This window comes from Podarcis pityusensis, assembly GCF_964106645.2.
Source record: "Podarcis pityusensis genome assembly, chromosome: 6".
Lineage (NCBI taxonomy): Eukaryota > Metazoa > Chordata > Lepidosauria > Squamata > Lacertidae > Podarcis > Podarcis pityusensis.
In genome coordinates this window covers 14579250-14867607 of record NC_138030.1, presented here as the reverse complement: position 1 = coordinate 14867607, position 288358 = coordinate 14579250, and the positions used below count along the sequence as shown (strand labels likewise).

The 288358-nt window shown below is 44.2% G+C and overlaps 1 protein-coding gene and 1 long non-coding RNA gene across 4 annotated transcripts; both read right to left on the bottom strand.

The window, feature by feature from the left end:
• Positions 1 to 81201: 81201 nt before the first annotated feature.
• On the bottom strand, positions 81202 to 150872 carry LOC308480321. 2 transcript variants are annotated; one of them, XR_013988036.1, is made up of 3 exons: positions 150786 to 150872; positions 140981 to 141033; positions 81202 to 81333 (listed from the first exon to the last, which is right to left on the bottom strand). It is a non-coding gene; the product is annotated as an uncharacterized lncRNA (long non-coding RNA). The 2 variants fall into 2 exon arrangements; XR_013988037.1 differs by lacking the exons at positions 81202 to 81333; positions 150786 to 150872 and adding exons at positions 138754 to 138800; positions 141138 to 141259.
• Positions 150873 to 169288: 18416 nt separating this feature from the next.
• BMP7 (bone morphogenetic protein 7) lies at positions 169289 to 250284 on the bottom strand. Of its 2 annotated transcripts, none has more exons than XM_081011399.1 (7): positions 249465 to 250284; positions 193312 to 193504; positions 185037 to 185185; positions 179634 to 179846; positions 178637 to 178713; positions 176095 to 176205; positions 169289 to 174032 (listed from the first exon to the last, which is right to left on the bottom strand). In XM_081011399.1, exons 1-7 carry the CDS (start codon positions 249913 to 249915, stop codon positions 173883 to 173885), a joined length of 1344 nt encoding a protein of 447 aa, XP_080867525.1. In that variant the 5' UTR covers positions 249916 to 250284; the 3' UTR covers positions 169289 to 173882. The 2 variants fall into 2 exon arrangements, with proteins under 2 accessions (XP_080867525.1, XP_080867526.1); XM_081011400.1 differs by having other exon boundaries at positions 179649 to 179846; positions 249465 to 250263.
• Positions 250285 to 288358: the final 38074 nt, after the last annotated feature.

The window sequence follows — 288358 nt, the reverse complement described above, 5'->3', positions numbered from 1 at the left end:
GAGTGGGGAAAGTACAGAGATTATTTTTAAAAACAACAACAGTGCCCTCAAATTAAAACCTGGGCTTGCTTTGAGTGTTTTTTTGCAAAACAAAATATGGTTTACAAGTACATCATATGGGGAAGGGTAGAAAAGACGAAACGAGAAAGAAACAGTTTATGAAGTATAAAACCAGACCTGTGCTGAGGAAGGAAGTCTATTAGAATAGAATAAGAATAGGAAATAGGATAACATAAGTCCATGTGTAGAAACTTGCGGATTTATGGATATATGTTTATCATTTATTTTGTGGGGGGGGGGTGGGTTAGTTTGTTCCTTAAGTGTTGTGTATGTATGTGTTGTAATAATAAGTCAATAAAAAGCATCAATAAAAAAAGGAAGACTTGCATGAACACGCCTTGAATTGAATAAAAACCTTACCCCCAATCTAAAAACTGCCGGTGCTTTAGGTTATTGAAGCAGTGCTGGGTGTAGGAAATCTCATGACATCAGGCCATTGAGGGAGACAGGAAGCGTGTGTATCGTTGTCTGTGAAATTTTTCACATGTTGAGTTTTCTTCTATTTGCCTTTTCTTTTCTCTTCCTGGATCCATTCGTGCAAACTGTTTTGGTTTCTTGAATGGGTGGTCTCTCATTTCTATGCTAAAAAAGCTGCTAATAAATGCAAGCACTAAAAATACAATAAAAATAATTTTATTGGGGGAATGGATGTTGCAACAATGTGTGTGCATACAGAACTGCATACAGAAAATGAGGAATTATTATTATTATTATTATTATTATTATTACCCCACTCATCCAGCTGGGTCTACCCAGCCACTCTGGGTGGCTTCCAGCAGAAATGCACACTAAAATTCTGGTGAATTTTTATGATGCAGAAATGCAGTAAACTGAACTGGAGACTGAAAGAACGAGAAACTGAGAGGAACCAAAACTGACAGTCCTCCATCCCTAATCTATTCATGCCCCAGAGCATAGCGCATGGCATAAGACCCATTTCATTAGGATCAAGTGACAGACATAGAATAATAAGCTGGCAGAGGCAGGCTAGGCTTTGGTTGGGGAAGCTTGGGTTCACATCTTGATCAGCAATGGTGTTCATGTGACCTTGAGCTGGTCACTATCAGAGCATAAACTACCTAACAACGGGATCATGTGCTAAATCAGACTTTGGCTGTATTCACATGGCGGCTTATTCTATCTTCACAACTTTTTCCTAACCGTCAACCTCAGTTTTCTGTTTGAGCTTTCATATGGTGTAAAAGTCGTTTACAGAACTATAGTGCAAGTTTACTGCTCCTTTCTGTGTTGTTTGTTTCCATAAAGTAATATTTGCAAATAATATGGAAATGAATGCTAAACTTGTGCTACATTCCACTATAGTTAGGGGGCCTGTTTGACCAAACAATCTCATGGTTGGCACGCTCTTACTAAATATGATATTAGCTGGCAATGTGTATGAATTCTTGATACATTTTGTGTAAATACGAATCTTGTATCCATGGAATATATTTCACACTATTCATTCTTTTTTAAGCATCGTCATCATCATCATCATCATCATCATCATTTACTCCTCCTGTCTTTATGACAATTTAGGGTGTGTTTTAGTTTGATTTTTTGTTTGTTTTATTTGCAAATCTTATTTTTTTTATTTAAGTCAAGGATTTTAAGAAGCAGTACCGATGCAAACTTATGTATGAATGCATCACAGTTCATTTTGTGCAGTGTTTTACCGAAGCATAGGAATGCATGTGCAGATAATAATAATTTTATTATTTATACCCCGTCCACCTGGCTGGGTTGCCCCAGCCACCCAGATCAGTAAAGCACTGCAGAAAAAGAATCTCAGTGCACGAACTCACAATCACATCAAGATTGATTTTTTTCTGTAGATTTATTGATGTGTGCATGCTCATTCATAACAGAGGATGTGATAAAATGTGTGTGTGGTTGTAATGGAGAAAAAGCTGCGGCAATGCTCCAATTCCACAAATAATTTTAGGGTGGGGAAAAACCTTATTAAGCCAAAGGAAAGGAGGAGTGGCAGGTAGCACAGTGTCAGAAACCCACAACAAGAAATAGAACAATGAGGGGGGCCAGAGGCAGTTTTAGGGCAGCATAACTGGTTCTGCCACACAGGCGACCTGTGCAGAGGGCAAGCACTTGCCTGGCTACAGGAAGGAGGTGTGAGGATTCTGACAAGGTCCGAGAGTCCTCCTACCTCCTTCCCAAAGCCTAGTTAGCACTTGCCCAGCTTTGGGAAGGAGGTGGGAAGGCTGTAGGACCCTGTCAGAGCCCCCACTCCTTCTTCCCCAAGCCCAGCAAGATGCAAGGGCTGGAGAAGGCACCAAATTTTGGCCCAGCCATGCAGGGCGCCATAATACCAAAGTTTGCCCCTGGGGGGAGGATGCTGTCATCTCTACACACACAGCCACTGATGCAGCAGTGACCACGCTGGATCTGATGATACAACCAAGTTTTGAGGAATGCTGTGTGAATTAACCCTTAGCTGCATCCTACCCCTAATATACTGTCGGGTAAGAAGTCGATCATTAATGCTGCAAAAGGAAGCGTATGTGCTAAGAGCTGCTGATTTGATTATCTACCAGCTTTCTGCCTTTTCATAAGTTTCAAACAAATGCCTTTTTTTTTTCTGAGGGAGGGGAAACCAGAAAGAAAGAGTTGCTAAACCTTGAAGGAATTTCAGCCATGTAAGTGCCACCTGACCAACAAAGAAAAGGGCTTGAATAGCGAGCAGAGAGCCTTAATCTCATCATTACAGGATACGAAGGGGAATTGGTAATGAGCGGTTTATGCTGAAGCTGTCATTCAGGGCAATGAAGGTAGGATCTCAGGACTCTGAAGAGATACACCTGTCCCTTTCCACACCAGCAAATCTCCCTTTCATGTGCGATAATCCTAATATATAGGATTCCAAAAGAGCTTATCACGAGTCATAATTATCATCCCACCTTTTGACATCTCAGGCACTCTACAAAACTCTCCTTGCTTAGAAAGCAAAATACAGTTTCTTCTTTGGCAGGAAATCATTTGAAAATGTCTCATTTCCCCTCTTCTGTACACCTGTTTTTACACAATGGCAGGCCTGGTTGTGTCTGCCCCGCTTTCCCCTTAAATGCTCGAAAGGGTTGAAAAGCTGGCAAAAATGGACAAAGGAAAATCTACAGCACACCAGGGGTTAGATATCTCATACAAAGAGGTTGCTTTTGTTTGTTTTTTGCGTTCTACCATACCTGTACAGGCTAGGTTAAAGGTGCACAGATTTGAAGTTTGTGGGATCCATTTTATATTTTGCAAGAATGCTAAGGTCTACCAACCAGAGCCAGGCAAAACATGGTACTCAGGTGGCAGAGCTAGTTATGTGCTATATCCATGAACCAGACACTGGGATGTTTACAAACTTGCATGTGAGTTAACAGAAGTCACGAATTCTAACACAACATTCTAAAACCGGCCATCAGAGCCAAACAGAGACCTGACAAAAGCAGCCAATTAATATTCCTATTTTACAGATGAGGAATACTGAGGTGGAAATATAAGCATTATTAGCACAAGGCCAGCCACGGAAGAGTTTATATTTCTGCTTGCAATATTACTTCCTCTGATTAAGGCAGGTGTGGCTCACTTCTTTTGGACCAAAGGCAACACTGACTCATTGTCAACCCTCTGTGGGCTGCATGTCAAAATGTTCACATAAATTTGCATGTCTTTCAAAATAAAAATCCTGCAGCCAAGAACGGAATGCTCCATAGCAGAAGACTCTCACTGGTCCACATGGGATTTGCAGAGACAACATCTCCCCCATTTCCCTCCTTCCTATCCCAACAAGATTTGAAACATAGTTTGTTCCAGCAATTATCCCCTATGTGTTATTTTAGGTGTGTTGGCAATGCAGTGTTTTACATCTCATCTAATCTCTGTGAGATCATCATAAGCAGCAACTGGCTGCAGAAACAGCCAGTTTCTGGCTCGCCAGAAGCAGCTTAGTCATGCTGGCCACATGACCCGGAAGCTGTACGCCGGCTCCCTTGGCCAATAAAGCGAGATGAGCGCTGCAACCCCAGAGTCGGTCACAACTGGACCTAATGGTCAGGAGTCCCTTTACCTTTACAGGAGACGGTGGGTGCATTGTTGTGCTGTGCTGCATGGTGTGACAAGGCTCAACTGGTCTGTAGAGCAAAGGGAGGTTCAGGCTGGATGCCAGGCAAGTTTCAGACCCCAGAGCTCCGCCGTAGACTTGCTACAGCAATGAGGAAGCTAGAACCAAGCCCCTAGAGCAGCAAGTGCAGACTGTGTGTTAGCACTACCCATGCTTCAAGATGCCATTTGACTTAAAGGGCCCAGATTTCTCTGGGATTCTTATCCTACAATAGAGCTCAGGTCTTCCAGAGATTTCTACAGTGGAGTCCTCAGAGTCAGAGGATGATGCTGCCACATCCTCAGGTTGGCCCCTCAGGTTCTTTTGATGGGAGGACCCCCTACACTGCATAGTCTGGATAGCTCAGTTGGTTAGAGCATGGTGCTGATAACACCAAGGTTGTAGGTTTGATCCCCGTAAGGGACATCTACATATTCCTGCATTGCAGGGGTTTGGACTAGATGATCCTCAGGGTCCCTTGATTCTGTGTTTGTGTGATTCAGAGTCCTCGCCTCCATCACCTGATGAAGAGGAATCCAGCTCCTGGTCCCTTTACAGTTTTCCCCTCATACACAAGCTGAAGCACATAAAAATTATGTGCAAGGTGTACATATTTTATAGTCATTTCTGTGCAACCTGGGAAGCTTCAGTCAGTGATTCTGATAAAAAAAGACCTCAGTTGAACAGTACAGTGGTACCTCGGGTTAAGTACTTAATTCATTCCAGAGGTCCGTTCTTAACCTAAAACTGTTCTTAACCTGAAGCACCACTTTAGCTAATGGGGCCTCCTGCTGCTGCCGCGCCGCTGGAGCATGATTTCTGTTCTCATCCTGAAGCAAAGTTCTTAACCCGAGGTATTATTTATGGGTTAGCGGAGACTGTAACCTGAAGCATATGTAACCTGAAACGTATGTAACCCTAGGTACCACTGTATTATCATTTCAATCCACATACCTCCCTCCTTTTTTCCTGCAGGGCTTGTTGGTGCGATCCAGACAAAGTGCCAAGTTTCATACATTTTCCTGCCATGTTCTTCATGGTGGTTTCATCTGAACGCTCTAACTGGCTTGAATTCAGAGATTAAACTTTCCAACAAACCTGCCTGGAGTTTCGGGTTCTGAAGGAAGTCAGAAACGAAGCCAGTTTCGCTCAAGATCAGATGCCACCAAAAAAATTTATCTTTCCTCCTCTGGTTAGCATAGCTAGAGCTGGAGGTGCACAAAACCTCGCCCTCCCTCTCTCCCTCCTTACCTGACAGGCCTCAGTATGTCTGACAAAGCTGCTTCTGGTGAGACATCTTTTCAACACATCGTTTTATCTGTCTTTCACTGCCGTGATGTCAGAGGCACTTTCGTTCCAGGCAGGAGTGTCAAGGGATCACAATCTTAAATGCAGTTTTCAACTCTGCAAGGCAGGAATGGTTCCAACTGGGTGGGTCACCCACTGGGAAGGCACTGAAGTATTTGCACTGGCACCTGTAGTCTTGTGGCCATGCCTCAGAATGGGAGCTGGAACTGCCATGCAGCAGAGTGTGAAGCAATCACATTTGAATGGCATAAGAATGCCTCCATGAATTCATCTAATCCAACTTGGCAGCCACCAATGTCCCTGCTTCACCACCAAAAGTGTTTTTACCAGGATGCACTGTGTCCTTCAACTCTGATGATGCTTGTTTGGATGAAGGGTAGAGAGGGGGCTGTGAATATGTGCAAAACTAGCTGTCAGGAGTGGGCCAGCAGTAAATCACACCCTGCAAGGGGTAGTTAACTCTTTATTAGCAAAAACATGATTGGCACAAACTTGGCAAAGTGTCAGGCTTTATGAGCACAGCAACTCATCTGTGGTAGGTCTTGCCCCACATGAAGCAGTTGCAGAAGAAGAGGAGGAGGAGGAGGAGTTTCAATTCGATATCCCCCTTTATCACTACCCGAAGGAGTCTCAAAGTGGCCAACATTCTCCTTTCCCTTCCTCCCCCACAACAAACACTCTGTGAGGTGAGTGGGGTTGAGAGACTTCAGAGAAGTGTGACTAGCCCAAGGTCACCCAGCAGCTGCATGTGGAGGAGCGGAGAAGCGAACTCGGTTCACCAGATTACAAGTCTACCGCTCCTAACCACTATACCACACTGGCTGAGACTGCTGAGACTCATGTGTTGATCGTCCTTTTGCTAATAAAGAGTTAATTCCAGCTTGCACAGTGCGATTTACTGCTGGCTCACTTCTGACAGATTGATGAGGCTGAAATCCCCACCTCCCCACAGCTTCCTAAGTCCCCTCCCCTCCAGAGTTTTTCCCCAAGTATCCGGAGGCTGTAACTGCATGACTCCCTTTGCTCCTTCTGCTTCATGTCTCTTCTGCTTCTGAGAGACCAAGGGGGAGGGGAGCTTGCCACATCAGGAAGCGGAGACACCTGTGACCCCTCATCCACCTGATTCATCTCTGCCTCTTGGCCTCTCTCCTCCCACCCTCCTGCTTCAGATTCTAACCCTGATTCTGGACTTCTCTCTGCCACAGACTCTCCCAGCTCACTAAGCCCTGTTACCCCTTCAGCTCTTGATACCTCCTCTTCCCAATCATTTCCCTCTTCTCTCTGTGACCACTCATCATTGTCTCACCACCAACCCCTGGTTCTGAGCCTTCTTCCCTTGGGGGTTCCCCAGCTGGTTCCTCCCACCATTCTTCTGCATCCAACCAGTCCATGACACAAACCTACTATGCTAATTTAAATTTGTTGCTCCACCCTCTTTTCCCTCTGTCCCCACCCACTACTGGCATGTGGCCCCCAAAAGGTTGTCCAAAGAGGAACGTGGCCCTCAGGCAGGAAAAGTCCCCCACCCCTACTTTAAAAGGATTAGGCAATATGGAGGCTAGGACTATCAATGGCTACTAGTCATGATGGCTATATGGAACTTCCATATCCAGTTTGCTGGGAAGCAACTATTGTCTTCAAGACCTGTTTGTGGGTTTCCTGGAGGCATCTATTTGCCCATCAAGAGATGCTGCACAAGAGCTAGGTGGCCTTCTAGTTTGATCCATCAACACTGGATAATACAGTGTGCACATTGGAATTAGTTTTGGGTGGTATTAGCAGCTGTCCATAGTAAGTATGCACAGGATAAATGACATACATTGTAATTAAATCCCCATAATTAAACCCCCACTGGAATTGCACTCCTTATCATTGGTAGGCATTGCTTCTTTGCTCTCATTTTACAGTTACGTGCATTGACATCTGTTATTGCTAATTACTTCATCAAACTTCATTCGTGATCTCTTGCACTTCCTGTAAAGAAATGCTGAAAGCACCTTAATGAACAAATTAATTATGTGCAGCCCATGTTTGAGAATTAGCCTAATTAATAGTATCGCTGATACCCTTTCCCGAGTTTAAGAATGCAGTTGTCTGAGAAATCCCACTATCCATATTTATAAGCCACAGGACACTTTGACAGATGACAAGTGTTGTGATGAAAAAGCGGTCAAGGTTGCCATATTTGTATCTTCTTACACGACAGCAGTTTGCGATATGTTCAGTTTATTTCATCACAGTAATTCTCTCTGCATATTTAAATGTGGATCTAAAAGGGGCTTGTATATATCACCAATGGCTATCAGCCATGACAGCTAAGTGCAGCCTCCAGATTCGCCGACAGTAGATCTCTGATGGCCAAGAAGTGCTGTGGACAAGCCATCTTCATCTTGCTGGTTGGCTGGACTAGATGTGCTGTTGGTCTGGTCCACTTTGGGGGCTTTCTGCACCAGGGTTTGCAAACCTTTTGGGACCTGTAGGCAAATTTGCGAGCTGGAGAAACTATGGCAGACCCTCCAAATGTTCCTATTTTCCAGGCACAGTCCCGGGTTTACAGAAGCCATCCCGGTTTCTGATTTGATCCCAGAATATTCTGCTTTTCCTTCGGACATCCCTATTTTCTTTGGAGAAATGTTGGAGGGCATGGAGTTATGTGAGCCCAAGCTAAGGAGATAAGTAACTATACAACCTTCAGAAGACATCTGAAGGCAGCCCTGTATGGGGAAGTCTTTTCATTAATGTTTAACATTTTATTATGGGTTTCAAGGGGTTTCAAGCAGGGGATCTTCCCAGTTCTACCTGGAGATACCAGGGATTTATCGTGGGACCTTGAAGCCTGGTTTGAAAGAGGCAGTAGTTCAGCAGTAGAACATCTGCCTACACTCTTTCCCTGACACACTAGCTTGTTATGTGGTCTCCCTTGAGTAATTCAAGCCTTCTTTCTACAACATCACGCTGGCTCAGGACCACAGATCTCTCTGTTCCTCCCCACGCTCAGCAGGAGCAGAAGGAACTGTGCAGAATGAACACAAGATAAGCCTGATTTGCATAATGTATCCAGGTTGCAATATCCTGGTGTCTCATTTTCCTTGGCGCAGAATTAGGGCTAGGTGGGTGCAGTCCTTTCCTTCGTTTCTACCTGCATTAAGGCTCTTGTTTACCTCTGTGTACCTGGTGATTCCTAGGCTGGGCTCCAACTAGGAGACCAAGCAGCTTCATTTAGGTGCTGAGGGAACTGTGGGCTTCAGTTTCTCCTTCCAAACAGTACCTGCCCACTCAGCCCTGGGAAGCCGCATTTTGAAACTTAATCTCAGAGTCGTTGGTTCAAGTCCCACGTTGTGCAAAAGATTCCTGCATTGCAAGGGTTGGACTAGATTTAGGCACCCCCAAACTCAGGGACTACAATTCCCATCATCCCTGACCACTGGTCCCATTAGCTAGGGATGATGGGAGTTGTAGTCCCAAAACATCTGGAGGACCGAGTTTGGGGGTGCTGATCCCTGTGGTCCCTTCCAACTCTGCAAATCTGTGATTCTGTAAAAGAGAGGTATCTGCAATGGTCAGAGTCAAAGATGCCACAGGCATTTGTTCACACCTGAAGCATCTCTTTCGATCCCAGCAGCCCCTGCCATCTTCTCTGTTTTTAATTTACCTTCACCTCTTTTTAATTTACCTTCTTTTCTCTCCACCTCATAACCTTGATCTGTAGTTTAAAAGGGGCCACAATTCCTCTGAGCTCTCTCCTCCCTCCTACCCACACGGCTTATGTCATCCATCACATCTCCAAGACGCTATCTTGGTGAGGCAGAGTAATCTACATACCTGACTTGTATTGTCATGCAGAGCTGTAAAACGATTTGTATCGCCTTGGGGTGTGTGACATGACGCAGCACCGGACTCAGCTGCGTGGGGCTCGCTGTGAGTAAATGTGTGGTTGTGTGCAGGGCTGGCCCAAGACATTTTGGCACCTGAGGGGAACCACAAAATGGTGCCTCTGCCCAACCAGGAAAGAATGGGTAAAGCGAAGATCTACACCAGGAACATTGGGGGCATAAATATCTAGACTGGGGACAAAGGTGGGAGGAGTTACCAGCAGTGCCTCTTACTCACCAAGAGGCCGCTGTGGAGATAGCATGGGGTGGTGACAGACCCGGTTTCCAAGGAGAGTGCATTCCTTGGAGGCCAGATTTGCTGCTCCTGTGGGCCTTGCTGCCTAAGGCGTAGTCACTTCACCTTTCCTCATGGGTGGGACAGCCTAGGTTTTCTGCAAGGTCACAATGTGCTCTTGAAACATAAGGCTCATCACCAAAAAACACCTCCTCCTCCTCCTTGGTATACACACACACACACACACACACACACACACACACACATTTTTATTGATCTCGTTAACATATCATTTCCAACAATCATTTAACATTAATTCTTATCTTATACAATATTTTAGACTTCCATCAACAACCTCTGAAGATTTTCCATTCTTTATCACTTATTCTGCATTTCTTAATTTCTCTATTACTTTTAATTATCATTAAATAATGATTCTCTTCATAATCTTCCTTGCAGTATTTTACATAATCCTCCTTACAGAACTTCTTGCAGTCCTACTAGCATAATCTGTTTATTACAATTGCTTTTTAGAGAGTTCAGATATTTACTCCAGTCTTCTAAGAATCTCTGGTCCCGCAGGTTTCCAATCCTTCCTGTCAATTTGTCTAATTCTGCATAGTCCATTAATTTCATTTGCCACTCTTCTTTTGTCGGTAATTCTTCTTGTTTCCATTTCTGTGCCACCTCCTCCTTGGTCTTAACAGCCAGCCTGAGGAAAAGTTCTGCTGGCCAAGTGCGCCCATTTCATAGATCAACATGCAAAGGCCCATGTGGTCAAACACATCCTACTTGCCACTGTGTGCTGTGACAAGCAGACTGCAACTCCAATCCTATGCCGGCATTGGCAGGAACTGAGCAGTATGTTGCGAATGTGCTAATATTATAAAATACTTGTGTTACAAAATGTTGTAAGTCACTTGAGGATAAGATCCTATGGACTGAAGATATCAAGGATCAAACCTGGGAAACATCTGCTCTACCCTTAAGCTGCAGATTTGTATTGAACTTTGAAGTGTTCCACCAATATCCATCTTTCTCCCCTAGCATTTTTCCTGAAACTTCTTCCAGATGCTAAGAATGAACAGGCACTGATTCCTGCCACTACTCCTCATCTATGCAAGCACAGTGACTGAGCAAGCATAGCTAGCACCTCTTTTATAACTCATTAAAGTAGTGCAGAATCTTTGGCACAGCAACACTGATCTATTTTTGCAAAGCCAAATTACATCGATTCAGCTTGTAACCGAGAAGGGCTTGTCTGCAACTTGCAAAGTGGCATTCCTAGGAGTGTGGGTACCACTTTACCATTGATTTCAGTATTATTATTATTATTATTATTATTATTATTATTATTTTGCAGAACTCGTGCATCGTCCTTAACTGACTGGCATTAACCTGATTTTCCACTATCAGGTCGTTTTAAGCCTGGTTTCTATCAAGCCATTTAAAACTAGTTTGAAATAACTATGTCTAAATTATGCTAATCTCAGTATGAGATAACACGGAGCTACATAGGCTTCATTAAGCACATATGAATTGCACACCAGTTGAAGGGCTGAAACAGAAAGCTATTCAGTGGCTAAGTTAGGTTGCCATGCTTTTCAGCACTTGGCTATTCACCATATTTCTTGGAAGCTGTTGTCCAGAACACAGGTGTGAATTTAGTGTGTCAGTTCCAATGAAACACTGACAGCAGACTGTTACCTGTGAGAGCAGCCTACTTGCATGTCAGAGCCATGAATTTAAGCTGGCAACATCCTCTTCCGCCAACTGGAAAATGGAAGATTTATTTATTATTTTTGGACTTGAACTATCTAAGCTGCTTTTCAACCATCTTGACTCTTGCGGCACATCCGTGCAAAATGTTTCCACAAGGACACTGCTTGCATTTGGATCCTCTTGTTTTGCACATCTACATCCATACACCTTGAGCAAAATGGTGTGAAAATCATGCCTACATCAGATGCATATTTTAATATGTATCCCTGCCATCCATATAATAAACATTTAAAGTACATGACCTCCCCCGAAGAAACTTGGGAACTTTAGTTTGTTATGGGTGCTGGGAACTGTAGCAGTATGGAGGATAAACGATAGTTCCCAGGATCCTTTGCAGGAAGTAATGTGCTTCTACCGTGTGGTGTGGATGTGACCAGTATTATTATTATTTATTTTATAATTCATTAAATTCGTATACCACCCTATACTCGTAGATCTCAGGGCGGTTCACAACATAAAATCACAATATAAAAAACAGAAAATGCATAATAAAAACTAAAACAACCCAATAATCCCCTCCTTCCACAACACATTTTAAAAGGGCATCAGATGTCAATAAGCCAAAGGCCTGGTTAAAGAGGAATATTTTCTCCTGGTGCCTAAAGGTGTATAATGAAGACGCCAGGTGAACCTCCCTGGGGAGAGCATTCCACAAGTGGGGAGCCACCACAGAAAAGGCCCGTTCTTGTTGCTGTCCTCCGGACCTCTCATCATAACTGTCAACGTTTTCCTTTTTTTAAGGGAAATTCCCTTATTCCAAATAGGATTCCTCACAAGAAAAGGGAAAAGTTGACAGCTATGCCTCTTGTGAATGAAGCAAACGATGATGATTTCAGGGTCCGGGTAGTATCACATGGCGAGAGGCAGTCCTTGAGGTCCTGAAGTCCTGAGTAGTTTAAGGCTTTGAATTGGGCCTGGAAACTAATTGGTAGCCAATGCACTCAGGTCAGGATTGGTGTAATATGTATTCAACTGTCTTGCCCCGGTGAGCAACCTGGCTGCTGAATTCTGCACTAGATGCAGTTTCCGAACCGTCTTCAGTGACAATCCTACATATATGGCGTTGCAGTACTGATAACAAAGCTGTCATTTCAGAAAGGGGATGTACATTCTGCTTCCAGACACATTTTATAGGATGGCACATGATTCTTCTGTTATACTAGGAGTATTTGATAGAACAGGTACTCTTGTAACTGATTTTTCCCTTCCCCTCCTTTGCAGACCCTTGTACTCAGTCCCCTAAAATCCTCTCCAGAGGGTGGGGGGCTGCTGAACATTGCTGAACATGTGAACGGTATCATTGGGGGCTGCAGTGAAGGGCAGACTACCAGAAATTGGGTAACTACTGTTCAAGAGGGGATCTTGAAGCTTTAGGGGAGATTTTTGTTTGCACTGTAGTAGGAGAGAAGGAGTTACGTCTACCATCTTGTGCCAGCCACACTCATAACCTTGGCTGGGCCTAGACACATCAAAGAAGCGATTCGGTTAAACGCATTGTAAACTCATACAGGGAAATCTGGTAGGGAAAGGCGGGACTCCACAGCGTTATCTGGTTTCACATATAAACACATATAAAACGTTTTTTCTTTACCAGTGTAGCTGAGTCCTTTGACCACGCCCTTGTGTAGCTGTTATTTAAAGTTAAAATCAAAAGATTCATGCAGCTCCCAGTGCTTCATTTAGCATTTCATAAAGTTTGGCCCCTACATTTAAACAAGAATTGATTAAGTGTTGCAGCCCTAGTTTTCAGAGGTATGGCCTCCTCATTCTCCTCCCACAAAGGAAGGCAGGTTCATAGACATGCAATTAACAATTTGGAGTTCCATCAGTTAGCAAATGAGGACAAAATGGCTCCTTCTATTCTTGTTGCTGAAACCTGTTCTTGCGTGTTCTGTGTTCTACCCATTAGCAAAATAATCTAAGCATTGGAGCTTTTTTTAACCCCATTTTATTTCTTCTGAAACTTTTCTAATTGCAAATTTCTCAATTACAGAGAGAGAGAGCAAACGGTGTAATTATAACAACACAACAATAACAGTGTTCTGCCTCTAGCATGCAACTGGAAAGCCAAAGTGGGCAACCTTACACAAAAGTAGGGTGGATGCCAATTTTTAAAAACTCAACTAGAGCAGCAAAAAGCCAAAACAAGACCAAACCCACCCCACCCTCATCCCTCACTGTTAAGCATGCCAGCTGGGTTTGTTGGGAGTTGGAAGTCAACATCTGGAAGGCCAACCTAGCTGTGATTCCTGCTTTGCAACGGGTTGGGTTAGATGGGGTCCCTTTCAGTTCTGCAATTTTGTGATTCCCTGTACCTGATATTTACAGACTGCATGTACCAAGACACAAAGTTGCTCGTGCCCAGCTCCTTAGAACCTTCTCTTCAGCAAAGGAAACTCAACCTGGATTTTTGCCTTGAAACGAATCATTACTAGGTGGGTGTTTCCACTGTGCCTAAGGGAGTTAGGTACCCAGTTCCACTAAGCACTAAGCCAGGCATCTATAGTAAAAATTCTGGAGGGCATATTTTATTGTGTTTGGAGTTGCATAGACTTAACTGGAACAATCACTCAAAGGTAATGAGATAATTGTATGTAAATTATGGATCAAAATCTCTGTCAAATTATAGTTTGGCATAACCTGCTCTTGTTATCATGCCCCAGAGAATATAAGATGGGAAGGACTATCTCTTTCTCTTTTAAAAACTGAACAGTTTCTAGGGGGGTTATGTGGATAGTTTCATAACATTGTTTAGTCACTAGGCGGCACTGGACTTTATCTGGGTGGAATCCTGAGTTTCCTGTGTCTGCTGTGCTCTTCTTTATGAGAGTTCTTATCTGGTTTCTTGGCTGGTGTGTATTTCATGACAGGAGAGATACAACGGTGGGCAGAACCTCCTGCTACAATCCTGCTCCCTTCCTCCTTCCATTGAAGAGCATGTTCACAAAACCTGTGTGTATTCAAGCTGTACACATGTTGATTCTGTATGTGACGTGTACTTTGCATTCTTGTAGAAATTGTGAGTGCAAACTTTGCACTCTCGGTTGTCATCTATTGGCTGTACCTACTTGCAGTTTCATCAACATCACTTTAGATGTCCAGATAATATGGAGATTCTTTGGTATTTCAAAATAAGCACTCCTAGGAAAGTCATATAATGATTAGCTGTTAAAGTAGAAATGTAATTATTTCTTAATCACATCTTGTAATCAGTATCTGTAACTACTTCTCTCTCTCTCTCTCTCTCTCTCTCTCTTTTAACATGATCTTCTTTTGGAAATAAATCCCACTGATTTCAATGGCGCTAACTCACCAGTAAGTATGTTTAAGAACAGCAGATGTAAATCTGTTTGGACACAATTTGTATGGTACACTCAGGATTGTCTGCCTTCAAAATGATTTAACTTCAGCCCAAATGTGTTTTCAGATATTGCCATATGCAGATGGCATAGTTTTATTTAAAAGAATCATATCGAAAACCTGAAGCACTTCCTTTGCGGAGGGGAATCATGATTTTTGTCTGCTGAGCAAATGATTTGCTGAATTTAGGATAAACGGAATCCATCTGTAAATAATAACACTGTCTATTGAATGGCCATTTGAGCCCTACAAAATAAACTCTTCTCTGGAAACATGTAAACTGTGTTCTATGGAAACATGTGTTTCGAGAATCTCTTCCTGAGATACTTATTCTCCATTTCAAACATTTGTTTGAAATAAAGGATGCAATGGAAATGCAGATATCCATTTCAGGATTTCTAACGGGTGCCTCCAACTCTATGCTGTGTTTGCTCTTTGAATACAGAGAAGCAGAATTCTTAAAACATTAGATTCCCATTCTTCTTGAACTGAGCAGCAGCAAGTTAAAGAGGAAAAAATTAGCCTCAAATTAGCATCTGATGATCTCAGCCCAGCCTTCCCTAATCCCTTCAACAAAGGCCTAAACAGAACGCTGTGCAAATGTGGATCCAAATGACACCTTTGTTATTTAAGGGTATTTATTTTTAAAAATAAAATAAAATTAAAATTAAAAAACAAAATAAAAATAACTCCTTACCCTCGCTGTATTATAACTTATAAAAATTTCAGACATATGCTCCAAACTGGTTGGGGTTTTGTGCACCAAAATAATGAATGACTTGTTATTATTGGCAAAAATAGTAGCAACGGGGGCCTCCCCCAGCCCCCACCAGTAAGATCAGAAGCTCCTTTGTTAAGGCTTTGGCTTACTTTATAGTCATTTTGGCAGATGCCTCTTGGAACCAATAAGTTTGGGGAGAGGAAGGGAGGTTGGGGGGGGGGGAGAGTTAAAACACAGGAAACAAGCATTGAATGGCTGCCAATAAAAATGATCACAAATCAGGGCTGCTGATGTCATAACCCCTGGGGTCAAAGGTCAGGGAAGGAATAAATGGTTCTGAAAGGGACAGCCTGTCTGGTGCAGTGAGCTCTCGTTGGCAGGCGGGTCCATCGCCCATGAGTAAATGGGGAGCACAATGGCACCCAACGTGCCTCATTAGCCGCCAAGGCCTGGGTGAAGAGAAGTGTTTGATGAGGCTTTCATGTCCCACTGCGTCACTGTGTGGTGTAAATGGAATAATTACTATGATCTAATGGCCGCCTCTTTTGCACGCGGGGGCCCTTCTGAATGGAGCCCCTTCTTTCATTTTGTGCATCGCTGGGTTGTGTAAACTGTAGGGAGCCATTCGGAATCGGAGCCTGTGAGACTGGCGGCAGGTCAGCTCCAGCCGCCTCGCCATTCACTGGGAACAGAATGAGGAGAGCGGGTAATTTACTCCCCTCCGTCTTTCACCACAAGAGTGGCAGATTGAAGGTCACACTCCATTTGACAGGGCTTGAGTCACTCTCTATGCCTCGCGCCACAGTTAGACAGATGCAAGGTAGATTGGCGGGGGCGCTCAAATGCTCGCCGTTTAATTGGAGCTCGCCCTCGGATGTGCATGTGCTGAAAGCAAAACGTTTTGCACGCAACCTGCTGCCAGGCAGATGACGCCCAAATTGGGGTTTGGGGTATCTTGTTGTAACCGGTGCATCTTATGTACGCTAATCGAGAAATGAAGTTTTCTCGGAGATTTGATTGGCAGCGCAAACTACCCGCACCGAGGAGCATAACCTGAATAAGTCGAATTCCCATATGCAAACAAGATTTATTTCCCATGAATTTTTCTTCTTCCCATGAATTTTTCTTCTTCGTTTTCCTTTCATCTCAGAAAACCCACAATTCAAACCCTTCTTCTTTTTCTTTTGGTCTCAGCAAACCCACAATTCAAAGTTTGAGATTCAGCATATTCAATCCGGGTTCTGAAACGTTTCCATTAGATTTAATCTAGCTACAGGAGAAAATTAGATTGCTAACATTGAGAAAGTGAGTCTTTATTTTGCACAGATTTGTGGCATGTCCCAAATCTTAAATCTGATGACCAAAATAGGCATAACTCACCATTTATTCTTCTCTTATGCAACCAGTGCTCAAATTACTTATGGGGGCCTTGCATTTTCTGCTGCCCCCCCCCCCCCGCTATTGCTCTTTGATGGATATGGAGGACACTAATGTGGTTGAATTAGAGGTAGTTGGGGGTAGGGCTTGTGACCCGCCTGCCATGATTCAAGCACTATATGTAACAGAGTGCCATATTAACGAAAAACTGAACTCTCCATTTAGCATATCTATCTAATGTTGTGGAAACATCTGTACATCTCAACCCTGGTTTTCAGTGAGAAGGATAAAATTTTGTCCCTTAGAAGTACAGTAGTGTAGCAATAGTGGTAGTAGTTGGATAAGGACTCACAATAATCTTTCTGAGGTCACTGGGAATTTAGCATAGGCTTCAGCTGAACCAGAATCGCACCCATCACATTAAATTTAATGGTTAAATTAAAATAATTGCCTCTTCTATAGATACCCTGTTACGTTTTGTTCGCTCTCAGGGAGTTTAAGTATACAACCCTGTCTGTGGGGCATATTTAAGCATTACACGGAGCAAATTATATGCTAAGCACTGCTGCAAAATGCTTGTGTAATAAAGCAAATCATGTATCTCTCCTGAGATCAACCCACCACAGTTTCATTGTAAAGCGTCTACGATCACACCATTTATACAAAAACCTTTGTCTACCCAAATGACTGGTGCTGAGGCTTTAACAGACAATGTAATCACAGGTTGTCTCTGCAGAACTGTCACTTCAAAGACCTGTGGGACCTCAGTTCATAGGAACGTATGAAGCGAAATCAGATCGGCGGTCCATCGAGGTCTACATGGTCTGCTGTAACCGGCAAAGGCTCTCCAGGATTTTGGGCAACCTTACCTAGAGACACTGCAGCTGAAAATTGGTACCTTCTGAATGAGAGGAAGATGCTCTACCCAGCTACACCCCTACATCAATTTAAATGATCCAGAGAGAATAAAGGCCAGTGGCACTGTGGGTTAAACCACAGAGCCTAGGACTTGCTGATCAGAAGGTCAGCTGTTTGAATCCCCGCGATGGGTGAGCTCCCGTTGCTCAGTTCCAGCTCCTGCCAACCTAGCAGTTCGAAAGCACGTCAAAGTGCAAGTAGATAAATAGGTACCGCTCTGGTGGGAAGGTAAACGGCATTTCCGTGCGCTGCTTTGGTTCGCCAGAAGCAGCTTAGTCATGCTGGCCACATGACCCGGAAGCTGTACGCTGGCTCCCTTGGCCAATAAAGCGAGATGAGCGCCGCAACCCCAGAGTTGGTCACGACTGGACCTCATGGTCAGGGGTCCCTTTACCTTTACCTAAATATTATTAATAATGAAAAGCTTGAAGTTTACCTTAGAACAAACAGGTCAAAAAGAAACTATGGGAAGTTGTGAAATGTGTAATGGCACCACAGCCTGGGGCAGCCGTGGTCAACCTGGTGCCCTCCAATTGTTGTGGACTACAATTCCCATCAGTCCCATGGGAGGGACTGATGGGAATCATAGTCCAAAACATCTGGAGGGCACCAGGTTGTCGAAGGCTGGCCTAGGGAGATTACATAACCAGTCCTTGCCCCTCCTTCTTTAATGGGCAGATCCACCATAACTTCAAAGCAGACCCAAGACACATTTATACACATGACTTCCTACAAAGAATCCAAGGAACTGTAGTTTCCTCCAAGAGAGGTACAATTCCCAGCAGAAACTACATTTCTCAGGATTCTTTTGAGGAGGCCATGTGCTTTAAATGTGTATAGGATGTGCTTTATGTGCAGTTAATTAAGCATAAAGTTCAACAGACACTCCACAAAGAACCAATCCAAGCAGCTCCAGCCAAACATTTTGGGAAGCTAATTCGGAAGTGAGCCCAGCTGCCTTAAATCCCATCACTGTCCTGCAAAACAGATCGCCAAAAGCCAGAGGCCTTGGGCTTTAGCCGAGAGGCCTTAGCCCTTCCCACAGAATCCCAGTGGACAAACAAGGCCCCTGGAAAAATGGCTTGCAATGGGATAGTGTGGTTTGTTTACATCGGCCATCCAAAGGTCACTTGGACTCAATGCCCTGTTGATGGTTGGGTTGTTGTTGTGGCCATGTGGAATCCACCCCTCATCTTTTCCTCCAGGCGACATTCTGAAAGAAAGGCTAGATTGCAGATCATTCTGGAAGGTCAAATCTGGGTCAGCATCAAAGCTTTGAAGCAGTCTCGTAAATGCACATTCGTCTTATGTTAAGGCAAATTAGATTCATTTGCCAAATGGAATTAAATGTCTTGGTGCTTTTTAACACTCACCATACCTATGTATCAGCAAAAGCTTTACAACCACAGAATGCTCTTCATGGTGTATCTAGTATACTCGCAATGCAACACACCACTGAAATCAGTATGATTGTGATTATGATTATTTCACATCTGCCTTTTGCAATAAGGCCCCAAAGCAGGTTACAACAATATCAAAATGCAACATTATAATCAGCAAAAACATTTGACAGCCAGAAGAACAAGATGAGTATTAAAAAATATATCTCTCTCAGGTGTCAAAGACCAAAGTAAATCGGTTCATCTTTCAGAATATGACAATCCATTAATTATTTTCACGTGGTATCAAGCTTTCAGGCTGTAAATACTCCGGGCTGTAAGATTTTTTTTTACAGCTGCTTTACACTAAGAAACCTAAGGCTGTGCGCACACACCATACATTTAATGCAAGTTTGCCACCACCCAAGAATCCTGGGAATTGTAGTTTGTTAAGGGAGCTGGAAATTGTACCTTTGTGAGGGGTAAACTACCATTCTGAGGACAGGGGTGGATCTTCTATTAAACAAATGCAGCTTAAGCGTCAGAGCCACAAATCCAGAAGTGACTATAGTCCACATTGCTTTAAAAAATTGGGTCCAACAGACCCAGTTGGGGTCACACAACTCAAATTGAATATTTTTGTTGCTGCATATATTTCAACAATCCCAAGGTTTGAGAGGCAGTAGCTCAGGTGTTGTAAACAATCCAATTGGCGAAGATAACTGTGGTTACCCAGACCTTGTTGCTGGTTGAGAAGGGGCCTCCAAAACAGCTCGAGCTTCAGGGGCTCCCCCCCCCAAAATGTAGGTCTGCCACTGTCTGATGGTTCTTCTTTAGGGCGGAAGCAGTACTTTAAATGTATGGTGTGTACGCAGCCAACACACGTTTTCTGATTTCAACGCAACTTTAAGCCCCTGCAGCACTCACCTTTAAAAGCGAAGTGGGAAGAACAGGGGGCGAGTGTGCTTAGGCTCCTAACCACTTTTGCTGTCCTTGTGACCCTTTGGGTGTTATAGGGTGGTCTTCCGAACCACGGGGCTTCCTGCACCCGTGGAGTCTCCATATGTGATTTGGAACACGGGGGTCATCACACAGGGAACCACCACAAGAAGTCAAGGAGGCTCCCTGTTCCAGTCGTTTGCCCCCCAACTTGTGGTGGGTGACAAGAATGGTGAGAGGGGCAGAGCTGAGCACCTTCATTGCCACCCTCTCTGCTGGTGTGTTGCTTTTACGTGTAAGCAGGATGTCCTGGGGGGGGGGGTTGTTCAAAGGAAGCATGCTTTTTGTGTCGTAGCCTTAATATGCAAAAAAAAAAGTCTCTCCCCCCCAAAAAATATATGGTGGGTTGGGGGTGTTGCAGTTGCATTCTGTATCACATCACCGATGCAAAAATAATGTGTTAGCAGTCAATTTATACTGGACTGTTCACACTTCCTTCCACTGTTTTAGCTACTCCATTTAGTAGGAAGTGGGTGGCGCTGTGGGTTAAACCCCAGAGCCTAGGACTTGCCGATCAGAAGGTCGGCAGTTTGAATCCCCACAACGGGGTGAGCTCCCGTTGCTCGGTCCCTGCTCCTGCCAACTTAGCAGTTTGAAAGCACATCAAAGTGCAAGTAGATAAATAGGTACTGCTCCGGCGAGAAGGTAAACGGCATTTCCGTGCGCTGCTCTGGTTCACCAGAAGCAGCTTAGTCATGCTGGCCACATGACCTGGAAGCTGTATGCCGGCTCCCTCGGCCAATAAAGTGAGATGAGTGCCGCAACCCCAGAGTTCGTCAAGACTGGACCTAATGGTCAGGGGTCCCTTTACCTTTTACCATTGTCCAATCAGGTGGGTGTCGTTGGCTGTCACCCATAGATATTTTTTTAAAAATCCCCAATTCCTGATATTCACATGACGAAACGAAACAATAACATACATTGGCTGCAGTCTGGATATCAGAATCAGGAGACAAGTGATTCACCAATGAATACTAATATTCTCCCCACTGTATACAATCCACAATATATTCAAAGGTTCATCTTCATTTTCAGATTTTGCTTAGGGCTTCTGTTAAGTGGTCAACCCAATCAAAAGCAGCAACGCTCAAATTATCCTCAAAAATGGTTACATTTGAATAATCCGTTTCCTTGAGGTGTTCCCGTTGTAGGTGGAGTTTGGAATGCAGAGAGCAGCAGACCCCCTTGCATTTTTCCTTGATTATGTTTAATTACTTTTGAGGGTTGAACGAGCTAGCACTATCCCCCTCAGGCACCACCGACTGACAAGGACGGCTTTTAAAACCATTTATAGGGCTTCACATCATCAGGTAACTAACAGACCAAAACCAACATGAAAAGAAAGTGTATTATTACTCCTAACTATTATTAAAACAGTTGTATTTGCTTTTGCAGCCCTCTACTCTCAGAATAGGATAATTTGCGGGTCATTTAAAAATGCTGTGGGTATTAAACTAAAGAAAAAGCAGAAGCAGTAACTGAATGGTTCAGTATGATTTTAGACAACAGAGATACTTTATTCTTCTCTCCAAAACCCTGTGATTGGGGTTAGGGTTTCGCTGTTGCCACAAAAACAAGAAAGAAATTAACTGTTTTTGTCAGGAAGAAGAGAAATTAACTGTTTTACTGATGCCCAACCACAATTCAGAAATGATTGTTTCTTTTTCCTGGGGTTGATCTAAAAATTGTCATGCGTTTTCATGAACTAAGTTTTATTTAGACCTGTGGGACTGGATTCGACTAATGAGTCCTGTGGTATGAGAAGCCAGTGCAAGGGCTCCTGCTAACACAATGGGGCATCCCCCACTCCCCTTCCCCCACCCCAAAATTGGCTCAGGGGCATTAGGAGATACCCCAAATCAGCATGTGATGGGAGGAGAGTGGGGATTAAGCTTGCAATGACAGAATGATTTCCATAGCACTGCTTTGAATTCCTCCCATTGACTTAACCTGGTTGTGTACCTAAGTCATGTAGCTAGACGGCAGCTGATAGGAGGTACTGGCAAACACAGTGGTGCCCACGGGCATCGTGTTGGCAACCCCTGGAAGTCAACGATACTGCTCTAAATGGACAAACGCCCAAATTTGTTGTTTGTCTCACTTCCAACAAGCCACAAGCCATAATAAACAAACCACGAGCCCTGGTTTTCAAATACCTAATGGTTTGCACAAACAATGGCTTAGCTCTGGGTAGGAGGCAGCAGGAGGACCAGGAGAGGAGCAAAGCGGCTAAGATTTTCTCTCTCTTGTTCTCATTAATAGTGCTATCTGGAAATGAAGCCATTGTCAAGCATATCTTTGCCATTGTACATGCATGAAGCTTTTTCAAATGAAAGTTGAAGTTCCCCGGAAACTGGATTGTATCCAAGGCCACGTTTTCTATGCACGTGCCTGAAATCATGTCATACACACAGCCTTGAGTATCAATCAACAGTTGAGCTAAGCCATGTTTCTGGCATTACACCATTCAAACTGGAGCGTGGGAAGCAGCTGCCAAGTTCTGCCCTTCAACGTTCCCCACCACGGTTCACTCTCTTGCCATGGCTGCTCCTCTGTTCATCTCCTGGATTGTGTCCAGGCTACATTCTTCTAAACTGGTCCAATGCACCAAAATATCCCAAGACTGTTTTGCTCAGACAGCTTGAGTGGAAAGTCACACTGGGTCTCTCCAGCACCAGCCAAAGCTTGGCTAACTCTTTAAATATCTCCCTGTCTCTATTGAGCTTTTTATCTGATAGGCAAAGATCTAGAGACAGCTCTCTCGTAGCTGATTCCATGGCAAAAAAACCCCAGAATTTTTTGCATCACTTTTAATTGGCTTGTTGTTGGAGACAAGATTTAAATCACATTCGGTCACCTAAACCCTGGGGATAATGAAAACAGGAGGCAGAGAGAAGGACTAGATTTTGCCTTCTGGCCAAATCTCTGAACTCTATATGATCTTTCAAACCTCTCTCTCTCTCTATAGCAGGGGTGGGCTGAACCTGGCTTCTTTGGAATGAAGGACAGGATAGATAGATGATAGATAGATGATAGATAGATAGATAGATAGATAGATAGATAGATGATAGATAGATAGATAGATAGATAGATAGATAGATAGATAGATGATAGATGATAGATGATAGATGATAGATAGATAGTAGATAGATGATAGATAGAGAGATAGATGGATAGATAGATAGATAGATGATAGATAGATAGATAGATAGATGATAGATAGATGATAGATAGATAGATAGATAGATAGATAGATAGATAGATAGATGATAGATAGATAGATAGATAGATGATAGATAGATGATAGATAGACAGATGATAGATAGATAATAGATAGCCCTACAGATATAGACTCCAACTCCTATCATACCCAGCCAAGATGGTCCATGGTCAGATATGTTGGGGGTTGATAGAATCATAGAATTGTAGAGCTGGAAAGGACCTCATCTGGTTAGCCACTGTGAGAACAGGATGTTGGTCTAGATGGGTTCTTAACTTAGCATTCCTCTGTAGCATTATGAGAAATCAACATGTCTATTTGAAGCTGCCTGGCATTGTGTGCAGTACTGCAAAGTATAGCCGCCACCCTCTGGGCAATAAGCCCTCCGGGGCCCATAAAAAATAGGAGTGAAAGCACTTGAGGATACTTGGTTGGGACCCCTTCAATGCATGTTTTATCCTTTACTTGAGAGCAATGTTTTATCACACACACACACTGTGTTGCAAAACTACCACATCACATCTGCTATGTTTAAAGACACCCTTGATCTTGTCAATTCATCAGAGAAATTATCACTATGTGAAAAACAAGTTTTCAAACTTGTCTTTAAAGCAAAAACTAATAGTATAGCTAATCATGTAAGGATGTGAAATTGAAAACTCAAAACTGCTGTTCTTGGGAATTACTGGGAAAGATTGGAATAATCAAACCATTATTAGCCTCCCAATATATATCTGCTCAAATGACTTCTCACATTAGGATGTTTATTAATAAGCAATAAAATGACATCTTTGTTCTGTAGGGCTTGTTTTTTAGAGACGGTCCGTTTTTCCTGATATATGGACAATCAAACTGTTTATCTTTTTCACATGCTTTTTCACATCCTGCCAATTACATCACAAGCATTTCCAATTGGTCTAGACGGGCATGTGGTTAAATCCACATGAGGTTTTACTTGGAGATTGGGGCATATGATCCTTGTGAACTACACATGCCTCAAGTTCTTTATCTAGATGGTGAGGAACCAACTTTTGGATATTGAAACTGTCATTTCATAGACCACCTTGGGCTGCTTTGAACTGAACTCATGCTGATCTTCGGCTACTCTGCCAGGAAAAATGGGATCATAGTGGAATGAGCATGGATTTGTTGTTGTTGCTCTTCTTCTTCTTCTTCTTCTTCTTCTTCTTCTTCTTCTTCTTCTTCTTCTTCTTCTTCTTTGCCTAACCCTTTCTCCCAAAGGAGCCCAAGGTAGCAAAAACATCATTGATAAAACAGTACATTAAAAGCAGTAAAAACAGTTTAAAAACAATTCCATATATGAAAACAATTCAAATGAAGATGAACACTGGCATAAACATCTCTACTTAAATGACTTATTGAAAGAGGTTGGTCTTCAGTAGGCAGTGAAAAGACAAAAGACAGTGTCTATAATATTTTTAGGGAGGGCAGGATTCTAAAGTTAGGTGCACTAAAGGCCCAATTCCTATATTGTACAGAATGGACCTCCTGATCAAATGGTATCTACAGATGGTATCTGTTTGGTTTTTTTATTGGTATTTTTAATGAGTATTTCAGACTGTCTTAAAAGCATCACGGGAAAACAACAGAAGATGAACTTGAAAACAAATGCATAAGTGGCCATGCTAGAATAGACTTGGGAGGTTCATTCAGCAGTGACCATCAATCCAGTAGCGCTACTCCTCTAGCTGTCTCCACAACTGACTGGCTTTTGCTCTGAGTTCACTTCTCAGGTAAGGTTGTCTAGATTTCTGGCTTCCACCTGCACATTTGGAATATTGAGGTTTGCTCCGACGATGATCTTGGTCAATGCAATTTCTTTACCTGTTAATGATAGCACAGAGAACAGCAACACATACAGATTACTTTGACGTACAGAGTTCGGTGTATGAATTTTTCATCTGGCAGCCCTGGAAAAGGTTGTGACTTGACCAGCACAATGATTCTCCAGCATTTCACTAAGACGAACAGCCAATGGACTTGGCCCTTTGGTTTGGGAGCCATTTTCTGTATTCTCTATGATTCAGGTTGTATAGCTTTTGCCCCTTTCCCAGCTCTCTTTATATTTCCGGTTAACCAGACCTGGCTCCAGGTTTGGAAGGGGTGGCAGTCTGGGCATAATGGCCCCAGTTAGCTCCCAGTTGAAATGCATCAGTTGTACTTCTGTCTCCAATGGTAGTTGGTCCTGCCAGGGCCCTGGAATCTGCCCCAACATGCTGGAGCCAGGCTAACAGGTAGACTTTGTGAAATGATCAAAGAGAATTGTGGTTCTTCCTGGTTTTACAAGATGATGGGTAGAGATAAAAAGAGATTAATAAAGGACGGGTTTCCTGTAGAGAGGAAAGTGAGGCGTCTATTTTGGAAATGCTGTTTGCCTTTTTCTCTTGACAGAGCACTCCTGGGTTACATTTAACCACCATAGCTAATAAGGTCAATAGACAAATATAAGATGGGGGACACCTGGCTTGCCAGTAATACATGGCTAGGGGTCTTAGTAGAACACAAGTTTAACATAAGTTAACAGCGAAAAATAAAAATAAAAATGCTATTCTAGGCTGTATCAACAGATGTAGACCACCCAGATCAAGGGATGTAATAGTACCACTCTATTCTGCTTTGGTCAGACCACACCTGGAGTACTGTGTCCAGTCCTGGGCATCAAAATTTAAGGAACTTGGCATGCTGGAACGTGTGCAGAGGAGAGCAACCAAGATGACCAAGGATCTGGAAACCAAGCCTTATGAGGAATGGTTGAGGGAGTTGGGTAAGTTTAGCCCAGAAAAGAGGAGACTGAGAGGGGTTATGAAGGCCATCTTTAAATAGATAAGGAGCTGTCACACGAAGGATGGAGCAAGCTTGTTTTCCCCTGCTCTGGAGGGTAGGACCAGGACCAATGGCTTCAAGTTACAAGGAGATTCTGACTAGATGACCCTTGGGAACCGCTTCCAATTTTATGATTCTATGATTCCTTAAGTACGGTACTTTCTAGATGATTGGTTTATTGATTATTTTGATTTGCTCGCAGGGAGATTAAATGTTGTTGCATCAAACAAGTGTTGCCCCACGCCTTACGTTTTCCTGTCACTTTCCTTAATACAAAAAGTCCAATCTTTTGGGGAAGTGAGTTGGTTGTACAAGACCTCCGAAACAATTACGTCACCTGAAATTGCTGGTATGTGATTGAATATTATCTGAAAACAACTTCAGTCTGGAAACAACCCAAATCTTTTAAACCAGTCAAATGCCAAAATCTATTTGCATCTAATGTCTATGCTCTGAATCCTAGGTTGCTTGTCCTGTGAATATATTTTCTCTCTCTCTCCTACACTTAGAAACCCCATCATTTTGAACATTGTCCTTGCCACAAGCATTGGCTACAGCTGAAGGTAATTTACATCTGATGAGTACAACCTTTCACCTTAAAAGGAAGTCATTAAGAAAAAAGAAAGAATGTGAACACAACATTCTTCTCACAAATATATGCACATAATCTATAAGCAGAAGTTTTGTGCTTGGCTTGCAACAAGTGTGATCGTAATTTTTTTAATGGATTTATCCCCCTTTCCAAGAATTTAAAGTGTGTCCTAAATGTAGCAAATAACTTTCTCTCTTCAAGTTTCATGAATTCTGACACCCAGCACATTTACGACTTGTTGTTCCCAATTGACTCATAAGATCTAATAGATTAAAGTGGGCAATTAAATCAAATATATAATAAGCAACTCCAAAAAACCCCACTGCATATGCATTCTTTCTCTGTTTGAAGGCTTGCCCAGATTTTAAATGACTGGTATCTGCGCGTATGTGCCAAAACCTGAAGAATTTGCATGTGTTTGATAAGGCATTTCACTTTATACAAGGTTAAGCCCCTGAACAAAACTCATGTAAATGCATAAAGTGCTTTCTTTTCATTCATGGCTGATGTCCAGGGAGAAAATTTCAATTGTCATGACCAATTTTTTAAAAAAACACAACAACACATGAATAAGCAAACTTTTCCCTAATAGTAGACTGGTTCCTGTGTATACAAAGCTCCTAGACTTACAAGCTTCTGTCTCTTACACAAAAATTTGGCATCGATGTGCTCTGTGCTGAACAAATTTGATCTTTTTGATTACTGTTCAAATGTTCTGGCCAAATGACATGTTCAAATACTTACATAGCTGTGCCTTGTTTACAACCCTGCCTCTGAAAAACTGTGTAATGGTGTTGTTTCGTTTTTCCAGAAATTGTTAGGGCTGGACCTTGCCATGTTGGTTAGAGGGGCTTTAGCCCTGTACTCCCTGCTGTAGTCCCAATGCACATCTAGGGCTTGTGCCTGCAGCTTGCAATGGGGATGGTGAAATCTTGTCCTCATGGAGAGAGCTCTTTGCATCAGCTGAGAAGTGTGCCAAAAGCACACACTAGCGTCTAAGCAGTGAAGCCATCCTGCTCATTCATGGCCACTCCTTCAATTGTTGTTGTTGTTGTTTAGTCGTTTAGTCGTGTCTGACTCTTTGTGACCCCTTGGACCAGAGCACGCCAGGCACTCCTGTCTTCAATACCAAACACCTGAAGATGTCTCAGGTTATGTCCTGCATGTGTCCATCATAATACAGAGACAGAATTTGCACCCGTCCTCTGCCTTACAGTGCCTCAAGCACAAATGAAGTCTGTTCACACATCCACCTAAACATCATCAAACATAGAGAAATAAAGTGATCCAAATGCGTGTGTGATCCCGGCTTTAGCATACTTAAAATTTCAAGTGCCTAAAACCCGAGTTTTTCAAGTGTTTTAAACCTGAGTTTAAAAAGCAAACTCATCATGCCCAAAAGCCAAAAAAGCAGACAGTTGATTGCATGCACAAATTTACCCTGCTCTATCCTCATGTGTTTTGCAAACAAACGCTGCCTTCGGGGGACAACTCTGACAAAGCCTTCTGCCACATAAAAGCATGTGGGTTTGCAGACGAGGTTTGTGTAAGCAAACAGCAGTTTTTGAGCATGTACATATATTCCTTGATGGATTGAGGATGTGCCATACTCAGATGTGAAAAGTCATTGCAGCTTTGAAATACGTTCCCCCCCCCCCCCCGCATCTCTGTTTACACACAGTGATTTGTTGGCCTCTTGTGATGACAGTTGTGGTGGTGTTATTATCCACGGAGGATTTCAGGAAACCGACACAGTTCTGTGAATCATTGCTAGAAAGGAACAAGAAGTAGGGCTGGTGGGTTTTGTTTCCACTATTTATTTCAAGGGAGAGGCAGCCTGCAATCCTTTACCCCAGAGAAATGTTCCCCTGAGAAATCTGCTTATACTAAAGCAGATGCTGCAGGAACTCAAGGTTGGATCATTCAGGCATCTTCTTCACCTGCTGACTACAAATGTGCCTCAATCAAACAGAAGATAAAGCATTTGTTTGGGCAAGAGATGTGGGACATAACATAATGTTTGAAGACTGGGAAAGGTTGTGGAGGAAAGGGGTCAAGTTTACTGCATGTACGGTGTTAAAGGAAAATATATTGATGTATAGATGGTACTTAACCCCTGTAAAATTAGCAAAGATTTATCATAATAGTGATAATCTATGTTGGAAATGTAAAGAAAAAGAAAGTACCTTTTATCATATGTGGTGGACTTGCCCCAAGGTGAAAGACTTCTGGAAGAAGATTTATAATGAACTGGAAAAAATGTTGAAACATACATTTATTAAGAAACCAGAAGCCTTTCTTCTTGGAATAATACCAGTAGGTCCGGAATTGCCCAAGAAAGATGTTAGATTGTTTTTGTATGCCACAACTGCTGCTGGGATTTTGTTGGCCAAGAACTGGAAAACACAAGAAGTGCCAACAGTGGAGGAATGGCAGATGAAGATGATGGACTTTTGGGAGCTAGCCGACCTGACCGGAAGAGTCCGTGACCAGGAGGAGGAGGAGTACCAGGAGGAATGGATGAAATTTAAAGACTATTTAGCTAAATATGCTAAGATAACCTAAATAGAAATACTTGCAAGTACCAGATTGGCTTAGGATTTAAATATGTGATGTTATAGAATAATATGTTTAAAGTTAATATGAAAAGAAAGAAAGATGTTACTCGACTAAGTAAATTTTACGAGAAATTAGTTTTGGAAAACTGTTACAATGATATACATTGAAACTCAGCAGGGGGGAATTCAAGGAAGTCACTTAATAATGTTAACAAAAGTGGAATTATTACAGTTAGGATTTATGTTTGTTTGTTAGTTTGTTTATAAATAAAAAAAATTGTTTTTCAATAAAAAAAATTGAAAAAAAGAAGATAAAGCATTTGTTATCACCTTAAGAATGCTCTGCAGTGGGAGTCAGCTTGCACATGCCAGCCTGTTCAACATTTTACATTCAGCATGGGATGAATCAGAATCCTCATGGCAAGTTTTCCAAGCCTAACATTTCACTTCATTGGCTAGAGCAGAGCTTTTCAAACTGTGTGTCACGACACATTAGTGTGTCGGCTGCAGTGTGTTGGTGTGTTGTGCAAACACACTCCATGCTCCTCCCAGGGCTGGAAAGGGGTTTGTTTAACCTCTGGTTTGCTAGTAAAACTGAATTACTGTGTCATGAAATGATGCATGTTTAAAATGTGTGTCACCAACGTGAAAAGTCTGGAAAGCTCTGAGCTAGAGTGTTGGACTGGGGAGAACAAAGTCCAAATCCTTACTCAGCCGTGAAGCTCACTGTGTATCCTTGAGTCTCAGCCTAACCTACCTGCAGGGCTGTCTTTACCCAGGGGTGCAAGGGGTAGGGGGCCCCCTGGCGCCGAATTCTGGTGGGCACCAAATGTATACCTACTGTATACCAGTCCCTCTTGATTGGCGGTAGTGAAAAGCAATAGAGCAAAAGTCCTCAGCTCCCTCCTCCGTCGCTCTGTTACTCCATAGCAAGTCGGGAAACGAAAGCAGTTATTTCTGCCACATCATTGTTACAGGTGAGTGATTTTCCTCCCCCAAAACATCAACAACTGTGAGTTCAAACCCCCCCAAAAAAGGTCAACAACTTTGAGTCCCCCCCAAAAAATATGGAGGTGGCTAAACTAAATTTGGGGGTGCTGGGCGGATCTGGGATAATAATAATAATAATAATACTGCCCTATACTGGTAGGTCTCAGGGCAGTTCACAAAACAAACTTTCACTATAATACCACAAAATACATAATAAAAATTAAAACTATTAACAATATAGTATATAAAAACTAATAAAAAACACACTCCCCAATGAAACCCCTAAACAATCACCCAGCCCACAAATATAAATACTAACATATAACATTTAAAAACAATTGAAAGCAACCCCACCCCCTGAATAAAACAACACCCACCCAAGTTAAAAATCCCATCCTGTTAAAACAAGTGTTTTGCAAAGATTGTTGCAAGGTTGTTGCAAGGATAAAACAGGAAGAAGGAAAGCCATGCGTGCCACCTTGAGCTCCTTGGAGGAAAGGTGGAATATGATGATGATGATGATGATGATGATAGATGGCCACATGCCCTACATTACAGAGGACAGCCCCTCTTTGATTGAGTCCTCTGCTTGAAGGGCTGCCTAGCCCATGTTTGGTTCAGAGATAAGGGACCTAAAGAACAGGGGTCTTGAAGTTGCCCATCCACAGACAGCATCTAGAGCAGACACAAAGATGACCTGGGCACAGTCTTCTCCGCTTAATGAGTTGCACTTCTGTTTTAAATTACAAAAGTATTTAAATTGCATATTGCACTTCCATTTTAAATTGCAGAAGTTTTTTCTAAATATGGTGACTAAACTTATAAATCGGCACATGCAGATTTCAGGCAAATCAGCACCCTCTCTGCTGTGTCTCCCCCGACCCCTCCCCCCCCATTTCTGGCAATACATTGCCTCCTTTTGGCCGCTGTGTTAAGTGGCTGCCCTAATGCTTTCGCTTTACGTGCTAAGCACTCCAATGTGCAGCCTCAGCTACAGGTTAGCAAGCGCTGAGTAATTGTGAGCTTCGCGCTGCCACTGTTGACAGTGTGATCCCCTATTGTCTCAAATCCTCCATCATTAGCTAAACGCCAGGCTTGAACTGTGTGCAACGACATCAGGTTTCTCTGCCCTGCAGGGATTTTTGTTTTGGGAGGGGAGTTGCTGTTTGATCCAGAGGCCCAGTAAATATATTCTGCTAGTTGTAGTTTGGGGGGTTGCCTTCCTTTGCTCGAGTTGGGGGAGCAGAAGAGTTGGAATGCCAAAAAAATAATAATTTTTTGGGGGGTGAAAAGTCTTTTAACAGCAGCAGCAGCATCTGTCAGAGAAATGAAGCTGATCAACAAACAGTTTCACTGAGGAGAAAGAGAGAGAGAGAGAGAAATTAAGCTCTGGCTTTTATGACACACAAGGCATAAATTAAATCATAACTAGAACAAGATTCCTGACAAGAAGTGATGACAGGTGTTGTGAATAAGCTGACGCACAGGCCAGGGCCCCGAATAACAATTGTCAGTCATCGGCCATTTTATAATTTCTGGGGAAAGCGTTGCAACAAAGTGCAAGGCTTGATGATCTGCATTCCTTTTAAAGTCTTGGAATAATTTCCAGGATAAATATTTGTTTTCTGAGGAGGCACAAAGGACATATGTCTGGAGCGGCAGTGTTATTTCTGAATATTTCTTACGAAGCTGCGAATTTGCATAGTGTGGTGCTCTAGGAAGCAATGGGGGTGGGTGAGAGAGAGAGAGAGAGAGAGAGAGAGTAGGGGCAGTTAAAAAAATGTAACAAATGTCCTGTCCTCTGATAGTCCAAGTCGTGTACCTCTGTGGCCTATGAACAATAGCAGGTAGGTGGGCTGTCTGTTTCAAAAGGTTGGGATGCTCAGGGTTAATGTCATTTTAGACTGTAGAGAATGGTTTGGGTGAAGGGGCTTTCATACTTTCCAATATTTTTCCATTGAAAAATGCTCTATGTAGTAGGGATGCTCTATGTAGTAGTGGTAGTAGTAGTAGTAGTAGTAGTAGTAGTAGTAGTTATATATATACTGCCCATCTGACAGGGTTGCCCCAGCCAGTCTGGGCAGCTTCCAACATATACAAAAACATAATAAAACAGTAAGCATTAAAAAAAACCTTCCCTGTACAAGGCTGACTTCAGATGTCTTCTGAAGGTTGTATAGTTACTTATCTCCTTGGCTCAGGGGTCACATAACTACATACCCTACAACATTTCTCCAATGAAAATAGGGGTGTCCTAAGGAAAAGCGGGTCATTCCAGGATCAAATCACAAACTGGGATGGCTTCTGTAAATCTGGGACTGTCCCTGGAAAATAGGGACACATGGAGGGTCTGGGCTCTTTAGAGTGTATGGCTTCACTACCTCCAGAGTGGGACTTGTGCTCAGTGGTACCCCTGGAAATGCAGGAGAAGGAGGAGGCTGTAATCTGAGCACAGACTAAGAGAAGGTGAATATCGCTTGTGTCTGCTTCGAGCTGCTTCTGACAGCAGCATCCGAGTTGCAGACTTCTGGTCCCATAAGAGGCCCTCTCCAAGCCAGCTCACACTTTGAGTTAGAATCACAGAATTGTAGAATTGGAAAGGAACCTGAAAGTCATCTAGTCCAATCCCTGCAATGCAGGAATCTCAACTAGAGATTCAGATGGGGCAGGCGATCATTCATGTCATGGATGATAGCAATGTAGGAAACTTGGTGTGTCACAAATTGCAGATGCCTACCCTATTGGGGCTCCTGCCAACCTAGCAGTTCGAAAGCACATCAAAGTGCAAGTAGATAAATATGTACTGCTCTGGCGGGAAGGTAAACGGCGTTTCCGTGCACTGCTCTGGTTCGCCAGAAGCGGCTTAGTCATGCTGGCCACATGACCCGGAAGCTGTACGCCGGCTCCCTCAGCCAATAAAGCGAGATGAGCGCCGCAACCCCAGAGTTGGGCACGACTGGACCTAATGGTCAGGGGTCTTTACCCTATTGGGGAAATGGGGGAGATATGTAAAATTCTGAATCTAAATTGCAGAATGAAAATCAAACATCCCAGTTAAGTGCATTTGGAGAAATATTCCTAACCTCAGCGAATGGTCAAAGCCCTTTTGAGAGGCACAACTTTCTGCAGAACTGGGCAGTGCTACACACAGAGCGATCAGTCCTCTTAATTTATTCTGATTTTTAACACAGATGGGAAGACCCCCCATAGCAGTTCAAAGAAAGTTACAACCATACTTTGCCGGGGATGGGGAGGGTGTCAGCAAAACATAAATCTGCAAACTTCCTAACCACAAGACTGTGCTACAGGAAAAACAGAATGTAATTTAAATGCATTCATGCAGCTTTACCCAACGGCTCTTATCACAAAATTCCAGATTTTTTTTCCTGATAATAAAAGACCATTCTAGCATGTCAGAGGGACACTTGTGTTTAAAATAATAATGCATTAAAGGATAAATATATCCTATACAGAAACACACTTGAACATCTAAGCAATGCATGGTTATTTTGGGACTGTACTGTACTCAAAGTATCATTTGCATTTATTCTGTTACTGGCTTCAGATGTCTTCCTCTCTGGTCAGAGCAATCGTGATAGGCTTATCGAAGAAAAGCTGTGACAGATGTCACTGTGTGTTACATTCACTGTACGACAGATCTAGCCTCGAGTTACATACCGCTCTGAGTGCTGCCTCCAGAAGCATCTTGCCTGCAGTGGAAACAAGTGACAGGGACTTCAGATGTATTTGTGGCATTGCATGGACGGGTTTTTGCAGCATGGTGATTGTGATGGGGTAGACACGGTACACAAAAGGGAAATTCGTTATACTCTGTGAACGAAGACTTTTCCCCTCTTTCTTCTTTCCACAAAATCATACAGGGCCCCTCCAAACATCCTTTTCGATGTGCATTCATGATCATTTGTGCTCCTGGTGGTATCAGGGCAGTCATAGGTGATCTCGCCTTCAAAACTATTTGCACCTGCAAAATATTCAGGGTGGATGTAACTGTTTACAGCCAGTGCATGTCCCGTATTCTGTAACTTCCTGCTGAAATCCCATAACTTTTCATACCACAAATGTTCTGTTTGTTGTTTTGTCCTGCTTTCGTTACACTGTAGTGCAAGAGTGCCTCTCCAGAAAGCAATAATCCCATAATTTTTAGGAAAAACAGTTAATAAAGTGGAACAATGTGTGGACGGTCCAGTATAAATCCACCACTAATCCACTTCTTTTGTGTGTCTACATCATGTTGCAGAATGCACTTGCTAAAACAAAAACACCAGTCCATAGAGACTTAAAATTTTCTCACCACTAGACGGACATGGGGCAATAAATTAGGGCAAGATGATCAGCCTGGAGATTGTCACTGCATCAAGGTTAGTCATTCTGAAGCCTTAAGCAAAATTTCAAAATGGCAGCCCCATCCCTCCACATCTCAGCCTGAGGCGCAAGGTATAACTCCTGCATTCCCACTGCATCTCAGATCCAGACATATTCCTCTACAATCCTCTTGCTGTCACTCAGATTCCTCCTTCATCGCCTGGACTATTTCCACACTCTAGATACCATTAATTCTGAATACTCCTCCAAGATCCAATCCTGAGTTATGACTCCAACACTCCTTCATGGTGTCTTGTAAAACTATAGAAGGGAAAATAACCAGACCAGTAGTTTTGATTGTAAATTAAAACACAGGTCTTACTGTTCATTCTCCAGCTGGGTCCGAACTCTGGATTCAGATTTCTGAGTATGATTTCCTGGTGCTTTCTTTAGAGATCATTCCATGCCTTTGAAATGTGACTGTTGAAAGTGGCAGCCCCAATGCCTATCCGACCTCTCTCGATGTCATCAGAATAATCCACTTACATACAAATTTAGACAAGGTATCATTAACCTACATTGACTTCAAGTCAAAGTGTATTGGTTGGTGTGTGATTGTTTGACCAGCATTGCTTCAAATGGATTTCAGTTTTATTATAAGAAAAAAATAGACATTAATTTTGGAGAGTATGTTGACTTAGAAGATATTTTGTGCTTTAATCTGTCTTCCTCATCATGTTGACTGAGGCTGATGGGAGTCCTATTCTCAAAGATCTGGAGGGCGCTAGGTTGGGGAAACATGTTCATACTCACCCCCAGTCTTTAGGCTTACAAATCTAAAGAGGAAGGAGAAAATCACATTATATGCACACCTAGATATTTCAAATGCTGTTCAGGATTCAAAATATCGTTTTGAAATCTGAAGCAAAGAAAATCCCACGAAGTGAAGACAGTAAGCAAATACACCTATCAGTTAGCATTACTGAAGTGGCATTTTTAACATTTGCATTGCGTTATATTTTTATGATCACCCTCTTACGAAATAACCCTTTTTCTAATATGCAAGGTGCACAGCCTAATTCAAGTATCCCAGCCAAATTATCCATAAGAGACACTGTTGTGTGTTGTTTTTCTTTCTTTCCAAAATAGCTTTATTGGTTGATGGAAATCTCGTAAGGGATGCTTCCCTTTTCAAAGAAAATTGGGGAGGGGGAAGAACAAGGGCGTCCTGCATTCCTTAATGAGCAGATCGGCAAACTTCTTTTGACTCAAAATGAAGAAACACCGTGGCCTATTTTATCGCTATAAGAACGCTCCAACAGCTTCCTCCAGGAAATTGCAAAAGGAAGTCATTATCCAGGGAGGAGTGGGGAGGGAGGAGAAAAGCTGGCTAAATTATACATGTGAACCCCAGATGCCATGTATATTAAGTCCGGGTGGGGAGTGTTTACTAGGTCATTTACCATGTTCTTGTTTTTTAGAGTTTCCTTTTCCACGATTACTTGTTGACCTTAATTGTTTCCATGCCTGTGACATAAGTCTTTGTACTTCCTATCGAGGTTTAACAGAGAGGTCTGGGGATTGCTCCTGCTAATTGCCTTGTGTTCCCTTCCTTTCCCTGGAGAATCTGCGGCAACCCGAGTCTCACATATGCTACCAAAACGCATCTTAAATAAAAGGGGCAGCAACGTACAACTGATGACATATGTTGAGCCGATTTGGGGAATGGCTGAGGCAGGCATATCATGTTGCACAAAAGAAGGACGCCCGATGGAAACAAACAGCTTTCAGAGAACATGTAACCTCAACAAAGGGACCGCAATAATAAAAAGGGAAAGGAAGTTTATGGGGCAGAGACATGGAGATAAGCATGTCAAGGGGCATAATGGCTACGTACACACCATATATTTAAATCATGTCCCCATGCCCCCCCCATAAAAGAATCCTGGGAACTGTAGTTTGCCCCATATAGATTTGCAATTCCCAGCAACCTTAAAAAACTACAGTTTCCACAATTCTTGGGAGGGTGTGTGCTTTCAATGTATGTATGTATGTATGTATTTCTTTATTTCATAAAATTTATACACTGCTTGAGTGCAGAAAAACACAAAAAACCCTCAAAGCGGTTTACAAAAAGAAAGGTGTGTACGCGCTATTAATCAATAATACAATTCATTCAAACTTGTAAACATCTTTATGAAGAAGCAAAATAAATGAATGATAATAATCCGGATCTTTGACAGATGGACTTTGGAATGTACCCACTGTTTACCAATGTTAAGTAAAATAAAACTATGATATGAGCATAGTTCATACAGCAGAACCGATAATAGCAGTGGTGTTGTTTCCCAGTAAAGTTGCCTGGAGACAATATTAGATGCTACTTTTGACACAGGGCTGCCATTAAGAAGGACAGCTCCAAGACAAGTTCTTCCTTCTCGCTCCATAACATTTCGGCACTCAATAGGGCCTTCTTGGTGGTTCCCAGTGGTCCACAGAGGGAATGGTCTCAGTTCTAAATAGCATGTTCCTGAACTTCACAAACAAAAATTCTGGTAGCGCCTGGAGAAGCCCATGCAACTTTTGTGGACAGCTGTGAGATAAATCAGCCAAAAATCTGACAAGAATGCCCAAGTGTGGACTTTAAAGAGGGGGGGGGACCTAAATATATATATATATATATATATATATATATATATATATATATATATATATTAAGGGTGTCACTTTTAAGGAACGCTTACCCCGAGAACATTGACGCAGCAACTGATACAATATTCTCCTTGGATTTGTGTCATCTGTAAAGAATCTGATCTCATTTGTATCCTTCTCTAGCAGAGCCTACAGTTTATAGGATAATGTTGCTTGCTGTTTATATAACAGGAAGCAGGCCCCATAATTAAGCCGTTATTTAAAGCCTATGTAAACACATAAAACCATTTTTGTCAGCAGTTGAAGTCCCACCTGTTTTATGAAGATGTTAGGCCACAAATTGCCAATTTAATTACTCAGAGGCACCTAAATTGTAAGAAACTGATATAGTTTTTTTTTTATAAAAATAAAAAAAATGCATGAGTAAAAATAGAGCCCTGAAGCTAAAGGGGAACTTGAGCTGTGTGATGCAGCCTCGTTCAGGCCCCTGTCCAGGGTTTCTAAATAAAAGAGACAGCGTTTGATTTTTCCTGTCACATATTCTTCATGGTATGCGCCCTCGAGCTGAGGGAGGGAGATGGCTCTGCAGTTACACACAGAGGAAACTTAAAATGAGTTAGGGTGGGGTGAGGATAGCTAATCTGTGTGGTTTTTATGAACAACAACAAAAAATCAAGCGATTCCCATACTTTGCATAATGTTCACAGGAATACAGGGTCAGGCATGCATGCCACGCTGGTCCTTCTTGAGAACTGGAGAAGGTAACGTTAGTTATCTCGCCTCGTATTGGAATTCTTAACATGGGCATCCAGAGGGGGAATGAAGCATAATCCACAGATTCCCAGGACACTACAATTCTATCTTGTGCGAGGGTTACATGCCAGGGATGGCGTGTGTATACAAAAGCACATAAACTTGAGCTGCTCCTGAGTAAGCATCTCTACCTTCTGGAGCCAGAGAGCCTTAGCCTCCCTAAGCAAGTCCTTGGTTACTGGGCACGTTCGGCCTGACACGCTCTGAGATGGCCCGGCTCTGATACGGCCTCACAAGATCACACAGGGCTGTCCAAGTTCCCAGATCCTATTTTCCAGGGACAGTCCTGGATTTACAGGAGCCATCCTGGTTTCTATTTATTTATTATTAATTTTTATTAAAGATTTTCTTGATTTACAAAGGTGTGTGCAATGTCTCTCTCTCGTATATATTTTTTTCCATGTAACATTTTTACAAATCTGTTTCATTTGTTGAGACATTGGGAAGAAAAGGGGGGAAGAGGGGGGGAGAGGGGGGGTCGGGTGGCAATGTTTCTATTTTGCTTAATGTATGTAGGGTTTGGTGTCAGTGTTGCTTGTGCAGGTTCTCTGCTGTTCACTTGCGTTCCTTTGGTGGTGAGAGAGGTTGGGGTTGGCCTAGGGTGTGGTTGTTCATTTCTGGTTGGCTGTGGTGGTCTTTGTTTTCATGTGTGAGGGGGGTGGGTGGGTGTTTTGGATCAGGTTAGCCATATTGATTCGTATGCCGTTGGTAGATTTTTGTCATTGTCTTGTTGGGCTGTGTATGTGATAAAGGGGAGCCATACTGGGGTGAAGGTGTCTTCTTCTATTTGTCCCCGTGTCAGTTTCAGTTTATTGGTTAATTTTTCTAGTAGGGCTGTTTCCCATACTATTTGGTACCATTGGTCCATGCTTACTCCTGACAGGTCTCTCCAGTGTCTGGCTATGATGCTTCTGGCTGCTGAAAGTAGGTGGGTTATGAGTTCTTTGTGGTGCCATCCTGGTTTCTGATTTGATCCCAGAATGTCCTGCTTTTCCTTAGGACATCATCGGAGAAATGTTGAAGGGTATGGAGTTATGTGACCCTCGAACCAAGGAAATAAGTAACTATACAACCTTTAAAAGATATCTGAAGGCAGCCTTGCATGGGGACGTTTTTTAATGTTTAATATTTTATTATGTTTTTACGTGTTGCAAGGGTGGCTGGGACAACCCAGTCAGATGGACGAGGTATTATTATTGTTATCCCTATTTTCATCAGAAAAATGTTGGCGGGTACGAGTTCCTGCAAGATGTCATGATACTGTCCCAGAGCAAAGATGCAAAGCTTAAAAGCTCTTTTCATGATAGGTTTTAAGCTCTCTGCCTGTGTGCCTTTAATTTGTGCATTTAATTTCAACCGTACTAGGTTGAAATTGTGCAAATTAGAAGAAGGAGAAGGAGAAGAAGAAGAGGAGGAGGAGGAGTTTGGATTTGATATCCCACTTTATCACTACCCGAAGGAGTCTCAAAGCGGCTAACATTCTCCTTTCCCTTCCTCCCTCACAACAAACACTCTGTGAGGTGAGTGGGGCTGAGAGACTTCAGAGAAGTGTGACTGGCCCAAGGTCACCCAGCAGCTGCATGTGGAGGAGCGGAGACACGAACCCGGTTCCCCAGATTACGAATCTACCACTCTTAACCACTACACCACACTGGCTTAATTGCACGTAAGATGCGATCCTGCTGTATTCTGTTTGGTGTAAAGCAGCAATGCTTGCAGCAAGTTGCCTGAACCAGGGGCAGGGAGCAAGGAAAACATGATTTCTTCTTGAGTAACTGCTTTTTGTGATGGAGCATTCCAATTTTTAGGTAAAAATTTCACACCCAAAGTGGAAAATGGAAGTGTTAGTGAATATCAAATGTTTGTGGATACTCATTTCAGCGCTGCAGCATGGTATGCTTGGATGACTGTGCGTCTACAGCAAATTTGAGGGTTTTTTAAATTTTATTCGTTGAATTTATATCTTGTCTCTTCCTCCCCAAGGAGCTCAAGGTGGCAGAAAAGATATACTGGAACTTTTGGTAGATGCAATGGAAGTGGGTTAAAGCGATCTCTCACCACAGTGCCACAAATCCACATTTCAAAAGAAACCAAAAAAACCCAGACTTTTTTGCAGTTGGGAAATACACTGAAAAGTGTGGCATGAACACATGGTTAATGGGAAGATGTGCAAACACCCCACAAGCATATTGGGACAAATTGCTTTGTTGTGTAACCATTGCATCATTAAATCAGAACAAATGCTTAGTAAAGACTGGACACAGTCTAACTTCTGCGTAAGCTTTGTGCAACCAAATTGGGATGGAGGCTGAAAACGCAGGTTGTCTGAAGAAGGAGGAAGACAATGATGCACAATATGTAAAGCTCAGGACCTTTAGAGACCCTAAACACTGAAGAGAAGTCCTTTTTTGTGTGTATGTGAGGTCCAGAGGGTGGCAGCACGAAAATGGGCCTTCTCTGAAGTGGCTCCCCGTTTGTGGATTGCTCTCTCCAGGGAGGTTCATCTGGCGCCTTCATTATATATTTTTAGGTGCCAGGCAAAAACATCCCTCTTCAAACAGGCCTTTGGCTGATTAATAATCAACAGCCTTCAAATGCATCTGTGGGAAGGGGGGGGGTTATTGTTTTAATTATTTAATGTGCTTTATCTTGTATTTTATTCTGTGAACCATCCTGAGATCTTTTGATGAAGGGTGGTATATTATTATTATTATTATTATTATTATTATTATTATTATTCAGCAGTTTTTTCTGGCGGGATGCAGGAGTACGCATACCCCTAAACACTTTGTGAATCTTTGTCCATTTGTCCATTTAGTGTATTTATTTTTCCCGATTTGAACTATAAAATGGTGATTTTCTTGAGTCAAAATGAGAGTTTTTAGAAAAAAGCACTAATAATAATAATAATAAATGATGGTGCCCCCTTCTCTGTATGCAATTCAAAATATAAACATGATTAAACCACACACACACGTATAGTCATTTTATTGTGGTCAGTGACAAATATCAGGATAACATCACCAACTGCGAAGTTTAAAATCTCAGAGCAAGCTAAAATAAATAAAATTACATATGCATAAAAAAGCAGTTCTAGTTGGTCATTTATCTGTCAGATATATATCATGTATGCTGAAATGTACATGTATGTTTACCATGCGCAACACATGGCAGGATGTGATTTCCTTGCATTATTTTGATCTACATTAGTAGGATGTTTCCTGGCTTACGTGGGAATAAGTAATGAAAAGAGAACAGAAAAAGAAATGTGGTGAGAGTGTGGAGTGGAAGGAAGTCTAACAAAGTTCTGATTTTTCTCGTGATGACTATTTTGATGCTTCAGTGCTTAAAAGAAAAATATTTCCAAAAGTTCTCTCCCTCTCCCTCTCTCTCTCTCTTTGTGTCCCTGCTTTGCTGGTGCCCTAAATACATGCTTGGGTAATCCAGTACCGGGTAACCCAGCCTTCTACACTTTACGTGGTCCAACTCTTCTGAAAAACCTGAAAACCTAAAAGCAAACCCTTCGATTTCTACCCTAAGGCAACAGCGTTTCTCCCTTTCAGCTGCCTGCCCAGGTAGAAAAGTCGCCTTCCAGCGCTTGGTGCCTGGCGAGATGAGTGTCTCCTCTTCCCTGGGGGGACAACAATCCAATCTCCCCCATCCTTCCCCTGCCTCATTTGCTTAAGAAAACCCAAAGTGACTGTTGCAGTTAATTACAAGGCACCGTCTGATGCTTTCCAAAGGAATGTTAAATCTCTTCTTCCCTCCCCAGCTCCAGCCATTCCCCCACCTCCCCGCTGCTTTGTTGCTGGAGGCACCAAATATGAATGTGACTGACAGCCTTGTAGCTGGTTGTGAGTTAAGTGTGTTGGAGGTGGGGGTAGGATTCAGGAGGGAGGGTGGGGAACTTCAGCTCCAACTCCCTCGAATAGCCCAAAGGGGCCCTGGAGGTACACAGTTGCAGAAGGGATGAAATTACCCCAGGGGAAAGTGAACTCGCTCCATTTGGACACCATTTCCTTACAGCTTTCCCTCCTCTACTTAATACACACACACACATATATGTGCATCTCAAGTCCTGATCTGCAGGGCTTGTTGAGACTGCATTTTTCCTTGCTGCTGGCTGGCAGGTGGGGTTGCCTGGGTGGATGCTGGAGAAATAATTCTTCAAAGTAGCAGGTATCATTTCCCTGGGCTTTAACAGTGGGGAAGGGATTGTGGACGCTCTGGCCTCCAATACAGTCTGGGATGCCTGGGGAGTTTTATCATTCATTCATTCATTCATTCTACTGGCCTTCCCCCAAAGAGGACAGCATAAAAGCACAAAATATGTATCACAGCAGCAGCAACAGCCACCACCACCAATAACCTTCCTCCCACAAACATAGCTAAAAGGCCATAGATTATTTAATCAGCCAAGGGCCTGGTTACAGAAGAACATTTTCGCCTGGCCCCTAAAGATATGTAGTGAAGGTGCCAAGTGAGCCTGGCTGGGGACAGCATTCCACAAGCTGGGAGCCACTGCAGAAAAGGCCCATTCCTGTGCTGTCATCCTCTAGATGTCTCGCGGAGGAGACACACTTCGAAGGGCCTCAGATTATGGTTGCAGGGCCTGGGTTGGTTCCTGAGGGGAGAGATGGTCCTGGAAGAAGAAGCCTTTGACAATATTTCTTGGAGTTTTATGAAAAAGAATCTTCATGGGATGGGGGTAGGCCAAGGATTTGAGAATGGTATGGGTGCCATATACGCTGAACAAAAGGCTAAGTTGATTGTAAATAATGTGATAACTGAAGAATTTAAAATAGAAAAAGGGACACGACAGGGGTGCCCAATTTCCCCTTTACTTTTTATTTCTGTTCTGGAGGTGTTGCTTAATATGATTAGAGATGACCAGCAGGTTAAAGGTGTACAGGTCGGAGCCAAACATTACAAGTTAAGGGCCTTTGCAGATGACTTAGTACTTACTTTACAAGAGCCAGACACTAGTACAAAAAGGGTGTTGGAGCTAATTCAAGAATTTGGTCAGGTGGCCGGATTTAAATTGAATAAACAAAAGACTAAAGTTTTGGAAAAAAATTTGACAGTCATGGAAAGGGAGAAGTTCCAGAATGAAACAGGTTTGACAGTGGTAAAGAAGGTGAAATACCTAGGGGTCTATTTGACATCTAAGAATTCGAACTTGTATAAAGACAATTATGAAAAATGTTGGTCGGAAATTAAAAAAGATCTAGAAATATGGTCAAATTTGAGATTGTCAATGTTAGGCCGAATTGCAGCTATTAAGATGAATGTATTGCCTAGAATGTTATTTTTGTTCCAAACATTACAAATTCTGGACAAGACAGATTGTTTCAAGAGGTGGCAGAAGGATATCTCGAAATTTGTCTGGCAGGGCAAAAAGCCCAGAATAAAATTTAAAATACTGACGGATGCAAAAGAAAGAGGGGGGTTTGCCCTGCCGGACTTAAAACTGTATTATGAAGCAGCAGCATTTTGCTGGCTGAAAGAATGGATGCTCCTCGAGAATACAGATATCTTGGACTTAGAAGGTTTTAATAATACATTTGGTTGGCATGCATATCTATGGTATGATAAAATTAAGGTGCATAGGGCCTTTAAAAACCATATTGTCAGGAAAGCATTATATAACGTTTGGATAAGATATAAAGATTTGTTGGAAAGTAAAACCCCTAGATGGTTGTCACCTTTAGAGGCTACAGCGCTGAAAAAGCTTAATATGGAAGCTGAATGGCTAAAGTATTGGGAAATTTTGGAACAAGATGGAGATAAATTGAAGTTACAGAGCTATGAGAAATTGAAACCCAAGGTTCGAAATTGGCTCCATTATTATCAAATAATGGAGGTACATAAACAAGACAGGAAAATTGGATTCCAGGTGGAGAAATCAAAATTAGAAATTGAACTGTTAGAATCCAATACTAAGAATTTGTCAAAAATGTATAATCTGCTGCTGAAATGGAATACACAAGATGAAATAGTTAAATCAGCTATGATTAAGTGGGCACAGGACATTGGTCATAACATTATGTTTGCTGACTGGGAATGGTTGTGGAACACTGGTATAAAATTTACGGCATGTAATGCCTTAAAGGAAAATATTATGAAAATGATCTATAGGTGGTACATGACCCCAGTCAAGCTAGCAAAAATTTATCATTTGCCTGATAATAAGTGTTGGAAGTGTAAAGAAACGGAAGGTACTTTTTATCATCTTTGGTGGACGTGCCCGAAGATTAAGGCTTTCTGGGAAATGATATATAATGAAATGAAAAAGGTACTTAAATGTACTTTTCCTAAGAAACCGGAGGCCTTTCTTTTGGGCATTGTCGGCCAATTGGTGTCAAAGAAAGATAGAAATTTCTTTATGTATGCTACGACAGCAGCAAGAATACTCATCGCAAAGTATTGGAAGACAGAAGAATTACCCACCTTGGAAGAGTGGCAGATGAAGGTAATAGACTATATGACACTGGCTGAGATGACTGGCAGAATCCGTGAGCAGGGGAAAGAGACGGCGGAAGAAGAGTGGAAGAAATTTAAAATTTACCTTAAGAACTATTATAAAATTGAGGAATGTTAAAATGTCGAGGTTTGGAGAAAGAAAAGGAGATTACAGTGACATAAGATTAAGTTGAAGAAAAGAATAAGAAAAAATATATTTGATAAAATTAATTAGAATTTGCTGAAATAAATTTTGGAAATTGGGATGTAGGAAGGGGAGGTTTGGGGGAGTCCGAGAAGAGAGGGACATGAAAAAAAGGTTATGAAATTTTACATGTTTGTATGTCTTTTTTTATTTGTTTGTATTGTTTAAAATTATTCTGTAAAACCAATAAAAATTCTTATAAAAAAAAAAAGAGATGGTCCTCGAGGTATTGCAGTCCTGAGGCTTTCTCCCTCTCTGTGCTTTGGGTAAGGCATGGTGCCATTCTCTCTGCCTCGCTCCCTCTCCAGTGTGGCGTCATGAATGCTGACTGGGGCTGAAGGGAGCTAGAGCCCAACTACTTCTGGAGGGACTTGGTTGGGGAAGGTGGTTCAGGTTAACCTGCAGGAGACAACAACCCCTCTTCCCTTTGGCTGATGCATGTGAAGATCCAGCCCCAGCTGGATCTCCTGCACCTCCCTGCAGGCACGGCGATCCCACACAAAGGTTTTGATGCTGATGGGCAAGGAAAGAATCAGTAAGATTCCTTCTCATAGCACTACATGACTTCTTTGGGTTTTTGGTAAAACCAAGGCATCTATTGTCAAACATTTGAAACTTGCCATAATGCCATCCAGCCTGAGCGCTTTAGCCTTCCCTGCATCTCTTGGTAGTTTTCATTTCAGCTGGCATCGAAAATGAAATCTTAGAAGCACTCAGCTGTCACATACTAAATATTATTGTGAACCATCTGTCGATTGCTGTCAAATACTGAAATCACATTACGCGTCAGCTACCAAACACCAATACTTAATACTATTACATTTCAAATACCAAATATAGCTGATATCAAATAAAGTGGGTGCCCCTCCCTGTGTTTGGGAGAGCAGATTAAGCACCTTTATGCAGATTTAATTAATTTACATGAATTATATAGATTGTACAACTTAACATTCGTTGGTATCAGATACATAAGCTTATTTATGAGTAACCTGGAAAGCAAAGGCGTAGTGTGGAGGGGCAGGGGGCGGTGGACACTGGGCGCCACACAGGGGTGGCACTGGGAGTGATGCACTGGGAGTGACGTGGTGGCTCGGGCACTGCTCACTCTACAGCTGAGGGGGAGGCAGCAGGCAGACTCCCTGCAGGCTCCACGCTGCTCAAAAAAGCAACACAGGCCTGCAGTTGTGTTGGAGCGGTATGGGGCTCGGGCACTGGGATTCAGGCGCTCCCTACCCCATCACACCCCGCGGGCACCTCGCCCCACCCCACGGCACCTCATCCCGCCCCAGGCACCCAAATGGCTAGCTACACTGCTGCTGGAAAGTGAGGAAAGTTCAGATACATCAGCTCAGGAGTGACAGTAATATTTTTTGTACACTGATGTGGAATGGGCTTTTTCTCCTACTTGCAAAAGAGGACACATGTTTTCATAAAATGTGCATGTTTTGTGTTGTATGCAAATCTGTATCTTCCTTTGCAGGTGGGATGGAGGGCCAAAAAAATCATCAGGAGTCACATACAAGTACTAAGACGTCTGGCAGACAAAATGTCAACAGACAAAGCTGTCTCCATAATGGTACTTCCTTACTAGAAAAGGCTTAACTAGATGAATGTTTGCCTGCTTAAAGGCAAAAGAGCCTGGCTCTCCCCCAGTGCCAACCATAAACCGTACAAAGAACTCAAGCTCCATGAGCTATAAACCAATTATATTACTGCATATCTTCCAGCAGCTGATCGTAAGCTAGCAATACTATGTTCAGTGCAAGACCAAGCATGGTATTTGCAAGGGAGGGCAGTCAAAAGAGATTTAAGATATACAGCAACCAAGCTGGAGATGCCCATGCTTGGATAAGTTTAAGATTAAATTGTTTTTAAAAGTAAGCGGTGTGTTCTAAGAGCATTTGTTATGGCTATTTATGTATACCTCATACAGTAACTATAGAAATGTTGTCAGCAATGATGTGTTGAGAGTTTGACATGAATATACCCATTTATGAGCTTCAAAATAACCCAGGAAGTCCCTTCAAAATGAAGCGGGCAAAACTGCATTGTCTGAATCTCAATAAAAGCTAGAGTCACAGACACATCAGGGAAGATTTCAAAACACCTTCAAAATGAACCAAGAAGATGCTTCTCCATTCACTGGAGAAAAGACTTCCTGGGCAATTTGGGGATCTTCCCTTAGAGTTATACAACTCTACATTTCTCTGTAATACGCATCAATGAAAGTTGTGACTTCACACATTGCCTAAAATCACTGAAAGGTATGGACAGGTTCATATCTCACAAAGCAATTGCTTTGAATGGTGCCTCCACATTTTGCTTTCTAACTTTTATTCTATAAGGTCTAGAGCAGGGGTCGGCAAGCTTTTTGGGTGGTGGGCCGGTTCACTGCACCACAAACCTCCTGGTGGGCCAGAGTGCATGTGTGCGCACGTGCAGGCACACACGGCACAGGGGGCTTCTCTCCTCCCCTCCCCCAGACCCTCCCCTCCCCCTGCCTATTTAGGGTGCTGCCAAGAGGCAGAGGCTTGCAGCGGCAGTGGAGGAGGAGGAACGAGCAGCCTAAAAGGGCTGTTTTGGGGCTGCTTGTTCCTCCGCCGCCACCGCCAATAGCCTCTGCTGCTCACAAGGGCAGGCACAGGAGCCACGCTTGGCAGAGTGGCAGCGGTGGCACGAGCAGCGGCAGCAAACAGCTTGCTCCGACGAGGGGCTGCTTGAAGTGCTCTTGGTCAACTCAGCCCAGGCCCCTTCCTCCTCTCGGCCACACACAGCCGCCACTTGCCCATTGGCCAGGGCCTCAAACCTTAGCAGGCGATTGGCCAGCGATTTGCTGCACCAGGAGGAGGGAGGGAGGAGGGAGGAATTTCCATTGTGGTGGTGGGGGGGCAATTTTGGCAGGGGGGAAAATGGCGCTCACGCCACAGGAAAAAAAACCATGGAATCCCCACAACAATCCATGGAACCGGCCATGGGCCGGATCTGGCCCATAGGCCTTAGGTTGCTGACCTCTGGTCTAGAGACCTTACTCCTTTACTCCTTTCTCAGCAGGTCTTACTCTGGACAAAAACTCAGGCTATACTTACAGTATTGGCAGGAGGTAGGGGTGGGATTTATATCAGAACAAAGACATGGGACACAATGATTAAACACTCCCAACCTTCCTACTTCCTCCCCAAACACATTAGGCTGTATTTAGGTAGCTTTTTTAAAAAAGTCAGAAACGTAAAATGCAGTTTGGTCCTTACCAAGACATGGGAAGTGCTCTAAACTCTTAAAAGGAGCTTTATGAATGCTAAGTATGAAACATTATCATCACACTTTGGGTGTGAAGTACAAAAAGGAACTCCGAGGGGTGAGACGTGCAAATTCCAGTTGCTAAAATAGCTTGGATTTCTCACTGCTGCTCCTCCGCAAATTCCTTTGCAGTTTTGTACATTGCACTGTATTATCCTCATGCTTAAGTCAATAATTCCCAGGAAGGTTTTTCTCTGTTTATCAGGGAGGTGTTGCAGGTGAGCCCAGCTGGTCTCAGCCAGGTAACTGGAGGAGGCCACGGGGAGGCTGTGCTCTCTGTCTCCCAGAAAGAATACAAGGGGAAAGACCAGCCTGGCCCCATCTCTCGGCTAGTGGAGGAGCAGATGCTCTGATGGTTTTTCATTTCTTTTCCCTCCCCATTCCTTTTTTTTAAAAAAAACCAACCCCAAATAACAAAAATAATAGCAGTTTTTAAAAACCAAATAAAAACATAATAATAGCAATAAGGGCACACCCAACTCTTTCAGTTGAAGCACATGACTTCATAGAATGGTAAAGTTGGACAGGTCCCCTGGGGTCATCTAAGTTCAACCTCTTGTAATGCAGGAATCTCCCCATAACATCCCTGTCAGATGGCCACCAAAACTCAGCTTAAAAACCCCCAAGGAAGGAGAGCCCCCCACCTCTCGTCCATCCCACTGTTGAACAACTCTTACCATCAGAAAGTTCTTCCTGATGTTTGGTTGAAATCTCATTCCTTGTAACTTGAATCCATTGGTCCAGGCCTTAGCCTTCAGAGCAGAAGAAAACAAGCTTCCTCCATCTTCCATGTGACAGTATTCAAAGATGACTATCATATCTCCTCTCTGTTTCCTCTTTTCCAGGCTAAACATTTCCAGCCCCTTCAACCATTCCTGGTAAGGCTTGGTTTCCAGGCCCCTGATCATCTTGGCCTCCCTCCTCTGCACACATTCCAGCTTGTCCAAATCCTTTTTAAACTGTGGTGCCCAGAACTGGACAAGTGCCAAATTCTTTTTTTAAAAAAACAAAAACTAAAACTCATTTTTGGTGCCCCTACTTTGCTGTTGCCCTAAGCACTTAGTCTGCCTATTGGCTATTGGTTTAAAGTATTCAACAGGATTTCTTCAGTGGCAGTTATATAGCATAGTGGCTACCAAGGGAAAGGGTTTGGAGCTCTATGGTTCCTGGTTCAAAAGCAGCAAAGAACCAAAAACTGGGGGCTCATCCGCTCTCCTGTACATCCCATAATTTCTAGGCATGGAACCAAGTTTTGTTTTGTTTGTCTCACCACTTTCCCTGCCACTGTTTACCATACTGAGATTCCTGTATTGAAGGATTGGACTAGAGCAGGGGTCAGCAAATCTTTTCAGCCAAGGGCAGGTCCACTGTTCCTCAGACCTTTTGGGGGGGCCGGACTATATTTGGGGGGGGGACGAATTCTGATGCCCCACAAATAACCCAGAGATGCATTTTAAATAAAAGCACACATTTTACTCATGTAAAAACATGCCGATTCCCGGACCATCCGCGGGCTGGATTTAGAAGGGGATTGGGCCGGATCCGGCCCCCGGGCCTTAGTTTGCCCACCCATGGACTAGAGGGCCCTTGGGGTCCCTTCCAACTCAACAATTCTATGAATCGGAACCAACGCGAATCTGCAGAAAACCTGGTTGGCATTTGCTCTGATTCAGCGGCAAACAGCAGGTTTTCCGGGCGGAAGCGCTGGGACAATAAACAACCCCACTCAGCCCTGTGCCTAGAAGTCACACATCTGTGCCTAGAAATGGCACCACAAAGAGAAGTGTGGATGGGGCCTGAGAAATAGGCAACTGGACAATTTGCCCTTTGCAAAAGCCCTGAATGAGAATGCCCTGACTGAAAGAGAGGGGAAAGTTTCCAGCATGTCCATTTATTAAAGTTGGGTGCAATTTCGATATGAAACCAAGAGCAGATGCTTAACATCATTTTATCAAAATGGACAGATAGGCTGAGCTACTGCAATGCCCGTGGCTTTAATGATACAGTGTAAATTGAACATGACAGGCCTTCTCTCTCTCTCCCACTCCTCACAAACACACAAACGCACACAACCCCCGCTTCTTCCAGCCATTTCTTGCCTCCTCCTTTACCACAATCCCAGTGCATGTGCTGCGCGCACCTCTTCACAATTTGTTGCAAAGAAACTCTCCAGTTGGTTTTTATTAGAGGAATTGCTGCCCTCTTCTGGCCGTCGAATTTTGCATCCGTTTCAGAGACACTACATGTAAATGTAAAAAGACTGGGAATTCGGGTAAATGGAAATGGTTGTGCGGGGGGGGGGGCGCAGATTGCTTCAGACGAAGCCCTTTCAAAGGATAACAGTATTAGATCCAAACAGTATGTCACAGCCACTCTAAATCACAGCGAGCTAATACAATTATTTCTGAGAAACAATAACTTGCTTGACCGTTGGTTGTGTAACCCACAAACTTCTCTCAGTTACACAGTGTTCCATAGCAAAGAACGAGAGAAGCATTTCAGCTCTGCTAAAGCAAGATCAGAACAGATCACTCACATAACCTTGCTATTTTTAAGAGACTGAACCACCTATACAAAAATATTGCGGCGTTGCTAATTTTTAAACCTCTGGAGTTTAAAGACACAGAAGGATAAGCCATTCCAACCAAGGGGTCCCTTTTACAGCATACAGGCTGGCATATGAACCCTGGTAGCTAAGGCTGATCTGTGTTCAGAGGCAACGTACCTTGCTCAGAATGCCACATTTCTTGGGTGAAGCAATGGGGAGGCACCCTTGTGGGGCTCAGGAGCCCACTGATTTCACCCCTTTGCCCACAGAGCTGGCAGCCCCTCACCCCTTTTCGAACACCCTTGTGGAGTGTTCCCTCAGCCTCCTTTCCTCTCCACTTGGGAGTCCTCTGGGCAGCCCCCCTGCCCTAAAGAGAGGTGCTTCCTCACACTGCCCCACAGGGGCCTGGGAAGCACCCCCTGGCCAGCCCCAGAGGCACCATTCACCTAGGGAGCTTGTAGCTGGGGCTGCTGTAACAAACAGCCATGCAAGGCTTTGGGAGGCAGAGACGCAAGAGGGCATCAGAGGAGGGAGGGAAGGAAAGAGGGACAGAGGCCAGTGTTGCCCGCGGCACCCCTGACCATCATTCAAGGCACCCCAGGGTGCCATAGCACACCGGTTGAAAACCACTGGGCTAATATATGGGCTGTGAGGGAAGGAGGGGCAAATGAGATGTTGAGAGTGTCTCCCTTAAAAAAGAAACAAAAAACCCATATAGGGTTGACATATTTCAAAATGTAGAATTTCTGACACCCACAAAGTTATTGAGATTTTAAAAGGAATTTTAAGGAATTGTTAGGAAACCACAATAGTTGTTGTGGTTTTTTTAAGGAAACATTTTTTAGGAAACTTTTTTAGGAAACCAATAATAGTGAGCTGTTTCTGCCGCTTTTTCCATCTCATTGCCATACATCTGGGTTTTCCCTGATATTATTTTGCCAATCCAGCAAAAATTCTCCCGTGACTCCATTTTTACGCCCGAAAACCAGGACATTTTTCAGCTGGGGACAGAGGTATCTGCCACATCTTCTTGGCCCTACAGTAGTGCATTAGTGGCGGGTTTATTCTGCTTTATTAGTTCTGCAATGCTTCCCCATTATTGCTGTCTGGAGAGCGCAACAAAAGCAGAGCAAAACAACGACAATGATAGAACATCAGCGGCATGAAAAGTTACAGAATTTCAGTGGATATGTATTGGCTGAAAATGAAGAAGCATGACTGCTTGAAAATGAAGCAGTACAGGATATGCACTGGTTGAAAATGAAGCGGGATGAAGAAGGAGGAGGAGGAGTTTGGATTTGATATCCCGCTTTATCACTACCCGAAGGAGTCTCAAAGCGGCTAACATTCTCCTTTCCCTTCCTCCCGCACAACAAATACTCTGTGAGGTGAGTGGGGCTGAGAGACTTCAAGGAAGTGTGACTAGCCCAAGGTCACCCAGCAGCTGCATGTGGAGGAGCGGGGAAGCGAACCCAGTTCACCAGATTATGAGTCTACTGCTCTTAACCCCTACACCACACTGGCTCTCGGTATGACCACCCCATACTGTTGCAGGCACACAAAAAGGTATTGAAAGTGGGGTTGTGTATGTCTCTGCACAAATAATAATGAATGCAGAGTGATAAGGACTTCTGGAGTGGTCCTTATATGCCTTGTTTTTATTATTCAAAATAATAATAATCACCCACCCTTTGCCCTAAGGTCCCAGGGTGCTTTGCAACATGAAAGCACAATATTAAATAGTTTTGTAACTGCTTGTGAATTTAAAACGGTTTGAGTTGTAACCCGCTGTGCAGCGATGAGCGAAGAAGAAATGTTTTAAATAAAACAAAAAGAATAATAAAATAGCAGCCGGGCAATGCCAGGAGTTGAAGGCAGCTTGTTGATGAGGATCTCTCTGGACAGGGGCAGCAACTCCCCCCAAGGGAATGTTCAATGTCAGTGACAAATATCTACGACTTCTACGGGAAATCATGGCAGACATGGCTAGCAGCAGAGCGACCCAATGTTGTTGCTCTTCAGCTGTTTGATTAATGTATTCAGAAGGGCCATGCTGGGTTTCTCAGAAGGGGTGGATGAGCTAGTTTGCAAATCAACGAGCATGTAGGTGGACATCTCCCTTCCGACCCCCTCCAAAAACAGGAGGCTGGTGAGGTTACAATATTGTCACATTTCTTCAGATAAACCCTGTGCACAAGAAGGCTTCATTGCTTGGAAGGTACTCAGCTACATTAGTCAAAAACCAATGCTTTGGATGCGTTATAAACATGCAGCACCAGATGGCACCAGAGAGCAAAGAAAATTTATTTGTGATTTTTACATAGAGATTTTTTATTTTGTTATAACTATTTAATTTCTGACTTGTTTATAGCGTTTTGTCTTCCTGTGTGTAGATCCATCCCCAGTCTTCAATGGACAAGGCCAAGGATGGGGAACCTTGCATCACACCCCTTCTCCAGGCCACACTCCTTACTACATCTGCCCCCTAACCTCCATAACTGTTTTTTTTTCCTGGTCACAATGAGTCCTAGAACTCTGATAATGCTCCTGGCTTGCTTCGAAGGACGTTAGAGAGAGGTGTACGAGGGTGTGCAGAAATGACCTTACTCTACTAAGCTAACAATTACATTCAGCACTTCACTCCACTATTGCCTCTGGCCCATAAGGGGATGAAGACCTTAGTTTTTACACCGCGCTGGTTATCTGGACTGGATAGCTTGGTATTCTGGGAGACTAGGGAAGACTCTGAAACCGGCATGGGATCACAGCAGCAGTGAGAGGAGGAAAACTGTGCAGTACTTAGAGTGTTGGTCTATGTTTCGTGTATCTAGTTACTTGAAACTGCATGTAAATACATGCTTCAGCTACACACACAAAAATATCTGTTACAGATGGGTAGCCATGTTGGTCTGCCATAGTCGAAATAAAAAAATTCCTTCCTGTAGCACCTTAAAGACCAACTAAGTTAGTTCTTGGTATAAGCTTTCGTGTGCATGCACACTTCTTCAGATATCTGTGTATCTGAAGAAGTGTGCATGCACACGAAAGCTTATACCAAGAACTAACTTAGTTGGTCTTTAAGGTGCTACAGGAAGGAATTTTTTTATTTTAAAAATATCTGTATTCGCACCAGTGTATAGCAGAGAAAAGCCTGTGAAAAACATCTCCAGGACCTTCCACCAACTGACCAGGTGCATCTATGCATCAGTCCTGTGCCTTTCGCAAAAGGCTCTATCTCAGGAGCAGGAGAATTTCGGGAAACAACCACACAGGTTGAAATGTTCACGGAGCCATCAAGCTGCTACGTAAGTAGTTTAATGATAGTACTGGCTACTGGTTTGGCTTATCTGATCCCCTTTACAACCAGAAGCCCATTTAACTCAGGAAGCAACTTGCCTTTGCAGACCTTGTGCTTGTTCTCTCCTGGGACATTCCTGCAGCCAGCTTGGGAGGCAAACAGGCAACCCGCTTGACCTTTCTATACAGAAGATCGGGTTTGAAACCACCGGCTCTGTGCAATCCAGGCCTGAGGGTGGGGTTTTTTCAAACACCTAGTGAGCTTAGCATAAGTATTGTGCGAGGAAAGAAAGGGAAGACATGTAGTCCTCTGGCTCTTGCTGGACTCCCACCCTCCATGATTATTGGTCAGGCTAGCTAGGGAAGAAGGGAGGCTGATGGGAACTGGAGTCCAACAGCATCTGGTGGGCCACAGGTTTGTCCCGCCCTTTGCCAGAGGCTTTACTGATCTGTGGTTGGTCCTGACAGGTGTCTGTATTCATGAGAGCAGAACCACACCTTCTTGCGAACACGGAGCTTCTACTGAAAACAGTAGCTCAGAGCTGAGGTCCATCTTTCCTCTCTGGAATGATTGATGAGTATGGAGACAGTGGAGAGGAAGGACCAAATGGTAGTTGTGGCTCACTTCTGGACCACCTTCTTCTGGAGGCTCAGACGGCTGCTTTGGAAGCAGGTGCGCAAACACAATGGGGCTGAGGTCTCCACAGCCTGCTCCCTCAATGTTCACTGGGATGGGACTAAGCCCACCCCCATCTTGAAAGAGCAGAGGAAGCCTGGGAAGAAGTCGCCTCAGGCCGCAGGGCATCTCCAGATGTGGTGCAGCCTGGCAGGATATCAACTTGTTGCCTGTGGTTAGAAGATCACTGATGTGATAGAAGTTTACTTGTGTTTCCTAGCTTTAGGTGGTTTGGTAGTTTTTGAACCTTGGGTCTGTTTTGCTTTGTATTGATGGTGCTGGTGTTGTTATTTTCATCGTGTTCTGTGATTAGTAATGAAATGAATTATATCTACACATAGATATAGATAAACAGCTTTGAGGGCACATGTGAAAGAAAGTGGTATACAGTATAGGCACATCAAATGATGATGGAGTTATTGTGGGAAGGGCATGGCCAGCAGCCATTCCTCCTCTGCCCCCTCATGCATTCAATAAATATATCTTTCTCTATAGTCTATCATTTCTCTTTCTGTTTTGGAAGCAGGTGCGCAAACACAATGGGGCTTAGGTCCCTAAGAGTTAAAGCCCACTGCTTGTGGGGTTTTAACTCATGGTTGTTTTAACTGTTGTCATTTGTTAGTACTGCATTATCACCATCTGGTTTGAGAACCATTATGGCTGAAAAGCAGTATACCCATTTTATTATTTGTTTGTTTCTGTTTAGGAATCATTTCCCATAAAGTATCTCAAAGCAAAAACATCAGCAGTAAAAACAGTTACACGATGCCATGTATGAAAACAATTATAACCATTAAAATACACTAAAAAACACTTTCACATTTGAAACATACTTGAAATCAGTTTCATATATAAAAACCATTAAAAACACTTTTGTGTGTAATAAAAAATATTCAGATGCAGTACAAATGCAGACCGGAATAAAGGGTTGAAAAGGGAAGGTCTTCAATAGAAATGCCCCCCACAAGAAAGACAAAAGAGCTGGCACCTGGTAGATATGTACTTGGAGGTAGCTCCAAAAGGTAGGTGCTACCACAAAGAAGACTCAGTTCCTGTATCTCCTGTCTTCTCCTGCAGAGTGAAGTGATTGGTTGAGTAAGTAACTTTTATGTGTTATTTTTGGTACCTAAATAAATAGGATCACCTTCTGCCACATGAATCTGCCTGCAAATTAAGATCATCCTGGGAGGACCTTATTTGGGTTTTTTGGTGATGGTGCCCTGGCTCACAAACGTTCTCCACAGAGTCCTGAGTCTGGTGTGGGATATATATATATATATATATATATATATATATATATATATACATATATATATGTAAAGGTAAAGGACTCCTGACAGTTAAGTCCAGTTGCAGACGACTCTGGGGTTGTGGCGCTCATCTTGCTTTACAGGCCGAGGGAGCCAGCGTTTGTCCGCAGACAGTTTTTCCAGGTCATGTAGCCAGCATGACTAAGCCGCTTCTGGCACAACGGAACACCGAAACCAGAGCAGCGCATGGAAATGCCATTTACCTTCCCGCCAGAGCGGTACCTATTTATCTACTTGCACTTTTTGGGGTGCTTTCAAACTGCTAGGTTGGCAGGAGCAGGGACCGAGCAACGGGAGCTCACCCTGTCGCGGGGATTCGAACCGCCGACCTTCTGACCGGCAAGCCCAAGAGGCTCAGTGGTTTAGACCACAGCACCACCCGCATCCCCAGGTTCTTTTAGCATCAGCTAAAAGATATTTCCTTTGTTCCAGCTTCTCAGCTCTTCTTATATGTTGTTCTTATGCACAAGGATCCAACTTCAGTCTCTGACATCTCCAGGTAGCACTGGAAGCAGACCTTTTCCTGAAAATCTGAAGCCAATTCCAGTTAGGGTAGATCGTACTTCCTGGCAACTTCCACTGCTCCCACCTCTGATTCTGAATGTGCTTCTGCTCTACTGTTTCTATTCTGATCTACTCCTTAACTGTTTTATTTCCTTATACAGAAGCTGTACTGGGTAAAAGTACAGCCCAAAGCTGTACTTTGGGCTGAAGACATGGGAGGAGGAAGCAATAAAATACCCTAAATTAAAAAATGGTATAAATACATCATTTCAAATTTTTGCCTTTAGTTTGATCCATATGCCAAGAAAAGCATTTTCCCCCTTTGAAAGCCTAATATTTAGCACAAAGCTCCCTCCCTCCCTGCAGCGCCCTCTTTTTTGTATCCCCCCCCCCTGCTTCCATTGGCATTTTCTGGATTGTTTTCTTAGTGGTAAAACTGTCCACCCCTTCTCAGCTTTGGCACTTTCACTGTACAGGACGTTTTGTATCACTAACAACAGCTATTTTTATTCCGCGTCAGTTTTGCATGTGTTGATTCATAAGCCTTTTCCATCCCATTTCTGTATTACTCTGCATTTAAAAAAAATATGAATGAAATTTGGACTTATTTGCCCATCTATCTATCAATTGATATCTATCTTGTATTTAACTGTATGGAGAGAGCAATTAGTGCCTCTCAGCATAAAGACACACATTTTATATACAATTTATGGCAAAACATGCATCTCATACCTATTTTAGCATAAAATACGCATTTTAAAGCTGAGTTGCAAAACTGAGAAAATTGCAGAATCGGAAGAATAACTGCACATTAGTTTGGGTGATGTGAATCCATTCAGTTCACTACCAGATGAAGAACAAGTGAAATCCTCAAGCATCTTTTCTTAAGGTTCGTAGGAAGGATAACAGTCAACCCCTACCTCTTGTCCTGTCCCTTGTATCCCATATTTGTTACAATTATTTCACCTGGCTAATACCATGGAAAGACCTATCCTTAATGGATTTGTCTAATCCTCTTTTAAAAGCCATCCAGACTAGGAGTGATGGTTGCCATTTATTGTACTCTTTAATTCTATGTGTGCAGTGAAAAAAGTAGAGATGTGACTGGACCTTATTTATGGTTGTCTTCACTGGGTGACCGTCAAGTCCTTCTACTTTGTGGGGCATTCACCCTATCTACTCTTTCTCCATAGCAATCACAATTCTGCAAGCTTCCACTAGTGTTTCCAGATTTACAGATACTGATGTGAAATTCACATCCTTCCAGATTTTGGCCTGGAGCGGAAAGTCCCTGAAATCTGTAAATAGCTGCTTTCTGTGTGTGCCTGTAGCAGATGGAGGAGTCAGGAACTCACACACAACCTTTTTGAAATCATCAGCCAGAGATCTTCAGATAATTCCGAACTCATGTTGACTAAGCACCCAAAGACTGGAAGAGTTATTTTAGTAAGTATTAGCTTGAGTATCCAAACCCCTGCCATGGTTAATTACAGGGTGGGCGGGTGGCTTTTTTGAGAGTGGGGTGGGGGCACATTGTTTAATAAAGGTTGTTCAGAAGTATTTCCATTGATGCATTCAGTACAGACAATTTGAACATATTATAACTGAGTATGGGTGCCCAGATACCCCCTGTTCTGTGGGTTGGCTCTCTACTGTTATCTGCTGTACCTGCTTTCTGTTTAACTGTGAGAATGCCATTAATTCCAGAGTCAGTGCATGTGCAATTTGCGTTGGTGAAGGCAATTTTTCCTGACAGATTACCAGTGTGCATTTACATATGCATTGTTTTGAAGAACTGCACAAGGAGGAATTTGAGCGTAGAGCTGAGATGAATGGGTTGCTGGATTTCGTGACTGGATTCACAGACTTGGGCAGAGGCTGAAATTTGAAATGTCAGCAGCCTTTGAGATTGCTGCAAGCCCCATGAGCTACTGGTCCCCTCCCAGGACTACAATTGTGAAGAGTGGTTTAACAGCCAATCCCTCTTTGCCAGGGAACTATGGAAACTGTAGTTCTGGGAGGGGATTAGGGGTCTTCTGAGAACTCTCAGCACCCTTAACAAACTACAGCCCCCAGGATTCTTTGGGGGAAGCCATAATGGGTATAGCCAGGAGTTTTGTTGGGGACGGCAGGCCTTTTGTTGTGCAGGGGCAGAACCCCAATTAGCTATGTATTTTTAATGATTTTTATTGATTGGGGGGGCAGCTGCCCCTCCCTGCCATGACTATTTAAAGTTAAATGCATAGTGCAGATGGTGAGCCTCCTCCCAATCTATCCCTTTTCGCTTGGCTGCAGCACTGTTGACAGATAATTGCGATACTGGATTTTATGTTAACGTGTGAGGTAAATTAAGCTGACCGTGTTCGGTTTTTCTTCCTTTCAATAAGATTGCTGCCATTCAGGCCCGAGCTAGAACAATTCATTTCATTCCTTACCCAGAGAATATGTGCAAATAAAGTTTGATAAACATTCTCTCCCTCACACACACTCAGAAAAGCCTCCAGGAGCATCCAAAAATCTGCTTTTGCTCTCCTGTCATGGCAATCAGCTGCATGAAGGATTTCCTCAATTACTTCCAGTTGCTCCAGTTCCGCTTGTGTTTTCCTAGGCAACCCATGTATAGTTTGGACTCTTGAGGCATTTCTTTCCTCCTCGGCTAATTGGATCATTTTGTGGGATGAGGAGGGAGAGGTTGGTTATTCCCTGCAAACACAGACCCATTTGTGAAGCCATGTGTTTCCAGGATGTCATCGGCTTCTGACGCAGATATGCTTTGGAAAAGCAAGAGAGTCCCATAGCACGTTAAAGATTAACACATCTCCTATGGCAAACCTTTGTGGTCCAGAGCCCCCCTTGACCAGACACAATCATCATAAGATGTATCTGATTACGTGGGCTCTATTCCACAAAAGCTTATGCCATAATTATTATGCTACAAGAATAAAGATGGCGCCTCCCTCAGCCATCTGTGTACATCGCTGGCTGTAGGATGTGAGTGCAGGACAAAGCCCTGTGCAATAATGTAATAGCATATCTTATGTTTATGAAATCATGGATGAGAAACCTGTGGTCCTCTAAACATTGAAGCCAATGATGATGAGCGCTGTAGTCCACCATTATTTTCAGGGCCAAAGGTTCCCTGTCTTTGACCTAGGCAATATGAGGGGGCAAAGAGTAACAGAATAGCAGCAATTCTATGTCTCATAATAGCTAGATAAACCATGAGCCTTCTTGTGTTTATGAGGAATCCTCTTATTCTCCAGCAGCATTGATACAGGAGGGTCCATTGCATTCTGTGCAGTTGTAATCTTCTGAAACAAGGCACACCTTGCTTGAGAGCAGTCAAACCTATGTAGCCATAGGAAAGAGTATGGCCATCTGGATTTCCAAACATCTGGTGAAGTTGGCTGGATTTGTGGGGACAGGGATTAAAATTGTGAAACAATATATTCCATACAAATCCTCCGCACTGAATTATGGAAGAGATTAAAGCGTTTAATGAAGTGTTAAAAGATAAAGTGCGAGACTGGCTTCATTACTATCAGATAATGGAGGCATATAATTTGGATAAGAAAATTGGCTTCCAGGTGGAAAAATCAAAATTGGAAACAGAATTGTTAGAACCCAATACTAAGATTTTGTCAAGAATGTATAACTTGTTGTTGAAATGGAATACTCAGGATGAAACTGTGAAACCTGCTATGATTAAATGGGCACAAGATCTAGGATATAATATTATGTTTGCTGACTGGGAACAGTTGTGGACCACAGGTATGAAATTTACGGCATGTAATGCCCTAAGAGAGAATATTATGAAAATGATATACAGGTGGTACATGACACCAGTCAAGCTTGCAAAAATTTACCATGCGCCCAATAATAAATGTTGGAAATGTAAGGAAACTGAAGGTACATTCTTTCACCTTTGGTGGACGTGCCCAAAGATTAAGGCTTTCTGGGAAATGATATATAATGAATTGAAAAAGGTATTTAAATATACCTTCTTGAGGAAACCAGAGGCCTTTCTCCTGGGCATAGTCGGCCAATTGGTGCCAAAGAGGGACAGAACTTTCTTTATGTATGCTACAACAGCGGCAAGAATTCTCATTGCAAAGTATTGGAAGACACAAGACCTACCCACCTTGGAAGAATGGCAGATGAAGGTGACTATATGGAATTGGCGGAAATGACTGGCAGAATCTGAGACCAGGGAGAAGAGTCGATGGAGGAAGATTGGAAAAAGTTTAAAGATTATCTACAGAAATATTGTAAAATTAATGAATGTTAGAATGATGTTGGATAGAAACTAAGTGGTCTTTAGCTGAAAGGTTACAAGGGAAAATGAAAAAAGGGTTTATTATCTAATATGTAAAAATCTAAAATTACAATATTTTTATGACTAATGATTAGGATACTAAAAGAGGGGAGGGATTTGCTGAACAAAATAACTGAACTGGAATACAAAAAAGGAAAGTGTGAGGAGGTCTTGGAAATAAGCAAATGAAGGTTAAGTAATGGAAGGAAAGAATTGTTTTTAAATATTTTTACTTTGTATTTGTTCTTTTATTTTGTGTTTTGTGTGTGTTTTGTAAAACATTGAAAATCTTAATAAATATCTTACAAAAAATAAATAAAGCGTTTAATGAAGTGAAAATGGTTTTCCGTGCTCCCTAAAGCTTTCCTGATGAACGTTTTTATTGATTCTTCAGACCGCAAGTGCAAATAAGATGGCAGTCAAAAAGCAATTGCATGGAGCAGAAATGTAGACATACACTTAACACACGACGCCTCTGCCAGATCCATTTAGTTTACCTATGAGTAAATGAGAAGCAGTGTCCAATTCCAAGTGTTGACATGAATTGTCAAGCATGTGTTTGAAGTCTCCTTTGAAGAGAAATGACCCGAGACTGTAACACTAAATAAACACGCTCTTCAAATAATTTATGGCAGTTTTCTAAATTGCCAATCAAATATATAAATAAAGAGACATATTGTGGGCACTTTCAGTTGTGATTAAGAGATGAAAACCAAACTAGAATATTCTCTTTTAAAAACAGTGTTTTCATGTTTTTAAGCCATAGCCCCATGAAAGGCATTTTGAGGAAGGGGTCTCTGTGTGTCTATATATACATATATATATGTGAGTGTTTTGTGTCCTGGAAGTGTGGATTAGACCTACATGCTAACCACAAACACTTTCTAGTTGGACATGAAAGTCTTGCTTTGAAAATTACTATATAAAGCACATGTAATTATTGTACTCCCTCTCCACAGAATTGAGCCTGGCATCTTCACAGGATGGTTTTTGCTGTACCTGAAGATACACCTCTTTTCTGTCTTTGACAGTTAAGGTAGGTTGTTTTAGGGAATCCACCTCTTTTGCTGAATCTGTATTTTTTCTGGTTCTGAGTAGAATAGTTTTATTATTTTACTTGTATTTATAACTGTATATTGTTTAATCACTTTAGAAATCAAAGACACACCTTTAAGCATCTCCAGATGTCCTTAACAGTTGAATAAAGGGCTTTCTCTTTTTTATGCACTTTTATCAACATATGAACATCATTATTGTTGTTGTTTTTTATCAAACAACAACAACAACCCCTGGTTAATTCTGTCTTTAGGAGATCACAATGGAAACATCACAACTTTCCCAAGCATCAGGTGCCTGAAGGGAGAAACACCACCTTGCCCCCTTTCCAAAGCTGGGATTAATTGGAAATTGTCATCTTTGGAGTTTGGAGAGTTAATTTTCCTTTCACACAAATCAATCACTCTCATCACAAGCTGTAAAAAGGGGGCTGAAACTTCAAACTGTTTGCAAAGTGGCTTTAACATTACACACACACACACACACACACACACACACACACACCTCTGTTTTGCCCCGGAGTCATCCTGTTGCTTTTTTGTGTGAGTTGAGATGCCAATTTCTGCACACAAGTATTCACATTATCACTTAGATCTTCCTCAAGGGGAAAGGGGAGGGTGGAAAGACCCTCTGTTTGTTTTTAAAGGATATTTTGAAGACTAAGGGCCATGAAGAGTACATTTTGGGTGGGGGGGGAATATTATCAGCAAGTAATGAGAAGCAAAAGGCTCCCGTTGAATTAACATTCATCTTCTTTACCACAAGCAAGACCAATGTGTAGAACGTGGAGAGTTTTAATCCAGCTTGAACCACAAGCATTAAGTCATATCAAAGATACATTGTTCAAGCATTAGAATCGCAGCACCGGCGTGCTTATTTCATGCATTACTGCAAAAGAAAGAAAGAGGAATTGGGATGGAAATTGGGATGCCTTCCACACACACCTCCCACATCGCATCATTTGGGACTTAGAAAAGTCCCTTTGGCATTACTGGTTGGAGGCAGAAGCCAAAACGTTTAGCCAAATAAATTTGAATGTTGCGATCAAGCCTGTCCCATTAAGAGCCCACTTGAACACTGAAGCATCTGCTTGTTCTTCAGACAATCTTTCTTCCTTTAGAAAATAAAATTTTGGGGGAAACGACAACATTTTTTAAAAGAAAAGAGGTGGAGCTGTTCATATCCGTTGTGCTTTTAGTTTTTAAACTGGTTTTCATTGTGATTTACACCCAAAGCACGCTGAAAGGGCATTATTTTCCCCAAAGAATTCCCAGTATCTTTAATAAACTACAATCCCCATGATTCAGCTGGGAGATTCAAATGTGCTTTAAATGTATGGGGTCCAGTTAAGACCTACTCAAAGCAGACCCACTGAAGTTAATGGAACTAAGTTAATCATATCCATTAACTGCAAAGGGTCTACTCTGTGAGACTAGTATTGGCCATAAACCATTGAGTTTAACCTTATTTAAACTGTAGGCTGCATCCAGCAGCCATACTTAGAGGAGACCCATTGAAATCAACGAACATTACTAATTTAAGCCCTTTATATCCATGAGTCTACATTGAGTAGAACTGATGATGGATACAGCCCCATACGTTTTTATTTTTTTATTTTTTTAGGAGAGGGCTGTCTGGAATAAGATATTCTCTTTCTCTCACACCCACCCACACCCAAGTGATAGCAGCTGACATGAAATATTGCAGAGGGAATAAATCAGGTGAAACTCAATACAGATTGTTGCTAAAGCTGCCTGAAATGTGAACGATCTGCTAGAGGCTACATCTCTCAAAGCTGCCTGTGAAACAGATTCCTTTCAGCTCAAGGATAAAACCTTTAAGAAAGTTCAGGTGCTTTGAAGTTGAACTGCAGCAGCATGCAGTGACAAATTTATCCCTTTCCCATGCCTTGCACATCGCTTGCTGTCAGAGTTGCTTCCAGATCCTAGCTCACAGAGGATCACGCTAGCCAGCGATCATTAAATAAAAGTCTTTATTGAGTTACAGTTTCCATTCTCAAGCTGCTGCGTGCAACTCTACGTCTCATGGTTAGATCGGCGAAGCCCCATCTGAGTCTCCGCCCCTTGTACACCAACTTAATATCCTAGCCTTGCTCCACCTTTTCCGCCTGACTGTTCTTCTCTGGGTCCCTCTGCCCCCCGGGGTCTCTTCCTTCCGGGATTCCTCTGACGCTGACGCTGACCCCCCTGACTCTTCTCCCTCCTTTCGGCGGGCTTTAGGACCTGGCTCCCTTTCCGGGCTGCCTACTGCGCCACCTTCCTGTGCATTTGAACTTGGCACGCGCGCCCAACCTTCCACCTTCCGTCTGACCGTTTCTTCGCTCCCCGATGGAGGTGTGGCCACTCCTGACTCGTGCCCTCCCCCCTGTTGTGAGCTGCCAGCGCTTGATCCCTGGCGCCCTTCCTCTTCCCTGCTCTCTGGCGGTGACGCTGGTCCTGATTTCCAACTGCTCCCCTCTGAGTCCCCTCTGGCTCTATCTTCCTGGGGTGTCCCCCTAGGCTCCCCCCTTGCCCTGGCCACTGGTGCTCCTTTCTGTGAATCTTCTGATTCACTGGAAAGACTCGGAGATCTCGGGTCGTCGTCATCACTCATCTTTTCTTCTGCCTCCTCTCCCTCGCTCTCTGTTTCCTCCCTTGCCCTTGCCTCTGCTCCTGAACCCCTGACATCCATCCCCCCCTCGAAGCCCCCTCTTCCCCCCTCCCCTCCTTCCGGTGCGGGATCTGGGTGCTGCCGTGTCAGGGGGACGAATGTCGGATACAGTTCGCTTCCCGTGGCGGGCCGCCATCCGAAGTCTTCCGGTTCTTCCTCCCTGCTCTCGTTGACGACGGTCACCTCCGCTTCCATCTCTGTGCCGCCGTGCTCGAAACCCGGGTCGTCCCCGAAAACGTCCATGTCCGTCTCTCCTTCGTTGCCTTCAGGAGACGTTGCTCGTCCTGGACCCTCCAGCCACCTTCTGCGGAACTGCTCCTCTGGTCGATCATCCCACCAATACGAGGGTTCTGAAGCAGATCCCGAGGGTGACCCCTCTGGGGAACGGGCGTCTCGTGTCGGTTCCTCGTCCGAGTCGAACCCCCGGAACGTGCTGGCTGAAAGCGTGGGCGTGAAAAGCCAGTCGTCGAAAAAGTCTGCTGGCATGGGCCTATGTGGGAAGAGGGCATGAAACTCTTCTTTGAGCAGAGGTTCGTCTAAAGCGTAGCCCGGCACCCAGCTGTTGGCACTGGCCGGGGTGCCCTCCTTGGCGAGAAGGTATTCTACCCCCTCTTCCCCCCATCTGGAGTCCAAAATCTCCGTGACTTCGTTGATGCGCTCCTCCTGTGCCACTCCCCCTTGCCCGGTTCTCTCTCGGAGCGGACCCGGTGCCGTTCCTGGTTCCTGAAACCTGTGAGGTGCCTTGTAGGGAGTGAGCACCGATCTGTGGAACACCGGATGCATTCTGGAACCCTCCGGAAGAGCCAGCCTGAAAGCCACCGGGTTGACCTGTTCGTCGACTTGGTAGGGCCCCAGTTGTTTATGCCCTAGTTTCTTCTTTGCCAACGACCTGGCCGGCACTGCGTGGGCTGCTAACCAGACCCAGTCTCCCACATGGATCTCTTCGCCAACCCTTCTGTGTTTGTCCGCTTGTACCTTGTATGCGTGTTTAGCCAGCTCCAGGTGCCGCCGCAGCTGATCGTGGACCTCCTGCAACTCCGACGCGAACGCATCTGCTGTCTGCGGCTCCCCCTCCCCCATTCTTTCCAGTCCCGGGAAGGTTCTAGGGTGCCTCCCGTTGTTGGCGAAGAACGGCGTGACCCCCGTGGACACGTGCTTCGTGTTGTTGTAGGCGAACTCGGCGAGAGGCAGGTAATCCACCCACGTCGCAGGCTGTTGATTCGCATAACATCTCAGGTACTGCTGCATGATGGCATTGACCCGCTCCGCTTGCCCGTTGGTCTGCGGGTGTCTAGCCGACGCCAGGTTGATCTTGACGTTCAGGAAGCCCATCAGCCTCTGCCAGAAGTTTGAGATGAACTGTCGCCCTCGGTCGGACAGAATAGACCGCGGCAGACCGTGAACCTTGAACACGTGGTCTATGAACAGTTTGGCGGTTTGTTCCGCCGTGGCCACCTTCGCACACGGAATGAAATGTGCCATCTTGGAGAACAAATCCACCACCACCAGCACAGCCGTCTTGCCCCTCGAGCTGGGCAGATCCGTGACAAAGTCCAGGGCCACTCTCTCCCATGGCTCGAACGGAGTTTGCAGCGGTTCCAGCAGTCCGGCCGGCGGTCTGTGCACTGGTTTGGACCTCTGGCAGGTGTCACACCTCGCCACGTAGTCCGCGACTTCCCCTCTCATTCCGGGCCACCAGAAGTCTCTGGCTACTAATTCCACCGTCTTCTCCTTGCCAAAGTGCCCGGCAGTGGGCGCGTCGTGCAGCTGCTGCAGCACCTTGGCGCGAAGTTCGTCTCCCGGCACGTAGATGGCCCCTTTACGGATGAGCAAACCATCTCGCAGCTGGAACTCGTCGGTCGCTGCCGTGCCCCTGTGCACCTCTGCCATCTTTGCTTGCGCGAAGGAGTCATCCTGCAACGCTCGTCGCACCGCATCCAGGTCAACTGTTGCCGCCGCGCACGCCCACACTGTCGGTGCGAAGATGTGCATGGCGGCCGCTGGCGTTGCCTCCTCCAGATACTGTGGCTTACGGGAGAGAGCATCCGCCATGATGTTGGTGTCCCCCGGGACATACTCTATTCGGAAGTCGAAATTCGCAAAGAACTCAGCCCAACGTATCTGCCTCTGGTTCAGGAACTGTGCCGTGCGCCAGTGCTCTAGATTCTTGTGGTCCGTGCAGACCTGCACCGTGTGCTTGGCGCCGATCAGGAAGTGCCTCCACGCTTTGAACGCTGCATGAATGGCCAGCAACTCCCTGTCCCAGATGGTGTAGTTCTGTTCGGACTTGCTGAGCTTCCTTGAGTAAAACGCTCCCGGCCTCCAAACCCCCTGCGGGTCTTTCTGCAGCAGGACTGCTCCCACGGCTCTGTCCGAAGCGTCTGTCTCCACCCTCATCGGCCTGCTGGGGTTGACATGAAGCAGCTGCTCTTCCGACGCGAAGAGACGCTTGAGTGCCTGAAAGGACTGCTCCGCCTGCTCTGTCCAGATGAACTTCTTTTTCTTGGAGCTGAGCGTGTCCGTGATGGCCGCTGTCTGCATCGCAAAGCCTTTGATAAACTTGCGATAGAAGTTCGCGAAGCCGACAAACCGTTGGACCTCCTTCCGGTTGCGTGGGCTTTTCCAATCCAACACTGCTCGGACCTTGGCGCTGTCCATGGCGAGCCCTTTATCAGACAACTTGTAGCCCAGGAAATCCACCTCGGTCACGTCGAATTGGCACTTCTCCAGCTTGGCGTAAAGCCTATGTTGCTGTAGCCTGCTCAGCACTTCCTTGACGTGTCTGTCATGCTCCTGCTGCGATTCCGAAAAGATCAGGATGTCATCCAAGAAACAGACGCACGTCTTGTAGAGGAGCCCCGCCAACACGTGATGCATGAAAGCTTGAAAAACGTGGGAGCCATTTTGCAATCCAAAAGGCATAACTCTATATTCGTAGGTGCCCAGGGGCGTGAACATGGCTGTCTTCCACTCATCTCCCTCCCGCATGCGAATGAGGTTGTATGCCCCTCGCAGGTCCAACTTGGTGAACACTCTGCCCTTCCGTACCTTTGCGAGGAGGTCGTCGATTCGGGGCATGGGGAAGTCCGATGGCTTGGTCACACTGTTCAAGATGCGAAAGTCCACTACAAGTCTTTTTTGGGGCGTGTCCCGCTTCTTAACAAAGAATACCGGACTGCCCCCCGCTGCCTTGGACTCTCGGATGAAACCGCGCTCCAAATTATGATCTATGAACTCTTTGAGTTCCTGCAGTTCGTCCTCAGACATGGAATACAGCTTCCCTTTGGGTAGCGCCGCCCCCGGCAGCAGGTCAATTTTGCAGTCATAAGGTCTGTGGGGGGGTAGCCTGTCTGCCTCTTTCTCGCAGAAAACCTCCAAAAATTCTGCGTACTTGTGGGGGACCGCTTGCAGCGTGCCTAGCTGCAGCTGTGACTCCTCTTCCCCTCCTTCCTGCCTGGTCACGATGCAGTGTTCAGCGCAAAAGGAAGAGCCGAAGGTCAGCCGCCTCTGGTACCAAGCCATCGTCGGGCTGTGCTTGTCCAGCCAACTCATGCCCAATACAATGGGCGTGTCCGATAGTTGAGTGACATTGAAGCTGATGATTTCCCTGTGATTCCCAAGTCGCATCACCATTGGTGGCGTCTGCTTCACCACTTGCCCCCCTAGCTGCTCCCTGCCATCCACCGTGACAACCTGCAGGGGCAGCGTGGCAGGCAGCAACTGTATAGCGTGCCGGTCGACAAAGTCCTGCCCTATAAAGTCCGCATTGCTTCCGGAGTCAATGGTGATTGGCACGTCCATGGTGATTCCATTGGGCAGCTGGAGCGACGCGGTGAGCTTCACTACCGGTTTGGGCGGGAGGGGGTCCATGGGCTGTAAAATCTCTGGGGACTGCTTCACTGACACGTCTGGTTGGGCCCCAGTGCCTCTTCTTCCAACCAGACTCCTTCGTTTCCCTGCTGTGGTTGTCCTTGCTGCGTTGCTGCAGTTACCATTGCTGAGGCTGCAGTGTGCTTGTGGAGCCTCTGGGGACACTCTTTCGCCATATGCTGTGGATCATCGCAGATGTAACACTTCCTGTTCCCTCTAGGAGGCTTCGCTTTCACTGCTGCCGGTGCTAGGGCTCTGGCTGCTGACTGAGCCCTTGCACCTCCAACCTCCATAGGTTCCGCTCCTCCTCCTGGCGGAGGCGTGGATTGCGCACGCGCTGCTTCTCTGGGAAGGAAGGAGGAGCCCCTGGCTGGTTCGCGCCCTCCACGCCCTTCGTCCCTGCTCCACGGACGTCCTTCCAGCCGCACCCCCACCGCCAGCGCCCTCTGAACGATCTCCTGCGTGGTCCGGGGTCTCTCCCCCCTCGCAATTTCATCTTTAACCGAGCCGTGCAATCCCTCCCAAAACAGGTCTCTTACAGGAGCCGAATCTCTGTCCCATTCCAGGGCACTGACCAAAGCGAAAAAGCGGGCATGGTACTGCCTTACGCTGGCCCTCCCTTGCTTCAGTCCATGTATCTGCTGCCGAGCAAGATCCACGTCAATGCTTGATAAAAAGCACCCATCCATCGCTTTAATAAAGGCATCCGCATTTTGGAGCGCCGGATCCTTATCTCTCCACAAATTGCGCAGCCATGCTTTAGCATCTCCATGCAAATGGGACATGATGAATCCCACCTTCTCTTGCTCATCTCTAAAGTCTTTGTTCAGCAGTTGCAGTGCACACATTACATCTGCTCTAAAGTTGGGGTACTGTTGCAAATTCCCATCGAAGTGAGAGACCAGACCGCCTGTTCGTCTCCCCAACCCAATCCCCTCCGGTTTGGGTGTCAGTTGCCCTTGCTTCGTAAGCACTTCCAACCTGACCTGGAGATCCCTGTAGGCGGCAGCTGCGTCCTCCTCTCTCTTCCTGGATGCAAGAGCCTCGGCATTCAGTCGTGTCACTGCTTCTCTGAGTTCCACTATCTGCTGTTCGGCCGTCATGTTGTCTGCCGTTCGTGAGCTCGCTAGTAGGCACCCGCTTTCTCTCCTCTCCGCGAGGACGTAGATGCCCACAATTTATGTGATGGGGCTTACTGTCAGAGTTGCTTCCAGATCCTAGCTCACAGAGGATCACGCTAGCCAGCGATCATTAAATAAAAGTCTTTATTGAGTTACAGTTTCCATTCTCAAGCTGCTGCGTGCAACTCTACGTCTCATGGTTAGATCGGCGAAGCCCCATCTGAGTCTCCGCCCCTTGTACACCAACTTAATATCCTAGCCTTGCTCCACCTTTTCCGCCTGACTGTTCTTCTCTGGGTCCCTCTGCCCCCCGGGGTCTCTTCCTTCCGGGATTCCTCTGACGCTGACGCTGACCCCCCTGACTCTTCTCCCTCCTTTCGGCGGGCTTTAGGACCTGGCTCCCTTTCCGGGCTGCCTACTGCGCCACCTTCCTGTGCATTTGAACTTGGCACGCGCGCCCAACCTTCCACCTTCCGTCTGACCGTTTCTTCGCTCCCCGATGGAGGTGTGGCCACTCCTGACTCGTGCCCTCCCCCCTGTTGTGAGCTGCCAGCGCTTGATCCCTGGCGCCCTTCCTCTTCCCTGCTCTCTGGCGGTGACGCTGGTCCTGATTTCCAACTGCTCCCCTCTGAGTCCCCTCTGGCTCTATCTTCCTGGGGTGTCCCCCTAGGCTCCCCCCTTGCCCTGGCCACTGGTGCTCCTTTCTGTGAATCTTCTGATTCACTGGAAAGACTCGGAGATCTCGGGTCGTCGTCATCACTCATCTTTTCTTCTGCCTCCTCTCCCTCGCTCTCTGTTTCCTCCCTTGCCCTTGCCTCTGCTCCTGAACCCCTGACACTTGCGAATATTTTCTCTCCCCTCCCCAATTTGAGAATTGTAAAAGGTAAAGGGACCCCTGACCATTAGGTCCAGTCGTGACCGACTCTGGGGTTGCGGCGCTCATCTCGCTTTATTGGCTGAGGGAGCCGGCATTCAGCTTCCAGGTCATGTGGCCAGCATGACTAAGCCACTTCTGGCAAACCAGAGCAGCGCACAGAAACACTGTTTACCTTCCAGCCGGAGTGGTACCTATTTATCTACTTGCATTTTGACATGCTTTTGAACTGCTAGGTTGGCAGGAGCAGGGACCAAGCAACGGGAGCTCACCCCGTCACGGGGATTCGAACCACCAAGGATCAGCAAGTCCTAGGCTCTGTGGTTTAACCCACAGTGCCACCTGCGTCCCAATGAGAATTGTACTCGATGCCAACTAATGGCCCAAGATGGACAGCTTGGTGATTGCTTTGACACAGGGAGCCCATTCAGATTACCCCAGCCTGTTCTAGACATTATCTGAACACATGACTGAGGGGTGGGGAGGCGCATTCAACCTCTGTGTGTTTATAAAAAGATCTGAAAAGGGCCCCTTCAGTTAAAATTACATGCCAGGGCCCTAGACACTGGAGCCTTCCCATGTCTTTGCCCCCTGATGAACTTGCCCAGCAAGGGTGACAACAGCAGTTCTCCTTCGATCAGCACTAGAAGACACACACACACACCCATTTTAATGTCTCAGGAAGACTCAAACCATACCTGCCAAGTGCCCCGGAAAAAAATGGGACATCTGCAAACTCATGGCAGCCATTTTGAGTGCTGCAATCTCATACACTCTAGCTCTGCACTCTCACCCCGAAAAACACACCCAAAAACTTGTGTTTTGGAGGGTGCCGTGAAAGATTGAGCCCCGCAAAAGCAGTTCTCATAATTTCTCATGAAGATCAGGCGCATGCTTGTCACATGTTCCCCACATTCCTTTAACGTCTGGTAGGGGCCGCAAGTAATCTGGAATTTTTTGTCTTCTTGCCGGAAAACTTTCCCGTATATACATTCATTTTGAGAAATTTATTGTGTGGACCAGTGGTACTATGGTTCTGGGCATTTCAGGTGTGTGGTTTTTTCCTTTAAGCTAAAATCTGAAATTGAAGCTCAAAAAGTTTGAATTCAGCAGTTGGAGGGCATGAATAGAACTAGAGAGCTGCAGAAGAAAAGGAAAAGCATGCAATTACCAACTGGAGCACACACTCTCCAACTCAACACAGACCAAAGCAAGGAAACCATCTTCTGCGTCCAAAATCCTGCATGAGTTATGTTATGTACTGAGTTGAATAGGATCCAAAATGCAGCAGTCTGATTGGTCCTAGAACAATAGGATTCAGAATGCAGCAGTCTGATTGGTCCTAGAACAATGCAGCAGTATGATTGGTCTGCAGGAGCCACCCAATCCAGCTCCAGATGGAAGTGAATCTACAACCTGATTGGCCTACAGGAGAATTCCGGAATTAGCCAATCACGTGCAGCCCATTGTGTAAATAATGTATATAAAGCAGATCCTTTGAGGGGACTTCCATTCCTCCTCACTGCTATGAGCTGAATAAAGAGCATGAAATCCACTCTGGACTCTGAGTATATTTCAAGTTACATGACCCACATGAGATCACTGACTTGGAAAAAGCGGCTTTTCCAGGCACAGTGTCCCAAAGGCACATTTTGGGGAACTGCACAAGATTGCAGACCTGAGAAAAGCAATGCACAAAAGTTGCTCTATCACCCTGGTTTTCACTTTCCCAACCAGTTACCAGTTGTGCAAAACAAAAACAAAAAAGAGTTCAGAGGCTCCCAACCAGATTATTGCTTTTACTGAACTATGGCCACTATAAAGTATAATTGTGAACTATGAGTATAATTTGAGAACTTATACATCTTTGTGACCACCATTTCCTCCATAAAATTATATGTACCTGTTGATGATGAAAGTCTTATCACACTTATCACACCTATCACACCTACATGTGGGTACAGAATTCTTCCTTTTAATGTCACAAGATTTATTGATATATTTTTTAAGCACGCTTTGAGCCGAACCTTATCTTGAGCACTGACTACAAGGTTTGGTCCTGCATTTCTAACTTCCTAAGGAATTTGGGAACAAAGCCAATGAGCTTTCACATTTAATTACCAAAGGTCCTTCGGAAAGAGGAGCCAGCACAGTGGCTGAAGCCTAATCTTGAGAGCCATCTGCTCTCTTCGCACCCCAGTTCACTTTCCCCTACTGAGCAGGTCAGTGAGCTTTCGCCTTGGCGATAAGAGAAATATATTACTCCACCCTTGATGGATTGACATTTTGCTCTCAGAGTGGATGGAGGGAGAAATTGTTCCATGCAGCTCCTGTAGTCTTGAAAGCAGAAACATCTGTTGTTGCCATCTCAACAAAGTTTTGGGAATGAAGCAGAGCAGTAGGAGAAATGAGGTTCGAATGACCCCATTTTCACAGTGGGCATCAGTGTGAGATCTGGCCAACAAGACTCTATTTGGAGGCCTAAGGATTGAAATGCCAATTGGGGAAGGCACAAATAACAATGTACCTCAGGATACATACGCTTCAGGTTACAGACTTCGCTAACCCAGAAATAGTACCTCGGGTTAAGAACTTTGCTTCAGGATGAGAACAGAAATCGCGTGGCGGCAGCAGGAGACCCCATTAGCTAAAGTGGTGCCTCAGGTTAAGAACAGTTTCAGGTTAAGAACAGACCTCCAGAACGAATTAAGTACTTAACCTGAGGTATCACTGTACAGAGTGGAGGGTTAGTCAATCTGTTTGTTTCCCCTTTTCTGATTAAAAGCAATATTGCAGATGCATGAAAGCTAAAGTGGCACAAGTACAGTGGTACCTCTAGTTATGAACTTAATTCGTTCTGGAGGTCCGTTCTTAACCTGAAACTGTTCTTAACTAGAGGCGTGCTAACAACAATAAAATAGTACAACATTCTAAAATCATTTCATTATAAAATTAATTCAAATCAAATTGATGGCAACCATTAGGCTAAAGTTCTGTGAAGATTGCCAAAGGAGGGAGTCAGGCTGTGCCCTGGCCAAAGGCCTGGTGGAACAGCTCTGTCTTGCAGGCCCTGCGGAAAGATGTCAAGTCCCGCAGGGCCCTAGTCTCTTGTGACAGAGCGTTCCACCAGATCGGAGCCACAGCCGAAAAAGCCCTGGCTCTAGTTGAGGCCAGCCTAACCTCCCTGTGGCCTGGGACCTTCAGGATGTTTTTGTTTGAAGACCGTAAGAATGCATCTCTGTCTCTTCAAAAAAAAATTGCAAGTAGCAGCCGGGCTGTGACCATGGTGCCAGAAGAGGCAGGCAGTTAACTATTTGTGCTTTGGTGCCAGATAGGGAGCTAGTGTTGGAGTAAATTGCTTGAACTCCTCTAAAGAACTGGGCATTTAAGAGACATAGCCATGTTCTGAAATGTTTTCGCCAATCCTCGTGGTTGGCACTTTGGGGAACAAGTTTCTTCTTTTTCCAGTTCTTTCTGATTCCTGTGCCTCACTCCTGTTTTTGTTTTGTTTTGTTTTGTTTTGTTTTGTTTTTGTCTTCCTGCTAGAGGTGAGATAGAAACGAGGAACTTTCTGATATGACTTGGGCTGCAATCCTAACCCCGCTCACCTGGAAGCAGTGATGGGCGAATCTGTCCATTTGGGTTTCTCTCAGTTTCTCGTTTTTTCAATCTTAAATTCACTTCCCACAGTTAAGAAAATAAGAACATAAGAAAAACATGTTGGATCAGGCCCATCAAGTTCAGCATTCTCACAGTGGCCAGCCAGATGCGTGTGGGAAACCTACAAGCAGAACCTGAGCTCCAGAGCACTCTACCTTCCTGTTGTTCTTATATGTCCTTAATATGATTCTTATATGTTCTTTTCCTTAATACAGGGGTACCTTGGTTTGCATACATCTTGGATTACAAACATGTCAAACCTGGAAGTGCGTGTCCCGGTTTGCACCCTTTTTTTGGATTATAACATTTATTTATTTTTAGTATTATTTTTGGATTACAAACAAATTCTGGGGGGGAGGCCCCATTGGCAAAAGTGCGTTTTGGGTTACAACCTGTTTTGGTTTACAAACGGACCTCTGGAACGGATTATGGTTGTAAACCAAGGTACCACTGTATGTGCATTTAATACACATGCCACTTAGCTTATCCATTTTTGTACATGTTACTTGAAAGGAGGTTTGCGTTGCAAAATTCAGAGAAGTGACAATTTGAAGAATGGCTGTTTTATGTTTCTATTATTATTATTATTATTATTATTATTACTACTACTATTATTTTGTATACTGCCCTTCATCCAAAGATCACAGGGAGCTTCGCAACAACAACCAAATTCTAAATGAGAACACAAAATAAAACAAAAACAAACTAATAACCCCCCTCCCAGAAACACATTAAAAAGGCCATAGAATGTTAATTAGCCAAAGGCCTGGTTTCCACCTGGCACCTAAAAATATGCAATGAAGAGGCCATGCAGTCCTCCCTGGAGAGAGCATTCTATAAACAGGAAACCACTGCAGAAACGGCCTGGTCTCATGTTGCCACCCTCTGGACCTTTTGTGGAGGAGGAGCACAAAGAAGGGCCTCAGATGATGATTGCAGGGTCCAGGTTCATATTGTTTCAGAAAGTGCAGATCCGGTGGATTTGTATGCTGCGGAAGCTTTTTTTGTTTTAAAACTGGCCTTTGGGGCTCCCTAACATTTGGGAGGAATCTCTTGTGTGGAATCTCTAATTTGCAACACAGAGAAATTCTACACATGAATTGTGCAAATATGGCAAGGAGTCGGTTGCTTTCCACACAAAGGCACTGAAGAGTTTCCATTCTGGAAAAAACAAAATAAACCCATTCTTGCTGAGTTTTCAGAAATTGTAGATGTTTTTCTTTGTATTTATACTGTGTGACATAGTTCCTTTGGTCAGATGTTGCGCCTGAAGCCATTTAGGTCAACGTTAGCTCTTTTTTTTTTCAAGGACTTTGACATCTCAGGCAACTTAATCTAGGTCAGTAAGCACCTGCTGTTGGAAAGAAGGAAAAAGTAATGTTTGGGTGTTATTGAGGATCCTTCGAACTCCGTGTGTTGCAAGAAATTTTGGAACGTAAGCTCCGAGCAAATAATTACTTTTGAGTGCATATTGGCTAGAAGCTATTTTAAAGTAAATATAATGAAATATAATAAAACCAAAACTGAGTTGGGTATGTTTAACCAGGAGAAGAGAAGACTGAGAGGAGATATGATCACTTTCTTCAAATGTCTGAAGGGCTGCTGCATGGAAGATGAGGCAAGTTTGTTTTCTGCTGTTCCAGAGAGTAGGACCCAAACCAATGGGTTCAAATTACAAGAAAGGAGATTCCAACTAAATGTTAGGAATAACTTTTTGATGGTAAGAGCTGCTTGACAGTGGAACAGACTACCTCAAAAGGTGGTGGACTTCACTGAAGGTTTTTAAGCAGGGGCTGGGTGGCTCTCTATCAAATATTCTTTAGCTGTGATTCCTCCACTGCGGGAGGTTGGACTAGATTACCCTTGGGCTCACTCAACCATACTATGATTCTATTTTCCCCCCTCCAGGCCAGCACAGATGAGGGGCACAGTGATTATGTCAGTAGATTCATGCACTTAGAGAAGAAGTACATACTTTTTTCTATCCTCCTCCTCCTGTTATTGCTGTTGTTGTTGTTGTTGTTGTTTAGTCGTGTCCGACTCTTCGTGACTCCCTGGACCAGAGCACGCCAGGCACTCCTGTCTTCCACTGCCACCCGCAGTTTGGTCAGACTCATGTTTGTGGCTTCGAGAACACTGTCCAACCATCTCGTCCTCTGTCGTCCCCTTCTCCTTGTGCCCTCCTTCTTTCCCAACATCAGGGTCTTTCCCAGGGAGTCTTCTTTTCTCATGAGGTGACCAAAGTCTTGGAGCCTCAACTTCACGATCTGTCCTTCCAGTGAGCACTCAGGGCTGATTTCCTTAAGAATGGATAGGTTTGACCTTCTTGCAGTCCACGGGACTCTCAAGAGTCTCCTCCAGCACCATAATTTAAAAGCATCAATTCTTCGGCGATCAGCCTTCTTTATGGTCCAGCTCTCACTTCCATACAACGCACTGGGAAAACCATAGCTTTAACTATATGGACCTTTGTTGGCTTTCTGTCTCTGCTTTTTAAGATGCTGTCCAGGTTTGTCATTGCTTTTCTCCCAAGAAGCAGGCATCTTTTAATTTCGGGACTACTGTCAATCTTCCACAATTCAGCTTCATTGGATGACCCCATGGTTCTAGTCATATGAGAGACAAAGAAGAACACCTCTCTGTCTGCAATGTGCATACTTTCATCAACCTTTCAAGTATTTCAAAGCAGCGAACATTGGTAAAGATAATACATTTCCACCACTCGGTACAATTTCCCCCTGTGATATATTTTTCTTGTGCTTCCCCTGTTTTCTTTCTGAGTTGCATTATATCTTTTCCCTTTGCCCCATGGCTATATATATATATATATATATATATACACACACCCACACACCCACATACACACCCACATACATATATACATATACATACATACACACACACACATATATATTCACCAATCCATTGAATCAACCATTTTAAAATCCTTTTCTGCTACAGCACTAAAATATGAGGACTGTGGATATCTCTGCTTTCAAATCAAACCTTCTTCAGTGTTGTCTTGCAAAATCTTCATATGTAAACAAGTATTGATGCAGAGTTTATTTATTTGCAATGCACAATAACTTTATGGCATCTTGTCCTGCCAATATTCTTATTTGCACTGAACACCTAAATTACTTTTTAAACAACATTCTCTCATAATGATAAAAAAAATGCTTGAAATAAATACACTTGATCTTCTTTAGATCTTTCGACATTCCATGCTTGGGATATGGTGCTCGAGGCTTTAAATGAAGCCATATCAGTCCCACTCTTCCCTTGGAGACACATCAACAAACACTTGGGCAATAAAGAACAAGAATATACTTGTTATATATGTGCTGTGCTTGTCAACACACACATACAGAGAGAGGTAGTGAGGGGAATGGGGGAGAATCAGTTACTGTAATCCTTTGCTTGACTTTAGAAAAAGCAGAATGTCATAAAATATTATGCCACTTATTCCCATGAAAGGAACATGATGTCTCACCCAGTAGATAAAATGCTCTTTTCTGAAGCTAAAAATATGGGGCAGTTCATATATTTTTTTAAAAATGGCATGCCTCGGAAAGGTTAATTCTTTGCAAGCTGATCTACTAGTGGAAAGATATCTATTCATCTGGCTGACATTTATCTGTGCGGCTCGGTTATTTGTTGTTTCTGTTTCCTTTTAGCAAAGCGCAATGCATGTTTCATGAAACACCCCCCTGGCATTAGCAGAAACATATAGCTGAAATGAAGAAGGGAGTGTATAGTCCCCTGGCCAGTCATACTTCATTCACAAGGTAAGACTAACCATACCTGCATTATGGAATTCTACATTGAGACAAATGTTTGAATTCTGCTTTCATAGCCCCAAAGGCCTTTTGCAGAAGAACAGGGACAGAGGAAGTATCTACTATACTGACTGGCCACCACTCTCCAGGTTTTCAGACAGCAGCCTTTTCCAGCCCTACTCAGATTGAACCTATCATCTTTTGCATGCAAAGTAGATGCTTTAGAACGGCCCTTCCAATGACCTTTCCTGAGCATCACTGAGGGCCAAGAACAGTCACCATGAATGCTGAAGCCCTGCAGGTTGGCCCTAATATGTTGGAGAAAGCTGTGAGCCAACTATTATTTTCCAGTGCTAACAATGCAGACCATTGTTGGCATCCACCTGTCTCAGGAGACAATGAAGGAGTGTGGCTTTATGGGCGAGGTCAAACTGTTGGTGGTTTGCAGCTCCTGCTGTGGCTGTAGAGACCAATGAGGGACAGACATGTTTAGTTGCAGCTGGGGCAGATGCAGGCATGCAGCTGTGCTGCTACAGATGCACCACAGCATTTCTTAAAACAGGGTTTCAGCAGGAGGGTACAGGATAAGCACTGATTGGAAATGAAACACTGTGACCGCCCCAAAACATTTGTAGACACAAACAGTACTGAAAGCAGCGTGTGACTGACACAATAGCATCACAAGCACAAATGGATATGCAATAAAAAGCATGTCTGGAGGGCTCCCCAGATTACACCGGTCCCAGTTCAGGATTCTTAAGGAATTCTTAAGCTACCTATTTTCCGTCTATTGAAAAAACATCCAAGTCATCTGCCCATCAAAGTATCTAGCTTAAAGTCTGTCCCTTTCTGGAACCTGTTCACGTTGTCTGAAGGGGATCAGGAAGGCAAGAACGAAAGCCCTGAGTGCAATGATTTCTCAGCAATATTATCTCAATTTTCCATATAAGGTGAGTGAAGGATGGCAACTCCCAAGAGAAGGGATTGCGTGGATGCAATCCAATTGGTAGATAAACATTTAGAAGTTATTTTTCAGCTATGAATCCCCCAGAATATGAATCTACTTTCAAAACAAAACAAAAAAAGTCCACCCTCTAATCATGTACAGGAAAAATAAAAATAATGTGATATCTTTGTTTTCCATTCCTTAAGTAAAATAATTTTCCTTTCAAACTACCCTTATTGTAATGTCAGGATGGCACATTAGGGCAACAACAATCTCAAGATTATGACACTGAAATCCCATGGAATAGAGTGCTGCTGTTGATAAATAAATCCTATGGACTCTGAGAGCATGACAGCCTGATAATCTGTTTGCCACCCATAGAAGACAACGCTCCTGTGCTTTCAAAAGGAGTTAAAGGATTGCCCAGGGGGGATTTTTAAAAATTAAAATTAGATAACTTCTATAAAAAGCACATAATTTGTAGCCTATAAAAGCGCTTTGGAAACATTATTCTTCAGCCCCAGGACTGTAGCTGTAACAATTATTTGGAGGGTTTTCATGGTGGAATCAAAACATGTTACTTTGTTAATGAGTTAGTACACAGCAACGAGAAGGAACCATTATGACAAGGTATTAAGAACATATCAACTGAATTCCTTATTTTAATACAGTGAGGTGGGGATAGAACGCTGCATGAAAGAGTATCTATCTGACTCATCACCTTAATTCAGCTTAAGAAAATAAATTGCATTCAATGACACAGAGGGTTGGTTTAGGGTTTTCTCCAACTTCTCCTGTAGAGGACCCTACAAAACTACTGCAGTTCAAACACAAAATACTCTGGTTCCTTCAGCACCATGGTAATGATCATTAATTGTGTACTATTTGTTGTGGAACCTTTGTTCCTTTATTTATCCCCTTATCTATTTATTTATTTATTTATAAAAGTATTTATATGCCGCTAAATCACAAAACATATCAAAGTGGTTTACAACATTTTAGAAAGATAAAAGCCATACAATAAAAGCATTTTAAAAAATGAAAACAATGTAAAAGCAAAGACATTAAAAACAAGCATCAATAAAACTGATGTACTCTTAATTGCCTGCATAGGCCTAGGCGGAATAGAAAAGTTTTCAGCAGCAATTTTACAGTTGGCACAGAAGTTGCCCACTGAATCTCTATTGGCAGAGTGTTCCACAGGGCTGAGCCAATGAGACTAAAGGATCTGTTTCTTATGGTTGTCAAATGAGCCTCACCAACTCAGCAACCCATCCTGTGCTGTGCTGACAGAGTAATGATGATGATGATTAGTGAGAGGTGACATGATAGAAACATAAAAAATACACATGGTATGGAGAGTGTGGATAGTGTTCTCATAACACGGGGATTCATGGACCTCTAATGAAGCAGACTGTTGGAAGAGCAACACTGACCATTGGCACCAGGCATGTTTTTTCCCCCCGAGGGCTGGTTCCTGTCAATGTTCAGAGGGCATTTGGCTCCTCCCTATGGCTCCTCACAACGTCATATCAGGCCCCCACAATCATCTTGAGAAGTTGGCGCCTCTGTTACCGACATAAGAAAGCCCTTCTTCACACGGCACATAGCTAAACCATCAAATTCGCTCCCACATGTGGTAGGCCACCAACTTCCATGGCTTTAAAAGAGAAGTGGACAAAAGCATGGAGGATAATAAAACTATCAATGGCTTCTAGCTGTGGTGGCTATGATGTCCTCCCGATTGTCAAAGGCAGTATTCCTCTGAACAGGGACAGCCCATCCATGAGGCAAGGTGAGGCAGCCGCCCTCGGTGGCAGGATCCACAGGCATAGCAAATCTGGCCTCCAATGAGCACATCACCTACTGTTGCCACCACTGCTTCAGTGGAAGTGACAGCTGCAGCCGCCTTAGAGGCCAAATCTGCCATCTCCTCAGCAGCGCCCCGCAATGCCTCCTCTACAGTGGCCTCTCAGCAAATACGAGGCACTGCTGGTCTCCTCTCACTCCTAGGGAGGAAATGGTGAAGACTGGACTCTGCACCCACACAGCGTGATTCAGAGCAGGCCCCTTCCCTCCCCCATCATGGCCCTTGATTCCCACTTCAAGCATCAGGTAAGGTTAATTTGATTCCCCATCTTGGTCCCAATATAGATATTCACTCCCCCTTGTTCCCAATGTAGAGCTTCACTCACCCCTTCTTCCCGGGGGGACATACTTCATTTTGTGGTTCACCTCAGGTGCTGAAAGGTCTTGGGCCAGCCCTGCTGGGAATTGCAGTTGTGGAGGGTGCTGCTGTGCTGTTGTGTCCTGCTGACAGGCTTTTTCCATGGGCATCCAATGGACCACTGTGAGATCATGATGCTGGACCAGATGGCTCCTTGGTCTGATCCAGCAGGGATTTCCATACGTTAACTTCAGAACGAAACAGCATCCTTGCCGTGGAGACTTGCATGTTGCATGGAGACACTGGCTATCATTTAATTTTGCCAGACTAGGCAGATGTGCTCGGTCCTTGCTCCTGTTTCTGACTTTTTTTGTGAGACCTGAAGAACGTCACTTCGTTCTCCCTCATGTTTGTTTCTCAATGGAAGCAAAGAAGTTTTCTGACCCACCATATCGAGAGCTTTTTGTCGTGCTGAAGCAGAGAAAAATATGGCCATCAAAGTTCATATGATATATGATCAATTACTGATAAGGCACAAATGGTTATGACTGTGAATGGGAGTAGTGCTTCAGAACCAGTGCTGTGGGGTTGGGGGTCAGCAACTACAGCCACATCCCCCTGTAACTCATTGGCAGATGCTCTGGAGTTAACTGCCATGATGACATATCCCCTACATAAAGCCTTCCTAACTTCTCTAGCTTACTTAAATATTTGGATTTCATTTTGGATGCTTCTCCCATTCAAGTTGAAACTGGCTACGTGTTTCTCTCTTCAAAGACATCCACCACCACCCAACCTTTCGTGGCTCCAGAAGCTTGAGGAGCTGGCACCAGGGCTCTGTTTGTGTCTGCATTGCAAGAATAATAGCCAGGAATTTAAAAACCTATGTGTAGTCAGGGTGGCTTCAAAATAGTAACAATGGGTTTTTTTGCCTTTCCCTTAGTGAGATTTTTATCTTAGGCAGGGGCACAAGCGGTTCAATGATAGAGCACATGTTTTATGTGCAAAGGCCACAGGTTCGATTCTCTAAAATCCCAGCATCTTTTTCTAGGTGCTTACAGATTGATCGTTTAATAATCTGTTCTAGGACCTTTCCTGGTATTGACATCAAGTTGACTGGTCATAGTTAACTGAATCTTCTTCTTCTTTTTTCCCTTTTGAAGATGGAGACAACATTTGGCCACCTCCAGTCTGCAGAGACCTCACCTGTTCTCCAAAAATTCTCAAAGGTTATAGACAGAGGCTCTGTGATTACGTCCACAAGCTCCTTCAGTACTCTGGAGGGCAACTCATCAGGCCCTGGAGAGTTGAATTCATTTAAAGTGGCTAGGTGTTTCCTTACTACATCTTTTCCCATCTTGGGTTGCAGCTCCCTCCTTGCATCGTTTATTCTATTATCAACAGATTGGGCACTGTTTTATTTTTGGGTAAAGACAAAGTAGATGCAGAGCATTTCTGCCTCTCTCTGTCACCCAATAGCATTTCTCTGTCTTTTCCATGCAGAGGATCTACTACTTGCTTGTTCTTTCTCTTGCATTGAACATAGCCAAAAAAAAACCCCCGTTTTTAATTAATGTTTACCTCTCTTGCAAGCCCGAGCTCATTCTGAGCTGTGGCCCATGTGACCTTTTCCCTGCAACTGTTGGCTACTCATGTATACTCTTCCTTCATCATTTCTCTTTTCTTCCAGTATATATGGCCTGGTTTGCATGTCCCATTAAACCAAACTATGGTTGGCATTTCACAAACCATGGTTTCGTAAGCATGGTCATTGCACTCTCCCCACCATCCTGGAGATTTCCCCCCTAATGCAAATGGCCAATGCGGGAAGCCCAGTCTGGATCAGGGTCAAAGTGAGGAGCAAATGGTTAAAGCAGCCCTAATCTAGCACATACTAGGCTCCCTAGCTATGGTTTTCCCAGTAGTGAAGTATGGAAGTGAGAGCTGGACCATAAAGAAGGCTGATCACCGAAGAATTGATGCTTTTGAATTATGGTTCTGGAGGAGACTCTTGAGAGTCCCACGGACTGCAAGAAGATCAAACCTACCCATTCTGAAGGAAATCAGCCCTGAGTGTTCACTGGAAGGACAGATCCTGAAGCTGAGGCTCCAATACTTTGGCCACCTCATGAGAAGAGAAGACTCCCTGGAAAAGATCCTGATGTTGGGAAAGATGGAGGGCACAAGGAGAAGGGGACGACAGAGGATGAGATGGTTGGATAGTGTTCTCGAAGTTACCAGCATGAGTTTGACCAAACTGCGGGAGGCAGTGGAAGATAGGAGTGCCTGGCATGCTCTGGTCCAGACCAGAGTCAGAAGAGTCAGACACGACTAAACAACAACAACACTAGGCTCCCAATCTGGACTGAGCCCTCTACAACCGCATTTCAGTCTTAAAAACCATTTGTGTGTGTTGCCCTCTGCAGTCCATCTGCACTGTGAGTCATCATTTCATCAAGCTATCCATAATTACTGCAGGAATTGATCGATCACTCCCAAAAGTGTGTCACTCCTCTTTACTCTGCATGTGCTGCTCTCCCATCACTGGTTTGGCACTGTACATACTACATTAGCCATAATCAAGGTGTTTCCTGTATCTGTCCTGTTCTTTCTTAAGGAATACTCAGTTTCGGTGCATTTCCCCTCAAATCAGCTTCAATCCGAATTGAGAAAAGGAGTGAGCTCGTTGCTCTTTAAGCCACTAATGTGTATGACAGCCTTAATTACGAGTCAATCTCCTATGCATTTTTTGCTGCCTGTTCATCTACTTTGGAGAGGTCCTTGCAACCCACTTGGGTTGTCACCATCCTGAATAATATGGTATCATCTGCAGAATTGGTTCTGCTCCCCGATTACCAAACACGACCAGCTTGTTTGTCCCTGAACCTTTCTGGATCGGAAAAGGTTAATTGCCTTTTAAAACAAACCGAATCTGGATTTATTTAGCAGGTGCCAGTGCAGAAATGGGCCACCATCTACATAAGCCTTCCTCTGCTGGAAATATTCCTGTATTTATCTAACCTTGCATTTAACCAGGAAACCCAGCTGAGATGAATCACCCCCTGCCAGAGAAGAATGTGGGTGACCTTCTGCCGTGACACCTTCGAGTGACACTTTGCACTCTAGCTTATTGGGGGGGAACTAAAACAATAATAAAAATTTGGTTTAATCACACACTGACAGTCACTTATATTGACTGTTCTTTATTTTTAAAATAAGAACAAAGCAGAGGTTTAAGAAAATATCATATGTTGACATTGTGTGCAGGGTTAACACCCAGTGTCTTAACATGTTTTATCCGGGTTTTAAGACGATTGGTTGGTGGTGCTTATTTCCTTAAGCATAATACTTCACATTTCACATCCTCTCATTCTTTTCTTCCAAAGGTGTTGCTGCGCTCTTTGGGATTGTGGGCGCTGGTGGGCACACTCTTTAGGTTTGCTCAGATTGTCCCCTCCATCCCCGTAGAAAGAGCTGAATGAGTTCATGCAGGTGATGATGTGATGTCCCTGTTCAGAAGCTAACCAGTGCAGCAAAGAGCTAAAGGGGTCATTGCAGCATTGGCTCTGCCCATTTATTCAATCCTTTGCAAATGAATACATAGTACTATAAAGTGGTACCTCGGGTTAAGAACTTAATTCGTTCCAGAGGTCCGTTCTTAACCTGAAACTGTTCTTAACTTGAGGTACCACTTTAGCTAATGGGGCCTCCCACTGCTGCCACCATACAATTTCTGTTCTTATCCTGAAGCAAAGTTCTAAACCCGAGGTACTATTTCTGGGTTAACGGAGTCTGTAACCTGAAGCATCTTGGATTTTTGGCCTGGATTCCATGGGCACTGCCTGCTCTGGTCTCATCTTTTTCCTTTCCCTTGGATTAGGTAAAGGGACCCCTGACCATTAGGTCCAGTCGTGGCCGACTCTAGGGTTGTGGCGCTCATCTCGCTTTATTGGCGGAGGGAGCTGACGTACAGCTTCTGTGACCAGCATAACTAAGCTGCTTCTGGCGAACCAGAGCAGCGCACGGAAACACCTATTTATCTACAGTGGTACCTCGGGTTACATACGCTTCAGGTTACAGACTCCGCTAACCCAGAAATAATACCTCAGGTTAAGAACTTTGCTTCAGGATGAGAACAGAAATCGTGCTCCGGCGGCACGGTGGAAGCAGGAGGCCCCATTAGCTAAAGTGGTGCTTCAGATTAAGAACAGTTTCAGGTTAAGAACGGACCTCCAGAACAAATTAAGTACTTAACCCGAGGTACCACTGTACTTGCACTTTGACATGCTTTCAAACTGCTAGGTTGGCAGGAGCTGGGGCAGAGCAATGGGAGCTCACCCCGTTGCGGGGATTTGAACCGCCAGCCTTCTGATCGGCAAGCCCTAGGGTCAGTGGTTTAGACCACAGCACCACCTGCGTCCCTGCCCATGGATTAGTGCTCCCAATATATGCCCACAGATGGAAACAGAAAGAGAGCATGCAAACACACACACACACACACACAGCTTTTCCTTTAAAAAATAAATAAAGCCATTTTATAAAAGGTTTTCAACATATAATGCAATAAAACCAAACAAAGCTAATATCTAAAGAGAGGATAAGAGAATAAAAAAGAAGAATAAGAGAGAGGGGGAAAACAAAGAAGAAAAAAGAAACAAACACAAAATTATATATGCTATCAACCTTCTATCTGAATCTTCACAAACAAAGATCCATGTCTTTCCAGCTCCCACCATTTTTCTCAACCTCACGCCTTGAGAACACACATGATTTTTCCAAAGAATTAATCTGGGCTTTGAAAAGTATATAGAGCTGAAAGTGGGAAAGAGCATCACTCTTCCACTGTCATTTCTATATACCGTATTTTTCGCTCTATAACACGCACCCGACCATAACACGCACGTAGTTTTTAGAGGAGGAAAATCCGTAGGCATGCCACCCGTAGGCATTCCCTCCATAACACGCACAGACATTTCCCCTTACTTTCTAGGAGGAAAAAAGTGAGTGTTATAGTGCAAAAAATACGGTACTTTTCATGGGACAAAAGGAAGCCAACAACACTAACTCATGCTGAAGGGGGCAGTGAGTGTATGGGGGGGGGGGAGAGACTGAAAGGCTTTGTGGGCAGCAAGAGAAGACTTCAAGGGCAATGATACGCATCTCCTCAGAATTCAGCCTCACTGAGTATGAAGGTTTTTGTAATTGTTGTAACCTGCTCTGGGATGATGATTGTAAATAAATCAAAAATACAGATAATTAGTTCTGCATTTCTATACACACCCAAAATGACTCCAATAGAGATTTACAGTAAGATTATACACCACAGTATATAATAGTTCAGAACAGTATATAATTAGAAATTTGGTAAAATAAAACAACAGATATTCTAATGGTGTTTATCAAAAGGGAAAGGAAGCGACCCAGGGTCATAAAATATCCACTCACACCTAACAAACGCCAATGGCCAGAGCGTCAGTATTTTCTAAATTCCCAGGAACATAAAAATGCCATTTTTTTTCCTGGTATGGAAAAGTTTGCAAAATCAGTGCTTGGCAAGCTTCCCTGGGGAGAGTATTCCTTAACCAAGGGGCTACCACAGAAAAGGCCAGTTGTCTGGTTGCCACCCTCCAGGCATCTCTCAGAGGGGAAGACCAAAGAAGAACCTCAGATGTTTATCTCACAGTCTGAGAAAGTTCACATGGGAGAAGGAAGTCCATGATGTATTGGGGTTATGAGCTATGCAAGGTTTTCCTGGTCAATCCCACACTTTGAATTGGGCATTAAGAGAGATACGTTGTGGTGCCACATACTTTGGACTGCCCTCTCAAATGAAGGCTTCACAAGGGTAGTTGTTTTTCCCTAATGTTGTGAGTGAATGTTATCCTAGTCTGCTCCTTAGTTTTTCAAGTTTTTGTCTTGCTGCAGTTTGCAATGTTTTAGTTGTCTTTTGTTTGTTTGTATTTCCTTCTTCTTCTTGGTTTTAATGTATCTATGTGGGATTTTTGTTTTTCCCTTTTAAATCTCTTTGACTTGCCTTGGGCAAGAAAAGCAACTAGCGAATTTAATACATAATAAAAATTAAAAATTATGTATGGTGTTGTGCAAATCAGTTTCAATCACACATTTGTACACCATCCTGAGATCTTACGGTGAAAGGTTGCAGTCTAAGATCACAATGCATACTTACTCTGTGTGCATGTGTATGTGTGTGTGCCTTGCTGAAATTAGTGGGAATCCTAAAAAATGCACAGGACTGCGCTAAAAAACATTGTAGTTTCTTCTCTGCAAGAGAAGACCCTGCAGAAATGTTTGCCTAGACTGGTGTAACAGTAGGTGTGTGATATACTGGTTAAAATAAAAATCACACTTTTAAAAAAAAACCACCCCAAAGAGCAAAATGTCACACGTTCATAAAAAGTATTTTATTATAAGTCCTGTATTTTTCCAGCCTTAATTTTGGCAACTGCATACACAGGAAATGCTATCCAACCATTTGTAACATTTTGTACGCAGCTCCAATAATGCTTTGGAAGGATAAGACTGGAAGAAATATATGCTGAAGGTAGGTTAGCTGCTTTGATAAAAGTACAGGTGATATACATTCTGCCAGTTGCACGTCAAATGTGATGAGGCATCTGGCACGATATCAAAGCCAACTGCCTTAGGAAACAAGCTGAGGCTTTCCTCCAACTGCAGAAGAAATGTAATTTTACCCATAACAAATAATGCAGAGGACTGAGGATTGAAAGTAAAAAGAGACTCATGGGGTTTCAAAGGCCAAAAAGTTCTTGCAGAACTTAAAAATAGTGGCCTTCATTTGAGGGTCAGCTGTGCCACCACCACTGTGGTCTGTGCAAGCCTGGAGAAGGTCTTTCCTCTTGTGATGCAGACTGTGGTAGCCATTGACGGAGCCCTCCTCTAGAGGCCTAGTTCTCCAAGAATAACTGCAGACCCTCCAAGTGTTAAAGGGATAGTGCTGGATTTACAGAAGCTGTCCCAGTTTCTGATTTGATCCCAGAATGTTCTGCTTTTCCTTAGGTCGTCCCTATTTTCATTGGATAAATGTTGGAGGGTATGGAATAGGACGTCCCTATTTTCATCAGAGAAATGGTGGAGGGTATGTAATTGTGCAGAGGTTATTAGTACATCTGAACTGGGCCTTTGGGAAAAAGCCCCGACTGATTCGATCAATACATCAAATCAGTATGGTGGAGTTAGCTAACATCATATGATTTCCCCCCGCAGCTTGAATTGTTTTTATTTTCCCTTCCACCAAAGAAATTAGAAACTGATTCACTAGTGGCTTCATGTCAAACAGTTGCATTTGATCTCATTTGATTTGCTACATTGCATTTGTAGTGTACATAAAAATCTTGGCAAGGAAGTGGGAGAAGAGGCTTACCTACATGGTGGTCTCAAGCATCTATCCCGTATAACTTATCGGCTGGTATTTATTTGTTCTCTTTTGCAAAGCTGGCTGTTTGACCTTGCTGTTTCCGCAGTGGACAGTTGTACTTGAACCCAAGATGGCACCGACTGCATCTCACTCATTAGTGCTGCTAAATAATTGTAAAGGAGAAAGGTCCACCCTGAAGTGCGCACACCTTGGCAGCATCCAACTCTCATGTCCCATGAGTGCAAGGATTTACATTTGCACAACAAAATGCACGCCCTCTTCTCCCCTCTGTGCCCCCCTAAATCTGTTGTAGAGGTCCACCTAACCCTCTGGAGAAGCTTGGGGAGGAAGCAGGGTGCATAGGGAGAAGGGCAAAAGTTCCATCGCTCAAACATAAATCCATGCCCTGATTTATGACTTGGGTACCACCCTTTACTTCCACGAGTAAGTAGCAGTTTGTAATATTTTCTTAAGGTGCTGAATAGACACATCTGGAATAGATGGATATAATTGCGTCGTGGTCATAGATTGGCACAGTTTGAATAGCTTAAACATTTCTTCATATGTCAAAGTCAGGCCTTTGGCACATCCAGACTAAAATGGTGAGGATGGGGAAACAGGTGGCCTTCCAGATGTTACTAACTCCCGGTGGTCATCAGGCCCAGATGCCATGATCAATAGTCAGGGATGATGGGAGCTGTAGTCTTGCAACATCTGAAGGGAGGCACAGGATCCCTATCGCTGCAATATAACCAACTGAAGATGGCGGTAGCTCTCCAAGGATTTGAACAGTTTTTCCCAGAAGAACTGAGACAGAAGGTGCCTGGAAAGGGGTCTATGGTTTTTCCACATCAAACATGCTCGGTTCCCCATTTCTGAAACTGCTGACAGTTTCAGCTGTAAATGCAAACTGAATTGAATTCCACCCAATACCCCTAATTGAAATAAAAAAATTCATGCAGATTTTTTTTTTTTAATTCTCAGATAAATGTGGAAATAGGACGGAACAGTTATGTAGAAATATGCATGCAAACTTGACACTTACTGAGAATAAATTGACCCACCCATGCTTAATACTTTCAGTGCGGCTTGCTGGGTTGCACCCAAGTGAAAAACTTTTGTTCTTAGTTTCACTGAGCGCACGCCTTTCATCTGCTTGAAATGTTTCAAATAAATCTCTGCTCCATTAATGAGTTCTTTATAACTGCTAAATGCTTATGCCCGAGATTGACAAGTGTAACTGGTAGCTTCAAAACCTGGCATAAAATGAGAAGATTGGCCCCAGCCCTCCCCTCTGGCATCCCAGCTAAATTATTGTGGCAAAGAACACCGAGAGTTTGTTGCTACTATAAAAATGGTGGTGTGCAATTAAATTAAGAATCTAATCAGCAAAGTACACACAGAGTATCATCAGAAAATGTTCTCCATTTTCCTTTAGGCCTTCTACAAACAGAGCAGTTGCTTAGGCTACCAGCTTGCAAAGTTTCGAGCACAGTAGATTTTTGAGATTTGCATGGCCACAGTCTGTATTGTAGACAGGGATGGAAGGAGCTGTTAACTTTGGTTCTCTCTGTTACACATTTTCTCAGTCTTAAATCTAGTTCTCTGGATTTCTGTAGCGATTTGCAATTTTTAAAAAATCCTCCTAAAAATTGTCACATTTTAGTGCAGATTTCTCCTAACAAACATATTTTTGTATGCAGTTTTGATTAATGCACACAATTTCCCCGATAGAATGCCTTTTTTGTATGTTTCATATTCTATCCCCATATATGTTCATTTTCTGAACACTTTCCCCAAACATACATTATTATTATTGTTAATTGAATTTATATACCGCCCTACACCCGGGGCTCTCAGGGCAGCTCATTTTTTAAAACTTTGGTGGAGAACTGCATTGTAAAACTCGTTTGATCAGATGCAGCTGTTTTTTTCATTTTTATATTGTTTCAGAAAGTGTGGATTTCATAGATTTGCCTTTAGATGCCAACCGAATCAAATTTCTCCTTTGATCCCTAACTGAAGAGCTGTGAAATGAACAGAAAAGGACAACCAAAATATTCCAAGGAACTCTCCAACAAGGAAACGCTACAACACTGGGAGCTTTTTCTTAAGTTTAGAATACAGGGAGTAAATGTACTAAAAAATTATTCTTGGTATCTACTTTCTCTACCGAACTTCTATAGTTTGGACTAGAACCTGGGGTTATCCCAAGCAACTGATTGATGGGAGATTCGGGAGAGGCAAAAGGACTTATTCATGCAGCCAGGGTTAGCACAAGAAGATCTGCTCTCTGAGGTGAAGGAAAATATGACTCACACACCAGTTCCAGTTAACTAAGCTACCCAGGCTGGCAACAGGACAGCAATCACAACCACACCCACGGGCAGTTGGCAAGTTAATGGAGCACAGGGCAAGGTCTCTCTCTCTCTCTCTCTCTCTCTCTCTCACACACACACACACACACACACACACACACACACAACTCTGTCTTCCAACAACTCCCCACATCAGTCACCTCATTCTGACTAAATGTCAGGACTGTGCTGCATGTAGCACATACATGAACTATGGAACTCACTTCCAAAAGAGGGGTGGTAACTGTTCTGCCCCAGTGAGGCACTCTGCTGCTTGTAATATTGCCCCCAGAAATTTAGATATGCTTTAATAATCCTTGTAATGGGTTGCTTACTCCTAAGTTGAATTTCTTTCCCTGCTTAGAGCACTTCACCTCAGAAAAAGAGCAGCAGCAGCTGTAAATCGGAACTAAGAGGACCTGGTGGTTTGAAGTCACAGGAAATAAGGAGTGTGTGGTCCCTGGGAAATCTCCATGGTGATCTGTGAGCTTTATTATTTGTGATGAGCTTCTTTCAGCCTGAGGCCCACATTCCTTTCTGAGCAACCTTCCAGGGGCCACATGCCAGGAGTGGGCAGGAATAGAGTCAAAGATGGGTGACTCAATGGACATTAATTTTTACCTTTCTCCGGTAGGCTAGTTTCTCCACAGACTCTGTGGAGCAGAGTCTCTGGAGCAGATTTTGTGGGTGCTCAGGAGGCTGCAGGGGAGAGGGAGCGAATGTTGCATTGTGCAAGCCCTAACAAATCAACAACATCTTATAAGTCCTTAATTGTCGGCTGCCGAGGTTGTGTTATCGATAAAGTTCGTGACTGGTTTTTATGGAAGTGTGGGCTTAATGTGAACTTAGCAACTGGGTGTCATATATAGTTTGGTCACAAGCCAATTCAGGTAGGCCAGCCAGCAGCCTGCAGGAACTCATTTCAGCCAGGGACATGGGCAGCATCCTGCAACACACAGCTGTGTCAGTCCCTCTGTGTCTCAGCACTTGCACTGCCATGCTTTACAGTGGTACCTCAGGTTACATACGCTTCAGGTTACAGACTCCGCTAACCCAGAAATAGTGCTTCAGGATGAGAACAGAAATCGTGTTCTGGTGGTGCGGCAGCAGCAGGAGGCCCCATTAGCTAAAGTGGTGCTTCAGGTTAAGAACAGTTTCAGGTTAAGAACGGAACGAATTAAGTACTTGACCCGAGGTACCACTATATTTTGCATTTTGGGGAAGCACTGGAACATGTGATCTCACCTGCTTGCTTCTGAAGTGGGAATGAAGTGCAGGTAAGCGTTGTGCAACTGACTGACTGTTGGAAGCCCAACCGTGACAGATGAATTGATTTATTATAGTAGCCATAAAGCTCAGGTTCTTTTTCTTCCCAGAAACCCACAAGTTTGGCTTAAAGGCCAATGGCAAGAGATCTTTCCATGCTTCCATGCAGCCCAAAATCTTGCCTTCTGATATGAATGGCTGCATGGACATGAATAGAAGTGATGGATGCTTCAAAGGAAAGGAGACGAGCGTTGCCAAGTCAGACAAAAGCTCTACCCACCCCAGCGCTCTGTCTCCAACGGTGTCCTCCCTGAGGGAAGCAGAGAAAGCAGGCAGCAGGAACCGTTATATAAATACAAGTGGCAAACTGCAGAGGTGTGAAAGTATTTAATATGACATTTCTATCGTTTATCTCGGAGCAGACATACTCTTCTCCAGGGTATGAAGTTTTATGTTCTCCTAGAAGAAGTTACAAAACAGGAGACTTGTTCACACCTCCGAGAGCATTTCAAGAATGATCTCCAACCGCGGCTTGCCAGATGCCCCTGGGACAGTCACATACGAAGTATGGGAGTCCCCTTTGCTCTTCACAGCATCTATTAAGCAAGGGAAAGCAGTACGAAGAGTAGAAGGGGAGATGATGCAAGAGGAGGAGGAGAGTGTCTTTGGTAGTATTTGCTCACTACATCAAACAGCACTTATACAGTGGTACCTCGGGTTAAGTACTGAATTCATTCCGGGGGTCCGTTCTTAACCTGAAACTGTTCTTAACCTGAAGCACCCACTGCTGCCATACCGCCGGAGCACAATTTCTGTTCTTATCCTGAAGCAAAGTTCTTAACCCGAGGTATTATTTCTGGGTTAGTGGAGTCTGTAACCTGAAGCGTATGTAACCCGAGGTACCACTGACCTCACTTTCCCCAATAAAAAGGAAGATGGATTGACAGCAAATGATTATAAAATATTGGTGGAGATCTTAACTAGACTGTTAACTAGGACAATCAATGAAATGTCAAACGCCAATAAGATACCAGAAGCAAATGTTGTCATGGCCAAAGAAGGAAAGGACGTAATATAAGTGACTTCTTGTAGACCTATTTATCTCCTAAATATTGACCATAAAATTTTCACAAGTATCTTAGCAACGTGTTTAAATAATATCATTCGTATATATTTATATAGGTATATGTAGATTGTTAAGGGTGCTGGGAATTGTAGCTCTTTGAGGAGTAAACAATAGTTCCCAGCATTCTTTGGCGGAGACCGTGTGCTTTAATTGCATAATGTAGATGTGACCAAAATCAAACATTAAAAACAAAAGAGAAAAGAAACACCGAGAGTTGTAGTCAACTAATTTTTACTCTGAGTAGACCCATTGAACTTAATGGACATAAGTTAGTCCTGGTTATTGATTTCCATGGGTCTACTTTGAGTGACAGCTAGTTGAACACAACCCAAAATGTATCCACATATAAGGAAAATAAGTTTTCAAACAAATGCCGTTACATGCCTGGGTAAAGGTAAAGCGACCCCTGACCGTTAGGTCCAGTCGTGACCGACTCTGGGGTTGCGGCGCTCATCTTGCTCTATAGGCCAAGGGAGCCGGCGTACAGCTTCCAGGTCATGTGGCCAGCATGACTAAGCCACTTCTGGTGAACCAGAGCAGTGCACGGAAACACAGTTTACCTTCCTGCTGGAGTGGTACCTATTTATCTACTTGCACTTTGATGTGCTTTCAAACTGCTAGGTTAGCAGGAGCAGGGACCGAGCAATGGGAGCTCATCCCGTCGTGGGGATTCGAACCACCGACCTTCTGATCGGCAAGTCCTAGGCTCTGTGGCTTAAACCACAGTGCCACCCGTGCCCCAATTGCCTAAACAAAAAAAGGCTTTAGCTATTGCTGCAAACAACACAGTGATGGTTCCTGCTTAATAGGAGTGAGCAGGGATTTCCAGAGTTCCTTTTCCTTTGTATGCTCAACTACCCTCTTGCCCCATAAAAGGCAGAGACTTCTACACAGATACTTCTCATTCCACTATCCAGGCAAGCAAGAGGAATTGTTCAAGGACACATTCATTCCAGGCAAAAGTACTTGAGAAGGGTGAGCAGCCACACTGGGAAGGGGCCTGAGATTATTGACGCTGTCCAGCCAACACACTAGTTCCTCTCTTGACCTCTGTCTAACTATAACTTTCTTGGCCTGCTTACATTCTACCAGTTGGAAATATGCAAAGTACACAGCCTACCCTCTGCCTTCCAGAGCTGGAAAAGTACAATTTAATTAAATGTATTATTATCTGTTCCCCAGATCCTTGTAAGCATTAAATTACCACTTGACTTAAATCCTCAAAGAATGCTCCTTTGACTTACTCTACTTTCTTTCAAACTGAATGTGGAAAATAATAAGATGATGAGCCATGCCCTGGAGTCACAATTTTTCTCCTCCCATGCAGAAAGCCAGGCTGGATTTAATTCCACAGCCGTCCTTCAGACTCACTTGAACTGAAATCTTACAAGTTTACAGTAACCAAAAATACATCCAAATGGATTGTTAGATTAAGAGCTTGCTTATTATTATGTCTCAGAAGACTGACACGATGACGTTTCTTTTATCAGGAGGGAAATTAAAGGGTGGGAACCAATTGCACATGTGGCAGAACTTTTGGATCCAGTGGAAGAGAAAAATAGGAAATAAAAAACTATTTGCACACACACAAAAGTATCAAGAGCCAGTGTGGTGTAGTGGTTAAGAGCGGTAGATTCGTAATCTGGGGAACCGGGTTCGCGTCTCCGCTCCTCCACATGCAGCTGCTGGGTGACCTTGGGCCAGTCACACTTCTCTGAAGTCTCTCAGCCCCACTCACCTCACAGAGTGTTTGTTGTGGGTGAGGAAGGGAAAGGAGAATGTTAGCCGCTTTGAGACTCCTTAGGGTAGTGATAAAGCGGGATATCAAATCCAAACTCTTCTTCTTCTTCAATCCCCCCCCCCCCATTTCAGCTGCCCCAGCACCATCCTGCAAAATCATTTTTATTTTACAAAATTTATATACAGTGGTACCTCGGGTTACATACGCTTCAGGTTACATACGCTTCAGGTTACAGACTCCGCTAACCCAGAAATAGTACCTTTGCTTCAGGATGAGAACAGAAATCATGCTCCAGCAGCGCAGCGGCAGCGGGAGGCCCCAATAGCTAAAGTGGTGCTTCAGGTTAAGAACAGTTTCAGGTTAAGAACGGACCTCCAGAACAAATTAAGTTCTTAACCCGAGGTACCACTGTACGGCTTTAGCATAAAAACATTGACCACCTCTAAGTGATTCACAAAAATATAAAATAAAACATTAAAAGAATGGGGAACCAGTTAAAAGCAGGTATTTTAACATATGGTTTAATAGAAATGGTTAAAAACCAACAGAAGATGCAAAGAAATAAAACACAAGTGATTTCTATATGTCTGGATATGCTCGACTAAACATAAATGTTTCCTTTCAGCAGGCTCCCAAAAGTATACGGAGAGTTCCGAAGTATAAGTGCTGCCGCACTAAGGGATTGATTTCTTACAAGTGTGGAACAAATTCCACTTGGCACCTGTAACAGCACTAGTTCCACAGAATGAAGTGGTTGAGTGGGCAAAAATAAGGAAAGGCAATCCTGCCAGTAAACTGTTCCAGAGAGTTGGGGGACCCTCCAGAACATGGTAGAAAGTGGCAGGGGAGGAGGGAGAAAAGGGAGAGGAATAAAATTTGCCTCCCTTCCTCTTACATTTGTGGACACCTCCACAGGCTCCGTTCTCTCTTGATTTGTCCCAGTTGTAATCTGGACTTGTCATTCCCTGGCTCTCTTCATCCAGTGAGGCAGCCCCCTTTTGTGCTTTCTGGAACACCGAGCTTGCTGTTTCCAAAAGGGCACATATTGCCACCCTCTCTTTCCTCCTTGCTTCTCATGCTTAATGCAAATTGCTTCCTAGATCCAAAAGACACGGAGGATATAATGACTGAGGGTTTGCTTGAAACCTGAGACTCCTGGTTATCTGACCATCAAAGAGCAGGCTGTAAACAGAACTCCAGTAAACAGGAACTAAAGTCCATATGGAGTGTTTGTGGTTTCCCCCAACCTTTTCTTTGTTATGTCTAAGGCTCCTACATCCTGTCAATTAGAGAAAAGTTGGAAACCATCTTTGCTGCAGTTTATTTCCATTTTGAGGAAACAAGAGGGAAGCAAATTGCTGAACACCCAAAATGGAGCCACCGGAACAAGGAAATTTTGTGGTCTCACAGAATGTCACACTGACCTCACTTCTCCAATCTGTGCAGTGCTTACCCCGGGTTGGTTACTCTTGGAATGTCACTGGAAACTGTTTGGTGTTTTGCCATATTTCTATTTATGATCAATATATTCTTACCTATTTATTTAATTACAGTTATAGCCCGCCTTTCCTCCAAGGATTTCAAGGTGATGTTGATGCTCCTCCTCCATCCTCATTTCATCCTCACAGCAACCCTGGGCAGGTGAGGAGTGGTGGTGACCATCCCCACAAGAATCTTCCAGAGAGGAGGAAGTGGGAGAGAACATCACAGCGACCGATGCCAACAGACACCAACACACTTAGGGATCTGCAGAGTCTTCGCAGCTTGCGGAACAGACCTCAGCAACTCAGCATTTTGGCTAATCTACTTTATTTAAATATAAACACACACAGAGCACTGCAACATGGCTCCCTCTCTCTTTAGCATCAGACAGCAAAGAGAAAAAGGACAAAGAACAATAGTCCCACCTCATGGAACACAGTAACGCAAACATCCTGTCTCCGTCACTTCCCACTTTGTGGAGTCAAAACATACACCGTCATGTGATAGACAACAATCTCATGACTGCAAACACGGAGCGGGAATTCTAACAGGATTGTGGTGGTTTGAGACAGGACACACCCCGGAAGAAGAAAGGAGCTGGGAAATAATGGATGGTGAGGAACAGAGGCAAGATAGCAGTGAACAGAGGCAGGAGTCAGATACATTAGAAACAGTACAGCAGTCAAGTGTCACACTGTCTCTGAAGAGTATGCTAGAGTCCCCTCCTTCCCCTCGCACCAGATGTGCCCTTCGTATCTCAGAGCAGAAAGACAGACAAATAGATTCCCTTAGCAGCCACCATAGGCAGCAGGAGGGGTCTGAGCGCTAGGAAGTAACTGCCAGGGGATTGGAGTGGCATATTGAGCAACATTGGCTCAAGCATGAAGTTGGACATTCCAAGTCTTCCTGTGTTTCTGTGGATGAAAATAAAAGGACTGAAAAAGCTCTCTCGCTCTCTGCAATCTTTGATTTCACTAGGCAGATAGCCAGTGAACTGTTGATGGCACCTCCTGACAGGTAGGTTAGGCAGAGAAGGGGTGAAAGAGTCACCCAGTAAGCTTTATGGCGGAGCTAGGATTTGGTCCTAGTCCAGGTCCCAGGTCCTAGTCCAACACTTTAACAACTACACCATGCTGTTTCATGAGACACAGGATAAGTGCTCCAACACACCGCCTGACTCCAGCTGCGGTTGCTCCTCACATGCAAGCGCGCTGATCGCGTCATGCCTAGCTGGGGTGAGGGAGGAAATCTCCCCTGCTCAGCTAATTCCCAGTCATTCAGAATGCCAGCAGTTGAGAACAATCAACCAAACTCCCTAACAAAAGGAAGGTACCTTGCGAGTGGTACCTCGCAAGACGAATGCCTCGCAAGACAAAAAACTCGCTAGACGAAAGGGTTTTTTGTTTTTTGAGCTGCTTCGCAAGACAATTTTCCCTATGGGCTTGCTTCGCAAGACAGAAACGTCTTGCAAGTTTGTTTCCTTTTTCTTAACACCGTTAATACAGTTGCGACTTGACTTTGAGGAGCAACTCATAGAATGCGGTGTGGTAGCCTTTTTTGAGGTTTTTAAAGACTTTGGTGATTTTTGAAGCTTTTCCAAAACTTTCCCGACACCGTGCTTCGCAAGACGAAAAAAATCGCAAGACGACAAAACTCGCGGAACGAATTAATTTCATCTTGCGAGGCACCACTGTATCCAGCAACTTTGCTAGGGCTGCTGAGGCAGTCTCCAGTTTTACTAACCCTTTCCTGTTGCACACCCTCTGCAAGAACATTGAGAAGGTCTGGCACAGGGGCAAGGAACCACCAGCTGGATGTAGGTTTGGGGTCTTCTATTCATAACCTCCCAACATTTCTCTGGTGAAAATAGGGACATCCTATGAGTTATCCATAAAATTACTAAAATACAGTGATATATTATCTCTGTCCAGAATGATGTCAAAACATGACATGACAGCAGTTTTATGCTAGAGACCAAACACATTTCGACACCCAAAACACAATTTTTCACCCAAGGATTGTTAGGGTTAAATTTCCATGTTATACTTTTGCACATTATAGCAGCATTTTATACTCCTCCCATGTTACCCGGTTCTGCCTCTAAGTCAAATTTCAGAGGTTGGAATTTGCAAATCCTTTTGGGTGTGTTTTACAGCAAATGTCCTGGACCAGGCCTGAGCCCGCAAAACCTGGAAGTCTTGCCCCATATGGGAAGAGTTCAGCTTGGTTGATCACATGTTATGCAGGCCAGTCTTGTGGCGGAAACCCTTTGAAGGCTTTGGAGCTCATACATACAGATTAGCCTGGAACTGTGCTCTGTCTGCTAGACAAGGCCACTGCTTCTGTATTTTGTATCTGCCTCCCAGATGTGTGGCAAGAGTCCTCCTCCTTGTAGTTCATCGGAATAATCCAACCCAGACCCGCTTGCTCTAAATGACAAACTCTCCAAAGCTGGTTTCCCCTCAAATCGTTGTTTTGATTCCCCCCCCCCCTTGTAATACATTCCTGTCATGACAAATTGTGCCGTTTGATGTCATCTCCAACAATGTGGTGTAAAATTAAAAGAAAAGCCACTTTGCAACGTATGAAAATATCATTAAAACACACACACACACACACAGAGGGAGAGAGAGAGAGAGAGAGAGAGAGAGAACTTCAGTTGTTTTGTTTTGCTCAAAAGCAATTCCTGGCAGCAGCAATTCTCAGTGCTTTGGTTTGGAATGGGAGGTGGCAGGGGTAAAAAAATATATTTTTATTAAAGATTTCTTGGTTTACAAAAGTATGTGCAGTGTCTCTTTTTTTTCAAGTTGCGTTTTCTACAGATCAGTTTCATTTGTTGTGAGACATTAGTGTTACATTAGGAAGAAAAGGGGGGCTGGGGTCGGGTGGCAATGCCTCTATTCTACCTAGTGTATGTGTGGGGTTTTGTGTCAGCATCACTTGTGTGGGTTCTCTTTACTATTCGCTTCTATTTCTTTGGTGGTGAGAGAGGTTGGGGGTGGCCTGGGGTGTGGGTTGGTTGTCTTTGATTGGCTGTAGTGAAGTTTGTTTTTGTGTGTGAGTGAGGTGTGTGTGTGTGTGTGTGTGTGTGTGTGTGTGTGTTTGGATCAGGTTAGCCAGATTGATTTGTATGCTGTTGGAGGGTTCTTGCTGTTGTCTTGTTGGGCTGTGTATGTGATAAATGGTAACCATACCAGGGTGAAGGCATCTTCTTCTGTTTGTCCTCATGCTTTTGTTTCTTGTGAATGCATGTAAGAAGTCACTACTGGTTCTGACAAAACAACTGACATGAGTGAAAATATTTATGAACCGTGTGCTATTTTGTTCAGGTGGGCATTTTAATCCAGGTGGGTTTATTCCAGTAATTAAAGGAATTTCCATTCCCCATTTGGAAGTGTCGGGTTCCCTTAGATGCTTTAGAAAACTCATAAGTGCTTTTCCATTAGAAGGTAGCTTTGCAAAATGGAGCATTAGTTGGTCTTTCCTAGGGATTCAAGGTAAAGGTAAAGGGGCCCCTGACCATTAGGTCCAGTCGTGACCGACTCTGGGGTTGCAGCGCTCATCTCGCTTTATTGGCCAAGGGAGCCAGCGTGCAGCTTCCGGGTCATGTGGCCAGCATGACTAAGCTGCTTCTGGTGAACCAGAGCAGCGCATGGAAATGTCGTTTACCTTCCTGCCGGAGCGGTGCCTATTTATCTACTTGCACTTTGACATGCTTTCGAACTGCTAGATTGGCAGGAGCAGGGACCGAAGAACGGGAGCTCACCCATCGCGGGGTTTCGAACCACCGACCTTCTGATCGGCAAGCCCTAGGCTCTGTGGTTTAACCCACAGCGCCACCCGCGTCCTTCCTAGGGATTGCATTGAAGATTAATAGTGATATAGAATAGCTTCTGCAACCCAGGATTATGGGACCTCTTGGAGCTTTCTTCCCTGATGGCGTTTGGCCTCCCTTGGTTCCCAGCTTCAGTGTGGAAAGCTCCCTTAAGATGTAGCAATGGCCACCAACTGGGATGGCATTTAAAGAGGATATCAATGGCTGCTAGCTATGATGCAGACTATGATCTACCTCCTCTACTGAAGGCAGTGGGTAGAGCACTGTTACTCTTTGGGTTCCACTTGCAGTCTTCCCATAGGCATCTGGTTGGCCGCTTTGAGAACAGGATGTTCAGGGCTAGATGAGCCTTTGGACTGATGCAGCGGGACTTCTCTGCTTATGATAAAACAGAAAACTAAATGGCTTTGTCCTCTTTCAGAGGAACAAGGTGCTGCTCAAACTGCAAGTGATATGAGCAAATACATGGAATCCCCAGAGGAATGGGGTCTCTTGGGGTGGGGGTGAAGTTTCCCCTGGGACCAGAAGAAGAAAATAGCTGATAGACACTTTGCTAACTTTTCACAACCCTTTGCATTGAGCAAATAGAGTCAACATGTCATTTGTTTCCTCCTCTTGAGGTTTGTTTAAAGCCAACGTAGATTTGGCTGAAAGTTAACTGAAGTGAAAAACCACAGAAATCCCAAAGTTTACAAGATTCCAGCCTTGAGTTAAAATTATCACTCAGATGACAGCAAGACCTCTGATCAACGGAGAAGGGTGTAGGGTTTTTTTTGTTTTGGGTTGTTGTTGTTTTTGGTATTTTTTATGTATACTTTTGGAGGATCAAGTGAAATCAAAGGGGCTCCCAAACATTTTACCACCGGAGCAGACATCCATCAAAGGAAATTGCAAGCATTTAAGTCAGAAGTGAGATGAAGAGGGAGCAGGAAAAGAGAGAACCATTCACATTCTACAAAACAAGAGTAAAGTTGGAGAAGGATTTTATTTATTTTTTTGCTGATATTTTTTCCGCAGAAAGGGAAATGTTGACATCAATTACTTCCTGATTAAAATGAGCTCCCAGTTTATAGTCATTATAGGCCAGAACTGGTGCCAAATTAAACCCCTTCAATCTCCATTTATTTCCCTAATGAAGGAGCACTGTGCAAACATACTAATAATGTGCACAGAATTTTGCTTTGAAAGAGAGAGCATGTGCATGTACTAATAACGCTAATAACAATGATGTGTGTTTGTGCCCACTAACCCCAACTTGCAGATTCAGCAAGAGAACCTATGCACAGAAATAAAGCGAATTTATGTAGACTTTGTTCATTCAGTCAGGAACCCTGCAGAAAGCAAAGTCTCATGGATGGAGCTTAGGCACATTCCCTCCCCCATGGTGAGACACAACACACACACACACATATATTGTAGCACATGCAAATTATATGCAAATCTGCATCACTTGCCCCAACTTCTTTCAGAGATACATGTCCTCTCAAAGGTGCCACTCTACTGAACTCACGAGTCAAAGTGTGCTTCCTCTGTTGGAACCGTTTTGTGTCTTGTCTGGCTGCTACAGGAAGGCAACTTACATTGCATGTTAGGGCACCTCCAGAGTATCAGCGCTATGCAGGAGGGATTCAAATGCATACCTGAGCTTTACGCAACACATGTGGATTGAAAGGCTCTGTTGCCCTAGAGCAACTACTCTACTTAAAATTAAAATAAACCCTGGATTTGGAAATTGATGGGGAAACGCATTGAAAAGTGGGGGGTGAACAAATGATTAATGGGAAAGCATGCAAATTACTCCACAATCATCAGGGTGTATGCAGGATGAATGTTTACTACCAAATAACAAATCAGAACAAATGCAAAATATCAATTGTATACGTATGCACTTCTATGAAGTGTAAGCTTTATGCAAGCAAATCAGGATGAATGCATATTAAACGTATTGTGGGGGCGGGTGGGGGAGCCCTTAGGCTTTTTCTCACTCCAGTCATGGCACTGAGACTCTTGAATGAAATAATGACACCCCCCCTTTCCTTTTCAAAACAAAGATACTTAGGCTGCAGTCTTGTGCACGTTAACTTGAAATTAAGCCATGTGTAGACCTGTAGTGTGAGTCAACCCATTGAGGGCTGCACTGTTTGTGGACTATTTAATGGAAAGATTACAAAACACCTGCTCACAATAAATGAGTGAATTTTGCACTGTTTACCTGTGAGTGTTGAGCACATGCCAAAATGTTCTTTTTAACCTTTGACACGCTTGAATACCTGCTTTCCCCCTCACTTAATGGCCTTTTGGGGGTTAATGTGTACTGAAGTGTTATGCTGGACCTTGGCGTTTAATTGTTGACTGTTGGTTTTATGGATTTTTAAAATTACAGTATATTGCAATATTGTTGTGATTTTAAATATTGTTGAAGTCCGCTTTGTGGAGAAGCTCTCTTGAAAACAAGGCCGTGCATTTATTAAACAAACAAATGCTGTCCGAACTACAACTCTCACTTACAACAGGCCAATGAGCAGGGAAGATGAGAATGGATTCTGAGGTCCTATTTGGCCAGAAAGGGAGATAGAATGAATGAGTGAACAGGCGAATGAATGAAATTGCTTTCATTCTGCACTATGTTGTCCATTAAGGAACCTTTGAAACACCCACTACACTGAAGTGTGTTTGCAGACCCATGTAGTTCTTTAAATGTAAAGCAAAACACACACCTACTGCTTAATTTAACATCAACTATATTTAAAAAGCAGAGACATCATCTTGCCAACGAAAGTCCGTATAGTTAAAGCTATGGTTTTCCCAGTAGTGATGTATGGAAGTGTGAGCTGGTCCATAAAGAAGGCTGATCGCCGAAGAATTGATGCTTTTGAATTATGGTGCTGGAGGAGACTCTTGAGAGTCCCATGGACTGCAAGAAGATCAAACCTATCCATTCTTAAGGAAATCAGCCCTGAGTGTTCACTGGAAGGACAGATCCTGAAGCTGAGGCTCCAATACTTTGGTCACCTCATGAGGACTCCCTGGAAAACACCCTGATGTTGGGAAAGATGGAGGGCGGAAGGAGAAGGGGACGACAGAGGACGAGATGGTTGGATGGTGTTCTTGAAGCTACCAGCATGAGTTTGACCAAACTGCGGGAAGCAGTGGAAGACAGGAGTACCTGGAATGCTCTGGTCCATGGGGTCACGAAGAGTCGGACACGACTAAACGACTAAACAACAACATAGGGGGCACTCTGGTCAGGGGAAAGCGAAACAATGGCAAACTAACTGAGAACCTTTAAAATTGAACCAGACTGGAGAGGGGCGGGATACAGGGTGGGTTGACAATTGCCCAAGTATGCACTGTGGTTAATCTGGCTCCACTTTTATAGCATTCTGTGATGTAGGGATGGAGCTGAGAAGGTACGGAATGCAAGCAACAGCTCCCACCACTGTAAAACTCAATTCAAAAGGCTCACCAGCTTCTGTTCTACAGAAGCCTCAGAGGCTCTTCCTGACCTCTGTGTCGCTGTAGCAGTAAAACACAGGCAAGCCCATGCAGCTAAAGAAAAAAAATACTTTATGACGTTTTCACAGCCAGTGGCCCAGTGATTGATCATCCTTTGGAACTCTTGACGTTGACAACCCCATTACAAGGCTCTTCTTCCATCTGGATTTGGGCTGGAAACATCCAACATTCAAATCGCAATCCAACATAAAAAATGAGGTCACACCAGAGCAGCCTCTGGCAGACAGCTGGTTGCTTCCTTGCTTGGCAGGAAGTCAAATGCTTGCATGTTAACAAAGAGAGTTGACCATTACGACAGGGCGTGTCTTCTTTATCAGACGTGTATATTCTGGCAAATATGAGTTATATACTGGTACTCAAGCCAGCTGTGCAGAGTCAGGCTGTGAACTGTTCTGCTTGCATTTGCATCATCACATCAGTAATGCCAAGGTTGCAGGTTTGATCCCTGTAAGGGACATCTGCATATTCCTGCATTGCAGGGACTTGGACCAGATGTTCCTCAGGGTCCCTTCCCTTTACATAAGAAGAACTCTGCTGGATCAGACCAGGGACGCATCTGGTCTGTGTGAAACCAGCAAGCAGGACCTGAGCACAAGGGCATTCTCCCCACCTGTGGTTTCCAGCAGCTGGTATTCAAAAGCATTGCTTCCTCTGTCTGTGGAGGCAGAGCAGAGCCACTGTGACTAGCAGCCATGAATTTGTCCAATCCTCTTTTAAAGCCATCCAAGTTAGTGGCCATTATCATTACTTTTATTCCTTTTAACGTACAGTCTTTGAATGAGAATATTCACTGAGATCCAGATATCTAAACAGAGTTGCTACTTTGAATGGAGCAGAAAATAAAAGTGGTTGGCTTTCTTGTAGTTATTGTTTTGCTTTCTGGCCAGTTGCAAGAAAAGCAAGGAGCAACGTTGGTTCTTTATAATAATAATAATAACAACAATTTTTTATTTATACCCCACCCATCTGGCTGGGTTTCCCCAGCCACTCTGGGCAGCTTCCAACAGAATATTAAAATACAATATTAAACATTAAAAGCTTCCCTAAACAGGGCTGCCTTCAGATGTCTTCTAAAAGTCTGGTAGTTGTTCTTCTCTTTGACATCTGGTGGGAGGGCATTCCACAGGGTGGGTGCCACTACCAAGAAGGCCCTCTGCCTGGTTCCCTGTAACTTGGCTTCTCGCAGTGAGGGAACTGCCGCTGGACCTCAGTGTCCAGGTAGAACGATGGGGGTGGAGACACTCCTTCTCAGTCTCTTTTCACTTTCTCTTTATACCTTAGGACATCCTTTGCCTCCAGATGGTTTGGACTTCAGCTCTTCTCAGCTGCAGCCAGTACACATGCTGACTCTTCCACATCACCCACAAAGAGAGAGAGCAAATATTTGCATGTAATTTGCATATGCACGACTGTCCTTAAGTCCCTAAGAGTTCCAGTGTTACTTTTTCTTTAAGGTTCTGGCCCTCATAGTGTGAAGACAAATGTGAAGATACTGCAAAGTGTGTGTGTGTGTGTGTGTGTGTGTGTGTGTGTGTATGGTGTAGTGGTTAGCAAATTGGACTAGGACCTGGGAAATGAGAGTTCAAATCCATGCAAAGCCATCAAACTCACTGGGTGACCTCAAGTCAGCCACAGTTTCTCAGCCTAGCCTACCTCACCAGATTGCTGTGAGGAGAAAGTGGGCGGGGGAGAACCATGTATCCTTGGAGGACAGGTGAAATATAAATGCATACACACACACACACACATTGATTTAAAGCATTGGGCTTTCTGTTGACTCCATTAAGGCTTCCCGTACTCAAAGTTTGTTCAGTTTACTCACAGTTTAGTTTGCATCGATGCTCAGTTTGCTCACAGTTGCACTGTATTATGGGAATTCTCATTGTAGTCTATAGTGCATGCACCTCATGTAAGTCTTACTCAAATCACACAGAGTTTCCTAAAATACTTTAAATACAGAAAGTGATGTCATAGGCCAGTGGAAAACTTGTAGTACTATGCATTTGAGCAAGAACAAATTATCCAATAGTTGGTAGCCCATCTACATGAAACTCCTATGTAAGTTTTGCTCATCCTTGGTGTGTGTGTGTGTGTGTGTGTGTGTGTGTGTGTTTAGTTGGATCTGCTCCACAAAAGCCTCAGGGGAGCTTTTCAGCTTATTTTAAGTGCACTGCCAAGAGACACACCTAAGTTTCATAGAAAAGAGTAATGTAACATTGGGTTTAGTCAATCAATCAATCTTTATTACGGTCCAGAGACCCAGCAAATCATTACAAATCAATACACAATTCATACAGCCTACCTCCAGGTTAAACAAGCATTTTGTTTAGAATATAGGGCTCATTTATTCTTGCAACCACCAATAAAAACTTTGCCACTGCTAACATTCTAGCATTTGTCCGGTCTTCCAGTAGGAACCTGACATAGTGAGCCTCTGATTTTCCCGGGAAAGGTACCAGCAAGGGTAGTATCAGTTCAGCCCTGGCCTGCTCATATTTTGCACAATGCAACAAAATATGTTTTGTGGAATCGATGTCTTGAGCACACGAGCAAAGTCTGTCCTGGTAGGGAACTCCTCTCAACCTACCATCCAGCACTGCAGAGGGAAAGACATTTAGTCTGGCTTTGGTGAAAAGCCTTCGGTAGTTTGGTACTGTCAGGTTTTTAATGTAAGATGTTAACTTAAAGACATACCCATATTGAACTCCTACTGCCAGCGGACTACAGACTGTGTGTGATCGAGCTCGCAAGTCACTGTGTGCATTATCCCATAATCTTTGCTTTAAAATCTTTTAAAATCTAACCCAGGTAATACAGTTGGGGGGGGGGGAACAGACCAGTAGAGGTGACTTTTTTAGCCATGGTTTTCTGCCATTTGCTGACAAATTCCTCATTGGTCAGGTGTTGGTACAAACCCTTCCCTAGATTAATCCTGAGCCAATGTTTTAGGGCAGCCCACCACGCTTTAGTTGAAATTGGGCATTCACCAGCTTCTAACAGAAGTACGGAGTTGGGGACGCAGTTAGGTACCTACAGCCGAGATCGTAGAAATTTTGCCTGAAAGCCATCTAGCTTTGGCAGGTCCCCATTATACCAGACATTTGCTGCATACAGGAGTTGGGAAATGGGCTTTGCGCATTGGGTTTAGTATGCATGCCTTTTTCTTAGGTTATACTAACATAGCTATTAGCTTGGAGCTTGGAGTAAGAAAAAAGATATTCTACCATGGATTTAAGAATGGCATACTGCAGTGTTAGATAGAAATATAGTTCATTTAACCAGGACTGCACTGATTAAGTAAGAGTGGAGGTTGAGGAGGCATGTATAATCTATCCTAGCAGCGATTCATGATGGGCAAATCTGTTAATTTCAAGTTTCCCATTTCCTAATCCTGAATTGAATTCTCAACATTTCTGTGTAATTTTCATTTTTTTAAAAAGTCCACATGAAATGTCAAAAGCATTTTAGTGCAAATTTCTCCTGATGTGCACATTTTTGCACAATTTTTGCCCAACTTGCACATTTTTTGCAAGACAATTTTCCCTGATAGGAGATACTCTTGTGTGCTGTTCTTACTAACGTGTGTGCGCGCGCAAGTGTGCGCACACCTTACACCAGTATATGCAGTTTTATACACATTGCCTGGCTGAACAACTGCCTTGCAAAATTCAGAGAAGTGCAAATTTTGAAGGAAGGCTTCATTTTCGCTTGTGTATTGTTCCAGAAAGTGCAAATTAAGGAGGTTCGCTTTTAAATGCAAAGCGAATCGGAATTGTCCCATGTCCCTGGGTCTGGCCACTTTGGACCTTGATTGAAAATCAGCAAGAACAGAGAGAGCTCAGAGGACCTTATATGGATGACTCTAAAAATACTCCGTGAATTGTTTCCCATGTCAAACGACTCAAGCGGAGGCCGGCCGTTCCAAAGCCTTTGCGATAAAGACGATGCATGGCTTTTAACCTTGAGCCTGCAGATGTGCTAATTCCTCAGGACAGCCTGTGCGTACGTGTTTATATAAATAATACCTTTCACTTAAGACCAAATTTGATCATCAAAGAGCAAAGGAACAAGGTCCGCATGCTTTGTTTGGTCTTTTACTAGTCAAAAATGGCTGGCATTTAATAAGCCCCGGAGCCAGTACACAGTAGGGTAGGCATTTTATAGGCCGGAGGCACCCACTGTAAGCTTCCCTTCTCCACTGACCTGCCTGCAGCTGAATTGAATTTTCCTCCCTAAAGCCAACACTTCTCCCATACAGATCAAAAAAAGGGGGGAGGGGGAGGGAGGGAAAAAAAGTGACATTTCTAGACCGCAGTTCTTGCGTCTTACTGGCGAGTCAGGAATGCTGCAGAACATTTGAAGTTTAAAAGGACTTTCATGGTTCCACAGGAGAACTAAAACAGATGGGGGCTCAGCGCGACCTTCTGACCTATGAAACACGGCTGACCTGTATTATCGTTCAACAAAAAAGCTACTTTTGGGTTCAGATTACGCTGGGAAGGAATGAAGCAACAGAGATATAATGAGAGCTTGGGCAAAACTATTGAGGCTCCAAGGCATTTTGCAAAGGCTTATCTGACCAGAATATGGAAGAGTCGAATATGGATGTATCAGCTTCTACACAGTGGCCCCAATTCCAAGGAAGGCCCAATTAAATCAATGGGGTAAGCTAAAGACAGGGTTAGCGTCACCACCTTGCATTTGTGGACTGCTGCCAGGGTCCCAGCCTGCCCTCCCAAATGTTTCCTTCAAGCCATGCTAGCCACGCTTTTGATTTTCCACCGTGATCCTGACACAGCCGTAACTCAAGAGCAAGGATGGGGAACCTGTGACACTCCAAGTGTTGTTGGGCTCCACCATTTCTAAATGTGCATATATGCATATAAGTTAGCATGTGCAGACATGAATCCTTCTCCCTTCTTCCTCTGCTTTTTGATAATCCACAAGTGACCACCCAAATAACTGAAGTTCACCATGTGGTTTAAAGGGTCATAATCCTAAACCTATTTGAAGTTAAAGTAAAGGTAAAGGGACCCTGGCCGTTAGGTCCAGTCGTGACCGACTCTGGGGTTGCGGCGCTCATCTCGCTTTATTGGCCGAGGAAGCTGGCGTACAGCTTCCGGGTCATGTGGCCAGCATGACTAAGCCGCTTCTGGCAAACCAGAGCAGCGCACAGAAACACTGTTTACCTTCCCGCCGGAGCGGTACCTATTTATCTACTTGCATTTTGACATGCTTTCGAACTGCTAGGTTGGCAGGAGCAGGGACCGAGCAACGGGAGCTCACTCCGTCGTGGGGTTTCGAACCGCCGACCTTCTGATCGGCAAGTCCTAGGCTCTGTGGTTTAACCCACAGCGCCACCCGCGTCCCTTATTTGAAGTTAGCTAGGCTTCTTTTTGAGTAAACATGCCTAGGCTTGTGATATTGAGTGAATAATATTTCCCTTATCTTTGAAACTGATCTTCACTCCAAATTTTATTCCAAATATACCTGCTTCATTCGTTTTCATTCGTGAAGGGAAGAATCTGGATTCCTAAAAAAGGAATCCCCGGCTCTTAGGAATACAGGGTACTGAAATACAACAGATCAGTGCACTGAGCCATCTAGCTTGGCATTGACTCCGACTGGCCTTGACTTTCCAGGGTTTCAATGAGCAGTCTGTTCCAGACCTTCCTGGAGACATAAAGGATTGAACCCAAGACCATCTCCTTGCAAAGCTCTACCACTGAGCTATGACTCTTCCCTACAAATCCAGCCCAAATACATGTGGCTCCTTTTCCTCTTCTCTTAGTCTTAGCAACCTTCTTTTGATATCAGGAATAAACATCTTCCTTCTACTTTCGTTCCAGCAAAAATGAAACACACCAAAGGTGTGAAAAAAAGGAAGAATTATTTTGTGCGTTGGTGCAGAAGTGGGATTCTAGTTTTCTGTATGCAAAGTGGTAACGGAAGCAGTTGTCTGTGTTTGACAAGAAGCTTGTTCACACGTTGCACCAAACACGGTGTGTGGAAGAGTGTGCACTTGTTGATTTGTGCAGTTCAGCTATTGTATGCACAGGTACATAGGCTCTACACGCATTGAACAACACGTGTGAATCACAGGAACACAGATTGTACAGTTATTGAACGTAATGTGTGAACACCCTTTAGATCCACAAAAATGGGGCAAAACAACTTAACACCAAATTCAACAAAATGTAGAGGTCCATAGATAGTTGACTTAATATAGGTTAGTAGAAAAGCAGATTGCATTACAAAATGGCAATATTTGCAAACTGAAGAAATGGCATGCTTCAAGTAAACAGTGGATCTGTGGGGGGGAGGGACTCATATCTGCTTTCATGTTTGTTCCGAAGAAGACAAACAGCATGTGGAAAAATATAAAGCATGAATGAACTTTTTCCGTCTTCAGTTTCCGTTATCTTCTTCAAAGCGAATGAGCTAATAGCTTTACAAGCCAATTCTCGACTGCCTAGGGTTCTACTGTCATACATGCAAACACTCCCTATTTTCCAGGGACAGTTCCTATTTCCTGGCATTTGTGTCAGGAAATTTGTTCCTTATTTTTGCCTTTGGAGAGAATTATTCTTAAAAATGCATAAAGTTGAACCTGCTGGATCAGGGCAAAAGCCCACCTAGTCCACACTCAATTCTCAAAGTGGGCAACCAGGTCCCATGGGAAGCCAAGTGCAAGACGCGAGCACTGGCAGAGGAACAGGGGCAGGGGGGAGCGCACCGCCCCCGGCACCATTGGGGAGGAGGTACCATCGCGCCACGCCCCCAGGACACACGCCATGCCCCCACAGGCAGTATGCCACGCCCCCGGGACGCACACCATGCCCATGGGTGACGTGCCACACCTCCAGGATGCGCGTCCCTCTGGGACGCACACCAGCCACACCCATACCTGCTCTCCGCCCACGGTGCCGGAGCATGCAGCTTCACCACTGGATGTGAGTGCAATCCCTCCCCACTTGCAATTCCCAGCAGCTGCAGCAAAACACAGCCAGCATGGCTAGTAACCACTGTGCATGCAAATGCAGAGATTGCTGGCCTTGGTGTTTCAAGGCAATGTCACTGCAAGGCATTGTGGCCAGGTTTTATTGGCCGAGGGAGCCGGTGTACAGCTTCTGGGTCATGTGGCCAGCATGACTAAGCCGCTTCTGGTGAACCAGAGCAGCACACGGAAACGCCATTTACCTTCCCACCAGAGCGGTACCTATTTATCTACTTGCACTTTGACGTGCTTTCGAACTGCTAGGTTGGCAGGAGCAGGGACCGAGCAACGGGAGCTCACCCCGTCGCGGGGATTCGAACCGCCGACCTTCTGATCGGCAAGTCCTAGGCTCTGTGGTTTAACCCACAGCACGACCCGCGTCCCACTTTACTTTATGTATCATGCCATTAAATGGTGAGCCTGTGGGCACAGACCATCTCATCTTTTCAGATCTGTACAGGGCTCAGGAAACTTTAAGCTCTTTATAATGATTTGTTTTTAATGAGCTGGCAGTTTAGAAATAACCATATGAATACACCAAATAAATAAGTGTTGAAAAAGAAAGAAAATAGCATGTGCCTTACTCTAGCAGAATTCTGGTTCTTGTGTTCTGGCCGTTGTCAAGTTCAAAGGATGCCCCCCCTCTTCCCCCCCGGGGGGGGGACTTGATCTAATTATTCATAGAAAGAGCTGCACTTTTGCTGCAAAGTACATTTCATGCAAGGACTTATTGCAAGAGTTTCCCCAAGCAGTTCTGTATCTGATGTCATTTAAAGTGCACTACATCCAGTTTGCAAGCTTGCTTGACACTTTGCATTTATGAAAAGGACCCAGTTATTATTTTTAAATAACAATTATTGATTGCCTTATTATACAGACCACCGCAATTGCCTTACACCCTCCTTTCAGTCACCCTTGACCTTTTAATGCTGCCATCCCACTGGCCTTTCACCTCATACAAGACAAAGCTGAGAACCAAACTCCTCACTCCAGACTACAGTGTAATAATTAAGTGGAGTCACGCTAGCTATTACAGAGACAAATCTGCAACTGATTAAGAGGCCTATTTTCCCGCAATTAATTTTCAGAGGCAAAGGGATGTTTGATGTTGAATGTCTTTGTTCTTGTTAATTGTCTCCTATTTGTTGCATGTTCTCAGGCCCTGCGAAAATGGACATTGCAAGATCAGCTTGAGCAATTGTTCATTGATGCACAGAGCTTAATTCGGTTCAGGTGTTCCTTTTTCACAGTTTTGGTGTCACACAGACATCCTTTGGGACTGTTGCTGCTGTTGTTCAGAATAGCTAGCCAGCTCCCAACATTTTCTCCCTTTATCATGCTCTTAAAAGGACAAGATCCTTTCTTTCAGGGGAGTAAATGAAAAAAATGACAAGAAAAGCAGAATGGGGAGGGTGCTTTTGGACAAGGATAGGAGAGGGTTATGCAGTTTCTTTCCCTTGCCATTCCTCCACTCAAACTGTCAGTCTCCAATGTCTGCTTTTCAGCAACAATCTCCTGTTAGGACCCTTCTAATAGGAGATTGTTGGGTCCTGTTGGGTGAAATGATTACTTTGGCCCCATCACACTCTGGTATAAACAAGAAAGTTTATACCACACTCTAGAACAGGGGTCAGCAAACTTTTTCAGCAGGGGGCAGGTCCACTGTCTCTCAGATCTTGTGGGAGGCTGGACTATATTTTGAAGGGAAAATGAATTCCTATGCCCCACAAATAACCCAGAGATGCATTTTAAATAAAAGCACACATACCTGAAGGAGCGTCTCCTCCCTCATCGTTCTACACAGACACTGAGGTCCAGCGCCGAGGGCCTTCTGGCAGTTCCCTGTTTAGGGAAGCTTTTAATGTTTGATGTATTACAGTATTTTAATATTTTGTTGGCAGCCACCCACGGTGGCTGTGGAAGCCCAGCCAGATGGGCGGGGTATAAATAATAAATTATTATTATTATTATTACTATTATTATTATTCTGCTCGTAAAAACATGTTGATTCCCGGACCATCCATGGGCCGGATTTAGAAGGTGATTGGATTGGATCCGGCCCCCGGGCCTCAATTTGCCTACCCATGCTCTAGAATTATTCATTTGTAAAATCACCTAGATATTCCCTTTCAGCTCCCAAACGAGACTACAAGGTGATCTACAACATCAAAATACCAGACAAGCAAAATATTTGAAAGGAACCTGGCAGTGCTTGGAAAGTTTGGTTTTAAAAGGAGTTGGTTCAAGTCCAAGTTCATCCTGTTGAAGAAAGGACTGCAACTCACTGAGGGCTGAACTCCTCAATGCCTTCTTTGCCTCAGTCTTCTCTGATAAAGAAAACAATGCCCGACCTGAAGAATTTGGAGCAAATGATTCAGCAAAGGAAACACAGCCCAGAATAACTAAGGAGATAGTACAAGAAAACTTGGCTAGTTTAGATGTATTCAAGTCTCCAGGGCCAGATGAACTGCATCCAAGAGTATTAAAAGAACTGGCAGATGTGATCTCAGAACCACTGGCAGTCATCTTTGAGAATTCCTGGAGAACAGGCGAAGTCCCGGCAGACTGGAGGAGGGCAAATGTTGTCCCTATTTTCAAAAAGGGGAAAAGAGAGGACCCAAATAATTACCGCCCAGTCAGTCTGACATCAATACCAGGGAAGATTCTGGAGCAGATCATTAAGTAAACAGTCTGTGAGCACCTAGAAAGGAATGCTGTGATCACCAATAGTCAGCATGGATTTCTGAAAAATAAGTCATGTCAGACTAACCTGATCTCGTTTTTTGACAGAATTACAAGCCTGGTAGATGAAGGGAACGCAGTGGATGTAGCCTACCTTGATTTCAGCAAGGCATTTGACAAGGTGCCCCATGATATTCTTGTAAAGAAGCTGGTAAAATGCGGTCTTGACTATGCTACCACTCAGTGGATTTGTAACTGGCTGACTGACCGAACCCAAAGGGTGCTCATCAATGGTTCCTCTTCATCCTGGAGAAGAGTGACTAGTGGGGTGCCACAGGGTTCTGTCTTGGGCCCGGTCTTATTCAACATCTTTATCAACGACTTGGATGATGGACTCAAGGGCATCCTGATCAAATTTGCAGATGACACCAAATTGGGAGGGGTAGCTAACACCCCAGAGGACAGGATCACACTTCAAAACGACCTTGACAGATTAGAGAACTGGGCCAAATCAAACAATATGAATTTTAACAGGGAGAAATGTAAAGTATTGCACTTGGGCAAAAAAAATGAGAGGCACAAATACAAGATGGGGGACACCTGCCTTGAGAGCAGTACATGTGAAAAGGATCTAGGAGTCTTGGTTGACCACAAACTTGACATGAGCCAACAGTGTGACGCGGCAGCTAAAAAAGCCAATGCAATTCTGGGCTGCATCAATAGGAGTATAGCATCTAGATCAAGGGAAGTAATAGTGCCACTGTATTCTGCTCTGGTCAGACCTCACCTGGAGTACTGTGTCCAGTTCTGGGCACCACAGTTCAAGAAGGACACTGACAAACTGGAACGGGTCCAGAGGAGGGCAACCAAAATGGTCAAAGGCCTGGAAACGATGCCTTATGAGGAACGGCTAATGGAGCTGGGCATGTTTAGCCTGGAGAAGAGGAGGTTAAGGGGTGATATGATAGCCATGTTCAAATATATAAAAGGATGTCACATAGAGGAGGGAGAAAGGTTGTTTTCTGCTGCTCCAGAGAAGCGGACACGGAGCAATGGATCCAAACTACAAGAAACTAGATTTAGGTGGAAAGAAGATTCCACCTAAACATTAGGAAGAACTTCCTGACAGTAAGAGCTGTTCGACAGTGGAATTTGCTGCCAAGGAGTGTGGTGGAGTCTCCTTCTTTGGAGGTCTTTAAGCAGAGGCTTGACAACCATATGTCAGGAGTGCTCTGATGGTGTTTCCTGCTTGGCAGGGGGTTGGACTCGATGGCCCTTGTGGTCTCTTCCAACTCTATGATTCTATGATTCTATGATTCTATGATTCACATTATCCCTAGCTAGCAGGGATGATGGAAGTTGTAGTCCAACAAGAGCTGGAGACCCAAGTTTGGGAAACCCTGCTGTGGTACCTCAAAAGGCAGCTCCTGGATGAAATGAAATAAACCTGATCGCTGGATCCCACTTGATCATCTAGGCATAGGTGCCAACTCCCTGGGGCCCTGGGTGCCCGAGCACCCACAAAATTCCCCATGATGGGGCTGGGCACCCACAAAATTCCATGCCAGGGCCATGCACACTGCATGGCACCCACGACCCCTTGGGGCCAAGTTGGCAAACCTGCATCTAGGACAGGGGTGAGGAATATGGGGTCCTCCAGGTGTTATTGAACTGCAGCTCCCATCAATCCTGACCAATGGCTATGTTAGCTGGAGCTGCTGGAGTCCCCTGATCTAAGAGGCTCACCCAATTTAGTGATCCACTTGTCGCTGGGAGTTCCAGAAAAACTAGAAGAGTGGGATGGTCACATGGCTGTCCATACAGAATCCCAACATCAAAGGCAAGCGAAAAATACAGGTTGACAAAAGCAGAGGAAAGATGTGTCACCCAGGAACGCTTAGATCTCCATGCTCTTTCTAAGCTTACCTGAGTAGAAGAGATCTGAGACTGGGTGAAAGTTGTCAAGGTCACTAACCAGCCATAAGAGGCCGTTTCCCCTCCAGGCATGAACTCCGACCTATAAGATTTAAGAACCAAGAGAGTCACAGGTCTGAAGTGCATGTGTTCATGCACACTTTCCAATATACCCTGTCCATATCCTACAAACTGAATGCAATTGAAAACCATTTCAACAAGAGGCAGCAAGTTGCTCTGCATTCTGCTTCAACTGCGCCATCTTAGACTGAAAGCAACTGATTTTATCTGCAAATACAGCAAGTAATGGACGACTAGGCAACCATCAGAAAGAAGGGCCTTGCTGGACCAGATTTAAGGCCCATCAATCTAGTCCAACACGCTGTTCTCACAGTAACCACCTGAAATATACTCAGAGTCGAGAGTGGATTTCATGCTCTTTATTCAGCTCATAGTAGTGAGGAGGAATGGAAGTTCCCCCACAATATCTGCTTTATATACATTATTTACACAATGGGCTGCACGTGATTGGCTAATTCCGCGATTCTCCTGTAGGCCAATCAGATTGCGGATTCACTTCCATCTGGAGCTGGATTGGGTGGCTCCTGCGGACCAATCATAATGCTGCATTGTTCTAGGACCAATCAGACTGCTGCATTTTTGATCCTATTGTTCTAGGACCAATCAGACTGCTGCATTTTTGATCCTATTCAACTCAGTACATAACACCACCCATGGGAACAAGTGGCCAGACCCATAGCAAAACTAGCCTGTACACCACATGGAGGAACATCACCAAGAGAAGCTCCACAGATGCAATTGTGGTAATGAAACTTTTGGTGTCCATTCCAGAGTCCTTGTAGAGGCACCATCTCTGCAGTGCCATGGGGGTTGAGCCCCCACTAATTTTCAAATAGGGTATTGGCCCCCCTCAATATTCTGCAGCCCACACGGTGGAAAGAGGCTCTGCAGCAGGCCCCGTTGGGCCTTTCTGGGACACAACGGGCCCCGCTGGGCCTCCTCCTGCCATGTGATGTCATGCATGAGTTTGATGTCAAAATGAGTTTCACATTACATTCAAATGTATTATACACTGCTTTGTTAGCCAACGAAGTGCGTCTCCGCTCCTCCACATGCAGCTGCTGGGTGACCTTGGGCCAGTCACACTTCTCTGAAGTCTCTCAGCCCCACTCACCTCACAGAGTGTTTGTTGTGGGGGAGGAAGGGAAAGGAGAATGTTAGCCACTTTGAGACTCCTTCGGGTAGTGATAAAGTGGGATATCAAATCCAAACTCTTCTTCTCTTTTTCTTCTTGTCTTTGTGAGCCTTTCCTAAGCTGAATGTGTGGAATCACTGAGCTTCCAGTTTTTCAGAAATCTGTTTGTATCTTTGCAGGAAGTTGAAAGCAAGGTGAAACCCAAACTGTATGAATCTTCAGTATCCCTGGAAAAGTATCGTGTAAGGACAAGCCTATCCTATGCATACTTCATTACTTTCATCAGCCCGTTGGCATGTGAGCAGCAGTCAAATGCATTACGTGTAAAGGTTTGTGCGTTTTGCAAAAAATAAAATAAGCCTAGTCCTTCAACCAGCAATCTGGTATTTTATGCTATGTTATTATAAGCAGCATTATCGAATACTTGCATTGGCCTATACATACACCTCGTGCTCTCTTGGAGACTTCTTTTTTGGTGATGTGGAGCTCTTCAGGGTGACATTATTATTATTATTATTATTATTATTATTATTAAGCATTTTGCAGGGAGGACAGATTATTTCTCATTCAGCGAGTGTTATATCCCACATTTGCCAGTGCTTTTCCCTATCGCTTCCCTTGCTGCAAAAAGTCCAGCCTTTGGGGCAAGCGCATTAGTTGTGCAAGAGCTCCAAAGCAACTGTAATATTTCACAACCTGAATTTGCTGCGCTGTGACGGAATCTCACCCAAAAATAGTGACAGCCTGGAAGTGCCCATGGATGCAAATCGATGACAAATGACAGAAGGGAAAGAATGGATGCAGGGTGTAGGTTAGCAAGAAAACACATCAAGTCATACCCATATGCTGAGAAAATATCATATTGAGGGGAGGGGAAAGAGAAAATATTGGATGAAGCAGGTATCCTAGGGTGTGTGTTGTGTGAGTCACAGACAGCTGTGACCAGTTTCAGGGCACTTTTAGGCTCCATAAGATCCCTCTACACTTGAGATTTCTGTGTTTCCTTCAACAAACTGCACACAACAAGCTGCAAACAGAGGGAATTTTCCTCTTGGGTGACTCTAAATATTTGCATATCATGTATCTAGTTCCTGACACATAAGCAAATGCTACCCTCATGCTTTGAAGTTTAGAAGCTGCGAGGAAATAATAATAATAATAATCTTGAGATTTGGAAGCATTTCAAGCAACAGTCTTCAGGAAATTCTGTGCTTGCATGGGCAGATATGGATATATGGGATATATTCGCTGTATTCTGGTACTTCTTGTGATACAGGCAAAGAATTCTGTTACTGCGTTTTATTTTGCTAAGATTCTGCTGTAAGTATTGACTGCAAGCCAGACTCAGATATCAATTCAAGGATGAAGGTGATTGTGCCACAAATGCAAATATAGAGGGGGAAATGATTCAAATGCAAGTAGGAAGAATAATTGTTATAACACTGTTCAATGAGTCCCAGCATGTTTCAGAAACATTGTAAATCTCCCTTTATACACTCCCAAAGCAGCAGCTTACCCTTTCCTCCATGCATGACATAACTCGTACACAGATCCTTTTGAAATATGTAAAGTAACACTTTTATCCTTCAATATTGTCCTCCAATGAGCAATAAAAATAAATGTCCTCTGTTTCAGCTGAGAACTCACTGAACAGCATTGATTTCCTCCAGCTACCTGAAATGTTTTCTGTTACAGGTGGATATGAGATACATTTCCCCTCACTGTGGGTTATGTGAGCATCTGAGAAGTTCAAATGTTGTCAGGTCACAGGTGCCACATGATCTTGCCAGGAAACATTCCAATTTAGATGGCGAGTTGAACTATGGACATGGCTCGGATGTGGGCAACTGCACACATAGGAAGCTGCCTTATGGAAAGTCAGTGGCGTAGCGTGGGGGGTGCAGGGGGGGCCGGCCGCACCGGGCGCAACATCTGGGGGTTAGGGTTAGGGGGCACAAATCCACGGGTTAGGGGGCGCAAATCCACGGGTTAGGGGGTGCAAATTACTTGCCTTGCCCCGGGTGCTGACAACCCACGCTACGCCACTGCACCTAATGCGCCCCAATGGCAACTGTCCGCTCTTAGCAGAATCATAGAATTGGAAAGGGTCCTCAGGACAGTGGTGTAGCATGGGGGTGCAGGGGGGGCTGGCCACACTGGGCACAACATCTGGGGGGGCGCTCGCACTCGCAGCTCTCTGCCCCTACTAAAATCAACGGGTTAGGGGGCGCAAATTACTTGCCTTGCCCCGGGTGCTGACAACCCACGCTACGCCACTGTGGAAAGTCAGATTGCTGGTCCACCTCATTCAGCATCACCACACTGGTTGGCAGCAGTTCTCCAGGGTCCCATGCATGGCTCTGTGTCAGCCCTTACCTGGAGATGCCAGGGTTTGAACTTGGAATCTTCGACATGAAAAGCATCTGCTCAACCACTGAGCTACATTCCTGGCTGGCTGGACAATCATTCAGGCCAACAGATACCATGTACAAAATTCTCCTACAAGATGGTTCCCTTTAGTTCCTCTCACCCCCCTCCTCTCCAACCAAAATGCTGAACCACGCCATTTCAACTTCTTGCATTTATTTATTTTTTTAAACTTTCGTAGCCTGCACAGTCAACCATGTCCTCTGGGTTTACAAATTTCAAAACTGGTGAAATGCGAATGCAGCTGTACCTAGAGTTGGCTTGAAGGCCAGTAACTATTTTTGCTCTGAAAGTTAAGAAGATACCTGATGCTGCTGCATCTGTGGTGCTGGACAAGGCTTTGTTTGGGGTCAAATGGGGGTTTTCCTGGGCTCCTCCTGGCCCTCCCTAGAGGCAGGATCCAAAGAGTCAGCTGAGATCATCACATGGTTAAAACAACTGAACTGGCTACCCATCTGCTCCTGAGCCAAGTTCAAGGTTCTTGTGTTGATTTACAAAGCACCAAACAACTTGGGTCACAGGTACTTCAGGGATTACCTTAACCGTTATATTCCAGCTCAGCCACTGAGATCATCTGCAGGAGTGTCTTTCATTCTTCCCAGAGTTGGTGAGGTTCATTTGATGGCAATGAGAAATCAAGCCTTTGGTGTCATTGGCCCAATCCTGTGGAACATCCAGCCACTAGATATTCAGCGGGCACCTTCTGTGCCAACTTTTAATCGCTGGCTGAAAACTTTTCATTTCCACCAGACCTATGCTGGTATTTTAAGAGTACCGGTACATCCCCCACAATGGTCTTCTGGTGTTTGTTTTTAATTTCTTTTTGTCTTTAACTTTTTATGGTTTTATTGTTTGGTGTTATGTTTTTATAGTGTTGAAAACCGCCATGGTGTGTGTGTGTGTGTGTGTGTGTGTGTGTGTGTGTGTGTGTTTTATGATACAGCAGTATAGAACTACTTTTTAAAAGAAAGGAAGAAATTTATAAATAATTTGCAGCAATGCATGCTGCACCAGAATGGGCTACACAGCGTTTCTGATTTAGAGGAGCAGTCAGCACATATCACCGAGACTTGTAGCACAAAAAGGGCACCCCAAAATTCCCAGGGGGCAGGTGGCTGCACCACCCTCAATGCTTTGGGATTTGCCCCATTGATTCTGCTCCTTCGGAGAAGTAGGGTTGTGCATCAAAGGAAAATAATACAAATCTTCCTTCTTTCCTTTCTCCCTCCCTCTTTCTCTTTATCACTTGTGGGCTCTCTCTTTCTTACTGCTGATTTAAAAAATAATAAAAATTAAGGGAAACCTGTTTTATTAGTGTAGCTTTAGCTCCCCCAACGGGCAGTTGCTAGAAATGTTATCCCTCCAACAGCAGGCACATTCCTCCTGGACTTTAAAAAGATTCAGGTGGTGTGCAGGCCACTGAAAGCACATGGCTTTCCCCCAAAGAATCCTGAGAACTGTAGTTGGTTAAATGTGCTGGTAACCGCAAGGAACAAATGTATGTTTTAAATGCACAAGTAGGATTTGGGTTGCATCTATTCAAAATTGCAACCTTAGGTTCCATTTTTTTGACGCTGTTGTTTAAAAATTCTGTTTCCGTGGCATAGAGATGTGGCGGTGGCAACTGGCTTACATAGTTTTATATAGGCTTAGATAAATGCATGGATAGGGTCAGCCCAAGTTATGATGCTGCTTGAAGTATTAGCAGCACATGGCCCCATTCCTCCCCCTTCTCCCCAATAATATCCAAGTTAATCTCCCAAATGGTTAACTTGGGATGTACGTGGTTGATAGGGAGCAGGCAGATCAAGAGAGGCTTTGAATACAAAGATCTCCCACTCTGACACGTTCCCGACAAGGAAGGTGAAATATGTCAGCTGGGAGCAGGGGTATTTATTTCATAAAATTTATACACTGCTTGGTTGTCAAAGAACCTCAAAGCAGTTTCTTTCCAGCTGTTCCCTCATCTGCCCAGCTGGCACAAGACTGGCAGGAATCTGTTCTTTCCATTCTTTCCTCCAATGGATTGCTCTGTAATTTAGCCTGTATCCCACACAAGAGAAATAAATTCTTCACTCTAGCTCTAGATGTGAATTTATAAATGTGACAGGTGTATGCCCAGTGCCCCCAGTCTTCATCTGTCACATGGATGCTTCAAAATAATGTAAGCAGTGTGAGACTCCAGAGTAGAATTTTGGTGGATGGATTAACAGGGAAATTCTCAGAATACAAAGGAAAGTTGGTGTCAGGCTGTGCTTAATTTTTTAATTGATTGCCCTTGAAAAACTTGCAGTACAATTTGTACCTAGAAGCAAGTCCTGATTTTAAAAATCAGGTTTACGTCCAAGTCGTGGTACATCAGATTGCTGTTAACTGGCTATTAATAAGAACATAGCTACTCAACATGCAAGTGCCATAGCTATTCCTGTCTCCCACAATCTTGGGTGCTCTAATTCCTGAGAACTGGGAGAGACTACGGATCTCTAACCAAGCTAGAATTCCCAGGATTCTTTGGGAGAAGCCATGACAGTTAAACTGACCAAAAAATAAATAAATACGGAGATACACTGGCCAATGCATTCTGGTCATTAAGCTTTAGCTGGGATCAAAGTTAGTTATGTTCTTTGAATCTGCAATCTCAGTTTTAATCTTCACTTCCTGTTTTGAATATAATAGCACCCATCCAGCGCCTTCACCATCCACTTTGTGCTTCTGCTGATGCCCTTGACTACGGATGCTGATGTCATTTTATGTTTAACTTTGCTCTAAGGTGTCACAAGATTCTGTTGGTTTTGCTGCAACAAATGAGCTGCAGCGCTATTCATGCTTTCTTGGGAGCTCATGTGCAGAAATGTGTATAGTCTTCTGAGCAAAACATAAGACTGCATAGGCTGAATGAATTAGTCAGTGGGCAAAAACTCCTTCTGCCGGAAGAGGTCAGCAAACTCCACTCAAAGGTACAGGCAAGCTCCTGCTGTGATGTTAACAAAGGTAATTAAAGATTTGTGGCTCCATGCAAAAAGCCAGTGAAAGGCCAAACTAGAATTGAGGGTCAATTTAGTGAATGCAATTAACATGCACCTTTTGAAAAATGGTAATAGCACCTCAGTGGGGGCCCAAATAGCAGTTCTTCCTGATGCTTACTCAGAATCTCATTTCTTGTAACTTGAAGCCATTGGTTCAAGCCCTATCCCCAGAGCAGGAGAAAAAAACATTCTTTGTTATCTGATTTTGAGGATTTTGGCTAAAGCTGCATGAGATATTATACTGTCAGGCCTGGGGGCACTGACACACACTTACTCCAATCCGCCGTTTTTGGACGCCACTATTTTAATCTATCCCAGTAGGGATGTATGGAAGTGAGAGCTGGATCATAAAGAAGGCTGATCGCCAAAGAATTGATACTTTTGAATTAAGGTGCTGGAGGAGACTCTTGAGAGTCCCATGGACTGCAAGAAGATCAAACCTATCCATTCTGAAGGAAATCAGCCCTGAGTGCTCACTGGAAGGACAGATCCTGAAGCTGAGGCTCCAATACTTTGGCCACCTCATGAGAAGAGAAGACTCCCTGGAAAAGACCCTGAAGTTGGGAAAGATTGAGGGCACAAGGAGAAGGGGACGACAGAGGATGAGATGGTTGGACAGTCTTCTCGAAGCTACCAGCATGAGTTTGACCAAACTGCGGGAGGCAGTGGAAGACAAAAGTGCCTGGCGTGCTCTGGTCCATGGGGTCATGAAGTGTCGGACACGACTAAACGACTAAACAACAACAACATTTTAAATTATCACACGGTCCTTGACACAGCATTGCTCAAGACATTGTAGGAAATCAATTAACGTTAACATGCCCAGCTCTGCCAGGGAAAACTGTGGGTCTCACCAACTATGAGGAAAATTGACCAAAGGGCACTGCCCAGGACCCCCTTCAAACCTAGACTAGCTTTGCTTGCTGTCATGAGCTTTAAGCAAAAGCTGTCAAATGATTTATATATATTTTTGCAGGGCTTTAAGGAATTTAAGAATCCCACTATGTTCAGTCTTTGGGGCTTACACCCCAGGTAAGTGTGCGCAATGAGTAAATGGCCCTTCTGCCTTAAAGAAATAGGTTGTTTTACGGAGGTGTCATCCGCAGTTGTGAAGGGGAAAGCATAATCTCATTCAATGTGTTCTGAAGCCGTGAAAAAAGACAAGAGAGATGCAGATAAGACCACCAAAAACATCCACGTGATTGACACACGAAAAAAGTTCAAATCTACATTGGGATTGTATCCTATATGTTTAGATAGCATTGGCTGCATGTCGATCTGACAGAATGTGAGAGGTGATTTTCACAACAGGATTTTTATTCAAAGGTAATCCAAGTTCACCCCTAGATTTTAAAACTTTGCTCATTTGCCTCTCTGTGTTCACTATTCATTAGGGATGATTATTTCCTAGGCTGAATGCTTTGTTATCTGCAGTCCCTGTAACTTAATATGGTAACAGTCAGTTCTTGGAGCTCAACACCAGGGTGCACAATTCTCATAAAAATGGCTTGAAGGAGATCACATGTGCTCCAGGTGAGTTATGTTAAGTGATGCAGCCACACAGCTACAGAAATTCAAGGTGGTTGCAGACATTTAAAGCTCTAGAATACGGCCTCCTTCACATATGCAAGGAGCTCACTTACTGATGAGCAAACTCCCTTTGGACCCATGCAAAATTGCCATGGTATTTATAAGCTTCCTTGGCAACCATTCAATGGGGAAAGTTCCCCATTACTGTATTTTTCGCTCTATAACACGCACCAGACCATAACACGCACATAGTTTTTAGAGGAGGAAAACAAGAAAAAAAATATTCTAAACGAAATAGTGGATATATGATTTTTGTGGTTCATGCTGTGGCCACAGACATGTGATCTGACAGTGAGTTTGGAGTAGCCCAATGCAAAAATCCTGAGGATCCATGTGGAGCCATGCTTTGTAACCATGGAGGAGGGAAGGAAGGGGAACCATGGATCCTCTGCTCACGACTGCAGCAGATCCCCCCCGCCACCCGCAGGCATTTGCTCCATAACACACACAGACATTTCCCCTTACTTTCTAGGAGGAAAAAAGTGAGTGTTATGGTGCAAAAAATACGGTACTTCCCTCCCAGCGTATCATGTTAGGACATGTATTGATGGTGCCACATACATTGGCATTACTTTATTGCCTCCTAGGGGTTCTAGTTTGATCTCATCTGTGCTACATCCAGTTCATAGCAACCATCACGGTGTCCCAGTATGTGATGGAATCCCACCTGAAAACATCATGAATCCCACCTGAAAACACCCACCTAGAAATACCCTGAGATTCTGTAATGACAATATTTTTAGGCTGCCATCATAAACAGTCTGGACCATGCTTCATGGAGTGCCTTGTTTCATATCATGCCCTTAGATTTGGAGTGAGAAACCTCCAAATTGTTGTTGGACATCAGCTCCAGCTAGCAGGGCCAGTTGTCAGGGTTGATTAGTTCATGGGTAGGCAAACTGAGGCCTGGGGGCCCGGATCTGGCCCAATTGCCTTCTAAATCTGGCCCACGGACGGTCCAAGGAATTAGCGTGTTTTTACATGAGTAGAATGTGCCCTTTTATTTAAAATGCATCTCTGGATTATTTGTGGGGCATAGGAATTCGTTCATTTATTTATTTTTTCAAAATATAGACTGGCCTCCCGCAAGGTCTGAGGGACAGTGGACCGGCCCCCTGCTGAAAAAGTTTGCTGACCCCTGGGTTAGTTGGTTGTTCAGTCGAATATCTACACCGCCCTTCATCTGAGGATCACAGGGCTGTTCAAAATTGTAAAACAAAACAAAAATAAGTAACAATAGCAAACAAAAACAATACCCCCTCCCACGTTTAAAAGGCCACAGGTTCTTTAATTAGCAAAAGACCAGGGAGAAATGATTTCACCTAGTACCTAAAGTTATGTAATGAAGGCACCAGGTGAGCCTCCCTAGGGAGAGCATTCCACAAGTGGGGAGCCACCACAGAAAAGGCCCGTTCTTGTGTTGCTGCCCTCCTGACCTTTCTTGAAGGAGGAAAAGGAAGAAGGGCCTCAGATGATGGTTGCATATCCTGCAACATTTCTCCAATGAAAATGGGGACATTCTAGTCCATACCCTCCAATGTTTCCCTGGTGGAAATAGGGACTGAATTCTGCACCAACCAAAGTTGGTGGGAGTTCTAGTCTATAAACATCTGGAGAGTCTCAGGTCTCCCACCTCTGCTTTCAGAAATCAAGTGAGGTCTTGCTTCATCTCCTACCCTTTACAAAGGTTAGGAATGCACAGAACATGTTTTGCATAAACAGGTATCTCTATGGATATCTCAGCAGAACTCAGCAGGAAGGAGGATTAGGCTGCGCTGCCTTCTACTAGTCTCGCTATCTTCTGCCCTACTGGCCCCAAAGAACAACAACCACCACTGAATACAAGATTTTTGTATGGATGGCAATTGATAATGCACATGAAGTGCTCTGGATGTTAAAAAGGATGCAATGCAAATGTTAAGAGTTGTTTTAGTAAAATAAATAAAATAGCCTGTTGTGAACATTTACCGTAATGGTTTCTTCAGGCAAAAAACTGAAATGACGCAGAGCAGATGTAGCTTAATCCAACAATTGTTTTTCAGAGCCATTTCTACTGGCAAACATCACTGCTGGCTTCAACCATTTTGCCTTTTAAGATTTTGACTTCTGTGCCATGACCAATTTCATTCTTTATTGGTAAATGGTGGAAATGAGAGTAAAATGTGGTCATCTACCAGAGACATCAAGTTCCTGGCTATTTCCTAGTAAAATGTCAGAATGTTATGACACTTTCCTGCAGTTTGCCCCAAATTTCAAGAATTTTGGGTAAACACCCACATTTGCCAAGTTCAGCGTTCACAGTACACACTTTTATGCAGAGGAAGTACCGTGCGGGCAGCATTTTGAAAATATGTAGTTCCTGCAACTTTTCCAGATTTGAAAGTGTGTTTTTCATTCTGCTGAGTTTCCACAATTGGGCTGTATGTTGAAAAAGAAGCCGGGGAAATGTCTGCTACAAATGGCCAACAGTTGTTATCCATTCAAAGAGATAAAATACCACCACCCTGTGTTTCTGGTAGCTCTTATAAAATTCTCAGATGGTAATAGGGATTACACAACCTTATCAGTACTTCAAAGTTCTTATCCCGCAAAGGCCTTCTTTTTGGAAGTGTATCTAAAAACATCTGGGACAAGGGCTGAGAGTTCGCTGCCCATCAAAGTATTTCAGAGTGATTCAGTGGTTGCACTGGTATGTGGGGAAGAAACATTGGGGGCTCAGAAAGGCATATGGGGAAAGGAGGAAACTAAATGAAACATGCATGCATGAGATGCCTGGTCATCCTTTGCAGTCATGAAATTAAAAGACGCCTGCTTCTTGGGAGAATAGCAATGACAAACCTAGACAGCATCTCAAAAAGCAGAGACATCACCTTGCTGACAAAACTCTGTATAGTTAAAGCTATGGTTTTCCCAGTAGTGATGTATGGAAGTGAGAGCTGGACCATAAAGAAGGCTGATTGCCGAAGAATTGATACTTTTGAATTATGGTGCTGGAGGAGACTCTTGAGAGTCCCATGGACTGCAAGAAGATCAAACCTATCCATTCTGAAGGAAATCAGCCCTGAGTGCTCACTGGAAGGACAGATCATGAAGCTGAGGCTCCAATACTTTGGCCACCTCATGAGAAGAGAAGACTCCCTGGAAAAGACCCTGATGTTGGGAAAGATGGAGGGCACAAGGAGAAAGGGACGACAGAGGACGAGATGGTTGGACAGTGTTCTCGAAACTACCAACATGAATTTGACCAAACTGCGGGAGGCAGTGGAAGACAGAAGTGTCTGGCATGCTCTGGTCCATGGGGTCACGAAATGTCAGAAACAACTAAACGACTAAACAAACAACAACAAAAACTCATGATGCAAAGCAAAATCCCATGCACATACCCCTCATTTTCTATTACCACTCAGCATGCATTCAAAACCAAGAACATGCTCGAATAAGAAATTAAGGCGAAATCTGATTTGGTTTACATTCAAAGCGGAACCTACCCAATTAGCACTTTCGAAAATCTATACGTGAACCAAAACCCAGCCTTCCTTCAAACATCACATTTCTCTAAATTTTGCAAGGCAGCCTTCCAGCCTGCTACACAAATGTACATGTTTGTGAAAACAACATACAAATATGCAATATATTAGGAGAAATTCATTGGTGTTTTTTTAAAAAAATATACTTTGAAGCAAAATTGCATATTGGGAGAAACCTGAACTGAAATGCTTTTTAAAAAATTACAAACGAATGTGGAAATGGGAATTAAGAGTGGAAAAATATGAAACTAAAACTGACAGATGCATTGCACAGGTGCAGCCTGAAATTTCATGCACAACCTCTCTCCGCCTCCGTTTAGGAATAGCTTAGGGGCAGAGCATCTGCCTTGATGCAGTAGTCCCTGGTTCAATCCCCAGCATCTCCAAGTTGGGTTGGGAGAGCCCCCTGCCTAAAATCCTGGAGAGCCGTTGCCGGTCCGTGTAGACATTACTGAGTTGGATGGACCAGTGGTCTGGTTCAGCAAAAGGCAGCTTCCTGCGTTCTCAAGGCCCATGTTTCCACCTCTGGTGCAAAGAGCAACGTTATAGAAGCTGGGTAGTATAATGCTAGGCTGCCTCCTCCTCTTTTACATCCCAAACTGCATCACTATTCTGGCTGCTCTATAATGCGCAGAAATGAGTAATGAAATAGGGATTTATAAAGGGTGGTGAAACATTTCAGAATGGAAGAAATTTATGTTGTGCATAGAAAAGAAGGTGTGAAATAGAGAAACCAGTAGAACTGAAACAAACCTCATAATGTGCAATACAAATAAGTTTATTGGAAAGATAACAACAATAAGAAATAAATTGTATAATGTGATTAATGTAACAATAGTAGTTGCAAATGATACACAGTTAGACATTAAGAATTGAATATATAGAAGGATTTATTAGTTGACAGACATTTTATGGACAAATGTGGAAGCAGAACAACAATATATAAAATGGAGAAAGACAATGCGAAAAATCTAGAGGTGATATAAAAAAAGTCAGAAGAAGGAAGGAGGGAAGTCAGCTCTTAGGAGCAAGTATAAATGTAAAATGTAATACAATATGTATGTATAGTATGAAATTTGTAAAACTAATAAAGATTATCTTGAGGGGGGGGGAGAAATTGGGATTTACACTGAGAACCGGTGAAACTCTACTCTGGGGAGTGGGAGAGGGGGAATGTTTATTATATATGAAAATCAATAAATGCATTGTTTTTTGTTTTAAAAAAGAAAATATCCTGAGAACTTTGTTCACCCCTTAGTGCCAAGGTTGAAGAAGAGGTGTTGTGTGTCCTTCAGGTGCAGAGCCAAAAGGAAAGACAAGGCCAGTTGAGAATGAGACTGTACTAGGGAGACAATGGCTTCCTTTTTTATTTTATTTTTAAAGGCATAGATTAACTCCTTGTTGCCAAGGGACTGACAAAGGAAAGAGCATGTGTCCTGTGTCAAAGGCACAGGTTGTAAAAACCAGTCCCAGCCTTGACAGAGAGCAGGAAGGTTTCCTAATAAAAGTTGTGGCAGCCCTCCTATTTGATTTCACAAGCCATCCTTGGTGGGCGTTATATAAACGGTGTCCCGTAATCAAAATAATGCCCAAGGGCATATTGGTGTAACAAGCCCGCAAGCTGCTGCGGAGTTGTCAGGATACGCAATGCATTTGCAAGATTCTGAGCATTCCTGCATATGGGATTTAAAATGATTCTTGCTTCAGGACATGTTGTTGAAAGGCTGCACTAGCCAGAATTCTCTTCTGCAGTGCAAATACCTCTCCTCTTTTGTGTTAATGATGTTTAGGAATCAACATGCACAAAGGTGAATAATGAAGCCTTTGGGGTAATAATGTTGCCTTTCTGCCCTTACTTGTAAATGCAGAAAATTATATCATTGTTTATGCTATTGAAGGCTGATCGCCGAAGAATTTATGCTTATGAATTATGGTGCTGAAGGAGACTCTTGAGAGTCCCATGGACTGCAAGAAGATCAAACCTATCCATTCTGAAGGAAATCAGCCCTGAGTGCTCACTGGAAGGACAGATCGATCCTGAAGCTGAGGCTCCAATACTTTGGCCACCTCATGAGAAGAGAAGACTCCCTGGAAAAGACCCTGATGTTGGGAAAGATGGAGGGCACAAGGAGAAGGCGACGACAGAGGACAAGATGGTTGGACAGTGTTCTCGAAGCTCCGAACATGAGTCTGACCAAACTGCGGGAGGCAGTGGAAGACAGGAGTGCCTGGAGTGGTTTGGTCCATGGGGTCACGAAGAGCTGGACACGACTAAATGACTAAACAACAACAACATGCTATTGATAGGTCTCTTACAACCACCACCACCACCTTTAGTAACACATTCTCTGGGATGCTCATAAAATAACACAACAATGCAATCTTATTTTTTAAACATAAAATCAAATGCAGCATTAAAACAACGGATCAGATCACACTGCTTCATCGTTAGTTTTTAATTGTTATATAATTAAACAGTTATTGCTAAGCAAAAAGAGAAAGATTTGCATAAATGCATGAAAGATAGGGCTATCAAGAGTGAATAGCTAAAGAGAACAGTGTTCAGATGCAGTGTACCTCTTGAATGCCATGTTAATGCTATTCTGGCTAATGCTGTTATAGGCTGCATCAACAGAAGTAGTGTCCAGATCAAGGGAAGTAATAGTACCACTCTATTCTGCCTTGGTCAGACGCCACCTGGAATACTGTGTGCAGTTCTGAGCATCACAGTTTAAGAAGAATGTTGACAAGCTGGAACATGTGCAGAGAAGAGCAAACAAGATGATCAAGGGTCTGGAAACCAAGCCTTGTGAGGAACGGTTGAAGGAGTTGGGTATGTTTAACCTGGAAAAGAGGAGACTGAGAGGAGGTGTGATAGCTATTTTCAAATCTCTCAAGGGCTGCTACATGGAAGATGGAGCAAGCTTGTTTTCTCCTGCTCTGGAGGGTAGGACTCGAGGCAATGGCTTCAAGTTACAAGAAAGGAGATCCGACTAAACATCACGAAGAACTTTCCAACAGTAATAGCTGTTTGACAGTGGAGTGGTCTCCCTCAGGAGGTTGTGGACTCTCCTTCCTTGAAGGTTTTTAGCAGAGGTTGGGTGGTCATCTGTCATGGATGCTTTAGCTGAGATTCCTGCAATGCAGGGGGTTGGAAGAGATGAATCCAACTTGACGATTCTATGATTCTATGTGCTAGTGGCACCCGGTTGGTGAACCCAGAATGCAAGATCAATTCAGCATATGGTGTAATCCAGTGTCATAGAATCATAGAGGTGGAGGGGCTCCTGTAGGGCATCTAGTCTGACCCCCTCAATCACTGCTACAGCATCCCCAAAAGGTGGCTGTCCAGCCTCTGACTGAAGGGAGAGCCTACCACCCCAGCAGATTGTTTGTTCCTTTGTCACACTACTCTGATAAAAGGCTCCTCATAAGGTTCACTTGAAATATACCTTCCTGTTACTTAAGCCTGCTTTCTGGGGCCGCAGAGAAGGAGTCTTTGTCTCAAGCCTTTGGGGATTTAAGGAATGTTATCATATGCTACACACACACACACACACACACAGAGAGAGAGAGAGAGAGAGAGAGAGGCACAGACACACAGAGAAAGAGAGTCTTCACCTCTCCTTGCTAAACATAGCCAGTTCCTTCAACCTTCCCTAGGGCATGTATATTGTTCTGTGATAATCATTGGCCCACACAGCAATTCCCACATCCCCAAAGTTGCAGGCTGGAAGTACTGAAAAAGAAGCTGCCTGGATTGCTTGGACCCAAAATCAAGCCCAATGATATGCAAACACCCTCTGTGCACAAATATTGCACATACGCTAGACAAAGTCCAAGAACTGTGTCTCAAGGATCCCAATTAAATACTCCAGGGAAGAATCCAAACTGGAGATTGTTCAGAAGCTGTCACCTTCCTTTCCAACCGCTGCCTCTGCATTTGCGATAAGAGCTCCTCAGAACAGCAGCAGCAGAACTGGAGAGGCTGCGAGTGGGTGGCCTATTTTAAGAACTGTTGTCAGTTATAAGGCAGACAGAAAAACAGCTGAGTTGCTTTGGAATGAACCTTTGTGACTCACAACACTAACTGCAGATGGGGGGGGGGGGGACTGAACCAGCACCAAAATCAGTCAACCAGCAGCCAACCTATCAGAGCAAACAACTGAAAGAGCTAAAACCTTCTTTGGAGACAGTCCCAGAAAGCTTAGAGGGCACATCCGCCAGGAAGCTAGACAAGAATTTTGTTGTTTCTCTTAAACACAAACAGAACAGCAGTAGGAAACGCCTGACTCCGCCCAGATACAACCAAGTCCAGTGCCATCTAGTGACAAAACATTATTATGACACTATCCACATAGAGACAAGAGGGAGGGAGGTGATCTCTGTGGTTCCAATATAGTTTTAAGAGGCCCAGCAGCATGCAAAGCAGGAGGTTCAGTCCTTGGACCCTGTTGTTGCAAAGGGATCTGGTAGCAGCAGAAGCCAAAGGCTGGAGATGCTACAGAGTTGTTCATGCCTAAGGGGACAGCACTGGGACAAATGGGCCAATGGTCTGGCCTGGCATAACACAACTTCCTGCACTACTCCAAGGATGGAATTGGGATGTGACAAACAGCTGTAAACCGGAGAGGAGGCAATTCCAAATGGGAAAGCTATGGCAGGTGCCAAATTCTTCCTGCACACAAGCTATCTGTTCTAGCTCTACAGTACACAAAATCTGCCTGGGATGAAGGGAGGGCAGGAAAAAAGAAAAACACGTGCTTTGCCAAGAAGCTGCTGACAGTTTGAGACCTCTTGACCAAGAGTCATCTGGTAATAGGAGAATGCATGCTCCATGTTCGCTTTATACCAAGCTGGGCTTGGCTCACATCTTGGGCTTGGGCCTGTCTGTTGAATAAAACTGCATTTGTTGAATAATCTTTCCATGATGCAAGAGCTCTTGCACCTGATTGTACCCTTTGGTATCCCACCACCACTTTCTCCTATCTGGCTGTTTAATGCGGGTGGGCTCCCCCCCCCCTTCCCCTTATATAACATTGTTTCCTGGAATCTCTTCTTTGATAAATACATCACATTACCGCTGGCCTCTCCGAAGAAAGAAATACTCAATGCAACCCATTATCAGAGCTGAAAAACACTCGTGAAAATTAGCCAGAGTTATTTGTGTTTCCTGCCAATGCCGTTCCGTGATGGGGTGTTCTTTCCCCCTTCTTCTCTGAGTTTCACACAAAGGCCAGTCTTCAAGGATTATCTATCAACAGGCACCTCTTTGTTTTTCATAAGGGCTTAGCTGTAACACCGAGTTGCGAACAGGAGCACTGAAGGAGAAGGTGATATTGTTGGGGTTACGGTGGCAGCGAAATCCTGGATTATACAGAAGCAAAATATGTTTGCTGCTGGCAGGTGCCAAGGAAGGCTGATTCCCCCCGACACCAGGGCTGCTTAGATTTCTACAGTCAAGCCTGCGTCTCATGTTTAGGTGGCAGGTTCAGTTTTTATAGAGATATTTCCTGTCAGATAATAAAGGCCTGTTTCCGTGTGTTGATAAGGGTGTCCCTTGTTTCGTATCCCTCAAGCTTGGAGAGATGCCAAGGGATAGAGGAAATGCAGAGGCGGACATCGGTGTGATAAAATACCCTATATGGAGTGGCCGGATGTTCTGCTTTGGAGAACGGTCCTCTGTTTGCAGGAGTCCTCACGTCAAGGCACAAATGGTGGCTGAAGTGAGTCCTTGTCAGCATATAACTCCTGTGCTAAGAGACCTGCCCTGGTTGCCAATTTGCTACAGGGCCAAGTTCAAAGTGTAACTATTAGCATACAAAGCCCTTTACGGCTCGGGAACAGCTTACTTGTGGGATTATCTTACCCCATACAATGTTCCACATTTGTAAGAAATCAGTCATTTGCGTGTTCAGACCCAGAAACCTCCCCCCTAAACAAATTCACACTTGACTCAAATTTTGGTTTTGGTTTTTGGCAGAATTTAGGCCACAACTTTGTTGACTACAGACGGTGACTGGTTGTATAGGCTCTGGTTCAACTAGCTCCCTGCCATGCAGGTAGCGCTGACCCAGGGTTTCAGCATAGGTCAGCCAAGGGTGAATACCTGGATAAGCGGAAAGCTGGGAACAGGCTAACTCCACCACCCAAATGTCCCCCTGGACTCAGGCACGGGCACAACCCCCTCTCAGGGGTTGACCAAACCATCAAGTCTCTGGATTCCTTTAATAGAATACCCTTCACATATGGATGGCGAGAGCATTCTCCCATCCCTATCACCTGAACCAGAGCCTATCTGCAATGTTACAAGTTGTGACTATTTGCTACGTGGCAGGTGAAACCCAAATGGCAACAGCCATTCAGCCAAGTGGGGAAAATTCCTGCCGTGCCCCTGTCCCAATGACAGATGACACATGACAGCATAGCAAGGTCAAGTGCAAAGCCCTAAAAGTAGGGAGAGGTGGGCGGGTGTTCCGAATTGACATCAGACAGGCACCTTCGCTGTATTCTTTTTGATGCCTCCTAAAAATGCTTTTGTTCATGAAAGCCTATCCAGGCATGCAGAATGTGTGTGTGTGTGTGTGTGTGTGTGTGTGTGTGTGTTTCCCCCATACAGTGCTGTAAGTTTTGGGGGGTTTTTTAATATTGAAACTTATCAGCATGCAATGCAATAAAAAGCAAACTAATCTAAATGAAAAAATACAAAAGAAAACAAAAGAGAGAGAAAAGAAGAAGAAATAAAAAGCACTCTATCAGAGGTAGAACTTAACCCTTGTCTCACATGAAAGGCGATGGGCACTCCCTGCTCTCACTGGGAGACTTCCCTTCCCTGCCTCTCACACAGAGTCTTCCACTAGCCAGCCATCACCTTCCTGTGTGTACCCTCATTAACCCAGAATAGAGGGCATCAAAAAACAAAACATAAGGAAGAGGAAAGTGAATAGAAAAAGAAAGAAAAAGAGGAAACACAGGAAATAAAGATCATACAAAAACCCTGCTCCAAAGGAGGATTGCCTGTAGTCGTTTTTAACTTCTTCTTTTTTATTGATAATGTTATTGTTTTGTTCTTTTTGTAAACCACTTTGAGGCTTCATTGCAAACAAGCTGTATATAAATCTTGTGGGACAAGTAACATCATGTGTACTCCACACACCAGCAGAAGGAGCCTGTTGGATCCGGAGTAAATTGTAATGCGTGTGCATCGTTAATGTTATGTACTGAAGTTCTCACCCTGGGCCAGCAGGGGGATACTGTAGATAGTTATGCAAATAAGGGATCGAAAGTGATGTTCAGTGATTGGATAGTTTTAGAAAGTTACATTGTTCTGGAGCTCTATATAAGCAGGCTGGCTGAACCCTTCAGTTCAGTTCTGTTCTGGCCTCTGAATAAACAAGAGCTGTTTGAAGAATCGCTGTGTCGTCTGATATGTTCACCCACAACTTAACAGTAGCCAACCCAACACGGCCTTCCTTGCTTTTGTCAAAACCCTCTGCGAGAGAGGCCTCAGAGACTCATTACTGATCATCGTTTATCACTTTCTATGATCCTCAGATAAGAGATGATTGCTGAGTTGTTTGCACAGGCTTGTAAGAAGGTGCAGAGGAACCCGTAATTTTAAATGCAAATAAGCAACTGCATAGAGCTCTTCAATAACCGTCCTTGCTCCAGTGTGGTGTGAAGCAAAAAATCGGCCACAGATAGGAGCAACTTGCTCTTCCGTCTCCATTTTGTAGAATCTACCCTCTTGAGAAGTCTATAGGGGATCCCACCCCCGCTTTTCATCCCAACCACTGTGCTCCCCACTGCCGCTTATTACGTGGCAGCCGTGAGCAGGCCCCGCAGGTGGAGAAGTGGAAAGATTCGGCAATGATTTGAACCGACATGTTAGCCTTGGAACATGTGCTGGCAGGCCGAGCCCAGGATAACAATCAGAGGCAACGCTCAATAGCTGGCTCTGCTTAAGACCCCAAAAAGGTATGTGGAAGAGTCACAGAGATTGCAGTCAATTGCTTGGGAGCAGCAAGATTTGGAGGGGTGTTGGAGGTGACCCTAGAGATGTGCACAAGGTCTGAGAAGGCTGTGTCAAGGATGGCCAAATCAGCATATTTCTGGTTCATGTAGCTTTGCATGTGTTCACCCATAATAAGTCCTATTTCCACAATCTTTGATTGTTTATTTTTAAGTCTGCGTAATAGGGACGCGGGTGGCGCTGTGGGTTAAACCACAGAGCCTAGCGCTTGCTGATCAGAAGGTCGGTGGTTCGAATCCCCGTGACGGGGTGAGCTCCCATTGCTCGGTCCCTGCTCCTGCCAACCTAGCAGTTCGAAAGCACGTCAAAGTGCAAGTAGATAAATAGGTACCGCTCCGGCGGGGAGGTAAACGGCGTTTCCGTGCGCTGCTCTGGTTCGCCAGAAGCAGCTTCGTCATGCTGGCCACTTGACCCGGAAGCTGTACGCCGGCTCCCTCGGCCAATAAAGCGAGATGAGCATTGCAACCCCAGAGTCGGCCACGACTGAACCTAATGGTCAGGGGTCCCTTTACCTCTACCTTTACTCCAAATTATACTTTTTTGACCTGAGAGCTGGTCTTTGGGAAGTTCAAAAGCTGGTGTATGTATAATCAGATCCTACTGGCATATGAAATCCAGGAGGTGTGGATTGTATTGTGAATTCATGAGGACTGCATTCATCAAAGATCCCACGTTATGTCCCCAACGTCCCCTGTGAGTGATTTCAGCTGCACCGTTCTGATCATCTGCTGTAACGGCTTGTGGAAGCAGAAGCTGTGGGGTCACTCAGCTGAGTGAGGTGGTTCTTGGGACCGGCCTGCAGCTGCTGCCTAGGGGACCTCCAACTCCCCACACCTGCTGGACCTGTGGCCTCTACTGGACCTCCAGACCAGGACTTGCCTGCAGCTGTGCAAATAGGGCAAGGACCAGGACCCTGGGCAGGCAGGCAGCATTGGAAACACCTGCTGCCCCATCTAGGCATGCACGAGTTGCTGGGGCAGCTCTATAAAGTCTCCCTGCCCTGGGGGTGAGGTTGCCCCCAAATGGGAAACACCAAAGGGGATCATCCTTTTTGGGGTGGTACTTCTGCTCCCTTGTGCTAAATTTTTAGTTTTAAGGGGATAGAGTTTTAACTGGTGAGGGTGTTGTTTTAAATTGTTCTTAAGTGTTACATGTTAATTTGTATTTTGTATTAGTATTTTTGGCTTTATATGGCTGATTAATATTCTACAGACTTTTTAATGTGTTTGTGGGAGGTGGTGTCTTACTGTTTGGTTGTTTTATTTACTGGTGTTTTTACCATGTATTTTTATCCTCTGATGTGGTATATAAATATCATATGATGAATAAATTTTAAAACAAGCCCAAGGAGACATCATAGAATCGTAGAGTTGGAGGGGACCCCAAGGATCATCTAGTCCAACCCCCTGCAATGCAGGAATCTCATCTAAAGCATCCATGACAGATGGCCATGCAACCTCTTCTTAAAAACCTCCACAACCTCCCAAGGGAGACTGTTCCACTGTTGAACAGTTCTTAATGTCAGAAAGTTTTTTCCTGATGTTTAGTCAGAATCTCCTTTATTGTAACCTGAAGCCATTGGTTTGGGTCCTACCCATCCTATTCATCCAGCTGAGAAGGCTTGTCAGAACAAAAAAGTCAGAAATTAAATCGTTATAACAAAAGAAAAACGCTATGGAAAATCACTTAATTTTTATTTTGCTCTCCAGCGCTATCTGGTGTTGCATGTTTATAACACATTCAAAATGCTGGAGTTTTTTTATTAATGTAGCTGAGTCCCCAGTTGACTCTAGTGATTCCAGGATTGGCCAAACACTGGAATACTTGCAAAAGGAAACACATAGCTGACAATCAAAACCATGTGCCATGGTAACATTGCAATGTATATTTCCCTGCACCTGCCAATAAATGACGACATAGAACCAAGCAGAAGAAACAAATAACGCCATGATGTCAGAATACAGGGTGTTCCTATACCCACTCTGGGATTTATGTGAAGGGCAGGATATAAGTTTAAATAAATCATGGAAGAGGAGAACTCAGTGCTGCAATGCTGTTTTTGTGCCAGTCCGGTGGCTTCCATGAGATGGAGGTTAATTGGGAGAGGGGAAGGGAGGAGGGCAGACACACACCCCCGAGTGTCTGTGGTATAATTTGCAGTCAGCTGCTTCTGGGCTGAAGCCTGCAAGCCACATGCCAAGTTTTCTTCTTTGTTGTTGTTAAAGGGACTCTTCCCCACCTGGAGCTCTCCGCGTGCCACCTGGAAAAGGTCAGGCAAACCTCTAGGTAAGACCTAGATGTCTGGCAACCCTATCTTCCACCCCACCCCACCCCCATTGGACCATGTCAGATCCCCTGCCTGGAACAGCTGGTGGGAGAATTGGAAACAACTCATGGGATTATCTGGGTCCTACTCCTAGCCTTCTGAGATGGGCATGCTGGGAAGGGGTGATGCTATTCCTTTCTTTCTTGCCCACCTAAAATTATATTTTGCCCCTTCTGTGCACCCCCATAGGTCCCCCCCCCCCCGTGCCACTGTTGCTTCAAAGGCAGTATGTATCCTGAATTTAGAATTACACAGTTTAATATTGCATGTTATCTTTAGCAGGGCACGCCGTTGGTGTCCCAAGAAACGTCTCTCTCTCTGTGATTCCTTCATGGAAGAACCTACATAGTTTCTGTTGTCCAGCTCTGGAGGCTACAGGATTCGTCCCCAGGGACACAACAGTGGCTACTTTCCTGCAATGTGATGCCATGCCTTGTGGGAGGCCTCATTATGGATGGGGGGGGCCCTGTGCGGAGTCAAAAAAGCAAGGAATTGATTCCAGATCTCCAGCTATATTTACTAAACCAACAAACAAGCAAACAAAGGCTTTCCCCTTCGTGATACATTTCTTAAATTATAGGTTTACTGCTTCCTGGCAGGCTAATAAAGTCTAGATGAATGATGAGAGAGTCTGCTGTGAGAATGAGTAAACATCTCCTACTGTCTGGGGAATGTAAGATGACTACTGTCTTGTCCTTTGTTACAGGTTGTTAAGATAAAATTGCCCTATATATCACCGCTGCTGTCAATGAAATTAGAAAGAGCAAGCTACCTCCCAGCTCCCAGCGCTCTCTCTCTCTCTCTCTTCCTCCAGTACAAAAGAAAAACAAGGTACGCACATAGACACAAAACACCAACATGATTGTCTTAGGCCTTGTTCTCCCAAGCTGCCAACAATGTAGTAAAATGCACTGGCCATGAGTCTGACCTTACAGGGGACAGTTGTATATCTGAAGGCTGCGCTCAGTTTGAAGGACTGCCTGGTCCAAGTCCAATTTAAAAAGGAAGAACCACCGGACTGGATTGCAGAGGCATTTAAGTTGCTCATCAGTATCAACTAGGACAACAGACTGAGCAGGCACACAGAATTTTACACACTACTTATTTCTAACTTCTGCAGATAAGAATTAGCACAAGAATATAGTATGTAACTATATTACCTTCTTTGGGTTGGGGCATTTCCTCCTTTTTGGCAATGCACAAGTAGCTAAATCCTATAGTAAACTCATTTCTCACCCATCTCGCTTTAAAATGCACTTGGAGACTTGTGTATTGGAATGCTTCCACATGCAAAATAAAAGGAGAAGGAGAAGGATTCTAGCCTAACCTTATTCCCGATATGCCACCATCAAATCCCCACCTAATTTTGAAGCTCAGTGGATGGGTCATTCACAGTCTCTCAGTCTTACCAACATCACAAGGCCGTTGTGCGGTGGTAGGATTTGGGGCAGGAAAGAGGACCATGTCCATTGTCTTGAGTGCCTTGGAGGAAATATCAGACATAGCTATTACCTGAAGCAATATCTGACAGCAGGCTTGTGGTGGTCAACATTTGACAATATTAAATGTTTTATCAGTAAGTATTTGACAATACAACAATGCCCTACTACCTTTAGAGTAAGAAGAGTACATCTCCATACATGCTAATTTCATTATATAAAACCAACAGCATAATAATAGAGCCAAGATCTAAACTCCATCTGCATGTATACTCAATGCCCAAACAAACACAGAGGCAGAATCAATTGTAAGTCATATTATAGCAATGATTTGCTTACTTTTGGTTCGATGTACAACAGCAGGGATCATTTGGTTAGTAACCTAAGGGTTAATAATTCTGTTTACAGACAGCCAATGAAAGGGTGAAGTGTTTTCTAGCAGCCTGTCAGAATTGCATGAGCCTTGCTGAGGTAACATGTGCTCTGGTCATTTGCGTTGTCTGAAGGAGTTTTCCTCTGAATGTGTCTTCTTGCCATGCACGAGGCCTGACTACTAAGAAAGTGAAAACTTCTCTTGTTTATTTCTCCTCATATTATATGCTGGTTTTGCTCCATTTATCCAGTGAAGTGTCATCAGGATTTCTTTCCTTTTTTGCACACCATCTGTTATTTAAGTGACTTTGCTAACAACTTTCACTGCATTTTTCAGTGGATGATACATGGTTGTTCAGGTGCAGTTAAAAAGTACATTTGGGAATCCTTCCTGGCATAAAGAATCGGAGCTTGAGAGACAAACTAGGTATGACGTTGGAGTTTCGTGATTTGTTGCCCAAAAGTGAGCCAAAGACAAGCATGATTACGACCAAACTCTTTACCCGCACGTCACCTCACACACTTACAGTGAACCTGCTATTAGCCGGGGGGAGCAGGAGGGCAAGGAAGAGTAGTCAGCGTATGGGGCCAGTATGCTCTCTCCTCCACAGCTAATAGCAATTTTCATGGGGTGATTTTCATTGGAGAATCATTGTGAGGGACAGGCCTGATGTCAGCATACAGGAAACTTAGGCTGTCCCTGGGCTCCCCCTGTAAACAGTGCCCAAGTGCAGGAGCTGCCATTTTAATTTCCTGCAATGCTCCCAACATTGCACTACTCCAGGGCATTGTGGGAAATGTTTAAATGCCAGCTCCCTGACCCAGCTAACTTGCCAATGTTATCCACTGAATGCCACCACCATTAAACAACCAGGAGGGGCCCACTGACGTAGGAAGGAGCCCACAAAAAGAGGACACTTTGCCAAGGACTTCACTCAATCCTAGAGCCTGTCCTGGCAAAGCGAAAGAGTTAAGCTCCATTCACATCCTATAGCTCCAAACCAAATAGTACCTCCAGCAGACATCACATGTTTCAGTCATGGAGCTCTTACGTCATATTAAATGTTCCCCAAAATTTGCTTGTTTCCATCTTCCTGATTCATATTGTGTCAGATTATATGCCATTGTTTTAAATTGTCACTACCTTGGTAAAAAGATAAGGTAAAAGGTAAAAGGACCCCTGGATGGTAAAGTCCAGTCAAAGGCTACTATGGGGTTGCGGCATTCATCTCACTTTCAGGCTGAGGGAACCGGCGTTTGTCCACAGACAGCTTTCCGGGTCATGTGGCCAGCATGACTAAACCACTTCTGGCACAACAGGACACTCTGATGGAAACTAGAGCACACGGAAATGCCATTTACCTTCCCCCCGCAGCGGTACATATTTATCTACTTGCACTGGTGTGCTTTCAAACTGCTAGGTTGGCAGAAGCTGGGACAGAGCAGCAAGAGCTCACCACGTCATGGGGATTTGAACCGCCAACCTTCTGATCGGCAAGCCCAAGAGGCTCAGTGGTTTAGACCTTGGTAAAAAGGTAAGGTAAAGGACCCCTGGGTAGTTAAGTCCAATGGAATTTGACTATGGGGTGTGGTGCTCCTCTCCACTATCAGGCCGAGGGAGCTGGCATTTGTCTAGAGACAGCTTTCTGGTGGCCAGCATAACTAAACCGCTTCTGGCACATGAGATACCATGATGAGTGCCGGAGCACAGGAAAATGCCGTTTACCTTCCCGCCGCAGCGGTACCTATTTATTTGCTCATGGTATCTATTTATCTACTATTTATCTACTCAACACCTTGACTGCCCTGGCAAAAATGCAACATATAAATGTACCAAAATAAAGAGTAAACCTGTATCAAGAAGGCTCCCGGGCACTTCTTCCATATGCTCAGCTTCAACGTGGCTGGAAAAAAACATTTCAGAATATATATATTGTTTTGAAGCAGAACATTTTCTCCTCCGCATTTCTTTTAAGCCCAAGAAGTATTCCGAATATTTCCACAATACCTCGTGTCAGAGTAAACACATGGCATTTGTTTTTGAAAAGTGAGGTTAGCAACATTCCCGAGCACTTTTAATTACACTCCCGAGCCAAAAGGTCTCCTCTCACAGTGACCCAAGAGGTGTTTGTGCTTCTCTCAGAACTTTTCAGTTGATCAGCCAAGAATATAACGCCAACAAAGTTAATGTGTTACTGTTTCTATGGAGGAGCTATTCACTGGCAGGGACGGGACAACAGAGTGAAAATAAGGAGAAGGAACTGATCTAAGAGGTTGATTTGGCAGACAGCTGTAAATAAATAAATCAAAGATGTTTCCACCTCTGCAGAACTCACTTAATTTTTCAAAATCTGAAGGCATGGCTTACAACCTCATAAACTAATTTAGATCCAAATTTGGTAAATGAATGCCAGTCTAGTAGTCACAGAGAACATCAGCTTACATGCAGACTGACTTAGGACCCAAATATCTGAGAGACTGACTCCTTCTCTAGAGACCCTCTTGGATGTTAATATCAGTAGAGAGGGCCCTCTTGGTAGATCCACTGCCCTCAAACTTTGGGGAAGGTGGCCTGGAAGAGGGCATTCTCTGTAGCAGCCCCTAGGTTGTGGAGTTCCTTCCCAACAAATGCTGAAGACCCGCCACTGGGTTTTCAAGACCCAGACTACTTCTGTGATTGCAATTTGCTTTAATTGTTTTTAATACTGAATTTTAAACTGTTGTAACTCAGCCTGCAACCTGCTGATGAAGGGCAGGTAATAAATTTAACAGCAGCAACAAACCATGGGCTCAGCAAACCATGGTGGTGGAATAGTGATACGTGCATGTTTTTCCCACAGCTGAAGATTACGGGCCTCTCTCCGTAAGTTCTTTTTTGTGCATTCTACTAGCAGTGCACTAAGATGGATCACAATTCAGCTGCACTTCTTCACTTCCCCAAATCAGTGTAATGTACAAAACCACCCAGCGACATTGGGAGAATCTGGTTGTGAGCCAATGGGCTTGTTTGCCAACCTCGAAGGGGTGATGAAAAAAGAAAGGCATAAAAAATTATAGAACACTTCACACACACATAAAGAATAACATCATCACAATCATTAACCAACAAAATCTGCTCTTGAAAGAGACCTGCCCAAGCTTGACTGCAAATGCTTCAGTATATGTACGTTTTAAAAGACTTAGTGGTTTGATATTGTATTTTATGTGACATTTATATTTTAAATGCACTTCATTAGGAGTTGTAATGGAACTGTACTAGTGCTAGGTTCATCACTTGGGGAATTCTAGGAAGGAAGGAAGGAAGGAAGGAAGGAAGGAAGGAAGGAAGGAAGGAAGGAAGGCTGCCTCTCCATCTTACACAGAAACACTCTCTCACACACTGCAAGTTGAATCTGGTCAAGAAACAAATGGAAAAGTGCGACCTGACCACAAAAGTTTTTCCTCATAAGCAAGACCCTTTCATAGAATGTAATTGGATACACATTTTTATTCAGTTTGTGGAATGTTAAAAACTAGCAGATCCAAATTGACTGACCAGCTTTCTGTTGCTTGGGGGCTATTCAATGCATCTGTATCTGTGCGTGTGTGTGTGTCCCTCCCTCCGCCCTGAATTTGATTTAATGTATGTTTAATAGTTCCATGTCACTCACATGCACATTCCATCAAGAACAACAACAAAAAGTTTATGGTTTCTCCTACTTCAGAATCATCCTGTACTGAGGAACAAGCACAGGCTCAGAAGTGCAAAACGACTTGAACCAGTTTGCAACTACTCTTGTGGCCAACTTGGTGGGACTCTTCAGGGCTGGGCAAAGTCATTTTGCTGCCAAGAAGCAAAGGACAAGATGGCACGTCCTTCCATTCTCACTCCACTCCCAATAACATCTGCTGCCTGAGGCAGCTGCCTCACTGTGCCTAACAACAGGGCTGGCCCTGGCAAGCTTGTTGCTCCCCAAGCCATGCTGAGGAGTTTGCCTGAATATGAAATTTTTAGAAGTGGGGGGCAAGAGCAGGGGCAACATACACAACCCCACCTCCACCCCAATGTCCCTGTTCTCATCCGTTCCTGAGCACACTGGCCCTAGACTTCCCATGGTGAATGGGAAAGGTCTGCAGGGGACTTTCATGGACATTCACTTGAATAATGTCTACAATGACTGGTGGAAGCTCTCCAGAACTTCTGACATGGTTTCCTCCTTGCCCTACCCAGAGATACCAGGAATTGAACCTGAGACCTTCTTTCTGCATTCAAAGCAGATGTTCTACCACTGAGCTGTGGCCTTTCACTAAAATCAGGGACCTGCTAGCTGCTATTTGCACTGGGAGAGTCTGACTCACCTCCTAGGATTGCCTAGTAAAAGCATGGGACCTTGCACGGTCAGAACTCTTGACACACGGAGAGTCCTTAACGGTTCATCAAAAACAGTCCACTTTTATTTGACTTGGTATCAGTTTTTCTCCTATGTTAACTTGTACACTGTTATGTACTGAGCTTGGATCCTAGAACAATAGGCAGGTAGGATGCTAGAAGGCAGCAACTTGATTGGTCTGCAGGAGCCGCCCAATCCAGCTCCAAGAGGAAGTGAATCAGCAACCTGATTGGCCTGCAGGAGCAGCCCAATCAGGCTCCAGGAGCAGAGTTGAATCAGCCAAACATGCAGGACCCATTTTGTAAATAATGTGTATATAGCCAGAGGTTTTGGGGGAAAACTCATTCACTGTTGACCATGAGCTGGAATAAAGAGCATGAAAACTACACTCAACTCAAGTATATTTCATACGCACAGCCCACTAAACCCCCTGCTCCACAGATAAATATACAGAAAGACTTTACAGTGGTACCTCGGATTACAGACACTTCAGGTTACAGATGCTTCAGGTTACAGACGCTTCAGGTTACAGACTCTGCTAACCCAGAAATAGTACCTAGGGTTAAGGACTTTGCTTCAGGATGAGAACAGAAATCGTGCAGCGGCGGCGGCACAGCGGGAGGCCCCATTAGCTAAAGTGGTGTCTCAGGTTAAGAACAGTTTCAGGTTAAGAACGGACCTTCAGAACGAATTAAGTTCTTAACCCGAGGTACCACTATACTGAGAACTAAATTATCTCACCCTTTTCTTCTTATATGTGATAACTGTATGAGGCATTGCACTCTCAGTTGTCTCCGGTTTTCCTCTCCCCTTACATTTTTATTTGTTACACTCATCATTCTTCCTGCATTTTGTATGTTCTCATGTCAATAACCATTCTGTGTGGGAAATGGCAATTAAAAAATAGAGCCTTAAAAAAAGAAATACAGTGGTACCTTGATTGTCGAACAGCTTGGCTCCTGAACAAATCAGCTCCCGAATGCCGCAAACCCAGAAATGAGTGTTCCGGTTTGCGAATGTTTTTTTAGAAGTCGAATGTCCAATGTGGCTTCTGTGGTTTCCGAGTGAGTGCAGAAAGCTCCTGCAGCCAATTGGAAGCCGCGCCTTGGTTTTCGAATGGTTCTGGGAGTTGAACGGACTCCCGGAACGGATTAAGTTTGACAACCAAGGTACCACTGTAGAAGTATTTGGGGTGTCCGCTTGTGGTGGGGAACCCGTGGCTCTCCAAATACTGGCAGGCTTCAATTTCCTACAACCCCCAAGTAGCATAGCCAATGGGTGGGGAGGGGGGCAGGATGAAGGGTTGCAGGGACCCAACATTGGCCTGAATTGTTCAAGGCTTTGTGTGTAACAAGCAGCTTCTTGGATCGTACCCAGAAGGGAACAGGCAGCCAGTGCTGAAGCTGGCTCCCCCCCCCCCCCCACACACACACTGTATGTTCCTTTTAGGCAAACACTCAACAGCTTGGTAATACATAATTCCTCTACGAAGGGCTGCGACTCAGTGCTCAGGGAAGAAATAATAGTTTTATTTGTTGAATAGCGTCCATTCTTGTGATGATGCATGGCCTGCAAACAGTCTCCTATCAAATGGGGTAGGTCATTTTTCATTACCCCGCAGAGGACGTGGCTCAAAGCAGTAGATTATAGGAACTCATTTCCTTTGTTTAGGGGAGGGGGGAAGAATATAACTTAATGTTCAATAAACCCAATAGCTATGACGCAGTGCGACCCTCCAAATGTTCCAGGCGTAGCTGTTAATAGCTTCCTCTCCCAGGACGCAGCTTTACCCCCCATTCGCCTATCAACTTTGATACATTAGCAAACGAAAACCTCGGACCCTCATAATTCTCCAAAATGATACAATACATCATTGGGAAAGCAACCCCGGATCAACACATTGTTAGCCGTTTGATCTCTCAAGTCAAAACTCATGAAAGGTGTTTTGTGTGCCTGTGCGCAAGTGCACATGCACGCACCCACACAACACATGCATGCACACACACACACACACACAAATGTTAAAAGCCTGAGTTAACTAAAGACATCCATACAACATCAGGGTTGAATTGCGGGTGATTTCCTGCAATGCAGCTGTTATAAGTTTATCAAGCTGCGGGTGGCTGTAAGCCGTAATCATAACCAGATTGCACAAGAGATGTAGAGAGTGGGGAGGGGGGAGAGCAGGGGGAGAACAGATCTTTAAATAGAAGGGGGGGGGGATAACTGACTAGCTGAAAGCAAGAAAGGCAGGTCACATGTTAAGAGTTTGCAGCGGGATCGGCTATTACTCAGAAAGGGTGGAAGATGCCAGATTTTGGCATGTGTTTACAGGCATGGGATGGATCTGTAGATTTGACTGCTGATCCGTGGTGGAACTTGATTTCACAGAGCAGTTCCGCTTCACAGCAGTTGTGTTTTCAAAAGAGCTTGGCTCCCATCAAGGTGAAAAAAGATAAGGCACAAGGCCTACTTGCGAAGCATCCAGATCCCCCTACTGTGGCCAGATTTTTCAAGGGCAGAGGTGAGGCTGCTTGGGTTGGGTTGTTGTTGTTGTTTTCCAGGCCCTTCCATCCTTTGGATTCTACTACAGTCATACCTCGGGTTACAGCCACTTCAGGTTGCGTTATTTCGGGTTGCGTACCACTGAAACCCGGAAGTACCGGAACAGGTTACTTCCGGGTTTCGGCGGTCGCTCATGTGCAGAAGTGCTAAATCGCGCTTTGCACATGCTCAGAAGCACCGAATCACAACCTGCACATGCGCAGATGCGCAGACGCAGGCTCCAAATGCTGCGGGTTGCGAATGTGCATCCCGCACAGATCACGTTTGCAACCCGAGCATCCACTGTATTGTGGGATGTGCAACAAAATGTTGCATTGTGGAGTGCTGCTGTTCCGGGTTCCAGTCCCTCCATCCCTCCTCCCACTGCCTGTTTTCCTTCCTTACCCCCACAGCATTTCATACTCAGAGAGCATGAAAAGCCATCCAAGTGGATGGCTATCACTACCTCTTGTGGGAACAAATTCCAGAGTTTATGCGCTGTGTGAAGAAGTAAAGATTCACCTGTTGACATTCTGGCCATCAAACTTCTTATTCCTTGTGTGTGAGACCCCTTATTCAGACCCTCCAGGTGTCCCTATTTTTCAGGGACAGTCCCAGATTTATAGAAGCTGTCCCGGTTTTTGATTTGATCTTGGAACATCCCACTTTTCCTCAGGGTGTTCCTATTTTCATCAGAGAAATGCTGGAGCGTATGCAGATTTACTTTTGGACCCTATACAGTGCCTTGTAACAAGGACAATTGCTCCCATCACCCCTTGCTGCTGGTCATGTTGGCAGGGGCTGATGGGAGTCCAACAGCTTCTCGGGGGCCACAGCTTCTGCACCCACCTGACCTAAAGAGTCCATTCAGTCCTCCTCTGAGGGATAGGGTAGAAATTCAATTCAGTTTGCATTTAAAGGCAAACCTATCTGATCCACGTTTTCCAAAACAATAATGAAAACAAAATACAACCATCCTTTGAAATTTGCTCCCCAACAAATTTTGCAATGCAGTTCTCCTGTCAAGTAAATATGTACAAAAATGCATATACTGAGGTAAAGTGTGGGTTAAATGCACATGTAAGTGAATATAACCTACAAAAATGCATTATATGGTGGGAAATGGCATTCCCTGCATAACTTCCAACATTTCTTTGATGAAAATAGGGACGTCCCATTCCACAATGATAATTTTACTGTTTATACACCACACATCTTACTGGGTTGCCCCAGCCACTCTGAGCAGTTTCCAACATATATAAAAACATAATAAAACATTAAACATTTTTTTTTTTAAACTTCCCTATACAGGATTGCTTTCAGACAGGGGTTGATAACTCCATACCCTCCAACATTTCTCTGATGAAAATAGGAACATCCTAAGGCAGGCTTCCCCAACCTTTGGCCCTCCAGATGTTTTGGACTACAATTCCCATCATCTCTGACCACTGGTCCTGTTAGCTAGGGATCATGGAAGTTGTAGGCCAAAACATCTGGAGGGCCGCAGGTTGGGGATGCCTGTCCTAAGGGAAAGCTGGACATTCTGGAATCAAATCAGAAACCAAGATGGCTTCTCTAAATCAAGGACTTCCCTGGAAAATAGGGACACTTGGAGGCTCTGTACCTGCCCAACACCTGACATCACACCTAATGTTAGGTGCAAGGCAGGTGGGCATGGCTTGAGGGAAACAACCTCACCTGACCAATTAGGACCCCAAATGGACTTAATTTAGCCTGGAGGCCAGAGGTTCCCCACCACTGAATTAAAACTAAAAGAACTAATCTACAGAGGTGCATTAGCAGATGCAAATACATGTCCTCTTTTGCTCTCTCTTTTGGGTGATGCAGAAGTGGCTACCTGAAGTGCCAAGACATAGAGACTTAGGAAGATGGGTCAAACCACTGGTTCCTTTAGCTTGGTATTGCCTGCACTTACTGGCACTTACCCTCCAGGATTCAATGAGGGTTGTCTCCCAGTCCTACCTGAGGATTGTCAGGGGTTTAATTTGAGACCTTCTGGGTGGAAAACAGATGTTCTACCACTGAGCTACGGTCCTTTTCAGTCATGCCTCTTCAGTCATGGAGTGGAATTGTGTCTTTAGGGAGGAGAAACGATTGAAATAGCCATCAACAAATTCCTCCAAACATCTAAACAGAAAGACTTCAGAGCAGCCCAGTTGCCCCCATCACAGTCAGTCCACAAGATTTTAATACAAGCTGAATTGCTTCCGTCCACAGTTAATCCAACCACTGGAAACATTTATTTGCTTTGCTATAACCTCTAATTTCTGCTCTCCCCCCTCCCCGAACTCTGTGTGGGCAGCAACAGCAAGCAGTAATAATCTTCCCCGTCCCCAAAATGGAATTAGGGAAAACAAGTTGAGTTTTCTAGGCATTATTTTGCTTTCAGGGCCAGGTGGTGTCTGCTGTTAAACTATACTGTAGGATGAGAGAGCGAGCTGCAATAATGAATTGGGGGTGGCAGGGGCATGGAGTACTGTAGGTTGGAAAACCCTCAGAGGTGATCCCAGGCATGGGAGACGAATGAATATTTGAAGCTGCCTTAGCAGTTAGAATATAGGCCCACCTAATTTAGTGCTGTGTAGTATGATTTAAAATGACTCTCCAAGTTCTGGCACACTTAGCCCCACTGCCTGAGTTCCACTAACTGGAGATGCCAGGGATTGACTATGGGGCAAAAACTAAGAATACCTTTTTAGAGAGAGTCTCTCTGGCTAACTGCTCCCGAGAAAGTGTTTTCAGGATCAGTGCTGGAACTGCAAATATCCAGAAGCAACACTAGTTTGGCTTCACAGGTGCATCAGCTGAACATGCTCTATAGGAAAATATGGTGGTTGAGAGTCAAGCTACATGTTACACTCGCCACATGAAAATTTGCCAGGCTTTGGCTGTTCAAAATCATATACGGAAGGGAAGGAGATACCATGAATTTTCCGTATGTGTTATCTCTCTAGTTATCTTGCTCAACTAACCCGTGCTGCTGTACTATTTCCAGGGGATATTCACTGAGAAAGATAGCTGAAGGAGAAAGCCCTGCCAGCTTAGAATAGATTCTTGTTTTGCAATCTAGGACTTCAGGGTGAGACTCTACAAAACTTCCCTGAGAAATAAAAGGGAGACTTCAGGATTCTAAACGGTCAGTTTGCATTTGGGTGATGTGAAACATCTATCTGTGATGGCCTCATTCACCCATGCAAGTCCTCACTTGATGGTTTAATCAATGAAAGATAAACATGACAGTGTGGGTAGCCCCCTAGTCTTTTTTTGTACTTGGAACAAGAAGTGCAAATGGAATCCTTCATCTCTGAACTGAAGCCCATTTTTCAACAAAAGCATGCATAGCGATATAGGCTGTGAGGAAAGCAGCGCTCTTACGCAACTCCTTCCTGCTATTTCGCATGCACAAATTCCATCCTAACAATGTTGTTGCACGCCACCTCAATCTCTGAGCAGTGCAAGATTCCAGGAGTTCCAGGCACTTACCCAGGGTTCATGTTTTCTTTTGAGAATGAGGCACAATGGAGACTGTGGTGTCATTGTGATATAGGGTTTATTTACACATATATACAACCTGAGCCTACAAAGGCCAACAGCATAATCACCCCAAGTGGGTCTTGTTTCTCCCATAGCCACAGCCTTCAATTCAAACAGAAATCAAGCATTGCTCTCAAACATTGCTTTGACTTTCTCTCCAGCTTGCTGCTTTACTTCTAAGTCGCATCACTGAAAATCTCCACTCCAAACTCTGGCTCTGTCTGGTGAGGGAGGGGCCCCCACGCATTTGTCCTCTCGCCCAACCACCTTAATCCTTCATCACCTCACCAGGAAGCTAATTTAACTTGATTAGCTTTTAACACTTGCTGGATCCAGGGATTAGAAGGGTCTGGCATACAGCTTCACCCCCAAAACTCACAACAATATATTATTATTTGCACATTGTTATTGAAATTTCTGACCCATACCCAACCTCTAGAGCAGGGATGGGGAAAACTATGGGTCTCCAGATCCTCGTTGAATTCCAACTCTCATCAGTCCAGCCAACATTGTGAGTAGGATGATGAGAGTTGTAGTCTAGAGAGTCATTCATCTAAATCTTCCTTCCACTTGGGGCAGAGTCCACTGGGCGTTTCTCCAGCAGAAGTGCCATTGAAATGGCAGGAGCTGAGCAACTGGATTGCTCTGTGCCCTTTGCAGGGCTCCCACACACTTGCACTGGAGAAGGTGACAAGAGATTGCACTCTTGGATACCATGCTCTGCAACCCACAACTGGAAATGATGCTAATTATTATTACTATTGCAGTTTCGACATCTGGAAAATATTGTAGCCATCAGCAAACGAAAGAGAAATCCCTTCTGCAACAAGATACAGACACAGCGGGATATCTAGTGAACAACTCATTAAGTAGCTCGGCTCCAGGATACCACTAGCATCAGGCCGCTCTTCCAGATCATCATCAAGTGCAGAACTCCAAAATGTGGAACCCAGATGCGAAAATAACAAGGACCACATCAAAGTTCCCCTAAGGGTACAAGCTGCAGATTTAGGAAAGCAGGAGGAAGTGCGTGGTAGAGAAATAGGTGAAGGCTAAAGTTGCCATCTTTTGCGGAAAGATTTGAAAGAAAGGGCTTGAGGGATAGCTGCTGTAGGCAAGTGTCCAAGTATGCTTAACTTAATGTATACGTCATCCTCTCTACCCAAGTGAAGCTGAAATGAACTTACAAGTGTTAGGAAATAGGGATGTAAGGAGACATCGTTTTCTGCCCTGTGTTTGTCCAACACAGCGCTGTTCCTGTTTCACTGCAGTTTGCTTTCTGCAAAAAAAGAAAAAAGCAAAGCTATTTGTCTTGCTGTCTGCTGTGGTGAAATTATGTGTCTTACGTCATTAATTATGTAAATTACATCGTCATTACATTATTCCACCCCATTCATTTCAAGGCAGAGGAAACACAATACAAATTGGGGCAGGGGGGTGTAGTGTCATGTGTAGCCAGTGTGGTGTAATGGTTAGAGTGTTGGACTATGACCTCGGAGAGCAGGGTTCAAATCCTCACTGGGTCACGAACCTCCCTGGCTGACCCTGGGCCAGTCACTGTCTCTCAGCCTGACCTACCTCACACAGTGGTTGTGAGGATACACTACTTTGTGCTAGTTGGAGGAAAAGGTGGTATATACAGGTAATACATAAATAAATAAGACAATCAACTTTAATAACCCCCCATTGTAGAACTATTGTGTCTTTCTAGCATGTATTTAACCAAACATGACCTTTTAGATGTTTAAATCAGTGGAAGGCAGACAGAGTCAATGAATACCGCATATGGACTAGAATCTTCAGCGATGTCTATTGGATGGAGACGGGAGAGTACGGACAGGTGACCCATTTGCCATGAGGTGGGATGATATTTCCATCTGTGAAGTGATGGATGGGTGCAGCACCACCTGGCACACAGCTCACAGGATGATGGCATTTCGCTGCTAACATCCAAAATGAGGACCGATGAAGGGATGGTGCAAAAGAGGTTATGTGAATCTGACCAAAAGCACTGGGGGACCGGAGTGCTGTGATCACCTGGCTAAACCAGGCATCTGCTGGAGTTTCAGCAGGCAACTGACATGCTCAGCTGGGCTTGCATCTGGCGCCAGGAGGGGCAAACGGGGAAAAAGCGCTGGGGAGCTCAGCAGATACTCAGCTCTTCTCTAGAGCAGCTCTTTTGAGAGCTGAAGTAGATGGGAGATAAGCTCCCTTGCCGGAGGCCACCATCGTAACACACAATAGGAAGAATTTACAACGAATAAAATATTGCCAGGACAGCTGTTCTGCCGACATTTTTATACAGGGAAAAGCAAAGAATCTTGGGTGACCTTAGAAAGACGGGTTCTTACTTGCAGCAGAATGACCTACGTCATGACTTCTCAAGCAGAGGACCCCCTTCCCCCACACACACGTACCCACACAAGGTGCAGTTGTTACATAGCTGTGCATCCAAGGAGACCCTGGCTGAGAAGAAAACTGACCTAGGGGTCCCCTAAGTCCACCCTGAACATGCCAGGTGTTCACCCGCTTAGTGGTGCTAATAGTTTCCCACACAAAATCTTGGAAAACAGTGTCCTCGGTCTGAAAGTCTGGAGACCTGCTGTCCTTCAGTGTAGGCAATACTGAGCTTAATGGACTAAAGGTCGGTTTCAGTATAAGACAGCTTCCTGTGTTTTAAAACAGTGTTTCCCAAACTTGGGTCTCCAGCTGTGATTGGACTAAAACTCCCACCATCCCTGACCACTGGTCCTGCTAGCTAGGGATGGTGGTAGTTGTGGTCCCAAAACAGCTGAAGACCCAAGTTTGGGAAACACATGAAGCATTTTAGAAAAGGCCTTTCGAGAAATAAAATAATGTTGGGGCCAGGCAAGCTTCCATGAGGAGAACGTTCCACAGGCAGGGAGCTGCCATCGACAAGGCCTGTTCTCTCTCTGACACCCTCTGGACTTCTGCTGCATGGGGAGTGCAAAGAAGGGCCTCAGGCGGTGAGTTGAACAGTTTGAGTGGGGGTCATATGGGGGGAAAGGCACTTAAGAGACACTTAACAGGATGGAGAAACTTGTTTATGTCCCTCTTGTGCCTTCCACCCATTAGATATCCTTTAATCCAGTTACTTTTGCCCTGTCTTTAGATGTTGTCTTGGTGTTTACTTTGTTGGCATGCTCCTTACTCATTACTCACCAGGAGGCAGTGATTTTATTTTTTGGATTTTATTTTATTTTAATCCTAGTGACTTCCAACCTCTCTGTTGTGGGCACTATAAAATTTACTGGAAGAATCTTCCTCTTGTCCTTTCATCTCATAGGAAGAAACCCGCAGCAGCTGCAGATGTCATGTCTGTGAGAGATAAGGCAGTGCTCGGAGGCCATCGCTTGTTGGAACATTGTGCAAGGGGGTGTATTGTAAATGCATTACAAAACGAAGCAGTGTAGAAACGCAGGGTTGGATTAAGGGGCAAGAGAGCCTTATACTTATCCTCTGGCCGTGCACATTTCTGACGCATGAGACATATGCCTCTGTTAACAAACACACCCCAAAAGACACAGAGAGAAGCAACAAAGTTGGGGGGGTTTTGTCGGGGTGGTTATGATGGCACTGCTCTCAGCCTACGAGGCATGCCTTGCATTCTCCTCCTCAGCTGTGCTTCATAGTTGTTGTGGAGGTTTTCTGTCCACCACCACTGGTGAAAGACAGGGGTAGAAGGAAGCCTGACTGAGGAGAGAGAACTGCAGTGGTTTGGTGGCTCAGGAATGGGGAGGAGAAGGGAAATTCACCACCAGTACTCTTCTTTCCAAAGCAGCAGTAACGATGTAATTTGCCAGAGCACCGAGGTAATGGATTGGCCCTCTTTGCTCCACCAAACGAATAAGGTGATAACAAGGCTTTCGAGTTTTACCGCTGCCTATGACGGGACGCAGGTGGCGGTGTGGGTTAAACCACAGAGCCTAGGACTTGCTGATCAGAAGGTCGGTGGTTCGAATCCCCGTGACGGGGTGAGCTCCTGTTGCTCGGTCCCTGCTCCTGCCAACCTAGCAGTTCGAAAGCACATCAAAGTGCAAGTAGATAAATAGGTACCACTCTGGCGGGAAGGTAAACGGCATTTCCCTGTGCTGCTCTGGTTTGCCAGAAGCGGCTTAGTCATGCTGGCCACATGACCCGGAAGCTGTACACCGGCTCCCTCAGCCAATAAAGCGAGATGAGCGCTGCAACCCCAGAGTCGGCCACAACTGGACTTAATGGGCAGGTGTCCCTTTACCGTTACCTATGACAGGATAGCCCAGAAAGAGTCCGAGAATGGAGGAAATGATCCAGCAGGGGCTGGGTATTTTGACAGGGTTCTGGTTTTATCCCAGCAGTTTAAGTGGTAACACTTCTTTGCAAGATTCTCTGCCATTCTAATTTATAGCTAAGGGCTGCTTTTCAGCTGACTGGAGACCCTTTGAAAAAGCTTGATGTGTTTAACAACGATCAGAAGTTACTCTACTCACTTTAGTGGAGCTTACTCCCAAGTAGCCGTGCACAGGTTTGCAACTACGCAACTCAGTGGATCAGGGGTGTGATCTCAGGTCTCCCTAGCCAGAGGAGAGCATTAAGGCCAGAGAGTTGCCCCTTTAAGGCTCTGAAACTTTCTCAATCAGGTGGTGCCTGGAGGAGGTAGTCAGGAGACAGAGGCATAAAGGCCTCAGTCTGGTACCAATCTTTGTTGGAGGAAGAGGCTCACCTGTAGCTGTCCATGGTCCAGGAGTCTTGCCATTTTCCCTGTGGGTTCTGGCATCAGCTCAGAACACAACAGGGCCTCTCCCAAGACAGTCCTCATGCACTGTCCTCTGCACCTTTTCCAAGTGTTTTTTGTGAGATTGGAATGTGTCCTTGAAATATGGTAATGTAAACTATGAAAGTCTACCAGGCTTGCATGTTGAGCACACTGCTTTATGGAAGTGAGTCATGGGCAACTTATACCTGCCTCAATGCCTCCCACATGTGCTGCACCAGGAAAATTTTGGGCATCACATGGCAGGGCAGAGACGTGCTCTCCACATTCCCAGCATGTGCACATTCCTGTCTCAGCAACGTCTTCTCTGGCTTGGTCATGTCCACAGAAGGAAAGATGGCAGGATCCCCAAGGACGTGCTCTATGGGGAGCTGGCTTCAGGCACCAGGCCCATTGGCAGACCAACTCTGAGCTACAAAGATGTGTGAAAATGAGACCATGAAGGTTGGCAACATCAACTCTGCTGTATGAGAATCCTTCGCAGGCAACCACAGTGCCTGGAGACAGTTAGGTTGTGCATCCACAGCAGTGACCAGAGCAAAGAAATACCATGGTGCATCTGCAGCAACACAACCGGACCGGGCCTTCATCTGCCCCAGCTGCAACAAAACATGTCTCTCCCATAATGCTTTCTACAGCCACAGCAGGCGCTGTAACTCTCCAACAGTGTGACTTCACCCCCAAAGGTGCACTCTTCCATTGTCTCCCAAGGCGGATGGATGCCAACAATGTATCCTATTGTACAAAGGTAAGAGCCACATCTCTTGCCTTGCCCACTTTTGGCTCAGTCCCCACCCATGCAACCCTGGACCATATCAGACTGCCATAAGTCTCCAGATTCAGTGACTGACACTCCATTTCCAGAGCTGGTCCTTACCATTTAAAATGTTTTTGCATGATTACAGTGGATTTGTCAGTCCCACTGCTAGAGCACACGGTAGAGTGTCTTGGATGTTTCTTCTGCAGCTAGCAATTTTGGAAATGACAGTAATTCATACCATCTATCTCAGTGGCATTGTGGTTGACAGAAGTAAAGTAGTTCATTTGGTTGTTCAGCAATGCCTATATATAGCTCTGCGGCTCCTGAAATTACACTCTCATCACCATATTCTGATGCCATTCCCCCCCTTTATAACATGAAGATGCTCAAGTAACTGGATTAAGAAGATTGAAAGATAAGTTTCAGAGGAAATTGCAGGAATATAACCTAGTATTTATTCATGGACGGGAGAGAAGCCCTGCTATTTCAGAGGCTAACAAGACAAGACATTGGGAAATGGCTCTCTGAACTCTTTTAATCTCTTTTAAAGGCAGCCACAAGTATGTTTGCTTTAAGAGAGTAAACGGCAGTAGGAGGGAGCAATTTGGATCAGGAAAATGGCAGATGGATGGATTTAACCACTTCCTCCGGCACTGGGGTTCTGGTCCAGTTCAGGGCTTCCCCACTATTGCTTTCCAAATAAATGAAACGAGGTGGGAGATCTGATCAGAGTTGAAAGGTTTGCAGAGTCTTATACTTTGTGGGTATGTGGGGGTTTTATGTCAGCATCATTTGGGTAGGTTCTCTTTCTGTTTGTTTATTATATTTCCATGGTAGTGAGAGAGGTTGGTTGGGGGGCTCGGGGCATGGCTGGTTGTGTTTAGTTGGCTGTAGTGAGATTTGTTTGGGGGGGGGGAATTGTTGGGTCAAGTAAGCCATATTGATTCGTATGCTGTCAGTGGGTTCCTGTTGTCTTGTTGGGCTGTGTATGTGATAAAGGGGAGCCATACTGGGGTGAAGGTGTCCTCTTCTCTTTGTCGCCATGTCTGTTTCAGTCTCTTGGTTAGCTTTTCTAGTAAAGCTGTTTCCTATACTATTTGATACTATTGATCCATGCTTACTCCTGACAGGTCTCTCCAGTGTCTGGATATGAGGACTCTGGCTGCTGAGAGTAGGTGGGTTATAAGCTCTTTATAATGTGAGTGGGCATTATGATCTTGGAAAATGTTCAATAGGGCCAGTTCTGGGGTGAGTTCTAATACCTGTTTAGTTATTTTGCATATCTCTTGTAGGGCTACTGTCCAGAAGGGTTGGATTTTGGAGCATTCCAACCACATGTGGAGGTATGTGCCTGTAGACGTATCGCCTCTCCAACGTTTACCACTTCCCTCCCTCCCCCCTTTTTCTTCTCCCCCAACCTTATTCTGTATACAACACTAATGTCTCACATCAGATGTAACTGATATAAGGAAAAGACTTTACAACCTGACTCCATGCATGTACTTTTGTAAACAAAGAGAATCTTTAATAAAAAATATTATTTAAAAAATTGTTTGCTGATTCCATCACAGTGTTTTTGGTAGATCCATTATAAGAGACTAACTCGTTGCCTAGAACAGTGGTTCTCAGACTTCACACAAACACTTAACTATTGCTGAGGGTCTTGGCAGACCATTTAATGATTTTGTCTGCCAGCTGTAACAATTGCAATGTGCTGTGTTAGACGCTATATGATTTTATTTTTATTTTTACAAACACGGCATGGACCATCTGAATGAAGCTTGCAGATCACTAAGGTCTGTAGACCATGGGCTGGATGGAGTCAACTAACAAGTCCTGCTAGTGGAAGCCTGTGCAAGGACTTTGAGCACAATGGGTCTTTCCTCCCTCCTCCCCCCTCCCCCATGCTTACCCTCAAATTGGCACAGAGGGGGGTCAGGAGAACCCCCAGAACAGCAGGCGGAAAGAAGAGATGGTTCTACCAGGCAAGGAGAAACGTCTGCACTGATGGAGTGATCTGCTTAGTACTGCTTTGAATTCCTCCGTACAGTTTTGTAACACCTGGCTAGGACAACCTCAGATGCCAGATGTTCATCCATGCCAGATCTTAGAATCATAGAATCATAGAGTTGGAAGAGACCACAAGAGCCATCGAGTCCAACCCCCTGCCAAGCAGGAAACACCATCAGAGCACTCCTGACATATGGTTGTCAAGCCTCTGCTTAAAGACCTCCAAAGAAGGAGACTCCACCACACTCCTTGGCAGCAAATTCCACTGTTGAACAGCTCTTACTGTCAGGAAGTTCTTCCTAATGTTTAGGTGGAATCTTCTTTCTTGTAGTTTGGATCCATTGCTCCGTGTCCGCTTCTCTGGAGCAGCAGAAAACAACCTTTCTCCCTCCTCTATGTGACATCCTTTTATATATTTGAACATGGCTATCATATCACCCCTTAACCTCCTCTTCTCCAGGCTAAACATGCCCAGCTCCATTAGCCGTTCCTCATAAGGCATCGTTTCCAGGCCTTTGACCATTTTGGTTGCCCTCCTCTGGACACGTTCCAGTTTGTCAGTGTCCTTCTTGAACTGTGGTGCCCAGAACTGGACACAGTACTCCAGGTGAGGTCTGACCAGAGCAGAATACAGTGGCACTATTACTTCCCTTGATCTAGATGCTATACTCCTATTGATGCAGCCCAGAATTGCATTGGCTTTTTTAGCTGCCGCGTCACACTGTTGGCTCATGTCCAGTTTGTGGTCAACCAAGACTCCTAGATCCTTTTCACATGTACTGCTCTCAAGCCAGGTGTCATCCATCTTGTATTTGTGCCTCTCATTTTTTTTGCCCAAGTGCAATACTTTACATTTCTCCCTGTTAAAATTCATCTTGTTTGTTTTTGCCCAGTTCTCTAATCTGTCAAGGTCGTTTTGAAGTGTGATCCTGTCCTCTGGGGTGTTAGCCACCCCTCCCAGTTTGGTGTCATCTGCAAATTTGATCAGGATGCCCTTGAGTCCATCATCCAAGTCGTTGATAAAGATGTTGAATAAGACCGGGCCCAAGACAGAACCCTGTGGCACCCCACTAGTCACTCTTCTCCAGGATGAAGAGGAACCATTGATGAGCACCCTTTGGGTTCGGTCAGTCAGCCAGTTACAAATCCACTGAGTGGTAGCATAGTCAAGACCGCATTTTACCAGCTTCTTTACAAGAATATCATGGGGCACCTTGTCAAATGCCTTGCTGAAATCAAGGTAGGCTACATCCACTGCGTTCCCTTCATCTACCAGGCTTGTAATTCTGTCAAAAAACGAGATCAGGTTAGTCTGACATGACTTATTTTTCAGAAATCCATGTTGACTATTGATGATCACAGCATTCCTTTCTAGGTGCTCACAGACTGTTTGCTTAATGATCTGCTCCAGAATCTTCCCTGGTATTGATGTCAGACTGACTGGGCGGTAATTATTTGGGTCCTCTCTTTTCCCCTTTTTGAAAATAGGGACAACATTTGCCCTCCTCCAGTCTGCCGGGACTTCGCCTGTTCTCCAGGAATTCTCAAAGATGACTGCCAGTGGTTCTGAGATCACATCTGCCAGTTCTTTTAATACTCTTGGATGCAGTTCATCTGGCCCTGGAGACTTGAATACATCTAAACTAGCCAAGTATTCTTGTACTATCTCCTTAGTTATTCTGGGTTGTGTTTCCTTTGCTGAATCATTTGCTTCAAATTCTTCAGGTCGGGCATTGTTTTCTTTATCGGAGAAGACTGAGGCAAAGAAGGCATTGAGGAGTTCAGCCCTTTCTGTGTCCCCTGTTTGCATTTCACCATCTTCTCCTCTGAGTGACCCCACTGTTTCTTTGTTCTTCCTTTTGCTACGAACATACCCATAAAAGCCTTTTTTGTTGCTTTTAACCTCTCTAGCAAGCCTGAGTTCATTCTGTGCTTTAGCTTTTCTGACTTTGTGTCTACACGTGCTGGCTATTTGTTTGAATTCCTCTTTGGTGGTTTCCCCCCTTTTCCATTTTTTGTACACATCCTTTTTTAATCTTAACTCAGTTAAAAGTTCTTTAGATAGCCACCCTGGCTTCTTTAGGCACCTTCCATGTTTCCGTCTCATTGGTATTGCCTGATGTTGTGCTTTTAGTATCTCCCTCTTAACAAACTCCCAGCCATCATGAACTCCCTTTCCTTTTAGTATTACTGTCCATGGGATCTCACCCAGCACTTCCCTAAGTTTTATGAAGTCGGCTTTCTTAAAGTCAAGAAATTGAGTCCTAGTATGCTTGGCTGCTCCTTTCCGCTGTATAGTAAACTTCAGAAGAGCATGATCACTCGCGCCTAATGATCCTTCCACTTCTACCCCACTAACCAGGTCATCAACATTGGTTAGGACCAGATCTAAAATGGCTGTTCCTCTTGTTGCTTCTCCCACTTTCTGGACAATGAAGTTGTCTGCAAGGCCAGTGAGGAATCTGTTTGACCTTATGCTCTTGGCTGAGTTTGACATCCAACAAATATCCGGGTAATTGAAGTCCCCCATTACTACTATCTCCCTTCCTTTTGCATGCTTGGCCATCTGTTCCAGGAAGGCATCATCTATGTCCTCCGTTTGGCTTGGGGATCTATAGTAAACTCCCACAATGAGGTCACTGTTATTCTTCTCTCCCTTAATTTTGACCCAAATGCTCTCACTTTGGCTTTGAGGTTCTAAATCTTGGATCTCTTCACAGGTATACACATCCCTGACATATAACGCCACTCCTCCTCCTTTCTTGTCTGGTCTGTTTCTCTGAAATAGATTGTATCCCCCCATTTTTACATTCCAATCGTGGGACTTATCCCACCAGGTTTTAGTGATGCCTATTATGCCATATTTAGTTTGCTGTACCAAGAGCTCAAGCTCATCTTGTTTATTTCCCATGCTTTGCGCATTAGTGTACAGACACTGAAGTCCATTAATCATTCCCCCGTGTCTCTTATTTAAGGATTTTTTCCTCCCACCACTAGGTCTGCGTGCTGTATGCTCCATTTGGTCTATGACATTTGGATGATCATCTTCATCAATTGATAGACTACCTTCAGGAGCACTGTCTCCCTCCCCCACATTAGTCAGTTTAAAGCCCTCCTGATGAGGTTTCTGAGATTTTTGGCAAAAACATTTCTCCCAACCGTTGTGAGGTGCAGCCCATCGCTTGCCAGAAGTCCATCTTCAAGAAACTGCAGTCCATGATCTAAGAATCCAAACCGTTCCTGTTTACACTATTTGCGAAGCCAGCTGTTCACTTCCACTGTTTTTCCCTCTCTCCCTGGGCCACGTCGTTCAACTGGGAGGACAGATGAGATGACAATTTGTGCATTTAATTGCTTCAATTTCCTGCCCAGAGCCTCGTAGTCTCTTTTGATCTTCTGGAGGCTATTGCTTGCAGTGTCATTGGTTCCCACATGAACCAAGAGGAAGGGGTATTTGTCAGTGGGTTTTATGATTCCTTGCAGTCGTTCAGTTACATCTTGGATCTTAGCCCCGGGGAGACAGCACACTTCCCGAGACATCTTGTCAGGCCCACAGATCACTGCTTCTGTTTCCCTCAGTAGGGAATCCCCTATCACTACTACACGCCTCCTCTTAGGTTTGGTCGGGGTTCTTCCATGAGCTGTCCGTTCCAAGGTCGCCTGCACATTCCCTGAGGACTGACTTTGCTGCTCGTCTTCATATACCTGATCGACTGTAATGAGGGAGAGATCCTCAAATGGAGTCTGCTCTTCGTCTTCCATGCTAGGGGAGAGGACCTCAAAGCGATTGTGTATTTCTAAACAATCAGAGCGAACCCTGGGCCTCCTACTTCTTTGAGTCACGTTTCTCCATATATCTGGCTCCTGTGTTGGTGAACTAGCCTCCTTCTCAGGGGAGTCCCCTGTCTTCTCCTTGGTGGAGACGGTGTGCTCTGTTGCTTCCAAGAAGAGCTCCAGCTCTCTAATTCTTTGGAGCGTAGCTACACGTTCCTCCAGTTGCTGGACTTTGTCTTTTAAGAGGGCAATCAACATGCAATTGCTGCAGGTAAAGCTGCCTGCAACCTTTGGCAAGATGGCAAACATTGCGCAGAAACCGCAGGCGACTGCAGCTGTTCCGTCCCCCTCCATCTTGAGAACGTGTCATTGGGGGTGGCTACAGCGGTCCTCCATCATAAAAAGCGTGAAGACAGGACAAATAACTCCCCCCACAAAAAAATCTAGGTCTCCCCCAACAAATGTTTGAGACTAGCTCCCCTAAATCTAAAAGATGGATCAAACTGTGCGCGCCGCTGCCCTGCAAGCTCTGATAAGCTCCTCCCACAGCTAATCACCTGCCTCAACAGAAACCCTGCCCCCTCTGACCTTTGCGCAGGGAGAGCAGCTAATCAGCCACAAAGAAACACACACACACAAGGTCTTGGATTAGGAAGACCCCTGGGAACTGGCTAAAGGAGCTCATCTTCACCAGTGAAATAAGACTTCTCCAAGATTCTACAGTCCATTAGAGGCCAGCTAGCTGGCTATAGGACTACAGCCATAATTTGCTAAAGCTTTTACAATTATGTTTTCCCCTCACAGCTTCGCTGCTAGGTTCAATACAATTTCTCCTGCTTCCCAGAAATTGTGATTGAGAGGGCAGGAGAACATTTGTCAAGAGCATGAGTCACTGGAAAGATGTGGAGCTTCATCCAAGGTGACAGACCTTCTGCATGACACATTAGCTTCCCACAGGAAGGGAGTCTAACTTGGTGGAACCTTCCACAAGCCAGTGTGTTGTAGTGGATCACAAAGAACCAAATTCAAGGCAGAGTATGAATGTGGTCACTGAAAGATCCAAATAATTACTCACCAAATCTTCATTCTTAAGTGGCATAGTTTATTGTTCCACATCTCCTCATCAGAACATTCGACTTATCTCCTCTTTTCCGAAGTTTCGTGTCAGAAATGTTCTGTGTAAGCATGTACTAACATGAGACACGTTTCTGTCCCTTTTTCTTGACACACTCTTCCAAACAATGTTTTCCAAAATTGAAAGATACGTATGTGTGGGTGCACAAATGTGTTTTCCTAGAAAGTTGGTAGGGCTTGAAGTTTCCTAACCAGCACTTGTATCCATTTCCCTTCAGGTCTTTATCCAACCTGTGCTTTGAGTCATAATTGCATTTATGTGTAGTTCCATGCTTTGCACATCTACCTTTGAAAGTTGTAACTCCATGCGTTACAGCCCCCAGCTAAATTTGACATGCTTTGAATTTGTGGTCTAGTGGTGTTAACAGGAAATTCCATACATTTTGGCAGACTCCATTCACTCTGACTCCTAGCTTCCCAGGAGGCTACTATTGGTGGTTTAGTGGGTTTTCCACCCCCAAAGAAAGCTGAAGGTTTCATTTTCCAACATTTTGGCTAAGTGGTCAAACCACTACATTTTCAGAAAACAGCATGACATATTATAACCACACCAGTGCTTCAGGGTTGCCACAGTGTCCGAAGAGGTGGATTATTATTTATTTATTCGTGGTGGGAGAAGGTGTACTAAATAAGTTGATATGAACAGACTATGATTGGAAGTTGACTTTATTTTGGAAATGCACCATAAAAGCTGGGTTCATGCACAAATTGCACAAATTATCTGTCATCTTCCATGTTATTTCTTCTGATGAGTCAATGTCAGGGGTAACAAATGTAGTTGTTGGCGCACTCGAGAGACAATGGAGTGCACCTTCAGGGATGAAGTCAAATTGCATTGTTTTTGCTGAGTTAGCAGCACCGAAGTGATGTCTCCGGGATGCAAGCCTGGGGAGTAAGTCCTGGGCTACCCAGTCAACAAAACCCCTCTCAGCCTCACCAATGTGGTCCAAAGGAAAGCAGAGCAATGCATTTGGCACCAGCTTGACTACAGAAGGAGGTGTACAAGGACTTGGGGACTCCAATCCAAATTTGTGTAGGGTTTACTCATTAGCCTTTTCCTCTCCCAAATGTGTCCCACAAGCAGGGATTTTTTTCAGCTGGAACTCTCTGGAAAGCAGTTCCAGCACCTCTCAGAAGGGCACCATTGTCATTATAAGAGAACAAGGGAGGAGTTCATGGTGAGTTCCAGCACCTCTTTTTCTAGAAAAACAGCACTGCCCACAAGGCAGCAGAGGTTTGTGATCAGAGTTTTCCTTCTCCTAGATGGCCTACCTTCCCAGGTTGACAAGTCCCATCTGCCCCTCACTTTGCTGAAGACACTGAAGAAACGATTTTTTGTCATTCGCCAAAAGCAGTATAGCGAAGAAGCCAGACATATTTCTGAGGGGAGGGTGTTCCGCAACTTAGAGGCTGCCACAGTGAATGCCCTCTCCTGGGTCACCACCCCTGAACTTCTGAGGCAGGTGGGACTACCAAGAGCAAATGTTCGGTGCACACCACATTACAAACCAGTGGTGGGAGTGTACTGGGTGCAGGATGAATAGGAGTGTGTATGCAGCCTGTGTGAGGGAGCGGTGGGCACCATTTGTTGTTCTACCCCAGGAAGCAGATCCATTTGGGCTAGCCCTCATGGCTCCCTCAAGAACCAACACCTGCTTCCTCAAGCCTTCAGCTCTGACATTATCCACGTCTTCCCTAATCATATTTCTGGAGTGTTCTTCAGATTCTTGGCAGTGCTGCCTCTAACACATTCTGTTATTTTGTGACTTCTTGGCCAGGGATGCTCATTCTTCAATTCCTGCTGTTTGGATTCATGCTATTGGTTTGAGGCAACCCTTGGCCGAGTCCAAGATGTGCAAGACAAGATGGCTGCCACCGTATGCCTACCCTTGGCTTGTATTTGTGAGCCTTTTAAAGGAGAAAAGGAAAATGCCTCTGTTGCCCTACAGTTGTAGTGTTCTGAACAAGAACCATTGTCTGCAGGGGTCCTTGGTTTCCTGCTAAGCACAAAATATGTCAATAATCATTCTTAAAATAAAAATAAAAAATGGAGGTAAACAGTGCTACAGTTACATGATCCACTGAAATTCATAACAGACAAATTGAATCCATCCCGCCCAGCATGCAGGACAAACTACAAAAATAAACGCTTGATAGCTAAAACTCATGCGTTGAGGTCCAAGGGAATCCAATCTCTCTTCCACCACCCTCTTCTCCGCTCCCTTCCCAAAATAAAGATATAAATCTCAGAAAATAAGAGTTTCCAATGGCAGTGCTGACAGAAAGTTAACTACAGCTTCTTAAACCCAGATGCCCTTAACAGTATTTATCGTTGCACATTCTGCGTATGGTACGTGCTTGTTTTTACCTTGCCCTTGTTACAGCCGACTTCTCAGTAGTAATGTGAAACCAAAATAATGGATGGGTTAACCAAAGAAAGGAGGGGGGAACCTGGAACATTCTGTCATCTGCAATGTTACGTTTTGTCTTCACTTTTCTTTGTCATGAAAAACTTACTCTGCAAAAACTAACCGGGAGGGGTGGGAGAAAGTGACTCATATAAATATGAGTCCCAAATCTTTCAGGAGTGTTGGGAATAGGTGTTATTTGTTTATTAAAAATACCTTGGGCCAGTCAGCATCTCTCAACCTAACCTGCCTCACAAGGATGTTGTTAGGATGAAATGGGGAGGGGGAGGAGGTCCAGGTACAACACCTTGAGGGAATGTGAGATAGAAACATAATATATACCGGTAAATGGGGGAAAAACACACAACAAGCAATGTAGTTCAAGTCGGTGGGGCAACTTCAGAGAAAGGAGAGATGGAGAACTACGGTGTCAGCCACTCATATAAAAGATTTCTGTTAAGCTGTGTGTGTGTGTTGTACTGGTTTTATTGTTGGTATTGATACTGTACACATCTAATAACTGGAGCTGCCTCAACATAATTGCTATAAATTTACTAGCAATTTAGTTCCCCCTCCAATGAATGCATTTATTATTTACTTGGAACAAGCACACGCCATTGACAGCTATGGAACCTGCCCCCCACCCCCAACCCAAGCGAATGTGTTTAGGATTAGGGGTAACAGTTAAATAAGATTCCCAAATAGCGGAGGGGGAAAGTGGTTTCGCTTGCAAGAGAACTGGGAGACAACATAGCTGAACTTTGACCCTTTGTAACTCATTCCAGACTCGGCATCTTTCCACTTTCACATAGTTTATGTGAAGTCATCCAAGGAACTTGACACATCAGTAGCACATTGCATAGGGATAAATCCACCAACTTTGAATAGTTTCCCTCCATTAGCCGGGCCAAAGTTCATATCAGAGCCAGATACATTAACGGCTGGGTTAAGGATGTTGCAGTAAAGAAATCTGACCAAAATATCCCTTCGCCGTCAGCACTGGGCTGAGAATACATTTGCTCCCTACCCTGTGCTGGGTTCCTTTCAAATACTTTGCTCACGCTTCATCGCTCACCCAGTTACTCCCCCTTAACAGAACTCCTTGTCTGTGAGATCTTTATGGCAGGTAGAAGTTCAATAGGAGCAGCTTTCCCTACCCTTGGTGGGTGAAACTGCACCTGTTGAATTTCTTCCTCTCTCGTGCACCTATTCTATCCCCAAAGTGACCTCTGCTGTGCAAAAGTGCTTGGGGAGAGAAGTAAATGTTTGGCACGATTATGAAGGTTTATCACCACTTGAGTTATCCAATCGCTTTCTTCTCAAAATTGAATCCACGCAATTGGGGGAGTTCCATATTTTAACACAGACAACTGTCTCAGCTTCTAATTTCAACCACCCTGGCAGCAGGAATACTGAAAGAGACCGAGAAATAAGATGGTAAGGAGCTTCAAGAAAAGCCACCAAAGGCGACTGTCTTTCTCCCACCGGATCATCTGAAATGTGCAGTGTGAATGCATCCACAGGCAGCAGGGTTTCCAAAGGTTGTTTCTGCCCATCTGCAATGTAGGCTGTGGCAAGCACACTCTGAGTAGCATAGGAGCATACAGTGGTACCTCGGGTTACATATGCTTCAGGTTATAGACTCCGCTAACCCAGAAATAGTGCTTCAGGTTAAGAACTTTGCTTCAGGATAAGAACAGAAATCGGGCTCCAGAGGCGCGGCAGCAGCAGGAGGCCCCATTAGCTAAAGTGGTGCTTCAGGTTAAGAACAGTTTCAGGTTAAGAACGGACCTCCGGAACGAATTAAGTACTTAACCCGAGGTACCACTGTAATATGATCCCTGTTGAGACCACAGCATTAGAGACGCAAGCAGGATCTACAACAAAGTGTTGCAGTGTCACTCTGTTCCACAGCTCCTCCGCTCAATCAGTTCTCCATTCCCTCCCCTTCGTCACTCAGTCAGAGCTCTATGACCACTTAACGGGCTCAGATTTCACTGGGCTGTTTTGAGGGTTTCCATTCCTTTTGGATGTCACATATTATATGTGAGTGCACGTGTGTGAAAGAGATAAGAGAGAACCTTCCCCTGAGTCTGCTGGTATATTGTCTCTTGAGCGGGAGGGGGTGTAGTGCTGCTTTGGCTACAGAAGAAATGGCACTCACATCCTGAATATTGGAAACAGAAGGAAATGTACCTTTTTGGAGTTTGTGGGGTACCTCAGTATGTTCTGTGCAAGGTTCCAGTTCAGGTTCTGGAATAATGGGCAAACATTTGTCTAACAATTAGGGGACCATACAGAGGCATGTCCCTAGTGAATATTCCTGCTGCAAACAAGTGTTTTCAAACTTTATGGCTTGTATCTAACATAGTGCTGCATAACCGTATCATCAGTGCAAGGAGTTCCACTTGCACAACAGCCTTTGCTTCCTCTGCCCCTCCCTGCTCTTCCCAGATCTGCTCCAGAGGGTTGGAGGAACCCCCAAAGCAGATTTAGAGGGTACACAGTGGGGAGTCCCATTGTGCAAGCAAAAATCCTTGCGCCCAGACTGTTCTTAGCACTACATTGGGTACAAGGCTATTTATTTATTTTTACTTACTGTTCCGTTTCTATCTCACCCTTCCTCCAAGGATCCCAGGGCAGTGCACGTAGAATCATAGAATTGTAGATCTAGTCCAATCCCCTGCAATGCAGGGATCTCAACACAGTCTCCCGTCCAATTTGAAACCACACTAGACCCTGCTTAGCTTCGCAAATGTGCTAGCAGTTTTATTGCTGCACCACATGGTTCTCATTTTGTCCTCCCCACACCCCTGTGAGGTAGGTTAAGCTAAGAGGTGGTTACTGGTCCAAGGTGAGGCTTATGACTGCAGGAAGTTTTGAACCCTGGTTTCCCAGGACCTGGCCACTACTCTATATGCTGCCTCTGGAGCAAGAACATACTCTCCATGAAGTGGTGTCAGGGCGTCAGGAGAGAATCTTAATGCTGGCAGCATCTTTGGAAATATATCCACTTAAATTGGGCAGTGGGGGAAAGGAGAGAGATTCAACTTCTTGGCTGATGTTTCCGTAGCATTTCTCTCCCCCTGCCTTTCTTGTGCCTCTGCAATTTTACTGGAATGACTAAATCTCTCAACTATGTCAGCAGTAAACAGAATTAATTTACCTCCTAATTCTTTGAAACAGCTGCCGACAGCTGTGCTAGAATCAACTGGGCATCTTTGCAAGGCTGCCAGTGACGGATTTACGTTTTTTCCTTGGGGCTCTTACCCCCCACCCCACCCCCACATTTCTGCATTAAGAGCTATGTGGTTGCTGTGACTGTTGACAAGTAACCATGGCACATAATCTAAGCAGTTAGGAATACAAGGAAATAGGAGGTGGGAATGAATCAAAGCAAGGGGGGCAGGCAGTTCCCCACTATTAGGTGATCTTGAGATCTAGTAGACTGACAGGCCTTGTGACTAAGGGGGAAAGAAGGAATGTAACTGCATAGGATGCAGGGGTATTATTTTTTACCGAATCAGACCATTGGTCCATTTAGCTCAGGATTGTCTACCGTGACTTGCAGAGGCTCTGTAAGGTATCAGGCGAGGGAATATTACCAGTCCTAACTGGTGACATCGGGGATTGAACTTGGGACCTTCTCAACATAGTGGTACCTCGGATTAAGAACTTAATTTGTTCCAGAGGTCCGTTTTTAACCTGAAACTGTTCTTAACCTGAGGTACCACTTTAGCTAATGGGGCCTCCCGCTGCCGCTGCACCGCCGGAGCACGATTTCTGTTCTCATCCTGAAGCAAAGTTCTTAACCCGAGGTACGATTTCTGGGTTAGCAGAGTCTGTAACCTGAAGCGTATGTAACCCAAGGTAAAGGTAAAGGGACCCCTGACCATTAGGTCTAGTTGTGGCTGACTCTGGGGTTGCGGCGCTCATCTCGCTTTATTGGCCAAGGGAGCCAGCGTACAGCTTCCGGGTCATGTGGCCAGCATGACTAAGCCGCTTCTGGCGAACCAGAGCAGCGCACAGAAACGCTGTTTACCTTCCCGCCGGAGCGGTACATATTAATCTACTTGCACTTTGACGTGCTTTCGAACTGCTAGGTTGGCAGGAGCAGGGACTGAGCAACGGGAGCTCACCCTGTTGCAGGGATTCGAACCGCCGACCTTCTGATCAGCAAGTCCTAGGCTCTGTGGTTTAACCCACAGTGCAACCCACGTCCCCTAGGTACCACTGTGTTATATTTCGAGTTGACGATTGACGTGACCAGCAACTAGGGTGAAGTGGAGGCAGTGGAGGCTCACAGTGATGGAGTTTGGGACACTTTATATATTTAAAGCACATGATTCCCACACACACACAGAATCCTGGGTACTACAGTTCAGCCTTCACATAGCTAGAATTCCCAGCACCCATTAAAAAACTACAGTTCCCAGGATTCTTATGGTGTGTAACCAGGGACAGCAAGCGGAGACCATGGATTGACTCTAATGCAAGCCTGAATAAATAAAGGTTTACTTCTAGCAGTATTAGCAAGGATGCCTTGACATATTTTTAAGTTCATCATTTCTGCCCTGCTAACACGGCCAACAAAATTACCATGGCAGACACGTTAAATCAATTGCCTATCTCTTGAAAGGATAGATCTTGTCACTCATCTTCATGTGCGCAGGATGGACTATAAGTACACAGATGAAATCCTGAGTGTACCTTAGTGGTACTTTACTCAAGTTACGAATAAATGTGCACAGGTCTGGGGTGCAAGCACAGATAGGGCAGAGAGCAGAGGAAAAAAGAGAAATGATCACATCAACACACAAAACTAGGCAGTCTTCTTTAAAACATGTAAAACAGCAATGATTTATTTGATTAAATTGTACAAACAACCTTCTAAAAACAACTGCTCTAAAGGGGGGAAAGGACCCAAAATGTATAGTTTTCTTTTTGCGCCAACAGTTGTTAATAAATATCTTTAAATAAGGAAACAAAATGTGCTCAAAGGAGAGATGAAGATATATATTTTTCCTGAACGTGATTGGAGGGGAGAGAAAAATCCAGTAGCTGAAATAAATAATTTTTGTTCTTGCTTTCGTGAAAACTATTTACACAAACATGTACAAACAATGCGGAGTTTACACAGAGATGGGCAGAAAGCCTGCCATTTATTACCCCAGGAAAAACAATATCCCCATAAAACATATCTTAAAAAGAAGAGACTGGAGGGTATACAGTGAAACGGTTTATGCCACCTATAGAACAGCAACCAACAAGGCACTGGAGCTCACCCATATAATATATAATAACACACTCAGAAGGTGTTTCTTATGTATCGTTAGCCTTAAAAGAAGCATCTGAGTTCCCTGAACAAGGCTTATCAAACCCCTCGAAGTAGATAGTTAGGTGGCTGAACTTTTCTATAATAATGCACCAGAGGTCTAGGCACTTCCCCATCCTGGCTTCTCTGGCATGGGCTGCCTGGGCAGGATTGTTGCAAAGCTAAGTGGGGGAGAAGATAACAAGGCAGGAACAGTTCCAGGTCTTGCGGAGGCCCCTGATGGGTCCACAACAGGTAAGCCAGACATCGCTGCGGGGCCTTGCATTTGTTGGCCCCGACCAATTTTGTGTGGTTATACACCAGTATCTGATTATGTACCTTCTGATCAGAGATAAAACACGGCAAGAAAAAGTTTTAACATACTTTGATCCCAATGCTGTCCATCAAGATAAAGGAGCTATATATGTATATTCCAGGATTGCCTAATTAGGAAAATTTAGCGCTAGTTTGGGGTTTCCAATATCTAATATTTGACAATAAATAAGCTTGGGGAATATAGTTCTGGATTTGGAATACCAAATCCTCCTTGTCTAACTTGTAATTGCATTTTTAATAATGGCAGCCTTGGGAGTCGAAGAACCCCATAGGCATTTTCTTAATAAAGAAATTTGTTTTTTGAAAATATTTTTTGGGGGAATGTGGACTGGAATTCCTGATCAGAAAGTGAAGGTAAAGACATGCCGAGGTGATTGTATAACCACCGCTTATGACGGTATGATCATTTAAAGGTTTTTTGGGTGTGGGTGGGTGCCCCTCATGCAATACACACACCCTATCTGGGGTCCAGTCCTCCTCCCCACAGAGACCAACCCCCCACCCCCATGCTGCCAGAGGGAGAAGTAGGTAGGCAAGCAGATATGTCAATTCCTACTCTTCCTCATGTGGCTGCACTCCAGCAACAAGTATGCTACCTTTCCTCTGACTCTGTGAAGGAGGACCAGGAAGTGTCCTCTCTCAGAGGAGGTCCTGACCAACCAAGGCCCACATCAGCACCAGCTGGCCCAGGGACGAGCTGAGGTTTCAGATGCTACCAGAAAGCGCCTGTTGCTAGCCCAAGTAGTAGGCTCTGTCTGGAGAACATGCGGCCTTTCAGCCAGGCCCCAAATTTGCCAGCTTGCTAGGGGCAGCCATAAGAAAAAGGCCGCCTCATCGCAGCACGAACCCCACTGTGATAGCAGGACCCTTTTCCCCTCATTGGAGGTTTGCAAAACCCCACGCGCTGAATGACAACAATGGCTGTGCTGTGGATCTCAAACCTTCTCAGTCGTTCTCTCACGTGAATGCTGTACTTTTGGGTGTTTTTTCTGCCCCCTCCCCCTTTTCCACCAAGGCCTCGTTGAAATGTACAATGAGACAGAGGACTGCTGGTTATTTATGATGCCTGATATTTCTTGCACCAAATCATGTCTGAATTTTGAGGCTGTGACTGGTGGATGTAAGGAACATTTTAGAGAAGCCGCTCTTGCTACTTCTGGCAGCAAATACCGTGGTCTGGAAGAGCACAGTTCAGATCCTGGCTTGGACATGAATCCCTCTGGCTATTTATTGGGCAAGTCACTGTGTTCTTAGGCCTAGGGTTGAAGCACCCTTGTCTCAGGCCAGCCTTCCGCCAACTTGGTGCCCTCCAGATGTTTTGGACGATGACTCCTATTAGCCCATCCAATGTGATGGAGGCTAATAGGAATCATGGTCCAAAACATTTGGTGGGCAAAACAGGGGTTTTATCTATGAACTGTACAGGTCTGTACAACTTCTTTTGTTCTGCATAATTTAGTCTACATTCTAAAAGTATTTAGCATTGTAAGGCACAATAAGCTATGCAGGCTAATAAAACTCCATGCCCAATTAGTATAAAAGGTATTCAGTCACATCTTTGATAATGTGGGGTTTTGGGGAGTCCTTGGTAACACCTTGAGATCCCACCAGCAACAGACAGAATTTGCTGTGGACACTTTGTTCAGTCCCACAAATTTCCAAGCATGACTTCGCCAGCAAAACAGGCTTTTGGCCAACCAAGATACACAAATCCCACCTGCTCCCCACAAAATTAACCAGTCTGATTTGTTCCTAAGATCTCTGTGTTCATCCATTATATTTTTAGAAGGGACTTTGTATGTGTATGTATGGAAAATTGAGATTTAGATGTAGCACTTAATAGTCCTTGATAGAGCTATCCTCTGTGCTCCAAATGCTTTTTGAAAAGCCATCTTCATCTTGCGGAAAATCATCCTGCAAGTTAAGTTATCCCTTCCCAATGTTCAGAGGCCTGCTTCCTTTAGTCCTCCTTCCTATTTACTAATCTTGGTATCTTTCCCCTCGAAACTTTCCCAGTGTCCCAAGCCTCTTTTTGAAAGTAGTACAAATAATGAAACAGTGCTTCAGATACAGACATCTTAAGCTCAGGAGCACAAAAACACCTCAAGTATTGGAACAGTTTTAACTGTCGGTGCAACCTAAAATGATATTTGTCTTAACATCATACTGTTGATTTGTGTACAAGTTAGTAATCAACTGTAGTTCCTAAATCTTTCTTAAATTCCCTGACGCCTCCCAGTTTCTCAGCAAATGGGTTCTTCTGAATTTAATTCTGTCCCCCAAGTCATACTTCTGAATGTATGACCTGTCCTTTACAGTGTTGCAGACCTTCCCAATTTGATAAGGATCCTGTCCATTTCCTCATCCATATCGGTAAGATACAGAACTCTGCCCAGTGTTTATTTATTCATTTAACACAATTCATATGCCACTGGATGGTAATAAAACCTCCAAGCGGTTTACAAGAAATATTAAAAATTTATCAATAATATTTTTGCGAGGATTGCTGCTGGATACATGCTATAGTACCCCCCCCCCCCGCCATGCCAGATTTGGGGAGGATTCAAACCAGCACTACAGAATATTAGAATCTGAGAGAGGATGCTGCTCAGGAAAATAAAATCCTTGTGACAAGCACATCCCTTCCAGACACCAAAAGAGGTCCACTGTTTTGGAGGCCTAAGTATTCCTATCACCTATGGAGTTGGAAGTAAATCAAATGAAAGTAAGTTTAAGGATGCGGAGAATGACAATGATTTTCTGTTCCTAGAGTAAAAACTGCTAATTTGTTGTTGTGGCTAAATGTTATGAAAAAGAACCAGTTTCGTAAATTTTATTGTTGGTTTACAGCAAATTTTTAAAATATAAAAATAGGAGTTCTGTTGTGGCTTAATTGTGCAAGGTGTCACACAATTAAGTCAACTGTACTGGAGATACATGACAGTGAATCAGATACGTTTGCAGTTTATATGGCTGTCGGTGTGTTAGGATGGGAACATGATGTACAAATAACTATTCTAGATTTCTATTGCTGGCTGTGCTTTTGATTGGGGAACATGATGCACAGCTGTAAATCTCTCTCTCTCTCTCTCTCTCTCTCTCTCTCACACACACACACACACACACACACACACACACACCAACAATTGAGATCTGCTTTGCAAGAATTGCAGTACTGCTTTGGTGGTGAAATGTTCCAAACATGTAAAATGTTATGGGAAGATAGAAACATCCATGAAAACAAAAAGTCAGGACTTACACATCCACAGTAATTTTAACAGAATCACTGCTTCATTCAGGCAGCTGAATTCACTCATTTCAGTTCAAACAATTCATTCCTCTAAAAGTAACTTTTACAAATCTGTGCCCTCCCCACACACAACAGACACGCAATCACACACACAAGCATGTTTCCCACTACAGATGGCTTTTAGTTGTTGTTAAAAAGCTTCATTTCCCCCTTGACAAAGCACTTTTGGACAGGTTTTGCTTGCCTTACAGAAGTACAGACCTGTTTACAAAACCGATCCTCGGTCCTTGTTTTCCTTGTGCATCAGTTTGGAGAATGATGCTTATTTGGAAGCCAAAATTGTTCAAAGTGCCGCTTGTGTCTGCGTTTCTTCTCTTTGGCCACTTCAGAAAAGGTGTTCCTAAGAACTGCGGCATGTTTTCAAAGAAGGGTTTCTTTTCTTTCTAACGACACATGTTATAAGACAACATCACACACAACCTGCACATTCTGCAAGCTGCATGCGGCTTTCCTGATCTGAATGTTCAATGGCAGCCACAGGCTCGTACCACCATGTTCCGGTATTTCTTCAGAATGACATTGGAGCTGTCGTCAAAATAGAGGACGGAGATGGCGTTGAGCTGCGTTGGGGCACAGCAAGGCTTCGGCACTGTATCTGGGTTTATAAAGTGAACCTGTTGAGACAAAAAAGTCACAAGACATCAAGGTAGTCACATCTTCTCTTCTACGGCCACCATCACAAAATGTTTTGATAGGTGTTAACACAAAGCATTTCCTATAGACTCTTTCCTATTGACCCAGACTTGAGAACCTGGGTGTTTTAACACAGAGACGGGGAAGATGTAGCTCACCAGATATTGTTGAACTTTAATGCAACAAGGCCAATGGTCAAGATGGGGAATGCAGTCCAACAATGTCTGCTTCCCATTCCTGTTGTAAAAAACAGCATCACTACCATTTTCTTCCATTTTCATATCTTTCACAAGGAGAAAGACTGAAAAAGTCTGCACCACAGCCGTTCCCATTCAAGTTTCAAGTGAGAGACACAGCATCATCACCTAACAAGATATTTGAATTTTGCATTAGGGATCCCTCCTGAACACCAGTGAGGAGCAGCTGAGAGGGAAAATGGCCTTTGATGTTGTGCAAGGCATGCAATTATAGTTCCTTCCTCTGCAAGAAGATCTGCTGCAAGAAGATCAAAGCATGGGCAGAAAAGGCTCAGCAGAGAGGTAGATGTGGTCCTTGCAAATATGCAAAAAGTGCTCATGCATTTTGCAATTACATGCATGCAATTTGAAGGATGCAACTGCATTTTGAGCTTGAGGTTTTGAACAGTTATAGGTACGGCTTTGCAGTTCAGCTGTGCACTGCATTCTTCCACTGGGATTATGGAGTTCTTTTTGCCTTTTCTCACAATCAGAACATGGTGTTGGAAAGCTCTTATTAAAACAAGCAAACGAACAAAAAACTTCTTTAAGGGGGGGGAAAAGGAAAGTGAAACTTGGGTGGAGTTAAATATATGTCTGTGTGTCCATGAGAAACAACTATTTATTTTAATAGTTATTTTAGTAAGCTATTTTTTCTATGTGACCGCTTTATATGATTAATCTTTTAATGAGATTACAAACACACAAATACTATTATGTTCTCTCTGGCTGATTTTTATAGAGGCTTTTAAGTACTTCATATCCTCTGAAAGTTTTCTTCTGATGAGCAGCTAATAAACCTAGTTTGGGCACCTGCTACTACTAATTCTTTTTGTGCAATGGGTGCACAATGGGTGCAATCCACTGAAAATGGGCTCAGCCACTTGCTGAGTAAAAGGTAAAGACAAAGTTAAAGGACCCCTGGACGGTTAAATCCTGTCAGAGTCGACTAAGGGGTGCGGCACTCATCTGGCTTTTCAGAGCGAGGGAGCCAGCATTTGTCCACAGACAGGTTTCCTGGTCATGTGGCCAGCATGATGAAACCACTTCTGGTGCAACAGAACACCGTGATGGAAGCCAGAGCGCACGGAAACGCCGTTTACCTTCCCGCTGCAGCAGTACCTATTTATCTACTTGCCCTTTGACATGCGTTTGAACTGCTAGGTTGGCAGGAGCAGGGACAGAGCAACGGGAGCTCACTCCATCGCGGGGATTCGAACCACCAACCTTCTGATCAGCAAGCCCAAGAGGCTCTGTGAAGTACCACCACTGGGAATGGCCAGCCCAGACTTCTCCACTTGCAACATCAAGGAGCCCAGCACACTCCTTGAGGCTCTGCCCAATCTGTAACCCTGCAGGAGTAACAGCAACACCCTGCCTTCTATATGATGCTCTATCTCCTGACAGTTATTGGCCCTTGCCCAAGAGAAGAAAGGCAGTGGCAATGTGAACACTCTCTGCTGCTGCAGCTGCCGAAAAAGTTAAATGTTTGAACAAGGCAAGGAAAGTGAGGTGAGGTGAAGTTCTCCTTCTGCCTTTGTAAGCCCACTCCCCTCCCTTTCTCAAAACAGCACAAAGTTATTTGCACCACCTTCTTCTCCCCATTTCAGGTTTTCCTCAAAGTGTCCCTACCTGAGCAAATCTCAAAACGGGTGCAAATAATACCCAGCATAATATCTAGAGGTTATTTCACCTTGTTAAAATCCACAATGACTAACACCTCGCGTGATTCAGAAAGAAAGAAAGAAAGAAAGACATTGATCGGATTAAGTCAAGCTGTTTGAAAAGGGCATTAGGATGAGCTTACCAGTGTTTGTACAATAGCATGGTTTGTTGCATTCATGTAAGAGTTCAATGGAAAGGCACACTCTCCCTCGCAATAATACGCAGCATAACCTTCTGGAGCAATGATCCAGTCCTGGGTTACATCAGAGAAAGAGAAGATTTAGTAAAACACTCCTTAGTACGTTTGACATTTGTAGATGTTCACAGCACTGGCTTCAGCTGATCCATCCCGACCTCTGACTACACCATGGAGGCATTTGCACATAATGATAAGCCATAAAAGGTAAAGGGTAAAGGGACCCCTGACCATTAGGTCCAGTCATGGCCGACTCTGGGGTTGCGGCGATCATCTCGCTTTATTGGCCGAGGGAGCCGGCATACAGCTTCCGGGTCATGGGGCCAGCATGACTAAGCTGCTTCTGGCGAACCAGAGCAGCACACAGAAACGCTGTTTACCTTCCTGCCGGGAAGCACTTTGAGGTGCTTTCAAACTGCTAGGTTGGCAGGAGCAGGGACCGAGCAACGGGAGCTCATCCCGTTGCGGGATTCGAACCGCCGACCTTCTGATCGGCAAGTCCTAGGCTCTGTGGTTTCACCCACAGCTCCACCCACGTCCCTTCTATAATAAGCCATACTTTCTGGTTAATCATGGTTTATCAGGAACAAGCAGTGTGCTAGCCATGGTTTATCAGGAAAGAGCAAGGCATCCTGCCTGATCGCTCCTCCCTTGGCATGAGTGGGATGAACAACAAAGCAGGAAGCCTCAGCTTTGTGTTACATCTGAACTAGGCTGCATGGTTTGTTGCTCCCTAACAAGCCATAAGAACCAAGAATCTAAACCCATGGTTTGTGGTCGACAGGATGATTGTGTCTTGTCAACGTGCAGGAAAACGCAATCCTTGATTTGGACGTAACACAAAATCAAGTCTTCTTGATCCCGCTCACAGCAGGGGAGAAGCAGAGCAGGAACTGGGTAGAATTCGCCAACAAGCAGCTTGTACTTTACTATAATTGCCTATAAGAAAGTCTGGTTGGCTGCTACATGCAAGTGGAGCTATTGAAGGAATAGAATCATAGAATCATAGAGTTGGAAGAGACCATAAGGGCCATCGAGTCCAACCCCCTGCCAAGCAGGAAACGAGGATTTTGTGACTATTCTGCTGCACATCAGGGGTACGGAGCCTCAGATCTAGAGGTCAAATACAGCCCTATAAGCCTTTGCATCTGACCCTTGGGAGTTCCCCTTGCACCATACCCTTGCCCCAGGCCACACCCCTCATTTGGCCCTGCTTCACATCTTATTGCCTGGCTGGTTTTTGCCTTGCTGGAATGTGTCCTTATATCCTGATAATGGTTCTGGCCTGTCTGGATGGAAGACAGAGAGGAGGGTGCAAAAGCTACCCTACTGTACAAAGGCAAAATTTACATGGATTGCTCCACCCACTTTCTGCCTCTGGCCCTGCCCCCAAGTGGCATGTGAGCAGCCCTAAGAAGGTTGCTCAGGAGGAAATGTTGCCCTCCAGCTTATCAAGAACCATTTTTCACTGCATCTCTCGCTTTGCAGCTGGGCATTTTTGGTGGTGCAAGGGAATCAAGTTCCAGCTACTTGGTGAAGGAACCAAATGGCCCCATTCTGGAAGGATGGTTCTGCCAATGGCTTTTGGAGCCAATAACTAGGTGGAGCTTCCATCTTTAGGACTAGTGAATACCCCTTGTTGATGGCCAATTGGGGAGGCAGACTTGGCTTTTGTGCTCCCTGGCGGGCTTCTGGTGGCTGCTGTTTCAATGCTACATCTGCCATCACTCTCAGTAAATCGCTAGTCTTTGAGGATGGCTTTGAAGATGAGCAAGGAGGGGGAGTGTTTGGGGCACCCCACTAAGAACACAAATTTGTTAACCTGCTTCTGAACACACAGGTAATCTTTTGTGAAATTGGAAAACAACTGCATTTGGGGCATGCGCCCCACTGGCATTAAGCAACCTCTTCACATTTTTCAAGATTCAGTACGCAGGGCTGATCAAATCGTGGCTGATTTTGGTGAGGGCATTTGCTCATCATTAAACCAGCAGACTTTCAGATGGGGGCAGCTAAATTAGAGTTCAACAAACTAAGCTGAGAGCATGACCTTAAGGAGTTGCAAATCTGCAGGACTGATCACCAATCAATAATATCCCCCCCCCCCCATCCCTCCGATTGTTATGACTTTGCAGACATACAGTGGTACCTTGTTTTGCGACCGGGATCCATTCCAGAGCCCTGATCGCTAGCCAAAAAGGATGCAGGGCAAAGCGTAAGCGGCAAACCCGGAAGTAATCCGTTCCAGTACTTCCGGGTTTGCCACAGACATTCGCCGGAATGGACACTAGACGAGGCAAACGATTGCGGAGGTATTATCGTACATTAGAAGTTTGCAGCAACTGCCAGGATGGGCTTAGCCACTGCTCTTCTCTAAGGGTCAGAACTTGGAAAACTGGGTCATGGGGTTCACATTACCGGCACAATAGCAACAGAGGACTAAAAATGCACCACAAATCTCTGATTCCAAGCACAGAAATCACATTACCTGCCAGCCAAGATCCCTGAAGCTGACATAGAGCTCATGTTTCTTGCAAGCTTGTCTCTGGTCAGTGCTGCTGTTTTCTGAGTTTGAAAAGTGTTGAGTAGGAAAAGGAGAGAAAAAAATTACCATGTTAGCTGAGATTGACCAGCAGCAAACTACACGGCAATTTTAGTGACTGCACAGCCCAGTTAAGGGCAATTTCTGTCACCCTCACTAGTGACTTACATGAACATTTTAACATCAGACTTTTTTTTGAGTGGGCACATATCAAAATTTGAGTTGGGGGCAGGATCAAAATTCTGCCTCAAACTCTGTGCAAGGAAAAGCTGTTGGCAGTATTGCGAGAGGTGAATGCCATTACACTTCATGACTTATTGTATTATAAGCTTCAACAATAGGAAACGTTGTTAATGAGCATTTTAAGCAGCCTATTGTTTCCTGTGAAAAATCAAGGAAGCCCCCAGAAACAAATTATTGTTACCTCTCATCCACATATTGTATTTGCAAAATCAGCTTTGCCCTCTCACTTAAACCAGGGCAAAACCTCAGAAAAGTAAACGATGCTTCTGTGTTTACACAACCCTAGCTTGTATTTATTCAAGTGCTTTTGCCTATGGCTACTTGTTCATTAACTGGGCAAAGGCAAAACACACTCACACTTTAGCCTCAGTCAGGCTTCTCCTCTCTGGTAGGCAGTTGTAACATCGCACACAAGATGCGGTGCCTATTTCTCCATATAGTTTGGTGCCTGGCTCAGAGTTGGGAACCACGGTTATGTTATGGCTTGATGGCTCTGCGGCACACAATGCGGCAAACTTGTGGATGGCCAGAAGTGCCATCGGTGGGGTCCCACCCAGCCAGTGGAACTCCTGCTCCGCCCATCTTCTACCCTGACTGCTGGCCTGTAAGGCCCCACCCAGAATTCACTCCCTGAAACAGAAATCGTTCCAGCTTTTAAACTGCATTCCCCACCAGGGTTAGCTTTATGGAAAGCACACACCTAATCCCAGCATACCTCCGAGGTTTGACACCCGAAAGGCTTCTTGGTTCTTTGGCGTCTTCGACCGGTTCTGGTTCCGCTGTTTGCCTCCTGCGGAACGGATACTGCGGAGATGCACCTCTGTGGCTTTGAAGAAAGCCACGGTGAAGGGCTGCTTGTTTTGCGGGCCGTGTCTTCCAATAAGACCAGCTAACTTGGGATTGATGCTTTGCCCTAAGGAGATGGGGGACAGACAGACCATTAGCTCTGAAGCGGAGTGTTACCTGCTTCCCATTTGCACCAGGAAGAGCAGGAAGACAAATAGCTGGACCTGCAAACCCACAAGCTAAACTCCCATGGCTTTCCAGACGCACGCTGAGGCTAACTTAAAAACTTGTCGTCGGCATCCATTTGTCTCAAGAGACAACGGAGTGAGCCTCCACGGCTGAAGTCAAGCTGCTGGAGAATCCCAGCGCCTGCTGTGGCTGCAGAGACTGGTAACTCCTAACTGCTGCCCCCTGCTCTCTTTTTGCTGCATCTGCAACACCAAAGAACCACCCCAGGGTGCAAGCCTGTGTGTATGGAGGTCCTGGGCTGCCCAGATGACAGGTCCCCTCTCTCAGTCTCGCTGATGTGGTCCAAAGGAAAGCAGAGCAATATGTTTGGCACCATCCTGGCTACAGGAATTGCCAGAAGGTGGGATGCAAGGCACTCGCCAAAGTGGTGCATGCTCTAGTTAGTTATCTCCCGCTTGGACTACTGCAATGCACTCTACGTGGGGCTACCTTTGAAGATGACCCGGAAACTACAAATAATCCAGAATGCGGCAGCTAGGCTGGTGACTGGGGGCGGCCGCCGAGACCACATAACACCGGTCTTGAAAGAGCTACATTGGCTCCCAGTACGTTTCCAAGCACAATTTAAAGTGTTGGTGTTGACCTTTAAAGCCCTAAACGGCCTTGGCCCAGTATACCTGAAGGAGGGTCTCCACCCCCATCGTTATGCCCGGACGCTGAGGTCCAGAACAGAGGACCTTTTGGAGGTTCCCTCACTTCAAGAAGCAAAGCTACAGGGAACCAGGCAGAGGGCCTTCTTGGTAGTGGCACCCACCCTGTGGAACGCCCTCCCATCAGATGTCAAAGAGATAAACAACTACCTGCCATTTAGAAAACATCTGAAGGCAGCCCTGATCAGGGCAGTTTTTAATGTGTGACATTTTGATGTATTTTTAATCTTTGTTGGAAGCTGCCCAGAGTGGCTGGGGAAACCCAGCCAGATGGACGGGGTACAAATAATAAATTGTTGTTTTTGTTTTTGTTGTTGTTTGTTGTTGTTGTTGTTGTTGTTGTTGTTATCTTAGGGGCTCTACTCTGGATTTGTGAAGGGTTTACTCCTTTGCCCTTTCTTCTCTGAAAGATGTCCCCACAAGTCAGTGGTTACAGATTTTTTTTACTCTTCCGGTTTGCTCCCAAAGCCTTTCTCACTAGATTTAGGATCAAAAACTGGGCCCTGAAATTACGGCAGCTTTTCTCGCAAGCAATGCTTCAACACAACAAATGTTGTGTTATATGCCACGGTGCCCAAACTGAAGTAAATGTTATGTTATGCTAGGTCAACTTCAATATTAGACTTCCCTGGGTTTTTATTATTATTATTATTTATTTATAGTATTTATTTTGCTTTTTTGCTTTTAAGAGAGGTTTCTTTGAGTTCAGCAGCTTAGAATTTGATGTGATCCTGTAAAAAGGAACCATAAAAACTAGGCTCAGCAGAACACTAAATTCTCACTGGAAGGTTATTGGCTTAAAATAAAAACGTCTCATCTTAAATGAAGTCCAGTGCCATTCCGGATAGATTGCGCTTGAGGGCAAGAAATGGCTTTAGTCTTTCCAATATATTTTGCTTACTGACGCCAACTTTTGAACTTCGGTGTGCAAGCTGGATTATGCCTGGCTATTCAGATCTGTGTATTCCCACAAGCCAGGGTTGATTGTTCTCGATGCTGCAGCCTAAAGGCAGTGTGGTATAGTGGTTAGTGTGTTGAGCCAGGACACGCAATACCAGGGCATATCATCACTCTGCCATGAAGTTCACTGGGGTGACTGTGAGCCGGTCATTCACCTTCTCAGGCTAGCCTACCTCAAAGAGTTGGTGTGATGATGAAATGGGGAGGGAGAGAACCATGTGTGCCACTTGGAGCTCATTGAGGAAAGGTGGGAAAGAAGTCTAAACAAATATATTGTGGTAGTCCACTAAGTTTTACTCAGAGCAGATCCATTGAAATTAATGGACCTAGCTTGGCCATGTTCGTTCATTTAAATGGGTCGACTTTTAAGTAAGATGCCACAAGAAAGGGGATCACTGCTCTTTTGACCTGCTCTCGCCTAGGCAAATTCAAAGTATTTACAGCAGGCTGGGTCAATTTAGAATCTTATTATTGGCTGCCAATTATAGGAGAACAGGATACTGAACTAAATGTGCTTTGGGGCTGATCTTGCATGGGTATTCGTATGCTCAAATGGTTGCATTATTTAAACAACAACGGTTCTTTAGTAATAATAATATAATAATAATTTATTATTTATACCCCGCCCATCTGGCTGAGTTTCCCCAGCCACTCTGGGCGGCTCCCAATCAAGTGTTAAAAACAGTACAGCGTTACATATTAAAAACTTCCCTGAACAGGGCTGCCTTAAGATGTCTTCTGAATGTCAGGTAATTGTTTATCTCTTTGACATCTGATGGGAGGGCGTTCCACAGGGCGGGCGCCACTACTGAGAAGGCCCTCTGTCTGGTTCCCTGTAGCCTCACTTCTCGCAATGAGGGAACCGCCAGAAGGCCCTCGGCGCTGGATCTCAGCTGAAAGATGGGGGTGGAGGCGCTCCTTCAGGTATACAGGACCGAGGCCTTAAGGACTTAAAAACCGATACTGATGTCCCACAATTAAATGTAAAGAGACAACCATATTCTCAAATGACTCTCCTTAGGCTTCAGCACCTTGGAGGCTATATAATTCGATGCACAGTTCCTTGGGAGTGAGTCCCATTAAACTCAACGAGACTTTGTGCCAAGCAAATGCACAGAGGTTCAGGCTCTGCTTTCCTTTCCTCCGCAATGAGACAAACAGGATGTGAACCCGTAATAAGTAAGAAACCCAAGTAAGCTCCGAGAAGTCAGCTGCTGCTCCAACATATTGTCAGGGAGGAAAGAATTAAGAGTGCTTAGAAGATGACAGAATGCCCCAGGCTAAAAAATTACTTCAGCCTCTCTCGCATTGCTTCACTTTATCCAAACTTTCTAAGAGTAAACAAAGAGCCTTTAAAATTCCCTTTCCTTTCCTATCGTTGCTGGATCTCGCTGGCGCTGATACAAAGGAATCGGGATTGCTATTAAATATGAACTAATGTCTTTCATTATCGTTTCAAACAACACTTCAAAACAACTCGGCTTGGGCTGACCAAGGTCTCCATGGGACAACTGGGATGGACACCAAGGGCCGTGTCAATGCCATGCATTCCATCTGTTCCTCGGCTAAGCTACTACCCATATAATGGATCTCCTTGTTCCTCCTGGTTTTCATTCGTGCTTGGTTTGGAAAAAGGGAAGTCTGTTTCTGGTGAGGGCAGGGACAGGGTGTTCTGAATGTTGCCAAAAAAAACCCAGAAATGGGTCCAGGGTCTGGGGCCAAGATGTCACCAATCGCATTGTTCTGTTTCACATTTAAATCTTTAAATGCTAGAGAGGCAATGGGGGCACTGAACCTGTGTCTGGGGGACCACTTTGGAGCTGGTTAGGGTGAATAAACAGAAGTCATCCCTGATAAAATGGATTACGTTTGTTGGTTGGGAGTTCTGTTGCACCTGGAAGAAACATTCAGCCTGGGGGTGCATTCCCTCTGAGGATTCAAGGATGTTACCACCTGAATCTGGTGCTGGCCTTGAATATACTGTGTTGGAATTTTTAAATACCTAAGTGGCCAAAGACCCAGCTCGGTACCCCCCCCCCACATACATTTGCGTATACACACACACAAAAAAACCAACCCCTCGGTAGCACCCCTGTAGCTACAGCTCAGAATTGGCTTATATTTTAAAGACCTAAAATATTATGGAAATGTCAATTGGTCCAGATCATTGCCCCCAGCTTGTCCATGGGAGGCTCAGTCCAAGGTAAAGGTAAAGGTAAAGGGACTCCTGACCATTAGGTCCAGTCGTGGCCGACTCTGGGGTTGCGGCACTCATCTCGCTTTATTGGCCGAGGGAGCCGGCGTACAGCTTCCGGGTCATGTGGCCAGCATGACTAAGCCGCTTCTGGCGAACCAGAGCAGCGCACGGAAACGCCATTTACCTTCCCACCTTCCTTACCTATTTATCTACTTGCACTTTGACGTGCTTTCGAACTGCTAGATTGGCAGAAGCAGGGACCGAGCAACGGGAGCTCACCCCGTCGCGGGGATTCGAACCGCCGACCTTCTGATCGGCAAGTCCTAGGCTCTGTGGTTTAACCCACAGTGCCACCCGTGTCCAAGGTTACCTGTCACTATACCAACATTCCCATAGAGCTACCCAGTCTTAAACCCCACCAGGATGTGGATCTGCTCAACCTGGTCTCACTTGACCCTGCTTTGTGCCCACTGACTCTGCTTGCTGCTGGTCCCTTGCCGATCAGAACCCTCATTCTGCTGGGATTATTACCTGCTGCAACACAGTGGGTAGGAGTGGTCTAACCAGCTCCATCAGCAGACACCCTGTGCCAGGGCAACACTTGAGCAATGGGGTTTCCTCCCCTCTCTTCCACCTGCACCCACCTCTCCTGCAAAAATATGGCTCTGGGTGGGTCAGGAGAACCCTAGAACAGTGCGCAGGGAGAAGGTATTGTTCCGCCTGACTAGCCGGAATGTTTGCACAGACGATTGGCAAGAGTGTGATGCTGAATTTCACCCAATGCCTCTGGAAGTATTCCAAGAAGCATCGAAAGGGAAGGACCATAATGCTGGATGGAACGGGAAACATATATAAGGATGGTAGATGTCAAGTGGACACTAGAAGGACAAGAAGTAATAGTCATAGGAAAGCAGCAGATACCTATATAAAGCATGGAAAACTACTTCTAAGACTTCAGTAGGCTGGGTCCATCCAAACTCTTATCAGCAATCATGAGGGACAGCATCATCCTTTTTTCAAAAGCAAATGAATGCCAAAGTGACAGTCTTTGAAACTATCTGGTTCCTGTGGAGCTGCTCCAGTAGAGCTCCGTTATTAATCTGGCCCATGTACGGGAGGCAGGAAAGATGAACAAATCTGGGCAGCAAGAATGGAGGGTTGGGATATGAAAATGTTGCCATTTCTAAAAACAACTAGCCATAAACTGCAGGATGGGAAGCCAAAATAGAGATTTGTCAGCGATGACCTTTCTGAAACATACCATCTATGCTTTCCACTGATAGCTGCAAGCCGAGGTTGTGTTGTGGGTTGACCACCCAGTGATTACTAGTTGCTGTAATATCAAACACTAGCCAGCCTTCTTCTGCAGCCCAAATTGTCCGAGTGTCGAGCAAGTACAAATCTGAATCCCTAGAGAGGGATAAAGAAAAAGGAGAGAAAATCATTAGGATTTTAGGACATATTACTACATTTTATTACATTTAAAGAATACTAAAAGCAACCATGGATAAACCATATACAGCAGGAATAGCAGACAGGATGCCCTCTAGATGTTGTTGGGGCTGTAATTCCCTGACCACTTGTCATGCTTACTGGGGTTAAGAGGAAATGGAGTCCAACAACATTGGGTAATCTCTGACCTAAAGAGTAGCACCAAAGAGATGGAATAGGCAAATGAAATAAAAAACCCAAAAGCATTTATGACATTTAGCCCTCCAAAAAATTGCAAAGTTTATAATTTACGGGAAGAAACCACACGCTTTGGTGCTGACTCTGCTGCTTACAGTCAAGTCTGTCTTTATACTGAGGTAGACTCTGGACCACAACACCTCAGGCAGCAGCCAAACAATACCACACATTGCAATCAGCCAAAAAACCCAGGCAGGCAGCAATCACACCAACTCTCTAACGGATACAGACAAAACACACACATACACAGGCTGGCCAACAGATAATGCATAAAAAGAACATATTAAAAGAATACTAAGCTGCAATTCTTTCTTGGGGTAAAAGGTAAAGGTAAAGGACCCCTGGACCGTTAAGTCCAGTTAAAGGCGACTATGGGGTTGTGGCGCTCACCTTGCTTAGGGCCGAGGGAGCCGGTGTTTGTCCACAGACAGCTTTACAGCTCATGTGGCCAGCACAACCAAACCGCTACTGGTGCCCGGAGGACTGTGACAAGTGCCAGAGCGCACGGAAACACCGTTTACCTTCCCACCACAGTGGTACCTATTTATCTACTTGCACTGGCATGCTTTTGAACTGCTTGGTTGGCAGGAGCTGGATAGAGATATATAAGACTGTACTGTAAGTAAACAAATTATATAGAACTGATAGAACTATTGTTTCATTTGAATGCGACATTTAAACCATACATCTGCTTTATTCAAGCAAATGCAGAGCTTTACTTGAAAATTATTCTTACTGGGACGCTTGTAAATATTTTAAGACAGGATAGCCTAAGGCATACGCTTTCCTCACGCAGTTTAGATTTTAAGTGAGCGGGGTGGAGAGAGAAGGTACTGAGAACTGTTCACGTGTGCCCCCAAATAAAGAATGGCTTCCAAGCAGTCTTCAAACCCAGCCCTACTTCAGGACGCTTTGTAATTTTAAGGTTTCAGTGACATCCTGTTGCATGTTGTTCTGTTGCATTCCACAGAACAAATACTGCAAACAGAGGTTTCATATCAACCAACATTTGCCTTCAGAAGACAATACTTCACAACTAAGAAAGGAGGGAGCTCATCTGAAAGATATCAAGTGATGTCCGCGCACGTGTGAATCGTTGCTCAATTTATGCATCAGCATAAAGGACCATCTCACCCCTTGTATGCTGAGCCAATCGCTACAGTCTGCAAGAAAGGGCATCTGGAAGGTGCCATCTTACCAGGAGGTCCATTCCACATGATGTCGGAATCGGGCCATCAGTGTGGCAGCACTACCCGTTTGAAACTCCCTCATGTTACATCTCAGAAAGGCAACATCTCTATTGCCTTATGGCATCTGTTGAAGACCTTCCTTTTTCAACAGTTAGAGAAGGACCGTATTTACTCGAGTCTAATGCACCATTGAGTCTAACGTGCACCTCAATTTTCAGAACCTTGAAACCCAAAAAAGTATTTGCTGGTGAATTTAAATGTGCCACTGAATCTAATGCGCATCTTAATTTTCGCAACGAAATTTGTCCAAAAAGGGGGAACGTTAGAGTCAAGTAAATGCAGTATATTCTAGTTAGAATCTGTAGGAGATGTGAAATTATATCTATCTATCTATATCTATATGCACAGGCAACCCCCAATTTGTGGGGGGGGGGGGCTGCATTCTGGGTCATTGCACATGATAGCAGAGTGCACATAAGCCCGCTCTGCCCCTCCTATTCCAGCTTTTCTGGCCACTTCCAGGTTGCTGCGATGCGCACATACATGAGCATAAATCAGTTGTTGCCTCTAATTGTTTTAACTGTTTTTAAATATGTGCAATTCTTTTTAATTTTTTTATATACAGTGGTACCTCGGGTTACATACGCTTCAGGTTACATACACTTCAGGTTACAGACTCCGCTAACTCAGAAATAGTGCTTCAGGTTAAGAACTTTGCTTCAGGATGAGAACAGAAATCGTGCTCTGGCGGCGCGGCGGCAGCAGGAGGCCCCATTAGCTAAAGTGGTGTTTCAGGTTAAGAACAGTTTCAGGTTAAGAACAGACCTCCGGAACGAATTAAGTTCTTAACCCGAGGTACCACTGTACACAATTTTTATATATGTTTTATTGTGTTGGGAAACTGCTTTGAGATGCTTCATAAGAAGCAATGCATAAATGAAAACATCATAATATGTAATCATAATATACAATCGTTTTTTATGGGGAAATGTTACTAGAAGGTGGTATTTCTTCATTCTTTTATCTATGGTTCCTACAAGAGCTTTTCCCGTCTTGCAAACACTGTGATATTGCAATATGCTCATGAGAAATAAAACACCTTCGGCGTTGAATTGCAACTTATGCCATTTATAGGATTGCATTTGCAAAGACAAGTAAACATAGGATGATATAGAGGAGAGACGTCACCCCTGCTAATAAACTGAGCATCTCAGGGGCTGAACGGGAGAGGCAGAGCAACAATGCAACCTGTGAACACACAACCACACGCACTTACTTTCAGACGTCTGGTCCAACTATAAAAGGTTCCATATAAATATACTGCTCTTAGAGCTAATATATGCCAATCTTGCACAAACAACCACAACATCTATGTTTATACTACTAGCCCAGATATTGTGGCTGTTTGTGCAAGCTTGGTAATTGGATATGCAAACACGGCACCTTCAATTTCGGTCTGTTTTGCTGACTCTCATGTATCATCTTGCCAAACATCTTGTGCACACTTTGCATAGATATTTGTGTAACTAATTACTTTGCGATCATTCCAACAGAGGCAAAGATGAGACCAGCTGTGTGTTCACGAGACAGCCTTAGGAACCCAGGAAGCTGTTGGACCACTGACTGGCAGCAGCTCCCCAAGTTTTCAGACCCAGGACTTTCCCAGCCCTACCTGGAGCTGCTGGGGTTTGAGCCTGGGACCTTCTACATGCAAAGAAGATGCTCTACCAATAGGCCATTGGAGGGTGGCACTCCCTGTCTTTCTGGGATAACATTGTGGCAAGGGGGAGCCCCCCCATCCTGTTCCCGTGTGTCGCTTCCATGCCCCCTGCCAGAAATAACTCTGCTCCAAATGCCAGTTGCTAGGGGACTGAAGAAGCAACGAGAAAGGACACTCTGGCCCCATGCACCAGCCAAAGAAACAAGACCTCACTAATAATAATATTTATCCTGCCCATCTGGCCAGGTCTCCTCAGCCTCTCTGGGCGGCTCCCAACCGAATATTAAAAACATGATAAAACATCAAACATTAAAAACTTCCCTGAACAGGGCTGCTTTCAGATGTTTTCTAAAAGTCAGGTAGTTGTTTATTTGTTTATTTCCTTGACATCTGATGGGAGGGCGTTCCACAGGGTGGGTGCCACTACCGAGAAGGCCCTCTGCCTGGTTCCCTGTAACCTCACAGTGAGGGAACTGCCAGAAGGCCCTCGGAGCTGGACCTCAGTGTCCGAGATGAACAATGGGGGTGGAGACTCTCCTTCAGGTATACTGGGCCGATCTTACCCTTTCCTGAATCATGGGACCAACTGCTACTCAGGCAAGAACAACCCACAAAGGGCAATCAGCCTGACTGAATATAAATGTTTGTAGCTCATCACTTTGTTCCAGCTTCAAAGAGCTGAATCTCCCTCCTCTACCTTCTTCCCGACTTTCCTTTTCCATTGTGGGTTTTGCCTGTTTAGTTTGTAAACCTGATGGCAGGACTCTTTTTCATTATAGTTATATCACTATATAGCTTCTGGTGTATGCTGAAGACGCACCTCTTTGCCCTGGCTTTTGTCAAGAGGTGTCTATTTTTAGGACCCATCTTATTGTTTGTTTTGAACTGTTTTTGCTATTGTGTTTTAATATTATGTTACCCACCCTGGGACCTTTGGGTGAAGGGCTGGTAAATTAATAAATAATAATAATAATAATAGTGGTGCTAGTAGTAGTAGTAGTAGTAGTAAATGTGGTGAGCCACTTTAGGAGACAATAACTGTTAAATAGTGGGTAGACATAGCAGACGACGCAGCGATTCTTCAAACAGCTCTTGTTTATTCACAGGCCATTCACAAGAGAACTGAACTGAAGGGCTCAGTCAGCCTGCTTTTATAGAGCTTCAGTACCACGTTACTGTAACAACTTTCTAAAACTATCCAATCACTGAACGTCACTTTCGATCCTTCATTTGCATAACTATCTACAGTATCCCCCTGCTGGCCCAGGGTGAGAACTTCAGTACATAACAATAACTATCTGAAAAGAGTTATAAATGTATACCTCTTATTTAATGGTTTAATTATTTAACTATTTAAATGTGTACCTCTTGTTTGTGAAATGCCTAAAAACTGAATAAAAAATTAGGCTCTGAACAAAAACAGAACCTGCCCAACAGACCAAGATTTCAACTTAGTAAAAACTGTGCATCTGATCTACGATACTTGAGATACATATTTTAGGACCAATAGCAGACTGCATGGCAGGTCAGCATTGCTTCAGGAAGGAGCCCCAGGAAGGAGAGGGGTAAGGTGAGCATGGTGCAAACACCCTAGATTTACTCCGCTGACAGTGTTTGCACTGTGCCAGTCTCCTTACCCTCCTCGCCTTCACTTTCTCAGTAATCAGCAGGAGCAACACGGCTGTGAGGAGGTCAAGTGAGCACTGCTGTCCCACCGTTGCCATCCGCTACTCCTGAGGACGCATCATACACTTTTAACTTTTTAAATATTATATTTCGAAATTGTTGCTCACCCCAATACCCTGGAACCTTATGGTAAAGGCCAGACAGGCAACAAATAAATGAACAAAACCATTAAATAAATAATCACATAAAAGGAGGGTGTGATTGTGTTAGCTCCACACACATTTGCATGATCCTGTCCATCATTCTCCATGAGTTGCAGGATGATTGCATGGAGCAGGGATATCCCCCTGCACTTGTGGAGGTTCCCTGCATGCTCTAGAACCCCAGAAAAATCACATTGATGTGGCATCAGAACACCTGCAGAGGGCTTTAAAAGTTAAACTGAAGGAGGTGGAGGTGGAGCAGAATTAGAAATCAGCAAGCCAAAACGCACAAAATGAAATAAATGAGTTTCAAAGCATTTAAGAGAAAGAAGCGGAATAACACAAACAAAAAATAATTGTCAAAGTCCCATAAAGTGGCAGAAGATTAAAAAACATGAAAATGCAAGAGAGGAAGAGATATGGTGCTGAACTAGCAAGGAACAAACAGAAGAATATAAAGACCTGCAGAAGAATAGAGAGGAGGAGAGCATTCCTAGAATCTTAGAATTGTAGAGGCTGGAAGGGACCCTAAGGATCATCTAGCCCAACCCCCTGCAATGCAGGAATATGCAGTTGTCCCATATGGGGATCAAACCTGCGACCCTGATGTTATCAGTACCATGATCTAACCAACTGAGCTATGCAGAGGAATAGTTAGTTGGTGGTCTCTGATTATAATTTTTATGTGTTTTTATTATATATATAGATACTGCTGCAAACAGCTTTGAGTTTTTTATGCTATAAAGGTAAAGGGACCCCTGACCATTAGGTCCAGTCGTGGCCGACTCTGGGGTTGCGGCGCTCATCTTGCTTTATTGGCCGAGGGAGCCGGCGTACAGCTCATGTGGCCAGCATGACTAAGCCGCTTCTGGCAAACCAGAGCAGCGCACGGAAACACCGTTTACCTTCCCGCCGGAGTGGTACCTATTTATTTACTTGCGTATTTTCGAACGTATTTATCTACTTGCGTATTTTCGACGTATTTTCGAACTGCTAGGTTGGCAGTATAAATATCTTTATAAATAAAATATTTTTATAAATAAAATATAATTGTTGATGGGAAAGACTTGCAATCAAGAAAGATCCTAGGGGTTAATAGGGCTCAAGAGCAGATAGCATTGGGCTGGTTGGAAAAACAGCTTGACCCGTCGCTATAAGGCACCTTTTGAGGTTGCTTGAGACACACTTTGTAAGTCCAGGCCCCAGAGTTCCCTTTCCCCCTTATAAAAGGCCAGCCTGGGAAACAGACAATGCTTTTGAGGCCTCCCTCTACTGGTTTGCATCAAGGAGACCACACAACTTGTTCGCCAGGTTTCTGCCACTGAAACGCATCCTGGGGCTTTCAAGTCATAACCAACATCTGACCGAAGGACTCCCACAGGAAGCAGGGATGAGAAAGCATTGCTCTTGGACTCAACACCAGCATCTGATGTGGAATTTCCAGAGGTGAAAGGCTCTCATGCTTCCTTTACTGCTTGACTCATCTCCTTCACCCACAAACCACGATTCACGAAAGTTTAAAGGGGGGGGGGGAGAGAAACGGGGAGAAAAGCAGCCACTTCTTGAAAGCTACTGCTTTTTATTATTAAACCTACACAGGGGGAAAAAATCCAGCCTTTAAGAAAGAAAAGCTCCCATGCCGACATGACGCATGTCACTGCACGCCGTGAGTCAGCCTGGGAAATTGTATAATGCGTTTGTTTTCCTGTAGTTAGTTATAGTCCTGGGCAAACAGCAGGCCTGGAGGGGGAAACCCTCAGTGAGAGAGATCAAAGGGAGTCCTCCTTACCATATGCACACACTTTTGGAACTTTCCTACCCTGGTGACCAATAATTTTACTCTACAGCAATAATGGATTAGCGCTCCCTGCTCTAGCCTCCAAAGAGTGGGACCGAGTGCTGGAAGACGAGCATCCACAATCACGAAACTCCTTCCAAGCTAAACAACTCACTTCTTCCATCATCCTTTTTCGTCAAGAAAAACACCAACCAAACTCAATTTGTTATTCATCCGGTTTCCTAAATGCAGAAGGCGCAATGCAAAATAAAATCAAAGGGCATGCCAATCAATCAGTTACGCCGTACGAAAGTCACATTAAGTCAAAGGGGAAGGAAGGTTCCTCGTCCCGTTTCGCAACGAACGCTGAGCAGCGTCGGGCAACTGGCAAGATTGGAGTCAGGATCCAGCCCGTGCTTTCCGAGCCTCCAACCAAGCCTGGTGCAAATGTGTGCATGAAAAGGCTTTGGGTGAACCAGGTCTCGAGGAGGGTCTCTCTAGTATCTGGCCTAATAAGCCCTCTTTGAGTGCTCAGCTATAAGATATAACAGCAGTGTCTGTGCAGTTGGGTCAAGCCAGACACCTGTGAAAATAGAGCCACTCATCTGTCTTACTGTTCACTCGAGTCCAAGGCATCTCTCCCAGCCTGCCTTCAGCCAGCCTGCCCAAGACGGATCTCTCTTTCTCTTTTTTCTCCCTTCTTCTTCCCAGCACACCTAGTTAAAAACACTCTTTTCCTGTCAGCTCACACCCAGTTACCCTAGCAACCTTCCAAATCTCCAGTCTCTGTTCACACCTCAGGGCAGCAGGGAAGGGCAGTTCTCTTGCATTCCCAGTAGCCCTCAGTTAATGTCCTGGTCGTTTTTTTGCATAGGCTAGCCCAGGAATTCCTCTGCATGTTATATTTCTCTCTTCACATTTCAAATAATCAAAATCTTTCTATTCTAATCTTTCTGCCAGGTCCACAAACTGGCACAACATACATCGAAATATGTCAATCCTTGATTCTTAGACCAAGGCTGAGTTCACCCTATGTGTGCTTCTCAGCTGCCACCTTAAGGGATAGTTTGCATGTGTGAAACAGCCATTGTGGATCAACAACCATCACAGACAGAGCTTTCAAATTGCTTTGCATCTTCTCAAACAATGACAGTCTGAAAAGGTTGAGTTTACACATTCAGATATGAGAATTATGGGATGAGATGCCACGCAATTGTTCCAGCCACTCGCGCAATTATTGGCTCTTGTCTTTTTCCACACACACATACACACACACACACACACACACACACACACACAGCTCAGGCTGGGGTCTTTCCTCAGTCACTCACCTTCCTGAGTGTTCCTGGAGGACCTGGTAGACACTGATCTGGAATGTTTCATTATCAAAACGTTCTCGGATATAGTCCTTGTAAATCCGAAACTCAGCAGCAGTCACTGTTTCACCCTCGGGGATTCTGGAGAGGTCAAACCGGAACTCACGGCGATGGCTGCGCTGGTGATAGAACTCCTTGTCATGCTCCACTGCAAAAACAAAACACACACTTAATGGCACCCGTACATTTTGGGCGAACCATAAAACATCCTACTTCTATATGAGCAGAGTGGTATATGTCTGAATGTGGACACAGACAATGGGGGAGGGCACAGTAGGGTATGGTTGGGTAGGGATTCTACCAACAGTATAGAGACCCACTACTCTTGCAGAAAAATATTTAAGAGGGTGCACATCTGGTATACAGACATGCTTGCTGTACGAGGAGTGTGCACTCCAGCTCTCCAGCAGTGTTAAGAAACTGAGATATGAAAGCTAGGAGCTAAATGGCACCTTAAACCTAGGTTATAGGCACTACAATGGAATTTCTAGGCATGCTTTTTTAATAACAGGAATACAAAGCTGAAAAAGAATGAACTGCAGTTAAAACCTTATATTCATTTTTCACATGGTCTAGTCCTCATCTAAGACTGCAAAAAAAACCAAAGCCATACTTCTCCTGCCTGCCCCCATAATATGAGGGTCCCTTCTCCAGTAGTCAGAGAGTGGCTGGAAGCGGGGAGGCAGTGGCAGTTTTAATGTGAAGCCTTAGGTGCAATACTGCTCCCAGAGCTCAGAAACTGCTTGCATTAATGAAATTCCCTGTCCCAAAAAGTGCCTAGAACAATGGAAACGCTGCTCTCCAGCCTGCATAGAAGTCGGCACATCTCTTTAAGCACCAGTAAGATACATTCAGTACATGGGAATATAGTTAACAACCGGTCTACCACCCATAGGAAGTCTTATGCTCAACTTGTAGAGGCTCCCCACATGATTTAGAACCCTGGAGGGTGATTAGAAGAAGTTGCCCACTTCAAATTTCTCCACCAACCTAGATGGCTTTAAAAGAGGACTGGACCAATTCATGGAGGAGAGGCCTGTCAAAGGCTACTTGATGTCTCCGCTCTGCTCCCCACAGTTGGAGGCAGTAGTGCTTCTGAATACCAGCTGCAGGAAACCACAGGAGGATGGAGGGCTCCTGAGCTTGTGTCCAGCTTGTGGGTTTTCCACTGGCATCTGGTGCTGGGCTAAGTGGGCCATTGGCTTAATCCAACAGGCTCTCACTGAGAGCAACAGGCATAGTGAAACAGAGGGAAGCTCCCCACCTTTTCACATGAGCAGACACCCAAACAAAGGAATCCAGTTTAGATGGTATGTTCCATGGAGGACCTTACGGTCTTCAAACAAAACACCTTGGAGGTCCTGGGCCACAGAGAAGTTAGGCTGGCCTCAACCAGAGCCATGGCTTTTTCAGCTGTGGCTCCGATCTGGTGAAACGCTCTGTCACAAGAGACTAGGGCCCTGCGGGACTTGACATCTTTCCGCAGGGCCTGCAAGACAGAGCTGTTCCACCAGGCCTTTGGCCAAGACACAGCCTGACCCCCTCCTTTAGTAATTCTTCACAGAACTCTAGCCCAATGGTTGCCATTAATTTGATTTGAACTGATTTTATAATGAATTGATTTTAGAATGCTGTATTATTTTACTGTTGTTAGCCGCTCTGAGCCCAGCTTTGGCTGGGGAAGGCGGGATATAAATTATTATTATTTTTATTATTTTGCCAAGGCACAGGTATCAATGTATGACTAGGTTGCTTTTACCCAGGAGGGGGCAAAGCTGGAGCACCAACCAGAGTTGATAAAAAGCACATCTGGGCACAGATGCCCCAGGGCTGCACCTAAACAGCTCTCCCGGGCTGTGAAATTGAATGCAACCCCATCAAGAGCAGGCCAAGCACAGCCTCTGAAGTCAAATGACTCAAGGACCATCAGCACTTCCAGCCTGTCTGGACTGAGTTTGCTCGTTAGTTTCATCCACATGCACATTAATGGCTCCAGGTGCATCTGAGTAAGAATTACTTACTGACACAGACATCCGCCTGCTGTCCAAACACCTTTACAAAGATCATGGAGTTACTGAAGAGGCAAGGAAGCAAGCGCTAGACAGCAGACTGAGGTAAGGAAACAAGTGCTAAGAACAAACAGAAATATATGCCTAACGAGCCTGTCTTTTAGCAGGGCTGCCATGGGCAGCTGCATGACCTCTGTGACTCATGTACCAGGGTCCGTTGCTCCCAATGACCCTATAATAGTTGAGTCACCCTTCAGCGGTGGTAAACTTGAAGGGCACATTACAGATCTTAGTAATACCTTTGAATCATCTGACGTTGGCTCTGTGGCTGTCTAGTTCCCATCCTCTGCAAAGGATACTCGCACAGAATAAAAGCTTATCGCGAGCATCAGCCTCTCTAATGAAGAGTTAGCTGGACTCATTTATTCAAGGCTAAATTAACCATTATGTAAACATGCCATAGGATGGCACCAACATCTCTCAGTTACAACCCTTACAGTTTGCTTCTTATCATTTCATGGATCTTGTTGTTTCTGCCTCTTGGTTGTGCAGTCTGCTCCTGAGAACCTTCATAGGAACATAGGAAGCTGCCTTATACACACAGTCAGCCCATGGCTCCATCTAGTTTAGTATTGTCTACACTGACTGGCAGCACCTCTCCAGGGTTTCAGGCAGGGGTCTCTCCCAGCCCCAGTTGGAAATGTGAGCAATTGACCCTGGGACCTTCTGTACCCAAAGGTGATGCTCTGCTACTGAGCTATAGCCCTTCCCTCCATGTTGCACCCCTACATACATTAAATATCACTTTCTCCCTCCCATAGTAACTGGTTTGCATTTTCACTGTCCCCCACCCCGCAAATCACCACCACCTTTTGTTTGCTCTGCATTTGCAAAAAGAAAAAAAAACCCAAACGTTTTATTTTCTTTATTAAAATATTTCTAATCAGCCTTTCCACTGCAAAAATGGACTGCACCCCACCCATCCCACCAAGGCAGCTAACAGTTAAATCATAAAACCCAACAAAATATCATGCCATTAAACTGAATTAAAAACAGCAGCAAATGCAGAACAGCCTAAAAGGCCGCAATGGCTCGCATGACAAAAACAAAGGGAAAGAAAATGGCCAACATGTGCTTCCTTCATCCATGGATGTGCAAAATTAGACTTAAAAAGCAAAAGGTCAGAGGTCTATGGCTGCGCCATTCCAGGCAGTCTTTTTCTGTTAACTGGGTGTACTTGTTACTTGTTTGTTACGGAGAATGCAACTGTTCTTCCTCCAAGCTGTGCTTGATGAAGTTTACACATTCTAACCACAGAGCTTTGTTGCTGGGCTGATATACCTCTCTTCCCATCCACCCCAACACAACCTCGGCCACAGCTGTGGAGCGGTGTCTGAAATGGGGCTGCGAGTCTCTGGCACCACCAGGTCATTGCCTGGGCATCGTCACTGAGATCTCCGACCTTCCCTCATCCCAGTGCCACTTTCAACAGTACTTTCAAAGGTGTGATTATAAATTACTGTTCTTGTTTGAAGTCTATCAGACGGGTTGCCCTCAAACCAAGCCACTAATGGCTAGGTTCTAGCTCCACTGTCGGAGACGGTTTGCTTCTGAATCGTAGTTGCTAGAAACGCTTCCAAAGCCTTGCTCCTGTTTTTAGGAATGGTGGCATTAAAAAAAACCCCAACCTAATAAGGGAATGATCTAGTCTCACCATAGAGGCAGAAGTGTACATGGATGAGCCGGTCTCTCCACCTCAACTTGGAACATGAGTAACCTGCATTGTGTAGAGATGGAAGACCAACTGAAGATGAACAGCTTTTCTGTTTCCTGTAAATGCCCACCGTGCTCCTTAACGCTGAAGGGGAGCAGGGGAAGAGCCCTATATCAAACTGCAGCCAAACTGGAACTAGATCAAATTGCTAATAATTTTTTGTTGGCTTCAAAACTGATCACCCTGCTGCCCCAGATAACAGGGGGGAAACAACAACAGAAAAGAAAACCTATTCCTATCTTTTAATTGCACATTTCTAGAAGTAGGGCAGGTTTCATTTGTGACAGTAACTCTGGAATAAGCAACATGAAGTAACAAGATGTGGTCACCAACTTTGAAACCATCTTAAAAAGCAGAGACATCACCTTGCCAATAAAGGCCCGTAATGATGTATGGAAGTAAGAGCTGGACCATAAAGAAGGCTGATCGCCGAAGAATTGATGCTTTTGAATTATGGTGTTGTTAGGAAAGACTGAGGGAACAAGGAGAAGGGGACGACAGAGGACGAGATGGTTGGATAGTGTTCTCGAAGCTACCAGCATGAGTTTGACCAAACTGTGGGAGGCAGTGGAAGACAGGAGTGCCTGGCGTGCTCTGGTCCACGGGGTCACAAAGAGTCGGACACGACTAAACTACTAAACAACAACAACAAGGGGCTAAGACAAGTCCATGGGAGGTAATGCAATCCATGACTCCCAGTCGCAAGGCCTACCTACATGCTGCCTCCAAGTTCAAAGGCAGCAAGCAAACCAGTGCTACTGTGCAGTCATGCTCCTGCCTCTGGGCGACCTATAGGTTTCTGGTTGGCTAATCCTGCCCCAGATAGGCCTTTGGGTATGATCCAATAGGGCTCTTCTCAAGGGCAAGGATGCAACCTTATCCATGCGGCATCAGATCATCATTAAACAAGGTAATCATTTTTTAAAAAATGATGCAACCATTTGCATGAACATGCAGATGGCATGAAGAGGAAAAACACGTTAGGCTTCAGAATAGCTGCCTCCCTTCCCCTGCTCAGCTTCCCTCACCCCATTCTTTAATTTGACTCAGGACGTATTGCTCAAAGAACTTTCAGGATGCAACTCTCGATTGTACCACTCGCATGTACCCACGGGAAAACTTCTTATCGTACTCTCCTGCCAGCTTTCCCGTCTGCTAAAGCAGCAACACCAATTTACAGGCAGGGCTGGGAAGATTCATTATTAAAGCCTTTGAAGATTAAATGAGCTATGCACAATGCAAGCACATTTTTATTCAAAGTGAAATGGCCTCACCAGTTTCCTCCCAGCTATTCCCAGAAAACAAATAACCCACAGCTAAATTGACATAGGAAGCTGCCTTTTAGAAGGTCGTAACATTCGTCTGCCTGGCCTGGTACTGTCAACTCTGTCTGGTAGCAGCTCAGACTAGAGCAGCCATGTGCCTTCCTTCACAGAGGACTATCCTCTATTTGAAGGCATCCTCTATCTGCTCAGTCCATGTTGCATTTTAAAGAAATGCTCCCCCCCCAAAAAAAAACCCCAGAAAGGGAGCACAAAGGGCTTTGAACTTGCCCATAAATACCGTATTTTTTTGCTGTATAAGACTTACTTTTTCCCTCCTAAAAAGTAAGGGGAAATGTGTGTGCATCTTATGGAGCGAATGCAGGCTGCGCAGCTATCACAGAAGCCAGAACAGCAAGAGGGAGATTCTGAGATTCAAAATATATATTTTTTTCTTGTTTTCCTCCTCCAAAAACTAGGTGCATCTTGTGGTCTGGTGCGTCTTATAGAGTGAAAAATATGGTGGTTAGCACCTGGGCAGCTGGGCAACTAACTTAGCAGGCAACCGCTCACCTGCTCTGTGACCTGCCCCCCGCTGTGGTAAGAACATACAAGAGACCCATGCTGAATCAGGCCAGTGGCCCATCTACACAGTATCCTGTTCTCACAGTAGCCAGCTAGATGCATGTAGGAAGTCAACAAACAGGACCCGAGTTCAGCAGCATTCTTCCCAACCAAGAAACTAGTGTTCAGAGCTTTCACCTCCATGAGTTTTGTCCAATCCTCTTTTTAACCCATCCAATTCATGGTAAGATGTATTGCAATTCTATTTAAATGTGCACAAACACACACACACACACACACACACACACACACGCGTTTATGCAAATCTGTGCCCTCTATTTGGTGTGGTGCATTTTCTTTCTTTCTTTTTTTGGCGGATGCAAAAATAGGCTCCAAGTTCCCCTGCCATCCAAAGTAAGGTGGCTGGTGACCAGAGACAGGGTCTTGTCAGTCACAGCACCCTTCCCAGAGAAATTCACTTCCAGCTTTCTTTCAAGTGCCATGGGAAATACAGTGGTACCTCAGGTTACAGACACTTCAGGTTACATATGCTTCAGGTTACAGACTCCGCTAACCCAGAAATAGTACCTCAGGTTAAGAACTTTGCTTCAGGATGAGAACAGAAATTGCGCAGCGGTGGCAGGAGGCCCCATTAGCTAAAGTGGTACCTCAGGTTAAGAACAGTTTCAGGTTGAGAACGGACCTCCAGAACGAATTAAGTTCTTAATCCGAGGTACCACTATACCTTCATTTGCCCAGGGATTTTTATCTGCCTGAATTTAGAGAGGTGGTTTTGGACTTATTGCTGCGGACTTCCAGGACACTTGACCTGGGGGCCATCAACATCCATGGGCCTGCCTCGTTTATGTCATCAGAACGACAACTGCATTGGGATGAATGGTGAGATACTCTGTTCTCAGCTGTGCAAAGAAAATTTTTATATATGGCAAATATTGTTAATTACTTGGCACACGAATTGTAAACAGTTATCCTGGCCTGTCTGCTTATGACACCTTCTTGACATTTAAACAGAACGTTTTAATGTGCAAAGCCCTTTTTGGTTTTAGGTCATGGTCCAATGAGATGATTAATGTGCTCCTATTCATGTGTAACAGCCCAGCTTCCCAGCAGCCCTCCCTCATACTGCACAATGCTGTTTCAATTCAGTGGCATTTGAAATACAGATTATGGCAGAGCGAGGGGGAATCCTCCATGCGAAATTATGCTATAAATTCCATGTACGCCTCGGGATGACAGATCGTCTCTTGCTCATACTTACAACCAACCTGTGAGACAGATCGCTATTATTCCTAGCTGTTGACTTCTGCGTAGGCCTGGCTGAACGTCAAAAATCCATTTTCATAACATATTTTGGTAGTTGCTGGTACGATCCGTCATGAGCAATTATATGTAGGCACAGAAAGTCTAGGCTGCTAATGACTAGACAGCTTCCTAATTGCAAAACATTTGGAACTGGCTCGTAAATAAGCCCACAATAACTGTTGGCCTATAAACAATTGCAGTGCTTCACCTGTTCTTGCATACCTAGTTCAGGCATTAGAATCTTTAATTCAATTTTATTTTTTAAAGCTACTTTTCTGGCTACTTGGAGGTGACCCTTTTAAGCTACACGCAACGTTTGCAAACTGGGCTCAGGGCTACCGGGTCACACAAAAAAACCCCACACGTTGCTATTCTTGCTAAGCATGTTCCAACTGGCGCTGCAGTTGTTTACTACAGGTTTGTTAGGTGCCTGGGGCCAGGGGAGAGCTGAACCCAGCGGTCAGACTCTGGCGCCTTGGCTTCTGCACCATGAGCTTTTGTTGTTTAGTTGTTTAGTCATGTCCGACTCTTCGTGACCCCATGGACCAGAGCACACCAGGGACTTCTGTCCTCCACTGCCTCCCGCAGTTTGGTCAAACTCATGCTGGTAGTTTCGAGAACACTATCCAACCATCTCGTCCTCTGTCGTCCCCTCCTTCTTGTGCCCTCCATCTTTCCCAACATCAGGGTCTTTTCCAGGGAGTCTTCTCTTCTCATGAGGTGGCCAAGGTATTGGAGTCTCAGCTTCAGGATCCGTCCTTCCAGTGAGCACTCAGGGCTGATTTCCTTCAGAATGGAGAGGTTTGATCTTCTTGCAGTTCATGGGACTCTCAAGAGTCTCCCTCCAGCACCATAATTCAAAAGCGTCAATTCTTCAGCGATCAGCCTTCTTTATGGTCCAGCTCTCACTTCCATACGTCACTACTGGGAGAACCATAGCTTTTACTATACAGACCTTTGTTGGCAAGCTGATGTCTCTACTTTTTAAGATGCTGTCTAGGTTTGCACCCTGCTCCAAATGCAAACCTATCAGATCTTCGCTTCATGGGTGCCATCTAGGCTGTGGTGCCAGCAGGAGAGGCTGGGGTGGTGAGGTGGAGCTGAGGAGTTACAGACACACACAAACCAGCAACAACAGCACTACAGGTTACCTGGATGGGTCAGGGCCAGGATGGCAATGAGGCTGTACCAGCATTGTGGTGAGGTTGGCACTGGCAGAGCCAAATGAGCACTCTTGTGGGTACAGCCTCAACCTCGCTGCTGGCCACCCCATCCTTTTCTGTTGTTTGAACACAAAGCTCCTGCTGTCTCTGATTGCTGAATATGACTCTGGGACACAACTGCTGTTGTGTTTTAACTCTCCACCTGCACTAGGGATGGAGGAGAATCCTGTTCGGGACACGGTTTTCAGCAAGCCAGCTGCACTTGCTTCTTCGTAATTATTCAGATTTCACTTCTGCAAATTTTGCGATACAGTTCTTGGCTCAAAAGATGTACCCAATGCCTTTTAATTTTGAATAAAGTACAGTGGTGCCCCGCAAGACGAATGCCTCGCAAGACGAAAAACTCGCTAGACGAAAGAGTTTTGCGTTTTTTGAGTTGTTTCGCAAGACGAATTTCCCTATGGGCTTGCTTCGCAAGACGAAACGTCTTGCGAGTTCTTGCGAGTTTGTTTCCTTTTTCTTAAAGCCGCTAAGCCGTTAATAGCCGCTAAGCCGTTAATAGCCACTAAGCCGCTAATAGCCGCTAAGCCGCTAATAGCCATGCTTCGCAAGACGAAAAAAACGCAAGACGAAGAGACCCGCGGAACGGATTAATTTCGTCTTGCGAGGCACCACTGTATTACTGGAAATAACTGGTTGGGCTGAGGATTAGCTTACCTGTGTGGTTGGTGAGAATGCAGAAGAGAGTCTCTTGGATGTGGGGACAAATCTCGGAGAGCCTACAGTGTTGAGCAAGGGGAAGTGGGGGTGCAGCTTCTACCTTAGTTATTTTGTTTAGTTATTAATGATGCCTTTTTGTGGAGTTCATTGTATTTTTGAATTTGATTTTTTTTTATGCATTTCATATTTAAGAGGAAATTTTGTTCTCTGGTTAATTATGCTGCTGTAAATGTGAGCTTTATATTTGACCTTCATCTGTAAAGTTTTAATTTGATTTTTTGTAATGCTTTGTTTGATACTTAAATTCAGTGATTTTCTTCTGGGGGGATGCAGGGGTAAGCATACCCCTAAACATTTTGTGAATCATTGTACTTTTGTCCATTTACTGTATTTATTTTTCCTGATCTGAACTATAAAATGGTGATTTTCTTGGGTCAAAATGAGAGTACCCCTAAACATTTTTTGGAGGGGGGGAAGCACTGCTTAAATTTAAGGTTGGAAATAGAGAGACATAGAGGTATAGAAGAGATTTTTTTGAAATAATACACACATTAAAATGTGCATTCTGTGACAAAATATTTCAACACAGACTTTTGTGGACATTTTTGTTTTTTTAAAAAATCAGAGATTAATGTGGAACCAAGTCAGAAAAAAATTGCAAATGAACACAAGCAAAATTGACATGGACTGGATCCGTCCATTCCTAAACTGTATCCTTTGGATTCATGGTCGGTTCCTCACGTCCAGCCTTAGGACATGACTGCCTGCAGCCAGAGACTAGCTGAAGCCTGTGACAAAAATTTATATGAAATCACAGGATTAAATTATTAAATCCAATGTGGTATAAATTATGATAGCCAATCCAGGAATAGATCACTTTTCGTATTTTGTTTTCCAGCAAGAATCTCCCATGAATCCTCACTTTCCTGGGACATAGTAAAAAGGCACATTGGGGCATCACAGGGGTCAGCAACTACTAATCCACCAATTAATGAGGATGTAAGTGGATATGTAAAACTGAAAGAGAAGAAGGGAAAGGAACAGACAATGCAGATAGGTTCAAAATAATTACTTCTGGGAGTAATTATGCAAGTTTTAGGACGGATGGGAAAAAGGAGTCAAAATATGTTTGAATGCAGAGATTAATTTTCCAACATCTTTTGCTACATATCAGAATAGTGGTTTGGGTATGTAATTGAATAAAAAAATAAATCCCCAAAGACCCTTCCAGCTAGGGTTTATTAGTTCTCCCGCCCCATATTTCTCCTTGCTCCCTGGATATATTTGCTGACCCAGAAGTAACAAATCCTTTCAGAACTAATTTATGGGAAACATGGACCCTCAATCAGCATCTGCTAGGTGACTGCAGTGCCTCTTATAGCCTAGTTAAGTGTTTAAAGAAAAATATGCTACACCATCAAGAAAGAGCCCAATGGGACTTACAAAAGTATTATGGAGGCTTAAACTTCCCTGAATTCATACTGCTTTAGTTCTAACATTTGGGGAGTGGGGGAGAAAAAATGGGAGAAAGGCAACAGTGCCCTGGTTCGTACATCACATTAAAACATAGTTTAACCAGTGCTTTTTTCCCCCCCTAGAAAAATAGGTGCTGGTACTCATCATGAAGTTGTTACAGTAAGTGCCACACTTACTGAAAAAAAACACTGAGTTTAACTATGGTTTAGCAGGCACAAGCAGTGTATTGGTGCCTGCAATTCAGAAGTCCCCACTTTCCTCCTCATGCTGGCAACAGCAAACCACAAGACTTGGTTCGCTGTGTCATCAGAACCAGGGGTTGTGGTTTGGTTCTCTACAAATAAACCAGGAACAGTAACCATGGTTTGTTTTTGGCTTACTGGTCCATGGTTTACTTGATGGGAGGTGCAAGGCAGGGACTTTTGAGCAATGTGCACAGCATGCTGCTAATTCACCTTAAACCATATTAAGTTCAATTATGTGCAAACGCAGCCAGTTATATGTACGATCACACACTCTTGTGAGTTCTGCAAACCCGTAATAAATCACTTTGGTGCCCTGCACAGTCCCTATCTTTAGTAGTTCTGGACTCATGTTAAATTTGTTTATGTAAACTAAAGCAAGGAAACCCTTCATAACAGGTCATGTGGTTTAGAGCATATTCAGAGGAAATAAGCACATTTGTTACCCAATTAAGTAAATCTTAATTCCTTTTTTAAAAAATTGGCCACACTTATTTTAACTTTTGTACATCTTAAATTATAGTTGTTTTTCTTAGTGATCATTTTATTATCTTACCCTTTTCTTGCAAACCTCTTTAGAGGTTTCTGACAATCAAGCAGTGTAGTAATGTAACTTTTTGAATGTTGTAAGCCACCTTGAGCATGGTTTTAACTCTGGAAAGGAGGCATACTAATAAAGTGAATGATTGATTACACCTGTGAGGCCTTTTATAAGTAACCCAATAATCACCCATTCATGGCTGAAACGGGTACCTTTCTCTCTCCCCCCTCCCCCATGTGTTTGTTTGGCTTTGTCTTGTATCCTCCTTGATCCCACTTGCACTTCCTGTGCTAGCCAATTAACAATTAACCCTAGGAAGCAACACATGCATTATTTACAAAACCCTACTTGACCTTCTTGTTTGATTAGTTAAACCTTAAACAACCACAATGATGCTTTCTGTTTCAGAGAGTTTGTTCAACTCAGGGGGGTGTTTTTACCTGAATTTTCTCCATTCTAATCACACTAAAGGGATGCGGTTGGCCCTGTGGGTTAAACTACAGAGCCTAGGACTTGCCGATCAGAAGGTCGGCGGTTCAAATCCTCGCGACGGGGTGAGCTCCCGTTGCTCGGTCCCTGCTCCTGCCAACCTAGCAGTTCGAAAGCATGTCAAAGTGCAAGTAGATAAATAGGTACCGCTCCGGCGGGAAGGTCAACAGCATTTCTGTGTGCTGCTGTGGTTCGCCAGAAGCGGCTTAGTCATGCTGGCCACATGACCCAGAAGCTGTACGCCAGCTCCCTTGGCCAATAAAGTGAGATGAGCGTCGCAACCCCAGAGTCGGCCATGACTGGACCTAATGGTCAGGGGTCCCTTTACCTTTACCTTTAACCCACCCTGGTGTGAGCTGCCGCATAGAGGAAGTGCCATACTGTCAAGAAATGAAGAGAGGCACTTGCTAGCAATCGCAGTTATCACGACAGAGCTAAAAAAAATGATTCTTTGCAACTATGTTGGAAATTGTTGCTTAAGTGTGACAGGCGTACTGTACGCTCTCCAGAAAGCCACACACCGCCCAGATAACCAGATAATTGTGAGCAATCAGCAATAAAGAAACACAAGTAGACAGCCCCCACATTCTGAGACATTTTACATAGTGACTGCCTGTTGCACCCTTCATTTTTTCAGTGCAAGCACAGTAACTGGACAATACATTTTAGGGAGTTTCTGCAGTCTAATGGTTAGAGTGTCAGGCTCGGACTGAGGATAACAAAGTCTAAATCCCCACTCAGCTATGAGGCTCACTGGGGGACCACGGACCAGTCACTCCTTCCAATCTCTATGATTCAGCCTAACCTACTCACAGGGTGGTTTTGAGGATAACATGGGAGAGGGAGGGCCAGCTATACCACCTTAAGCTCGCTGGATATGAAGGTAGGATATAATAGAATGATGCTCTTTAATGGGACGCTAGCACCGGCCAAGGCATGCTGGAGAACAGCAACAATTGACAAAAGACAGACATAATATATTACAAGGACAGGAAGAAACCTTATGGACACACAGGAAGAAGAGAGTTTGAATGCTTCATCTGTAGGTGCAGGGATCATTCAATGTGTCAATACGAATGCAAGTCGTTAAAACTGCAGCTGCGATATAAGGGACTGGTATCTGGACTGGAGCGTAATTGAAATTTATAAGACTTTGGAATGCAGAAACCAAGAAAATCATCAAACCATTAATTCTAGCACGTGGGGGGCCACCTAAATTGTATAATTTGGCATCTCAATTATTGGTATTATTAATTGTATTATAATTTGACATTGTTATAATGAGGCTATTACTGGATTGTTGTAACTGAAAACTAATAAAAATTATTATCAAGCAAACAAAATAATGATTATTTAAAACACACACACACACACACACACACACACATACGTCCTTAAAATTAGCTTCTCCAAGATCTTGACCACCATCCTGTTTTGCAGGAAATGCCGATACAATACTTTTTGAAACACTATTTCTATTTTTTTTTTCCCTAACACATTGGGTTGTATCAAAACCATTAGTTGCTTTTTAGTCCCACTGAAATCAGTGGGACAAGTTTGTCAGTTAAGTCAGTGGGAATAATGCACAACTTTTATTGTTGCTATCCTATTATGTGAGGTGCGTTGGACACAGCTTTTGTGGGAAAGTGGAATATAAAATATTATTGCCGTCCGTCTTTGGTTCCACAGAATAATTCAAAGCACTGGAAAGACTACATGGGATTGGTTTCAAACAACTGAGTGGTCAAGATCTCTCCACAGAACTGTGCCTGCCACCGACTGCACTAGGCCTACTGTTAAATCTTTTAATAACAGTGTGCTGTTCTGAGCAGCAGTTCATCAAGACCATCAAGGCCTAACCAGTCTGACTGCACCCCAGTAATTGAAATTTTCTCTCACTTCTCATGCCAGCAATGCAACTGCAGTGGGAATTGCAAACAAAAACCTTCCCTCTTTATGCATGAGCACCACATGACATGTGGGAACCATGGACCAGTTTCATTCCCAGGACTGCTGCTTGCTGAGCCAAAACCAAAGTCATTCTACCAGCAGTAAAACTGGGGGTATGACCACTGCCGGCCAACGTGAGACAGACTGCAGCAGCTAGTTGCTCATTAAAAAAGGTAAAGGACCCCTGACAGTTAAGTCCAGAGATGAACAACTCTGGAGTTGCGGCGCTCATCTCGCTTTACTGGCCGAGGGAGCTGGAGTTTGTCTGCAGACAGTTTTTCCAGGTCATGTGGCCAGCATGACTAAGCCACTTCTGCTGAAACCAGAGCAGCGCACGGAAACGCCATTTACCTTCCCGCCAGAGCGGTACCTATTTATCTACTTGCACTGGCATGCTTTCAAACTGCTAGGTTGGTAGAGGCTGGGAGAGAGCAACGGGAGCTCACCCCATCATGGGGATTTGAACCACCGACCTTCTGATCGGCAAGCCCAAGAGGAATGGGAGCTCACCCCTCATTATATCACTGCTAATGCATACTGAACCCCAAGAAAGAGAGCCAGCATTAAGGGGTGCACAATTTTTCAAAACCCTGAAAACTAGCCTTAGTAGACCATTTATTCTTCCTTTTCTGCTAGAGGTCAATGTGTGTTTTAAAACAATCTTACTGTAATAGTTCCACAGTGTAAATGTTCTGCAATATTCTAAGCATTCAAAATGTAAGGCAAGAGGATGAAAATATTCCTTTTGAAAAAATGTATTGTCTTGGATCTAAAGGGCAGTTTGCTCCACTGCAAGCCTGTCCCAAGGCAGTAAGATCTACAAGCGAGGCTCTCCTCTGTGACCCACTGATGTAAGAAGTGCCTCTGGTGGGGAGCCAAAAAAGAGGAGATTTTTAATGGCTGGACACCTGGATTTTGGTATCTCCTCCCTAGGGAGGTTTGCCTCCCCAAACCCTTTTTGATGGCATTCCACTGGTGGCAATAACCAAACTCTTTGCCCACTGGCCTGTCACCTGGCATATTTTACTGGGGTGTTTCCTTTGCTGCTGGGAGATAAGGTTAGTGCTATCTTTGTATTCCCAGCAGCCCATTTCTCTGGGGCATCCTTTTTTATGGCGGGCTAGAGTTTTACATTCTGACGAATTCTCTTTCTCATGGTTATTGCCGTATTGTTAAGCCGCCTCCAGCAATTCTCTTTTTGTTGAAAGGGGTAGGCATATTTGTAGCAAATAAATATAACGAAATGTGGGCTTCTCCTCCCAACACCAGTAAGAAGACCCAAAGAGAAAGAGGGCAGAGCAGTTCTTTCCTTCCACTTAAAATGGTAGTGCGCTGGAGAGAAAGAGACGGAAACAGGCCAACAGGAATGTGCATACAATTTTGAGTGTGCGCACACATTTCAATGCCTGTCAGCTTCTTTCCTTCCCCCCAAAAAGCCATAAGGGATTTGCGAAGGACTTTTAATCTCTCTGTCCCCACCCCAACTCCTAAACCTTGAGTTCTGGAATTCCCGAAACTAAAAGATAAGCAAAGGAAAGACAAAGGAGTTTAAAGAATAAAACAAGGTATTACATGCACAAACACCATGCACTGTCATCTCCAGCATAAAGGCAATTCTATGTTCACCATATCAATTGATGAAGGGACTCAGAACATATGGAGATGTGCACCTTCTATTCCTGGCACCAAAGTCAAGTGTCCCCTTTTGATCACACATCTGATGTCTGTGTGTTCAATTGATCTCATAAAAGGGCTCTTACACATGTACAGAGATCCACATCAGGGGGGAGTGGCATCTATGCAACTGGAAACCTTGAGCAATCGGGGTTTTCAATGTTGTGGAAGCCCCTGCACACAAACAGCCAAACTGGTGAAGATCAGGGCCATGGTCAGAGCATCACATAATGGGACGTCACTAGTCCATATGGTTCTGCGCTTCACACACAAACCCATTTCTTCAGGGTGAAAGGGGCTGGTGTTGCATCTTTGCCTGGTATGGTGGTACCTCCCTGTGTCATAGAATAACAGAATCACAGAATTGTAGAGTTGGAAGGGACCACAAGGGTCATCTAGTCCAACCCACTGCAATGCAGGAATCTTTTGCCCAGCGTGGGGCTTGAACCCTTGACCCTGAGATTAAGAGTCTCATCTAATGGAAGATGGAACCTCAAATGAAGGAGAGGGAGGCAGACGGTGATGTGCAGAAGGATTACATTTATTTGCACAGATACAGCTAGGAGTGGTAATATGTAGGCCAACGTTTTCCCAAATTTTCCTCCCCGAATTAAAAGTGGAGAAGCATGTGACACCCTAAAAGGATTGTTTTCAGAATGCATGGGAGTAAGAATTACCCTCTTTTTCTCTGAGTCAAGGCAACAAAACATCAAAAATTTAAAAACAAAATATCCTATACAAGCAACAAGTCAACCAATAAATCAGTAACAACAATGGCAAACATTTTACAGTTATACCCAAATTAAAATAACCACCAACCCCAAACTAAACATTTAACCAACCCCATCCCAACAAAAACAAAACAGAGGAACCAAAATTAGAAACATTTTAAAACATTTTAGCCAGTTGCCACAAACCAAGAGTTGTTAGTTGCTTACTCCGAGGCCGCCTCAGCTCCTGACAACCAGCACCCACTGACCAGCCCCAGAGTAGCCAGGGCTGCTGCAATGAACAGCTGTGCAAGCCTTTGGGAGGCAGAGACGCAAGAGGGCATCAGAGCAGGGAGGGAAAGAAAGAGGGACAGAGGCTAGTGTTGCCCTCGGAACCCCTGACCATCATTCTAGGCAACCCAGGGTGCCAGAGCACACCGGCTGAAAACCACTGGAATATACAGATGAGAAACACCCTCAGAACGACAGAGACATAGCCGTGAAGATCATGCCACTCTGCCAGGTTGCTGAGCAACACCTCAATCCACCCTTCCTCCTTGGCTAGTTGACTTTAACACTAACAGAATTAACCCTCGAGTTACAAACAGAATGACCTCTACTGCTGCACTTCCAACAGTGCGGCGTGGGCCTAGTGGAAGAGGGCAAGGGAATTAGCAGTGATGACAGCAGCGATGAGGAAGCCATCCCATTCAAAGAGCCACTTTAAACCTGGAGCTGGCATTGACACCCCTTCTCTCTGAAATTCTGGTGTGCCACCCCAAATGGTGGCATTCAAAATAGTACACGTATGGGCCCATAAGCTCTCCAAAGACGACAACCTTCATCAGCCCCAGCCAGCTACCCAATGGCCAGGAATGGTGCGAGTTGTAGCCCAAAACATCTGGACAGCACCAAGATGGAGCAGGCTGGTGTGCCACAATAATTTCCAGAAGGGTAGCTGTGTTACTCTGTTGTAGCAAAAAGAGAAGTCTGGCGGCATCTTCAGGATTCATATTAACAATGTTATAGGCCGAAATGTCTTTCTATCTCCACTTGGTTCTTGACGTAAGTTATGAGGGTTGTTGCAAATAAAACAAAAAGTAGACAATGATTAAGGCAAAGTTACACAAGTTCGTCTTCATTTACCCCAGCCCCCTTGACAAAGAGATTTACATGCTTGGACCACAGAGCTGAATCAGCGCTTTAAAAAATAAGAATCCACAAATAAGGGTTCTGGAAGCAGAGTGCAGAAAATGCTCCACACTGTGTAACCAACGTTAAAATGTTTCTTTAATACTGTTAAAACAGTATTAGCGTGACACTGTCAAAAATTATGGGCACCAGCACAAGAGGCTTTGTGCTAGGAAATCAACATACTGCGTTCATAGTCTCCAGTAAATTAATCTGATAATTAGTTCACTGCTGCAGCCCACGTGCCTGCTTTGAAAACACAGCCTTCCTCAAGTATTATCACTGGCATCCCACTAGCACCATGGTGTGCAAAACACAATACACTACCTTGCAAAGCAGGCCTTATTTCTGCTGTCTTTAGCCCAAATGTGACTTGTACTGTCAAGCAAAACCAAGCAACGTTCCTCAAGGGCCAATTCCACCAACCACCATGGCTTTGTGCTGGTGGAAATTATTTTTGCTTCTACACGGCAGGACATTGAATTTCTGCCAATCCCCTGAATTGCTGCAGCTCCCTTCCCCTCCCCCAACCCCGGAAAAACTTCCTGTAGGATGGTGGACCTTCCAGAACACTATGTGCAGAGGACTGCAGTAAATATAGGGGATATCAGTGAAAATCAAGTGCAAAATTCAAGCAAAAGCACCTTTCACAAGTGTAAAGCTAGCTCCAGACCAACTCCCTACGGCGTAAGTTTTCATCACAATAATGCTGTTGAAAACCAGATCATCTGTCCTGAAACAGAGCCAAGACTTTCCTTTTCCTTCCATCACAAATGGACTTCTCGCTTTAAAAAAAATCTCTAATAGCAATGTGGCATATCACATCTGTAGCCAGACTGGAAGTAAAGGAACGTCCCTCCTGCTGAATGGAATGGGGGGAAGACATTTTCCATCTACACATGTATAAGCATTAGCTATTACTTTGTCAACAAATCCTCTTAATACAAACCATTTCTTATCATACACAGATGTTGAGGGGGGAGGGAGAACCTGAATACTGTAGTACAAGATTAAACACTTTAATGTCAACATGTGTGCCATGAAGCCATGAACAATGGTACCATTGTGGAGACACCGAGAAGTCAGAGCTCAGGGAAGATGGATTTAATTATCTCTCAAGCTGTCGTGTGTTCGTCTCAGACGGAATCAAACTCCAGAAAATTAGTCTGTGCGAGCTTGAGGTAGCCATGGAAGACATGCCGTTCCAAGCTTACACCCAGAAGGACCTTGTTCCATCACCCAGGAAGGAACCAAGAACCTTCCTGAAGCTACAGGAAGTGATGAGATTGCATAAGGTTGGAAAGGACCACATCCTGCTATTCCATCTGTTACTCAGGAAGTCAGAAACTCTATTAAAAGTTCGAGTTGGATGACATTCGTATGAATAAGAGGAAGGCATCAGATGCTAGATGTTAGGGCAGATAAAGCAAGATGAAAAGAATTGCAAGCACAACAGAAGACGGAACCACGCATACCCAGCTCCAGGTTGTTGGTTTGGCCAAGCTGCACTGAGTGGCATCCTGCAGCAAAGAAAATGTCTTCTCCAGCACTTCATTTTAAGACAGCAACAAAACAGCAATCAGACAAGCGAAGAGGAAAAATATGATAAAGGAATATCATGAGTTCTAGAAAAGCTTTGTTGAACTGGAGGTTAGGAAAGGCCTTTTAATTGTAGCAAGAGTCAAGACTGCCTGAAAGGGTTTTACTGCAAGGTGGTTCAGGGGAACAAATGAGGCTTTTCAATAATAGACTGAAGGATTGTTGGCAGTTGCTGCCCACATTGGAGAAGTTTAAGCATTATATTAATCTGGAAGAGGTAACCACAATCTTGTTTCTGTGTGTATGCATGCAGTGTGTGTGTGTGTGTGTGTGTGTGACTTAAGTGCCTTGGGGTGTAGATTTTGGCGTGCGGAACAATTTTTGCTCATTTTCCGCTTGTCGTCGTTGGTACTGTGTTTGAGGGAATTTGCTATTTCCCTTAAGCCATATTTAGCTATGTCTGTAAGGGTTCAGTTTTAGAGGGGGTGAGGAGTTTCCAAAGTTAGTTTGTTGTCTTTGTGGTTATGTGGTGTCATTTAATGGTTTTGTTCCTCCTGGGGTTGTCATGTGGACTTAAATTTCTTTAAATTTGTTGTTGCTGCATTGTGCTGCTGTCCTTCAGAAGCAGCAACGCAATTGAATCTAAAGCAGTGTCCTTTAAACTTGGGCTCCCAGATGTTGTTGGACACCAGTTCCCATCAGCCCCAGCCAGCTTAGCCAATGGTCAGGGATGATGGGAGTTGTAGTTCAATAATATCCGGGAAGGCAAGGTTGAAGAACACTAGAAAACACCATTGTCTAACAGAACCAATGTGAGACAGATGGGGAAGAACAGATTTGTCTTGAGGTTGCCAGCTCTCACAAGAGATGGGGCTCCCTTGCCGTGCCAATGCTACGGGTGGAAAATGAAGACTGTCAAGAGATGCAGGTGTGCACATACCTGTTTAGAGCTCCCTTTTACGCAACTTTGCTATACGAAACTATCTAATGTGTCATTTTGGCCAGAAAGAGAAGATGGGGATATATTAAGTGCAGCTGGGGCCATCAAGCATTTTAACAGGATATGTTCAACTGAATCCTATGCATCCCTACTCAGAAGAAATCTAATGGAACTCACTCCCCGTTTAACCATGTTGGGTGGCCTTGACTCTTACATTACAGAGGAAAGTCCCCTCTTTGAAGGGCTGTGTCCTGTCCAAGTCTGGTTTAAAGATATTTATAAAAGCTAACATTGAAGAATAGGGGCCGTGAAAATGCCCATCAACATCTTGACAATAGACCTGGTCACAGTACTCCCCACTAAAGTGAGACCTATGATAAAAGGTAAAGGGACCCCTGACCATTAGGTCCAGTCGTGGCCAACTCTGGGGCTGCGACGCTCATCTCGCTTTATTGGCCGAGGGAGCTGGTGTACAGCATGACTAAGCCGCTTCTGGCAAACCAGAGCAGCGCACGGAAATGCCGTTTACCTTCCCGCCGGAGCAGTACCTATTTATCTACTTGCACTTTGACGTGCTTTCAAACTGCTAGGTTGACAGGAGCAGGGACCGAGCAACGGGAGCTCACCCCGTCGCGGGGATTCGAACCGCCAACCTTCTGATCGGCAAGTCCTAGGCTCTGTGGTTTAACCCACAGCACCACCCGCGTCCCTCAGATCTATGATATTTTCATTTAAATTGTACAAATTATTCCTAAATTCGCACCAATTAGCATATGCCTGTTTTCTGCAAATCTGTGTCCCCCTTTGACCTTCCTTTTTTTAAACAACAGCACTAGTCACATCCACACCAAACATTTAAAACACATTTAAATAACAGGGCTTTTCCCAAAGAATCTGGGAACTGCATTTTATTGAAGGTTCTAGGCACTGTGGCTCTGTGAGCGCTCAGATACAATTATCAGGGTTCTCTGGGGAAGGCCATGACAGTCAGTGTGTCGTAAGTGTGCTTTAAATGTATAGTATGGATGTGACCACTGCAAAAGAAACTAACCTGTAAGTGCATAAAAGATTACAGCCTTAAAAGGAGAGCTGTGTTGTTGGTGGTTTTTGAGTGTAGGCTTGCCATACATCAGGAAAAATCCCGAAATATCCTGGTTTTCGGGTGTAAAAATGGCGTTTAAAAAAGTCACTATTTGGGGGTGGAAGTTTTCCCCAAAAAGCTCAACAAATTTGCAGGTGTCGTTAATTTTACTTTTTGAAATATGGCAACCCTGTTTGAGCGAGCTTGCTTCAACTGGTTTGAGGTACAAAATTAAAACATAGAATGGTCAGGAAACTGATCAACACTCAAGAAAAGTCCCTCTTCCACATTAAGAACCGCCAGAAATTCATGCACATGAACCATGTGAGAGAAGCTCAAAGTCAATTCAAAAGTCACCTATGAAAATTCACTTCCTCTAATTTTTCAAAGGCTTGGAACAAGTCTGACGGTGTGTTCCTTTATTTTTTTGTGTCAAATGCTTCCTTTCATGCTCAATATGATGGGGGAGGGCGGGCAGACTTTTGCTCTTAAGGTGATTGCTTTCAAATTCATGCAAGTTGAAATTTATCTTTCCAGTAGATTCCCCCCCCCCTTCTCAAACCTGCCTCCTGTTCTTTATTACTGTGTGCGCATTAGAAAGTTAAAGTTACAAATGCAACAGGCTCACAGGCCTTTGCAAAAAAAAGAAGAAGAAAAAGTCTTGAAGAGCCAACTGGATTGCAGGCTGGTACAGCTGGTTTAAGGTATTTCAGAAGTAAATGAAATCAAATGAGAATTTATAATCCTTCCTGAGGTCTGGATTCCATCAAACTAAACTCATTAGGCATTAAGGTGCAGGTGCAGCTAAATAAAGGATTGTTCTGTTTCCCTTAATACCATAAGATCCACATCTTGAGTTCAGAATAAAAGTCCTTCAAAAGCACAAGCATATAGAACCCATACATCCATCAACTGGCAACACTTAAAGGAAAGAGATTAGGTGATGGAATCTTCTAATGGCTTATTGCTATCGCTGGAATGTTGACTAGATTGCTGTTGACTAGATGGTTGTCTTGGGAAAACAAAGCTCTTTATCCTGCAAAAGTTTCTTAATATAATTCCCATGCCTTTTCCCTGTCAACCTCTGAAACACCTGCTCTGTTGTTATTTTTCAAGTTCATAGGGTTTTTCTGTCTTTGCAGCTTCAAACTATATGTGATGTGAGAAACACATGATTAATCTCCCAGTTATTTACTTGGAACAGCTTTCATCCACTCTTCAGCCAAAAAAAGGCCCCGGAGAAGCTAATGCACAACCAACTGAAACAAAAGAGTCCCTGCGCCTGAAGGCTTACAATCTAAAAGACATGGCATAAAAGGAAGAAGAGCTGAGGAGGGAAAAGGATTAAAAACACACACACACAACACCCCTCAACTAAGCCAACAGAGGTCTGTGAATCTACTAAAGCCCAAGGGAATTAGAACTGTTTTTCTAATGAGAATAAATTATTGTCCAGCTGCTTTCTCCCCCCTCCAAGGAGGGGGGGATGTGGAGTCTATGTCTTTTTCCCTTTTGCAGGTAGGAGAGTGATTTTGACTGGTAAAAAGGAAGAGAATAACTTGCACACATGCTCTTCCAATGAATTCAGAACCTTCTATAAATGTATTTGAGTGCAACAAACACACCCAAGAAGGCTAATCACAGGCCTCTTGCGTCATGCACAATTTGACTCTCTCATCCGAATCCAAAAGCGTCTGGGAGGCGTGCAATTAGAATCCATGCTCAGGATAAAGTGGCAAAACTCAGGTAGGGAGAGATGAAGCACAAAGGCTGGTATAGAAATTATGCTAAACAGTGGTTCCCTACAAGCCATGGTATGCAAAAATCGGGATGTTGCACTTTTTACCCCTCTTTACTTCCAGGTTTCAGCAGTCGCACATGAGCAAAAGCACCGAATCACAACCCGCGCATGCGCAGACGTGGGTTGCAAACACTGCAGGTTGCGAACGTACATCCCACACGGATCACGTTCGCAACCCCAGCGTCCACTGTATTCCCTACCATCTGCATTTTTAATAATCATTTACACATACCTTCCACAATTTGGTGACCTTCAAATATTTTGGACCACAGCTCCCAGCTGCTCCAACCAGCCCGACAAAGGGTCAGGAATGATCATACAATTGCAGAGTTGGAACGGATCCCGAGGGTTATCTAGTCCAACCCCCTGCAATGCAGGAATCTCAACGAAATCATACGTGACAGATGGCCATCCAACTTCTGAAGGAGGAGAGTCCACCACCTCTTGTGGGAGTCTGTTCCAATGTCAAACAGCTCTTAGTGTCAGAAAGCTCTTCCTGGTGTTTAGTCAGAATCTCCTGTCTAGTAACTACGTAGGTGGGAGTTTTTGTCCAACATCATCTGGCAGCTGTATAGATAAATGGAGCACCAGAACCACCAGCCTCCCATATGAAAGATGAAAATACCTGAATTCAATGCTAGGGATCATTAGGAAAGGGATAGCAGAAATAACTACAAGACCCCTCTACAACTCTACATTGTAGCACACATGGAATATTGGCTTGTATCCAACAGAGTGCTAAGTAAGGTAAGATAAAGGACCCTGGGACGATTAAGTCCAGGCAAAGGTGACTAGTGGGTTGTGGCCCTCATCTCGCTTTCAGGCCGAGGGAGTCAACGTTTGTCCACAGACAGCTTTCCGGGTCATGTGGCCAGCATGACTAAACCACTTCTGGCACAATGGAACACCTTGATGGAAACCAGAGCGCATGGAAATGCCGTTTACCTTCCCGCCACAGCAGTACCTATTTATCTACTCATGCTGGTATGCTTTTGTACTGCTAGGTTGTAGGAGCTGGGACAGAGCGACGGGAGCTCACTCCATTGTGGGGATTCGAACCGCCGACCTTCTGATCAGCAGAAGGCCCCTTTTGTAGTGCTAAGTAACTGTCCCATCACCACAAAGATTTCCACTGGTGCAATGGGAGTTTCCCCTCTCTCCTCTCCCCAAGTGCCCCCTAAATCTCTTCTGGGGGTTCTCCCAACTTTGCACAGCAAATGTGGGGAGGATACAAGCTGCACAGGAGGAGTCCTGTTCTGCAAGAGGAAATCCTTACACCGACGGGGAAGTTACTTAACGCTACATGGAATAAAGCCTGTTGTCCTGTTCCGGTCACCACACCTCAGAAAGTATCCCCCTAAAGCTGGGGGGGAGGGGGAAGCAACCAAAATGAAGGGGCTTGGGCAACTCCCCCATGAGGAAAAGCTCTGGATAAAACAAAGAAAAGGAGGTATCTGATAGAGGTGTGTAAAATTACGCATGCCTGTGAAGTGAGCGGACAGACAGCCATTTTCCTCCTTCTGTCGTAATATTAGAACCCAGGGTCATTCAGTGGAACTGAATGGTGGAAGATTCAGGAGAGAGAAAAGAAAATGATCATTTTAAAAGGGGGTTAGGGTAAATTCATGGAAGACAAAGCTACCAAAGGCTACCAGGCATGACACTCCCAGAACACCCTGAATACCAGTAGGAGCAAGCTGTTGTCCTCATTTCCTGCTTGTGGGGCTACCCAAAGGAATCTGTTTGACCATTGCTGGGACAAAATGTTAGATGAGATGGGCCCTTGATCTGATTCAGCAGTTTTTTCTTCCGTTCTTCAGGTGAAAAGGCAACGGTTTTGGTGGTCCATATACTAGCAAACCACCACAGTGGCCTGCAATAACCAAGACATTTAAGAATTACTGGTGAAATAAGATTCTCGTCTAGTGCTCTAGGTTAGTTACAGAACGATGCTAAAAAAATTTTTTATAAAAAAATCCAAGTTCCCCTCCACTGCAGCTTATTATATGCATGAGGGTAATTAGGGGCCCCAGTGGTAATGTAGTTAAAACACAAGTGGGTGAATTTATAGTTTCCTCCAAAAGGAAACAGCCAACCACTACTAGCTTAGGTTCTCCCAGCCTCAAATAAATATTTATTACTCCATGTACTTAACAGATCATGGAACTAAAGTTACATTTTTTCACTTTAAAATAACCCCAGTCACCCTTCTGAAACAACCCCGCCTGCCCCCCCCAAACTCATAATCAAAAAGAGGAACTTAAACTCCCATGCAAATATTTATAGGGCCACACCGGGGTCAGAAAAAGTGATGGGCAAAATATATATTTTAACCCTCAAAAGTTCCCTCTGGGCTTATAACTTTATAGTTTAAAACTGCTCCATACTTTAAAATAAAATGAAAATGTGCAAGAATAAAATTCTCTGAGGTCTATTTTTTGTGAATATGGTGCTTTTTTATATATATAAAAAAGCAATAACCAGAGTTAATTTTAAACATATTGAGAAGCAGGGGCTTCTCTCTTCACCCCCATACAAATACACTCAGTTTTTAAGGATTCAATATTATTATTATTTTTTAATCGCTTTCCACACAAATGTCTCAAGGCATAACACCATCCCAGACTACCAATTTCTATTCTCTCCAGTAGAAAATTGTGACTTTTGAGTTCTTGTAGAACTTCAGCAGTGACCATTCAAAAAACAAAATAAAAAAACTAACATATTATTGTTCATCCAAAATATGTATGGGCACTTTTGTTCCCGCCCTGCACTCAGCTCTCAGCTGTGGCTCCTGGAAGCTGCCAGCATGCGACAGCAGCCACACCCCAGAAAATGGCTTTGACTGGCAGACTAAACCGGGTGAGGGCAGCCAATGGGTCTCAAACCCTCTGTGAGTTAGCGGCTTTCCCTGCATGCAAGGAGAGGCTCCAGTGGACTGAATGGACAAGACCAACAGTGGGTCCAAGAGTCAAGAAGGTGGTTTCTGCACATGCTGTAGAGGGGCAAATGGGTCTCATCAACCTGGGAAAGTAGCCCACCCTTTTAATTGGAAAACAGGTGAGATATGCATCCTATTGTTTTCATTGCTATAGTTCAACTGTCCGTGGCCGAGGGCATTTTCTTTCTATGTTCCCTATCACAAGAAAATGATCAAAGCAAACCAGAAGGTATAGAGATAGGTAGAATTAACATGGGAAATCTACATGGCAATTGACAAATCTGCAAGTATAAAGGCCACTGTTGGGTACAATGGTTTGAGCTGCCTGGGTGCAGCCAAAACATCTGCCCTGAACCCTTAGTATTTTATCTCAGCCAGCTCTTCCTTCTGACCTTGTCATCAATTCACCTCTCCATTTGCATTGTGCCACACCTTGAGTCCGGCTTGTTACAGCAGGCAAAGTGGGATATGAGCAAGGGAAGAAATGTCTGGACTGGGCAAGGAACAGACAGGAGAGGGTACACCCACTCCAACTCTTGATACATCAGGAAATGTTAAAAGACACTCTGAGCCGCACCAGACAGATCTCTGGGTTGGGACCTGGAAGCCCTAGAATTTGGAGGCATTACAAACTGAGCCTAAATTCTCAGAGATGTTATTTTCTACCTTGAAATGCACTAATAATAACAATAATCTGTAAATGCACATTTAGTAACTTACCAGAAGTGTATGCACAGAACCTTGTTTTACATTCCATGCTGGAGGAGAATTTCTGTGGGAATCCAGGCCTGAGTTCGTAATACATCCATACAATTTACATTCCGAATCACATAATTACGAACTCGCCGGACAAGAAAGGCCATCCTATCTCTGCCAGTGGAGACACAATGTTCCTTTTTTTCTGACTCATACGACACACAGATAGAAGTATTGCCTACTCAGACTGCAAGGTGAAAATAAGAGGCAAAGGAAAAGGCGGGGGGGGGGGAGAGAAGGATCATTCAGGGACTTCTCTTTATTGTTTTTCAGCATCTTCAACCTCAGCTCTACAAGTGTTGCTACTGTATACATAATTGGATAAAAGTCTCCAGTGGGACAAAGAGAAAGGAAACCAGCTGGGCAGTGGGAGAAACAAGACATTTTTTAATGAGCACCTGCATAATTATATAAAACTATCTATTTGAGGGTTGTTCTCTCATTAAAGCTTTCCAAGTAAAGGCGTGCCAACTTGGGGGGAGGGGAGGAGCGGACAGTGCTTTAAAGGTTTTTAAGAGTTTCCTGTCATAATAAAACTAAGAGGATTTTCCATTCCAAAAAGCCAGCTTAGCTTCCCAAGTCAAACAGACTTGATACTACAAGGTTGTGCACTAAAGGAGAAATATCCATTCCCACCCCTCAGGCCCTTTAGCTGTTAAGAGTGTTCCAGACACATTGACTCAGCCCTGCCAGGTCGGACACAATGAAGGGTGGTGGTGGTTTCTCTAACCGCAGACTCAGAATGATCTTTGTCTGTTAGAGTTGCAAAATTACCTTTTCCTTTTCCTTTTTTTTTTTTTTTTTTAACTGCTCTGAAGAATCTTGTTTTGGTCTTTCTCCTATTCTTATCAGCAGAATTCCCATCACTGAAACACGGCAGCAGTTTTATATTCTTATCAAAGTATTAAAAGCATCTCCTCCTACACACACACACAGCTGACAGACGCAGCATAAGGTTGAAATCAACCGGCCAACAAACTCACTTGGAAGCTACTGCAAGAAGATAAAGATGATTTCATAGAGCAACAGAAACCTAAAACTCTGCAGGCAGATTTCTCTCGTTTTTCCCCTTTCACATCTCCAGTCCCCAACTCTGCCACCCCCCACCTCCACCCCAAAAATAGTTTGGAAATATTTGAAGGCAATTTACTAGAAGCCTTGAGTGACAAAGCTCATTACTTAAAGTGCTTTTCCTTTGCCAGACGCTTTCTGCATTCTTTCGCTGCTTTGCTCTCAGGAGACTTTTAAATCCATTGAACCAAAACAGTGCTCTGCTCGCCGGCCAAGGAAGGCATTGGCGCAGATGGCAGGCGCTACACCTGTTCCAATAAAACAGGAGATTCAAAACCATTTGGTGTCATTAGCCGCATGAAACCGAAGGCAGCTCTTGTGCTCTGAAAAGCCTCCTCGAGAGAAGGGCTGGAGAGGGTGAAGTTGCCCTGCTTATGTCCAGCTGCATTTCAAGCATTTAGGGAGATGCATCAAATCAAAACACTCTGAATCTTTAAAAGAGAGATAGCGCACACAACGAAAACTAACCACAAGCTTCTACAATTTCCTTATTTTCTTTTACATTATGTCATGGCAAAGCTTGGCCATCTGTACCTTACAGCATCCTTCAAGTGTTGCTTAGCACAGTCATCATAAACACAGTTACTAGGGCAAGAGCAGCCAACCTCTGGTGCTCTGCAGATGTTGCTGAAATGCAACGCCTATCGGCCCCACCTGATCAGAGATGATGGGTGCCGGGACACAGTGGGATTTGCCTATAAGTAAACATGTATATGGGATGCGGGTGGCGTTGTGGTCTAAACCACTGAGCCTCTTGGGCTTCCCAATCAGAAGGTTGCTGGTTCGAATCCCCATGACAGGGTGAGCTCCCATTGCTCAGTCCCAGCTCCTGCCAACCTAGCAGTTCAAAACCATGCCCCAAAAAGTGCGAGTAGATAAGTAGGTACCACTCCAGCCGGATGGTAAACGGTGTTTCCGTGCACTGCTCTGGTTTCAGTGTTCTGTTGCACCAGAAGCGGCTTAGTCATGCTGGCCACATGACCCGGAAAAACTGTCTGCGGACAAATGCCAGCTCCCTCGGCCTGTAAAGCGAGATAAGCACCGCAACCCCAGAGTTGTCTGAGACTGGACTGTCAGAGGTCCTTTACCTTTTTTAAAAACATGTACATCTGCACTACAAAACTCCAATCAGTTTCATCCAACTTTTAATAGTTGCTTCCCCCCGACAATTGGAATAATTGTAGTTTGGTGGGGATGCGGAGAATTCTCTGTAGGGGTCAATGTCAACGTTGCATTTTGAAAGGTTTCCTGTTTGTCAGTTATATATACATGAGAACTCCCTCAGAGGATCACAGCAGCAACACATCTATGAAATATCTCAAGGTGCAGTTCTTACGCATTGGTTAGGAAAACTCCAAGATGCACAGAAATAACATCTCACTTCAGATGCTACAGGTGCAAACAGGTGTGCCTGGACATAACCATGGTTTAGAGTTTTGTGTTATGAGAATGAATCTAGCCTCTACCAAGGCTAGGCACTCCCACTCCTCCCCTCCTCTTTGGACATGGCTGTGAGGAGATCGGAAGTTCCTGCTTCCATTTGATCAACTGTTGTTTGAACCCTTAACTTTGGCTAATCAAAACAAGATAGTTTCATAAACTATGGACTACAGTTAGCTTGTTTCCAACGATCACTGGTCAACCTTAACACAGTCTGTCCCAGCCTGGGCACCATTGTGCAAGCTATGGTTTATCAAAAGTGGAAGCATCCAGACTCCTTGCAGCTCTGTCAGAGGAGAAGGAGGGAGTCTGAGATGTTCTTGTAATGCCCAATCTTTACATGAGTAAACCACTGAAACGATAGTAATAATAAAGTTATTTGTACCCCACCCATCTGACTGGGTTGCCCTAGCAACTATAAATAAGCAATTATTTAGAGTTGTGAACCTTCCTGAGATGTACTGGTGAAGGGTGAAGAAGAAGAAGAAGAAGAAGAAGAAGAAGAAGAAGAAGAAGAAGAAGAAGAGGTGGAGGAGGAGGAGGAGAAGCTGGCTACACTGACTCTCAGAGATCTCTAGCATCTGTTCCAGGGAAAGGTAATGACCGTTAAACCAGTCCATAGAGTGGACATGCCCTCTTTGTGAGATAACTTTTGAAAAGTTAACTCTCATTTATTTTCTTACATTTATATCCCACTTTTCTTCCATCATGGAACACAAGGTGCAATACATGCGAGCTTCCCAGGTGGTCTTTCATTCAGGTATAGATAAGACCAAGACATGCTTGGCTTCAGCAAGTTGGTGGTCTAATGTGGCTTCAGGCTGCACCCTGGGGCCCCTTGTGGTTCAACGGGCCATAAAGGGGGGAAAGCAATAATAGTTAAAAGTCACAACAAAAAGTAAAAGGGTCACAGGAGGCAGAAAAAAGTCTAGCAGGAAAATGACTCTAAGAAGGAACAGACACTATTCCCTACATATACAGATAGGTAGCCGTGTTGGTCTGCCATAGTCAAAATAAAAAAATCCTTCCAGTAGCACCTTTAAGACCAACTAAGTTAGTTCTTGGTATGAGCTTTCGTGTGCAAGCACACTTCTTCAGATACACTGAAACAGAAGTTGCCAGATCCTTCTATATAGTGAGAAGGTGGGGAGGGGTATTACTCAGAAGGGTGGACAAACAGGCCAAACCTTACGCCAAAGAATAAATGGACATAAATCTGACATCAAGAATCACAAAACAGAGAAACCAGTAGGAGAACACTTCAATCTCCCAGGACATTCTATACAAGATCTCAAAGTAGCTGTTTTACTACAAAGGAATTTCAGAAATAGACTGGAAAGAGAAGCTGCTGAATTGCAACTCATTACCAAACTTAAAACCATGGAGAGACCTGGTTTGAACAAAGACATTGGATTCTTATCCCATTATACATGACTAAGCCATTTCTCACCTTCTCACCCCTTGCCTTTTCCTGTAAGACCTATTACAGTCGTTAAGAGTCGTCAGCAGGCTCATCTCAGCTATCTGCCAATCTCCCATTCCCACCACCCTTCTGAGTAATACCCCTCCCCACCTTCTCACTATATAGAAGGATCTGGCAACTTCTGTTTCAGTGTATCTGAAGAAGTGTGCTTGCACACGAAAGCTCATACCAAGAACTAACTTAGTTGGTCTTAAAGGTGCTACTGGAAGGATTTTTTTATTCCCTACATAATTAGCATGGTCCTAATAGCAGGTTTAGGGACGCGGGTGGCGTTGTGGGTTAAACCACTGAGCCTAGGGCTTGCCGATCGGAAGGTCGGCGGTTCGAATCCCCGTGAAGGGGTGAGCTCCCGTTTCTCGGTCCCTGCTCCTGCCAACCTAGCAGTTCGAAAGCACGTCAAAGTGCAAGTAGATAAATAGGTACTGCTCCGGCACGAAGGTAAACGGCGTTTCCGTGCACTGCTCTGGTTTGCCAGAAGCGGCTTAGTCATGCTGGCCACATGACCCGGAAGCTGTACGCTGGCTCCCTCGGCCAATAAAGCGAGATGAGTGCCGCAACCCCAGAATCGGCCATGACTGGACCTAATGGTCAGGGGTCCCTTTACCTTTTAATAGCAGGTTTACATATAAACTTCAGGGGAGGGGGTCTGCACATTAATGACTTCATCTGACATCTGAGTAAATGTACAGGGTCACCTGCCTGATAACTGTGGGGAGAGGGAGGGAAGAAGGATCTGCATGCATGCCTGAGGGTGACTTCAGAGAGAACCTGTTAGCATACCACAGCAAGTAAAATCAAGTACCTCAAAGCTCTTGGAAGTATATAGATGTAAAACATGAATTAAAATAATGACGACTTGATTTTTGTGGGTAGTCATTTCCTTTTAAGGGGGAAGCCCCAAACACCCTTCCTTTGCAGACAGTGCCACTGAAATCAGGTTGCAAGTAACTGTGGGGAGGGATCCGTCCATCAGTTTCACTGCCTTTGGATGCAGCCTGGAACGTGTGCAAACAGTAAATCTTTTGCATTTGTCCTTCGTTAAATGAGCTAATCCGACCCTTTTCATTATTGTGATTATTCATTAAAATTGAAAGCATGCTGTACTAAATCTTTCAAAGCAAAGACTTGTAACCAATATTGTAAACACCCTATCCTTGCTTTGCACTCCCAGCACCGGCTACAAAATCTGGCAAGCTCGGCCAAGGAATCTCCCCCAAGTATCATTTAGCGTTGGCAGCCCTGCGCTGCAAAGCCATTTACTTAAAGCGATGGTTGGCAGCGCTCGCTCTTCCATGGGAACAAATTAACATTGGCATTCCAAACACAGGAAAGTAAGGAAATTAGAAACACAGCTCAGATTTGGCCGGCACTTTGAAATACTGTACCATGTGCTACTGATGTCAATTAATGAAAAGCAGAGATTTTGCTGAGGGGGTCTGGTTTTGAAACACATTAACACACATTCAGCATGTTTGCACAGGAACCAGATTATAAACATCTTGGTTCCAAAACAATAAGGCAATTACACTGGAACTTGGAGCTTAGAGCACGCAGACCTGATCTACATGTTCAGAGACCTTGCGGGGCAGCAAACTATAGTTGTGGGGAATCTCCATATTAAAACAACAACAACACTGCCTCTGGAAAGCTAGAGTGTTATGGGAAACATGTCTAGCTTTCTGCCTGACATGCTAACATTTCTAGGCATGGGGAAGTTTTCATAGAGAAGACTATGGATCAGTGGTAGAACGCATGCTTTTATAAGTCCTGAACTCAATCCTGGGCATCTCCAGTAAAAGCTATTTCAGACAGTAAGGTTCTGCCTGAGACTTTGGACAGCAGCTGCTAGCCTAGTGGGTGGGAGAGAGATTTCAGGATTACAGAATCTACTTTGGTTTCTGCTAGAACCTCAAAAGCCAACAACCAGACCCAAGTGAAAAACAGTGGCTCGGGAGCCAGATACAGAACTGGTGTGGGCTACTTTGGAGCACATGGCTCTGTCATATAATTTGTTTCTGGCCCTAGAACTGAGGTCCTGCTCTGGAAGGTAGGACTTGAACCAATGGCTTCAAGTTACAAGGAAGGAGATTCCGACTAAACAGGAAGAACTTTATGATGATAAGAGCTGTTCAACAGTGGAATGGACGCCCATGAGAGGTGGTCGGCTCTCCTTCCTTGGAGATTTTGAAGCAGAGGTTGGGCAGCCATCTGCCATGGATGCTTTAGTTGGGATTCCTGCTTTGCAGGAGATTGGACTAGATGACTCTCGGGGTTCCTTCAAACTCTGTGATTCCATGACTCCTAGTCTTTGAACAGAAAACTCCACACTTTCCACTCCTGCCCCAGCTTTCTTTGTTTCAGAAGTCTACTTGGTTGTTCTATTGTTCAACAACTGGAAACCAAAAGTCCAGCCGACCTACAGCAAATCACCCAAAGATCTACTCTAAATTCCCAATCTACCTTCTTCCCACCCCAATGCTAGGCAATACTAGAATAAGATGGACCTGGTATAAGCAACCTTCCCATGTTCCCTAGGCATTTGAAGCAACATTCTGAAATGTCCCAGTCCTAAGGAGGACTGCAGACCATAATTGTTCTGAGCGACTAGATAAGCCATTGTTTGGAGGTTTTGCTCCACTTAGCAAGAAGGTACCAAAGGCCAAAAGGAGAATGTGGGGCTCTAATTTGTGTTGGACTCCATAATAGGGATTTGTGGTTATAAGAAGAGAACTACAAGAGCTCAGAACTACTTACAACCAGACCCTGAAGCCCCCTAACCCAAAGCATTTAAGGACTTCTGGTCTGTTCCCCAGATGGAGCGGAAAGCTTCAGTGATGAAGAAGTTCTAACTGGAAGATCATATTAGAGTTACTTCTTCCTGGCTCTCATCCAGGCCAGGCCCTTCTATGCTGATGGAAGCTCACCCTCCTTTCCCCAGGTAGCCGTGGCACTTAGAATCATAGAATCATAGAATCATAGAGTTGGAAGAGACCACAAGGGCCATCGAGTCCAACCCCCTGCCAAGCAGGAAACACCATCAGAGCACTCCTGACATGTGGTTGTCAAGCCTCTGCTTAAAGACCTCCAAAGAAGGAGACTCCACCACACTCCTTGGCAGCAAATTCCACTGTCGAACAGCTCTTACTGTCAGGAAGTTCTTCCTAATGTTTAGGTGGAATCTTCTTTCTTGTAGTTTGGATCCATTGCTCCGTGTCCGCTTCTCTGGAGCAGCAGAAAACAACCTTTCTCCCTCCTCTATGTGACATCCTTTTATATATTGGAACATGGCTATCATATCACCCCTTAACCTCCTCTTCTCCAGGCTAAACATGCCCAGCTCCCTTAGCCGTTCCTCATAAGGCATTGTTTCCAGGCCTTTGACCATTTTGGTTGCCCTCCTCTGGACACGTTCCAGTTTGTCAATGTCCTTCTTGAACTGTGGTGCCCAGAACTGGACACAGTACTCCAGGTGAGGTCAGCACAGACCAAAGGCCAGTGGAGACTGCAGAGTGAAGGGCCACAGCTCAGGGGTAGAGCATCTGCTCTGCATACAGAAGATCCCAGGTTCAATCCCCAGTACCTCTAGGTAGAGCCAGAGAAGACCTTTGCCTAAACCCCCAGAGAGCTGCTGCCAGTCAGTTCAGACAATAATGAACAAGACAGAGAAACAGTCTGAATCAGTGGAAGGCCGCTTCCTTTGTTCCTATGCCATTATGAAAGAGGGATTGCACTAATATATGTTCTGGGGATTCGGCAACAGGACTGATTTCATGCTGCGTTTATAGCTGACTTCCCTGGGGCAGCTGCAAAGACAATTATTCCACTCTGCCCGAGGGGAAAGGGCTATGCCAGCTGGAAAAGCCCTCCTCTTTAAGAACTAACAATTAAGAGTTCTGAGTGATAGCTGAGCTTCATTTTAGCAAGCATCGTGAACTACTTAGGCTGCACGTGCCTCGCGCACATTGGTAAATATACATAACATGCATTTTTATTTAAAAATAAACAAGAAAGTCAAGAAAATATTGCACATACAGTGGTACCTCGGGTTACAGACGCTTCAGGTTACAGACTCCACTAACCCAGAAATAGTACCTCGGGTTAAGAACTTTGCTTCAGGATGAGAACAGAAATCGCAGGACGGCAGCGCGGCAGAAGCAGGAGGCCCCATTAGCTAAAGTGGTACCTCAAGTTAAGAACAGTTTCAGGTTAAGAATGGACCTCCAGAACGAATTAAGTTCTTAACCCGAGGTACCACTGTAATTCTTCTTTTAAAAACCACAGGCACATCGGCATGTTAAAATACCTAAGAACTATTTTGTCAGACCAACGTAGAGAGAATAGTCGTACATCATCCCTAAATTTACCATTCCGAAACTAATGACCGTCAACCATTCCTTAACACACTGATTTTCGTACTTACAATTTTCAAAGGCACATAATGTATCTCAATGCAACAAATAGCTACTACGGCTTGGATCAAGACTTTGCTCCTGCCGGCGGAATGGCAGGCGACTTTTTGCCCATTTCCCCATTTAGATCCCTGCACACGCCAAAAAACTGCTCCAGAAGGTTGGGGCCAAGCTGGGACAGTACAGGAGGTGGCACAGGGGGTGCAGCAGACCAAATATGAATCAATAAACAAAAGAGGTCCCAGAAGTGAACAGGAAAACTACTACCGTAACACCAAATTATGCACAAACATAAAACATCTCTCCTTTGCTCTAGACACCTAAGAACATGATTAAGTGAAATGGTCCATTCTCATTGCCATCTCACTCAGCCTGAATTTCAAAATAATGCCCAAGGTTGCACTCTTTCACTGGGTATTTAATCCGAGGCCAACCATAACAACAAGCTACCACATGCTAGCCTTTTCCTTGTGAGGATCTTGGCTGTAGCCTACTCCAGTTGTATTGGGTGAAAATATGGTTCAATTAGAATAATGCAGGATTTATGCTTGTGTAACTAAAGTCAAAGGGATGCGGGTGGCGCTGTGGGTAAAACCTCAGCGCCTAGGACTTGCCAATCGCATGGTCGGCGGTTCGAATCCCTGCAGCAGGGTGAGCTCCCGTCGTTCGGTCCCAGCTCCTGCCCACCTAGCAGTTTGAAAGCACCCTTAAGTGCAAGTAGATAAATAGGTACCGCTTTATAGCGGGAAGGTAAACGGCGTTTCTGTGTGCTGCTCTGGTGCCGGTTCGCCAGAGCAGCTTCGTCACGCTGGCCACGTGACCCGGAAGTGTCTGCGGACAGCGCTGGCTCCCGGCCTCTAGAGTGAGATGAGCGCACAACCCTAGAGTCTGTCAAGACTGGCCCGTACGGGCAGGGGTACCTTTACCTTTACCTAACTAAAGTCAAGGTCAGTTTTCGTTCTGCTGCTAATGAGCAATGGTGCTTGCTCTTTCAGACAGGTGCTTACCTAACTTTTAATGAGTTTGCAGACTATAAAGCAACACCGAAGCCAGGAGGGGGAACATGTGGCCCTTCAGATGTTGATGGGCTGCAACTCATCCTCAACTACTGGCCATCCTTGCTGGGAGCCAAAAACATCTGCAGCACCCCACCCTTGCATTAAAGAATCAGTTCCCGCATCCTGATCCTGGGTTTAGGAACACTCAGTGAAAACCCATTGAAATGAATGGATGTGACTAAATCAGTCCTTTCATTTCAATGGGTCTACTCTGAGTAAAACTTAGAGGGATGCAGTCTCTTGTGTGTATGTGTTACTCATTAGAAGTCCCATAGAATGGATTTTTTAAAATTTATTTCTAAAGTGGTCCCTTCGTTTGTTTCTTGAAAGACTAAAATGGACACAATTAAGTCAATCCCGGATGAACATTATTGAAATAAGTCAAGTGTGTGACAGGAAGGGTTTAGGAAAAAAGAAAGGTGGCGGGGGGAGATATACCATTATTGCCAAATGTGGTGCATTACTGGCTAAAATATTCCACCTGGCCACTGTTAAACACTCTGCCTTATTCCTTCACTCAGCTGATTCCAATCTGTCATCTCAGCCACTCTTGGGCATCTTGTGCATTAAGACGCACTGAGCTGTGTAAAAACTAAACATGTTATTGTTTTAGCCACAAATTAACAGTTTCAGTATAAATATTAGCATTTCCTCACTGCGGTTCAAGGAGAGAAGCCATAACAGCTATAACAGCATACTTTATTTTGACTAATTAAAAACAAAGGCCCTTGCAATTTAATATATTGATTCTAGCGGTGGGACTTAACCCCCTTTTTTGTAATAAGTGTACACAGCTGCGCGGCTCACCCCACCCACCCCCTTTTAAATGTAATCCCCACATTCCTCCTGACAGGATCCGCACAACTCTGTATTAGCCTTAACCTCGCTGACACTGCCAGAATATATTAAACTAAAGCATAACAGTGTCCCGTTTAAAAAGGCATCTGTCAACAGCCCCTGACTAGGCTTTAATGGTTAGAAGCGTTTTAAAAAATTAATCTTTCCAGTTGCATTCATCCCCACCTCTCCACTCTGTACCGTTTCCCCCACAAGATGTCCCAAACTGGATGCAATTTTTATTAAGAAAAGGCAGAAAGTTGTTTCTGTGTGTGTGTGTGTGTGTGTGTGTGTGTGTGTGTGTGTGTGTGCTTTAAAAGCAGCTGAACAAGCAACAATGGAGAGAAGAACAAAACGGCCAAATTAGACCTCTGTGCGTCTTGGAATAAAACTGCTCCCCAAATTGGTGTAAAACAGTCACTTCACCACTGCAGTGACTAAGAGCAACCTGCTCCAGCTGCCCACACTCTCCAAAGACAGCCGGTGTGCTTATGCACACACAGAGATGTCAAAATGTATGTTGTTCGTCAACAGCAATGGCCGCACCATAAGAACACATGTTGTGGGTTTCAAGAGGGGCCTTCCTTTTGGGCTGTACATTGCAAGACTTGCTTCGGGGCTTCTTAAACCACAGGCCTTGATGAGGGTCTCTGTAGCAGCTCCTGCTCCCAGAGCTCTGGTTTCTGGTGATCTAGCGAAGTCGACAGGTTCACACTTTTTGGAATGCCCTTAGAAAGTACCCTTGGCCAGATCTGATTGCCCAACTGCCTCGCAAAATCAAGTGTTCAATGCATTTGGATGCTCAACAATGCCTCTCTGTGCCCCAAAGGCATGTGCAATGGATCTCCTCCTTGCCATCTTCCATGTAAACAGCAGTGGCACATGCCCTCCTGTTAAAGAATCACAGAACTGTAGACTTGGAAGGCACCCCGAGGGTTATCTAGCCCAATCCCCTGAAGTTCATGAAACTCTTTTTCAACATTTTTTTTTAGCTTTTCAAATTCTTTTAAACAACCGTCAGAACATATCATATGCATCGACTTCCCATCCAGCCTTCCATGGTGTTCGTTTCTTACCTTACAAAGCTGCTATATTACTTATATTTTACCCATTACATTTGTAACTTCCACTTCCTATCAGCTGCTATACTTCAAATCTGCAGTGCAGGAATCTCAACTAAAGCACCCATGACAGATGGCCATCCACCCTCTGCTTAAGCACCTCCAAGGAAGGAGAGTCCGCCACCTTCTGAGGGAGTCTGTTCCATTGTCAAACAGCTCTTACCATCAGAAAGTTATTCTTGATGTTAAGTTGGAATCTCCTTTCTTGTAACCTGAAGCCATTGGTTTGGGTCCTACCTTCCAGAATAGGAGAAAACAAACTTACTCAATCTTCCATGTGACAGCCCTTGAGATATTTGAAGATGGCAATCATATATCCTCTCAGTCTCCTCTTTAGCAGGCTAAGCACACCCAATTCCCTTAACCATTCCCCAAGGGTTTCCAGACCATTGATCATCTTGGTTGCCCTCCTCTTTATGTTCCAGCTTGTCAATATCCTTCTTAAATTGTGGCACCCAGAACTGGGCAGGGTATTCCAGGTGTGGCCTGACCAAGGCAGAATACAGTGGTACTTTTACTTCCCTTGATCAGGACACTGTACTTCTGTAGTTGCAGCTTAGAAACCCATGTTGGTTCTTAGTAATCAAGGTATCCTTTTTTAAGTGCTCACAGACCGACTGTTTAGCTATATGCTCAATGACCTTTCCTGGTCTCAACACCACCTTCTCTGGTTGATAGTTACCTGGGTCTTCTTTTCGCCTTTTTTGAAGATGGACCTCACCTGTATTCCAATAATTCTCAAAGATGATAGACAGTGTCTCTGAGATTACCCAGTAATTCCTTAAGCTTTTTGAAATCAGTCTTCTTAAATTCCAGAGTGCATGTTCAACTACACTCAGCTTTCCCTTGCCTTTATAGAATGAAACCCAAGGGAACATTATCACTTCCTCACAAGGTTCCCAGTAATTCCACTTCATCAATCAGTTCCTCCCTGTTAGAGAGGACCAGGTCCAAGAAAGATGCTCCCCTTGTTGCTTCTTCCATCTTCTGGGAAATGAAAGACATTTTGGTCTTTCTTCTTCTTCTTCCCCACCTACAGTATAAGGTCCATGCAGCTGCCATTAAGACTATTTCAGCAACTATTCGCACCTCACTTGGAGCTATTAACACCTCATTAACATGTCACAAGCAGTCACTTTTCCTCCAAGGCCTTGAGCTGGGAGAGGCTACAAAAGGGGAATGTGGAGGGAGAGAGATCTCCAAACAGACCATATAGCTTCATTCAAAATGCACTAGAGTCAACTGGCTAGTGGAGCATCAGCTAGGTGCTACATTGCTGGTTACAACCCCAGAACATTAGATAAATACATCAGTGTAAATACTGGTTTCTTTGCATGCACAAACAGAAATCTGGAGAGGGATTTTGCTATTGTTTCTAGCAAATAAGGTTTTTTTTGTCTTACTTTTCAGCTACCTTCCTACAGATTTCTGCTTACCATGCCCAGCAGCTAAAAAGATAGCAATGAAATGCATGACCCACCAAGGCAAAAAGGGTATCTCTTTGAATAGGGCCCTACTCTGCAGAGCGTTTAGCATAACAGTTAACCCAGCCATATACTGAGGTTGTGCAAAATGAGTAACAGCCCAGAGTCAAGCATTAATCATTGGCTATAGAGAGAGGGTTTTTTGCAAGCCTCATCTTCTCCTTTAGCATCTAGGAGGAGAGATCCATAGCTCATAAGAAAAGACTGAGTTTTACATGCAAAAGAGCCAAGGTTCAACGTCCTCCATCTCCGGATAGGGGCGGAAAAGAGCAGTGTCTGAAACCCTGAACAGCAACTGCCAATTAATGTAGCAGTCAATATAGATGAATAAACAAGAGACAGAGCAGACAGATGCAAACATTCAGTCTTTATTTGCAAACCACGACAGTGGGGTCCCCCTCCTGCCAAGGTGAGGAGTTGGGTTCGGTCTCAGTCACAGGACTTCCTCTCTGCTTGAGGGGGGATCCATGGTGGGTGCAGCGCCTGTTGACTTGCAGCCTGTGAACTATGAGCCTGGCGCAGCAGGGACAGTGAGAGGAGTAGGGGTGAGAACTGAGAGGGTGTCCTCAAGTGCTATTGGTGCATCAGCCAACAGTGGCTATGCCCCCCACATAATGGGGAGGGAGCACACCAAATTTATGGAGGGTGCCCCTGTGTTGGGCTTGTGGTCTGCAAGTTGGTCAGTGCCCCTTCCGCTGAGGCAGAGGAACTGGCTCCTACAAAGCACAGAGTCGTGGAATGGAGATGGAGGGGCAGATCTTCAGAGCTGTGTCTGCTGCATCCCTTACCTGCCTGCGGTTGTGGCGCTCCTTCCTGGATCCCATCAGCAGGTGGCGGTGGTGCTGCCACCTCTTCCACAGCTGAGCATCTGCAAGGCAATCACACAGCGGAATGAGAATGGGGGCTAACAGTTGCAGGTGCCTACCCCCCCCACACACACACCTGACCCCTCTATTTCCCACCCCATCCGTGGTGCCAGATCCCCTGCAAATGGATTCCACAGCACATGTATTATGGTGCTGGTGAGTTTCCGCATCCCGCAAAGGGACCAGGGGCATGGGGGCGTGTTGTGAGTGGCATTTGGGGTCAGGGTGGTGCGTCCTCCTCTCAGACTGACCTGGTTTTCTGTCTCCATGGCTGCTCCTCCCCGTGAGTGGTTGCTGGAGGTGCTGAATTGCCAGGGTGCAGCAGTTACTGCTGCTGCCATTTCTGCTGGGAAGAGAAGCTTGGGAGAGAGCTGTTAGCACGAAGGCCTTGTCCATTCCCCATTTCTGAGTGTGGTCTCTGACAAGTGCTCCAAGGGCCCTGTGCCTGTGCAGTGTGCTCCAGGAGCAAAGTGTCTTTGACCAGAGCTCCTCTCTCGAGTGCAACATCCCTGAACAAGGCGCTCTTGAGGCAGCATGCCGCACTGCGGGAAGCACAAACTGAAGTGAGCTGCAGCTGGAGCATGCTCAGTTTATATCCTGCTGCCTTCGCCACTGTGCAATTTGTCATGAATTACAGCGGATCCTGGGTGCTCTTTTGAAGCATTGTAGGCAGGGTAGTCTTTAGCATATGCACCACTGGGGTGCAAAGATCCACCCAGCGCCCCCCATCACCAGTAGCCCTGAGGTCGCTGCGCTCCGCCACCAGGCCCAACAGAAGTGCGCTCCTGCTCCAGTGCCACCAGCGAAAGGCAGCAACCTCCTGAGTTTCCCCTTCGAGGGGGAGGCCAAACTTCTAAGGGGGTCGGGAACCCGGCAGGGTTTGTCTTGTCAAGACTCTGCAGCAGCGACTGTGCTGGTCCTGTGGGTAGATCGAGAGGCAAGGTCCAAGTCCAGTCCGAGGTCGAAGGCGCAATATGAAGGCAGTCTGTAAAAGCTGAGGCAGGGTTCAGGCAGGAACTGGCAACCAACAACGTTGCTTCCGCAACTTGGGACTGGGGCTGGCTGGCTTTTATCTGCCCTGAGGCATAGGGCAGTCCTCAGGTGACTTGCCTCTCCTGGCCTGGAGGTGAGCACTCCTCCTGAGGGAACTTAGTTCCCTCTGCCTCTCTGCCCTAAGCTTCTGCAGCCCAGGAGAGGCTGGAGGGTTATCAGACCCAGAGGCAACCTCAGCTTCCTCTGACGGGGCTGAGAGTGGAGCACCTGCAGGCAATGGGTCCTCCATCACCTCAGGAGCCAGAGCAGCCTCAGCTGATGCCTGCACCTGAGGATTCAGCGCAGGTGAGGACCCTTCAGGCTCATGCCCCAGCCCTGGCTCAGCTGGTTCTGGAGGCGGGGAATCCTGTGCAGGCTGGGATTCCTCAGGTTCAGCATCCGACTCCAAATCCCAGGCCATCACAGCGACATTGCATTCTCTTGCGCTACCGCTCAAGGGTTGCCTTTGCAGTTTTCGCATTTGCTCCTCCCAGCGGCGGTGCCTGGCGCCCCCCAGAATTCAGTACCCAGGTGCCCCACACCCCTTGCACCCCTGGGTAAAGACGGCCCTGATTACAGGTGAGCCTGAGCTGAAATTTCTACAGATTTCTGCAGAGCCTCCCCACGGACTTCCATTGCTGGCAGAACTCATGCTAGGTTGTCAAGTCACGTGACCAAGATGAACAGGCTTAGGATCTAACATAAGGTCGCCCCCCTCCCCCCGCTTCACTCCTATCCTCCCCACTCCCCCAGAATTCTTACAATCTGCTGGTCTTGGCTCAGCAGGAGCTTACGTTAGCGTTGCCCAGCTGAACCAGGATTCAGCCATGAGATCTGGAGTTACTCATCCCAGCAGATCTGAGCTCAGGATTGCTCCCTAACTTAGGTCCATTGGTTTCAATGGGTTTACTCTGAGTAAAACTTAGTTGGCCACCACTCTTAACTTTTTTTAATTGTCACAAATAAATATGTCACAAATAAATTACATGTCCTCTGCCCCCACCCCTTGTAACATACCAAAATATTATAGCATCATCTAAAGATCAGATATAAGCATTAATGCTTAATGCTTAATTAATGCTTAATTTCAGTGGTAGAGGTTCCTAAATACAACTGTTAACCGAACACTTTGATATTCAGAATGAAGGAGATCCTAAGACGAAAGCAACTGAATTGCAGTCTTTGCTTTGGATTTTGTCCCTGATTAGGAAACTGTTTTTTAAAAAAAGAACTAAATAAAACACCCCCTGTCAATCATATATACACAACATCACATACACGTGCTAGAGGACCTGTTCTGAATCTCTCGTGCATAGCGATGATATACTAAAGCAGGCTTGCAAGCCTGAAAACAACTCCCTCTGCAATATTCCTCCTGAGGCCTATTGCACTTAACCACTTGTCCTGGTACTTTAATTACAAGCCTATGCACATATGCAGCTCCCTTTAAAAAAAAGTCAAGTAGTTTGAATGCTTCCCAACCCAAAGAGGTTTTCAAAGCCTCCTGATGCGAAATGCTAGAGAGAAAGGAGATATTTCAGGAACGTAACTAAAAGCACGCAGACCCCCACCTGCAATACACACATACACAGACCACTCTAGATCTGGATTTCGGAACATACGTTTTCCATTTCCCCTTTATCCTTCGTATCGCTATAAATAATCACCCTTCCACCTTGCTGAAAAACATCACACCACCTGATATTTTTATTTGACACACATGCTATAGAACCCATCGGCCCAGGCCGTGTCCCACGTCAATTTCTATGGTCCATTCAATGCTTGACAGTGCTGCCTATACATCAAATTAAAATGCTGGGGGGGGGGGGGCAGAGCAGGGGAAGAGGGAGTCTCTCAAAGGTTCTAGAACATCTAGAGGTTGTAATGCACAAGCATCTTCAAAGAAAACTTTGCAGCTTTTTTTTTTAGCAAACTTTTAATGAGAGACGATTTGACAGGCAATTTCAAACACTTTTATACATTCACACACAGAAGTGCCTTTTTGCATATCCTTATTAAGATTGCTGTTGTGGGAGCTATTCTTACAGGTCCCTAAGGAACACTGGTGTTGCTTTGCTTTGAGACTTTGAGCGGGTTTATAAATCTCAGCATAAAATGACCCACTTCTCAAAACAGCCAGAGACGTTTAAAAAAGGAGGGAGAAAGAGGGGGGGGGAAGTGTATTTACCCTGATGTATGGACCACATCATGTGATCCTCGACAGGCCTTCTCAGGGCCAAGATTTAATCTGCTTTGTTTCAAGTGGGAAATACGTGAAGATCAAATAAGTTCAAACGCAGGTCAAATATCCCTTCAGAAATTCTTTTCATTTATACAAGCCGGGAAATGCAAGTTTAAGAAGTGTGATTATGAAAGGGTTACTACAAACACAGCTGTACACATACTCTTATATCTGAAGCTCTCCGAAGTGGGGGGTTGGGGCGGGGAGGGAGAAACTTTGCGACATCTATATTAACCTTTGGCTGTACACCAAGGAAGGCCTGTAGCGAGATGGAATGCAAAGCAGCCTTTCCAATTTTTAACACAAGCCAGGTTACAGCTGCAAAGGCCTGCCCCCTGCATTCACTTCACAAAGCCAGTCCCAACGGAGGATTCTCTACAAGTCCGTCCCCCCCCCCCTTAAACTGCTTCAGAATGAAAACGCTAATGCCCTACAGTGCTAAAAGCCTGCTATTCTAGGGGGGCAACGGGATGCATATTCTGGTGCCAAATACTTGTCAGGGGGGAAATTTGGGGGGGAGAGAGAACACCACCAGATGGTATGAAGTAAACTGAAACTCGAGGTCTCCTCAGCATCTTCGCTTACATGAACCAAAAGTCACTTTTGTGCACTCTTTCCAAGAATGAGTAATTTTCCTAATTTTCCCCCTCCTCTCTCTCTCTCTCTTTCAGTTTTGTCAAGCATTTAACCACAATTTTATACTTGTCAGTGAGGTGACTGGAGCTGACAGCATTTCGCACTCATACTGAGCCCAAGAGGGAAGAGGGAAGAACACAAAAACGGCCACCCTGACCAGCAAATATTTTCAGCAACCTGTTCCAAGCAGGTGGGACAACTCTGCTGTTTGTGACGGCCTTGCTAAGACCACTCAGATCAGGGGTGAGCCCAAGGTAAGAGTAGGATCTACTGGCAGATTACTCAGTGACTTGCAGTATATCTGCAAGTGTTTCTGACTTCCAGTAGTTGAACAATGGAAAATGTTATTTAAAAGAAAAATCTCTGAGATGGCTAACCACTTATCTCTCGGCTTCAGTGTGCCTCACCTGTAAAATAGGTGTATTCATCAGCTGCTTTTGACCTCGTCTTAGTGCAGCCCTGCTGGCCAATTTTAGTTTTGTGATAGGAATTATGATCTGCAGCAACTCAGATGTAGATCTGTACTTGCCAATGCAAGTTAACTCAGTGGGTGGCCTCTTGGGGTGCAGGAGATAATTGGAGCCACACAAGGTACCATTTAAGAAGGTAAGAGCAGCCCTGTTGGATTAGACCAAAGACCTATCTAGTCCAGCATTCTGTTCTCATGGTAACCAACCAAATGGAGACGGGAAGCCTGCATCCCAAGATCTAAGAGAGACACTGGCAATCCCCAGCAACTTGTATTCAGAGGCAAACTTGTACCTGGCCCCAACCCTCTGGCCACTGTTTTAAACTTGGCTTTGACTGATGGATCTCAATGCTCTAGTATAGCGGTTCTCAACCTGTGGGTCCCCAGATGTTGTTGGACTACAACTCCCATCACCCCTAGCTAGCAAGGCCAGAGCTCAGGGATGATGGGATCTGGGGACCCACAGGTTGAGAAAGACTGCTCTAGTAAATCACAGAATTGTAGAGCTGGAAGGGACCCCCGGGGGTCATCTAGCCCAACCCGCTGCAATGCAGGAATGTTTTGTGCAACTTGGGGCTCAAACCCACAACCCTGAGATTAAGAGTCCCATGCTCTACCAACTGAGCTATCCCAGTGTACATTCAGTGTATAACAAAGTACATCCTGTTAGCCTGAAGGCAGCACACCCCAATGTCAATCACAGGGCTACCTGAGCGCTGGAAGGGAGAAACTGCTTCCATGCTGATGCACTTTTGATTCACACAAAAATGAATTTGCAGAAAAGAAAAAATATTACTGCAATGCCTGCTAAAATCATGTTCAGAATGAAATGCATTGCAAATGTGCCCAGGCTATGATTTTATTCCTGCTTCATCACCAAAACCACAACTGGAAGAGAGTTCATGCCCTTGTATTTTTTTTTTATTTATAAAATTTATGAGTCACAGTTTCCAGCTCCATTCCCTGAGCATAAAAAGCAATGCATAAAAGATAAAATCACTTGGCCACCTTTGAGTTAAATCTGCACTTCTCACTACTGAAAGGTCCAGCTGCATTTCCAAGCATCACACAGAACCCCACTGAGAAGCAGCATGGGCTCCTTTGTAGCCTAGAGAGGTGCTTTTCAAACCTTGTTCCAAGGAATCCCGAAGGGATTTACCAATGAGATAAATAATAATGGAGAAACATCTCAGAAATACAGCTGGATTCCTGATCTCCTGTGATCAGGGTGGAAGGGGTGCCTCTGAGTTCACATGAGGTAACAGTCCCCAATAGCCTGGAGCAGTGTTTCCTATGAGCTCAGCAGTACCTTAAAATACTCTGAAACCTATAACACACTTGTAGCAGGTCCACAGAGAAATCAATACGGAAACAGTTCTCTGAAACAGAAATATATCCAATTTGGGTATCACCATTCTGGAATCATGGAGCATTCTAAAAACAAATGCAGTTAAAAATACCAGAAACAGTTATCATTAAGACATTCTAAAAACAATTAAAAGCATTCTCTCATCTCATGGTCTCAGGGTTGTCAGGAACAGTATCCTTCAGCCATCAAATGCCTATAAACAGGAAAGCTTTCAAACTGCTTCTGAAAGCAAGATACACCTCACCGGAGAGGGAGGGCATTCCACAAAAAGGGAGCCACCACCAGAAAGGGCCTGTCACAGGTCAACACCAGCCAAGCAGCCCCTGGTGGCATCACCACCAACAAGGCCTTGTCTGCCAATCGTAGTGTCCAAGATGGCCGATACTGGAGCATGTGATCTTTCAATTACCTGGTTCCCAAGCCATTCATGGCTTTATATGCCCAAATAACAAGTGCAAACAAAATTATCTTCCCTAACAACACCACTATAAACAGACAAGGGGCTGGGGCTTGTGCAAAGCCACACACAGTCTGGGAAAATGTGCAGAGGAAACCAAGTCAGACCATTGGTCTAACTAGATCAGTATTGTCAACACGTACTACCAGTGGCTAGCTACAATTTCAGACCAGGAGACCCTCCCAGCTCTTGCTGGACATGCCAGGGGGCTGCTGTATGCAAAGGAGGTACACTGAGCTACCTACAGCACATCCCTTGCTACCTGGCTATGCCCCATCCTTCCTGCACCTTACGTCACCAAGCACAAAACAGTATCCATCGGTTAGTGTGGGACAGGCATGAGGATTGCGAAAGTGTCACTCCCAGTTGCTGGGTGCCACAAGTGGGGAGAGTGTTGCTGCGTTCAGGTCCTGTTTGTGGGTTTCCCATAGCACTGTGAGAACCTGATGCTGAACTAGACCAGGCCAGAGCCTTATCCAGTCCAGCAACCCAGACTCCCACAGCAGCCAACCAGGCACCCTGCTAAGTAGGACATGAAAGCAGCAGCACTCTGAAGGCGTTGTTCCCTAGTGAGTGGAATTCAAAGGATCCTGGAGATAGCATACATCATGACTGGTAACCAGGAGCCGATCACAGCCTAATCCTCCTCTAAAGCCATCTTAAACTGACCTCCAAAAACCTTAACAAAATATATTAAAAAACAAACAAACAACCACCTGCCTTTTGATTCTCATTAGCAGCAGCCAAGATTTAATCTTCATTTTAAAGCAGGGGTAAGCAACCTAAGGCCCAGGGGCCAGATGCGGCCCAATCGTCTTCTCAATCTGTCCCACAGATGGTCCAAGAATCAGCATGTTATTACATGAGTAGAATGTGTCCTTTTATTTAAAATGCACCTCAGGGTTATTTGTGGGGCATAGGAATTCATTCATTCGTTCATTTTTTTCTCTCCAAAATATAGTCCAGCCCACCACATGGTCTGAGGGACACACAGCTGAAAAAGGTTGCTGACCCCTGTTTTAAAGGGCGAGGTCCTTCCTCAATTTGCAACAGAAAGACAATGAGTTTCACCCTGGGATGGCTATGTTTCAAATGCAATCCTCTAAAGCAGAAGGCAAGTATCTCCACACACCCCTCAGGTTATTTTGCATGTCTGAGGGAGGTGGGGTGGTATTGTTCTCTCCTTGAATACTGGGGTTTCACTTACCTATTGATCTGGGGAAACCATCAATCTTAAAAGTTGGCCTGGGGGCCCTATTCTGAGGGAGGGAGTCCTTTGGTGGTGGCTGGGCAACTGCCAAGCCCTTGCCTGCTGCTTTTAACTAAGCCGAAAGGAACAGGTGATTGTAATGGTGTTCAGTTCCCTACTTCCCATTAGACTTACCACAGCTCCCAAGTGGCACACCTGAGGAAAAGCAGCAGCAGTATGGTGCAATGGTTAGAGTCTGGGGAGAGCCAGGTTCCAATCCCCCAATCCCAGCTGCTGCAACGTCAGGGTGGGGTGGGGGAGCTTATGCCGAGCTTCTCTCGGGCTAAGCTACTGTGATGAGAGTTCAGGGAGGAGTCGTCTCCAGTGTCCTGTGGTGTTGGCAGTCTGGCTAGAAGGTGAGCCAGTTGAAAAGGAAAGGATGGAGCAGGAAGACCTCCCTGAGGATGTAGCGCTGCTCAGCCCAGCCCAGGACAACAATGTGGTGTGAGTCTCAGCCACCAAGAAGGGAGCCAGAGGAAAGGAAGGGAGGACAGTTCCACACTACACATTTAAAGCATATTCCATGCATGTTTAAAGGGCATGGCTTCCCCCAAAGGCTGCTGGGAACTGTAGTTTTTAAAGAGTTCTGGAAATGATAGCTCTGTCAGGGGGAAAACTACGTATAGGATTCTTTTGGGGAAGTAATGTACTTCAAATGCATGTTGGAATATGCTTTATCTGGCATATGCGAGTGTGAAAAAGAGGAGGGACAACAACAAGCAGAGAGCCAGATAGGAAAAACCAAAGAAAATGAACAAGAGAAGAGAGGAAGCAGGAATAAGGGCCAAAATCATCATACTAAGAGCATATTACACCACAAACTTAAAACTGATTTAACCGTCCATCAGCTGTGGGTAAGGAGCACCGTTCAGGGGTAAGGCATCTGCTTTGCACACAGAAGGTCCAAGTTCAATCCCTGCCATCTTCAGGTAAGGGTGGGAAGAGCTGCTGCCAATCCATGTAAACAATAGATAAGATAGTTAGATAGACCTCTGGTCTGACTCAATATAAGGCAGCTTCCTCTGCTCTATGTCCCAGCTGCCCTCGGGAATCCAGAGCAATTGGTGCCTCTAACAGCCAACATTTCCATCATGAACAGGGAAGGGCTGTTGACTTCATACCTGCTTGTAAGCTTCTCAAAGGCATTTGATGGGCTTACGAAGGTGGAAACTTGCCCAGGGCTACAAACAGTGTAACAGATGGGATCTCAACTTCAAACATCATCAACTCCCCTGCTCGAAAAAAGAATCCGTTCCCCCTTCAGTTAATATACCCTCCCTCCTAAAGGATCAGTGTCTTGTCAGTGGTGGTTCCACACCTTTGGAAAGCCTTCCTCTGTGTGGTTTGTCAAATCACTGCTGTTTTTCAATTCCACATCTGTTTAAGGGGCTGGAAAAAGAGCTATTAGCTGCTGTAGCCATGCGGCGCTCTGGTGTTACTGGCAGAGCAGGCAGGATTAATACTCCCATAAACCCAACTTGCACTGTTTTACTGGCATGCTAGTGCTAGAGACTTGCATCCGTAACTGCCATATTAGGGAAAAGAATAGCAAAGATCAATGCACACCGGTATTTCCCGTTTCCTTTGCCCTTATGATGGCAGTTTGGAGAATTGTGCGCACTAAACAATGATCTGCAGATTATGGGAACTGTCACTCAGTAGGACAGGATTTCTTTAACAGTGAAGTTTCAATACCTACATCAAGCTAAAAGCCCAGGTTCTCCAGTGTGAGTCACGACAAGTAAACTGTTGTGGTTTCCATAATAACTAAAGTTTGTTTTCAAGGTGGCTTTGCACATTGCAAGGAAGCATATGACCATTGCACTTTCTCTCTCTGCAATCCCAGTGTAACCAATGGAGGGGAAAGTCATGCATCACCTCTGTGTCTGTCTATGCATCGGAGAATACACAGCTCCTCATACATTCCCCAACTACAGTTTACTGTATTGAGCACAAAAAGAAAAGAATAGGTGTCGTTTGCTGGTTCTCCATCTTTCGGTGCTTCCTTGCAAGTTACAAAGCCACTCTGTCTTCTCATAAAGGATCATTTGTTCCAAATGCAAAATCTTTTAGATCTTCCACCATCCTTGCAAAGCTTGCTCACCTAGCACCTCCTTGAAAAACTCCTTCTCCCGATGACCAGACACGCAAAGGGGTAGGTGGAAAACTGCAAGGAAGTCAGTTAATGTGTACCAATATGTTGCAATTATTGAGGGCTGCATTTATTTTATTTATGTTCTGTACTTAACTTACTTTAAAAATGGAAAAGGAGCTGCAAAGGCTTCCATAGTGCTATGACACTTCTCTGCTGCAATGCACATTCTGGCATTATGGCACTTGCTGCGCTAGTTTGACGTATGTAACAAAACCCTACCTGGGAAATACAATGCCCACAAGAGTATCTCTTACAAAACCAAGGCACACAGTTTAATACAGGCTGCAATTTTAAAAGATCGCTATAGAAACCCTTCAGTTTAAAGGGGGGGACACCACCTTACAAAAGATCTTCTAATTTCCACTGTCAATAGAAATCTGTATGTCTGAAAGCAGGTGCTGTGCTTCGCTATATAGGCTGGCTAGCAACTAGTCTAATTCATTAAGAAGTCTATAAACAAGCTGGCCTTTGTCCCATGGAGATGAAAGAACTGAGACTACAATGGGATGAAAGGTGTGCACAAGGATGAAGAAAGCTATTATGGATCTATGTCCTTTCTTAAACTCGTCCTGGCATGCACTGTTGACAGGGGAACAAAACCATACAGACAAAACTCTCAGAAGTGCCTTGTTGCTAATAGTTCCACCTGTCTATGTTAAAACGATTGGATCTTGCCTATCATCTTACTAATGACAGACCATGCTAACAGAAGGCAAACACAATAGAACTATAACAGCACCATGATTTCTTGAAGAGCATCTCCTGCAGTATAGCATTAGACTGGTCTCTACAATCAGCAGGCAGCAGGGGAGCGACTGGGTGCTCTGCCATAAAGCAAACTGCCTTCTCCCTGATATGGTATTTTTCTATGTGCAGGGATGGATTTTTTTTCAACACAAAGGTGCTCAGCCCCTTCATCGAGCCTTAAGCAGCTCAAGGAAGGGCACAGAAACCCAGTTGATTGCATATGCTGGCCCAAGAAGGGGTTGGGTTTGGACCCAATATAATACAGTGGTACCTCGGGTTACATACGCTTCAGGCTACAGACGCTTCAGGTTATAATAATATTTAACTACAGTGGTACCTCGGGTTACATACGCTTCAGGTTACAGACTCCGCTAACCCAGAAATAGTACCTCAGGTTAAGAACTTTGCTTCAGGATGAGAACAGAAATCATGCTCCGGCGGCACGGCAGCAGCAGGAGGCCCCATTAGCTAAAGTAGTACGTCAGGTTAAGAATAGTTTCAGGTTAAGAACTGACCTCCGGAACGAATTAAGTTCTTAACTCAAGGTACCACTGTACATGCAATTATCTTAACTTCAACCCATCAACCTGCACAGTGTAGAAGCATGTTGTCTGCTTTTATGTAAGCTGTGATTTCTTCCTAAACAGGACCTGACAAAGAAGAGCTTTCTGTTCAGCATTTCAAATGAAGCTTTACACTTTTCTCTGGGCTACTATTTTTGTGATATTGCTTAAAACTCTCAAATGAAATGGTTTGTTAAAATATTTCAAACTGTAACACAAGACTCCTGTAGCTTTTGCTTACATAGAGATAATGGATGAGGATTCTAAGACATTTGTGGAAAGTCAGCTAGCTTTTTAGGAAACAAATAATGCATGCTGTTTCTCTGGAACTGCCACCTGTGTTTATCTACTTCTACTGCTGGAGAGATTTGGAAAGTGAACTCACCCCCCCCCCCGGACTGGTATTAGGACCTGTGCTTTTTAACTTGTTCATAAATGATCTAGAGTTAAGGGGTGAGCAGAGAGGTAGCAAAGTTTGCTGTTGATACAAATTTATTCAAAGTAGTTTAAAAGAAAGGTGGATTGCAATGAGCTCCAAAATGATATTTCCAAACTGTGTGAATGGGCAGTAAAAGAACAAATTTCACGTTAAAGGTTATTGGGAAAGGGATTGATCCAGCAAGGCTCTCCTTATGTTCTTATTTTTATATAACCTTTATCTAAGCTCCCCTCTCCTCAAGCTGCACACTTAACTGCTGGGATAGCTCAGTCAGTAGAGCATGAGACTCTTAAATCTCAGGGTCGTGGCTTTGAGCCCAGTGTTGGGCAAAAGATTCCTGCACTGCAGAGAGATGGACTAGATGATGCTCATGGGCTATTCCAACTCTACAATTCACACCACACTGTTGCTGCCCTGAAACCTCAAGTGATCCTCCTAGGATGGGATATATACTTGAACTGCAGTAATGCCTCTACTTGCCTAGGTGTAAGACCGAGAATTGAGGGGCGGGGAGCGGTGTATGTGCATGCAGAAATCTCTGACTTTCACATGCTGGAAAATAGCCTACCATTACAAAGGTAAGAGTCACACCTGTTGTTATGCCCACTTTACCTCTGGCCACGCCCACCACTTGTATGTGGCCCCTGAAAGGCTGCCCAGGATGGAATGTGCCTCTTGGGCTGAAAGAGGTTCCCCACCCCTGAGATAAACAATGGAAAATGTGAGCTATTTCATTCATTCATTTGCATCTCTTGATTGCTCACCATCTGATACAGCTGAGCAGTTCCATGGAAAAGCAAGGAATTGATTGAATGAAATACTACAGTTCTATCTGTGGTGTTCAACAATGACACAAACAAGTCCTTGCTTGACGCTGCTGCAGCCACCAAGGGACGGATGTGTATATGCAAAGCAGCTCTAAGTCTTGCAATCCTTTGCTCACTTATGTGGGACCACTTTCCTCTGAACCCAGAAGCGTTTTAGTTCAGAGAAAGCCTGCACAGGATTGGTTTGAGATTAAAGTCTCATGCTCTGCAGACTGAGCTATCCTATGATTCTATGAATTGAGTTTCACTGTTTATAAGTTCGTCCTGGTTTTCCTGGATTTAGAAAGTGTGCCTGAACATTTTGGCTCTCTCTGTGTTTATGCGCATGTATCTACACACACACACACACACACACACAATGTTTATGAACAACTGCGTGCAGGTTCACATGGTCACCAGTGTGCGTGCACCCAGTTGCCATGATCTTTCTGCATCAAAGAGGGGGTGGAACGATTACAAGGATCAGATGTATATCACCCAGTGTACAAACGATGACATACATAAAATGGCAAGCTCCTGGGAATTCTCTTTTACTAGCATACTTGATTTCTGTACAGAGAAGAATAATCTTGGTTCAGACGCTCAGCTCAGTATGGGGTTTTTCCTTACCAAACCCAAGTTTTACAAAGGATTCCCAACAATGGAGTTCCATACGGGTTCAGCGACAATGTCTAAAGCAGAGGTGCAGAACCCTTGTCAGCCCAAGAGCCACATACTATCATAGACAACCTTCTGGGGGCCACATTCAAGTGATGAGCAGGACCAGAGGCAAAAGTGGGCATGCCTCTAACTTTTGTATAGTGCATACACCCACACCCATCTTGCTGCCATTGATCCAAGCCAGCATCATTGCAGTTAAAGGAAACATTCTACCTAGGCAATACAGAGCAGGGTTACTGAAGGATCTGGCCTGGAGATAAGAGGTATGACCTCAGAAAAGTCCTGAAGAGGCCTGGGGGTGGCGATTTGACACCCCCAACCCAGGTCTACTTAGAAGTGGCACCTCTTTAGCCTTTTATCTCCCAGCAGACTATTCACAAGACTCTTCCAAAACCATCATTTTATCATCAACAGTCTTACTTTGTGGTCATTTGGACAATCATGAAATCTTAAGCAAAAGAGCGCATAAACACAACAACAAACATGAGTCAGATTATCATTTCATATTCAAAGGGTGTGTCCCTTCCAATTCCCAGGGAGTCCCTTCTTGTTTAAAATGTGAGCTGCAGAGTAGAGGGCAGTGGGGGGAGCCTGGGGCTGCGTTTAAAGCTCTTGGCTGTTCTGAACTTCTGTTTGGATTTGGTCTGGATTCACAGAGTTGCAATCTGTACATGCGGTGGTTTCACAGATGCATGTGACACAGGCTAAAAACAGATACAGCAAAACTGGTGCCTATAATTATATATTTTAAATAGACAGCTTGCCCCTGAGAGTGTTCTACTCAAATCCAGCCAGTTTATTCTGACCCATAGCACACAAAGAGAAATCCCCATTGGAGGACCACATCCCATTAAAAAGGCTCAGCCAACCGCAAGCCGAAAAGTGACAACTTCCATTTAATTTGCATAAACCCATCCACATGTGCTCACCAAAAAGCACGGGCTGGCAACCCAGGCTAGCTCATTAGAAAGAGCAGCAAATGAGGATTTACTAGAGAACGTTTCTTGGGGTCATTAAGATCACAACCCACTTACTGCAGAGTTCTCCCACTGGTCTAAATAGGATCCCTCTAAAGTAAAGGGTTTGGGGACTGCAGCCTGAAAAAGAACTGAAACCCCACAAGCAATCCTACAAAAACTGGCTCTTTGGAGAAGCTTAAATACTGCCTGTGTGTGTGTCTCCTTTTCCACCAGTACTTCTCCATTTACAGCAGCACCAGCAATGTTGCAGTTATTCAAAGGTGGTTTAAGCCCTTTCATCTGTTATACGTTGCAGTCTGTGGCCTGCTGCAGTTCAGGTTCCCAAGTCTGAACTAGCCTCACGGCAAAATGCAGACAAACACTGCTAAAGCGAAGAAATAAAGATGGACATCATGGCATTCCTGTTCAGGCAGCAGCAAAGACAACAAAACAAGATTGGGAGGTGAAGCAAGGAGTTCTAAGTCGCCACAGCAAATGTCTCTGAGCCAGCTCCCAAGTGCATTTACAAGATGACACTAATTGAGATTAATTAATCCACAATTAACAACACCACATAATCAATCATCACAGTTGCAACTACAACTGAGAACCACGTTTTTATAGCTAGTTCTGAAGACTTCTTGATACAGAGCTGTTTTCCATAAGAACACTTTGTCCATACAGTACTTCCATAGTAAAAGGAAAGAAATTATTACTCTTTCAACACATCCATATGGAATTATTCTCACAATCCTAAATTAGTCACAAAGGTCTTTATTCTAGGTTAAATTACCCCATAGCAGCACCATACCCCTCCCTGTTTTACTTGATTTTTAAAGAGCTAGACAAGTACCCCACCCCTACTGTGAACTGGGTACCAAAACATGTACATTAAAGTATAATTAGGGGCCCATACACAAGATTCTGTAACCTCCAGGCTCTAAGCACTTGTACACAGTAAAATGATGCAATTTCCTCATCTTTTAAAAATCCATACTCATTGGTGAAGGTTTCAGTTGATGCTTGCAATCCACGCTGGCTGTTGCAAGCATGGAACCCAAAGGGCTCTATTTGCTTCTCAGTGGTTAATCTGCCTTTTGCCATGCATCTTGGTCCTATGCATTCAAGCACCACTCACTCCCAAGTTAGTGTGCATACGACCGCAGCCTTAAAGTGAATCTATGGATGTTGCCTTTGCAGGGAAAGGGCTGAAGACAGCTGATGGCCCAAACCTTTGGCCTTGGAAAAGTATTTCAGGTGGCTAGAAACACTCAGTAATAAGCAAAAGCACATATCTGAAGATCACTCAGCACTGACAGGTTACATGTTAAATTAATGGCTCTCACGATGTGGGACACCACCACCCTTGTTGAGTATGGATCACCTAGTCCTAGGAGGGATAGAAAGTTATAAGGAGGGACAGGATCCTGAGGAGGGACCCATCCTTCTCTCAGCATTCAAGACACACTGGTAGGGTGAATGTCCCTTAGAAGAGGATCATAACTGATTCACATTGGATTTGTGAGGATAGCAGTTCCTCCACTTGCTCCATCATCCAACCCAATTAGCAAAGACTCACTAATTTGTTATGTTTCCCTGCTTGCAGATTTGAGAGGCATCATAAATCTACTTTTCAAACACCACCGCCTTTTCAAGTGTCAGTGTTGGGTAAGAACCCCAAGCAGGCTGCAGGCACACAAGAATGGCACACCAAGGATTGCTGTTCGGATGGTTGGTGCAAGGATGGGGGATCCCATAAATTAAAATAAACTTTTTGGGGGGTGGATATCAAAACACTTCAGAAGTGCTGCACTAAACCCTTCCTTTAACAGCTGTCTCATACATATAACTAGAGGGTTCCTCAAAAGGTGCTTAAGTGGAGCGTTAATATTTTTAAAGCCCAGTCTAATACTTCTGGGTGAAGAGGCAGCATCTTAAGCCAGGACAAACACTGAAGAGATAGTAATAAATAGTTCCAGGTCAGTTCAAGCGGGGTTGTTGTTGTTTTTTTAAAGAAGATTAGCTCCATGTCTGAAGAGATGTCTGGCAAAATGTCCTTTCATGGGGGGCCATCCTGCTGGGTGACTGCAATTTCCCACAATGCCCTGGAGTACCACTATTGGGGGGGGGGCGGCATTGGGGGAAATGGCTCCTGCCTGCTGCAGGTGTCTGCCCAAACAGGCCCTACAGGGTGGCTCATGGATGCCACAGGAACTGCCCAGGATGCCAGGCCTGGGCTGCTATGCCCTTGCATTGCCAGTGCCAGCCACTTGGCCTCACCATCCCACAGGTTCCTCCTGGCTTCCCGGAGGCCACGAGGAAGTGTCCTTCCATCACCCAAGTGTTCCCCAAGCCCCTTCTCCCTCTCCCTGCCAGCCAAGAGACTCACCCATGTTGACGAAGCTCATGACCATGTCAGCCTCGGTGAGGAAGTTGCTGTCCTGCAGGCTGGCCAGGGGCGGCCCCTGGGTGCTGAAGATGGGCTTGTAAGGGTACGAGTAGCCCTCTCCGCCGTCGCTGCCTCCGGCGCCCTCCTCCTCCACCGACATGGCATTGTAGAGGTCCAGCATGAACATGGGCGCCGAGTTGTGCTTGCCGTGCAGATGGGGCCTCGGCCGGTGGGGCAAGCCCAGGATGGAGAGGATCTCCCGCTGCATCTCCCGGCGCTCCTGGCTTCGGAGCCTCCGGTGGATGAAGCTCGAGTGCACCTCGTTCTCCAGCGTGAAGTCGGCCAGGGCGCAGCGCAGCTCCACAGCCCAGGCGCCCAAGAGGAGCCACACCAGCAGCCGGGCGGCAGCCGCCTCCGCCGCCCGCCGCTTGAACCACCCCGCCGCGCGCATCTCCGTCACGGGGGGCAGAGCCAGGGAGCCGGCGGGCTGGGCAGCGGCGGCGGGAGAGGCGGCAGGCCGAAAGAGCCGCGCATTAAAAAGGAAGGGGCAGCCGAGCGCGCCGCGGAGGGACCGATCACTTGGCCGGCGAGCTGCCCTGGAGAGCCCACCGAGAGGCGCGCATGATAGCCCGGGCGATCCCGGGAAGGAGGGAGGAGCGAGCGCGCTTACTTGCCGAGAGCCATACGCGGAGAGAGGGCAGGAGAGCGGCCCGGCGACCCCGGGCTCCGACCTGGCCGCTTCCCTCGGGGATGTGCTCGCTCGCCCGCCCGCCTAGCCACCAAGCGCAAGGCTTCTGAGCGGCGGCTTAGCCGAGCAGGCGGCAGCGGGAGTTCGCGCAAAGGGGCGGAGCTCGGCGTGTTGCACTCCCTCGCCCAACTGGGAGAAGTGTCCCGAAGTCAAGCCACAGGAAAAGCCAGCCTCGCCGGCTGCGTGGGTCCGCCGCTTGCTTCCCCCGCCGATCCAGGCTCTGTGTCCCCCAACAACGCTCGGACCCTGGGGGTGGGGTTAGGTTAGGAAATAAAGGTTTTTACGCACGCGGCGTGCGCATCGGCCTTCCACATCTGGCACCGGGAAAGCGAGGCACTTGTTTTACGCAGGCACGCGGCGCGTTTCCGCGAAAGCGAGCCCCCCCCCCTTTGCTCGACGGGGCTTGCTCCCCCAGGTAGGATCTCACGTGGGCGGACGAGCCCCAAAGCGAGCGGCTGCGGCTCGGAGTGAAGTTGTTGCAGTTCCGGCAACAGCAACGCCCCGCCAAAGTTCTGGGACTGGGGAATCAAACCGCAGCGTTTAATTTCTAAAGTGTAGCTTCTAACCACATTTTTTTGGGGGGGATTGTGAAGTGGGGAGTATACTTCTGGTATATGTTCTCCGTGTATAGGGCTTAGCAAGGAGCTGCGCAGTTTAAAACAAGCACAGCAAGCAGGTAAAAACAAAATAAAGCTCGATACTGCTTCCTTTCAATCGCCGCAGCTTTATGCTACAGTACTACGTAAGTAAGGGCGTTGCTAGGTCTTTAAAAGGACTCTCGGAACAGGCTCATGATGCAGATTTACATAGACTTTGCAAATGCTAATGTGTATGAATGGATGCAAATTTAGATCTCTGAGCAAATTAAGACGGTGAGTGGCTCGCACTTTGCAGCATGATCACTGCCTTGAATGCAAAGTTGTTGTTTTCAAAAACTTTTTTCATGTTTAAGAAAGGGTGGCCAGGAAATCTACGGCCCAGTGCAAAGGACTTGTCTTAAAATATTTGAACCTATCATTATTAACCCGCCCCGCCCCCCGTACTTTGTAGGGCACCTCCACGTTTCCTCTGGGGGGGTCATTTTTCCTTCACAATACAGTACACATCAATTTGAAAGATTCACAGCAATTCATAAAAAATGTTAAAAACCAGTTACCAAATAAAGCAGAAAGCCAAACAAAGTTCAGATTATAGATAAGAAAGAATAAAAATAAAAACCCAGCCCATCCAGTACAGGTAACCCATTAGACTGCAGTTGTGTGGGGAATTATATGACTGAATGCTCCTCCACTTTTAAAATAATACCCCAAAACAGAAATTTAGAAGTCAAGAAGATGGCTTCTAGTGTGTGTTTGTTTTTAACCTTTGATTATTTCTTCCCCATTCCCATGGAGGAATAGTCAAGCACACAATATCCCATCTGCAGTCCAGAAATAATTTTGCTATATTATTTCTTTATTTGTCCAGCCAATATCAATTTGATAGTAATCACTGAGATTTTCAGAAAGTGACACTTGACCACAGCCTTTGTTGGAGCTAGGGGAAAAAAGGATGATTCACACACTTGTTTTTACATTCTTCTTTCTTTGGCGATCACTCGTAGCCGAGTAAGATTGTCTTTCATAAACACAGTTTTAACAGTGAGTCCATAAGTGACTGTGGAGGCCAATTATGGATCCACACGTCCTTCCACAATGGGGACATTGGTTTCCGGGCAGGAGTTGATCACAGTGTGGATTTGCCAAGCGTGCCTTCCTCCTAGCACGTTTCTCCCTTTCGTCCTGAGTTTGAGTGTCTTCAAAGCCCATGACACCTTTGGTAAAGGCTGTTCTTCAACTGGAGCGCTCGCAGGCCAGTGTTTCCCAGTTATCAGTGTTTATGCTACATTTTTTTAGATTTGCCTTGAGACAGTCTTTAAACCTCTTTTGTTGACCACCAGCATTACGCTTTCCATTTTTAAGTTCAAAATAGAGTAGTTGCTTTGGAAGACAATAATCAGGCATCCACACAACATGACCAGTCCAATGAAGTTGATGTTGAAGAATCATTGCTTCAACAATGGTGACCTTTGCTTCTTCCAGTACACTGGTATTAGTTCACCTGTCTTCCCAAGTGATGTGTAAAAATGTTCAGAGACACTGTTGATGGAATCTTTCGAGGAGTTGGAGATGGTGTTTATATGTGGTCCATGTTTCACAAGCATATAGTAAGGTTGGTAGTACAATAGCTTTGTAAACAAGCGTTTTGCTTTCTCTGCAAATGTCCCGGTCCTCAAACACTCTGCACTTCAATCAGGAAAAAGCCACACTCACAGAGCTCAGGTGATGCTGGATTTCAGCATCAGTGTTGGCCCTTGTGGAAAGATAACTGCCTAGGTAGGAGAAGTGATCTACATTTTCCAGCGTTACACCATTGAGTTGGATTTGTGGCGCTGCAGAGGGGTTATTTTGTACTTGTTGGTACAGCACCTTGGTTTTTTGGATGTTGAGTGATAGGTCAAGCTTTTCGTAAGCTTCTGCAAAGATATTTTGGATGGTTTGGAGGTCATCCTCTGAGCGTGCGCACACTACGTTGTCCTCAGCATACTGAAGCTCTATGACGGAAGTTACGGTAACCTTATTCTTTGCTTTCAGCCTGCTCAGATTGAAGAGCATAGTGATGACTGCATGATGGAGCAGTTGTGAGCTATTCTTTTTCTCATAGCAGCTGGTCTTCTCAATGCCCACTAAGTCATTGTGGTTCACCACGTCCTGGAGAATGTTCAGCATACAAGTCAGGGTGAACACATGAAGCTACCTTATACTGAGTCAGACAATTGATCCACTGCCTACTCTGCCAGAGACTCTTCAAGGACTCAGTCTGCACTATACATTTGAAACAGTGTCATAGCACTTTAAGCACACATGGCTTCCTCAAAATAATCCTGGAAACTGTAGTTTGTTAAGGGTACTAACAGCTGTTGAGGGACCTCTATTCCCCACAGAGCAACAATTATCAGAGAAGTTTAACAATGATTCCCTCTTGCCAGGGCACTCTTGAAAATTGTGGCTTTGTGAGGAGACTGCTTCTCTGACAGTTTACTAGAGAATGGGAGGCGGGCGTATTCACACCTGCTCAGTGATCTTGTGGGTGGGTGTATCACCACTTTCTCCTTCATTCACCTGAAACATGTGCAGGGAGGAAAAGGTGTGAGTAACCTTTTCAAGTTGTATCAAGTAACTACACTCACCCTTGTGGATGGCAAGATCTAGAATCACTCTAGATCCCTGGTTCCCAATGTGGGGCACACGTCCCGCAGGGGGGCAAATTTATTTTTAATGGGGGAAATTCTAGAATGAGTTATTAACCGTAAATGGCCTTTTAGGCTGCCTCCGCGTGAGTAGGAGTTCACTTTTTGAATAATAAGAATTATATGTCATGGGGGGAGGGGGCAGGCATCAGGATTTTAGAGATGCTTAGGTGGGGGCATTGGGACGCAAGTGGCTCTGTGGGTTAAACCGCAGAGCCTAGGACATGCTGATCAGAAGGTCGGCGGTTCGAATCCCCACGACGGGGTGAGCTCCCGTTGCTGGGTCCCTGCTCCTGCCAACCTAGCAGTTCGAAAGCCCATAAAAGTGTAAGTAGATAAATAGGTACCACTCCGGTGGGAAGGTAAACGGCGTTTCTGTGTGCTGCTCTGGTTCACCAGAAGCAGCTTAGTCATGCTGGCCACATGACCCGGAAGCTGTACGCCAGCTCCCTCGGCCAATAAAGCGAGATGAGCGCCGCAACCCCAGAGTCGGTCACGACTGGACCTAATGGTCAGGGGTCCCTTTACCTTTACCTTAGGTGGGGGCATGGCCAAAAAAAGGTTGGGAACCACTGCTCTAGATTGAAAGGAGCATGTTGAGGATGAGCATGAACGATTGCATATTGAGAAACACTTTTTAATGCTACAAACAGGTTAGCATGTATGTGGGCTAAGACAGCCAAAGATCACTTTTCCCCAGTGGAAAAGGGGAAAGGAAAGTTGTCATGAAAATGTTTAAGCAGAGCCAGCTTGTGGTTTGATAAGATAGTGAAATAAGCTTGATACCATCATTGTTAGCTTATGTTGCAGCATGATCTTAACAGTTCTTGATCCAGGCCTCCCCACCCACGTGTACGTGTTGTATCTTGTCTTCAATTTTAGCATAGACAAACCTGATGATCCAACTGCCTTATCATATATAATCTTTGCCTCACAGGAAAAAAGCAACAACACCTGATTCTGACTTGGGCTTTGAGGGGATGCCACAGTGCATTTAAAAAAAACCATTCGCTGCTTACAGGGGTGAGAGGTTGTGTCACCAGGTCAAGCAACTGCTGTGCCGTGATTACATAAAACAGGGGTTGCTGGTCCTCTAGATGTGATATTAGGTGCTTAAGTTGCTCCTCTTTGGTGCAGAGATAGACTCTGAGAGCACTGGAGCAGGAGCACAATCTGGAAAAGCCAACTTTTCCTTATGGGAAACAGCCCTACTAGAAAAATTAACCAATAAACTCAAACTGACACGGGGACAAACAGAAGAAGACGCCTTTACCCCAGTACGGCTCCCCTTTATCACATACACAGCCCAACAAGACAATGACAATAATCCACCAACAGCATACAAATCAATATGGCTAACCTGATCCAAAACACCCACCCACCCCACTCACACATGAAAACAAAGATCACCACAGCCAATCACAAACAAACAACCACACCCTAGGCCAACCCCAACCTCTCTCACCACCAAAGGAACACAAGTGAACAGCAGAGAACCTACACAAGCAATGTTAACACCAAACCCTACATACATTAAGCAAAATAGAAACATCGCCACCCGACCCCACCCCCACCCATCTTCCCCCCCCTCCACCCCTTTTCTTCCTAATGTCTCAACAAATGAAACTGATTTGTAAAAATGTTACATGGAAAAAATACGAGAGACATTACACATATTTCTGTAAATCAAGAAAATCTTTAATAAAAATAAAAAAAGAATCTTTCATAGATTTTAGCTGCCCTCACCCCCATTGACAGGAGGTGGAATTCAGCTCTTCAACCAGAGGTTTTCAACCTTTTTTGCGGCACCCCTGTGGGGCTCAGGAACCCAGTTATGTCACCCTTTCCTACAGAGCTGGCAGCCTCACCATTTTTCGAAGACCCGCCTTTGTGGAGGCCTCCTCTCCCCTCTCTTTGGGAGTCCTGTCCCTGGTCTCTCAGCTGCCCCCCTGCCTAAAGAGAGATGCACCATTTGCCTGCGGAGCTTGTAGCCAGGGCTGCTGCAACAAACAGCCCTGCAAGCCTTTGGGAGGCAGAGACACAAGAGGGCATCAGAGGAAGGAAGGAAGGAAGGAAGGAAGGAAGGAAGGAAGGAAGGAAGGAGGGAGGGAGGGACAGAGGCTAGTGTTGCCTGCAGCACCCCTGACCATCGTTCAAAACACCCCACGGCACACTGGTTGAAAACCACTGTCCTAAACTATAGAGAGAATGGCACTATCTGCTGGTTGGAGAATCTGTCCCAGGATTAATTTCACTTGAGTCTGTTAAAATGCTTATGACTTCCAAGTTGGTGATTTTAAAAAAAGCAGGTGAATCCTACAAAATGTTATTGACACAATAATAGTACATCAGTGGTGGATTTATGCTGGACCGTCCACTCATTTTCCCGCTTTATTAGTTGTTCAGTGATGCTTCCTCAATGTTACTGGATTATTTCTGTCTAAAGGGGCACCATTACACCACAGTGCAACACAAGTGGGGGGAAACAGCAACAGAACATTTGCGGCATGAAAAGGATTTCAGCAGGGAGCTGCAGGACATGGACTGAAGCAAAACAGCATGACTACCCCAGATCTTTTGCAGGCACAAACAGTATTGAAAGCAGGATCATGGATAACTGCACCAACACAGTCAATGAGCACAAATAATTAGTAATGCACAATACAAAAGACGTCTGGAGAGGCCATGAGCATCACTATATGGATGCAGTTCTTGAAATGCTTATCTGCAGACTTTGTTTTAGTTCACCATGCAGGAAGGTGGGGCTACAATTACATTCCAACTGCCTACTTCCTATGTAAAGAGCATTTTTAATCCTCTGCCTACCTCTTTTTCCATACAGTCATACACATTTGAGAGTGTCTCTTTTTCCACTTTCCCTCTCAACCCCTATATGGAAGTCTCTCTTTGGTCATAATTATTGGATGCAAGTGTGGCTCCCTTACACCTCCTTTTCTGCAACAGGGTTTCTGAGACAGGGCCATTTCCTTTACTGTTTCCCTTCTCTGTACTCAGGTGAAGCTGACCAAACTGGAGAAAAGCCTTGTCAGCTTGTTGCTTTTTTTAAAAAAGCGAGTACCGTATTTTTTGCTCTATAAGACTAACTTTTTCCCTCCTAAAAAGTAAGGGGAAATATGTGTGCATCTTATGGAGCGAAGGCAGGCTGCGCAGCTATCCCAGAAGCCAGAACAGCGAGAGGGAGCACTGCGCAGCAATCCCTCTTGCTGTTCTGGCTTCTGAGATTCAGAATAATTTTTTTCTTGTTTTCCTCCTCCAAAAACTAGGTGCGTCTTGTGGTCTGGTGCATCTTATAGAGCGAAAAATACAGTATTTCATTGCACACCCGTGCTGGTCTTTGGAAGGGGAAACTAGTTGCATAGAGTCTCTCCAACATCTTGTCAGCTGTACCACAAACTGAAGCCTGACTTCAGTGAATTTGACAAGGGTTTCACCGCATATGATGTATGTAGCCTGAATGGGAAAGCAATTTGGGGCAGCATTTTGATGTTGTTGTGCAGACGCTGTTTGAATATGCATACATGAGTAGCACCGACTTCACAAGAAACTGCTAGCTAGAAGCTAGCTAAAACTGCACTGAATACAGTGAGATTTCCATGTAAACACGCTTAAACTGTTCACTGATTAGGTTGAGGTTGTCATTTAACAGCCTGGTCCTGATTGTGTTTATGCAGAACTGCTCTTTATATAATGGGATTCCGCGGCCCGCCGCCACTGCCCCAACATAGTTTTGAATCTGCTCATTCCCTAATGTTTCCTATTTGGTTTAGTGGGATATCTTGCTTATTTTCCCAGAAAGCTTGTGTGCAGGACTTTGCTCATTGGCTAAAACATGGTTTGTCTCACCGCAACCTTCCAAGATTCTTCTTAAGCTGCAATTCGAAAGCTCAGAATTGGGTCACAGGTGGTGGAAGCTGAAAAGTTTATCTGCCATAACAAGCTCCCTTATGAAAGTGGATTAATAGAATCATGGGTGTACCTAATTCTTTTGTCCTCAAAAAGTTGTGTTACTTTATTAAGCAACGTTTGTCCCCAAAGGTCTGCACTACTGGTGCACTGACTAAGCATCTAATTCTAAGACCTAGAGCAGGGATGGCCAACAGGTAGATCGCGATATATTAACCTCCCCAAAGAAAGCTCAACAACAGCTGGTCAATCCAGTAGATAGATCACTGCCAGTTTTTTTATAGTAGGAGTAGATCGCAGTCTCTTGGAAGTTGGACAAGCCTGACCTAGAGTCTAGAGGCCTCTACAGACACCTTTCTTATGTGTATTCATGATTATTTGTGCTCATTATGCTACTGGAGCAGTCATACACAATCCAATTTTCAATATTGTTCATGTCTGCAAAAGTTTGGGAGAGGTTGTATGGCTTCATTTCCCACCAGTGCATATCCTATAACTTCCTGTTGAAATCCCATAACTTTTCATACCGCAAAAGTACAGTCATACCTTGGATCCCGAACGCCTTGCGAGTCAAACGTTTTGGCTCTGAAACCTTCAAACCCGGAAGTGAGTGTTCCAGTTTGTGAATGTTCTTTGGAACTCAAATGTCGGGTGGGGCTTCTGCAGCTTCCGATTGGCTGCAGGAGCTTCCTACAGCCAATCGGAAGCTGCACCTTGCTTTCCAAACATTTTGGAAGTCGAACGGACTTCCGGAATGGATTCCATTCAGCTTCCAAAGTACCACTGTACTGGGATTTTTTTGAGGGGAGGTTTCCCACTTTTGCTGTGCTAAACCTCTTCTGGGCACCAATAATAATGGTATCATGGGGAAAGCTGAGAAGAACAATGAATAATGCAGAACGATGGGTGGATGGTCTAGTATAAGTCCTCCACTAATGTATTACTTTTGTGCCATGGACATGTTTCAGAATACCCAGCAAAAAAAATAAATTAAAAATCGGTTCGGAGTGGCCCTCCAGAGTAAAAAGCTGGCAAATAGATCTCCATCACAGTATAAAAGTTGCTGCTAATTTTATTCCCAGCTAACCTGGCTATAGTATCTTTGCTGAGCATGGGAAGAGAAGACAAGCAAGAATGTAAAAGCCACACAATTCCCCAAAGCAACTGAACATTTTTACTACGGTTGCCTTGACCTTTTTAATGATCTTGATGAATACTGATTTGCTTGCTAACAGCTCCCTAGCCAAAATAGCTTCCAAGAGATAATTGTGTAAAGATAGCCATAGTCTGTACCCATATTTAGCAGTTCTCATACTGTTTTTCCCTAAGCCAGGGATACACCCATTGACAGTTTGCAAACTTTATTCAGGGTTCATCTGTTGGCTCATGTCCCAGGCTTTGAAGCAAATCCACTTTGTGTTCCATATTGCCCTTTGCAGCCATTACTGGTGATGGTGACCCAGCCAAAACACTCCTGTGATTCGCTGGCAGGTCATGACTAGGCTGCAAGCGGTTTGCTGGCAGGGCTCCTCTGTGCTTAAACAAGGTTAAAGGCAGGTGTTTCCCAACCCTTTGGGTATGTTTCTTCCCTTTGACTTCAGGATTCATTTCTCAAAAGTCTCCAATTCCTGCCTTCCTATGTACAACCAGTCCTGTAGGTGGCACTGGCTGTCAGCTTCCCCCTCTTCAGTCTGTGTTCCCCTTGTATAACTCAGAAGGGAAGAAGGAGACAAAACTAGAGTTAGTTGGTTCTGCCTGTCATTTGCTATGGCTGCACCTGTCCTTGGCACTGTCTCCACCTACTGTTGGCCTCCTGCCTTACACCCAACCAGCCCCAATGGACACCAGCCACCACTGAGAGGAGACATTAAATGAACCAGTGGTATGATCATAGCTGTCAACGTTTCCCTTTTTTTAAGGGAAATTCCCTTATTCCAAATAGGATTCCTCACAAGAAAAGGGAAAAGTTGACAGCTATGTGCATGATCTGGTCCATGGGTAGGCAAACTAAGGCCCAGGGGCCGGATCCAACTCAATCGCCTTCTAAATCCAGTCCACGGACAGTCCAGGAATCAGCGTGTTTTTACATGAGTAGAATGTGCCCTTTTATTTAAAATGCATTTCTGGGTTATTTGTGGGGCCTGCCTGGTGTTTTTACATGAGCAGAATGTGTGCTTTTATTTAAAATGCATCTCTGGGTTATTTGTGGAGCATAGGAATTCATTCCCCCCCCCCAAAAAAATAGTATGGCCCCCCCACAAGGTCAGAGGGACAGTGGACCAGCCCCCTGCTGAAAAAGTTTGCTGACCGCTGCTGGTCTAGGGCACTTTCTGCGTTCCTGTTTCCAGAGTTTATGCCAATGACAAAATGCACTGGAATGATTGATAACCGGTTGTCAATATGGTTTAAGTTTTATAATCACATTACGCTACTTGCATTCAATCTTGTTGGTTTCTATTGACTTGCAACGTTCAACATACCATTCATCCCACTCCCAAATTTCTGGTTAACAACTGCAGGCTGGAGAGTGTGGAATCCACAATAATACATATTTTTTCTGCATAGAGATGCACAGATGTGAAGAGTTTAACCTATTCATTTTTGTTGCCCATTTTTCAGGTATGACAAAAGCCATTCAGGGAAAAAAGAAGTCAGCAGCTCTAGTCATGACCAATCATTTGGAAATATTACTACTGAACTGCCACTCATCTAGCAGTGTATGACCATTGAAAGGGAGTGTGATAACCATAGTTTATTACCCAAAAAGTACTAATAAGGGAGGGGTTGCAGTAAATCACATGCTTTTCTGGCAGAAGATCCTAAGTTTGCCCCCTGGCATCTCCAGAAAAGAAGCCCTGTTTGTTTGTTTGTTTGTTTGTTTGTTTGTTTTAATAAATTTTATTTAAAAAGGAGATAATTTTAAATAAATTTTATTTAAAAAGGAGAGTTTCCAAAAGTAGATAATACTAAACTAGGCTGACCAAAGGTCTCAGTATTCCACACCACACAATACTTTTAGTTACAGACACTGTGCATTACATCTCAAGAAAGATTTTAAAAAGAAAATATAAGGTCAAACAACTATAAAGCTATTACTTACAACAGCCCTGTTAAACTTTTCAGAATTGACACATCATATTCTTTGAATCGTTTTTAAGTAATATAGAATAGTCACATTCGCATTAATGTATAGCCAAGAGAAGGTTTGTGAAAGTATTACCTGTGCACCCCTCTCCTCAAGGCTTATGTTTATACATTTGTTTTTAATTTGCATCTTTCCCAGGTTGTTTGCAACCTTGCGTGAACACATCCACGTTTGTTAATAACCCATGTGGGAAATGCACCTTGCTCCTAAGCTCCCATGTAATAAAAACAGTTTGCTGGGAATATTACAGATCCATGATCTCATTCCAGAGCAGCAGAAAGAAACCAGTTTTTCTGCTTTCCTGCCTTCCTTTTGGCCCTCTCTCCTCTCCTCCAGGATGAAGCAACCTGCGTGCTGGCAGCTGCTTCTCCAGATTCTTCCATGAGATAAACATCCAGCCCAGGGTGCCTCTTTCCCGCAGAATTCCACTTAGGTCATATGACAAGATCAGCAACTTTTGCTGTTGTGTCTTTCAGAGTCTCATATCTTCTTCTTGTTTTTTTCATACATTTTGTGAGGTTTGCTTCTACTTCTTTCTTTCTTTTTAAATTGTTGTTGCACTTTGAGGAAGAGAAGCGTGGGCCTTCCCCTCCTCCTCCCCAAAAAAGAATCTTCCTAAAAGCAAAGTAACCAGTTGCCCATCCCCATGTGGTGAGTTGTCATGCATACTATGCATGCAAATTGAGGAAGCACATGCCAGAGGCTCATTAAGGTCATCTGCATGCAAAATTAACTCCAAAGGCAGTAAATGGATCTGGGGATTAGGCAAAAATGGGACCGGCCCACTTTATCAAAGGAGGCCACAAATGGATCAGTGTTCTGAAGCTTCTGGCAGGGGCTGTGGAGCTCAACCAACCCCACTCTGCGCCAAAGAAGTTAAATTACAATGCCAATGTAAAGGATCGGTGTAAAGAAGAGCTCAGTGCTCAGAGATTGATGGTACACAGGCCTGCAGCCCAAGCTAAACAAATAAAAGAGTGGGTATGAATAACTGAAGGAGCGAAACCTAAATACAAACAGTCTAATATATGTAAAGGAAATTTAATTTACCAAATTAAAAAAAAATTGGAGCATAGGTTCAAGGTTCTTGCACCAGCCTCGGCGTGGATCCTAGCATCTCTATACAGGGAGTGGCTGTTGTTAGAAGCAATTAAATAGGCCTGTAAACTAGCTCTGCAGATCTTTTTTCCTTTGGTATGCATAGGGATGAACCAGATGTGATGGCAGCAGTTCTGTGTGTTCTAAGCACAGAGCCACCCCAGTTGCATAGAGATTTAAGAAGTTGCCTTGCATGTCATCTGTCTGTCAATCATAGTATTGCCTGGCAGCAACTCTCCAGAATCTCTGGCAAGGTCTTTCCAACCTGAGCAAATGTTACCTGGCCATTTAACTGGAGATGCTGAGGATTAAACTTTGAACCTTCTGAATGCAGAACCACTAGGCCAGGGATATCCAACAGGTGCATCGTGATCTACCAGTCAATCGTGGGGTGTTCCTGGTCGTTTGTGGTTGATCGCGTGATCCTGATGTATCCCCCCCCCCCTTTGGTCAAAGGGTAGACCACTCCCAGTGTTTTTATAGTGGGAGTAGATCACAGTCTCTTGGAAGTTGGACATCCTTGCACTAGGCTGCACTAGGAAGATGTAGGGAATCTGGTTTTAAAAAGAAAAGCAGAATAAGGGAGAGCAGTTAAAAAACAATGTCAGCCAGCATCACTTTTAAGTCCCAGATGGTGTGGAGGTGAGGCTAGAGCGAGATTATTTATGGCAAGGAAAGGGTTTCCCCACCCCTCACCTGCATGACCCTTTTGCTTTCAAAATCAGACTCCTGCCCTGCCCTCTCTTTCTCTATGACTAGAGCAGTTCTGTGCCACAATATCTAATTTGGCTCCTAAAGGGGACTTGCTGACCTGAATTAAGCACATTGATATGGTTATTTTAAAGGACAAAGGAGCAACAGCAACAAATGCCCTCAAAATGCTTTTCTACTTGGCTATTTAATCTGAAAGCACATCTGAGATCAGGCCTTGCCTCGTGGCAGCTGAAGTCGCCTTGATCCATTAGTGACATTTGCACCGGAAGATGTTTGTTTTTTTTTGTTTTTTAAAATATTTTTTATTGCTTTTTTCCCAAATAGAAATACAAAGTCAATTATACAAAAAAAATAACAGAAAAGAAAAAGAAAAAGAAAAAAGTCATCCTTTCAAAGCATTTTTTCATAACCAACTGGACTTCCCCACGTCTCCCTCACCGTGCGTTCTTTACAATAAAATTTTTCAGCAAATTATAACCTTATTTCGTACATTCTTTTGTTCTTTCAAATACTTGTAGTTTACGTTTAAAATACTTATTTTCAATTTACACTAATGACATATATAATATTCTTTTAAACATTAGTCCTTTCCTTTATATAACTTAGTTTCCCATACCTTAATCTTATTGCTGGAGCTGAATTTCCCTAATCATGCGAATTCTTAACATTCATATAACTTGTAAAATTTTTGTAAATAATCTTTAAATTTTTTCCAATCCTCCTCTATTGCTTCTTCTCCCAAATCTCGGATCCTGGCAGTCATCTCGGCCAATTCCATGTAGTCCATCAATTGCGTCTGCCACTCTTCCAGTGTGGGTAAATCTTGGGTCTTCCAGTATTTTGCGATGAGAATCCTTGCTGCTGTAGTTGCATACATAAAAAAGGTTCTATCCTTCTTTAACACCTTCTGGCCGACAATGCCCAGTAGAAAGGCCTCTGGTTTCTTGGGAAAGGTGTACTTAAACACCTTCTTTAACTCATTATATATCATTTCCCAGAAGGCCTTCACTTTTGGACAAGTCCACCAGAGGTGAAAGAATGTCCCTTCAGCCTCCTTACATTTCCAACATTTATTATCAGACAAATGATATATCTTAGCAAGCTTGACTGGGGTCATGTACCACCTGTATATCATTTTCATAATATTCTCTTTCAAGGCATTACATGCCGTGAATTTCATACCAGTGGTCCATAACCTTTCCCAGTCCTCAAACATAATGTTGTACCCAATGTCCTGAGCCCATTTTATCATGGCTGATTTGACTGTCTCGTCCTGGGTGTTCCATTTAAGCAGCAAGTTATACATTCTCGAAAGAACCTTGGTCTTTGGTTCCAACAATTCTGTCTCTAGTTTCGACTTTTCCACCTGGAAACCTATTTTTTTGTCCAACTTAAAAACCTCTTGAATCTGAGCGTAGTGAAGCCAATTTTGCACCTTATTCCTTAATTTTTCATAACTCTGCAGTCTCCAAGTTTCTCCTACTTTTTCTATAATTTCCCCATATTTCGGCCAACCAACCTCCATATTAGGTTTTTTCCGGGCCTTGGCCTCTGCTGGTGAAAGCCACCTCGGAGTCTTACCTTCTAATAAGTCTTTGTATTTTATCCAGACCATAAATATTGATTTTCTAACAATATGATTTTTGAACATTTTATGAACCTTTACCTTGTCGTACCACAAATATGCATGCCAACCAAAAGCATTGTCAAACCCTTCCAGATCTAGGACATCAGTGTTCTCAAGTAATAACCAATCTTTCATCCAGCAGAAGGCCGCAGCTTCATAATATAATCTCAGGTCCGGCAGAGCAAACCCCCCTCTTTCTTTCGAGTCAGTTAATATTTTAAACTTTATCCGGGGCTTTTTGCCCTGCCAAACAAACTTGGATATATCCTTCTGCCACTTTCCAAAACATTCCACTCTGTCCACAATCTGTAGGGTCTGAAACAAAAATAACATTTTCGGCAATACATTCATCTTTATAGCTGCAATTCGACCCAACAAGGAAAGTTTCAATCTTGACCAGATTTCCAAATCTTTTTTGATTTCCAACCAGCATTTTTCATAATTGTCTTTAAATAAATTCAAATTTTTAGCTGACAAGTGGACCCCTAGGTATTTCACTTTTTTTACCACACTTAGTTCTGTTTCCTTCTGAAACCCATCTATTTCTAAAGATGTCAAGTTTTTTCCCAAAACCTTGGTTTTTTGCTTGTTCAATTTAAATCCCGCCACCCGACCAAACTCATAAATCAGTTCTAATACTCTTTTTGTACTAGATTCTGGCTCCTGTAATGTTAAAACCAAATCATCTGCAAAAGCTTTCTGCACCGGAAGATGTTTGGAATATGCCTGATGGGAACCTGGTCATCACCACCAAGGCTGCAGTCCTGATGTCAGGCTTATGGAGGCAAGTAAACTTGCACAACTTGGTCAGATAAGCCTCTTGTTGTTTTTATATTTTTGGATACGAAGCCGCCCAACTCTTCTTACTTAGTCCTTTTCCAAATGAAACTGAAACTCCACTTTTACCCCTGGGCTGGTTCCTACATTACAGTTATCAGATAGTTTGTTTTTCACTGGCAACCTCAATCGTGTAGGAAATAATCTGCATGGGTCTTGCGTCTTCTATGACAATTAAGAGATTTGTGGTAACGACATAATTATTTTAAGCAGGTTTATAACACACCCGCAACTCATTACAGAACGGTATCCCCTTGTAGCTCTCTGTACTGTGGGAAAATCTGCCATGGGTAAGGTTGCCAACTGACCTGAAAAAACCTGGCCTGGCACACTCTGGAGCCATTAGTGATCTGTAGAAATCAGTAAGTAAAGCTGTCACGGCATGAGATTACTACTTTCCTGTGCTAATGCCTGCATGCCAAGGTGCTATTAAAGGAGCAGGGGCTGATTTTTTTTAAAAAAAGTTGGAAACTCTAGATAGGGCTGCCATCTTTGTTTTTATTTTTACACCTTTGAGGCTCCTGTGCCTCTCTTAAGTAGCACATCTGAAATAAATACAAACAAATAATACTTGAAGCTTTTCTTGGCAAGCAAGTAAAAAGAAAAAAATGGGGGAAAGGTGATAAATTTCTATGAGTCAAGCTCCTGCTGGGCACCGGAGCACAACTAAGGGAAAGGTAGAAATCATAACTGGCATTAAATGAAACTACAACTTTTCCACATTTCTGTAGCGTTTTGTATTTCTAGGCAAGACATGTCCCAAGATGAACTTCATTGCATTGCAGTGCAAAGCACAGGAAGGCAGATCACGGACATGTGTTCCTTTAATAGCATAAATGATGTTGAGGAACATCCCACACACACATATATATATATTTATAAGATATTTATTAAGGTTTTTTGAAATATTGCAGTAAAAATGAAAAAGAAAAGAGAAAAATACAAAATAAAAACAGTTAAAAACACACATATTTTCTATTACTTATTTCCCTTTAGCTTGTTTCCCGGACCTCCTCGTACCTCCCTTTTTTGTATTCCACTTCAATTTATTGGTTCAGCAAATCCTTACCATTAGATTTTAACCCATTTATAACCCTTTTTTCATATTCTCTTAGAGCATTACAGCTGGAAACCGCTTAATTACTATCCAACATCATTCTATCATTCATTAATTTTACAATATTTCTGTAAATAGTCTTTAAATTTCTACCAATCTTCTTCCACCGACTCTTCTCCCTGGTCTCGGATTCTGCCAGTCATTTCTGCCAATTCCATATAGTCCATCACCTACATCTGCCATTCTTCCAAAGTGGGTAGATCTTGTGTCTTCCAATACTTTGCAATGAGTATTCTTGCTGCTGTTGTAGCATACATAAAAAAAGTTCTGTCCTTCTTTGGCACCAATTGGCTGACAATGCCCAGAAGAAAGGCCTCTGGTTTCTTCAAGAAGGTATATTTAAATACCTTTTTCAGTTCATTATATATCATTTCCCAGAAAGCCTTAATCCTTGGGCACGTCCACCAAAGGTGAAAGAATGTACCTTCAGTTTCTTTACATTTCCAGCATTTATTATCGGGCAAATGATAGATTTTTGCAAGCTTGACTGGGGTCATGTACCACCTGTATATCATTTTCATAATATTCTCTCTTAGGGCATTACATGCCGTAAACTTCATACCTGTGGTCCATAACTGTTCCCAGTCAGCAAACATAATATTATGTCCAACATCTTGTGCCCATTTAATCATAGCAGATTTCACCGTTTCATCCTGAGTATTCCATTTCAACAGCAAGTTATACATTCTTGACAAATTCTTAGTTTTGGGTTCTAACAGTTCTGTTTCTAGTTTTGATTTTTCCACCTGGAAGCCAATTTTCTTATCCAAATTATATGCCTCCATTATCTGATAATAATGAAGCCAATCTCTCACTTTGTTTTTTATTTTCTCGAAACTCTGCAATTTCAATTTGTCTCCTTCTTGTTCCAAAATTTCCCAATATTTCGGCCATTTGGCCTCCATATTGAGCCTTTTCAGAGCTTTAGCTTCCATCGGTGACAACCATCTTGGGGTTTTATTTTCCAATAAATCCTTGTATCTTATCCAAACATTAAACAGTGCTTTCCTGACAATATGATTTTTAAATGCTTTATGTGCTTTGACCTTATCATACCATAAATATGCATGCCATCCAAATACGTTATTAAAACCTTCTAAATCCAAAATGTCTGTATTTTCAAGAAGTAGCCATTCTTTCAGCCAGCAAAAAGCTGCTGATTCATAATAAAGTTTAAAGTCTGGCAGGGCAAATCCACCTCTTTCCTTTGCATCAGTTAATATCTTAAATTTTATTCTAGGCTTCTTGCCCTGCCAGACAAATCTAGAAATATCTCTCTGCCACTTCTTGAAACAGTCCATCTTGTCCACAATTTGCAATGTCTGAAACAAAAACAACATTCTAGGCAATACATTCATTTTTATCACAGCAATACGACCCAACAGTGAAAGCTTCAAATTTGACCAGATTTCTAAATCTTTTTTCACTTCCGTCCAACATTTTTCATAATTATCTTTAAATAAGTTCCCATTTTTGGCTGTCATATTAATCCCCAGGTATTTCACTTTCTTAACCACAGTCAGGCCTGTCTCATTCTGAAACCTCTCTCTTTCAATCTGTGTTAAATTTTTTCTCTAAAACCTTAGTTTTTAGCTTGTTCAGTTTAAATCCTGCCACTTGACCAAATTCTTGAATTAATTCTAAAACCCTTTTAGTACTAGATTCTGGCTCCTGTAACGTCAATACTAAGTCATCTGCAAATGCTCTCAGTTTGTACTGTTTGGCTCCGACCTGTATACCTTTAACCAACCGGTCCCTTCTAATCATATTCAGCAGAACCTCCAGGACCGATATAAAAAGCAGTGGGGAGATTGGGCACCCCTGTCGTGTCCCTTTTTCTATCTTAAATTCTTCCATCACCACATTATTTACAATTAATTTAGCCTTTTGTTCAGAGTATATTGCACCTATACCATTTTCAAAACCTTGGCCTACCCCCATCCCCTGTAGGTTCTTCTTCATGAAGCTCCAAGAGATATTGTCAAAAGCTTTCTCCGCATCCACAAATATCAGAACTGCTTTAGTGTTTATATTCACTTCTAGTTTTTCCAAAATATCAATTATATTCCTCAAATTATCAGACAAGTGTCTTCCCGGGAGAAAGCCCGCTTGGTCTTTATGAATCTCTTCCATCAATACTTTTTTCAATCTCTTGGCCAAAATGTCTGCAAAAATTTTGTAATCCACATTAAGTAACGATATAGGGCGGTAGTTCTTAAGCTGAGTCTTTTCAGTCTCTGTTTTAGGTATAAGTGTAATATACGCCTCTTTCCACGATTCTGGTGCCCTTTTCCCTTCCAAAATTTCATTGCAGACTTCCTTCAAAGGTTGCAATAGCCACTCTTTCAAGGATCTATAATATCTAGAAGTCAGCCCATCCGGTCCTGGAGATTTGCCCAATTGCATGTTTTGAATGGCACCTTCCACTTCCTGTTCAGATATTTTATAGTTCAGTATTAATTTACTTTCTTGAGAGATTTTTTGTAATCCATTTGTCTTCAAGAATCGGTCTATGTCCATTTCTTTCTGTGGCCCTTGCGTGTATATTTGTTTAAAGTACCTCTGGAAACAGTTTCTAATCTCAATTGGGTTGTGTATATTCTTTCCTTCCACTTCTAAGTTTGTAATAGTATTTAATTTTTGTCTTTTTTTCATTTGCCAGGCCAACAATTTCCCACATTTATTAGCTGATTCAAATGTTTTTTGTCTCATTTGTTTAATTTTCCATTCTATTTCCTGATTCATCATTTTCATGTATTGTACTTGATATAATTTTATTTCTCTCAGAATCTCCTGCGACTTTGGTTTTGCTCTCAATTTCTTCTCACTTTCTTTTATTTTCTCCAAAATTTTATCTTTCTTCTCATTCTGACTTCTCTTCTTTATTGCATTCTGTTGTATCAGAAACCCTCTCATGACCGCTTTGCTTGCGTCCCAGATTACTCTTTTTTCTACATTGGTGTTCATATTTATTTCAAAATAGTCTCTCAAAGTTTTTTGGGCCTTTTTATATACTTCTTCATCTCTAAATAAGGTGTCATTCATCCTCCATCTGAAGGATCCGGTTGATATTTGTTTCATCTCCATCCTTACAGCGTTATGGTCAGAGCAGGTTTTTGGGCAGATTTCTACTTTCTTTATCTTTGGTGCCATTCCTGTAGTTATCCATATTTGGTCACTTCTAGTCCATGTCATCTTGGCTTCAGAAAAGAAGGTTCCCTCTCTTCCCAAGGGGTTCTTTACTCTCCAGATATCCACTAAGTCTATATTGTCTGTCATCTCAAAAAATGTTTTCGGTAGTCTACCATCCTTGGTAACTACCTGTCTTTGTGCCTTAGCCATGTTTGTAGATACTACTCCATTCATGTCCCCCATCAAAATCAAATTGTAATCCAAATAGTCCAGTAAAGTCTCGTGCAACTTTTTAAAGAATTCAGATTTCCCCTCATTCGGTGCATAAATTCCTACTATCAAGAATTTCTCTCCTTGAGCTTGAATTTCAATTGCCAAAAATCTTCCTTGGTCATCTTTAAAAATTAATTTCGGTGATAGTCTCTCCTTTGCATATATCACAACTCCTCTTTTTTTAACTTTGTCATATGAGATAAACTCCTGTCCCAATCTTTTATTAATCAGTAGTTTCCTGTGTAGCCTTGTTATGTGTTTCTTGTAAACAAATCAAGTCCAATTGTTCCTTTTTTAGTAGATGAAAAACACTTTTTCTCTTTCGAGGGGAGTTCAAACCATTACAATTCCAGCTTAACAGTTGCAGAGCCATGATGGGGTTACTTCACTTTACCTCCAACTGCACCAAGTGTCTGTTCTTGTTCTGTAGATGGTGTCTCTTTCTCTGGGCCGTGCAATCCAAAAGATAAGTTTGCTATGTCTAGTATGCCTTTTGGCTCTTCTCCAGATTCCGCTTCTTTCTGTAAGTCTTCTTCGTGATCTTTCAAGAACCTGTCCTTATTATTGACTGATCTTATTTTTATCTTTCTTCCTTTGTATTTAAAGGATAGGCCTTGAGGAAATTCCCACCTGAAAAGAATTCTATTTCTTTTCAACAGGGCAACTAGGTCTCCGTAGCTAAACCTTAAGTCCAAAAGATGTTTTGGAATGTCCTTAAATATCACCACACTTGAGTCATAAATTTCCAAAGTCTTTTGATAGTGCAAATTCAAAATTTTGTCTCTCTCTTCTTTTGTTCGAAAGGTAATCAAGCAGTCCCTCACCTTGTTCCTGCTTTGTCCTCTTCCAAGTCTAAATGCATTCACTATCTTAAATTCTTCCTTCCCCAAGTCCTGTTGCCAAAAGTCTGTAAATTCCTGTGTAAGAAAGTCAGCCAGGTTATCTTTCTCCCGTTCTGGTACAGCCCTGATTCTTAAATTTCTTTGTCTCTCTTTCAATTCAATCATAGACAATGTCAAATCGTGGTCCTCCAATTTCTTATATACTGGTGGTATCTTCTCTTGAATAGCAGTTGCAATATCTTTTGCTTCTTCGGCTATCTTTCGGGTCGAAGCAGATTCCTGTAATAATTTTTCAATAGACTCTGTATTGGTGTTCACCTTCTGTCCCAAATTATTAATACTTATAGTATTCAGATCAATTTTACCTGATGCTTCAGCTACTTGTTTATTAGTCTCAGCTACCTGCTTAGCTAAATTTTCCAAAGATTCATTAATTTTTCCAAGTGCATGTGCCAAAACGTCTTCGGACGACATAACTTTTGGTTTGACCTGTGGGGGTGCAGCCCCTGATGCTCCAGATGCTCCAGATGTTGAAGCCCTTCGCTGCTGCGCAGTATCTGTCCGATAGTGTCTGCCAGACCTAGTAGTTTTTTCCTGCGCCAGCTCTATCTTTCCTTTCCCATCTGCCATAACACTCTCATGAGAATTCAAGGTCGTTCCCACAGTTGAAAGTTTGTTTTGGAATGGAATTTTCCTCTAACCCAGTTGTTATTGTAACAATGTCCAGCCTCCTCTAGGGGGACACAGTAACAGCCAAAGCTTGCAACTTTTAAGAACAAAGATGGTCTTTATAAGTCCCCCAATTCACTTAAAAACAACAGTTTCAGTGCACTTGAACAGTTACTTTAAAGCCAGGAGAAGTCCAGAAACACTGTATCTCTTCTGCAGAGTTAGCTGTCAAAAATCCTCTGCTTACCGATAGGCTTTCCACTGAACAGCATTCCTTGTCTAGGGGCAGTCCGTTCCCAGGTTTTAAGCAGCAGATTTTAGCTTCCTTTCCCCCTTTTTTTTGCAGGTAAATACAACTCAAACCTTCCCCCCTCCTCTCCTGCAATCCGGAGGGGGGACCACTTTCCAGATGTTAAGATTTAAGTCTTTTTTCCTAACGTCTTTCTATGTTTCCGCTTTACAGTCTCTTTGCTTTGATCTATTTACAAGAAAGGAAGGCAGACTTCCTGGTTATACCTTCCCGCTTCGGTGCCGAATTAGCTGTTTTTTCTCCTTTTAAATCCAATTTAATCCTACTCACGGGTAGTTGCTTTCAAAATCCAATTATCCCAGGAAAAAGTTAGCGCTCTCCGATAACGGCTGTGCGGCTTCAGTCCGCGGAAGAAGCAGTCGACTCTCAGCACCGCGCCGCTCACCCCGTCCCGCTCCGGTGCCCTTAAAAGGGTCCCTTCGCAACTTGGGGGGGCACAAATGGTGCCCGCCGAGTCCCCACGTTCACAGGCTTACCCCGCCTGTGACTTCTAAAGGGTCCCCGCTTTGCCGCAGCGGTAAGACCCGATCCTGCGGAGCTGGTCCCTCCGAGAATCAGAGGGAATCCGCCATTAACGATGGCGCTGACCCGGAAGTCTCTAACATCCCACACATATACACAAACATAGACTGATGAGCAACTGAAGCCAAGAAACAGTGACTTTCTCCAAACCGTTTAGGTAAGGGCACAGCTCAGCTACTTTGCACAGAGTGAGAGGGTAGATGCTGACTTGCATTTTTCAGATTCTTCCTAATAGAAGAACTCATTCCCAGTATGTAGAAAACTAGAACATCAGGAAGAAAGATTTAGGCTTGGGATTCACAAGCTGCAGTATAAGGTGGTATAATGCTGAAATGGGGGCATTGACTTGTCCAATCAAACTGCATGTGGGAGGAATCATATTTTTGAATGTTCTGTGGTTAAAAAGACAAAATTCCTGCAGGTAGAAAACTAGCTCAGTAGGCAAAGAGCTTGGAGAGAACCATTCCAACTAATGTGCTATTTTTTTCTCTTCTTACAGTTTATTATTTGGTGGGAGCATTCAGGGCCAGCCCATCCATTAGGCAAAGGGAGCCCCTTGCCCCAAGTGGTCATTTGGAAGAGGCGTCAGTGCCCCTGCCTCTGATCTGTGGGCTCTGCTCACCTGTAGAGCTGCCTTTCGCCATGGACCTGTTGTTGTTTAGTCATTTAGTCGTGTCTGACTCTTCGTGACCCCATGGACCAGAGCACGCCAGGCACTCTTGTCTTCCACTGCCTCCCACAGTTTGGTCAAACTCATGTTGGTAGCTTCGAGAACACTATCCAACCATCTCGTCCTCTGTCGTCCCCTTCTCCTTGTGCCCTCCATCTTTCCCAACATCAGGGTCATTTCCAGGGAGTCTTCCCTTCTCATGAGGTGGCCAAAGTATTGGAGTCTCATCTTCAGGATCTGTCCTTCCAGTGAGCACTCAGGGCTGATTTCCTTAAGAATGGATAGATTTGATCTTCTTGCAGTCCATGGGACTCTCAAGAGTCTCCTCCAGCACCATAATTCAAAAGCATCAATTCTTCGGCGATCCACCTTTATGGTCCAGCTCTCACTTTCATACATCACTACTGGGAAAACCATGGCTTTAACTATATGGACCTTTGTTGGCAAGGTGATGTCTCTGCATTTTAAGATGCTGTCTAGGTTTGTCATTGCTTTTCTCCCAAGAAGCAGGCATCTTTTAATTTCGTGGCTGCTGTCACCATCTGCTGTGATCATAGAGCCCAAGAAAGTAAAATCTCTCACTGACTCTATTTCTTCCCCTTCTATTTGCCAGGAGGTGATGGACCCAGTGGCCATGATCTTCGTTTTTCTGATGTTGAGCTTCAGACCATATTTTGCGCTCTTCTCTTTCACCCTCATTAAAAGGTTGGACCTAGCAGCATTCAAAAGTGTTTTCGCACATTAGCAGCAGGAAGAGGAATGCTCATTCGTTTCACCTCAGGACCCTTCTCTTTTTCTACTGCATGTGTAGGATCAACCTGCTGCTCGTCCTGATTCACTAGTTTGCTACATAAAGAGTAGCATGCAATCTGTACAGGCAGTGCGTGGGCAGGGTGCAGGAGGAATAAAGTTAATTAATTATTGTGCTTTTGACTAGCAAGGGAAATCTTCCATATCCTGTGTAATTACTTGGCAGGGATCAAGCATTGATTAATTTGTATTCCATTATTAATTACACAATTGCCCCAAACTTCCAAAACCACAGTTCAGTCTTTTTCCTGTCACCCACAACCATGTTGATATACTATATTTTCAGTGAATGAGAGATTACCTAGATGCGTCTGTCCATTTCCTCTGCTTAGTCAATCATAAAAACCAGCAAATCTCACACCTGTCTCTAGGGAGCAATCCTGTACATAGTTATCAAGGAGCTGAGTAACACACAGTTACTGCGGTATTTATTTTATTACTTATTTATTTCTTACAATTTATACACCACTTGAATGGTGCCCAGAATTTGCTAAGGGCTGCACTCAGAATTAAAAAGAAGGTGGTCCCTGCAATCTAAAAGGCACCACACAAAAGGAAAGGGAGGTGAAGAGGTAGAATATTTCTCCCTGATGTACTAGTTTTTTTTACTTGCATAGAGTTGTTGTTGTTGTTAATATGGGCACATTAGAAAATGTCTTCCTCCATCTGCAGCTTAGAATGCAGCAGTCCACTGTACTCTTTCAGAATTCATGTTGAAACCAGACATTTGATCTGCCTAGTTTTGTGGAAATCACTGTAATTAGGTGGAGTGTGGTATGCGAGACCCATACAGTGGAACCTTGGTTCTTGAATGGCTTAGTTGGCAAACAAATCGGCTCCCGAATGCCAAAAACCCAGAAGTAAGTGTTCCGGTTTTCAAATGTTTTTCGGAAGCCAAACGTCCAGTGCAGCTGTCAGCTATTGTTTTCAGGGCGCCTGCACCAGCTGGAAGCTGCGCGTTGGTTTTTGACCATTTCAGGAGTTGAACGGACTTCCAGAATGGATTAAGTTCGAGAACCAAGCTTCCACTGTATTTGAAAACTGTGTTGTGTGAAAACATCCCTGCAAATATATATAACATTTTAGGCTGGGGCAAATTTGGCCCCAGCAGCTTAAAAAACCTTAACACATCAGTGACAAAAATTTAACACAGCATTTACCTTAACATGCAAATTTACTTCATGCAAGGAGCTTTTTATATGAGGGATTATTAATAACGATAATAATGCACAACCGCAACGTATAATCCTGACTGCAAAGCTCAAATTGATTTTTAGCCTGATATACATTAAAACTCTATTCCCTATATGGCAGAGCTCTCCAGCATAAATTACCCCCCTTTTCAGCAGTCAATGGGAAGATCCCCACCCCCACCCCCCTTTATGGTTTTCTGAACCCCGTAGGCAAATATATATTGTTGGACAATTAAGATGATTTTTTCAGTTAAGACATCAAATTGCAAGGAGGACAATGGAAACAAAAAGTCTTTTGTTCAGGCTAAACTGTTCCTAATGATCCCCTGTATCAACAGCGGCACCAGTGGAGGTATCAACAAGGCCCTGTATTGAGACCCCTTTCAAAAGGCTAAGCAGAGCAGAACGTGAAGTAGAAACTCACAGAGAGTTGCTGGCTCTTCGCACCACCTTGGTGGTCTGACTGCAGAAAAGGGGGGGAATAGGAGAAAACAAGAGCAAAAATAGATGGAAACATGACGTATCATCCTACAAATAGCAAGGCATGTTTGAAATTTGCTCTGGGGCCTCATTTCATTTTCAAATCAGAGACTGCAAGTGAGGACCTGTGAAATTTCGTGGAAATGTGTGCAAGAGAGAAGGGGTGGGGTGAATGAACCCTCCGGAAAGAAAAAAATAAAGCGGACACAGATTTGCATCTGCTAATTTATATGTATAGGTGCAAGTATATAACTCATTCCTATAAATTAACTAGGAATAGAAATCATTCCTATGAGTTAAAATAGAAATACTGTATATTTCATGGTAGTAGTGAAGACTGTGACCAAGTGACCTGTGTGCCTACTCAGTCTGCTGTCCAGCTGCAAACTGCTGATGGACTGCTTCAAGGCTCCTCCTTCTCTACTTCATCCAGCCAGTCTTTCAAACAGGAAGAATCCTCCCACCTTGACTTCATGCAAACACAAGCTTGTGATGCACCACTACAAATCCTTGACTGCGTACTGCGTGATCATTGTCTTACATTTTTATGTATATTATTCCCAAATTTATCCTTGCAGAAGGACTACAGTTCAGTGGCTGAGCATTTCCTTTGCATGCAGAAGAAGATCCCAGGGTCAATCTCAGCATCTTCAGGTAGGGTTCAGAAAGATGCCTGGAACCCAAGGAGCTGCAGCCCAAGATAGGACATTGACAGTGTAAATAGGCCCTGCCATCCCTCAATGCATCAACAGAAGTATAATGTCCTGAATGTCCTGATCAAGGCCACACCTGGAATACTGTGTCCAGTTCTGTGCACCACAAATTAAAAAGGTTATTGACAAGCTGGGATATTTGCAGAGGAGGGCAACCAAGAAAATCAGGAGACTAGAAACCAAACCTTATGAAGAATGGTTGAAGGAGCTGGGTATGTTTAGCCTTGAAAAAAGGAGACTGAGAGGAGATGTGATAGCCATCTTCAAATATCTCAAGGGCTGTCACATGGAAGATGGAGCAAGCTTGTTTTCTCCTGCTCTGGAGCATGGGACTCGAACCAATGGCTTTATGTTACAAGAAAGGAGATGTGTACCTTATGGCTCTAAGAGCTGTTCAACAGTGGAACAAATTCTCTTGGGAGGTTATGGACTCTCCTTCCCTAGAGGTTTTTAAGCTGAGTTTTGATGGCCATCTGTCATGGATGCTTTAGTTGAGAGTTCTGCGCTGCAGGGGGTTGAACTAGTTGACCCTTGGGGTCCCTTCCAACTCTCCGATTCTATGAACCCTGAAAAGTCACTATCACTGAATATAGAAAATACTGAGCTCCATGGAGCAATGATCTGACTCAGTATAACACAGCTTCCTATGTTCTCTACTATCATTAATGTGCTTAGGCTTTCATTCTTGCAGGCCTATAGCCAGTGTGATTTAGTGGTTAACATAATGTTCAGTGGAGGACCTTATCGTTGTACATCCACTTGTCTCTTTGGGCCAATTTGTTTCTTTCCTTGTGAATTAGTTACAATAGCACAAATCCAGGTTTTAGTCATGCATGCCATGTGATGATGTAGGCTGTGCAAACAGAAATATTTCTGGAAGGAAACCATTTATTACATTGTTATCCTGTGCCTATCTCAGGTCAATCTACATGGTTTCCTCTCACCACTTTGTCCTCACAATAAGCCTGAAAAGTAGATTAGACTCAGAGAAAACAACAGAGTCAGGTTACCTAGTAATCTGCATGGTTTCCTTGGAATTTGAACCCAGGTCCCTCAACTATATTCTCATACGGTGCCTTGTAAACCACACTAGCTCTTAAGAGTCTAGAGGAACATGCTGGGAAATGAGACACACAGCTGGTGTACTTGGGGAAAACATGGCCTTAAAGGATTACACGAAGGGAAAAACTGCAGCACAACTTGTAACCTTAAGCTATTTAGCTCCTGTCAAAATCCAAAGCTTCACAGTGGCCTGCAAGTTAAATGCCTGTCCTAAGATGTTGTGTACTTCTAAGCAGCTGTCAGAAAAGTGTCTCTTTATACAACTGGGGGTTAAGGAGGTTATGAATCATTTCCTGGTTTAGTCCCCTTCTTTTATTTTATGCCCAAAATGTTTCTGAACAATGCGAAAGGCAACCTTCCGCCAAAATCCAATCGGAAAGAAAATGCACGCATTGAACTCCTTGCCTCTTTCCCCATAATTAGGAGGTGGTGATTGGTCTGATAATAGGACCCCTTCATGTGGATGGTTTTTGGACTGACATTGATTTAAATCTGCCAAGCCTTTTCAGAAAGGGGTCAGGAGCTTTGTGAACTGTTGTGATCCAGTTCCCGACAGTTGTTTGGTGAGGGCTAAGTTTATATTAGAACACACAACCTGACTTAACTCCAATTCTTTCTACCTAGAAATGAACATCATTTCCTTCAACCAAGGCCTGGTCTTTGTGAAGAACAGTTTCTCCCATCAAAGCCAAACAAAGTTATGCTTCAGTGACCAGGGCTGCGTATACACCATACATTTCCAACACATTATGCCACCCACTCTGGATTCTGGGAACTGTAGTTCACTCCTCACAAAGCTGCAATTCCCAGCACCCTTAAACTCCCAGGACTCTTTGGGGGAAATAATGTGATTTAAAGTTTAAATGTATGTTTTCTGACAGTAAGGGTTGTTCAACAGTAGAACAGACTCCCACAAGAAGGGGTAGACTGTCCTTTGGAGGTTTCTTTGGATGCATTGCACGGGGTTGGACTAGATGACCCTCAGGGTCCCTTTCATTTAACCACCCAATACCATTGTAAGCACAAATCACTGTGAATGCAGAATAAAAAGAATGTCTCAAGGGGCCCAAGGTGTGTAATAAAGGGAAGGTGTCATTCAAGATTAGTGGTTTTTGATGGAACTGGATGGAAAGATCTTAATAATCAGGTTGTTTGTTTATTTAACAGATTTCTTACCCCAAGGCCTCAGAGCAGGTTACAATATTAAAATCCCATAAAAAGATTTGAAAGAAACCAAAGAATTTACATCAGACAGTGGAGGTGGTCTCACAAAAATCAAAGGCCAGGGTAAAGAAGCAAGTCTTTAGCGAATGATGGAAACTGTATAATTATGCTTCTGTCCTGTCAGCTCTCTGTCCTTAATCTGTGCTGCCTAATATAAAACTGGTAATAATAATAATAATAATACCTACAAGGATTTCTTCGTGCAAACATATTCACATATGCTTGTAATGTATTTGGGGTCTAGGTTGCAAGACAAAATGTACCAAAGAATGTATCACACTTTAGAGTTTTATACCAATAAACTATGCCACATGTTGTCTCTGTTACTTGAAAAGTTTCTACTCAAAAGGCAGCAATGTACTTATGAGTCTTTCTGATAAACGGTTGACTACAACTGACTGCAGTCTACTGGCTGCAGCTTCAAAGGCTTCATGGTTTGGAAATTCCAGACAGATAAAAAATTGTTGAAAACACCTTACCTTATTTTCTGAAACCCACCCCAGAAGAGGTCACAGGAAATTTTAATTTATCCAGGGCAAAATGAGCAATTAGGTTTTGTGAACTTTTTTTTTTATACTGTCATAATTTTCTTTTCTTCTCTTTTAAATTGCCTTTAATCTGTTTTTTAAAAGAGGTGTGACCTGCACACATCAGAGGAGAGACACACACATTCAGTCACTTGCCTCAGTCACTTCCCTCTTGGGTATTATTATTATGGAAAACTTTACTTGATCCTATGCATGTGTGTCTGCTCTTCCAGCCTTATCACTGGAGGCCCAGGTGACCTTGGTGACCAGGAACCAGCTTCTGTTAGTATGACAGATGCAACCATTCCTAAACCAGGATAGCTTGACCAAAGTAGTCCAAGCATGGGTAACTGTGATGCACTCTAGGTAAGTCTTCCCTTGCAGTTGGTAACAGAAACTGCAGTTAGTGCAGAATGCTGCAGCCCGATTGCTGATTGGAGTGAGATCTTACCAGCCCATTATGCCTCTGCATTGACTATATGCCTCTGATACCATCTCCAGTAAAATTTTTGTTGTTTCTGCAGACTCTTCCCCCAACTTACTCTTCATGAATTGTGGTTGCTGGCACCAGGTATGGGGCCCCCAAAGTGTGGGGGGGGGGGTGGAGCTCTCACCCCTATTCACCCATCTGCCATTGAGGGATGGCACAACATGGCCTATTTACACTGTCTGTCAGCTCCACAACCCTAGAATAAAGTTCAGGGGTATATGGACTGCCTTGAACAGTAAAAGGGATTTGATGCCCAATCCAATTTATCACACTGGTTTATGGATTTCATAGAATCATAGGATTGTTGAGTTGGAAGGGATGCCAAGGTCATCTAGTGTAAACCCCTGCAATGCAGGAATATCAACTAGATCACACATGACCAATGGCCACCCACCTCCTCTCATGGGAGTCTGTTCCTCTGTCAAATAGCACTTACTGTCAGAATCTTCCTTACAATAGGAATTCCTTACAGTCTTCCCAGACAGATCAATTGTTTAAAACACTCTGTGTTATTCTCTAAATGCCACTCAGGGCAGCTCACAGGAGTTTGTGAGAAAGGAAACTACTCTATTTGTTGTTTTCTTATACTTTTGCTTGGAATGAAAACCTACAAGTGTTGCCAGTTTCAGAGTTGTAATGAACTCAAAAGCTGCCTTTCTTAATCATGCTGTTTGAAAATGTGTCATTTCCCCTTTCTTTTTACAGAGACCCCCAGCTACAGGGGGTTGGTTATTTGACCTGAAATGACCACATAGAGTACCTCTTTTTATTTTTACATATGATCAAATAAAGCTATGGTCTTCTTAACCATAATTCATTGCATTTAACTCTCCCCCCCCCTTTCATTCTCCTATGGTGCAACCAGTGGTTCAACATTCCAGCCAAACTGCTTCAAAGAGGACTATGAAGTTTTAGTGTTTGAATTTTATTATTCCTTTCTTCCAGTATCTCTTGCATTGGAAAGATAAGACCTTCTTTATGCCAAAGGCATGAAGTTGTACAAAGCATCCATGTAAACCTTGTTGGGTAACAGAGAAAGAAAGAGAGAGAGAGAGAGAGAGAGAGAGAGAGAGAGAGAGATCTGGAAAGCAGTTTTTAGATTCTATGTGCACGTTTGGCCACAAATAATTTCCTATGGTGATGCCTCTCTCACACTTTCCCAGACTTTTACTGGCACCAATGAAGTCTGCAGGACCTCATTGTGATGTTAATTAATCATCTTAATGGACTGTTTGAACAGAAACATTCATCACCTTTTGTACCACACTGATTTTTTTAATATTAAAAAAAACCTTAAATGGTTAAGTAGGCAATAAATGCCTATCAGACCAACCACTGTGGGCTAGTAATCTATAACTATAAATCATGGGTAGATCATAATTGTCCTGTTTAATTAACACCTTCAGGGATTTCATCATTAGCTAGCCTATAAGGGGTCATTCATGTTCACCCTAAGGAAAAGTGTCTTTATGTGAAAAGCATTAATTTTAGTGACTTGCGTCAAGTAAGAGGGGGAGAAGGCATAGCCTTTTTTCGAAGGAAATCACATTGATTGCTGCTGTACTGTATTTTAGAATCTTTGTTCACCATTATGAGCTTCATGCATTAAGAACATTAAGTAAAGGTAAAGGGACCCCTGACCATTAGGTCCAGTCGTGACCGACTCTGGGGTTGCAGTGCTCATCTCGCTTTATTGGCCGAGGGAGCCAGCATACAGCTTCCGGGTCATGTGGCCAGCATGACTAAGCCGCTTCTGGTGAGCCAGAGCAGCGCACGGAAACGCCGTTTACCTTCCCACCATGTGCCAGCATGACTAAGCCACTTCTGGCGAACCAGAGCAGCGCACAGAAACGCCATTTACCTTCCCGCAGAAGCGTTTCCTATTTATCTACTTGCACTTTGATGTGCTTTTGAACTGCTAGGTTGCCAGGAGCAGGGACCTAGCAATGGGAGCTCACCCCGTCACGGGGATTCGAACCACCAACCTTCTGATCGGCAAGTCCTAGGCTCTGTGGTTTAACCCACAGCGCCACCCGAGTCCCAGAACATTAAGTAATGGTAAAGGTAAAGGGACCCCTGACCATTAGGTCCGGTCGTGACCAACTCTGGGGTTGCGGCGCTCATCTTGCTTTACTGGGTGAGGGAGCCGGCGTACAGCTTCCGGGTCATGTGGCCAGCATGACTAAGCCGCTTCTGGCGAACCAGAGCAGCACACGGAAACGCCGTTTACCTTCCTGCCGGTTTAACCCACAGCGCCACCCACGTACAGCCTGCTAAAATTAGGCCAATGGGCCCATCTCATCCAGCATCCTGTTCTCACAGTAGCCAAATGATATGTGGCCAACAGAAGGGTGCCCATCAGGGAATGTACTTCTTGGGATGAAAACGTTTCTTAACCCATAGTGCGGGCAATAGTGCAGGCAATGAGCTGAAAAGATAAATGATCTCAGTTTAAGGCATTTTCCTATGTATTTTTTCCCTCAACATTTTTTGGGGATTTCCTCCCCTACATGGAGATCCCAGGACTGAACCTGGGAACATTTGCATGCAAAATGTGTTCTGCCACTGAGCTAAGATCTTAAAAATTAGGCTATGCACTCTGCCTCTCTAGCACATATAAGCAGTGGGATAAACGAATGGGAGATGGGAGCATGCATGCATGCACTGAAGCACACACATCCTGAATAAAACAAGCAAACTCCATACATATTGAATATGGGACATCCCTATTTTCGTTGGACAAATGTTGGAGAGTATGAAGATGCCATTTTTCCAACTACAGTGGTACCTCAGGTTATGAACAGTCTTGCTTACAAACGCTTTGGGTTACAAACTCCACAAACCTGGAAGTAGGTGTTCCACGTTGCGAACTTTGCCCCAGGATATGAACGCAATCTGCTTCCAGGGGCAGGAGGCCTATGTAGGAAATGTGCGCCTTGGGTTAAGAATACATCAGGTTAAGAACAGACGTCCGGAACGAATTAAGTTCGTAACCTGAGGTACCACTGTATTAAGTCCATATACTGAAATGAACAAGACCAAAAATGAAATAGTTATAAAATATTCTGCCTAAGAGAATATAACCTAATAAAATTACATTTATGATTCTAGATGGATAAGGTAATGTTACTGTAAATGATATTTCTCGCTTCTAAAACTTGCAAATATGATCTCTCTAATTAGGGTCATGTTCTGCCATTAATTTTTAAACAAAATGGATCCAGCAGCATAGTCTGCATAAAAGCTGGTGCAAAAGTTCATAAGTGGGGGCTCATAAAATGAAATAAAGAATTCACCACCTTCAAACTTATTATGAGCCAAGTCCAAATGTCATTGTTTGAACTCACCCCAGCACCATCATGGCACACAACTGATCTTTCCACCCCCTCACCCCACACCTTACCTGATGGTATCAGAAATATATACTTTCTAGAATGCCTCAGTATTTTGTAGAGATATAAAGCATACCAGAAAAGTAAATATTTCAGGGTTCCTTGCTCCTGAGAATCTCTTCTGCATGCTTATCTCAGTATCCAAAATACAGAAAGCCTTAGGATGCTATGGGTTGTGTCAACTAGTTCAAACACAGAATAGGCGCCCATTGAAATTAATCAACTTTAGTATCCTGTGGGTTTGGGAAGGATATTCACTGTGTGAGGAAACCTTGCAAAGGGTCTGGCGTTATACCAGGAAACAGCAGGAGTCAGGATAACTTCAATAGTTGTATTTATGAACAACCAAACAGCAACGCAACATAGTATCTACGACTTGCTAGCAGGCAACACTAAGGTTTCAGCTAGTTCCCAGTTTACTAAAGAGGAAACAATACCCAGAGAAGGAAGGGAACTTTCTTTGACAGACACAAAGACAGGCCACACACCACATTAAGTTAGGCATATCTATTGATTTCAGTCAGCTTACTCTGAGTATGACTTAACTGGACACAATTCATAGCGTCCATGTTGTCTGATGGCCTTATTAAGTATTCAAGTACTCTGGTAAAGTATATGTTCCTTTTCAAGTGTTCTAGGTATGCCTCTGTCTCCAAGGGTGCTCCAAGATGCAACTTAATATTTTAACTGGGTAGTTGGCGACAGGTTGTTAAACAAAAACCAAACAAACCCAGATTTCTCCCAGAAAGGTAACTCCAATTTAAATGAAGCGGAAGGGAAATATAAGCTGGCATTTTTATGACAATATTGCTGCTTAGGAACTTGCCTGCCTGAGGGGTGCTGATGTCACAATACACACCCACCTGGAATTACCCTGGAGAGCTTCCGCCAGGCAATGTAGACAAATACTGAACTAGATAGACCGATGAACTGACTCAGAATAAAGCAGCTTCTGGTGTGACTGTTGAATTAGAATGCTGGAGTAGACAGAGTGAAAATGAGAATTGCTGATTGAATTATAACTACCTTTAAGAAGGCAGGAGTCTGGAGAAATGTTTTCCCCCCTCAAACCAATGAAACTACTGCAGGTCTGGATCTCTTTGCCACGCAAACCCTCTAGTTACTCCACCACATATTAAGCCAGAATGATACTTCCTCTTTGCTTATGCCTTATGCCATTCTTCGCTCAATCCCTAACAAGTTGGGTGGCATCCTAGCACTTCTATTTTCAGTCTTCATCCTACTTACTATGCCAAAAACCCATTTATCAAAACAACGCACCTACTGCTATTGCCCACTATCCCAAATACTATTTTTACTTTTAATATCAGACATCATCATTTTAACATGAATTGAGGACCAACCTGTAGAACACCCATTCGTTATTCAGCCAATTAGCTTCAACACTATACTTCACAATCTTTCTTCTCCTCCTGCCTATAATCGAAAACAAACGCCTTAAATGATAACCAGCCCTAGTAGCTTAAATAACCTAAAGAACTGGTCCTGTAAGCCAGAAATGAGAACACGTCATCCTAGGGCATCAAAAGAGAAGGCCACAACCCCTCATTGCCGGCCCTAAAACTAGCAATTGTATTAAACTATCTTCTGTCCATTCTACCCAGCCGCCCCCAGTGGCTTTTTTGCCTCCTCCTCCACCCAGCCACCCCAAGATGTACAAAAAGGGGTGATGATCTTAATACTATTATGTATATAGAACACTAACTGATTTACCCCATGAAATAATAATATATACATTATCCTATATATCAGAAATAATACATATACTGTACGTTTAATTATGCATTAAATATTTACTCCATGAATATCCTTACATATACTAGTACCTGTATTTTTACATAATACATGTTTATTGTACATAATATACTGTGAGAAGTATGTTTTGACCTCATGATTACTTTTTCGGTACATCTGTCACAAATACAGTTTATCTAGGTCCTAAACAAATCTTGTGTAGTTATTGCATTTAATAAATGTAGCTTATAACAGAAAGACAACTTATAATACATCAGGTAACCATTTTCTCCCAACACAACCTGGCAAATTCACACACAATGTGTCTCTTTCGCTATTTCAAAGGTGTGTTGAGTTCACTGCAATAAGGAAGAGGTCAATACTTCAGTTACTTGTCTTCATATCATTCTTTTTGCAATTTCACTGACAGAACAGTTAATAATTCAAGAACTGAAATGCTATTTGGAAGCAGAATTCAACTCAGGTCATTCACAGTTCCCATTGCCAACCACAAAGCAGTAAGTCATGCTTTCCTGCATACCCAAATACAGCATGTGATTTACAATGATGACATCAATCCGACTCATTTGGGCTTGTTCTGAGCCTGAAGAAAAGAATGACCTACACATACATAGGAAAGAGTCCTGAAAAAATGGAAATGTAAAAACATGCAAGGAAACATTTAAAATACTTATTAAGCAAAATAAGAGAAACAGAAAATATGGAGGTCCATAACAGGTTGATAGGAGTCCTTCCACTGCATTTCATGATGAGCAAAATAAAATCAAGGATCTTTAGCAATAATATTTTAATGTTTTTGTCCATTTTCCTTTTATCTCCACATACACAGGGATTATGTTCCCAGGTACTGCACATATGCGTGAAATTGCATATACTGGGAAACATCATCTAAAAAGTCAAACTCTGCCAAAAATCCACAAAGATCTGCCAAACTCCACCACAATCGCTCCCCCCAAATCTCCTTTCTCAAACTCCAACTCTCCACAGAACTCAAATGTCAGTGCAAAGCCTTCTGAGATTGCATTTGCAAAGGCTCCTGGGCTTGCTAGTCGTTTTCCCGCTCTTTTCGTGTCACTTTTGCACTTTTACTACTCTTTTGGGGCCATTTTTGCACTTTTTGTGTCCTTTTGCAGTTTACATAAATTTATTTAATTATTTCCTGGTGTCGCATGTATACATGGTCAAACACGAGAGTCAAACATGCAAAAGTGGGGACATGCCTGTTTTCCACCCTGAGTTCTAACTGCATAAATGTTAAAGGCACCACACCCTTCATTTCAGTGGTTTGATAGACGTGCAATTGTAAGCAGACTGCATCTTAAATTCTTTTAGACTATTTTTGGGGTCCTTGGAGTAATATTATATTTTGTAAGATTATGCTAACATGGAAAACTGGAAAAGAACAAGAGATCATATTTCTAACTGGAAACAGATATAATGCAACTACTGTGCAAGCTTTCCTTGCAGGGAAAAATAAGCTAATTTGCAGTACACTAGCTGAGATTTCAATGCAATACATTGCTTTACTTAACACTGTGTTGATTAACAGTGGGTAGACCATATAATTAATTTTTTGAGTACCACATTTTAGAATAGAGAGCAGTTGAAGAGAAGACAAGATTTGCCTCCCCCCATATGAGCCCTTTTCTGTATGTTGAGACCCTACTTAGGTTTTATTGGCCTACTTAGACAAGAAATAAGATGAGTAGTTAGTTAGTTAGTTAGTTAGTTAGTTAGTTAGTTACAGGTGGTAGCCGTGTTGGTCTGACGCAGTCGAAATATATAAAAAATTAAAAGATTGTCCAGTAGCACCTTAGAGACCAACTACGTTTGTTTTGTGTATAAGCTTTCGTGTGCATGCACACTTCTTCAGATACGTTAGTTAGTTAGTTAGTAACATGCAGTCATTTCCTCAGAAGTACCAAACGCAGGAGACCACAAGCAGATTTGTTAGAGCCTGAAGCACATGCTCTACTCCCTTTCATATTCCAGTGCAATTCTTAGAAAGTACCACAGTAGAAGACAGCTGAAGAGAAGAAAATCCCTTCTGAGACCTTCTCTGCTGAGGGCTTGTTGGCCTAGTGAGGTTAGAAATATAGTGACATGAAGCAGACCCCATTTTGATGTTAGGATGCATACATGGAACTCCCTGCCCAAAGAGGCAGGAAAAAGAATGGGCAACATATAGAGAATTGTTAATTGAGGAAGAAGAAAATCAATTGAAAGTAAAAAAATAAAAATGAAGATATGACACTTGTTAACTGATTGGCTCCAATATCATCAATTAAATGATATTTTTAGGCTGGATAAAGAAGCTGGTTTTGGTAAAGAACTTTCAAGATTGCAGAGAGAACTGTTGGAAAATAATGAAAAAAATCTGTCAAAAATGTATAAATTGGTGCTGGAGTGGGAAACAAAGGATGAGTAAGTAAAATCTGTAACAATTCATTGGGCAAAAGATGTGGGACATAACATACAAATTACCTCATGGGAAAAGTTATGGAATAAAGATCTAAAACTTACTGCTTGTTGTTCGTTAAAAGAAAACATTATGAAAATGATGTATAGATGGTATCTGACTCCTACAAGACTTGTAAAAATGTATAAGAACACAACCAACATATGTTGGAAGTGTAAAGTTAAGGAGGGTACATTCTACCATATGTGGTGGACATGTAAAATAGCTAAGGACTTCTGGGAAATGATTTACAACAAACTGAAAAAAAATGTTCAAAATAACTTTCATTAAAAAACCAGAGGCCTTTTTATTAGGTTTAGTAGGAGAAAAAATACCAAAAGGATAAAAAAAGTATTGTTTTTATATGCAATGACAGTGGCAAGAATATTATATGCCCAGGGATGGAAAGAGGAAAGAGCCCCATTGAAAAAAGAATGGATATTGAAGATGATGGAATTTGCGGACATGGCACTGTTAACCAGGAAGATCAGGCACTAAGAGGACAATATGTTTTGTAGAGAATGGTATAACTTTATTGAATACATTAAAGAACACTGTAAGAGTTTAAAAACATTAGCAGAATTCACATAATGCTTGTAATTTAAATCAACAAAGGATAAAAATGGAGTATAACAAAGTTAGATAAAGTAATTAGAGGCAGTTAAAAGGGGGAAAATTCTGGAAGCCAGTGGAGGAGTGGGAGGAAGTCCTGGGGTTCAGGGAACCCTATAAAGGTATTGATATGAATATGGTTTTGTGAAAATAAGTGTATATGTCTGTGTGTGTATGTATAAGTGTATGTGTTTTTAAAAAGTATGTTTTCTTTTTGAAAATTTGAAAATAAAATTATTATTTTTTAAAAAAGATAGAGTGTGAAAAGCATTATGGCAATTTCAAACACATACAAAAAACAAGTTCCTGAAGGTTCTTTGTTGTTGAGACTAGATTTTGGTAGACTGCACGCTGAAAGGCACCTCACTGATACATATTTCAAAGTTTGCTTAGACTATATAACCTTAGGGGCAAATTACATATGATCTGTGATCTCCCAAGAGGTTCTGTTCTTTTTTTATTAAAAAGCAGCCACTTGTGCTGATTTGGATTGGCACTTTGGGAGGGATTAGCCCCTTTCCAAGTGCTATTTCCCTTTCTTAAATTGCTTATCCCATTAGCTGTGGTGGAGGAAAATATAGGTATTTACATAATACAAGCCCTCTTCCTGCTCCACCCCATCATGGGTTATAGTAGCTTCAGGGTGATTTAACTTGGGTTTCATTATGTTATGTACCCAATAGCCTAATGGGTCCCCCCCTCCCTTCAAAATAGCATTAAAAAATAAGAAATCAGTATTGCCAATATGCAGCACTGAGGGTGCTATGGGTGTCAAGACAAAGTCAACCTGGAACAAAATTAATCCCCTAGAATAAAAATTTCTCCTTGGTGCAGTGAACCTCCAACAGTGTTGTGTAATGTTTTTCCCCAACATCATGGGCAGTTTGGCCCTTAATCACATGGCACAAGAGCCAAGGAAATAGGTATGTTCCCTAGCAAAGGGTAAAAGAAAACCAGCATTTGAGATCCTAACAAATTGTAGTGGTCATGTCTATGTGTGTATTTAGGTCAGTAGCAGCCACATAGTTACACATCACATTACATCATCACAGTCTTCATGGTCCCTCTATGATGCTATGATTCTATGAATGTTTCATTCATCTTCCAAATGGAGCAGCCAGTGAAGGAAGTGGTGTTGGTCTAGGGACATTGATAACATCACATATTACATTTCTTCTTTTCCTATATATTATCAAAAAAGTTCCCCCTAGTCTATGAAAATTTGTCTCCCATAATCCAC

Bases quoted from the DNA above. Each gene is read 5' to 3' on its own strand.
- BMP7 (XM_081011399.1), bottom strand. From the start codon at position 249,915: ATGCGCGCGGCGGGGTGGTTCAAGCGGCGGGCGGCGGAGGCGGCTGCC. The intron at 185,186-193,311 runs GTGAGTGACTGA...ATCCCTCTCTAG, and splicing joins CTCCAGGAACACTCAGGAAG to GGATTCAGATTTGTACTTGC. The intron at 178,714-179,633 runs GTGTGTGCTTTC...TTTCAAACTCAG, and splicing joins CGGAGGTATGCTGGGATTAG to AAAACAGCAGCACTGACCAG.